General features: G+C 38.9%; 3 protein-coding genes across 5 annotated transcripts; all 3 read left to right on the top strand.

The window, feature by feature from the left end:
• The first annotated feature begins 24,288 nt into the window (after positions 1–24,288).
• On the top strand, positions 24,289–129,208 carry FUT9 (fucosyltransferase 9). Of its 2 annotated transcripts, none has more exons than XM_049817663.1 (2): positions 24,289–24,379; positions 128,121–129,208. In XM_049817663.1, the coding sequence occupies exon 2, from the start codon at positions 128,129–128,131 to the stop codon at positions 129,206–129,208; it is 1,080 nt and encodes a 359-aa protein (XP_049673620.1). In that variant the 5' UTR covers positions 24,289–24,379; positions 128,121–128,128. The 2 variants fall into 2 exon arrangements, with proteins under 2 accessions (XP_049673620.1, XP_049673619.1); XM_049817662.1 differs by lacking the exon at positions 24,289–24,379 and adding an exon at positions 25,702–25,738.
• An 89,217-nt stretch (positions 129,209–218,425) lies between these two features.
• Positions 218,426–242,076, top strand: UFL1 (UFM1 specific ligase 1). Its single transcript, XM_049817638.1, has 19 exons — positions 218,426–218,528; positions 219,321–219,466; positions 220,549–220,577; positions 221,314–221,411; positions 222,251–222,365; positions 223,599–223,729; positions 224,372–224,430; positions 227,857–228,003; positions 229,179–229,354; positions 230,068–230,247; positions 230,387–230,507; positions 232,889–233,011; positions 235,040–235,160; positions 236,148–236,311; positions 237,453–237,583; positions 237,726–237,806; positions 238,569–238,654; positions 239,095–239,275; positions 239,982–242,076. The coding sequence occupies exons 1-19, from the start codon at positions 218,452–218,454 to the stop codon at positions 240,192–240,194; spliced, it is 2,379 nt and encodes a 792-aa protein (XP_049673595.1). The 5' UTR covers positions 218,426–218,451; the 3' UTR covers positions 240,195–242,076.
• A 2,472-nt stretch (positions 242,077–244,548) lies between these two features.
• On the top strand, positions 244,549–274,084 carry FHL5 (four and a half LIM domains 5). Of its 2 annotated transcripts, none has more exons than XM_049817672.1 (6): positions 244,549–246,122; positions 263,837–264,018; positions 266,204–266,378; positions 268,754–268,923; positions 271,059–271,245; positions 272,416–274,084. In XM_049817672.1, exons 2-6 carry the CDS (start codon positions 263,860–263,862, stop codon positions 272,565–272,567), a joined length of 843 nt encoding a protein of 280 aa, XP_049673629.1. In that variant the 5' UTR covers positions 244,549–246,122; positions 263,837–263,859; the 3' UTR covers positions 272,568–274,084. The 2 variants fall into 2 exon arrangements, with proteins under 2 accessions (XP_049673629.1, XP_049673627.1); XM_049817670.1 differs by having other exon boundaries at positions 244,549–245,680.
• Positions 274,085–288,358: the final 14,274 nt, after the last annotated feature.

Here is a 288,358-nt window from a genome sequence, read left to right on the forward strand (position 1 = left end):
AAGTGTTTCATCTGACTTGGGAAGATCTCAGGGGTTTTCCTCTAGTGGCCAAGTCAAAAAAAGCAAAATTGCATGGGTTTTGGCAAATTGCTGATTTTTTTTTTTTTTTCACTTTCAGATTTTAAGATTCTCCAGGTCAGCAAAAATGAAGATATTAAGAGTAAACAAAAAAGATGGAGGCACTATGTCTAAGCCCAAGTCTGTGAAAACATACACTTGTACTTGTCACTTCCTTCATTCAAAATAAAAAAGGACTTACAACTTAAAAAAAGGAAGCAGCCTGAAGCCACAGTTACCCACTCTGTTGCAAACCTAACTAATGTTTCCAAGCACATATTAAAAGTACAGAGACTGCAGCCTGTGATGAATACCAAGCGTATCCAAGGGATTAATGCAAAAGCTGCCGAGTGTCACAGTTCACACCTGAACCTGATCTTTGGTAGCCCACTGAGGTTTTTACTGCTAAATTAGACCGGTTTTTATAGCAAATGGCAAACGGAAGGGGAAATGTGAGTGGAATTTTGCAAAGATCATTACTAACATTCAGCATACAGCATCACTGGTAATTATTTAAAACACCAAAAGTTTAACTTTTTTTATTCATAAGTGTGCTGTGGTAGCTCTAGAGCTCTCAGTCAGGTATTAGGGTACCTGCGTACAAGCAGATGCACAACCTATAATCAAAGGATATTCTTTGATGTATAAAGAAAATACACACAACAAGCTGACTGGATAACAGTAAGAAAATGATGATGGCATTGTAAGCGTGGTTGCAGCTTTTCGCAAATTGTATTACGTCTTATCAGACAAGCATAATTTCTAATAGCAAAAAATGTATCATCCTGTCCAAATCCTGATGATAGATGAAAAATAGTTAGCTGGTTTCTCTTACATTCAAGCAGAATTTCAGGTTGTTCTTGTTTGCATTATTGAAAGTTAGGTTTCTTGACAAATACGAAATGCTGGCAGAAGCCGATATTAAAGGTATTCAAGTGAAACCTTTAGTGCTTTCTCCTTCTGAACAGCCGGGGCAAACGATCCTCTTTGCATTTCTTGAAACCGTTTTAATTGAATTTAGAGCCAACTCAGGTGTCCCAAGTTCAGACTCTGAAGATCCAGTGGAGGAGAAAATACCAAACAGCACTTGTAGACTGAATGAATTATCAGCAAAGAACCTGATGCTGTAAAATGTTCAGTGACTTTGATACCTGTTTAAATCACGGTAAGCTGTGATTGTTCAGTGTAATTGGCCCCAGGTGTCTGAGGCACAAGACTGCCCTTTAGTATGAAATATCCCCATGCTTGTTGGCACTAGTGCAATGCTAGAAAGCTTTGTAATTCCATAACAGCTTGATTTTATGTACTACAGGAAGAAGAGAATGCTAAATCTTAGAAATTTATAGAGATTCAGGAATTATGGAAGTGGCTTTGGAAAAGAGTACATTTCAGATTGATAATATCTGCAGGAAGTATCTATTTTCAATCTACTTTCCTTAGGCCAGTCTTCCAGCATAAATTGCCGTGTCACTAGATTCATCCAGTTTATACGCTAGTCACCTGGAGGAATGTAGGAAGGATTGTGCTTGCTGTCCCCAAAGCTGTAAGCAAGCAGGAAATATTAGACTTCTGTTTTTAATAGCATGCTACAAAATATTCTTCAAATTCTGAAATGCCTTAGGTAACTGTAACATATTCTCATGTATGAATCCATAAACAATATAAATATTTCAATTAGCATTCCAATTGTAAATTCCACCATGATTTCCTCTGGTTAAGTAATGTTTATTTGCAAGTCTGAGGGTCAGCAGTTGACGGACAGAGTATCAGAGGATTTACTTAAAAAATGGCATGTGATTATATGCAGATTTCTGTGAATAATAGGAATAAATACAGTAACTTAACCAAATTACAGGAACACTCTCTTCACTTTTTCAGATATGTCATAAATCTTGCTATGGTGCAGAAGTTCATTAATAAGAAAAAAAATGACAACCTCTATGAGCATAGCCACTCCACCTAGAATATCTGAGTTCAGATGTGATCAACAGTAAAATGAATAGTCTTTCCTTAGGAAGAATGACGTACTACAATAAGCAAGAGAACAGCAGGCTGGTATGATGATGGCATGCCTGTAAGATGTTGTTTGTGCCAATCACACCCGAGTCTTAGTTGCTCCCATTTAAAGATATGAGGAATCTCACTGTCGCTAAGGATTAAAAACATAGTAATCACTAGCTGACAGCAGATCCTCGGCAGACATCTGCAGTCATAGCACTGCAGCACTCATTGGGACACGTGTTCAACTGGAAAATTTTCCCTTTGTTGTTCTATTTCACTGTTTCTGCTTATGCTCTCCCCTAAACTGTTTTGTGGTAAAGCAGGTATTGAAAGCAGTACAGCTGGTCTAGAATATGTTCTGCCTGGGCTCAATGGACCTGAGCCTTCTGTATTGCTAACACGGTCGCGCAAGTCCAGCCTCTGAGGCAGCTCGTTTTGTGATCGGTTCCCCAAGGCACCGGGCTCCACCGTGCCGTACTGGCAGAGCTTCCCGCTACAAGGACTAGAACTGGAGATATGGGACCATAGTTTTGGAAGCTACTTCTGTGCCAAACTCGGGTGTGACTTCAGGGTCTTTGAACGGTAAGATGAACCGCTGCAGTTTTTTCCAGGTTCCTGGTGTATCCTGGTGCCACTCGTCAACTTTCCCTTTGTCTTTTGACAATGGAGTCTATATTTTTCCACTGTAATGTAAGTTAGCACTTCCACAGGACGCCATCTACACAAAAATGATTTCTCCTTATAGTGTGGTATATTATAGTAGTTAATTATATTGTAGCATTCAGGGACTATTAGGAAAGACATATGTCCCTCTCATGTCTAATTCAATGCTTTGCTTTCCAAAAGGTGCCAAAAGCCTGCTTCATATAAGGAAATTATAGGAACTGTGACCTGCAGGAAAAGAATGAGTAAAGAAAAGAAATGAAGAAACTTAGGGGAAAACAGAAAACCAAGTGAAACATGAAAAGGAAATTATACATTAGGTTTTCCACACAGTCTAAGCAGGGAAAATATACATAATGGATTCTTGTGGTTCATTAAAAGTATCTTATAAGAATGGCTTGTAACAAACAAAGCAAGAAAAATGCATACAGACATGCCTAAAAATAAAACTGCTAGACGGAGTCGATCAGTGAGGAAGAAAAATTCAAAATAATGGGTGAACATGGCATTTGGATCTGAAGATGATATAGTTTATTTTATCAAGCATAAAGAATACATCTGAAAGAATGCAGAGACCAGTAAGCTTTCTGTCCAATCAGGAAAAATTGTCTGAGCACAAGCAGGATAGAACTGCATGAAATACTTGTAACTATTTAATGTTATCAGTCAACAAAACCAGAGCAATAAAAATGACTGCTTCCCAGCAGGTGGCAGTGAAGTTAACATACTCTAATTCACCTCAGCATCTTTCTGCAATCTTCATAAAGACTGGTAGATTTTCATACTGGAATGCTTCCTCCTTCTCTTTCTAGAAGGTCCCTATCCAAAATCTCAAGGAATGATCGAACAAAATAGGAGCCAACAGAAAAAATTCAAGTATCAAAAAATGCTGCCACCTGAAACTGTCTGGCTAAAAAGAAGGAGCCTTTTCTCTCATAAATTCCGGGCAAGGAAATCATGCAACGTTATAGAAACTTGGCTGTATCATCGTTGCTTCAGAAGGCATACCTCATGTTTTGCTGCCTAAAACTGCTGAGAACTTGAGGGGTATTTTCCCTAGTTAGTCCATTTAATCTACTTTTCTTGGAAAGCTTTGTGATTCAGACTAATATCCCCCCTTTATATTTTCAAAATCATAGGCAAAATATTATTAACATGACGGCTGACAAAGCCCCTTTAATATGGTTAGTGTGAGCTATACGGTGAAGTCCTGTGGAAGCACAGAGTGATAGATGGATGCTGTACAGGCTTACCAGCCATCCTGATTTGTATGCAACGATTCTGTCCTCATTCTGAAACTCACGCATTATGCCAGGGATTATGATTGTTCTGAGACTCCTGATCCCTAGGAGACGCATGCAGAAAAATATCTAAAAGTGCTACAGTGAGGCAAAGTTGTAAAGGAACAGCTGGAGGGACCAGACATCAACAACAAAACAGGGAAAAGACAATCCCATAGGCCTTAGAGGGATAATTGAATGACACCTCCTGTCCCTAGCATTCCTGATATTCTACCATTCTTTCTTCCTTGTCTATTACTATGTCACTGCAAATACCAACCCTCTCTTTAATAATACAGAAGAGATGCGTACTTGAAAATTATAATGTTTTCTAAATCACTCTACCTTCAATATTTGTCTACTGCATCCTTGAAAATATACTGGATACTGAAAAATCCTGTCAGCTGACATGATCTGTTGTAATGAAACCCTGTTTTTTCCTTCATGTTTGTTCAAATTTTGAAGTATTTGTTTTAAAAAGTGATCTGTATGGTTGTCCTATAAATGAAATTGTTTAAATTTTAAAAGCAATTTACAAATTACTGTTCTGTGCAGTATGTATTAGTTCATTAATAATGGATTTCCATGTGATGCTTCCTTATTGCTTTTTTAATGGAAGAAATTTAGCCAGTTGCTTTTCTAATTGTGACTTGATTATATTCCAGTTTTTACAATAGACTTTCCTAAGCTGAAATTAAACACAATTATCTCTCTGCAGTGTCAGATCCCCTGAAAATGTGTATCTAACTGGTACAGCAGGACTGCTGCTTGTGCATTCACACAAGAAGCTGAAAGCAGCCCAGCAGACAAATGATGAATTTGGGAGGCTATGTTTATTAGAACTGAATGCTGTGGAAAGTAACCAGGCATACTGGCAAAGAATAATATTTCAATCACAAAATAAGTCAGAGAAAAACATCTTTTTTTCAAGACACTTTGCTGGGGGAAGAAAAAAAATTAAAAAGCACACGGAATTAGTTTAATTGACAGAGGAGTCTAAAATTCAGCTGTTTGGAAAAAATAGCTAAAGATAGCTTCAAAGAAAATGCAGACAATTGCACAGATATCCATATATACTGACCAATATTCTCTGCTAAAAAAAAATATGAAAATTACAAATCAGAGTTTCTTAAAAGCTAGGAAATTACAGAAATGAGGTTTCCTGTGGAAGCCTGTGTATATATTATGCAAAGGGTTTTCCTGAAGGACCCTGCCTCATGAGCCTTCTCTTCATAAGATCAAGCAGGGATTCAGACATGCAGCGCGGTGCACTCTGATACTTAAAAGAAATGATTAGGCAGCCACTGCAGAAGGTTGTTATCTTCTGTATGGGTCACTAATGCTGAAGGGGGAAATGATCCATTACTAAAACTGACAAATGCAAAAATTACAAAAACCGTATCTATAGTACCTGCCTTGTCCCGCAGGTCCTGCAAGACAGTGCTTAACCTGCACCTGTACAAGTACAAAATAGCATCTTTTGTCAGCTAAGCTATTTTTAAATATTGATTGATAAAGACCTTTCTGCTGTTGATGGTAAATCATCAGTTACACGCTGATGATTCCCAAGCTCTAGAACAAAACGTTGTAGTAGGGCTTTGTATAGTCAAAATGATGAAAAAAGGTACAAATGATAAAATATCAATGTACTTTCAAATTGTGTACAACATTTGGAGACAACACTCTCATTTTTTGCTAAGTATCAAAAGGATGATAAATATTTTTCTGCAGATTTACCTTATAAGAAGAAAGATATGAATCTTACTTAGCACAAGAAAAATGCTTTGGTTCACCCAAACCACTGGAACAACCCAGCAGAGGTTGGTAACACATATGTTATGGTTTTGATTGTCTGTGGTCTCATAGCTCTGATCAATAAACTAATTGAGCTGTGTCAAATTGGTCTTCTGGGCTTTTGCTCCTATTAGAACCAATTCATACTCAAATTTGGAATAAACGTGTAGAGGAAACAGGCAGGGTGATGTCTCCTCTGTGACTAGCCTAGATATAATATACAGCTTCTCTCTCATCTCTCCTCATAGCTCATCCTGGAAGGATAAAGGCAATATCTTTTCACAGTTTCCACTACCCTGATGTTGCTTAAACTCTTAACTGATTGTAGAGCAACGCTGCAACAGTTCTGCACATGCTGTCTGGCTCTACTAGTATTCCTCACCTATTTTTCTGTGCTGAATCTTTCATTGCCTTCCTACAGATTTTTCCTTCAGTGCCACCTTTTTCACTTCCATTTATGAGGCCTTGTAAAACTTCAGTCCTGTGTTGCTTTCACTGTATGTTATTGTTGCTATACTCTGCATGTGAAATTCAAATGTGAAGATCAATAATCCCCGCATTGTTATGAAAAGGACTAGGGGAGATAATCATGTACATAATTTTTTTTAAATTTCTTTTTCTGATGGCTTTCAAGGGCATTGAGATATCTCTGAATGGCATTTAGAAGATTTTACAGGAGTCTCTGCTCCAGGACCAGTGGCACTTTTTCCTTTCAGCTTCACTGTTGACTTAACAGTGTCTCCAGAGCTTTCTTTCAAAACAAATTCCAGCAGGCATGTACAGATTACCAACTTGCAGTAACATTAAAAGTAAATGCAACAACTTTAAATGTGGATATCAGGGAAGGAATTCCTATATACAAGGTTGTACCTTCAGTTAGTTCAGCATCTGTCTAGGTCCTTTTTCAGCCCACATACAGGTCCTGCTCACATTATCACTTCTTATAACCGTGCAGAGTAAGTTTCTCTGGAGATACGCAGTCCTGTATGTACTACTGAAGAGCTCCGTTGAGAACTCTGTTAGGCACAAGTGTCAGGATCTGGGTTTGCACTTCTCTTTACTCCGGTCTCCAATCATTAGTTTCTTGTTTGGGGAGTCTTCTGCTGTTTTGCATCAGTTGTACGCAGAGGGATATTCATTCCAAAGAACCTTGTGCAGTAGAGCAACAAAGAGGTATGGGCAGATCCTCCTTAAGTAATCAAAATAACACCAAGATGAAACTGAAGTTTAGGAAGTGCTCCATTAGCATTTATTCTATTAAGACCGAGAGGTTTTGTCCTTATCTTCAGCTAAGGCTTTAAAAGATGTTAACGTTAATAATTATACAGCAACACTAAACTTTTTATGCTGTCATAATGAAAGGAGGTATATGTTGTACTGCTGCAAGTTGTGCAAAGCTTTGAGTATAATATCATTAACCTTTGAGTTATTAGAGATACAGGTTTTAAGGAAAGAGACTTTATTTGCGTTTGCAAGGGTTCCTAGGATTTGGTGGTTGGAAAATATATGGAATGCTGTGACTTCCTTGATAGCAAGAACAGTTCTTCAAATTGTAAACTTTTTTTTTGGAGAAGGGACGGCATCTTTTGCACTTTGCACACTTAGGTTATGAACTTACTAGAAGTTCCTTTTAAGGTCACAGGTGGGAAGTAAACCTACTTTAATGACCACTTTTTTTCCTCTCAGCTGCACTTTTTAGGTGAGATAAATGTGCCATTTAACAAATGGTCCCTGGCATTTACTGTCCTACCCACACTTAGTGATTCCTTCACTAAGAGTTAACTGAGGGTTTTGCCCATCAGTACTACTGCATTTCCTATCAACAGATAATAACCTTTAATCTGCTTTTAGAAGTGATTTAAACCTGCTCTAACTGAAACTCAGACTACCTAGAAAGACTGTGATGGGAAGGCCCCTGAGTTATGCTCTGACACAAGCACATTTACCATGAACTGAGGACATGGAGAAAATCAATCAGCTGTCGTTACTTCTCAAGAAACATCCCATAATTCTTGCAAAGAACAGATGAGTTGTCCTGTAATTGACCCAATTGATGGGAGAGGGTTCATAGGACATTTAACACAAAAAGCCATTAGAATTGACTGTCAAAGCATGTAAGCAGAAGCAATGAGAACATGGAAAGAATTTGCTGAGGAAACATTTAAACCTGTAGTAAACTAAACCATGTGGGTGCCACTCACCCAGTTTCTTCTGCATAGGAGATAGTCTCATGGACTGGCTGGCTGAGCTACACTTTTTAGTATGTAAGCATTTTAGTAAGTATTTGCTAACACTTATCAGACTTTTCTCTTTGAGCATCTGGCAGCAGCTGATTAAAATGACTGAAGACCAACATCTTAAAGTCAAAGTAGCATGTAATTGCCAAATAGGACATAAGATTTAGGAGTATATTAACACAACAAAGAGACCTAATGCATCTTTTTTTGTATGAGCTCAGAGGGACTATCTATTGCTGTAGTATGGTCCAGCCTGTTTCTTTGCCTGGGTTGGGAGAGCTAGGGTGCTTGCTGGAGGTAGCAGCCTGGTAGGATTCAGTTGTGAATGTTTTGTTATTTATTAAACACTGAAATAAACTGATAACTAATACGTCAAAGAATTTTTAAGTAGTAAAATTCTTGGAAGAATTAAATAAAAATATGACAAAAACATTTAGGTTGTTAAATATTTTGTATCTAAACAATCATGCTATGTTTTCCTAAAGAACATGGTGTTTCAACATCAATATAGGTGGTAATTTCTCCCATAAATTTAGGATTAGGATTAATCTTCATTCTTGTGCTCAATAAATCTGTACATCCAAACCAGTGTAATGCCCAACATATTAGTAAAGCCATACTTCTGTGCCTTCTACATATGTTCTTTATTAATGCACCAAAACTTTTCCCCTACAAGCTGTTAAAAGACCAATAATGAATAAACCATTCAAATAAACCATGAAGCAAAGCTCTATGTTAACAATAATAATCAATACCTGAATCTCCCTCTGGAAGAAATTCAGTCTATAAAGTTATTTGACTTGGGAAGCGTTTGGGCAACAGGCATTCTTGTTGCTTCAAAATGACAGCAGGGAGTCTGAAGCATACTGTTAACACCCTTTTGAGTAGATGTGACTACACTTTCAACCTATTGAAATTCCTGTTGCGTTGCTTTGTATTTAATCACGATCTTTATTAGCATTTATTCATTGTAACTGTACTTTATTCATTTATTCACTTAAATGTTTATACAAAATTGAATATATAAAACTGTGGCAACATCTTTTATGAGCAACAAATAAAAATTAAGCCTGCTTGCATTGCATGTGCATGTCTATTCAACAGATGCCCTGTTATTGTTTGATGGATGTCTGTGCCAGAAAAAGAGCTAGAAGCATATTCTGTTTAGTTTAGAAATAATTGGTTCTTAAAAGATTCTCAGTTTTCTATTCATCAGATACACACACATACATATATGCATATACTCAATTTATAGTAAACATGTCATTTGTATTTGCCATAGTCAGAATTCTGATTAAAAGGAAGCATGATGGGTCAGAGTCTCCGTTGCTAAAAGCCAGTCTATTTTCACTGCTGCCAGTCATAGCAACAGAGTAGTGCCAGTGCAAGCTGACTGAGAGTATGGCCAGTGTTTCTCGTAATTCTGTCAAAAAAAGAGTAAGTAAGTTCTTAACTTTAACTTCTTCTCTTTTTTTCTTTTTTTTTTTTTTACCTTGTAATTTTTTCCATGTCAGTCTAGGCTATAGGTTTCTATTTTCTTCCACGGAATAGAAACAGAAAAGTTTTCAAGTTCACATTCTTTATTATTCTATTGTACTAAATTCTGCAGTAAAGTTCCCAGGTTTGGTACCAGCGAGATGGGAATAAGCCACCAAATTCTACTTGATGGGCCAGAGTTTAGTTTCCCATGTATGTTCTCAAAGAATCATAAGTCACAGATATACTATCCCATTTGGAAAGTATGTATATATAAGCAGTCAGAGTGATATTTTTTCTCCAGTGAGAGGGGCTCGGCCCACTACTAGCATCACTAAACATTCCCAAAAGGCATGGCCAGTTGCACCAACAGCAGGATGCCTTTTGTTCTGCCAGCCAATGATTCAAACTGGCCACTGGAGAGAGAGAGCATGTTATATCTCCAATAAGAAGACCCATGAATCATTTCTCTGCATGCAACTCCAGAGCCTTTTCTCTCGCTTCTGTCCTCTGGAAGGATGTGTCTGGGAATCGTTTCCAGCACAACACCTTTTTGTACCTGCAGCACTCTGGCCCCTCATCAGAACAGAGATGGCACAGGCACAGTGTTTATCTCAGGTTTTAAATGCTTACCTTAAGAAAGAATTTCTGGGGAGGAAAAAAAAAAATTCAGGAATCAGGAACAGGGGTTTCGGTCAAACAGCTGCCTCTTCAGGCACTTAATTTTAAAATTGCTTTATAGGAGTCACTTAAAGATTCTCCTTTTTGTCAGCAAAACCCCTATGGCACTTAATTACTTAATTCTTGGCCACAATGAATAGTCCTGTGTCTGTTTTGTGCCTAAAATGCAGTGGGACACGCAAGTACCTTTACTCTTCCTTAGCTGTGGGGTTCTGATCTAGACCATGTGCTCTAACCACATGGCATAAACCCACAGGACAAGATATCTCTGACCACTCAAGAGTCAACACACTCACTTTGAACTGACCTTGAGCCAGGACCAGTACTCATGAATTAGTAGACTATAAATTTGAGCATTGGCTTGGAATAAATATTTAAAGTATTTATATAAATAAGAATGATATAATCACCAGAGACTAACATTAGTATGTCACATCATGTCCTATTGCTTGATAGTAAAGATGGGATGGCAAATGGGGGACTGAAATTTCCACCTGCTCTATGAGTGGTTTAGCCCTTTACAAAAAGGGACTGGCTTCAGTATCTCAACCCAGGAAAGAGTTACTGAGTGCACAAACGTGTGTCGACGCAGCTTGGATTTAGGCATCTCTGTCTCACAAAGAAGGGGATTTTAAACCAAGTTCTTCATTTCAACAACTCCTCCTAATTGCCTTAGAAGTTTTGGGGTTTTGTGAATCCTGTTCTGAGGCACCGTCTCGATCATTAAAGTATTCTTCTAATCCTTGTGTGGAAAATGGACTTACCTAACTTGTGGCTGGGGATGCTGCTAAGTAGAACTGAAGTGGTAGTTTGGCTCACTGCTGCACTGAGCCAAAATTCCCAGTGTAAATCCAGACCTCTGAGATTATCATTAAGTAGGAAAAAAGTCCTCTTTAAATTAGTATTTCATGCAGTAATTTCAGACTGATGGAGCTAATTCTGAGAATTATAAATTACTCAAAGTAATAGTGATAAGGACTGAAGTGGCAACTAGAAGCAAGCTACAAATTCGCATTTTAGGGCCACTAGGGACAACTAAGATCATCTAGTCTAGCCTGCTGCCTGGTGCAGGCCAAACAATTTAATCTAACAGTTCCTGCAATGAACAGAAATATTCTTCCCTACAGTGCAAGTTAGCATTACTCAGTCCCTTAGCTTATAGCTGAGCAAGGATGTAGCCCTTAAGAAGACATGCAGTTTTGATTTAAGCACTTCAAGCTTGAATAAGCCCTTTTCCAAATATAGAGAAAAAAACCCAAAGAAAATACAAAGAAAACCATGTCTCCACATTACTACTCATTGGAAGGTAAAGAAACAGTAAGGACAGTAGTTTTCTGAATTATAAAATTGTGAGTTGCACAAGAAGCTGTAAGAGTCCAGTGTCAGCCAAAGACATATTTCTTTGTTTATTTCCTTTATTCTTCTATACATCACTGAGGTTATAAAGTAGGTTAATTCTGGAGGCTGAAAGGGTTTTCCTAGTGATTCCAGTCAATATAGCTTTGGACATATCCCAAAACCACTGCAACTAATAGAAATCTTGCAATGTCTTAGACATGCTTTAAAGCCAACTCAATGTCTAAAACATGCTCTAAAATATTGATCTACACAATGGGCTATAAGATGAACTCTTTATGACTAATTTTAAACTTACCAATAAGTAAGTATTAAAGCTAAGTGGCATCTTGAAACTCAATTTATATCCTACAAAAAATAAAGGAGAAAACCTTAACCTTAGTACACGGTACCTAACTTTTCAAAAAGAAGCTTCCTTCTGCGGCCACTTATACTGAAAGAACTAAGTAAAGAAAAGAAAACACTAAGATAATTAAAGACTGATCATAAAATGGATACAAATCATATTGCAAATATATATATGCAATACACAGAGTAGCTGAATCTGAACTAATGATGGAGTGCATTTTATATTAGCAGTTCAGTGTTTCTCAGAAGATACAGTGGATTACAGTGGATAGACCTTTGTCACAAAGAGACAGTCCCGAGACTGTTTCAGGGGAGAATTTGGTCTATTGAACTGATGTGATGTGATGCTGCATGTCCAAAGGATCAAAAATAACTGTCAAACACAATTGCAGAGGTCATTTGACTCCCTCCTGGAATTCGTTCCAATAAACTGAGAATAAATGGAGTATCAAAAGCTTAGAGATAGCCTAACAAAATCTAATTATATTCAAGAAACTGCTGACCTCTCTGTTACCAAAGCTTAAGGTTCAATTCTCAACTACCATATTGCACCCCTGTGCAACCTCCGTCATCAATGGTCTGTGGTAGGATAGAAGGAAACTTCTATCGAGTGACTCCTCTGTCACTCTAGTTTCAGTCCAGCATGAATAATCCAATATAGAAGGAAAAATAATTTATATTAGGCACAGGGCCATCTATCCCTGATTACCTCCTCCATGGAGTGGTTTAGGAACTAAATTACAAACATTTGAGTCTCAAAATAATCTCTGGTCTTCCCAATCAGCAAAAATGCCACCCTCTCCCATCACCATCCTTGGCTTTTCATATGTGATAATTGGTAATGGTAGCTCAAAAGCTGCCATGGAGTATGTTTATGGTAATTCCAAACCAAGCAAAAAGTCATTTACATGGCTATATCCTGAGTTGAGAGACATCCAATCAGCTAGTAGAAAATGCTAAGGAGAGACCATCAAACTTTAGACAAGCTTGAAAAATTTTAAGCCTGATGGTATTTTGCATCAGAAATGCCTCACGGTTTGGCTGTTAAGCAGAGTAGAGCAGACCTAAATTGTTTCAGTATGGAGCAGTGTAGTTCTGAGTAAAGCGAACCTTCATTTAGTGCATCATTGTTCTGTGGCAAAATGATGATCTTCTGTTGAGTAAAGGGATTTGATTGGTAACAGAAAACAGTACAATGAGCAGAAGATCCAGAGGAGAGCTCACAAAGAACAGATAAAGTTAGATGAATGTAGATAACGGCCTTCTTTCTTTGACAAAAACACCAGTTTGCATTTCTTCAATGTGCCAGAAAGTATTCTTTCACTATTGTCAGCCAGGAACCTAGGCTATTTTCATCAAGGTTTCATTTGTGGTATGACTATTTTTTGTTAAAATATGTTAAATGAAGAGAAGAAAATGTTATTTTCAATCCTCAAAAAACCCAAGAAATTCCAAAGATGTGCCTCCAGCCCCTCCTATGACCAGATTTAAAACATGCATGCTGTATAGTTGTCTCAGACTTCCAAATCTGTACTTAGTTTTGCAACCTAGTAATAAGAAATTTAAATATAATAATTTCTTAATAATCACTGCTTACTTAAAATCATGTTTTAATACTACCATGTATACCAAAATATTATTTTACAGGTGCCTGTCTTTAAAGATAGCCTTCTGTTATTCAGGTGGAAAGTCTAAAAAGTAAGTATTTTTTAACATTCCTGTGTGCCTTCTGCAATATCTGTCCATTACTCAAGTGTAGCACACCTTACAGGCATAGTATGCTGTTACAGCATAAGATGGTTTACAGTCAATGCCATCAGCTTGAAAGTGTTTGATCCCAGCTCAGTGGTTTGCTAGGGATTGTGTGATCCTCAGGTTTTGCAAGCTCGCAAGATTTGAAATACACAGACATTTTACAGAGTGCTTTGTGCTGCCTGCTGAGCGGTTTCCTGCAGGTTGCATCAATTCACCACACTAATGAACCGATGGCAATAAACAAGAGTCATTTAATTACTATTAAAGACCACTTTCTGCCTCTGGATATAGATAGGTAACTGCCAGCGTCTTTAAAAGGAGGTACTGATGTGAGCTTGAGCCTGGAATCTAATTCTATGCAGTTTGGTTTTATTTTCTTGCTTAACGGTTTGGCTGGAAGTCCAAAGACCTAGATCATGTTTTCAGGCGCCTGCCTTTGGCTGCAGCAATACTGCTTTATCAAAATGCTCCATCAGCATCCTCATGGTCTCATCTCCCAAATGCAGACATTTTCTGGTACTGGAGTACCCTCAGCATACTGGAGGCACACATCAAAAAAGAAAGCTACTCCATTCCACATGCAGCCTGGACAAGGCTACACCTGGAAACATTGATGCTGCAGATCCACCAAATCATGGTCTGCAAGGTAGAGGCAACACTCTAGAGCACTGCATGTATGGCTTGGTTTTCCTCTCCTAAACTTTTGCGGTACTGGCAGAGCTCACTATTACTACTATACACTCTTGCTGTGGTCCACACGCACGTGTGGAGAGGGAGTCTGCCCGCACCAGGGAACTGCCCAGATGTGCCAGTATGGCTTACACTCCCCTGCAAGTTCCCTAGCAAAGACCCTCCTCTCAGCCTCATGGTCCAACCTACATTTACCCAGTAATTTATAGCAAGGCTTGGGCCATCAACTAGCCAATCAACTGAGTTATTCCTTTGAGTAGTGAATTTAGACTAAGACTTCAAAAAAAAAAAAAAAAGTCTAGTGGTGAGGTATCAGTTCCACCTTGCAACTTCTACAGTAGGAGTTTAACTCTTGGAACTTCATAGGAAATTATTCAACTTTAGGAATTAAAAAGTTGGAAAGCTCATTACACTTTTAGGATTTCACACTATATTGGATTTGATGACTGGTACAACCCAAATTGCTTTGAAGCTGTATTTTTACCATGATTAGTATGGCAGGCTGGGGAACACACCTTTTTCCTCCTCGCCATTGGTAGTAGCCTGGCTGTAGCTTGCTCTTCAAAGGCTAGGTTCACCTCATCTAATTTTAGATTCCCAAGTGAGGTAGCTCCTGTGTCCCTGTAGCAAGTAAATGCAGTGTCAGCGTGGCTGGTAACAGGCTACAGGCTTTTTAATAACTGCAGGGACTCGGGATGAGGTTTTTCAGACTCTCCTTGTCTGGTTTTGCCTTTGTTAGTCACAAGGTGTGTTTCAGCTTGCTTAGTTGAAACTGCCATTGCCTAAGACCAGGTGGAAGTTACCTAGTTTAGCCTTGCTTAGCTTTCTCTAATTTTGTGCTGCAGCACCTATTGCTGTTGTAATGTTGATGTGTTTGCTGTAAGTAATAGGCACTGGTTACAGGTAGCTATTTTTGTAGTGAATACGTGTGGAATGAATTATCTATGACTCCAGAATAACAACGTGGTGTAGTGCAATACTAGTGCAGGATGCTAACAGGGGCCATGGAAGCGTGGGCCCCCAAGCCCAGAGGCTTCAGGGCTGGACACAACTTGCCTGTTAATCAGCGACCGAGCACTAAAGGAATGCAGCTCCTGGAGCTCAGTGAAACTGATTTTAGGAGTCACCAAGAGAACAAGGAAACAAGTACCTGACGTACATAACATACACCATACAGAATAAATTCAGAAGCAATTTGAAATTGCAAGTCAATGAAGAAAGAGCTAGGCGTAGGCTCTGCTAGAAAGCCAAAAGATCCCTAAATTTACACTCGGCTGAGGAGGAAGAAACCATCAACATGACTCTCCTCCTGGCAAAGGACATGAGATGCTGAGTACTGAAGTAACCGGACTATTCAAGTAAAGGGGAAAAGTAAAGAAGGGTATACAGTGCCTGGAGAAAAAAATGAGCTAATGAGTGAAAGATAAGTAAGAAGAGAGAATTTTTGTAAATATTCAACCCAAGACATAGGGGGACTGATTTATAAAAAGTGCTGAGTGCTCACATCTGCAAGCGAAGTGTACTTGAGCTGTGTTCTGGATATACAAAGTGCTATAGCAATCCTAAGTGTTCTGAAAACAAGGCTCCCAAGGGCCAAATTTTAAAATATATTTAGGCACCAAAAATTGCAAAAGTCATGCCTACTGAGATTTTCAAAAGGACCTGAGAAGTTACGTGCCTAACACCCATGAGGAGGGGGTTAGCATCTTCTTAGGCTAATCATCTCCTCAGACTAATTTGCCTACCTGCACTCTTAAGGTTTCAAAAATCTGTCTCTGAGTATCTGCAAGTTGGCAGCCTAAATGAATTGATACTTTTGTCAGCATTTGTCTAAGTCACTCTGTGCCTCAGTTCCTTTTGTTTAAAAAAGGATAATAACACTATCTTGTGTCACAGGGCTGTCAGGAAGATACATTGAGCTAAAGGCTTTGAAGCATTCAGAAACAAGAGTGAGAAAGGTACCGAAACATCTTTGCATCTGATCATGTGCCAATTTACCCTACAGTGTAGTGTTTGGATAATGTAGACAAAATACAGCTCAAGCTATAACTAGTCAGGAGAACCAGTCCTGTGAAGAGGATTTTGAGGGATGGGAACTGTGCTTTGCTTTGCTTTTTTTAAGAATGTCTGATTACAATTAAAACAAATTATTAAAAAGTATACAGACACCCTTAAGAAATTCTTCCAAATGTCACACCATTATCTGAGCCAGGGTGACTTCAGCACCTCGAGAGACTCATCATCAGGTCTGCTATCCTGATTCACAACCTACTTTGTGTATCAAACAGAAGTTTAAAAGGCAACTTGAGCATGGTTCATAAGGACCCAGAGGAGAAGAGTTCTGATATTTGGGGCACTTTAATCTGACAGACAACAGCATAACAAGATTCAGTTTCTTGATAAGCTGGAGACAGAAAAGGACAAATTAGGAAGAAGAAATGAATTTTAGCAAGGAAGGTAATTAATCATCGGTGCAGCTTACCAAGGAAAGCGGCAAATTTACTATAACTAAGTCTTTAATTTAACATTGAATTACTTTCCAAAGGATGGGATGCAAACAATAAATTTTGGCACTAGATAGCAAAAGGGAAGAATAATTCCTACCTGCTGAGGAACATTGTCTGTCCTGCGATACGCAGGCACACAAAGTCAGTGTCATCTCCTCTGGGCTTAAAACGAGTGTATACATACTTGGCTGCCTTTCATGATGAACCAAAGATGGGCACATACCATAAGATGTATAGCATGCAGTCACTGAACTAAACATGCAGCAGCTATCTTTGGAGCATGTCGTGTGCCTTTTTCTTTTTTCAGAAAAAGTAATTACAGGCAATTATTTTGTATCTTTTTTTTAACATTATATATCTGCACTGCTCCTTAATGAATATACATTAAAACGCTGCCCCGGACTTCTACTCTATCATAAATTAAATAATAAACAGATCAAAGAAAAAGGAAAGAGTGAACTACATTATAGTGTGAAAATTGTTTACATTCAGGCGTATGCAATGACATTTCTGGTTTTTCCTTTGTTGTCACTTGTTTGCATTTGCTTTCAATGTCATACTTTCAAAACAAGTGAAGGTTTTAGATGTTCCAGAGTCTATATTCCTCATCAAGGGTAATATAGATGATAAGACTAGGTTTTGTAACTGGGGTTTTTTTTTCCCCAGCATTAAACATAAACAAAATTATAAATAAATGTATGCCATTAGTTTTGAAGGGGTATCCCTTTGTATCAACCATGAATTTACATCCTAATTTGTATGTTCCTACAATTCAATTCAGCTTAAAACGTAGTTAAGAAACCTTGACAGAGAACAAACCCCTATATAATGGACACCCTGTCTGGGAGATTTTAGTCAATTAAGAGTGATCATAATTGACATGGTAGCAACTGAAAAAAAGGGGAAGAGAAATTTGTTGTTCTAGCCACTTTGAAACTCTTGCATTTCAAAAATTCACATATCCATTGATTTTCCCCTGAATAAAATTCCAGAGGGGGATTTAGAGTTCATATAAATTCAGGCAGTGGCATCTAGACTCTGATTTGTAGTAGGTTATTCAGTTAGGTATTTAGAAACAACATGACAGGACCTAATCTTGCCGCTTGTTATTCATGCTGCAAATAGTCCTGTTGCAGTCACATGTCTCAGATTCATCAGACAGAGTATTTATATATTCAATATTATTAAAATAAAGGGGAGGTAATAAACGGGAGGTAGGATGGGAGTACCGCTTCTTTTCCAAATCCATCAGCTTGTTTTGCAAGAGAGTTTTCCTCTCGCCAGAGACCTTGCCTCTCTTATGTCCTTAGACCACCACAGTCACAACAGTAATTATGCAAATTAGTACTTTTTGATTTTAATATTCTGATTAATCTTCTGGTTTGGGGTTTAGTAATAGCTGCTAGGTTTCTGGAAAGTGTTTCCTCAGAGGAGTGAATTAAACTGGACTTTGTGAATATTGACATCCAGTGTGATTGATCGTGTTCTGAATGCACCAATGGAGTTCTGGAGTTTGTCGGTACCCAAAATATATTAATTACTGTATGGATTTTACTCAAGTGGAACTTTGTGGCAAAAATTGGAATCACTGTCCGACCTGTTCTTCAATCTTATGCCCTCACCAAAAAGCTGACACTTTTCCAAATGTACTTTCTAAGAACTTTCAATCTGTTAGATGCAAGTGGATTTTGTGACTATTGTTTCTCTAATGATTCATAAAGTATATTAATGCTTTTATGTATTTACCTTCAGCCAGCATAAAACCACTCGAAATTTTTCTCCTACTTGCTGTGCAAATTCGCAAAGAAGATTTGAACATTAACTTATCATTAATTGGAATTAAAACCTTTGACTGTACATATACTTGAGGTGGAAGTTTCCAAAGCACCAAGTGGGTTTTTTCACCACATCTCCTACAGCCAGCCCGAAGGCAGCTCCTCAAATCCCTCTGTGGGCTACTAATATTGTCTTGTCTGCATGCACAAACTTTTCATGATGCCTCCCACTCCACTGTATATTTTTCTAACATCAAAGGAGTTTGAGGCTTTTCACATCTCCCGGCTGTCTAGCCTATGTGAAGACAGGATTTGGAGCTGATACATTATCATTATTACTAGCTGTTTTTTGGAACCATACTGGTGGACCATGATTTTGTTGTCCTACATACTGTAAAATGTGAGAACAGAAAGATGGCTTGTGACTCCAAACAGCTTATGGTCCTTCCAGACAAATGAATGAAGCCCAGAATGTTAGAGAAGAGTGCAAATCAAAGAGACAGATCTATAATTAATCATTAACAGTTGTAATGGATACTGAAGAAAAAAAACACTTAAAGAGAACAGAGGATTAACTCTCACATGCGTGAAAAGAGTTTTAAAGCTTAATATGTCCCTGCAAGGACACTATAAAAAGGGTTACTATGGAGTTTAATGCTTTGCTTGTCTCCATTAGTTCGATCTCATCTATACAGAACCATGTTTCAAATAGAAAACCTGTTCATTTTTCTAACGGTAGGCTCTGCCCAACCAGACTGGGCTCTAACATGAGAAGGGTGTATTTCTATTCCCCTCAGTGTTAGCAGTAAAAATTGCCGGACAAGCTGGACCTCAGATATTTTCTTCCAGTAATGCACTCAATAACATTTGCAATATTCTTCCATCTGTATGTCATGGTTTAACCCCAGCCAGCAACTAAGCACCACGCAGCCGCTCACTCACTCCCCCCCCCCCACCCAGTGGGATGAGGGAGAAAATCAGGAAAAGTAAAACTCGTGGGTTGAGATAAGAACAGTTTAATAGAACAGAAAGGAAGAAACTAACAATGATAATAATAACAATAATACAATGACAATAATAATAATAAAATAAATGAAATAGACAAAACAAGTGATGCACAATGTAATTGCTCACCACTCGCCAACTGATCGCCAGTTAGTTCCCAAGCAGCGATCCACCTCACAGGCCAATTCCCCCCAGTTTATATACTGGGCATGACGTCCCATGGTATGGAATACCTCGTTGGCCACTTCGGACCAGCTGTCCTGGCTGTGTCCTTTCCCAACTCTTTGTGCCCCTCCAGCCTTCTGCTGGCTGGGTATGAGCAGCTGAAACATCCTTGACTTAATCTAAACACTACTGAGCAACAACTGAAAACATCAGTGTGTTATCAACATTCTTCTCATACTGAACCCAAAACATAGCACTGTACCAGCTACTAGAAAGACAATTAACTCTATCCCAGCCAAAACCAGGGCACTGTATCAATTAATCACTGAAATTAAGCTATGCCTACATTGTAGAACTCTGCTGGCATAGCTTTGTGAGCCACTGATACGAAAATGTCTTCCAGAAGCTCCTGTTATAAGCCCATTTGCATTTAAAGAAAAAAAAAAACAAAAACCAACACAAAACCCCCAGAGCTTTTAGCTGTTTAGCTTGTTTAACTCAGAGGTAATCAGATAAAGTATGCAATATATAGCTTTCACAAGATAAGCTGCATCCTTACTAGGAAAGAGTTGCCACTACGGTACACTACTGTAGGAATACCTTTAAATCATTCCTAGTGAAGACATGGCCCTTAGTGAACAGTTCTGTTGATGATACACAGAATAGACTAGAGTTTGTAGCATAGCTATATTACTTGGTAGCACTAGCTAACGTTCAAAGAAATTGGTACATTCTTTGTTTCCCAAATCACTAGATTTAATATTGAATTATTAAAGAAACAAATCTGTTGATGTGTTTATGCTCCTTTTCTCCTGCATTAAGCTTCATTTTAGTACACCACTGCTGGAATATATATATGAAGTATCAACAATATAATACAGGTGCACAAGATAGCAGTCAAGGCAGGAGAAATCCATAATTAGATTTTTCTCAGTACATCCATCTTCATTTATGCAAGAGGCCAAAGTCATTATTATTTACTCAAGAATCTCCTTCAAGGGTAGAACTGTAAAGATTTACTGCATATTATGAGAATCTGTAAGTATATTGAAGTTCCCTAGTTCAATTATTTGTCCCTTTTACATTTGATTAAAATAGGAAGAAAGTTATACCAGTGCCTATATGTTTGGTTTCTGATGATATCTTCCCTCTCCTAAATTGTTGCAGTAATGGAAAAGGGGTAACTGCATTTCATTTCATCTCTCACATTTTTTTTACTTTTTTCACCAGCTGATATAAGCTTACCTGTAAAGTTCTTTCTGTTTAGTGTGAGAAGACGATCAAATTTGTTAAAAAATTCATGATAGAAAGTCTTAACTAGAGAAGTTGTAGTTTTCACAGCCATCCTTTTTGGTCAGTGGAGATTGAGGCTTAGATGCAGCAAACCATGTCTCTCTGTAGGTAGTGGTACCCCAGACCAGCTTGGATACATGAGTGAAGTCCTCGCTTTATCGTGTCCTGCTACAGCAAAACATTTTTTCAGGATCATCCTATGACCCATAGTGCAAAGGTGTTTAATTTTAAATTTTGAATCTGATTGTCCTGTATAATGTGAAACCGCTGTTCAGCAAAGAGCGTTACTCAATAAAAATGGCATTATACACACACACACGCGTGCGCAAAAAAAACCCAAACCGAAACCACTCCAGTTTACCATAGACTACTTAATCTCATTTAATCTTTGTTTTTCCTTAATAAAACATATGGAGCAAACAAAATATTCTGTGATAAACCCCACTAGCTACATTTCCACTTAGAAGATATTTTAATAAGTGATTTATTTTATTTTATCTGAAATAAAGGCATTAGCAAATGCTATAAATGTGCCTAAGAATGGAGGCTTAAACCACTCAGTTATCAGAGTTAAATGTGCTCAACCTGCTGTAAAATAAAAACTGAGAACATACAGTTCTTTCTCAGATGCAAGTATTAGTAATATTTTGTGTTATTTTTTTATCTTAATCATATCCAAAGCCTCAGCCTGGATTCAGCTCTTACTATACAACACGGCTCCTGTCCAGATCTAGGATCCTAATCCTCATCCCACAACCCTGCAAACTGCAATGGGCCACTGCGCTCATCAAGGTCATTAAGGCTGATTGCACAGCACCAGGTACAGGCATTAGTCAACCCAGCTGTAGAATCAGGGCCAAGTTTAAGGCAAGCCGTAACTAATGAACGTCAAAAACAGTAGGCCAAAGGATGATGGATTTTTAAACGATGCAGTTAACCCCCAAGCCAACAATCAATTACAAATAGGAAAATGCACACAGGGCTCCCACCAGCACGGGTTCTGGGTCCTCCAAAACGATTGTGGTTGAAAAGAGAAGCCCTGCTCCTGCAGACACTGGTGGGACTAACTTTATGGAAACAACTTTAATGGAAAAGCAGGTATTTCAGTACTGCGTCTAAGTTTTTAGTAAGTTCTTAAATGTTCTTACTTTAAAAACATTCCTAGCATAAATGTTCAGATCATGTTCGGTAAAAAAATAAATCCTCGTCGTTTTTTACATGATTTTGATAAATATCTACTTTGGGGGTTGGGGAGCTGGTTGGGGAGGGGATTGATTCATTTTGGTGTATTTTTTTCTGTTATTTATTATTTTTTGTAATTTTGTTCTATTTATTTTGACCTTTACTATATCCTCTGTAAAAAAAAATCACTCTCTATTTTTTTACTTTTAAAACATCTATTAATATCCACATCTTTTCCATTATGTGAATGAAACCTCCTACCAAACTGTGCTCTCAGAAAATATTTTGGCAGCTTCAGAAAACAACGTGAGTGTATTTCCAGTCTAAGGTGGCAAGCTCAGCAGCCAGCTTTTGCCAAGGCAATTTTTGTAGCAATGGTATAACCACAAAGGCTTACGTTTCCTCTCCAATGAGAAAAAAAATGTTTAGTGCTCTCACACAAAGGTTTTATAGGAGAGGTGCAGCCTCAGAATAAACCAGTTCACTACAGTGACTCTGAAGCATAAGGGTTAATGTTTGTATTCTTCATAAACAAAATGCTGCTATAATTTAAAAACAGAAAATCTTGATAAATCCTTGTACATAAACAAAAATCCCTGTACGTATACATAAAGAGCATGCAAGAATCTGAAGCGAGCCCTGTAATTTCCTGAAGAACTGACAAATTTCCAACAAAATAATTTTGGTGAAAAAAAAATTCTGTGGGCATATATGTGCTTGCTTTGATGCAGACTAAATTTGTAGTCAAGGCTAGGAGAGAGCTAAAGTCATTCATCTGAGAACAGGCAGGACCTCAGCAGTTCATTTCCTATTCTGAATCTCAGAGAAAAAAATGTTAACACTCAGGCTCCCATTTCTCAGGAATCATTCCACCTACCAGGCTACTATTATGCTGGGCTCAGTTGTCCCTGCTGGAGCCGTTCATCAGCAACTACAGAGCAAGAGAGGAACAAAAAAAAATTAACTGTATTAAAAACTGTGTTAAATATATTAAACCCCTGTATTAACTATGTTACAAAATGTAAGCCAATCTCTGTGCCACTCATGCTAGTTAAGTTCTTGCTCAAAGATGTCATTATCTATGCAGAGCCCAAATTTTTCCCACTGCCCACTTTCCCTTCCCTGACTTCTTCCATCTCTCTTAATAGCCTAGAGCCCTTGCTGGAGAAGGCAGAAGAAGCGCACGCGCGCGCGCGCGCACACACACGCGCGCACACACAAACCAAGTGCAGGGGAAATAACAGGAATCTGCGAGTTAAAGGCGTGCTCAGATATAATCCCAGGACTGAGACCAGAGAAGAGAAAAACACTGAAAGATTAATTTGTTGAGAATTGCCTTGCAAGCAGCAATGCCTCAGAAAGAAACAGCGAGTCCTGCTTCTCCTGGCTTTACAGATGCCCAAAGTTGGCATCTAATAATTTTACAGCGTCCCCTCTTTCCCTCCCGCTGCCTCCTGTATTTGGTGGCTTGGCTGAGCCTACAGAGACCGGGGGACATCCTCTAGCCAGGGGCTGTAAGCCTGCCTTCTAGCACGTATTTTTGCCAATAGCTGCAGGGGAGCAGAAAGAGGTCCCTGACCTTCTCTCAACCAGTTTATGACAAAGATGCACATCTGAGTAATTTTTCCTTTTCCCAGGGAGTTCTTACTAGTTCTTACTAGAATAGTGGCACTCAGAAACACCTTCACGCCAACGGTGAGCTCACAGTGGTTTGAACCAATTCCCACCACGGTTATAGAAATATTCATATCGTCTTTAGTGAACTTTGGGTCAGGCCTCTCTTTTGAAATAAACCTGTTGGAAGCCCAGACCAATTCTCTAAATGAGTGTAGCCCTTACAGCAGCAAATCAGCAGTTCGAAATGTGGAGCTGCGTGGAAATCCACCCAATCTCTCTCTTCCCTGGCTTCACAAGTAGGAGCTGTTGGTACCTGCACAGCTCTTGGTACAAGGCAGAGCATAGTAAGTTAATAATCCACAAGCCATTCAGAAGCGTCTAGGACAGAGACACTGACACCGGGGAGTCATACGTCTGCTTCGAGCATCTAGGAAATTGTTTACTTGGAGGGCTGATGAGAAACGCGCAGATGAACCTCTGAAACGACTCCTTGGCAGGTAAGGCTGCTAATGTGCTCCGATGAATAGCGCTGTGGTCTCATCGTCGCTGGATCTCTCTCCTAAACGTACTCGCAGCAGTTTATCAACATTATATAATGTGGGGAGAGTTCAGAGCGAGGATAAAGAGTTGATAGCCAGCTTCTGGTGTGCTTGTTTATTTGACATACTTGATTTACAGGTCTCCTGCTTACACAATGCACTTTGAGCTGTTGTTTCTTTTATTTTTAATGTTAAAATAATTACTCTCGATCCTAAATAAACATCCGGGAAGTCCTTTAGGTTTCAGGAGCAGGCTTGAAAGATCGCTTTTAAGAACTACTCCAGCGTACGGCTTATTTCTCACGCAGTCAACGGTTATTGTACTCTATATGTTTTCCTCTTGTTTACCGCCTTTTTTTTTTTTTTTTTCCCTGCCACAGCACGGTTTGGTTTCCTCCTGCCGGGTGGGGGGAAAAAAAAAAAAAAAAAAAAAAGAACGAAAAAAAAAAGGGAAGAGCAGGACAGGCAAGCGCCGGCAGCGCTTTTCCCCTGGGGGTCGGGGCGTGGAAGCGGGGACGCGGGGCTGGGGACCTCCTGCCCTTCAGAGGAGCAGGTCGCCCTTCCCGGGGGGGAGCCGCGGGGACGCGCCGGCGGGGCAGCAGCGCGCCCGCGCCCACCGCCGCGGCCCCGGGTGGCGGGGGGCGGGGGGGCTCCGGGGCCACCCTGCGGCGGGGGGCCGGGACACGGGGACCGCGTCTCCGCGGCCGGGAGAGCGGAGGGACGGAGGAACGGAGGGATGGATGAGGGCTGGAGGGATCGCGGCTGGAGGGCTGGAGGGGCGAGGGACGGACGGAGGGAAAGATGGAGGGGCGGGAGGACGCGGGACGGAGGGATGGAGGGCGAAGGGGTGGAAGGAGGAGAAAATGGGGGCTGAGCCGCGGAGGGATGAAGAAGGGCCGAGGGACGGCGGGCTGCGGAAGCGAGCGCCCGCGCTTCCCCGCCGCTCCCCCTCCGCTGCGCGCCTCCGCGCCGCTCCCCGTGCGTGCGTGTGTGTGTGTGTGTGTGTGTGCGTGTCCCCCGTGGCCGTGTCCCCCCCTCCCCGCCCCGCGCCGCCGCTGCGCGTGCCCGCGCCCGGGGCTGACTCTCCCTCGCATCCTCCTCCTCCTCCTCCTCCTCCTCCTCCGGCGGCGGCGGCGGCGGCGGCGGCGGCGGCAGCGCCGGGGATGGGCAGCGAGAGCGCGCCCAGGAGCAGCCCGGGCCCCGCCGCTCCCCCCTGCTCCCGCGCCCGCTGCTGCTCCTGCCCCGCCGCCCCCCTCGCCCCGGGGGCAGCGCCGCCGCCGCCGCCGCCGCGCTACCCGCAGCCCCCGCCTCGGACGGGTGAGTCACCGGGCCCCGCTCCCCCCACCCCCCCCCACCCCCCCCACCCCCAAAAAAGCACCTGCCGTGCATTCCGCCCCCCCACCCCCACCCCCCGCTTCCTTCCCCCGCGCCTCCCATCCCGGAGCGGCCCCGGGGATGAGCGGGGGGGGGGGGGGGGGCTGGGCTTCGCGGGGGGGAGGCACCGCGCTCCCGCCTGGCCCCGACCCCGGGGGAACGGAGGGTCCCGGCCCGGGCTTGCGCCCTCCCCGCGGGGGCGGAAGGTCCGCGGGGCAGCAGGGGTGTCCCCGTGGCTCCGCGGGGGAAGAGGGGCTGCCGCCCTGCTGCCCCTCCCGGGCACTGCCGCTGCCCGTTCCCACGGGGGTCTCGCACACGCACAGACACCCCGGGGAGCCCCGGGGACGGGAGCCCCCCGACCCCCCCGTCCGCCGTCCGCAGCCCACCCCCACTTCCCCCCCACCCCGGGGAAGGGGCAGCACCTCAACTTTTGCAAGGGACCGAGTGAAGGTGGGGTGGACCCGGCTCAGCAGAGTTGGCTGCTTCCCCGAAGTCACCCCCCGGGAGGCGGGGGGAGGGTCCCGGGGGGGGGTGTGTGTGTGTGTATGTGGCCCCCCGGGGCCGCCGGGTGCGTTGGAGCGCGGCCCTTCCCGCGGGGAACGGGGGCGGCTTCGTGCAGGACTCAGCGCTGAAATGGACTTTCCTGACACTCTCCCCCTGCCCCCCAAATAAACGACTAAAGCGCGGCGGGGGGGGGGGGGGGGTACTTGCGGGGGGGGGGGGGAAGTCTGTGCTTATTTGGCTTTCGCCGCCCCGAGCCGAGAGCGCAAACGATGGGATGCTGAGGCTGAGAAGCCTTTTCTGGTTTTTATGTGTCATGATGCACACGGCTGGTTGTAGGTAGTGTAGTAACTATCTGTATCCCAATAGTTCCCTGTCGAAGGGTTGTTATGGCAGCAGCGCTTCCTCCTTCTTTTATTTAGCATCTCTGGCTCAGAGTAATGTTAAAGACCTGGAAACTGCCTTTTTAAAAAAAAAAAAAAGAGCAACCTCTTGCCTCTTTGCCAAATAGCCAACAAGTACGAATATAAGATTCACACTAAAGCTTCACTCCCTTCTCCAGAAGCTGGTGCTGTGATAACACTTAAGACTGAAAGAGGCTGGAGGAAAACGTCATTTTTTTTTCTCCACAATTCCTGCTTTTTGTTAAATTTTGTTGGAGCTTTTGCTTGGTTTTGCGTTGGTTTTTTTCCTGCGTTTCACTCATACTTTTTCGTAGTATTCTTTCTCACTTACAGAGAGAGGACTTCTTAGTCCTGCTTCACACTGGGTAAAGGGATTCAAGTGGTTCTACATACAAGTAGCGCACAACATTTGTGGGAAGGGAAAGCTTGTAATTCTGTAGATTAAGCTTTTCTGTACAATTTACAGGATGATGACTTTTCTCTTGCAATACAGAGAGGAATCTGTATGAGACTCATCAGAAAGGTTTCATCACATCTTAACTGCCACGGCGGGTGGCAATCTGAAACAAGAAAATTTAAAGGTTATTATGGAAATAACTTTCTCTGTCACCTGTAATGGTCAACCTGTTCTCAGTCAAACCACAAACAGTTGTAAGGGAAACACTCTGATTTTGATTTCAGCTTAGCAGTGCTTTTGCAAACAGTGTTTAAACCGTGAAGCCTTTGATGAGGACGGATGTTAAAAACACATGAACTTGGTAGAGGGCTATATTATATTGCAGTTTTTACTCTGCACTTGTATAGGTACAATTTGTGGTCTTCAACTGGAGTTTGCTTGAGTAGAGGCTGAGCAGTAAATGATAAGGGCAGGAGGGTTTTGTCCTGGAAGCTCCCGCGTTTTTATTTCCGACAGAATGTTTGCAGACTGACACTGCAGGATGCAATGTTATTGAATTGCGGTATCTTTTTCCAACTGTACATTTGGAAATAAGTTTGGCTTGTCAGTAGAAAAGCAACACAAGTGTGTAACTGTTTGTTTAAGAATAAAAAAATGCTGTCCCCGGATGATTCATGTGTTGAAACAGACTAGATTCAGGTTAAAAAGGTGAACTAAAATAATGTAAGTAAGTGATCCATAACTAATTTCCATTGCTTGTAATGAAAACAGGCACTCCTGTCATCTTCAAACTGGAAGAGAAAGATGTTGGAAGAGAGATGAAGAACAGCTAAATATATATTTTTAATGACAAACTAAACTCTTGAGTAAACCTCAGATATTTCTGAGGGAATACGAGCACATCTCTTGGTATAACTGTGGTCGTGAATCTGATCCCAGCTAAATCGGTATGAGGTTCTTCCCAGGCACTGCTGTGAGCAGAATCAAAGACATCTCTGCTAACCATTTTTGAGGAACCAGGATGCGAAAAGATCATTTGTATTTTTCCCCATTGCTGTACCTGGAAGGATTTATTTCATGTCTCCTATGGAATATTCTATGCTTTACCCTTCTGAGCTGTACTCAAGCCTATAGTTCTTACCTGCCCAGACAGCTCAGCTGAGATAATTCTTGTGAGAAAGAATAAAGTACGTATAGCTAGGGGCAGTTTTATTGGGACCAACTAGTTAAATAATAGTCATATTTACTGGAAAAGGGGTTTAATTTTGAATGACATTTTCATATCTGATACCACTAAAATTTCGTTTTAGGTGGTGGGAATAGCATGTTTCTTAAAATGGCATTATTTGTTTTATGGTTCTGATATGAAAGGACTAGCTGAATTTAATCAAGCTGGAGAGCAAATGTTTCCAACTTCAATGATTTAAAAATATCATTACTGATTTAAAAATAACCTTAAATTTTAATGAAGAAAAGACAAATTTGGTCACTCTGAACAGGGTTACAGCTGAAGTTATTTGATACAAATGAGCCAACAGATTGCACTTATTTAACACTAGACAGAGGTAAAATGCAACAAAAAAGAAAGCTGGCAGAACCTAGTCATCATAGGAAAATACACAGTATAAACCCTGAAAGACTATTGCAAAAATTACCTAAGAGGTTCCAACTTTAAGGGTCTGACTCCCTTGTAGGAGTCAAATGGAAAAAGCCCCGTTGACTTCAGTAAGCATTAATAGCTGGACCGTATCCTAAGAGAAGGGATGGGTAAAGTCAATTTAATTAAGTATCACAAGAATTCTGACAGATAGTTACTAAAACCAGATTGGAAATGTACGGGCTTTCTTTGGTTAGGAGGAAGTCCTGGCTCCACCGAAACTGAATTGGAGGCTTGCCATCGATTTCACTGGGGCTAAAATGTCACCCTGAGAATTATGTTTCAAGTGACTTTTGAAATACGTTGCATGTTATATTTAATCTGCTTTTAATTTGTGTGATATTCTATTAAAATGAGGTTACCTTTGCCAAGCTTGAGTTATTAATTAGTTATTAGCAATAATTTTCCCTTTCCTTTTACATTTTTTTAAATGTCAGTTTTTCAGAAATGGCAAGAAATACAAAATAGTCTTCCTGTAAGAGTGCACTCATAAGCTGAATAATTCAAAGCCTGTACTGTCATTGTGCAATCAAATTTTTAATATGATGCTGTCAAAGTCATAAGAAAAGAAAATCAAATGTGACATCATAGAAGACAATGTATATAGCTGACATGACATCCGAATGTTTTAATTTCCCCACTTAATATTTAGTGGTTAATGAAGACAGACTTTCCTTTCTCTCCTCTGAGGAAGCTCCCAATGCAACATATTAAATGTTCAGAAAAAATGATGAGTATATTTTCTTAAAAAGAGATACACCTTTGTGAAGAAAAGTCCCTGACGTAAAGGAAATGAAATCATAAAGGAGACAATTTAAAGCCTTCACTGGGAAACATAAAACTGAGATAATTTGCAGATAATGAGAAAAAGTATTGTCAGATAGGTTTTCTAGAATATGGTCGGTATGATCTTGACAAAGGGCAATTTATTAACTGTTCCTAACTAGGTATGTACTTCTGTGTAATAAAAGAAACTAATGCACTTTCCCCCGTCATTTCTGTGGTGTCTTTCTGTTGGTTTTTTCCTCCTAAATTAAGTATATTTAACGCTAATGAAAAGTACCAGATTGGCAGAAATGGAAAGCGAAACTCAGTTTTCACCCAGCATTTGTAGGGCACAGCAAGCAGCAGTGCCGTGCCGTGAGCCCACGCTGAGCTGCCCTTGCAGCCCGGCTTGGCTGGGTACCCGACAAAGAAAATGTTTGCCCACCAAGACCTTCCAGGTGACTAAGGACTTCTCTGCTCCAAGTGGGCAGCGTACTGAGGAAATTTGCCTGGAAGGAGATTTTATTTGTTAGCCCGGGCCTCTGCCATGCTCAGAGAAACCAGCCCCGGTTGTGGCTCTGCGGGGACCTGGCCAGATCCTGCGAGGAGCTCGGGGTTCTCAGCGCTGGTGCTGTTGAAAGCGCCGAGTGCGTTTTCAAGATCCTCTAAGAAATGGAGTGAAATAACCAGTTCATTTCATACAGGCCACAAACCAGCTTTCAAATGGCAATGATTTTCCGTCACTACTGCATGTTGGTTGTATTTGAATCAGTGAACTAGAGGTGAAAGGCTCCAAAAAACGTGATTACCAGTCCCCTGAGACATTTAGTCCTTCAAGGATATCTTACTGGAAATACATGTTTGTATTTCACAGAGTGGAGCAGAGTGAAATGAATTAATAACACACAAATATTCTTCTTTTGTTTTAAAAAGAACTTTCACGCTTTTTTTTTTTTTTTTTTTTTTTTATAATTTTTAATTTTGTAGAGAGAGACCGTTAATTCCATGTCGTCATATATTTGGTTCTGGAATACACATATAATCCATAAGCAAACAGCCTCATACTTGTTCATATTTCATTACACCTAATGCTACATTTTTGATCTGACAGTAGGCAATAATATAACCATGTACTCCTATACCTGGCTAAATTAAAACATTCCAATACTAATGTTTGGGGCATTGTTTTTTTTCCTGCTAATGTCTGCCACTCAGCAGCAGAAAGTGTCAGAAAACAAATGAAATAAATAACTCATAAAAATCTACCATTTATCATGGATTTTTATGTATAAGGGCTTATTTTGTATAAATTAAGCCTACTACTCCTTTGGGGGAAAAAAAAAAAAATCAACTTAAAACTATTGTAATTGTTTTATACTACAACCTAAACCTACTAGGTAAGGAAAGCCACTGAACTAAGGGAAGCTGCCAGTTGAACACTGAAAATGAATATTTATGTGATAATCCAGCTGTTCAAAGGTCTCTTGTCTTTTCTGCAGATGTCTTCTTCCTTTTAGTTTATCCAGGACAGCAACTGCAGGAGTTTCAAACTGAGAAAGTGTGTCAGAACTGAAACCGCAGGAAAGCCTGTTTTCCCATTCCAGTGTTAGAATGGAGGTGGGAGGCAGATATCTATAAGGTCTAAAGTTCAAAGGACATGATGACATAAAAGTTACATTTCCTTCAAAATTATTTTTTTCACTTCAGAAATGAGTGTGGATTTTTTTAAATATGGAATGTGCATTTTAGATTTTGTATTTATCTAGCACCTTTATTGTTGTTTTATTTACCTAATAAAACAATCCTAGAAAATATTTTCTGCACTTTAGATAGCAACCTCCATCCCAAAGCATCTTGGTAACATTAAAACATTAATCATCATTTATCATATTAAAATGGCCAAATTAAAAATCTGAACAAATGATGGACGTAGGCTTCTTTGTGATTAGCAAAAAAAAAAAGGTATCAAATTTTGTATAATCCTTATATTTGACTGTTGATTAGTGTGCTTTAATGGTTAAGAGTGAGAGATGCTTAAATATTCTTTAAGAAAATCACTAAAAAGCATAAATCTAGTCCAAAATTAAATAGAGTCATATAATACATGGTGTCTTTCTTACTGATTTGAACTACTATTCAAGTTGGAGTTTTCAACTACTTTGAATGAAAACTGCCTGTATTTATGATAATCAGTAAGCATCTTGTTTACATTTTTGTCTTTACGTTTCCCCACAGTTCCTCCTGCAGCTTTTTTTTTCACCCTTTTTTTTCACCCCAGATGAAGACACTGGGTAGGAGTTCAAAATATTTTAAAATAGCTTCTAAATAATTAAAAAGCATTAACTCCCTGTATATTCAAAGACTTTCTTCAGATGAGTCACCACATCTTAGGAAGTCAGGTACCAACAGCAGTACCCACAGCAGATTACTAACCAAGGACAGATGGATGCAGGTGGCAAGTAGACCATGCCAGGCACCACGGGGTGAAGCAGCCTCATAAAGCAACAAAACCAGTTTTTTCTACTTACCAGGGTGCCATTTCAGAGGTTTTTGAAATTAAAAATGTCTCCTTTTGAAATGAAAGACACAAATTGAGAAGTCCTCAAAAAACAAATTTTCTTCCCCAAATTGTTTTGGATAGACTGAAATGAAACAGAAACAGTCGTTTGGGTTTGTGGTTTTTTGTTGTTTTTTTTTTTGAGGTTTTTCTTTCAAACCAAGACTTCAGCAAAATTAGTTCAATTTCATGGAGCATTGTGATTTCAGTGGAACTGCATATTCCAACAGAAAAGGATTTCAGTGACGTTTCTTCAGCGGCTTAAACTAGAGAAGAAGACAGACCTTCCTTAAAATTAAGGTTATGCTGAATGAAGGCATTAATCCTGAAAGAGTTTGTGTAGATGCAGAGCTTTATGAATGTGCGTATTCCAACAAAGTGGTTGATTGTGTACGTCAGGTTACTCATGTGATAAGTACTCTGAGTTATGGGAACTGAGTCCTTGCTATTCTTTGGCAAAGCAGTGGAAGTCTTGTCTTTGAGGGAGAGGGTAGAACTGATGGCAGAACTTGATTTGGAATTCTCCATCAAACTTATTTTTCAGTAGAATTAATTCATGCTTTGAAATTAGAAGTGGCATTAGTATGGGTCAATAACAGAAGATCCCTAATTTATTTTGCAAAATGGAAAATCATAAACTTTTGAAAGTAAGAATTTGAAATGTGAAATATTTTATGGTCACTACTGCTGAATACTGCATTTAAATGGAATGGGGGGATGTCCAACTACACTTAGAAAGCAATCAAGTTATTATTATTGCCTGTATTGTTATGTTTGGAATAAAATTTATCAGCTAAACAGCCAAGGCTATCAACCTAGGCTATACCAATTTTACGATTTATTTAAGCTGGCAATACAAGATTTTCACAAACTAACTGCTTAAGACTATTATTCGGCAGTTCTAAATACCCATGGTTTAAAGGCCAATGTTTAAGTATAACGAAGTAAGCTTTCTCTGACACAAACGCTAATTAGTTTCTTGCAACTACCAGACTTAAAAAAGAGGTTTTAAGCAGCACTGTTCAGCTGAATGGAGAAAGAAAATGCAATAATACCCAACAAATGCCATTTTGGAGCATAACAAACGTGCTAATTCTAGAACTTGCAATAATTAGGAGAATTTTAAGCGAGAATGCTTGCCCCAAACAACACTTCTCTCAACCGGCTACGCTGAGAGACAGCTGATGTCCTACGTTAAGTATTAGCACTGATACTAGAGTTCCAAGGGAGGTGCTCGGGGGGGGGGAAGCAAACTTCGTTTCCCGGAGGGTCTCCGTGCCTCCCCTACAGCTCCTTACCGGCCACCCTTGCTGCGCAGCGTGCATGGGGAGCGAAGGAACGACCGGCTCCCCCCCCAGCAGAGCTTCCTGGGGGACACAGCCAAAATTCCCCACTGCTTGGCCTCGCCGAGCCTGGATGCTCTGTACATGCCTTCCTGACCTGCTGGACCTCCAGCACTGGCCCCCACGCCCGCTTGCAGCAAGCTGATACCATCTGAGAGTCTAACTAAAGAGTATTTAAGGAGAAAGCAATGACAAGATCTCAAAATAACATTTAAAATATTTTGCTAGCTAGAATGCACATAGCTAGGTAAAGTGTGTTTCCTTAAGGCCCCACTGAGATGAAGAGCCTTCTTTCCACAGGTACCCTAGGGTAGGCAAGTGCAAGCAGCTGAGAGCATCCATGTTGTTAAAGCAATCATAATGAAAAAAAAAACATTAACAACAATAATTACGCCTGGTTTTTAGATCTTTCCAGACATGAGAAGTTTAAGCCTTGCATGACAAGTGGCACCAATAGTCAATGGGAAGGAATTCCAAACTGATTGCACATTGGAGCGAAACACAGCAGCACTGCTATGAAACTCTGGGCTGGGAATTTTTACACAGTTGATAATATCCAGCATGAGCTTGTAAATAATTTAATTTCATGCAATCAATGAAATAAACAGGAAAATTGTTGGTATGTGTGAGTACATATAAACTACAGTATGAATGAGTCAACTCAATTCAGTTAAAGGAAAGAAGTAGTTGACAAAAACCCAAAAACTACATCAGTGGGTAACCAAAGAAGATACCAGCAGTCACATTTTTTTCACATTTGTAAGAAGTGATTACAAAATGTGGAGACAAATGCCAGTCAGAAGTACAACTTGAAACTGGGAGACTACCTGTTGTTAAAATAGGTTTCTTCATCCCACATCATCTTGACACTTTCAAATAAGCCCAAATTTAATTAGCTTTCACATCACCACTTTCCTCTCAATCTTGTTATGAGGCAAAACAGACTAGCTGGGGAGACAACTCACTTTCTCAAATAATGATTTTGCCACCATATTATGCAGTGTTCATCGCTGAGGAACAAATTCTGTTTTCCTTAACACCTAAGATACACAGGGAACAAAAAATGTTATGAGTCTGTTGCATAGTTAGTAATGAAGCACTCAGCCATATGAAAATTTCATTTTGTTTATGGGAAATTTTACAGTTTTGCCACTTTTCTATTCTGAAAAGAACAAAAATATAAGTTAAACATTTCTACAGATTAAGAAGGGGTTTTTTTTCAGTCCATAATTCTGTTTGTAGGGCAATCTCATTGTAGATAAACTTAGGAGATTGATTATGATAAAACCAAAATAATCTCTTATTTTGTATGATGAAAAAAACACTGCAGTGGAAAGCTATTTCAGAATGGAAATCTGAAAAATATACCTTTTTCACTTTTTCAAAACAATTTTTTCTTGAAATTTGCACAATTCCGAGAGATGTTTTGATGTAAAAACATTAAATTTTCTTTCATTCTCCTCTGAAAAAAATTCATGCAGCTCTAGGTCTATAGGAAAGAATATGATATCCTATTAGATGTTGGAAAACCTGCAGCTTTCTGTGTAAAGGTATATAAAGACAATAGTCTAATCTACTCAGCAGAATCACTGTGTCTTAACTGTATAATTTTTTAAGCATATATATATACTTATATAGGAATATATATATATATACACATACACATATACGCCTATCCCTCCTGGTCCACAATAGCAATTGAGCTCCTCAGGCACCCTACCTGGTTAAAATCCTCCTTCCTGAAAGTCAGCTTTTTGGGTTTTTTTCCCCCTATTAGAGCACTTTCCTGTGGTGGATTTATGAATTTATCTCTTTTCTTGAACTTTGTTGGATTGGCCTTATTTGTAATCCTTTTTGCTGGCATTACTATGCAGATAATATTTGTTCCTTTCACTGGGTTGTTATAGAATAAGCAATTTTGATGTTTGTGCCCCATTTTTGTAAGTGCTTAATGCTGTGTAATGGTTATGGATTACCTGTAGTTTTCAGGTAAGCAGGAAAAATGACTCCAGAGTTATGTTTCTCTGAAGGTCAGAGATGCACAGCTAGAAATGGAAGCCGAGGCACTAGGTTCCCAGTCCCCAGCTCCAGCCATGCCTCTTCCTACAGTACAAAATTGTTTTAGCCCAGATTTTCCCCAAAATGCGGAGAACGATTTTGATGCCATGAAGGGAAGGTAATGTGTGATAATTACAGGCTATTTCAGCAGCAGTGAGAAAAGGCCGGTATAGACTTGAGAGAATAGTCACTGATCAGTCTAGATAGTAAACTACGCTGTCTACTGATATGTATATTTTTTAAGCTTTGTACAAAGTATTGCTTCAAAATATATTTCCTCCTGCTTCATTACCACCTGTTTTCCTTTCTAGTCTGTTCTCTTTTAATCATTACCGATCTTTCCTTAACTTGTGTGACACTTTCTTCCTGCCTTTGTTTCTTTTATTCCTCAGATTTGTTTTATTTTAGTTCTTAATTTCCATCTTTTCCTTTGCATCGTTTCCCAGATTGTCACTTCTTACTTAATTATTGAAAAGAGGGGGGGTTTGACTCAGGAAAAAAAGAGGGAATTTGAAGTTTTCACTAACAGTCATCTGTGATGATTGAGGGCAAAATCCACGCAGAGACTTAGAGCTAAACACATTAAGGGTTTTAGGCAGCAGAAATGTGACTTGGATGTATTTGTCTGTATTAGCAAGCAATTCAGCACTAGAGGAGCTGAAGATGAAAGCAGCTGGTGCTGAGGTCCGTATGTTTAAGGTATGTGATCAATGTGTTTTACCATGGACTGGATGTAGCTTGCTGTCTTGGACCAAATGTTATTACCCTGCCTGTAGTTTGAGGCTGTTCAAAGGACTAATTAGTTCAGATCCTTTTGTCCCCACTGCAGGTTATAGTACATTTGGTACAGACCGTAAGCAGAGCTTCCAATTTACTTTGCTTCAGAGAGAAATCTAATTCACGCGCACTTTGTAAACCAAACCAATGTACGGTAATTGGGATTCACTGCAAATCCACACTACTCCCAGTCAAATGGCAGTCTCCTGGGCTCTGAACAGCAAACTCCACGACTGCCTTGCCCATTCCCAACTCAGTTTTTAGTGTTAAAATTTTATCTATGTGTGTCCACAGAAGAACCTTAAGTCTTCTGATGACTGAACAGGTTCAAGGACTGTGGAAATCTTTCATCATGCCAGCTCATGGACTAAGGACTGCAACCAGGTACCCATTCCTTGGGCAGCTCTGTCAGGCACCAGGCTAAAGAGTCATTCGCCTCTTCTGTATGGGCAAATAAATATTTAATTCCCCCATTCTGACCATGAAATGACATGGTTCCTCCAGGTGTGGCCAATGTTTTATCTCAGAACAGTATCTGGGAGTAGCAGGTTGCAGTTCCAGCCAGAGCAGGGAATCAGCAGAACTGAACCCAGACTACCAACATTTTGGACAACAAATCTAATCACAGTGTCATTAGGGGAGCACCAGCATATCTTTCTAGCATATAAGCTAGACCTGCCTTTTCTCCAAAATAATTAGAACGTGCTGCTAATTGATGCCCAAGTATCCAGTAATTAGAGCACTTACCGTTTAGGTGAATGACCTTTTAAAAACATACCCACACTTCTGAGTTGGAGAAAAAATTTCACTCACAGGCACTTTCAGGTCAGAAATGTGCCCTAACTACTGACAGAATGGTTATTTTGGAATGAAGTTAGTGACTTTCTCCTCTTGAAACTTTGCCAATTTGGATAATTGATTAAATAGCTAATGGAGGGGGAACTTAAACCTGACCCCCTTTCTTCACAGAAGAGTGGACTAACATTGGTCTGTGTAGTAAATTGCTTGCTATTTGGCTGAATAAATATTTCAAAGCAAACTGCACAGTTCCAAGAGGGGAAAATGAAGAAGTTGTCTTGCCAAATAACAAGTACTTTCTGGTTAATGGGGACCTCCTGGGAGGCATACAGTCTCAAATCTAATACTCTCTATAGATCAGATGAAGTGGGGTTGTCTGTCTCCCAAGAGAGAATTTCATTTACTGTGGTTTTGCAAAGTCTTGCTTCCTGCCTTTTTTTTTTTTTTTTTTTTTCTCCCCCATGCACGTGACATCTGCTCTGGCAAGCATGTTCTCAGAAAACATACTGGTGCTCTCCGCAGGGTGAGACCACTGCCTCCTGTGAGAGAGTCTGCGCTCCGAGCACCTTGGCAGCGTCAGGGCTTGAGGGACCTGGCACGTGAGCACCACGAGCTTGGACATACTGGGCTGCAGTTGCGTGCGGCTGGGAAGTGTTAGCGGTGTCTGAGCACTCAGCTTGGCGTTGTCCAAAGTGGCAACTAAACCCCTTGATAGGCTTTATATTTCATTTTAGGGTGTTAAAAAGCAACGCTTAGGAGCCTTTAGAAATACAGAGAGGTACTAACACTGGAAACCCTCAGCAAATTTAATGTTTTATAGAAAGTGCTTAGTATCCAGTTTGGGAAACTAAAGATCTCTCTCCTTTCACATAATAGATATAGTGCAGTGAGTGATAATATAGCTTTCCCACACTACTTCACCACTTTGTCTCCATTTGTTGTTAGAAGGTATTCAAGTCTGTGGCAAAGGCATAAAATAACTTAATGTCCAAGGGAGTAGAAGAATGTGTTAGTTCAGGGAATTATGCTTCGGACGAAAGTAACTATCTATCACTTTCCAATAGATAGTCATTTTTGACAGACTATTTACTCAAAAAGATCTTTACTTTACCAGTCCTTTGTCAGTCTTCGTATTTAAGATTTTTAAGTCTTCGTGGCAGAGACTTTTATCATGTTTGCTCCTGTGTCCTTGAAAGCAGCTATGTCCTAAGATGATAACACAATCTAATCTAGTTTTTACATCTTATTTTACAAAGGAAACCCTTACATAGGTTTCTGTAGCACTAAAAAAAGCTTTGCTGAAGTCCTTAAAAAATCCGATTTGTTCAAGTTGAATTAGGCATTCATAATTCCTAATGTTCCTTGAGCCATTATCAAATTGTAGATATCACTTCAGTGAAAGCCCTAATGCTTGTGGTAAGTCTTCCCTGGTATGGATAATGGAAGAGAACAAACCTTTAAACTTTATTACTCCCTGTTTAGACTGAAGCTTTTCAGAAGCAGGAGTAAGTTGACAAGAGCATTAGAATTTCCCAGATAATTATTTTGTTAATGGCTGCAAATCTGTTGGTGGTAGGCTGCTGTTCCCTATTAACTTTTTATGACCGCCTCCAACCCAAAGAAAAGTCTTTTCATGCAAAAATTTTATCTAAATTGTAACAAGTTCAAAAAGATTATTTTTCTAATTATAATGTGTAGTTTCATAGTTGCATGTGTAATTCCTTTTGGATGAGTAGCCAACAATTCTTCGATAGACCAATTTTGACTTGGATTCATCTTAGACTTACAGTCCAGAGACAGGAATATACTATTCCACAATATCTTAATCTTACAATTTATTCTTGTGTCTATGTCTCTTTCTGAGTTCTGGAAAGCTAGCTTTTCTTTCTGAAGCATAGATATGCCAAAATGGTCATTGTTCCCTGTTAGAGTCAAATCCTCAGCTACTGATTGGTTGTGCATTAATCTGTCTGAGAAAGGCAACTTTAAATATTTGCATTTTGAAATCCCTGAGTTTTCTTTAAAGGCAGTGAGTGAAGCTAGAGATGTGCTTCTGACCATGAAGTATTTAACTGGTTTAAAAGACAGCCTAAACTTCCATGTGAAGCCACCTAAAATTTTAGGTTTAAATACAGCTATGTCAATGTATTTTTTCTCTTTTTTTATCACTAATAATCTGCACCTTTGACTCTTATCTTCTTCTGCATTTTCTTTCTGTATTTCTTTAGCAGTCATGATCCTTCAGAGTTATGATCCTACTTGTAATACTATAATTGACCAAAAGTTGTCATCCTGGAGAGGTTAAAAGTGTACTCATAGGTGGCTTTCCTCTCACCTAACTTTAGCCACCAAAAACTAAGCTAACCTTCAAGGCTTCCTCTGTAGTTAGGAAAAAGAAAGGCGTCTCCAGAGGGCAATTCGTTGCACGTTCTGGACCTCTTAGAGTCCCTTCCTCTGTATAGGAGAGAGTCTATATAGGACTATAAAGGAGCTTCAGTGAGTACCATGGAGAATACATCTACCTTTTTAAAAAAATATGATGGTATTATTTAAGACTATAAATTATATTTATATAATACTTTCAGTTTCCAAATATCATCACCTATGGTTGACTTGGGCTATGTGTAGAGACCAGGAAAGGGGTCAGAGGAGCCTGCTGTGCTACCCCTGCAGTTGGGAAAGCGGATGAGTAGGGTACGGAGATATTTGAGCTGGCAGCACAGAAGCCATTGTGAGGCTGGGAGTAGCACAGCTGTGTTCATGCAACACTGCACTCTGAGTTCAGAAACACTGCTGAAACGGGCTTAATTCACTGGCACAATACCTGAATTTATATGAAACTTGTTTATAGGAAATAGATCAGTAAAATAGTCTATATATTTAGCCAGTTTCTTCCAGTTTACTACTTTCTTCCAGTTTCTTACTTGGTTTTGAACAAATTATTAGAAAAATTCAGCAAGCTTAGAGACATCTTGTACAAGCCATTTTCTGTTACAGAATATAGGCTCTCCTGAGAAGCAATGCAATCATTCCTTTTGTCCTGCCATTTCTATATGTATGCACATATATATTAAGGAGTATGCCAATCAGGGAAAAGTGAGAACATCCTGGTACTCAGCTCTGAAGTAGTAGTAGTAATGCATCTTAATTTAATTACAGAAAAGTCCTTTCATTAATTTCTGTGAATGAATAGAAGCTGAATGCTAATAGACGAGTGCATACCATTAACTGCTGCTAAAAAGAAAGTTTACATAACCTTAATTTTGCAATAAATGCTCAGCACTATTCCAAAGAAGATTTTCTGGAGCGGTTCATGACATATCAATACTTCTTTTTAGAACTGCAAGGCTATGGAGGATAAAACTGCAATCTTCTCTGAAAGCCTGCAAAGCAAGTCTGACTGTGTGTGCAGTTATTATCATTTTGCCAGCTGAATGGATGTCAGTTAAATTAGACCCTGTAATATTAGTGCTACATACTGTTTTATAAGAGGAAGTATTTTGACTGGCTAGAATCAGATTTGTCTTTCTCAAAGGAAATGTCTTTTACACTGAGATGGAGACTGCTCTGCATTTTGGTTTACTACTCTTTTTCACAAGGATTGCTCTATGTTGTTTCACCTAAAAGTCATTCTAGTCTGGGAAATTAAAATCTATGTGTAAGGAAATCCTAAACCAGTTAAACGTAGGGCTCAACAGATTTTATCACTGTTATTCTCAGCAGAGATGAGTTGGGAGTTGATCTGCTGAGAGGCAATCGTGAGTGCCACTTCCCGTGAACTGTCAGGACAGCATGAGCATTTGAACTTTTTCTAGTTCCCTAACTTGCCTTTGCTCCAGGAAAAGAGCATGGAGACAGCAGGATTGAGATCCTGCTCTGTCTTCTTGGAGTAGAAAGTTGACTTCAATTCTTTCATATATACACAAGTGCCTTACTGGACTTTTGAGTTAAATGTAACAAGACACACAAAAGAAGGAACTGAAATTGGTTTTATAGTAGCAGTATCTTCACATTCACTTTACTCTTACAAATCCACTTCTTAATTTCCCTGCTGCTTATGGGAACATGCTTATGGTAGGTGCTGTGATTTTTTTTCTTAATGCTCCAACTTAGAAAATTGGAACATTGCATGAAAATCTCAAATGCCACTAGAGAAAAAAAGAGAAAGCTAGGAACATACACAGTACACTTTCTATGCAAAATCCTTCCCAGCTTCCAAGTCTACTAAATATTATTGTCTTCTCAATTCTGTTAGCCAACAAATACTATTTAAAGTATTTAAGTTAGACTAGATATTTTAGTCTGCAAGAAATTATGAGCAAGTTATATAAGCATATATTATTGTAAGCAATTGAACTGTTGGATCTCAGAAGTTGTAACTATCAGCTGATGGGGTCATGAGGGTAGGTGGAAGTTAATCAATGTCATGGTTTAACCCCAGCCAGCAATTAAGCACCACGCAGCCGCTCACTCACTGCCCCCGCCCCCAGTGGGATGGGGGAGAAAATCAGGAAAAGAAGTAAAACTTGTGGGTTGAGATAAGAATGGTTTAATAGAATACAAAAAGAAGAAACTAATAATGATATTGATAACACTAATAAAGTGACAGCAGTAATGATAAAAGGATTGGAATATACAAATGATGCACAGGGCAATTGCTCACCACCCACCGACCGATGCCCAGGTAGTTCCTGAGCAGCAATCCACGCCCATGCCAACTATGCCCAGTTTATATACTGGGCATGACGTCCCATGGTCTGGAATACCCCCTTGGCCAGTTTGGGTCAGCTGCCCTGGCTGTGTCCTTTCCCAACTCCTTGTGCCCCTCTAGCCTTCTTGCTGGCTGGGCATGAGAAGATGAAAAATCCTTGACTTTAGACTAAACACTACTTAGCAACAACTGAAAATATCAGTGTGTTATCAACATTATTTTCATATTAAATGCAAAACACAACATTATACCAGCTACTAGGAAGAAAATTAACTCTATCCCAGCTGAAACCAGGACATCAGGTTAATCATATCTGTAACCAGACGATGGTGTAGGATGATGTGTTTCCAAATCCGAGGTTTCTAGATATCATGAGTGTAGACAATAACTTCAAAATACATCCCATACCAGAACAAAACAAATCAAATCAAAAGCATATTTTAAAACTGCGCATATCTTTCTTTTTTAATCACATAATTTTTGAGCCCCTCTCATAGTCTTATACAGCTTCCATTACCATTTCTGAGCTCTTCTGGCAGTTCTACAAAACAATCTATACCACTGGGGCAGTTAAGATGGAGCCTGGTGAGTGGCAATGATTTTCAGTGAATCCACTGAAGTCAGAAAAATTTGTGCTTCAGAAACGGGGCAGGAGACTTCAACTTTATACATAATCTTTATATAATTAGACAAATCTCCAAGGAAATAATTTTCTCACCCCTTTCTAGAACTATGAAATTGTGCAGAAATAAAGGCATCTTTTTTGGCTTATAGGAGCTTTACTTCTTGTGATAAGAAAACAAGGCCAGTTAGGAATAAAACCACTCCACTTCCACACAGAATAGTTTTCATGGGACAGCTGTTAAGAAATTATCTTTTTGAGATACAGCTTGAACTATCTTAACCTTGGTGAATCTTAATCCCAATTTACCTCCCATACTTTGATGATCATATACTTAAGCAGGTAGTACTATTGACATCGGTGTGACTACTCACCAGTAGGAACATAAATCAGGGTGAGTAATCAGACAGAAACCTCTAATGCTATAATTATATTCTTTTGCAAAGTGGTACTTCCCTTGACTGCTCATCTTCTTGCTTCATACCTAAATCTTACACTTGAATCTTCAGTTAGTCTGCGTGTCTTTCTGTTATGGGATAGGGTGTGGGGAGTTGGTGATGCTGACTCATTATGATTTGATGCCATGAGCTGCAGCTTTCCCAGAGCAGCTGCTTTTTCTGACAAACATAATGCTCTACGCTAGGCCTTTGATTTTCTGCATATTTTACTTGCTCATTAGGTCTTGCTCTTTGTGTATTACTGCCTCATTCATTGTACTTATACTACTCTATGTTCCCAGATGGTCAAGTATTTTCATCTGCATTTTCTATTTTGCTTTTGCAGAAGCTGCTGAAAGTTTTGATAAGCATGAGTGGATGCAAGTTCAAATTATAATTGAAGAAAAAATAATGGGAGAAAGGGGTCTGAATCACTGGGTGCTCAACTGTAACAAAAATAGCGGGGGGGGGGGCAGAATGGCAGAATACTAGAGGTATGCACTTTTCTACTGCAGTTTTGAGAGCTAAATCAGCATTATTAAGAGCTAAAGGTCTGCACATGAGCACATGCCACTTACTGGAAATTGTTCCTCTGACTATCCCTTTCACTTGGAAAATACTCAAGTCCTTGGCAGTGTACTGCCAACATTCGTTCTGAGCCCTCCATATGGACAGAGAAGGTATTGTTTAATATCTTGTGTATCTGATGATTTCCCACTTTCACAGGAGAGGTTCTTGTTTGAGTTTGCCGAAGAAAAAAAGGAAGTAGCATTTCTGTCATGCTTCGTGTTTACTAAGTAATTTCTTTTATCATTAATCACAATGGATTATATGTGAGTTTTAGCTTTATGTGTTTTTTACTGTTTTAGGAACTTGTCACTCCATAAGCATCTGCATAGACTTAATTTATTATCAACACTGTGCTGTAGCAGATTAAATATATTATCTATTTGATATTTTTAGAAATTAATGACATGCTCATATTTTTCCTGGTAATAATACCCACAAGCAATAATCATTTCCTTTTTGAATTGTATTCCCATACTACTTTCTAGACCACAGTATTCTAAAAACTTAGAAAATCGGTGATTTCATGGCATTATGAAATACAGGAATTTGCTTCTTTCTAATCTTTTCAGGAAAACTTCTGGTTTGTTGTATTTTATTCAGATTATTGAATATTAGATCACACTTGTTTGATTTTTTATGTTTTTTTGTAACAGTCTCGTTAACATGTGGTCTGGTTCACAGGCTTTTTTTTTTTTTCTTTTGGCAAATCGATTTTGAAAATAGAAAACCTCAGTTAATTTAATGTGATACCTAGCTAGTTTGTAGCCCAACAGTGTATCCTCTATGTGACTCAAGGATCACTGTGTTCTTGTCCTATTATATCTATTGAAGGATCATCAACTGACTAGGCAGATAAATATAGCTGTTTAGGTAGATTTTACCCTTTTACTTCTGGTACAAGACTGAGAAAGTCCGTGAAGAATACTGAGAATTGAGTTACCATCCTTTTGGCCAATTCTTATAAGATGCCACTGGATGAGATGAAGAAGACTAATGCTGGAGATCAGACTTCAGCGTAACTGAGAGAAAATTCAGTCCCGATATGTATTTTGAAATACTTTATCTTCTTGAATGCTAGTTGTGGTTTGCAGTTAACACACTTTTGCTCTGGACATTGGCAAATAGTATCAAAGGAAGCGTATTTTGCTTCATACTCTTCCTGTTATTTTGGTTTAGAAGTCTTCCATTTAGGGAGCCTTGCAAACACATAGAATAAGTGCCAGGCCTCTAGGAAACACCGTCACAATGCCTTTCCCATTGCTCTGTGTGACCCAATTGCCTTGTGGAAGGTCAGAGCATCACGGATGTGTTGGAGCATCCAGAGAAAGAAACGGTCCTTGATGTCCTGAAGATTTGCTACTCCCTGCTGCTTTGAAGCTGGTAACGCTGGGTCACAGCACCCAGCAGCACCCAACAGAGCCCCCCCTCAGGTGCCCTCCGGGGCTTCTCCGCAAACACCCCTCAGCTGGGGAGCTGTCATGAGGAACTGACCACAGAGGTGAGGGGACAAGTTTTAACCTCACAGTCCTTCACCAACACCATGGCAGGTTCCCCAAATAGTCCTGAAAGGTCTGGGATAATAGTTCTGCTTCTTCACAGGCACCATAGAACCAACCATGGCGTATATGCCAATTTTCAAAGGGAGTGAAAAGGCCCGTGTAACACCTGTCCTCCAAGACATTCTGATCAGCTACTGTTCACACCTGTTGAATAAAATTGCTTTCTAAACTATTTTCTAACTAACTAAGGAAATGCATTTTTTTCTCCAAAACAAAGAAAACCCATCCCCAAATTCCTAGCCAAAATAATCCACAACTGAAATTTGTTATCTTTGCTATAATGTGTATATATATGTTATATATATATAAAAATATATATAATGTTATAACTGTATACAATGATATATTGTATATATCTTTGTTAAGGGGACTTAACTGTTGCATTCAGTGTCATTCAATTTCTGTGTATTACAGCCACAGTATAGTTATCAGTCCCTTCTCCAGAACTTGCCAAGTCTTGGCAAAAGTGATAAATTTCAGTCCTTGGAAATCATGATTATTTTTATAACTGTGTCAAGATGTGTTCATTGGATAAAAAAAGTAGGTTTTTCATAAAGAAGCGTAGTGAGTGCCAAATTAAACTGAATTATGCTGAATATACATAGATTTACTTTAAATAATGTGAAACTTTGCACACATATAATTAGATCTTTAATGATAATTTTAGAAAATTGCTCGGGTATGGTCAGCATAATCTATTTTTTATCAGCACTTCAAATTTATTCTGGCTTTGATTCTTACTATCTCTACAGCAACAATAATTTTTATTTATTTAAGAAAGTAATTACACTCAGTTCAGCATATATTTTTGGAGGTAGTATAAAAAGCTGTTGCTGTGATACTAAATGCAAGATGTCTGTTTTCTGGGTGAAATTATTGCACTAATGATTAAGAATCCATTTTTTAACTCTAAACTTTCTTATTTATACAAATAGCATCATTTTAAAAAACAGTTTCTTACAGAGTTCCTTTTGAATGGAGATCGTTTATGCTCCTAATCATGCAGGCTGTTTTCCAAGACCTTTAAACTCCACTGACTGATATAGAAGAGAAGCAAATACTGCTTCAATGATTAAAAGAATAGAAGTTTTCTTACTCTTAATCTATCCTGAATAGATTGGGGTGGGGGGGTGGGGGTGGAGGGAGGGGGTGGTGGGCTTTTGCCTGGGGTGTTTTTTTTGCAAGGAAGAGAATTTGTAGTGAATAAAGACAAGTTTGAGATGCGACTTTTCATTTTTTGGATGTCTGTAGTTTAACCTGGCCTCCTAAAATTTTACTGCAGTTAAATGATTATGAACATGCCTGCTCTGCCATTTTCTCAGGGAGGTGGCATTTCCCTTTGAACCCAGCCTCATTAAGGTTTGGTTTGGTTTGGCTTGTCTGATTTTTAAGAAGATTGAGAGAAACTTGGTTAGTGAATGAGAACTTTATGTCCAAGAGGATTTGTCTCTTTATGATTAAAGATTTTTATCAGTAAGAAATTAAGATGAACTTATCATTCAAAAAGTGGGTGATTCAATGATCTTTCAATGTGCTAAGATGTAGAGATAGAGATTTTTTCACTGACTAGAAATAATGGGAGCATGTAACAGAGCAAGATTGTTCATCCCAAGAAGGGTCTTAAAGAAAACAACTATAGACAGAAAAAATGAAATAAAACAATTTTATACTTAGCAAAGAGAGAGAAGGAATAAGAAATATTGAAGACTGCAACAGCCACTGCAGATAAATTGTTGAAAACACAATGGCTGAATTACCAAAATAATTTCTAAATGTGTTTGCAGTTAGATAAATAGAAATTTCCTTTAAAATTAATAAGAAAGGAAAGTAGATCTATAAAAAATTGATCTGTTAACATCAACTCTAAGGGACAAATAATTTACGAAGAGATAGGTGCCACATACCTAGCTTATACAGGCTGGTTTCTGAAACATACAAGCACAAATGTCCACCAAATTCCAGCCAAAATCTCCTTCTGAGGGCAGTCACATATTAAGTATTCAAAAAGACTGAGCTGGACTTTGCTTAAAAAAAAAAAAAAAAAAAAAAAGAAAACCAGTGTGACTGGCAGCAAAAGTGGTCATGTCCGTGTCCATGTCGTTTATGGCAGATTCACTCAGGCTACGTCATTCTAAGAGGGAAATTCACTTTCCCTTTGCCCTTCCCACTTCTGAGAAGGGGACCATAACCTACAGGATAGTCTTATTTTTCCCCCCAAGATATGCATGAGATGACACTTATTTCACATATTAAACAATGAATGGATGCTAGTCACCTCACTGTATATGAATTGCTCGTTTATCTTTTTCAGTCAGAAAAATTAAATCTGTTTTATGCTAAAATTAAGTTGTTCCTCTTTAGGAAAACAAAGAAGTGGGCACTGTCAGGGGATGGGACCAGATATAATTTCCAGTTAGATGCCCATCTTTCATGTCTATAGATATGGACAAATGCCAGCTGAAAGTGAAGGCTGTTCTTTATGCATGTTCAGAATTTGATGAGCTAAAACTTCCACACCAAACTTCTGTGGGGACCTGCAGTGTGTGAAGCCTAGTCGTGGGGCTAGAAAGACCTTCCAAATTCAAGGATCCCATCACAGGACTCCACATATTTAATCTCCACATATAAAATCTAAGAAATCTTGTATACATAAATATATTTAAAGAAATCATACATAATAAATCCAAACTTAATTTGGTAAACTTCTGAAAGTAGTCAAAGACATCACTTTGTCTATTGAGGAATTAACCAAATTTTCAGATTCTATTCTAAAATGTTGCTGAAGTATTACATTACATTAAAAAACTATACTGTTTGTTTGTTTGTTTCATTTTGGTGACATTAACAGTGCGTGGAACTTAAATTGCACAGATAAATAAGAGGCAGAGACAATCCTCTCTCTAGAGAATCTATGGGATCATTACAATCTGCTTATGCTTTGATTTAGGGATCATCATTGTCAGACATGATTCTATGATTCTAGACAGGAGGTAGCCGATACTGAGACTTGTAATTCGTGTGTCCTTGTCATGAGCACTAGGTAAATGGTAGACTGGCTGAAGAAAGGGGTGTGGGGGGGAAATATCCAAACAAAAGGATAATCTTTGACCCCGTGAGATTTTATCCTTCACTTCCTTGCAACAGCATCTAACTCTATAGGACTAAAGCTAGCCAAACAAATTAATGAATAATAAAAATAACTTCCTCTAGTTCTATTTAAAGCCAAATATACCAGGTGGAGAATTGTTTCTTTTTAATCCTACATGAGCAGCCAAATTAGCTCAAGGCGGGGGCTGTGTTTGGATACCAAATTAGGCAAAATAGTAATTTCTAAGCCTTGACTTATTAGCAAAGACACATAAATTTTTTCATCCCAGTTTTGAGTCTTGCTGAGGTTCTTACTAGCAGGGAACAATCTGTTTAATGCCTCTTCTGCAGTTATGACATTTTCAGTCTTCCTTTTTCTGTACCTTTTTTAATGATCATAGCATTAAAAGCTGTGAAGAGGAAATATCACATCATCTAGCCTGACCCACCTTCTTTTATTGTTTGATATTTGGCTTCATTATCGCCTACCTTTAAAGGGTCAATGCCAGAGCCTGTAACCGATCGCTTTTGCTTTCAGCTTGGGAAATCTGAGGCGCTGTTACTGCATTCAGTTTTGTTCTGTTTTGCTGCCCTTAGTTGTCACTAGGTAAAGCTTTTCTCATTCCCAAGAAACGAAGTGCCTCCTGTGAATAGTTCCCTTATACAAACTCCCTTTGTCTGAGGTCTTCTCACTCAGCAGAATCAGCAGTATAATAAAAATGTCAGTTTAATTTTTAGTAGGAAATGCTTGATTTTTTTAACAAGAGAGGAGCACTCAATGTTGAAGCAGTCAGGAAAGAAAAACTCTTTTCATGACCACTGGAATTAGTGGACAGGGACAGTGAAGGAGAGAGCAAAGGGTGGGAAACTGGCTTTTTTCCAAAACAAGAAAAAGCTACATTTAAGGACATAATTGAATGATTTGGCATTACTTTGAAGAATTAATGCAGCATAACCTTTTTAAAAGAATAAAACCTAAGTGTATAATAATCCCATGTGAAAAATATATAAATGAATGTTTGAAGTATTAATGGGTGAATTTACAAATATTTTAAACTTGGAAAACAAGTGACAACACAATTGCCATCTGGGTTTAAAACTACAAACACATGCACACAAGGCCAATTATCTACAATGAAGTAGCATTAGAAAAAAGGAAATGAGAAAACTAAAAAAATTAACATCTTGTCAGCACCCTGACTTCACTGCTTGCTTAATAGAAAAGGGTGTTATCAGTTTTATTTCCTTTGAGGACAGGGAAGAATCTATTATAGTGCAGAATCCCTTGTGCCTATGAGAAAAGAGCTGAAAATAGACTGAAAAATGTGTGGGAAAAGCAGGCATAATCAAAACTAGTTACTCTATAGAAACATTTCATTTTTTTTATATCCCAGCTAATGATACATTTTACACATTTTTCTGTTTACCTAAAGAAGCTGCTAATAGTATTTTATGTAAGCACAGAAAGGAGAGAAACTGAATTATAGCTAGTTTGCAGAGAACTCAAATTCAATAATTGCTGCATAAAGCATGCTTAAGCAAAGATATTCAAACCCAATAAAAAGGGGCATTCCTATAAATACTAACACTGTCTAATTAACAGAGAATCATAGCTGAATCTGTGACATACCCGAAGGTTAAATATTGTTTTGTGTGCCTAGAAACAGGCGTGGGAGGCAAAAAATAAGAGCAATTCATCACCGAGGCACAGTGAAACTTGTCAATAACAACCTCACAAAGGCCACAACTTTCATCATGTTTATAATCGATGGCTACGTAAGGTAGGATGATTAATGTAAAGCATGTCTCCTGGGAATGGACGTTTGTAGTTAAGATAGGTAGAAGTGACTATCAAGTGACTGGCAATATTTATCGCATTCTAAGACATGATTTTTCCCTTTCCACAAGCAGGCCTGGCATTTGTGTGCTCCCAAATATCAAAAGCCTGTGCGATGCCCAAACTGGAGAAGGACAAGTTCAAAAACATTTCAAGGGGTGGCCAGCACCAAAATGGGAATTTGGGTCTACATCACCAGAGAGGCAGAGATTTCTCTGCTGGCGATTAGGGCTTTTTACAGCAAGAAAACGACTGCAGTGTTGAAGAGGTGTTTAGCAGGGAATGATAAGGGGAAGGATTTGGGACGTAACGGAAAGGCACACATAGCAACAACACAAAACTCATCATTCCCAACTAAGTCTTCTCACTTCTTATTCCTCCATGGCTTTCTACATGAGGAAGTCAAACAGAACAGCTGGCTTTATCGTGATTTGTGGGGTTATTGCCTAGGCTGCTTCCTTTGGCTGCTTTCTCCTTCTCTTGGATTGTAATATATTTTCACTGCAAAGTTCATGATACAACAGGAAACATAGCACAGAAGAACGTATGACATGGAAAAGGGATTGAAGAGCTGTTGGCAGTGAAGAAGGGAACAAGTCAAACTAGCGTTGGGAAGACAATAAGCAGAGAAAATGATCCAGACAGCTGATATCTGTCTTATCTATTGCTACCAAATAAATATCTTGTTTTGATTGGAAGTGACCAGGAAACCAACATAATCCCTCAGAGAAGTCCTGCTTCGGTTGATCTTATCCAAAAAGCAAAGACAAAATATGAAAATACTACAAATTATTTCCACTTCTTAGCTTTCATTATGGCTTTTCAAGCACTCATAATATGTTGTATCTTTTTTCCAAGTTAACACATAGTGGCTTTTTCTTTTAGCCTGTTGTAGTGGTATTGCAGCACACTCCTCTTGTTACGAAGTACAATATAAGCTGAATACGGCATCTTTGACCCAAATTACAATTGCTCTGATTCTCTGAACAGATGGAAACACTGTTGTATATCTTTTTGTGAGGAGAAGCTCTTCAAATAAACCAATATAATTGCAAACTTAATCTAATAAATGTAAAAACACCAGATAAATTTCTTTAGCAAACTGCCACCTTCTCCAAAATGCCCTGAATTCTTCCTTTTCCATATTCATAGAAGTCATCCCAAATTCACTAGAAATGGAAGCAGTCACATTTTATACAAAATGTTATAAGATATATTCCTATTCATAAATATCTCTGTATTATATGGCCAAACTTTTGGTGACTAGCATATTTTTTTACGCTTATAGATGATAGCCCTGTTTGTTTATACCATAAAGATCAATAAAAGCTAACACAAAAAATGGAACCTTTATTACTCAATTTTCAGTGTCTTCTCCAGCAGAATGTTGCTGAAGGTCCTGCTTTGCTGCTGGAGAGTCAGGGAGCAAGTGGTGTATCTCCCATGGATTTCAATGGAGTAAGATTTCATTTTTAGAAGAACCCAAATTCCATGTCAGATACATGACATAGGAGAGGATATGTACACTTCAAACTGAAGAGCCTGTTGTCTGAGACTGAATGTAAAAAGCCTACCACTTCCCAACAATCTTTTTCTCCTTCTAAGTTTTGCAGGATGAATTTTCTGACAGATACGCCTGTACTGCTTGCCTAATAATAGCAATTGTCTGTGTAATTGGGAGCATAAAAAGAGGTGGGTAAGCCTTTGAGGAAAGCCAGCTAAGCATGCAAACCCTGCTTGTAATTGGTACATAAATTCAGGTGATCTAGTTGCATATGTATTTCCTGCTTAATGGTGATATTTAGAAGCTCGATACTTGCTCTGCTTCCCAACTTGCCAGGCTCTAAGCAGTGATCCTTCAATGCATTTGACTTTCCATAGCTTTTAAAAGGCCCTACACCCAAAACTGACTCTTACAAATGAAATGTTATTTCATCCATCTGCCTTCTTCCACAAATAATAATAAAAAAGCAGGACAGTATGGAACAATAATTTGTAGACAATTTACACTGTTTTCTCTCGTGTTGTTTCAAATTTAGGCTTGATCTCCACAGATCAAGCTTTGTTTGGGCTGTCTTCTTCATAAAATGGGTTTGAGTATAGACTCCAGTTGACCACTCATATAGAACAGATCGCTTTTCTTCCTCAAAATTCAAGTTCAAGGTCACTTCCTCGCATATTTTTCCTTCATCCTCAACACAAAGCAAGCTTAAGTAGTTCATATACTCTGATTTCAGTTTTTTTCAAGATTCTATTTTCAACAGTCGAATATATTTCATCAGTCCCTGATGAACTCATCAACAACTTCTTCCAACTACAGCTCATTTTTATTCTAATGCTAACTTAGTTCTAACTTTCCGGAATTCTCCTTCTCCTTCCATCCCCTTTTTTCCATTAAATTAATTAATTAATTCTGCTCTGTCCTTCTTATCTGTCAGTTCTTCCTCTTTCTGCTTCACATCATGTAGCTTCCATGCTCTTTCATGTTTCTTCTAATCCCTCAGATTGTGGTCATATTGACTACCTGCTTCTGTCGTTACTGTTTCCAGTTTATCCAGGTCAACAATTTCCGGTAAATCCCAAAATAGAAATGATAGTGAATCCTAGTGTACTGATCACTGGTCACATCTTCACAAGGGTGGATAATGGTGACATGATTTCTGAGGCAGTGACTGCAGGCCTGGATCCATTTCTGGGCTGCAGGGGTAAATCACTTTCTGTAGCGCTTTGAAACACATGCAAGGAACAGCAATGAAGCTGAACCCAAAAAAAGAGATGGCTGGCTGTTAGACAACAATCTAAAATTGTGTTCACACCCTTTCTTATTGAAACTGAAGCCCATACACACCGTAGGAGATTTGCAGAGCAAATACTAAATTAGGATGCAGTCAACATGTACAGTGACAGTGCTGATGACCGCTTTTAATTACTGGTTTTTTACAGGTAGCAGCAGTTACAGATTTAGTCCCCATCGTTACAACTCTTGACAGTAATTGTCCCATTTAGTTTGTGTGCAGGTTTTAAATTGAGACATTATCGGTTGATGAATAAACGTTCCACTAACATCTCAATTATATCAATTGTCACCGCATGCAATCACGAATATAATTGTATGCACAAATAGTTGCATTGCCATTAAAATGTGTGACAACTGGATAACTTAGAAAAATAACAGAATGCCTGTTGTTTTATTTTACTACTTTTCACAGCCAACGTCATTCTAGGAGTTTGCACTCTGCAAGGATTCACAGGAGTTTGTTGTTTGTAGCATATCATGGCTGCACCATTCTATATGGTTGTTGTGGTTTAACCCCAGCCAGCAACTAAGCACCACGCAGCCGCTCACTCGCTCCCCCCCATCCAGTGGGATGGGGAAGAAAATCGGGAAAAAAGAAGTAAAACTCCTGGGTTGAGATAAGAACGGTTTAATAGAACAGAAAAGAAGAAACTAATAATGATAATGATAACACTAATAAAATGACAACAGTAGTAATAAAAGGATTGGAATGTACAAATGATGCGCAGGGCAATAGCTCACCACCCGCCGACTGACACCCAGCTAGTCCCCAAGCGGCGATTCCCCGCCCCCACTCCCCAGTTCCTAAACTAGATGGGACATCCCATGGTATGGAATACACCGTTGGCCAGTTTGGGTCAGCTGCCCTGGTTGTGTCCTGTGCCAACTTTTTGTGCCCTGGCTGGGCATGAGAAGCTGAAAAATCCTTGACTTTATTCTAAACACTACTGAGCACCAACTGAAAACATCCGTGTGTTATCAGCATTCTTCACATGCTGAACTCAAAACATAGCACTGTACCAGCTACTAGGAAGACAGTTAACTCTATCCCAGCTGAAACCAGGACAATGGTTTCCATTTGATTTGAAAAATACCTTCATACTACTTGATTGTAGCTTACATTTTAATTTTCTGAGTGAATAACATATATCCATAGCCTCTTTCAGAAAGGTAGAATCTTATTTTAATTTTGAGAAATGTGTAGGGAAAAGGCATAAGGCACATATGCAGGAATAATAATACAACTTTTTATTCATAAACTTAATAACAAAATAAAACACAAAGTATGTTATAATAAGTAGTATTTGAATGAGTCCTTGCAAGACCTTTTTTACAGCAAGAAGTCATGGCTCTGGTCTGAAGCTATAGCCCAATTCCCAGCTGAACTGAGAAGAAGCTTGGAACCGCAATTAACAGAAAAATAGTTTTCCTGCTTGAATTAAGGAGATGATAGATACTTAGTGGAATTCATTAACTAAATTATCAATATGTCTACCATCCTTCAGTTTAAGTATTTCTTTTATCTCCAATTTCTACTCTGATATATTTATAAAACTTAATCACAAGCCCTCTCACCCTCATCTTCGTTAGGCCTCTTAACTTTTGCTAACGAACAACCAACCCTCTTCAGGTCATCATAGTAAGGTTTTTCACATCCTTTTCCTGACTGAATAAATTTTACCTAAATGGGAGGGATTGAAATTTCTACCAGATTTCAAAATGTATGTGTGGAGAACTTTACCAGGGAGAGTTTTATTTCCTGAGATAGAAACATTGCCTGATATAAACAGGAAAAAAAATCTTTAATTGTTTTTCAAACTGGGACAAATATGATGGCAAGTTTTCCCTGGAAGGATCAAACCCAAAAATGATGGACAAATAAACACAGGAGGTTTAGGTGATCATCAATTCCAGTTTTTCAAGTCCCTAGAAAGGGAAAATGAAGCAGTGTTGGATGTTATATAGATGTTACAAAAGCTGCTATTATAAGGAAGCTTTTGAAGGCATGTGTTATAAAACAGACCCCAGTACAGATAGATTTTTTCTGCAATTAGTCCTCTGAGACTGATGTTGCTACAACTGATATGAATCAGCCAAGAAATAGGAGAAAAAGAAAATAAACTTATTTTTGTTCGTCTAGCTAAGAATGCAGTTAAATATAAAGGAATATCAGGGAAGAGGATAGTCAGGTAAGGAAAAGAACAGCAGTAGATCTCCAGATTTCCAGTAGATTTCTTTTTTGAAGTTAGTAGAGTAATTTTGACTTCTCATCCTACATTTTTTCCCAAGTACACATTTTTTCAGTTTACTTCTCAGCAGCAAATTCTGTAGCACTGAATTTGCAGTAAACTCTTTTCAACACTTCTGTTCAATCCTACGGCCCACAGCAATGTCATTTAATTAAACCATGTGACCCATCTGCTCTACTGTAGTAAATGATGGGTCACTCACTGTCACCGATGGGATCAGGATCAGAGTTCTTATCCTTGTTTGATTTACTTGTAACTAGCTGGTGAGATCACAAAAACTGCAATCTTAGAGAGATACATTTACCAACATCAAATTATGTTCCATGGTATAAGAAGATGCAAAAAGAAATCTTAATCTGCCTACATATATCCCATTGTTGTTATGTTTTTAAACACAGAACATAAAAAAAGAACACTTTTTTTTCTGTAGTAGAGTATTGTAGACAAAAGGTTTATTTTTATATTCTTGCAGAAGAGCAGGCATTTCAGATACAGTTTTGACAAACTATAATTAATATCTATTAAAATATAAAGGGAGGACAGAGAAGAAAAAAAATGTTAATCTCTTAGAATAGTCATCACTTTTGTCCCTGGAAAATACTTGCAAGAAAAGGTTTGATCCATTACTCTTTTTTGCATTTTAAAGATTATTGCAAGTTGCAGAGAAAAAAAAACACAAGAAGCTGTTTGCCATATGAAAAAGAAGACAAGTAAGAGCAATGTGTATTAACAAAAACTGATCCCCTCATTGCTGCAAGCAGGTAGCCTTTTTTTTTCTGAATTTTCTAACATCTGCTCAAACCCTTTATTTTCAGTTTCACCAAAATGCAAATCCTGAGCCTCATGGCCATTCCAGATGTTCTGGGCTGGGAACATGGTGCTGATTACTGCAAAGCTGATCTCCAGAAGTTATGCCATACCTTCGGGGGCCTTTATGATACTGCCTTTTACTGGGAAAGACATTGCTATTGCTCTGAGAAACACTATATTCTCCGAAATATAAAATATACAGTAATTCAACTAAAGTACAAAAATACCATAAAGCATGAAGAATTTTATGACAAAATTTTACTATTTATAGAATACACGTAAAACAAAGATAAAACTGAAATCAGTATCTTTTTTATACTTTCCTATTACAAAATTACCTGCAGCTCACTACAAACTTAGCAGGGCAAAGGCTTAAAATCAGAATCTAGTGGCTTGTGGTTCATGACATTAATTAATTATTAAATAATTCTATATTGTATTAAAAAATTAGTAAAAAAAGATCATTCAGAGAAGGTATGTCTTTCAAGAGTTTTCTACCTTAACAATATATCAAACAGGACCACAAGTCCTTTCTTTTCTTTCCCAGCTATTATTTTCTCCAGGAATCTGATTTTCCTATGGGGGTCTAGATGTTGCCAATCCTTACATTTTTCATATCCAGAAACTTCCTGCACAAACAAACAGAAATGCCAAAGCATATGCCATCAGAAACCCACTTTTGATAAAAATCAGTCCGGGTTGCAGTGCCTTTGCAGGTCACAGCAACGTTGTGTGGGAAGAGGAACAGTCTTTCTGGTAGGAAAATGGTCAGCTGTGGGGAATTTTGAACTCCTCCAGCTGACAAGCAGCTGCTGTAGTTTACAGAATATTATTTCCAGTCTCATCAGCTACTGAACTGGATTCAAAGTTGCACTGTTCTTCTGAGTCTTTTCATGGCCAGGGCCCAGGGTATCTAAACTGAAGTCCCAGAATGAAAACAGTGATTGACGATTTTGTTCTACTGGCAAAGGGAAACCTTTGCAAGGACGGTAAATCTTATTAAATAGAAAACAGTGCTTTTGCTGGGGCCAGTCTGAGACTGAGAAATCGACTCCTTCAGGAGGCAAGGACCGGCACAAGTTTGAGTGCCACCTCCCTTTCCAAGTGCAAATTGGATTTTCTTAACCTTTCCTTCTGTAACATAAACATTTAGACAAACAGTCAGACAAGCATTATATGTTGTAAAACAAAACATTGCACAGTAGACACATCTTCCCCTGGGGAGAGGAATGAAAGAATAAACATGTAACAAGCATTAGTCACATTGCTTAATGCACTACTGGAAGGCACTCAAATATTCATTGTGAGTATGCTATAAAGAGATATATAAAGTATAATAAATGTACTATATAACTTGTCAAATAATCTACTGCATTCTGAATCAGCCCAATTTAGAGTGAATTTTAAGAGTAGTTCCATGTACAGTTGAGGAAAGCAGCAAAATCTTGTCAAAAAGACAATTTTGCATTTGTCTTACTAAGTGCAGGTACAAAAAGCATTCCTGATCCTTTTTTAATAGAATTCCTTAGCAGTACCTGTAACAATGACAGGCCCTAGAATTGAGCCCTGAGGAATACTTGCTCATGATACTTAATTATTCTTCAGATACAACCACTAATAAAACCTCTACTCTCTCCAGTTGGCCTGGGGAGTACCCTTCCAACCTTGTACTTAATGGGTGTCAGCCCATTGCACAAATTTTTCATACCTCATGTTAATTAGTACAATACATATGGTAACCATCAGTCTTTCAGAAACACAGATTAGTTCTTCAGCCATATGAACTGGAGAGCGTAACTAAACCCCTCACTATTCTGAGTTCCTATGTCACACCAAGGCAAATTGATGATCTCAGGTATGTAGTAGTCAAGACTAGGATATTGAAAATTTATCAGTGGTTACAGATAGACACTGTGCTCTATAACTGTGCTCTGCTGTCAGCATTAAATTTTCTGATGTGATGGTAAAGTTTGTGCTGAAAACAGGAGGTTTGCAGTAACTAGGTTCTGTAATAGAGATAGTTTTTCTAAATGTTTTGGGTTTGTAAGCTTTTTTGTTCATTTGTTTGCTTACATGGAATATTTCTCTGTTTCTCATCACTCCTTACCCTTTGGCACAAGATTTTCAAACTGCATTAGATGGAAGTCAGCTCTGTCACAATTCCTTCTTTAGACCAGTCAGTGGTAAAACATGAAGCATGTCACATCTTGCCGAGAGTGAATCCAATCTGTCATAGTTTCTACTTTTCCTAACACTTGCTCATGTGGTATCATCTTTAATAGAATTTAACTTCTGATGTAGGGTCCACCACAATCACTGGAAGTTGTTCAGTGTGTCTAGGGACAAACAGAGACCATGAGCTCTCCCCAAAACTGGCCACCAGGGCTGTGCGGACAAGTCTGCAGCATGCAGCCCAGCATGCTTTTCTAAGCATTCCTGCACACTCTGCAGCATGCTGGGGACACAGACTTAATTTTTTGACCGCACAGTTTAGGGACCCACCTGTGTTTCATAGACAGAACTGCAGAATTTTATGTGGTGTCTCCAATGCCCATTTGATTCTGCTTATTTGACTTTGTTGAGTACTTGAGGAGTCTTGGCAGAGTTGTTGCCATGGTATGAGGAAGAATCCAGATGTATCATGCAGCTGCAGTGCTTTATTTCAGTTCTATAGGCTGTGTGTTCAGTAAATTACTCAGTATTGTGGTGCTAACAGTGCTGTAGTGGTGACACAGGAGTTTGTACAGACTAGGCCAGAGCTTTCCTGAGGCTATGGAAAAGCCAGGGTAGATCAGCAAGCGCACTCTCCACCAAGGAAGATGCACACACTAGTAAGATAACTTAAAAATGGAGGGGAATGGGAGGAATCAATTCATTGACAGGTGCACTATAGGAATTTCAACATATATATGCAATGACTCTTACTAAGAGTAAATTATGCAAAACTCTGCCACTCAGTGTCAACCTTCATAAACTTCAGTAGTTCCAGGACTTAATCAAGTCATCTCAAGCACCACAGAATCAATGCTTCTCTTTGAAAAGCAGAAATTCAAGCTTTGAGTAAGTAAAATGTTATACCTCTCACTTGTAATGCATGAAGTGAGTCATAAATTTTAGGCTTAAGTGTACCTTTCAGTTAGTGTTATATCAATTTTTATTTGTATACATTATTTATATCAAAGGTGCAAATTCTGAGAGTGAATTCTGAGTTTTGTAGAAAACCGTAAGCTGAAGTAAAGAGCCTTGGACTTCTCTTGCTCCTTTGCCAGCTCTGTTTTTCTTACTCTCTCTGGCTTTGCAGCACACCTGTGAATTGCCTCTCGTACAGAATCACTGAATCGTTTAGATTGGAAGGGAGCTCTTGAGAACACCTAGTCCAACTCCCCTGCTCAAGTTCATTTTCCTTCACCATAACTGTGGTCACTTTTGGCCCTCGTCTCTGAGCCTTTAGGAGCACATCATCCATACCCATCTCTTCTGAGCCTTCTTCCATTGTAAGGGTTGGTGGCTCAGTCACAGGCAGCCACTGAGTCCGTACAGGAGGTGACCCAGTTTAGGGCCTTTCCTGAGAGCCAGGAGTGAATGGTGCTGGGAGGGCTGATACCGGCTGTCCGCTGGGTACAGCAGGGAGTATTAAGTGCATCTGATGGAGAAACCCTCATGCCCCAGCTCAGTCGGTGTGGAAGGTTTGGGGACAGTGTGGGGCAAGGGCAGCTCTGGGCGCAGGCTTGGAGTCTGGAGGGCAGCAGGGGCTATGGGACCACCACGGGGGCCGGTCTCCGTGGTGCCCAGCTCAGGGCTCAAGAAGGCCGGAGCTCACTGCCAGGCTTCTGTGCAGGCCAGTGGCTTCCTCGGGGCCAGGGGGCCGGGGGCCAAGGGCAGCCGTGGTGCAGGAGGGCAGTGCCCACGCTGACGGGGTGCAGCCCCGCAGCGCCCGAGCCGGCTGAGCCAAGCGGCGTGGTGATGGCCACAGGCCCTGCTGACAGGCTGAGGAACATCAGCCAAAACCAAGGTAAACATCCACGGCCAAGGACAAACCAGGACAGCTAAATAACTGTTCACGAACAGGGCTGGAGACCCTGCAGCATCTCTGGAGGGTGCTAAAATGGGGTCCGGGGTTTGGGCAGGGTAGGGGTAGCCCTGGAGGAGCTGGGAAGGGACAGTCAGGTCCACCAGTGCTCTCACCGCCCTGAAAAGGACTCTGGCACCCAGCCCGCTTCGGGACGTGCTGTGAATAAATTACGATAATTAGCTGGTGCAAAATAAAAGAACATTCACTCAGGCTGAGGAAAATTGAGCAATACCATTTAATTTTTGTTAACCAAAATAAACAGGTGCGAAAAAATAAATTATGAGAGAATGGCTTGTACTGGCAAAATGAATAAGTGGTGTCAGTGTAACTGCAAGATGGTGTCATTGACAGCATGATTCTGTACAAGCTTTGCACAATAATTGCTGAAAGACTTCCAATTTTATTTAGAAAGTTCAAACATACCTCTCTAAAAGTCCACTGGATTTTGGTTTAATAGTTTATTCCCTAGGGAGCTGAATTATTTATTGATTTGTTAAAGAGAACAATGATCTAAATGCAAGAACTGAAGTGTATGTAATTGAGATCCAATTGGGGGGACATTAACCTACTCACTAAATTTAAGTGCAGACACTTAAATTGGCCCCAAGATTAAAAGAAATTCTTTTTCTGTTGGATTCTTTCAGTGCCAGAAAGTACATTGTAAGAATGAAAAGGCATAGCTTTTTCCTTTTTTTTTTTTTTTTTTTAATATTTCATTCTAAAAGTGGCAGAGCAATAGAATGTATTTTTTAAATGACCCAATACTTGCTTACTTAAGACTATAACCTCAGACTGTATTGTAAGTACTGCTGTAGCTAATATGATTCACTAATGTAGCTTTCCCAGCATGTCACATTAGAGCAAAGTTCTAAGAGAGTAAAGTGATAAAGGAATATCAAGACCTGGGGAAAAAAATGTGAATCAGTATGCTTTTTAGTCTGAGCATTGGGAGAGTTCAGCACATTTTGCTACAGTCAAGAAAAGAAATTTATTGTAAATGATATGCCATTAACCTTTAAAAGTAACTTTCCTTTAGCAGGAGTGGTGTTCTACCAGCATCTTATTATACTATCAGTTCCTCTGAGTAATTGAGACTGTTAAACTACCTCTTAAAAATTAATTTCTCTTGCTGATAATAGGAGCATCACTGGTCCCCAAAAGAATAAACTATACCTGAATTGGCTCAGCCTGGAAGTACTGCCTTCTTCCAGTGCTGTGTTTTGTGAGTAAATAGTGAAAAAGTATTTAAGCTTTTTAAAAGAAAAGTGTTCTCGTCTGTTTGACTTCCACAAGATATAATTAACTGAATTCCCAGTTGGGCAGTTTGAGCAGTTTCCTTTTTTCAAATTAAACACTGTCAGTAGGTTGGTATTCCTCTAAATAGCTTGTGAGCCCTACAGTGATGCTTGCTTTGATGCTGCTTCCAAAGCTACTAGAATGCATCCAAAACAGTACTGTGCATGATTAGTTAGTCTTTACATGTTGTGCATGGTCATTTATCTGGAATTATAGGACTTAGCACTGGTAAATGGGAAGTTCATATGAATGTCTTCAGCACCACTGAAAGAAAAGTCACTCCATGGAAGACATTAAGTGTGGGCTTAGATGTGCTGTGCTAAACTTAATTCTCTGTATTTTCATCTGCAATTCCATATATACTCAAGATAGGATCTGACACCAATTTGTCTTACACAGTGCCCTATATATACGTTGGATTGTGCAAATTGTAATAAAACTTATAAAATTTCCTTGAAAAAAATAGAATGATTCTTCTCCATATGAGGTCATACTTTTAAATCCCTTATGAGCAAAAAGAAAGAACAAATTCAAGCTCAGGGAATAGTGTTATTAAAAGCTTCCTTGTTTCTAACACATCCATTCTCCCTCCATCTCTCTCCTTTCTCTCTTTCCCTCTCCAATTCTACCCCTTACTTCCTTTGTGCTCTTATGTGTCCTCTTTTCTTTTCTTTTTTCTTTTCTTTTTTCTTTTCTTTTCTTTTCTTTTCTTTTCTTTTCTTTTCTTTTCTTTTCTTTTCTTTTCTTTTCTTTTCTTTTCTTTTTTCTTTTCTTTTCCCTTTCCTTTCCTTTCCTTTCCTTTCCTTTCCTTTCCTTTCCTTTCCTTTCCTTTCCTTTCCTTTCCTTTCCTTTCCTTTCCTTTCCTTTTCTTTTCTTTTCTTTTCTTTCCTTTCCTTTCCTTTTCTTTTCTTTCCTTTCGTTTCCTTTCCTTTCCTTTCCTTTCCATATGTTGTTTTCTCTGTCCTTTACCTTTGTTCATTTTCTTTGTCTCTCTCCAGGTTATCTCGTGCAAAAATTTATTAACAGTATAATTTGGACCTACTCAGCTAATTTTGCCATCAGGTTGCCATTGATACATGGAAGTGCTTTTGTGCATGATAACAGAAATGGTCATAATTTGTTGTTGTGGTTCTAGCTCTTGTTTTTAAAGTATAGATCTCCTGTTTGTTTGAGGTAAACAAAATAAGAGTTAATTAGAAGCTTGGGATTCTCACAGTCCAGACCCAAATTTAAAGCACTCCTTCGTGTGATGTGTTGTAGTTAACAGAGATTTATTTCTGTTTTGTCTTTCATTTACGGTGCATTGGTTGCGGTTGTAGGGCCTCTCCTTGCCTTTAGTAAAGGACAAAACAACTTCAAATTCCACTAGTTACAGCTTTGTTTGACCAGTCAAAAACTGTAACTGCAAAAACTCCTGTGGTCTTAAATCTGGTTATAGAACTTGACTGAGAGGATTTTTAGTAAATGTTGAGACAGGCACTATCACCAGCATTCTTCATAACTGGATATTTCTTTTGCCTGATCTGATTTATGTTTGCTTTGAGAACCAAACCAAGATACTATGCAGAATTTTAAAAAACTTTTCTTTTTTAAGTAAATAGGAAAAAAATCCAAAACAAAGTATTTGCAGATGTTTTAATTTGTAGATGTATAGGTATGTGATATTTGCTTTATTTTACTTTATTTTTGACTCTTTAACACAGTCCTCTCAAGCTGAATTTGAAACACTTAGATTACAAGGCAATGGCTGTAGTCCTGCATTGGATAATGACATTCTTAATTTAAAAAAAACAATGGTTAAAGGCTAATTAAAGCAAAAATGACATGACTTTGCATATCCACTGTACAGTACAGTATTTTCAATTTTGAGTGAGCATGGAATTCAGCCTCAGGAACAGCCTTAAAGCAGCTTGCTATCTGCCACACTTTGACCTTACAAACATCTACACCTACCTTAAAGATGGTATTGAGCCTAGGACCAGAACTGCAATCATTGTATCCATGCCTGGAAGATATAATGCTTTCCTTCAAACACTGAACTGTGTTAAAGTTAGTTGATTTGGTCAGCTTTCAGAAAGTGAGATCCCTTCTCTTTTGCTCTCCTCCATTCTCTGCCCTGCTCCTGCACAGTTTCAGTACAGTAACAGAAAAAAAAAGCCCAGGTCAGTACTGACTCTTCTATAGAGCAGTTCAGTAACACTTACTGTCATATTCATGTTCATGTGGGTAACATGAAACATTGGGATTTTTGCCCTAAAAAAAGCTTATGAAGATAAGAATACAAAACTGCAAAGCACATGAGTGAACTGATAATTTTTGTAATTTTTTACTTTATCACACTTACCAAGATTATAGATTCAAACACCCATGGCAGGGAATCAGGATTCAATGATGAGAATTATAATTTATTAGGAATATCTAAAGCAACATGACTTCCTGCAAAGATATGAAAAGCTTCCACCAAACTACAGACCAGCTCTAATGAAAACATATCTTACTTCTTTCCAGCTTAATTTGCAAGCTGCTAGCAATTCCTTGTCATTCTCCATTCTAGAGGAACCACTCCTAAAAAAATTAATTCTTCTGTGGAAACTGGAATAGGTTCAGAAGGAAAAATTCGGATGGCTCTGATTAATGCAGTCTCCTAATTCATGGTGACATATTTTAAGAAATTACAATCCTTATTTATTTGGTCCAGATTTTTTCTGCTTTAGTAGCAGAAGTAAACATGTATGATCCTCTTGGTCATGACACTGTGGCTCAGCATATCCTAAACTGAAATGAATGGTTTTTATGTTAAAGTCACAGGTTGTGAAGTGTGGCTACTCAGCAGTCAATGCACTTTCACTTTTGTTAACAATAACAGCCAGCAGTAGGTCAATAAGTATCAGAAGGCATTAACATCTTAAAAAGCCACTGTTAATTGGTTAGAGCCTTGACTCCATACTGATATAATGAAATCAAAATAAGTCTCAAGCACCTGTTGCAGTGGTTAATTATTAATACAGAGAAGCCAGCATGAGCAGGAAAGCAGTAAAAGACCTATCCCGTGAACAGTATTTTCATTAAGCAGAAGATATTGGGCATCTGAAAACAAAATTGCCTGGAGAAGGAGAAGTGATGGGTGTCTCACATGCACAAAACCAAAACAAGAGAAAACTTGAGAAGGAGGAGAGTCATCTTCCAGTCCATCCAGCAGTATGACAGTTCATGAACTCTATCACATGTTGAGAACCTTAAGGAGTAAGACTGGGAGAGAGACGTGGAGAAAGAAGCATCTTTCAGACAGACATCTTTTGTAATCAGTGGGTTTCTTGAAATCCTTGAGCATCTCAGCTAAACTGCTATTTTAGAGGGTACTGTTGCCAACCACTTCCATGAGCTATCATAGCACATATGTATATTAATTGCCAAAGGTGTCAAATAAATCCTTCTGCATCTTGGCTTTCTTACACATGACAGCCTACACAGAATGTGTTTTTACTTTGTTATAGGCTGCTATACTTCAAGTGAAATAATATACTGGGTTTGTGCCATTGACTTACACCCTGTGCATCCTACTTATGCCAGTAGATTTATGCATTACTGACAGTAGGCATAGACCATAATCATATATTTCCCCCTTTCATCTTAGTGGAGTAAAATTAATGTGTCTGATTAAAATATCTTCACAGACTGACAGGGACAGAAGTATCACTACAAGGGAGGTTCTCCTTGTGTTTGAAAATTACCTGAGGGGTTTCAGATGGTCTTTTAATTAATTTATAATAACTTCTGAGTATAAATGACAATACAAAATCAAGTTATTGAGAAAAATGCCTGCATGCCATTTGAATTTTATTCAGTAATTCGACAGGCCTACTGAATTGGGATTGCCTCAGCATATGGCAAAGATTCAAGAAATTTCCAACACAGAGTAGATGACTGAGATGGTGTTTTACACATTGCACTACTTGAGACATTAATCTATTGGAACATATGTATTACTACAGGCTTAATTTTAAAGAATGTGTGTTTGCCCTTTCATCATTACCTGTACATTTGAAAGATGATGCCAAAATTACCTTTGTGAATACATTTACAGGCATATCTTCACACCCGTTTTGAACATACTGAAGGTGCCTGCACAGTGGTGCAAGTATAATTATACAGGCAAAGCAAATAGCAAAAATGTTATATGTGAAATTTATTTTAAAATTAGATTTCTGGCAAGTACATGAAAAGGGATTGAGAGTACGTTAGAATATCTGAAAATAATTGCCACTAAATTTAATCAGTTATGTGAAATGTGAAGAAGTCAACCCAAGGTCAGCTTAAAAAGGAAATGAACAATTTAAGCAGCCATTGCACAGGACCAGATGGCATGACTGGGAGGTTAAAATCAAGAAAGGACAGAGTTCTTCAAAGTTTTGTTAATTTGTTAATGCATGTGTACTAGAATCATGTAAATGAAAGGTTTGTTGATTATTTACAAATTGAATTTACTAATTTCCTAATTGCTGAAGGGAAAGAATGAAGATAAGAGGCTTAAAACACATAACGTTTTTCCTATTCCTATGAACAAAAAGTCCATATTTTTTCTTCAAAATTTTCATATTGCTCATAGACATGGCTGGCTCTCCAGCCTCCCCCTACTTATTTCAGAGTGTAAAGAAGAACAGGCAGGCTGCGTGTCTGCTCCTGTCACATCTTGCTAACCTCTTTACAGAGATCTTCAAGGCCATTTCCATCTTATATCTATTTATCCTACATTTTAATAGAGATAGAAAAATACTCATCTAAGAATTTAACATGCATAATTTACCCTTGTTTATCAGATTTCCCTTCAGACTCTCAGTTCCCCTTGTGTTCATCACCTCACATCTGTACTCCAGACAATAACTTTCTTTATATTCCTTGAAACCAATCTTGACTTTGCAGTCACTTAAGACGTTTGTCTTTCTTGACACCAAAGGACACTGCATTTGTAATTTAACTACCCTTCTATTAATGAATTAATAGCTCATAGTTGTAAGGGGCTAAAAGCCAAATCCTAGTCAGAGACATCTGTAAGAGCACTGGACCTGAAGCCAAGTACTGCTTTGGAAGCCAGCGTATAAGATATGGGAGAAATAGGCACTGTTTGAATAAAGCATGACCAGCAGCACCTTGGTCCTCATCATTTTAATCTGATTAGACTGTTATGTAGGATGATAATTTTCAAGGAAGACCATCTGATAAAGATGGAGGGTAGTCCAATGTCTATAGAAGTAGCCTAGGAACCAGCAGAGCAAAGTCCTTCTGGGTCTCATGTCCCCATCCATGAACAGGGAGTTATAGTAACCTCCCGCTCGCTGAGGTAAGTAAAAGAGGCATAAATACAGTTCAGAAACTAGGGGGAAGTGCTGATACTGCTGCTGCATTGTTAGGGTATGTGTGAATGTGTGGGTGAAGGAGGAAGATATATAAATACCTATGATAGGAATTTACAGAAAACGACTTCTCCAAGGGAAAAGACTTTTGGTCACTATTATAAGGGTGAGATTGGAGAATTGGCTTATTATTTAAGAGTCCTTTTCTGTGATTAGTATTATCACTCAGTCAGTTTGTTAGCTACGTTTGCGTTCCCTAATAGGATGGCATTCCTATTTAACATCGTCACCTTAAAAATCAGGCTTCTTAACCCAAGCAAGGCACTTTCCATAGCTGTTTAGGCACCTTGTGAGGGCAATCAGGTCTTTTAAAGAGTTAAAATCATAGGATAATTCAGGGTGGAAGGGGCCTCAGAACATCTCCAGTCCAACCTACTGTTTCTCAGGGCTTTATCCAATTGGGCCTGGAGAACCTCCAAGGATGGAGACAGCGCAACCTTTCCAGGCAACCAATTCCACTGTCTGGCTGTCCTCAGCAAAAAAAAATTCTCCTTATATCTAGTCTGAATGTCTCTAGTTTCAGCCAATGCCTGTTGTCTCTCATACTTCCAGTGTTCATTACTGTGAAGAGACTAGCTCTACCTTCTCAATGACTTCCCCGCAGCTACTACTGGGCTGCTCTTCAGTCCCCCCAAAGCTGCCTCTTCTCCAGCTGAGCTGCCTCAGTCTCTCCTCACAGGGCAAGTGCTCCAGCTCCCTGAGCATCTTAGTGGCCTCTGCTGGCCTCTCCAGGTTATTGATACCTTTCCTGGATGAGGAGGTGGGGGATGAGTGCAGGAGAAGGAAGACCCTCAAAAATGGACACTATATCTAGATGTTGTCCATTAAATATTGGGTAAAGGAGGGTAATCACTTCCCTTGATGTCCTGGCCGAGGTCATGTTAATACAGCTTCCGATGCTGTTGGTCTTTGCTGCCAGGGCACACTGCTGTCTCATGTTCAGCTTGCTGTCTTCCAGGATCCCCAGGTCCTTTTCCACAAAGCTACTCCCTAGCCAGTCTCCAGCCTGTATCATCATAAGGGGTTCTTCCCTCCCAGGTGCAGGACTTTTAACATTTTCATTGAATTTCAAAAGTTCTTGCTGGCCCATTCCTCCAGCCTGTGTAGGTCACTCTGGCTGGCAGCCTTGCTTTCAAGTGAACTGACTTGTGCCCTCAGTTTTGTGCCATCTGTAAACTCAAAAGAGTACACCCCATGGCCTCTTCCAGGTCACAGATAAAAATGTTAAAGAGGACAGGTCCCCATTTAGACCCCTGCGATGCTCACTTGTTACTGGCCTTCAAATTGAGTACGACCTATCAAATGTCATCTTCTGGGTCTAAACCTCCAGCCATCTTTCTATCCATAGAGTTTTCCACCCAAACAGGCCGTGATGTCCTAACTTAGGTACAATAACATTGTGAGAGACAGTCAAAAGCCTTGCTAAAGCTCATGTTAATGACATCTACTGCTCTCCACTTGTCCACAGATCCATTCACTTTACTGTAGAAGGCAAACAGTTCAGTCATGCATGACTTACAATCACCCTATATTGACTCTAGAAGTTTACATGGTTTACTGCTTGGACTAGATGCTTTTATACTGCTAAATCCTAAAATCAGTCTTTCATAGTTCTAGAAGTTTTTATTTACATTGTCTTTTGTAAACACAGGACTGTTTTCCTCACCAAGTGTTCAAACACTGTCTATCAGCTCTTATGGCAAATGAAAAAAAGCGGTTTCAAGTGATAAAAGTGTGGCATTGCTTTCAAAAAAGAAGGGCTTCTGACAGACTAGATGGTAATTGCAGCATCAGGTATCCTGCCAGTTCTAGGTTGGCTCCTCAATACAACTCAACTTGGCAGAGCTAACATAGACAAAAAAGCTGATTTGTTATGGTTAGAATTTTTTTTCCATGTTTGCCATTTTATCTTCCATTAGAACAATTGATAAAGCTCCCATTACCTTTTGTGGAAACTAGGTTATGCCATTAGAACAATTCAGAATATCCAGCACGTCTCATTTTGGTTTGAGGTGCCTGAGAACAGTAGCTTAAGCTGGAAATTGGGTTGTTCTGAAAGAAGAGAGAAAGCTTTACTCAGAAAAAGGTTGTTCAAAATCTAGAAACTAATTTCCAAATTAGAGAATTTATTGGCCCTTGTGAAATAGGACCTCTACCATACATTTGTGGAGAGTATAAGGACAGAAAATTAGCCAGTGCATTTATCTGAGGAGTTGCTAAGAATGTTTCAAGCTTAGACATAATTTCTAGCATTTAATATTTTATTTTTTTTTTAAAAGAGATTTTAAAGTGTATACTAAATTAAAAAGATTTATTTCTCATTTCTAACAATGTTACATACAGATGAAGATAAGTTGCGATCAGAATGTTGCCAGTGCCAATGCAGTAGGTACTATGGTCTAGAAAACATTACATATTTTCATACTCTCTAACCTCTTCCCTCCTGGAAATCTGTTTCTGCAGCCTGTTGGATAGTTCAGACCGGTAAGAAAACCTCTTCAGACTATATAACTTTAATATAGTTTGTTCTCTTCATACTCAGCTATCTGTGAATCCTATCCCATTTGCCAGTCTGCAGGTACTGTATACCTATTAAGACAAATATTTGCAAAGTCCACAATCATCTTTGTAAGGTCATTAGAACAGATATTGGGTTAAATTATTTGTGTATATACAGCTAAGAACCAAACAAGACTCAAAAGTTTATATTCCCTCTGTACAATAAAGATCTCCAGTTCACAGTTCCAAGGAGTAGGCTGTAACCCCAAATTTCAGCTCTGTTCCTCAAAAGAATGAATCATGGAGCTCAAAGCCTCCCTCACAAGGAAATATTTGAGGAAGTAATCTATCTATTAGGGGGAAAGTAAAGAGACTGACCTATAACATAATAATAGAATAGGGGTATGCAATAGGAGAGGGCTAACAGATACCATGTTATTTATAACTACAACAAAGACCACTGCCTACAGTTTATAGATAGGCACATTTAAAGTGGAAATATGAGACACATTTCTATCAGTGAGAGAAAATAACCATTGGGTCAATTTATGAAGGAAAGTAGTAGAATTTCTGTCCATCGTACAACATTTTAAAATCAATAACAGTTTCTTTCGAAAAGGTGTACTGTATTCAACCATAAATTATTGGACTTCATGTAGATGTTATTGGGTGAGGTCCTACTGCCTGTGTCACATCGCAGGTCAAACTAAATGACTGCAGTGTTCTCTTTTGGCTTTAAAATCTATGAAGTGATCAATGACTGTTACAGGACCGCAACTGTGGAAAAAAGTAATGATTACTTGTGGTCGAAAGGAAAAGGAGACACCATGTGATCTGATAGGCCTATTCAGTCAATACCAGCCTATGGAGACTTCCAAGACTCATAAGGCAAAAATTCACCATATCTACCCACACTGTGCTCTCTGCTTTTAGATTCAAATTCAGTATTTTATCATTTTCACTCTCCTGCTTAGACTGTAATGGGTTCAGCTGACATGTCATTTCATTTCATGGAAATAGACACAAGTACTCAAATAGGACTGACATTTTAATATATATATATAAACAACGAGTGCTTTTCATTCCTGCAGTTTGTGATCACTGCTCTATTTTACCAGTTTTCTGATTTGTCCCTCTCCCTCTGAATAACATTTCTCATTTTTTCTCACTCCCTCTCCAACCTTTGGACTAATGCATCATTAACAACTTTGCCTTTATTTATGATTTAAAGAAAAGATGGCTGAAAAAAATAGGAAAAAAAAGATTTATGATTGCATGACAGAACTCAGCACCTCTTGCAGTCATGAGTTCATTATGATCTCCCTTGCACTCTACCCAATACCAAGAGCTTCTCCAAGAAACTAATGAAAGACTTTTTTATTATTTTGTTTTGAGGTTGGAATTAAACTGCTTTTGAGATTCATTATTCTTTGCTTTCCTAAATCTTTTACTTGTCTTGGGACACAGAGAAGCACTATTTTTTTTAAGAATAAAATTAAGAATTAGTGTCTTGTTCAAACAGAAAAACTCTGGAAAGACCACAGTCTGAACTTGTAAATTATGTGCTATCTTAATTAATTTATCTGTAAATTAGTCTTCAGGATTTCCATGCAGTCTGTCTAAAAGGCCATTAGAATACAAATAAATTCTCTTGTCTTCTTTAGCTACACCATGTGCAGTAGGCTGTGTAGCAAGAAGTGACTGAACTTCCTTTGAGACATTTACTCCAGAACAATTTTTCTCATCAGAACTATGTATTACATGGAGTTTAAGGATAGTGCATGTTTTTAAAATGTGAGTAAGTTCTGGATGCTACTTGTGAGGAACATTCATTTTGTTTTCATTATGAGTATCACTTTCTCCTATTGACTGCAAAGCACTGTGACAAGATGCTAGTGGAAGATGGATTATCCTGAGGGGAAAGGGGACAGGAGGATGGAAGGAATATCTCATATCTCTCTGTGTCATATTGCTGGATGGGGAAGACTGTTTCTGGCCCAATGTCATTCAAAAACTCTGTTTCAAAAATTAAGTACATGGGCTACCCCTCTAAGTTCATATCTTTTCATGTATTGTAATTAACAAAAAAATTTCTCAAGCAGCTGCATAAAAGGATCTTGTACATGCATGGGAATTACTTTAGATTACATTCTTATCATGGTGTACAGTTATAACAATCACACTAAAATCCTATCAGTCTTAAAAGAGCTGAAAATTCAGATGTGATTTATAGAAGTGCAGGTAAAATGCTACGATCTTATTCTGTGGCATTGGATCAGTGATGTGTAGATTAAATGATTCTTAATAATATGCTTTGCTGTAGTACAAGATGACAGGTCTTCTTATAAGGATTACAAAGTATTGTATGAATCTATGCTGTTACTATCTACATAGAGTGACATGCTATTAAACTGCCAAAGTAAGATGTAGCTCATCTGCCTGGTCTTACACCACAAGAATTCATAGAACTCCGTGAAAAGTTGGGCAGAACTGTTTTGCATTCATTTATTCTTAAAACCTTTTTCTTTCCACAATATATATTGGGGGGGGGGGGGGGGGGGGGGGGAGGGGAGAGAGAGAAAAGAGGCATGAAAAATCTGTATACAAATGTTGTCTTTGTCCTGGTAGATTATGAAACCATATAGTTCAAATTCTGACGGACTAAATTAAAAGAATAAGCATAAGTGCCTTATCTGATGAATTATGCTATATTTCCTGTAAGTTTTGTTGGTAAATGTAACTTTACTTAGCATCTGTAATAATGATTTGGGGAAAAAAAATAGAATCAATAAGACGTATTCATAGCTGTTGCTATCAAGGGTATCAAGAGAAAAATTTAAAACCTGAACCTTGTGAAACCTGGTAGATGTATAAAAAAGACTAACATAAATTCATCTTGGCACAAAAAATTATCCAAGAAAACATCATCACAGATGACATTACTTAGCAGAAAGGAAATAGAAAGTTTTGCAATCAAAATACATGTACGGTCAATAATTTGAATGTGTTATGATACCCATTTTGAAAAATCAGCTTCAGATGTGGTCATACCTCTAAAAGACTAGTTAGAACACATTGTCTCACTATAAGCACGAGCAGTAGCATCAGCCTAAACCATACTATAGTGCTTCCAGTCCTGAGTGTTTGGTTCCGAAGACACTGGTACTCAAAGGAGAAAACAACATATGCATCCTTATGCACCACATAGCACTGTGGGGTAGCCATCTGTGTCACAGTGCTATTTCAATCAACGCTAGGAAGGGTATGTACGCCGCTCACCGCTGCATCATATAGAGGTTCCCAGCTCCAACAAGCAAGCTCCAGAACACGAAGCATCAGAGAGGCGGCATCAGTTTGGCAAAGTGCCTGAGTAGCACTGCAAATCAGAAGAGTAAAACCACCTAGGGATATTCTCTGCTGTTGAAAGCATCTTACTAAGACCACTAAATGAAGGAGAGAGGTGAGTCACATGGATGTTTGATGACTTGCCACAGCTGTAACTCTGTAACAGCTGTTGAAAACTAGGCTAAGGCCTTTCTCAGTGCTGACCTTATTTTGGTCAAAATGACCACCATTCTTCTCCTCTCCTGCTTCACGTGCTTTGTTGCCAGTGCCTTTGTACTCAGGGATTCAGAAGTGACTGTACTGAAGCGTCTTGAGCTGATCTTCTTATGCCCCTTTCTGTTTAAAGGGAATATTTACATTTTGCTGAACTTCTAAAAATAATAACCCTGAAAATAAAGGGAAGATTGGAATGCAGGACACTAAGGCTAAATCAGCACTAATAAAACAAGCAAGTCACTAGCATCATCTTGGACTGCTCAGTTTTTAGCATGTTTCTTGGCTTGATTTTCTCTGGTGCTAGGAAATACTGAAACATGGTTCAGGATCTGGGAAAAGACACAGAAACAGTTGAGCTGTCCGAATCGATAAATCTGTCCCATTTCAGGACAAATAGGTTTGTGCATAGCCATGTGGGCATAAGCCATCCTCAGGCTCTGGCTTGGTTTTTGTTCTGTACGTGCGACCTTAGATTCATTGCCATGAGTTGTCATTCTTGATTCAGATACTTGAACTGGGTCTTCAATATCTGACCTTAATCCTCCCATCCTGAGCTAAAGATCATTTAGACAGGAGGAATCTGGTCATGCTCACAGTTTTGACCAGAGGTTTCATTCCAGATTGCAGAGCACTTCCCTAAAAAAACATTTCATTGAATGTGTTGTTTCACAAAACAGGTTGGGTTCTGACAACTCATTATTTTCTTATAGAAAATTATTGAATGCAAATCTGCTCCAAAGAGCTTCCTGTTTTGTTCCAAGAGCAAAACATTACTTACCTTTGAATTATATGTTCTTCCTTCTCTCTGTCCATATTTACTCTAGTTTTATGTGCGCAGGGAGCAAAACTGTATTTTGCACTATGTATCTATTTTTGAATCATACACTATACACTTATTTCTAAGTATTATTGATCAGGCCACAGCTCATAATTTTGAAAAAAGAAATAAAATACATAAAGTCTTCACTAATGCTATTTTATGATTGAGCATTTATACACACCCAACAGTCAGAAGCTGGCTTTCAAAGTTGTTGCAACGCTACCATATCCTAGTTTAAGACCGAGGTTGGTGAAGCCATAGGTGTATGCTTACATGTGCACTGCCAAATATGATTCTAATGTAAGAAATATGGAAAATACTAGTCCAGTCTATCAGCTATTTCCATTAACCTGTTATATTAAAGTCAGAGCTCATTCCTCTACACGTCCCTATTGCTGAGTTAACATCTAAGGACAACACGCTTATCTACCAGCATTAGCAATACACGGCATCCAAAACTAGAGTAGCACATGCATTGTCTTCTAATGCCTCTTTTGTGCAGGTCACCCAGTATTTCATACCTGCTCCACCAGTTCTCGTTCCTACCCTTCTATCTGTTTTATCTACTACTTCTTTCCTCTTGCCTTACAAGAATTTACTAGACTCTACTACTCATGGCAAGTCTTGTTAAAAGTAGTTTGGACACTGCAAAAACTATTCTAAGTTGTTTCTAAATCAAGTTCTACCCTTTGTAGTGAAGTCACTTTACAGTTTAGATCTTGATCTAGATCAGACCTACAGCAAATCTACAAGATCTATAGTCTACACCTAGTTCCAGTCTAGATGCCTCAGAACTGAACTTAAACTCCCTGGTTGCCAGCCAACATTGATCACAATGTTGGTTCTTAAGGAACACCTCTCCTCCTCCACTTCAGGAGATTGTCCTCATTCCTCCCCTAAATTTCCATGAGATTTAAAAAAAACAACAACAAACAAACAAACCAACAAAAAAACCCCTTCGTGGTTGGTTCTACAGGTACATGTTTTTCTGTATGGATCATCTCCATCAAGTAAATGTGCTACCACCTTGGAGTAGTTTTTCCTTCGTTCTCCGGATTCTGCCCCCTTCCGGCCAAACTGAAACCTTTGTTCCTTTGAGGTCTCTTTATAGATAAAAGTAGTGTATTTAGGAGTCCTGGTAAATAGATGCAGTTTGTCAGGAGTAGCATAGCATAGTATAACATAGCTTAGCATAGCTAGCATAGAAATGGAACCTTATGAACTTTCACATCTTCATCAGTTTTAGCTCTGGTACTTCCCAATCCAAATATCATGGAATTTATATGCACACAGGGCTCAGGACTTCAGAAAATATTCAGAAATAGAGAACTATGGACATATCCTAGTATCTCACATTTAAATTCCAATTCTATCTTCGTATTCAAATAATACACTTACTAGTACACATACCTTGGTTTCATATGCATGTCTTTTATCAGTACCTATATTTACAGGGAATATATCTTAAGCATAAAAGAGATCAGTTCAGAAATTGATGTTCTTAAACAAATTTATTATTTTTAGACTGCTAGAATTTACCCTGCACTACTGAACCAAATGAAGTTTTGCTTAGACTCTCCTGAGAGCAATTCTGTAGGCTGTGTCAGTTAATAATTGGGGGAAAATGAGGAGAATTCGAGTTACATATCAGAACATGCCGAAGATTTCAGTGAGACTGGGATGAAATAATAAATAATGCATTTTAGCACATCAGTCACGGCAGTAACTTAATTCACATCATATTCATACAAACAGAGTATTCCACAGCCTCAGAAGTATTGATCTCAAAGTTTTACAGAAATAGAGCTTATATTATATTTATTTAGAGTTTAAATTATATTTATTTCTCAGGCAGCCAGTTTATTTGAAATTTACTGGTAATATTCCAGGACAAAGTTGTGATTGATAATTATATGTTGATATGGATTATTTGAATAAAACCTTATTTGTCAAAATATATGCTGTGAAATATGGTGTAAATTAATTCAGATCAGTTACACTAATAACTGTTGGCTCTGGACTGGAAGTGAACTTCAAGAACAGCAAAAAGAACAGCCCTGGATATAGAATACACAGCACACACAATGAGATTTAATTTTAAAGGGTGAGTGGTTTCTTTCTTTATTGGTTACCCTTCGGCATGTTCAACTAATGTGTTTCCCTCTCCACCCGCCCCTTTCACTGTTCAAGACTTTCTTTCCTGATGCAGAATGAAAATTGCAAGGCTTTTTGAATAGTTAAGTGAGTCTATTTGACAACAAGTCTAAAATAATTTCCAATAATCCACATTATAAAGGAATCTGACTTCTATCAAGTTAGAAACATACATTTTATATTGTAAGCAAAATGGAAGCAGTTTCTGAAATTTCATCCAAGAAACAGAATTTAGTAGGTCTCTAGCTTACTGGATCTTAGGCACTTAGCTTATTTGGATCATAACTTACAGGAATCCAGTTATGATCCAAAATTAAACTGTCTAAACTGGGGAGGTCTGATTCTCTGTCTTCTCTCCCCCCTCACCTTTATCACCACACGTGTTTACCATAGCCCAGATGAGTAAAGAGTAAAGATTTGAATCAAATAAAGAGTATAGATGTGAACTGAAGATGAAAGATCAGTCCCTTATTTAATGGACACTGAGTTAATTGAAGCCACAAAAAGAATTCATCTTGAAGTTAAAATGCAGCATCAGATCAATGGCACATAGAAACAAAATAGAGAAGTTCAAAGGTGAAAAAGGAAGCATATCTTTTCAAGCTGTAATTGCAAAAGTAACATAGACAGGTATTACTCACGTGCAAATTGCCTAAGGCACTGGCATTAATTTCATAAAACTTAGCCTGTGTTGAACCTCTTTCTGGTTATTCCTTTGCTTGTTTCTGCTAAACTCATTAGCTAGGCACTTGAGAAAATTTGCACTCAATAATTAAGTGCTCAGTAAATTGCTTAGTCCCTGTGACGTGTTATGGCCCAGAACCAGAGTTAAAGAGGAAATATGATTTGGGAGCTTTTGAATAAATGAAAATGTGTTCTTGAATTCTTTAACGATGTTGTTGCAATTAATAGAACTTACTTGCTGGAACCAAAGTTTTTAGGCAGGTACACAAGTTAGACTTACCCTTCATACCTCCATACTCACAACTCCGAGGGGTTGGGACAGGGACCAGGTGTTAGCTCTGGGATTCACTGAGCAGGCAAATAACTTCATCCCCATTAGCAACAAAGCAAAGATGATTGCAGAATCCAGATGGGTATGAAGATGCTTGTTTGCGTTCACAAGTTCAGGCTCTTGATCTGAATGAAAACAGGACTGTGTCTCTTTGCTCTTTATTTTTTCACAAAGTAGCACAGCCCTAGATAAAGTCTCTTCTTCGGGTACACTTTAGGTTACTGTTCTCTCTTCTACTGTTTACTAGAGAACATGAAACTAAGTTATGTGAAATTAAATATTACAGTTATAAAGATTCCATAGGCTGAAACTACTCATACATGCTGGAATTAATTGCATTACAAGATTTGTGTATTATTTTAATGCTTTGCATTTGAATAACATTGCTCAAATTGGACATTATCTCAGGCACTATTTCCTCTTTATTCTATAGGCAGTCACTTGTGCATGTTCTTGGAGGACTGTATTTTATTCTGTGCCCAGTAAACCATTCCGGTGAAAAACCTCAATAATCAGTCTGTAAGTGAAATGCAGCTCCAAGTCACCATATAGACCTGCAACACAGTATCTGTATGACTGCGCATTTTGACTACAGAGCAATGCATTTAGAAATAAATTGCAACTATATCTTCTCCAAGAGCTATTTTCCTTGATACGGCTTTCTTCCTAAAAACCTGAAAATCAAATCAGTTTCCGGTTTTGTCATACAGATTAAAATCTACAAGAGTTTGTCACTGTCTGTATTTACTGTTACTCCTTCAGTTCCAATTCCTCTTCACCATTCTCAAGTTTTGTGCTCTTTTGCACTGCCAGTAGGATTATACAGACGCTACACTCCCTGCGTTTTACTAGCTAATCCTTCAGGTGCAGAATTAAGTGGTAATTCTGTCTGCATGCTCTGGGGGTACCTCAACTTCTTCAGTGTGGGTACATCAACCTCAACTTCTTGTTCTTGTTTCTCGTATGACCCTTTCTTTCTTCTATGTTCTACCTATACATCATTCTAGAAATAGCTACAGATCGTCTAACCTTTCCTTTAAATCTCTTCTTGATAGCCTTTTCTTCTGTGATGTCCACAAGAATCTCATCAGTCGGTTATCTACTTAGGTATGTTTTATCCATTTATCTAGATAGCATAATAAATAGTCCTGATTTGGATCCATCCTGCCAAACATTAGCCAAGTTGTGACAAGGGTCTGATTCTGATATGAAGGGAACTCCTCTATTTCTATTGTTCTGTCCTTCTACCCTCATTCTTTATTCTCATATTCATTATGTTACATACAGAATAATTTGGCTTAATTCTTTGGGTAAGGATCCTTGTGTTTCAGCACAAAATTTGATTGTTATTGAGTATCATTAAATTACAGTGTTAATTAGGTTTTTGCAACTGGAAACACAAACATATGTCAACTTGCAAAGATGGAAAAGTGCATTTTTCCCTATATTTGTATTCCTCCAATTATAAATATGGTACTAAGCACATATTTTTAGATACTTCTCAGTCATTATATAGTTTAATAGTATTTTTAAGACATATTCAGTACTTGGAGAAAGTAGTATTTACTGTTTTCAGTCGAAAGAATAGACAGCAAAGAAACACAAAACAATTATACTCAGGCTTTGAGTTACACAAAAAACGAGTTATGAAATAGTGTATGAATAGATTACATGTCAGAGAAGGATTTATCTGCAAAAGAGAAACATTTTCTGCTAATGATATAATAAATGTACACAGTGACAATTACTAAAACACATGCATCAGAACAAAGGGAATACCACATAAAAGCATGATCAATATAAATTGTAAAAAATGTGGTTCAATATAAAATTTATTTAGAATTACAATATGTAGCACTAACGTAAAAACCGGGGTAAAAAAGGAACTAAGAAAAATAAGATCATCTGTGCAGCATTGGAGATATAATAGCATTTTATCTTGGAAATGGCATGTGATCTTACAAATGAAGACACCTATCGTGTCACTTCAGGGAACGCAGTGAGAATGTTAGCATCTAACTCCAAGAACCCAATTCAAAATGTAAAAACGCTTTTGAAGCACTGCTTTCATCTCATGGAGGTCCTTCCCTTTGGGGAGCACAAAATCCTAATTAAAATGTCTGTGCCTACACATACTCCAAAATGTGTCGGGGATACAATTTTAAGAGGTAATTTTCCTTTAGTAAAGCGTCTGTTGAGTCACATGACACTCGTGTCTTTTTTTCCTCTTTGCCCACTTTTTGTTAGTGTGGTCTACCAGTGGGATGGCTCTTGCAGAATCTCTGTTAGTCATCAGGACAGGACCTGTCCTTTCCTCCCCTGCATTGTCAAAAGTCTGTGTTATCCCTATGAGGGAAGAAACATATGGAAAGAAAGGGAAGCTGAGGTATTTTGGACTGTCACAGAAGCAGTAGCGCTTGGCAGAATATCAAAAACCCATGCGCAAGCACTGAAAGCGAAGAAGTTGTTGAGAGTCTGGGATAATTTGTATATGATGGCACACATTGATGTCCCATCTTTCTCCTCTATAAAGAAGTTCATAGAATATTAATGAATGAAAAAAGATGGCTATTAGGGATCTTAAAAACAAGAGCTGAACAGCATATTTGATTAAGGTCTACTGTGCAGGGCAGTTGTTTGCAAACGTCTCTGTGGAGTTACGTTGTGTTTCTCCATTCTGAGCTGTAACTTCCCCATTATTCTGAGCATTTCATGCTTAAAAGGCTTTCTGTTCATGGTATGTTATCCCACACCCGCTCATTTCATTAATTTTTAAAACCAAATTACATTCCTGTTGTGAAATTTCAGTTCCATATGGCCTACACGGTATACCTGTAATGGGCAGTATTTCTTTCTTTCAGGTATGTGCTTGTCACCTTATTATAATTTTGTTGAAGAATGATCCCAAATTCTCTTGGGAAGTTTGGCTAATATAACTCATCATACCTAGGGGTTTATGCTATACCCACAGCAGTAGGGTATGACCACGTATTCTGTTAAAATGGCAAAAATGAGGATTCAAATCTTTGTGCCTTAATATCGAACTTGGGAGAAGGCACTCTGTGTTTTAAAAACACAGCAGGTCACTATGTTAAAAACCGTCAGTTTGAGACGGAGATCACACGTGGTAACATACAGACCAATACAACCTGTTTTCCTCTAACTTGGTTTATTTCAACATTTTCATCAGAAAGTATGCACTATTTCTCTAATAACTTGTGTATGATGTATAAGTACTTCAAGTCCTCATAAAAAGTATCTTTTTCTTTTCACCGTCCAGTAAAAATCAGTTCTTCCTGTCCTGAATAAATCTTAGTAAATGTTTATATTTTGCAGTCAAAATATCCTTATTACTTGTGACGATGACTCATGTTATCCTTAACTGCTTGATGAATTTTTTTAAAAATCCCAAGGTATACAGTTAGGAAACTACCAAACTTTAAAACAATAAAAATCACCATCTTTAATGTGATATGAAATTAATTTCAATTTAAGAAAAGTGATACTTTTGTCATTTTACAATGCAGGTAATTTCAGGTAGTAACTGTTTCATTAGAAGACTGAAATATCATATCTCTTCTGATAAAAAGTATATACCCTTGTATTTTAATATAAGTTCAGAAACATGTTTCTAATAGGACTTCTGAACATAGCTGTAATAAATAGTTTGATATCTGTTTTTTGTGTATAACTCGTACGTAATTACAGTCTTGTTCTTAGAATGAAAGTTAAGCAGTGCTCTCACTTGTTTTCTTTTATGTTTTCATATTCCGGGGAGATGAATTCCATAATCAGAACTTTTTAACATCTTCCACAGACAATTTAATTTGCACATTACTCATTATTTTAGGATAGTCACAATAGTCTCTTAATTATGCAGCCTGTGGTGAAAGCATGCACTTGATAACTGAAGCACAGTGTTTAAAAAGAGATCAATTCTGATATCAAAATATACAGAAAGGAATATTAGACATTTTCTAGCTCTGAAACCAGAAACACAGTGAAAGGAAATATAATAGCAATGAAGGTGCATATATATATATATATATGTAAGTTTTTTATTATAATACGACATTGTCTTCCTCCTATTTGTCTTGCACAAGGCCATCACAACAGCTGCTCTGTGCTGGTGTTTCATCACGCAGCTGTTCCACCTCTCAGTCTTAGACTCCTGATATCTAAGGGACAGTGAGGACCGCCTGCCTGTTCTCTTCTCAGCTCAGCCACCCTTCCATACTGAATTTTTCTCCATTCCTCTTTTCAATAGGTTGCATGCTTCTCCTGCTGCATGCTATTATCTCTCATGACGTATTACAGATTCCGTGACATCCACTCCTAAGAGTAACAAATGTCTAGTCATGGATTGGAATAAAAGGGAGATGAATCTGTACCAAAGAAGGGAAAGGAAGGATGGATTTGCAGCATAAGTAAAAAAGGAAATGTGCGGTTCAAATATAGAGATAACTTGGATAACTTCCAGAAGGTAAAAGGAGGAAAAGAGAAAATACACATAATAAAGGAAGCATTTCAAAGGTAAAAGGAAAGTGAATACATAAAAAGATAACTTTAAACTATATTTGTTATTGTTACAGAGACTCTTAACCCAGCACAGCCAATGTAAGTTAAAATCTGCATCCACTCTTACATCGATTTAATCCAGTTCATAACAAATTTGCTTTTATTGTACTTTTGTTATAACAATAATGTATGTTAATATAGATAGTGTGTACAGATTTTAAATGTAGATTTTCCATGTGTATTCTGAGTGCCTTTCATTTCAAATATAGTATCTTTGGCAGCAAAGAAGATAACCAGGAAAAAAAACCCAACTTTTTGTTCGCAAAGCCTACATATAAAATTGGCAACCTTGACAAAGGTAATTACAGGATAAAATTGATGCCCTTTTATTTAAAATAATTTTGTGGATGGAAGTTAAGCTTTATAGTTTCTGATGTATGTACAGTTTCTTCCCCACCACATCTTTACTTAAACTAGTAAAGACTACCTTGCTTGCTGCATTACTATGCTTGTTGGATTAAATAAATTAGATTCAAAATGAAGCCTGGGGAAAGTGCTGCTGTATTGTCAGTCACTTGAGCATGATTAACTTGCTTTTTAAAATGGCTTGGTAACATAACAAGAGTTCTGTACTGCTTGATTAAATAATACACAGAATTAATGGGATGAATCTTGTTCTGGGGTGCAATCCATTTAAAAGTGTACTTTTTTTTTCTTTCTGCTAAGACTTTTCATCGGTTGTTTTTTAGAGATTTTATAAATCATACAGGTAAACCAGAAAAGAGTAATATCAATTCCATGTGCAGCTCTTTTTCCCTTGATTGCACACTGAATCATTATATTTTAGTTGTTAATATTAAAGGATAACAGTGAATATACTCCTCTTAGCATATGCAAAAATGTGGAAAAGCAAGCACTTAAGTCAGTGTAACTGTGAGCAGAAATTAGCTTACCTTTTTTTTTTTTTTTTTTTTTAAATAAGGTGGAACTGAAGTCCTGCTGAAATTATTCAAGAAGTCTGTGATACATTTCAGCAGATTTGGGTATTAAATTGCTCTAGTAAAATCGTTAGCTACAGGCCTCTCTGATTTCAGTTCATTGTAGTACTCTCATTTAAATCCTTCAGTAGATTCCAATTGCCTAGGCAATTCAAGATGGCCCAAATGAACTGGCAATTTCACCTGAATGAAGACTACAGGAGTCAGCCTACAGACTATTATCTGGTTTTACCATAAATATTCTCACCTAATCCTTCCTGTGCTTCATGTACTTCCTCGATATTTATTGAGCAAGAACCCTGGGGTAATTCAGGTAGGAATGGACCTCACAACATTTCTAGTCCAATCTCCTGCTCAAAGCAGTCTCAGATCTGAGGTCAGGCCAGGTTGCTCATGGTTGTGTCCAGTTGGGTCTTGAAAATCTCCGAGGATAGAGACTTTACAACATCTCTGAGCAGCCTGCTCCATGCTTGGCTGTCTTCAGGATGAAAAAGTTTGTCTTTCTGTCTAGTTTGAACCTCTCTTTTCAGTTTATGCCCATCATCTCTTGTTCTCTTACCATGTACCTCTAGAGGGGATCATGGTTTAATCTTCTCAATGACCTCCTCATAGGTATGGGGAGCTGCTAAGTGCTCCCAAAGCCACCTCTTGTCCAGGCTCAAAAAGCACCGGTTCCTCAGCTTCTCCTCACAGGGCAAGTGCCCTCTGAGCATCTTGGTGCTCCTTCACTGAACCAACACCAGATTTTCAGTTTGTCTTGTACTGGGGAACGCAAAACCTACCCACAGAATCTAGGTGTCCTCTGAGTGCTGAATAGTGTGGGATAATCACTTCCCCTGAGCTACTGGCTATTCTCCCATACAGTCCCAGATGCTTCTAGCCTTCTTTGCTGCTGGGGCACACCAACGGCCCACATTCAGCTTGCTGTCAGCCAGGATCCCCAGGTCCTTTTTGGTAGAGCTGTTCCCCAACCAAATAGTCCCCAGACTATATCATTGCAAGGGATCTTCTTCCCAGGTGCAGGACTTGGCATTTGTTGTTGAATTTCGAAACCTTCCTGCTGGCCCATTCCTCCAGCCTGTTTAGGTCCCTCTGAATTGCAGCCCTGCCTATTAGCACTTACTTACTTGTTCCCCAAGGCAAAAGAAATCTTACCAAAACACTCCTCACCAAGAAACACCTTCATCATCTAAAGACAGAAATCTTTGAAAGTTTTTCCAGTTGAAGAGATGACAGAGAGTATCTCCTCATATGAAATTTGGTCAAGTGTCTGGCTTTTCTAATACCCAGCTCGTACAGATTCTGTGTGCTAAATGTAAAAAAATGTTCAGCACTGAAAGAACTTTATTTAGGTTACGGTCTGGAGCACAAATATAGCTTTACAGGCACAAGAGACTCCTGGAGAAGCAGTTGCATCCTGTGTGAAGCGCAGCAGCCTCATAGCTGTTGTAACTGGTGCAGGTGGGTAATGGTCATACACAAGTCAACCTAACAGTCAGAACCGGAGAGCTCATGGAGGTTAAGCCATTCTTGGTCCACACTAGCGTGAATTTTTATTGAAAGTGCCCTTTTTGGTGCCCTCATATGGCCTTCACTGATGATTAAGTGCAACTTTGGGGTTTGCTTTGCTTCTAAATAGGGCTGCTTCAGAAGAACACAGGATCTGACCCACCTTTGTTGAAAGCAGTATCGAGTTTGTTTGAATCTTCAGTTAACACTTTTTCTCTTTCCTGATAACTAAATCCCACTCATTGGTTTTTCAGTGCCAGAAATCCTGGAGCCGGGCTTCTCATTGGCAGACAGGTCCATTCATATACATGCTGTGTTTTTCCCTCACTAGAGTATCCAGGGAGTTTCATCTCATCCAAAAGAGAAGAAAGTGAACACCTTCCTCCTGTCTTTTTTCCCCCACAGGTGTACCTGCCAGACTCTGTAATTCATATGATTAACTCAAGAGTGCCCTTTTGGACGCTGGCATTAAGACCTTTCCATCAACTCACACACCAGAAAAGTCCTTCAGTATTTCATTTCAGGTCAACAATAAGGTTTTTTTGCAAGTGGATGGCAGTACATCTGTGGTCACTAGAATGAGAGGTCATTCATCCATCCTCATACAATAGCTGATTATGGCAGACAAATTCAGAAAGTCAGGCACTAATTACAGTGAGCAAGGTTCAGTTCTTTCTACAGCCCCATGCAGTGAATTTAGGCTGAATGAAGGTTTTGAATCCTTCCTGCCTCACAAGCAATTTAGCGTCATAGATATACATGATCCTTATGTTTTCCTTGCCCAGTGTGATAGAGATGATCACTGAAAAAAGGCAAGTGATGTAGGCTGAGGCCAGCCACTATAGCAGCCAGCACCACCAATTCTTTCTCCCAGCTCCAGTTTAACATTAATATGCTACCGAATTTGAAATTAAAAATCTGGTCCTGTTGTCTCTGTTATCTGTATCCAATCACTACTTTTTTTTTTTTTCTCACATTGTTTTTCTAATGTTAGTCAGCCTACTGAGCTTTTCTACCAGCTCATCTTGGGATGAATTCACGGGGTTGCCATTCCCCAAAACCCCCATATTATTCCAGTAACATTTCCCTGCAAGGCTATAAAGCTTGCCAATTTCTACTGCTCTCTTTTATCCTTAGTCAATGTTTAGCTATAGATTGGTTCTAACTTTTCGATCTTTCTCATAAATCAGTATCTCCAGGACTCTATTATTTTGCTTCCATTTCATGGTCTCACTCTGTTTTCACCAATACCTTCCTGTCCAGGACTGTGTCCTCCCCTGAGTGGTACAGAGAGGTATTGCCTCTTTTTCTTTCTTTCTAATGATGCATCTTCAAAAGCAGCCCTTTGTAACATATTATTTTATTTGAGTTTATTTATGAATATCTCAACATGAAAAGAGGCTTTAACTACAAAACCAAAAACATCTAAAGAAATACTGAACTGGAGTATATTTTCTTAGTTCTCTGGTAACCCTGAAAATTCTGGCAGCTTGTATTCTCTTCACCATGGACCACAGCCTTATTCTTTTCTTTTCAAAATAAACACTTTATTTGCTTGTTGGCTGGTCAAACATCTTAATAGCAATTCAGCAGAACGTTGCAAGAGTAAGCATAGTTACGCTGATGGAGAACTGAGATAGCAGTGTTGACTTTGCATGACCATTCTAGCCTGGATGTTGCAGTAGCTCTATTTCAGATTCTAGAGGCACTAACTAAGCATCTAATCCCAGCTCACAAAACTCAAACTGAAAAAGAAACCTAAGACTTTTTTGTGTTCAGGTTTTGAGGAGTAGCTGGTATTTTCAATTTTTTTTCTTGTAATTTCATAGATTTCCAGTTCAAATTTTAGGAAATCAAATTTAAAAAAAAAAAAAAAAAGCGCCCAAATGAAAAAGATTCCAAGGGATTCTGTCATCTTTAGATATTCAACTTCTGGCAAACTATTCAGGCTCATATAAGACTTCTCCATGACCAAAGAGGAAGACTGTGTCAAGGATCTGAATAGAAATCAGAACAGCTAGCTCTCTATTTTGTTCAAAACACCATTCCTCTTAATCTGAATCTACTGGTCAGAGGAATGTTTTCCTAAATCTACTTGCACCTGGTTCTTTTTTTTTATTTCTAGAAAACATTTTATTGGAAAGTCTGAATTTGTTCCTGCTGCATCTTTGAACCGGTAGCCGTGAATGCACTTCATTAGTTCTTTGTGAGGACTGGACAACTTCAGACACTCAAGTGAATATTGTAAAGCTAAAATTTATGCAATGTCTCACAAAATGAGATAAAAATGTTATGTGTTAACCTGGTGTCAATTCTCCTTCCAAACCTAATGATTTTACAGTAATCTCTTCCTACTTTAAAGTGTCATCTATGTATTCCCTTCATCTCCTTTTTTAGAGCTGGTTGCTGCCATCCATTTTACACATGATGTCAGTACGTTGTCATCTTTGTCACAAGCTCCAAACCTCACAGTCGCCTGAGCTCTTCTCAGGCAGTGCAGGTTCTCCTAGAGCCATCAGGGACCTCTGTGCAGTTGATCAGGTGTTCCCCAACAGCATACTCTTTAGCTGTTAAGTGTTTGAAGTCATAACCTTACCATTGACTTTTTCTACACATAGATTTATTAATTTTCAGTGAAAAAATGTCAAATATCCTTTATCTCTGTTAACATTTCTTTTCTTCTGCTTGGTGCTCTATTTTTATCTTCTCCTTTGTGTTTCCTCACTGCTTCATGTTTTATAGCACATCAGACACAATAACGGTCATATGCCTCATACTTGATTATTTCTATGCTCAAATTTGCTGGAACATTTGCTGGAAACTTTCCAGGATTACAAGGGCAACAAATAATCTTCAAAAAACAGAACAGATGGCAGGCACCTTTGTCTTTATTATGGCATTGTTGTTTTAGAAATCTACAGGTTCAGATGCTAAGAAAAGGATGGAGCTTTGTTCACTAAGACCAATATCTGCTGCTTGTTTCACACTGTGTTAAAATTATGGTAAATATGTCATCTTTTTATGACCCAGTAGCTTGGGTTTATATGTGCAACTGCCTGTGTGCTTTTGTTTTCCCACTTACTTAATTTTAATAAGACAATTGCAGACTCAAATGTAATCCCAGAATAGTGGCAGTCAAAAAATCCCATCCTGTTGGTATCTGTTCACATCTAATGAACTCAAATTCAGTTAATATCCATCAGGCTGCTGGAGTGAGTAATGAGATCTGAGCAAGGGTTTCTTATCAGAAAAGGTCTCAGTTCCCTCAAGGCAGGATAGATCCAATAGCGGAACTAAAAAAAAAAAAAGGGAGATTATAAGATTCTTAGGATCTAGCTTCCATAGATATTTTTAGGAGTGTATTTTTTACTTCAGAATGCAGCCAATTGCACCAAACAGGCTCTCTTCTACCAAAAAAATTGCATAGCTGAGTAACAGCATTTAAGAATCCCTCCGAAGTTGCTATTACCCTATCTTTAAACTACAAAGTTCAAATACTGATCTACTGTAGACTAACTTGGAAATTCAATCAAGTCACTTCTTTAACTTGCAGGCTGAATATACAGATAGCCATGGATAAACATGCCTGGGAGGAAAATAAATAATTACATGCTATAATGAAGAGCAGAGGAGTTGCCTCAGAGGCACAGAAAGTTATACAGTAACATGATGATGTCACGTCAGTGCATTTTGAGAGCAAAGTAGGACAAGTTGCTTAGTCTACATGATGCACAATGAAATCACCTTCTTCGGGAAGTTGTGCAACATTAGAATTTAGTTCAGACTATTCCTTTCTTTATTCAAATCACACTTCCTACAAATGTTCACTCACATGAATCAATTCTTCACCCACAAAAAATAGGTCAAAGAATGTTACTTGGGTTGGAAAGCCAAAACACTGGTAGCTAGGAAATGCCAGAATCAAGGCTGTTTGTCAGCCTTCAGTCTACCTTCGTGTGAATGTGCATATAAAATCTTTAATTAAATGATCAAATACTATTTTTCCCAAAGGACCTCTGACTCACTCAGCATAAAAGTTGGGAAGTGCTCAGTGAATGAGGAAAATAAAGGATCAGCTATTCAAAAGGCACTATTCTCCTGAAAGCAAGCTAAAGACTTTTTGGGCAATAGTACAAAACTGATACAAGATAAATTGATTTTCACTTGACAGAGGTGAAGTGGGCAAATACTTAGGAGTGGCATCAGGGTGTCTAAATACAGATAAATATTTGGCATGGGAGTTGATTAGAAGTATTTTGTTTTCCTAAACAATTTTTTGAATATTTAAGTACTTAAATTCCAGCAAACTTAAATGGATCAAGCTGTGTGACTTCTATTAATGTCAATAGTAGCTGCACAGCTAAATTCCTCTGCACCACCACAAATTTTCCTCCATATTGTATTTTATAATAGAGATTATCATGCACAGTTTGAAACAAATGATAAGGCAGCCCAGTTACACAGGCAAATTGTAAAGTAAGTAATTGTCTTTAGTTGTATTTAATTGCTAGTCAGTAGAGCAGCTGGAGAAACAAAAGTGCTGCTAATTTCAGTGCTAGGAAGATAGAGCATGGCAACAGTAGAGTAAGTATATTGTGGATGATCAGGTAGTTCCAGTGTATAGAGCATAGCTGGAAGATCATTAGACACAGGAAACCACACTGCTCCCATTCAGCCTCAGACTGCAGTGTTTTTCTCTGATTATGATTTATTGTCTTACCTTATGAAGATTATTCACCATCTGGAAAAGTCCATAGATCACCAAAACCAGGAGACAGGAGAAAGGATCTTAGAAAGAACACCAAGTACTTCGTTCACTTACTCCAGAAGAAATCTGGGATAAATCAAAAGGAATTAGTGCCACCACATAGGATTTCTGACAATGTCTTCTGAAGGCAAAAAAAAAAAAAGTGGTGCAGTGGCCTAAAAGTCAGTTTCCAAAATCTCAAGGCCATGTCATTTATGATAGCCAGATCTAATACTTGATATAATCAGGTAAAACATCCTTTTTTTCAGTTTCTTTTCTTTCAGTTTCTTTTGTTTCAGTTTTTTTTGTAAAATTTAAGTCATTCAAACTGGATTTTTCTGTTAGGTGTTTCAGTTCATACATGCTCAATAGCATGGCTACTAATTTCTCTGAAAAAACCTAGCTAAACTAAGAATGTGACATGCCAGACCTGTGCAGATTGAAAAGGCCTTTCCCTACAGTTTTTTCTCCCAGATTCTACAGGTTACTCTGTCCTCTGACACCAGGCACCAAGAGCACAAAGACTGTCTCTCTTATGCATAATATTCTCCAAGCTAATAAGCAAATTGAAGGCTGATTGGAACAAAAAAGAGACAAGATTAATCCACCCTAGATTATTATAGCCATTTCATAAAGTGGAGATTTCTTGGTCATTTCTAAGCTATTAGATGCTATGCCAGCCAATAAAGCTCACTTCTATCTGTACCTAATCAGCAGTTTAACCTCCACCATAGAGACATCTGGTTAAATTGATTCATGAGTGTCTGACATAAAGTCTGACTACTGTCCCTTATATCTACAAAGAAAGCTCCCAAATCAGAAATTCAGTTTTAAAGACTTTGACTTTTCCACCTACCAAACCAGTATAGTATGAACGCACGAAGTAGGTCTAAATGAAAGGAAGAAAAATCTTCTGAGGTGAGACGGTCATGTGGCAAGGTTCCTGCAAATGATTTAAAATATAGGGCACATAAGTCTTATTGGGTTGCCTGCACTTTCAGACTCTGTTAGAGGGAAACAAGGAAACTTTTTCACTGTGCTTTACTCCATTACTTAGTTTATATCCAGTTATGGAGCTATTTCAGGCTTTGAAAAATAACTATGTTATGCTCTAAGCTGAAAAAGCTGGGCAATCTTTGCATTGTGCAATTCGTAGGCACTTAATCTGGGGGAAAACAATTTTGTTTCTGTCTTTCCAGTTTCATTCTAAGATTTCTTATGTGCGTGTCTTTAAATAAGTCTCAAGTTTTCTGTATTGCTACCTGACATGTTGGTTTGGTTTACTTTGCCTGCAAAAATTTTGACCTGCTTTACTCATGCTGTGTTTTTCTGACAAAACCAGTTACCCAGCATAGCTAGCTTGAGTTTTATTTTAATAAATCACTAAATAAGTACGAGTTTGAACTACAACTTTAATTATGTGAGGCAGGACAAAGAACAGAATACTTAACAAAAACAACTACAAAAACAGATTGTTGAAACAGAAAAGTTTAACCTAGGCATGTCATGTTATTATTGTTTGAAATCTGAAGCAGCTAAGCTTTGATCCTGCAAAGGCATGCTCAGAGGCTTAGCTTAACTCACTAAAATGAATGGGGCTCTTTTCAATGCAAAATGGTATGCAGGTGCATATACCTTTCCAGCACTGAAGCCTAAATGTGCCTATAATCAAAACTTCACATGAAAGGCCACGGTGTCACTGTTTACCAGTTTTTAGAGAAAGCAATGGAAATCACATGTTAATTTGAACTCCATGTTGTTCTCAGCTCATTTTATTTGTTAAAGGTTAAAAAAGGCCAAGTTTTAAGGAAAAAAAAGGAATAAGGTATTTAAGAGACCATCACCCTTCATGATGTAGTTCCGCACAAGAATTGTTCACCACAACATGGCTTTTCATTTTTTTGAACCATTCTTTGTCATTCCACAGGAATTCATGCAAAACTAAAGCCAAGCAAACCATTTACTCCTGTGGGCTTTGGATCATTGAGAAAAATGAACAGCTCTGCTTTCAAGAAAAGGAGTCTTTTTCATTGTAAAGAACTCTGGAGAAAATAAGGCAATGGTTGTCACAACATTGATTCTGACCATGCTTAGTGTCTGTAGTTATCTGCTTCCATCTCATCAGTTCTCAGTAGCTTAAAGGTAGCAGATAGGAAGGGTTTAGGAGCCAAGCCAAATTATTTTCTCATGCAAGTCTGTGAGAAAATACACACTGGTGCTAGTGAAACTAGACTTTGGATTTTGGTTTGGGTTTTGACTTTTTCTTAACTTCTAGCAGAACTGTAAATTGATAATCTTGGTTTATGAAGATAATGAGATTTGAGTGGTATGACTACAAAGAGGTCCAAACCAGCATTTCATGAAACCACCAAACATTTTAGATTATTAATCTGCAGTTTAGTAGTGTATCGTGAATACTGGTGAGTTTAAATCTATCAAGAGATGATCTGTAAACTAACAGGACTTTTAAAAAATTATTTAATTCTTTTATTTGAAACTAAGCATCCCCTCTCTGAAAGTTGGCAGATACAGAGAAGTGCTGCTTACAGGTGGAATTGCAAAGCTGAATCATAGAGATCTTTACTATTAGTTCTTATAACTGATGTCTTTGTTATTTCATAATTTTAAAAGTGAGTTGGTGATTGTAAAAAAAAATTAACTAAATGTTAAGTTTTTTATGTATCTATTTATTCTCCCTCACTACTCCCTTTCCCATCCTCTGCTGCCAGATTATAATGAAATACCAATGTACTTATTTCCCAAAAAGATTAAGGAACACTTTGATTTTTTTTTAATTATGGATAATGTCCCTTACCCATTCCATTCATGTATTTGAATCTGGTTTCTTCTATAAGGCAATTGTGCCTTCTCTGGTAGTGCAATAATATCAGGTAGGACGGTTGCACTGTTTTTTGTCAGTGTTCATTGTGGTGGAATACTCTTAATTCCTGTGCAGGTACACCCAAAACCATCCTTTTTGTAATGCAACTATTTTATCTGGATATGTGTTAAAGTCTGCACTAGCTATACCATTCTTTTCGTGACATAAATCACTTCTGTCTGAAGGACTCCCTAACAAAAGGACAAACATGAGCTGGTTGGAGCTGCCCATTTGCAACATTAAGATCATTTCACTTCAGAGAAAAGTTTCATACAAGTGGATTTAAGCATTTTATAATTCTCTGCAAGAAAAGTCTTCTGCATATAAAATCTATGCTACATCACTTAATCTTCTTAGGTGGATGAGAGAGAAATGCAGCATAAAGTCACTTATCTTGTGCTAGTTCTAATACTGCCAACTCATGTGTGTCACTTGTCCCTGTTGTAAGGAATAATAACAGGAAACAGTGAGCAAGGAGTAGCTGTGAAGTATATAGTTTGACCTAATACATAGAGATGAAAATTCTAGGGCCAACACAGATCAGGTCTGTAGTATGTAGCACTGCAGAAATATAGCAGAAATATAATATTGCTATATATCCCGGAGACAACTGTTCTCAAATTCTAAAAGAATATTTTCCATAAATCTCAGCCTGTCTTCACTGTTTGTGTAGACTATTCTTTCCCTCTAAGGTCCTGTAGCCTTGGACAGTTGCCAGCCTGCTAGTAAATAACCTGATCATGCAATCCTTATTCAAACAAATCTGTTGTTGATTTTTATTAAGCCTGGTCTGCTATCTATCACATTTGCCTACACGTAGCTGCAGTGTCTTCAAAGGACACAGAATACAAACATGTATGCTCGGGCCAATATTCTTACAAGCCTCAGTTTGGGAATTGATCATGAACTCTTCATTCAAGCAGAACTTCCAGAAGGAAATCACATATCATTTTTTTTAATACATTATATAGACAAGCTACAATGATATTGTCCACATGACAGCTATCTAAGTTGATGCTCATTTTTTTTTAGATGGTGGTGCCAAAAATTTTAGTACTCACATGCAGGTGTAAAAGATGTACATGTTGTCTTAGTTTTGCCTTTCACAAACCAAAAATCTGACACTTCAATCCAAATTGTTCTAGAACAATATTCTCTAAATATCTACAGAAAGATGACTATTGTCTTAAAATTATTCCTGTGAAAAGTTTTTGCATGTGCTTAGCTCCACACATGTAACTGTTCAGTAGAATTACTAACATGCATTAATGTGAACGATTGTTATAGTTCCTTTAGAAACTTAGTACAGTAAGGAATACTAACTTCTCTATAATATTTTGAATTATGGAGAAAAACAGACTGATTCTAGCTATTAATTCATAAAAAATGTTTGGCTTACATTGCAAAATACATTAAAATCTATTCTGTGTCTTGAAGTAAGTCAATTAAGAGAGTATTGTTAAACCAGCTTTTTTGCGAGCTGAGTACATTTATATCATCGCTAGTTAAAAAAAAGCATAGGAAACAGCACAAGAAAACATATATTACAAACTAAAAGAAATAGCAAAAAGATCAGTTCTAAGAAAAAAAAAACAATAGCAGGATCAGAATAAATTGGGACAATGGAAAAGAAGCAGAAAACTGACAAAAACAAAAAGTCAAAGTAAAATAACAAGTGGATAAAATATGCAAAAAAAATAATTCTTGGATACGGTGAATGCTGTTTCAGCTGGAAAGGTAAAGGAAGTTATTAGATCGTTTAAAAGTGACAGAGAAGAACTTGTGGTGGAAATGGCACTCTCAACTTTTCTGATGAACAATGTGGATTGACTGTCAATCAGCTTAATGATGATTGAAAGAGAAACTACCTGAGGTTGAAGCAGCAGATTTGTTTTATAAAAAAACTAGACGTTCACTTTTGTTATAAATTTCTTTTTTTTTTTTTAATTACTTAATTTTATATGCCAGCTGAACTTACAGGCAGCAAAAGGAGATAAATTGTTATACAGTTGTGAAGCATTTTAGTTCTTAATAAAGACAATTATGTAGTACAGTGTACCTTTTTGTAATAGAACACTAGTAAGTCTTAATCAGTTTTTCAGTGCTACTTAGACACTTACTGGAATTTACAGAGATGCTTATTGGTATTTTTGTGCCTATGTGAACCAAGAAAGAAATTATCAACCACCAGCACTTTAATGTAGAAGGGCTTTCAGGTCTCAAGAGACTAGTCCCATTTTAGAAAGTATCATGCAGCCCAATTCCCATCAAGAGGATTTACATAGTGTCAAGATATAGAACAAATAGGTTGTCTTGGATGAAGCTGGAGAAAGTTTAAAAAGGCTTACAAGACTTAGGAAGATCTTTCCCAAAGAGAAGATGATTTCACCTCAGAGATTAATGTTTAAAGTGAAGTGAGTAGTTGCAGGATGGAAAGCTGATTTCTGAAGTGTAATCTGGGATGGAAACTTTCAGTTTGTAGGATTGTAGCATGCTAGGACAATTTAGGGCTAATTTGTGTTTAGATAATGTACCTGTGATTTGATGGAGAAAACTGATGGAAAAATGGGTAAGGAAATTATTTAACCCAGTAGCAATGCATTTATTGAGACATCCCTGGGACTGGCAATACGTGCCTTTTAACTTCTACTTGTTGAGTACAAATGCATTTTATAGAGCTCCCTCATCACCTGTGCTCAAAGAGGACATATCCTGTAGAGAAAGTACTTTTTATTTAAACCATCAAGGTGAAAGCACCTTCATTGTAGTGGCCACACTGGAGAAGGGAAAAGAGAAGACGATGCTGGCCTCCATGGCAGCCAAGGCAGTATCCTCACAAGTTCTAACACCTCAGAGGATATGTGCAAAGTTAGTTGTCTACTCAAAAAACACTAAGCTAATAAATAATGCAATTAGATTTAAAGAATTTGGATCATTTAGGGGATTCAGTAAGCACTAAGCAAATAGAAATCAGCCTGGAGAGACTTAAGACCATGCTGGGAAATATTTGCTAAATAGAACAATTGTACAGTGGAAAGAAAGGGAATAAACTGAGGGGCAGTAGTGAGAACACTGACTTAGTCTGTGGACATAGGGATACTCTGTTTCTCTTGCCCAGATGGCCTATCCCTTCTCACCATTAAATTGGACTGCCATGAGGCAGTACTTGCAGAGTGTTTGAACAATCCAAACAGTATAAGAAACAGTGACCCCTTAACTTGCTAGACAAATTTTCATTTCCTCCTTTTCCATTGCCTTTGTTGCCATGATAAGGCCATCTATGGCCACTTACTCCTCCAAAGAAGTTTACATTGTGTTTTCCTGCTATTGCTGCTAAAGCCCTCATCTGTTCTCTTGGGTTTTTAACCAGTATCCTCACTGCACTCTTCTGCTCATATAAAATACAGCTGCCAAAATAGTCATAGCAGTTATGGCAGGCTTGCCTCTGTTCTGAAGCTCTACATTCTTGACCTGTTTCCTACCACATCGGAGTCAACCTTTGCATTGCCATTCCACACCACCTGGGAACATGTCCGTCTTTATTCACTTAGCTGCTGTGGTGGCAAACAGCTTTCAAGTTCCTTCTAGGCAATCCCTTAATGCTACAATAGATTCCTAGCGCTGACCTTCCTGTTAACACCTAAGGACACAGTGTTTGGAAAGATAACAAAGAGACAAAAGTACCCAAAAAAAAGTAAAAAAAAAAAAAAGAGTACTCTGATATGAATTCACCAGCAAACAGGATGGCTGATATAGATCTATTTTAAGCTTTCTGAAGCAATTTGGACATGCATGCTTAAATGCATGATCTTACTTCTGTTATCTTTGTCTTTCTTCTTATCTTTCTTCTTATCTTTTGTTGCAATCTTTTATTGTATCTTGGCTCAGGCAAAATACTCCTTGTGGCAAATTTTCCACCTGCATGTGGATGTTCATAATGCAAATACAATCAAATTTCTGTTCTGATGGAGTCCTCCAGGAACCTGCCAAAATATATGTTATTTCTATACTATTTTAGAAACTATGACTAAGTAGTACATCAGCCAGCCAAATCCATACACCTTTGTAGAGAGGATTCTGTGCTCATGTGATTTTTTCAAAATATTAAAGAAGTTTGAGACACCCTCATGACCCAAATCAACTCAGTTACGGAGTACGCTCTGTCCATCATCTATTACACAAGCAAGACATCACTCAACAGAAAAGTGCAACGCAAATTCCACAGAACTAATGGTATTCATAATAAAATATATTGTATACAAAAAAGTATTTCAGATTTCCAGATCATCTAAATCTTCTCTGTGTGGTATTAGGAAAAAAAAGTGTGACCATTTTTCTAGTGATATGTAACAGCATAGATTAGAGCCATCAGGAAATGACAGCTTCCATTTGCAGTCTTAACCTTACTCTTTTACACGTTTCCACATGTACAGTCACTATTTACACGTACTTCAGTATTTCTCAGATAATGTAATGCCCTCTAACATGATGTCTTTTCTATACATATTAGCTAATGTAAAAAAAAAAAAAAAAAATTAAGTCTTTAAAACAACAATTAAAAAAATCTTAAAAGCCTAGTCTGAAAACCCAGTTTTGCACATGCAGCTAAAGAACTTACTTTTAATTATTCCATTTATGATGTCTGAGGTCATTGAGCTTGCTAACACACTTCCCAAACTCACATTTGCCGGAAGAAAGTCAAAAACACCTGAACAAATGCGTATGTTAAGCAACCTGACCTTGACTCTGTACTATGCACATTATACTAGTGATGTCTTTGTAAACTGTTGTTTCTGGTGAGTTAATGAGTACGATTCCAGATTCAGGCAGAGCTCATGAGAATGCAGGTGACGGAGAGCTAATGTGATATGAGATGAAGCAAAAGAGAATGAAGACACACACTCACTTTCGATTTCCCTGAGGGGGTAAAGAGAGACACTGAGAGAAAAGCCTGTAGGAGGAGATGGGGTGGAAAAAAATGTCATCGGTAAGTGTAGAGAGCTGAGAGGTTTTGTGCTGCTATCTGTTTTCAGTATTTTCTGTAAGAAACTGCTCAGGGTATCCAGGAGAGTCCCTCACTGGGAAATCTCACTGTGGCAAGTAGCTGTTAGTTCCATTTTAAGTTAGTACGTTTTCCCACAGTACAATTTTGGCCTTATAAGCACATAGCTAATAAATGCTCTAACCCAAGAGTTCTTCAACTGCTTGAAGGTAAGGGTGTGCAGCATGATAGTTATCTCCTGGAGCTGTGCTCCAAAACCTCCTGTGTAATTGGCACAGGCCTAGCTGTGTCCTTAGCAGACCAAACAGACAGTTTTAATGCAAGCTACAACACTCAGTTGAAATCCTTGACCTACACAGCAGCAAGCCAGGAATATTCAAAAAGCTTTGACCTCAGCATTGAAGGAGAATTTGACATAATCCAGAGAAAAACCAGAGGCTAATCAAGAGCAACACTGAGGCATTTATTGACATAGTCAATGGCAGTGAACTAAGTGGAATCTTTTAGTGTGTATGAAGTTATAAAAATCAACTTTTTCCCCATTTGTAACCTTTCAAAACAAGAAACTCTTCTATTTAAATTTTTAAAGACCTAAACTACAAATGAAATATTTAATGGGTTCAAAACGGCGAGGAAAAGGGAAAAAATGCTATGAGTCTACAAAAGAAGACACCTCATGTTTTCCACATTTGGTTGGTTTTGTTGGAGTTCGGACCAGAGGAGTGTGATGAACACATGGCAAAGTTGGACAGAACAGCATGCAAAAAAGGGCTAAACATGTTGTGCCTTTTTGGTATTCTAATTGCATTGCTTCCTTCTGTTGCTTCAAATCACATCTGACACTTACTTACTTAGATTAATCTAAGAGCTTGCAAATGTGTATCCAGGGCTGCAAATGTAATTGACATGTGTTAAAAATATAATCATATTGGTCTGAAATGTCTGCATTTGTCCTCAAAAGGGCATTCTGAAATTTTTGACCTGTAAGTCAGAAATAGTGGGTTTTTTTCTCTTTGCATCCTTAGTTTACTCAACACATTTAGACTATATTTATTACATGGTTCAGATCTGTCATTTTCACTTGTCATGGCCAGGGGCTGTGATGTCCATAGATGTCATTCAATAATATGAAATTCTACTTTTTTTCCTCCCTAGATTATTTTTTGTAAATTTAAGAATGTTCACACTGACAAATGTTTCATTCTCTTTGAGCTTGATAGAAGAGATTATGATTCTGTCCTGAAGACCTTGTTTTTCTTCATCACAGTAAAACTTATTTATAGTTTTGCATGTTACTAATAGCATTTTAAATGACAAAGATGAAATTATAATTTCAATCAAATAAGTAAACAGTAATCTTTGGTCCCTACTTACTTAACTATTTTATTCTGATATTTTCTTTGCCACAACACTTTCAAAACTATATTTGAATCTGTGTTTATTGTGGACAGATTTTATTTCCTGAGTGGGTTTTTTTTCATTTCATGTTTGCAATGGCCTTTTTGCATGAATTTAGATCCCAGGCTGCTGCTGGCTGTTGACCAATAAAGAGCTCCTCATAGTCTGCAATGTCCTAGCCACTGACACTGTCCTTTAGAGCCTTATTTTGAAAGAGGTTAAAGAAGACATGTACGGATAAGAGGTGTATATACACTGCCCGGCACCCTGTTTATACCAGTTCAGGTTATACAGTTCAACTTAGTCCATAGACTAGGTCTAGAATGTTTTTGATGTCATTGCATTTCATACTTACTGCTCATGACAATACATCTATGCAAATTCCACAGAGCAGAGATTAAACATAGATAGGAAAGTGTCCTAATCCACTGGTTTTATTTTCTGTTACATATTTAATGTGATAGCATTAGATTTTTCTCCATGCTAAAGAAAATTATTTTATAATGATATTAGACTTTTCTGCATGAACATGAGGATTCCTTTTTCTCTTTACTGGACAAAAAGACCTTAGCCCTAGGATGACTTTTTCACATTGGGGATCACCACATCTGGGATCTTGTTCTCAAGAAGTAAGCAGCAGGCAGGATTGACCTAAGAGTTTTTGATCCTCCAGATTACATAGAATCATAGAATAGCTTGATTTAGAAGGGCCCCTAAAGACCACCTAGTTCCACCCCCCCTGCCATGGGCAGGGACACCTTCCACCAGACCAGGTTGCTCCAAGCCCCATCCAGCCTGGCCTTGAACACTGCCAGGGATGGGGCATCCACAAACTCTCTGGGCAACCTGGTCCAGTGCCTCACCACCCTCACAGTGAAGAACTTCTTCCCTACAGCTAATCTAAATCGACCCTCTTTCAGTTTAAAGCCATTAGCCCTTTTTCTACCACTACATGCCCTTGTAAAAAGTCCCTCCCCATCTTTCCTGCAGGGCCCCTTTAGGTACTGGAAGGCTGCAGTAAGGTCTCCCTGGATCCTTCTCTTCTCCAGGCTGAACAACCCCAACTCTCTCAGCCTGTCCTCATAGGAGAGGTGCTCCAGGCCTCTGATCATCTTTGTGGCCCTCCTCTGGACTCACTCCAACAGGTCCATGTCCTTCTTATGTTGGTGGCCCCAGAGCTGAATGCAGTACTGCAAGTGGGGTCTCACAAGAGCGGAGTAGAGGGAGAGAATCACCTCCCTCAACATGCTGGTCAAAGTTCTTTTGATGCAGCCCAGAATACGGTTGGTCTTCTGGGCTGCAAGCAGACCTTGCCAGGCTGCGTTGAGTTTCTCATCAACCAACACCCCCAAGTCCTTCTCCTCAGGGCTGCTTTCAATCCATCGTTGCCCAGCCTGTATTTGTGATTGGGATTGCCCTGACCCATGTGCAGGACCTTGAACTTGGCCTTGTTGAACTTCATGAGGTTCGCATGGGCCCATTTCTTGAGCCTGTCAAGGTCCCTCCAGATGGCATCCCTTCCCTCCAGCGTGTTGACCGCACCACACAGCTTGGTGTCTTTGGCAAATTTGCTGAGGGTGCACTCAGTCCCACTGTCCATGTTGCTGGCAAAGATGCTAAACATTGCTGGTCCCAGTACCGACTCCTGAGGAATGCCACTTGTCACTGCTCTCCACTTGGACATCGAGCCATTGACTGCAACTCTTTGAGTGTGACCATCCAGCCAATCCATCCACCAAGTGGTCCATCAAATCCATGTCTCTCCAATTTAGAGACAAGAATGTCGTGCGGGACAGTGTCAAATGTTTTGCACAAGTCCAGGTAGATGATGTCAGTTGCTCTTCCCTTATCCATCAACACTGTAACCCCATCATAGAAGGCCACCAAATCTGTCAGGCAGGACTTGCCCTTAGTGAAGCCGTGTTGGCTGTCACCAATCACCTCCTTATTTTCCATGTGCCTTAGCATAGTTTCCAGGAGGATCTGCTCCATGATCTGGCTGGGCACAGAGGTGAGGCTGACTGGCCTGTAGTTCCCTGGGTCTTCCTTTTTCCCCTTTTTAAAAATGGGGGTTATGTTTCCCTTTTACAGTCAGTGGGAACTTCCCTGGACTGCCATGACTTCTCAGATACGATGGATAGTGGCTTAGCCACTGCATCCGCCACTTCCCTCGGTCCCTGTGGATGCATCTCATCAGGTCCCATAGACTTGTGCACCTTCAAGTTCCTTAGATGGTCTCAACCTGATCTTCTCCTACAGTGGGTGCTCCTTCACTCTCCCAGTCCCTGCCTTTGCCTTCTGTGACTTGGCCTGAGTGGCCAGAGCACTTGCCAGTGAAGACTCAGGCAAAAAAGTGCCTGAAGTATAGCCTTCTCCATGTCCTGGCTAACCAGGTCTCTCGTTTCCTTCTCGAGAGGGCCCACATTTTCCCTAGTCTTCCTTTTATCACCAACATACATATAGAAGGTTTTCTTGTTGCCTTTGATGTCCCTGGCCAGATTTAATTCTATCAGGGCTTTCATATATCTTGTCAGGCCATAGTAAGATTTTGTAAGGTGATTGACTGGGACTGACAGCCTGACCAGAAAACTTGGTTCTGTCATTTAAGATAATTGTTCAGGGGAATTTGCTTTTATTTTAGGTTGGCAGATCAGGCTTTTCTAGCTGTTATGAGTTGGAATAAGGCTCGGGGGGCGGGGCGGTAGCTGCCCTCAAAACATTCATTTCTGTTCTATATGACAAAAAAGTGAAAATTTGTGTTAATTTTTCTGGCTGCCTAATGTATGATTCTGTCTCTGAGCAGCAGTCATATGAGAACTGAGCTGCTTTAGAGCTATTCCTGGTTTTACTCTTTCATGTTGTAGAACTAGCAGGACTTTCATTTGCTCATGAAGACCAAGAAATACAAGCTTCCCCAGGGAGCTGAGGGTCATAATGCTTGTTTACAACAGGGCAGGATCTAGGGTTACTCAGAAACAAAGTTTCCAACTCCAAAGGTGATACAACTATATAAAGTCTCAGGAGAGATTCAAACCACAGGTGGAAGTTCTTTCCTATATGCCATTTATATAGGTTAGGGTATTTAAAATTATCTGTGTTTATACTGCCACACTCAGAAACAGAGTTCGCAGAAGTGATGAAATAAGAAGTCATTTAGACAGTTTATTTCAGTTTCAAGAACCCTTACAGACTGCTTCTTTCACATAGCATAAGCTTTGCTTGTAGCGTCATTACAAGATCATAGGCTAATTCATGTCTGTTACCCCTGGGTTAAACACCACAGCGGATGGTCTCCCTAGGCTCATGCACTTAATCTTCCTTTCACAGGGGACCTCTTTGTTCATGAAGACATGAATCAAATGCATTTGTAAAAATTTCATATTAAGCTATGAGGTTGATATACTCCCTGTTTAGTGGCATCATCCTCAGACACAACAGTAGCATAGATAAAATCATTGCATTTCTCTCTTGTCTACTCTAAATCTGTTGGGTGCCTTGCTAGGAAAGAATGGAGTCTTCCTTTCTCTTTTTTTCTCCAAAGCAGTTGCGTGAGATCTTTGTTCTCCAAACTGTGCCTCAGCTCTACAGTTAAAATCACTTTTCCTTGCACATGTGCAGGGAGAGACCACAGCTGAGCTGTGAGCTAACCTGGGCTTTGCTGTGTGCCCTGCCTGTGATCAGGAGCAGATGCTGATATGCAGGAGACATCTTAGAATATGGTCACAGGGATAGCAATCGCCTACTCAATGCCTCATTCCTTTTAATACCAGAAAGGATACATGCCACCTTCTTCTAGTTTGTGTTGACAAATAAATCAGGTGGGAAGTTCAACTTGCTCAGCTGCATCAGATATTTAAAGAAGTTGAAGACCTTTGTCAGCACACCCCAATTCAAAGTAATAATTCATGATGTACAGCCAATAACAGCAAGAAAGTGTTTGAATTAAAAAGACCATTTACCGCTGTATATTGAAAAGAACTATTTCGGAAATTTTTAAAGACATTTGTTGGTAATTATTTGTTGATTCAAAATGGCAGTACTTGTACCTCATGTATATTACTCTGTAATTTCTCTGAACAATTCATCAGCATCAATTACAGAGCATTTGGCACACCTCTGGGGCATATATGCAGCCTTTTTCTTTTACCTACTGCTTGAGAGGTTGCTTAATATGCTATCTCAGGTAGCCAGATTCAGCAGCTGTGTGGGCCAGATCTGTGCTTCAGGAGAGCACCACCTTCAAAACAAATCTTGTCTGGTGCCCATGAGCGTACTGACCAGAAGCAGAAAGTTTTGGGGTTTTTTTCCCAGTCTCTAGGACCTGCATGCTAAGCCTGCAGTCAATATGCTCTGTGTTGGTTTGGTTTTTAAGCCATTGGATTGCGGTAAATATACATTATCTGGAAGGTACCCTTTGCGCATCCTTCTGTGGAACTGGCAGGTGTGAGCAACAAAGGTAGACTTGCACATTATTGTTCTCTGCTGCTTCTGAGAGTAATTTGGGCATTAATTAGATTTAAGAACCAAGAGAAGGACTTTACATTTGTTGCTCAGTACATTTCAGGTGGGGTTGTTGTCAGATGCAGGACTATGAAAAGTGAAGATTTTTGTACAATAAAATAGCCAGGCTATAATCTCAGAACTTGATAATAGCAAAATAATGTTAATCAGTCATCATACTCCGCAATTCTATCTGTATTCTATCTGAAGATTTAAATATTAAATAATTAATCCCCGCAACCTCTCAGCAAGTTGACTGTCATTATTTCCATTTTATAGATAAACTGCAGAGCAGAATAATTAAATACTTTGGTTAAGGTCACACAGTAAGTCTGCTGAAGATGTGAAAATAGAATCAAACTGCTGATTCCCAGTTTGGCTTTTTAGCCAAAGAACAGTCTTTTTCTGCAACATCTCTCTCACTCATGATACATCTCATGCATAGTCTAAATTAGAAGCATCGTTAAGAAGTGAAGTTAATTACCTTCTCTCCTTTAAAACTATTTGCTGATTTTAATATTGAATACATTCAAGCAGGTTTTTTATGTGATCATGATGGCACAAAATCTAAACACAAATCTGAAAATAATCATGCTGTTTCTCCATGTTTTCATGGTATAAACAGGCAGTAACACCCACAGCAACTTTATTAAGACAAAGATTAGCAAATATAGGGGTTTAATTGGATTCCATTTTCAAACATATCAAAGCCCTAAAAGACTAGCATTTACATTCTCCTTCTTCTTTATTTCTTCTCCATGACATTTTAAGCAAACCTGTTGTTATGACAATTAAGGCACTGTTTGAACAACAACTCTGCATTTTTCTAGAGAAATGGGAGGGTAGTTTTTAAAAGCATGTTATAAAACAATTTTTTAAATCTCATTTTCAAAAGCAAGTACAAGGGATGGAGAGGGCAGGATTTGAATGTATGCATGTTAATCACCGAATACAAAACCAAGAAACTTTAGAAAATTCCCCCTGGCATATTAGCTGAATTTTTAGGTTCTGATATAAAAGGAAAACATTTGACCTATAGGCACTTCTGGAAATTTTTTATATAGAGCCTAAAGAGTCAAAGATTCATCAAAGATGAAACCTAAAACAACATGAGGACTTAGGCATCTACATTATGTTCTTACATTCAAACATTTAGGGACCTTTGAGACACTACACCCTCTCAGCTGCCATGTAGGCTTCCCATGTCTGGAGACCTCTGCATCCAAGTTTTTGTCAGGGAAGACTTCAGCATAGAAGTCCACATGTTGGCTCCTGAGTTCTGGTGAAACCACACGCCCTTCTACAGCGACTGACCTGTCAGGACCCCAGCAGCATCCCATTACCCTGTAAGGATTGTCAAATCAGAATGTGTTCTCCCAGTGCTACCTGCATCCTCGGACCCCATCGCCATTTTTGGAGCGTGCCTGTGCTTCACATGAGTCAGCATGGAGAAAGGGGAAGGATAACTATTTGAAATATTGCTGGAAGTACTCACCTATGATGACACAAGATGTGGTTAAAATGTGCTTTGTTTGAAGTTCTGAAGCAGGGATTTACACCTTTTGCAGGTTCTCACATGAAGCTGCTGTATTTGGGATGCATCACAGATGGAGGATGTTTGTCTCCACAACCACAGTGTTTTGCTCAGGTTCACATTCTGCTACAGCAGTCAAGTATTTAAGTTTCACCTGGGATGCACAAAGACCTTTATTTTTGAATGCCTCCTTGCAGTTTAGCTGTTAGGACTCTTTCCTAGGAGATAGGAAACCAAATCAAACACAGAAGAGATTTGGATTTGATTCTATTTTTCAGAACAGTGTTGTAGACAGCTGCTCCTTACATCCCCCACCTGCCAACCCAGAAAGTACTGACCTTGCTTCATCCACTTGACTCCAAAAGAGGATTAATGACTTTACATCCCAAGGGGTAATAAGAAATAAGCATCTACTCTCTCTTCCAGACAGTTATTTTATGATGAGTTGAATTACTTACGGAGATGTCTATCTCTCTCCTTTAATATGAGAAGCAGATTATACAACCAGCTTAGAACAGACACCTAACTTTTAGGAGATTGAAATGCCAATTAAAACGTCTGGGTTAATTTTGAAAATAGTGATGGATTTCTAAAGCATATGGATGATAGGTGCTTTTGAACAGTGTCCCCTTAGCACTTCTGCAAATAGGACCCTAATGCATTTCAATGAGCTTAAAGTTTTAATTTGGGACTTTGCAGAATTGTGCAATGTATAGCTATAGCTTAAATTATACCTGTTTTCAAAACCATTAGTGTGTATTAAATGAGAAATTTTAATGTGGCCATCATTATGAGATGCAAATTGTAAGAGTTAACAATTTTTTTCTGTGTAGAGGAGTTCCGTTAAAATTAATTGTCTTTATTTAATTTCTAGTCTAAAACTGAGTGATCTGCTTATTGTCTGTGTAAAACAGTGTCGTGGTTCAACACCAGCCAGCAACTAAGCACCACGCAGCTGCTCACTCACTTCTCCCCCACCCAGTGGGATGGGGGAGAGAATCAGGAAAAAAAAAGTAAAACTTGTGGGCTGAGATAAAGACAGTTTAATAGAAGACAAAGGAAGAAACTAATAATGGTAATAATAACAACAATAAAATGACAATAATAATAATAATAATAAAAGGAGTGGAATATACAAGACAACTGATGCACAGTGCAATTGCCCACCACTCTCTGACCGATGCCCAGTTAGTTCCCGAGCAGCAATCCCTTCAGGCCAACTCCCCCCAGTTTATATACTGGACATGACGTCCCATGGTCTGGAATACCCCTTTGGCCAGTTTGGACCAGCTGCTCTGGCTGTGTCCCCTCCCAACTTCTTGTGCTCCTCCAGCCTTCTCGCTGGCTGGGCATGAGAAGCTGAAAAATCCTAGACTTTAGACTAAACATTACTTAGCAACAACTGAAAACATCAGTGTGTTATCAACATTATTCTGACACTAAATCCAAACATAGCACTATACCAGCTACTAGAAAGAAAATTAACTATCCCAGCCAAAACCAGGACAGTTATAAAATATTATGCAAAACATAGTTACAAAATACTATGTAAGAAGCCTTAAAAAGCTCATTTTATGTTTAAGTCTCTGCAGAGGAGAATGGAAACACTTGCTGACCCTTACTATTTAATCTTCTGGTTGTCACAACATCATTTTCTTTTCTTAGCTCCTCCTTTTTTAGCTCAAGTATAGAAGGGATCCTGGAAGAAAACAGAAAAAAGGGGCTTCACTCATCCTTATTGTCATTATGACTAAGTTTATAAAACAATATTATGAGTTTACAAAAAAGCATATACTTACAGATTTGCAATGGACAATTTCAAAGTTACAATACAGAAAAAGGGGTTACCTGTGATCACAGCTGTAATTCCTATGTCATGAAAAAAATAGCTCTGATTTGAAAATCATGATTTAGGGAAATAATCTAAAGTAGCTGAGAGAAGAGAACTAAGGAAGGAATTAGGGGTAACTTTTGCTTTGGGGACAGTAGAGTCCATCACAATCAAAAGCTTTATAATCCTTTTCAAAATATTTCTTTGTTATTGTGTCTTAATAGCAACATGTGATAATGGTATAATACAACAGTAACATGCAGTAAGGAGTTTACATAAGACAGATTTCCATAAATACATTTTTTTCTTTTTACGAATGCATAACTGCTGCAATCTACTTTTTTTAATTGGTTTCTTTTTTTTTTTTTAGATCCATGCCAGCTAAAAAGCACTTGAAACATCTCTGAAAGTAATGAACAGATGAACAGAGACTGCTGATACTATCCACTCCTGTATTTTAGAAAATGGAATGAAAGATTGGGTCATTTTCCTGTCATTAATATATCTTTACTTAACATTTGCTTTCATGTAGCATATTCATTGTCTTTTCACAAAGCCTCTAAGCATACAATATACAAAGGGACAAGAAATGGAAAAATAATAGCTGTACTGCATATCAACTTGGAGTATATTTACCTACTCTGCTCTTCCTCTGTATCCGTCAGTTCCATCTATCCTTTCTTTATACTGTCTTGAGACTAAGAAATTCTTCTTCCAGGTTTTCAAGTCATACTAGAACAGAGGTTGTGTTTTACCAACCTAAAAAACTTGGTGTCCATCAAAGAAAGTGCATGGCAATCTTTCAGATGGCAAAGCCTTCACACACAAGTCCTCTGCAGTGTATGTGCCTTCTGTGAGCAAAGTTCTGACCTCACTGCCTTTTTGCACAAATTAATAGAAGTGCTAATGAACTATGATTCGTAAGGACTGTCACAATGTCTATGCTATATAAGCTCTATGCTCCATAACTTCTCTGGCCACACTCAAGAAATGAGCTGGCTCCGCTCTGGGTTGTGTTTAAGGGCATCAGTGCAGCCAGCCTTCCTGAAGTCATGCTGAAAGGCTGGGTACACTAACTCAGATAGATTACAGCTCATGCTCACATGACATCTGAACTAAAAAGGGCTTACTTTGGGCTTATTTGGAGGGCAAACATGCTGAGGTTATAATGTGATGATATGGACCTACCAGTGGTGCAAATCAGTTTCTTCTGCAGTCAGTACAACCTACTTTGTGCACTTGGCATGACACTGATATTAGGAAGTAATTTGATAGATCACTTTTCGCTTTTTACTTTTCCAGTCTGCTGGATCTCATCTGTGCTAATTTGCAAGCCTAAAGCTGCCACAGATCCCAATTACTTACTTAACAGAGGATTCAGTCAGTACAAGGAAACCAGTCTTAGTTACATGATAATTTCTGTACGTACTTTCAGAATACTGTACAAAGAAGGTGAGTCTCTTTAACTCCATTTTATGTTTGAGGAAAGTAAATCAGGCATATGATCTGACTTGCCAGTCTCTCCGTCACCTGTCGCACCACTCAAGCAAACCAGGTACAATGTCATCCACACTGAAACTCTGAGTATCCTTCTAATAGGTTGCTCTCATTTCCAATCTCTGTTGAAACTACCATCGTAGCTTCTCTTTTATGGTAGTCTAAAGTGTGCTTGTCTATGTAAAGGGATTAAATGATATTTTAAATGTGTAAACGAGTTTACACTGAGATAAGCCTCTCCCTGTTGGTGTAGAGGAAGATTTTATTTATATAACATAAATCTTTCATTCATAGCAAAATTTAATACCAGCCCAGTCATTATGTTTTCTACAGTTATTCTGAAAAAGAGGCTTGTTTACAGGCAACAGCTCTTCTAACTATGCCTTAGAGATACAGGCATTTCCAAACCTATGCTGTAACAGTCAGCAATCCTTTGAGAGCAATGTTAAAAACTGATACCTTGATTAAGTATTAAGATTAAGAATCAGAGGAAAATCTGTGGAAGAGACTAGAATGTGAATGGGGAGTACATGTGCATTTGGGAAGACTTGCTGCAGATCAATGCCCTATTCAGAACAAACAGTTCTGATGGTTGAGGATGAGGTTATTCCTCAAGAACAGATCCCAGATCTGAGAGCTCTGTAAGCATCCTGAGTTCTTTTTTTGAATGAAATAAGAAAAAAGACACTTTTAGCTATTTATAGCATAGGTAGCTCTGAAACATTTTTTTTCATTTCAGCATATCTTTCCCAACAGAAAAAAAGTTCTGTGTATTTTCGCACTGTCACAGAATAAACCCATTCTTCATGCTTTAGAAGTGAAGGCAGTGATTTAGAGTTGCTGGCAAACCACAAGCGTTGCTTGCTTTACCAAGTGGCAATCCTGTCCAGACAGCGGTGGGTATACCATTCTCAGGGAAGAGACAAGCCTAAGCAGGAGTCTGTTTTAGCAGTGTCCTAGTCCTGGAATACTCAACAGAGGATGGGACTCTCCACTACTAAAGTTCATGGATCATTTTAAGAGAAAAACAGAAAAAACCCAAACTCTGCAGAAAATACTTCACAGCACATGTTAACGAGCATAGCCCTAACATGCAGTAAAACAGCATGGGGGCATCTAATCGTTGGCAAATTTCTCTAAATTATAGCAGTCATCCTGTGACAGTAATAGAGCTAGAGCAGTTCAGACCATATCCATTCCACATCTCTGATGAGTTCAAAAATACATAGAATATCACCCAAACATTTTTCTACTCTGGGCCTACTCAACTGCTAAACCAGTTCCTAATGGAGCATTGCAGCCAAGTGTATTCAGCAAAATTTTGCTCCAGATACAAAGTGGTCTGCAGTCATGGTTCAGATCCATGTGGCATCAAAAAAGAAAAAGAAAAAAAAAAAAAAAAGAAAGGAAAAAAAAGAGCATTTGTTTGAGACTACTTCAAACCTTCCACATTAAAAATCCTCTGCCTTGAAAGAACAAGAAGTGAGTTTTGTAAGCTGTATTGGAAGTACCAAACAGTGAAACTCAGGAGCTGCTTTCGCATAGTCGCATGATAGGATTTCTTGTAATCAGTACTGTATTTTTTTTGTCTTAGTTTTTGGGGTACACCAGGTTACTTTTTCAAGCTTTGCTCTGCAGCTGTGATTCCTAGAAATGTATTTCCTTGGAAAAATGGAAGCTCTGTGCATTCATAGGGCTGTGGTGCCCAGGAACCTAAGGCTTCCTGGGTTCAGGCTTACCACGCAATTGAATAAAAAATAACTGCTGAAAACATTTCTAATGTCTATGGTGTGGGAATTTTTTCTGTGTGAATTCATATGCACATATGCAAGCATACAGGGAAGATACTAATGGGCATAAATTATACTGGTTTACTGTTTCTTTACCATCATTCAATGTTATGGGGTTCCAGGTGTGAGGTGCACTGAAGTCTGGCAATTCTCATCCATATCTAATTGCTCCTCAATGGCTATCTAAGCCAGAGCAGTTCACAGTGATGTGTACTTTCCTACCATGTTTAGCTGTTCAGATCTATGTTCTACAGTGCAGTTGGGATGTTGAACAAGCTGGGATTATTTAGAGATGTTGTTCTGCTGCTTGATTGCCATAATGCTACTTCCCTCATTAGAGACATTTTGATTGGAAATCTGCAGTATGAGTCACAAAGGACAATGTTGATGTAATTAGGACGCTAAAATGACAGTGACAGAGTGTTAGTCGAGCTGTGGGAATGACATTCAAATACTGGGTTTTATACTCTCTACTTACAATGGAAATATACCTGCAGACTTACAATGCACAGTAGCAAACATCTGCCACCATTATTACAGAGAAAGTGGGGCTTATTATTCAGGGGGTAACAACAGCTTTCAAAGATGCCAAGCAAAAGGCATCTGATGACTGCGGAGCAGGAAAGCCCACATTTGTGGGATATGTGCCCGTATCCTTTTGCCCTTAGAAGAACGTCCTTCACTTACTCCTCCTTGATCCTCCATTTGGAATTATTCTGCTTAGGAGACTTTTCCATTAAAGTCAGAAGACAGAGGGCTAAGAATTGCCTTCACTGTATCATTTATTTACCAAGCCTCTCTTGCTTTGCTTTATCTAAGTGATTTTTCTCCTCAGCAGCTACAGCAGGAATTATTTTAGTGTGCTGTATTCAGTTTGGTATTAGTTATTCTCTGTATCATTCTGTAGCTTTTTTTCTTATGCTGCTTTTTATGCCATCATAGCCTGACCAGTTTGGAGTATAGACATCTTGATAGCTAGTGGTCATATTTATCCTGTGGCCAACCATCAGGGAAACTTCAAGAACAGTAATTCCCAATCAGTAAGGTAAAAATGTTAAAAGTGAGGCCCAGCCTGGAGCTCCACTAAATATCAGTGGGACCTGGGACAGCTGGATATCTCGCCAGAGCAGGGCTCTAGAACAGGCGTAGCAAGGAACATGGGAAAAAGTGACTTGGTGCTTCAGAGCAGCATCATTTGGCGGCAGCACTGTCACCTGCATCCAGTGTCTCCCAGAAGACCTGAGAAGCAGGGCAGGGAGGGAACTGGGGATGGAAGCAGACAGAGCTGAACACAGTTGGAAGAACATAATGCCTCTTATTTCAGATGAGGTATTTACATAGTAATCTACATGAAGCCTGCAATCATAGGTCCAAAAATGTATGCAAAACACCAGTGTTATAACCACATTCATGGGATTTTAATTCATGCTCATTAATTGGTCAAAGATTTCACCTGAAAGCATCAGTGATCTGGATCCTGCAGACATTTTTAATTCGGAGTGTCTGCTGCTGTGGGAACAAGGAATAACTCTAGTAATGAATAATGAGCAGATTGAGGCTGGTATGAAATGCATGTAAGATTAAGAAAGAAGCCTGCAGGAAATATCAGGGATGTAATGCATGCTGTACCATGTATCTATGAAAGTAACTGTAGCACCCTTAGTCAAGTATACACTCGTAGGCATGGAAATTAATTCTGCATAGTAAATAACACGGTAAAGCATGGTTCTTCAATTCTGAACCCATTTTAAATAACACAGTAGGACATGTATATGATATAAAATATCTTTAACAAACAAAAAACACTATCAAGAAGCTGCCTCTATTCTGCAACCTTTACTCTGGGCAAATCTGGCGATCCTGTCTTTCCTGAACACTCTTGAAGTCCTAAGGCTTCCAGTTCTTTATCTAGCATTAGTTGTCTGAGCACTGATAATCTTTTCCCTCTCTCAGAGGAGTAGTAGCAGAAGAAAAAAAATCCGCTGCTTCCAAACCCTTTTCTCCTAGTCTTCTCATGAGTGTTTAGTCCAGCAATTTCCATGTATATAGTAATTGCTGTTGGATTAACATGCTGGGCCCTATCAAGAACACTCAAACTTCTGTTGATGTGCCTTAAAATACGTACCCTTACCTAAAAGCTTAAGGGAGTCTGGGAAGCATGGTACTCCTCTGGGAGCTTGCTGCTAGAGCAACAGTTGCTGGGTTGCCTACTGATGGAAACTACTAATTACTCAGGCTATGTCTGTATTGAGGTGAGATGTATTTCTTCCACCCTTGCTTTCCTCTAGAAGGTAATCCAGTTGTACAGGTCAGGAGAAAGATGTGATGCTGTTGTCATATCCCATCCTGACAGCATGTGACAGTGTGTACCTGTCCTCCAGGCTTGACAAAGGATGAGAAATCTTCCAGCCATTAAGGATATCATAAATTGATAGCTGAAATGATTTCTTGTCCTCTGCAAATTTTTGTGATGTTGAAAATGTTCTCAGTTTTACTAGGGCAAAATTGAAATCTTTCAAACCATTCCCTCCCCAATGACGTCCGCTGGTATTAAGCACCTATGGGCATCCCTGAAAGTTTGTTCAAAATCTGACAAAAAATATCCCTGATATTTTTCCCTGAGAAAATGATAACAGACCTGACATTCTTGAGATAAGTTTTTGTTTTGACAAACTGATAATGGACCAAAAAAAAATAAACATTTTGTGATCAAGTCTCCTTGAACTTTCATAGATCAAAATATAGTTTTATGCCCAATGCATCAGAATCCAAAATCATTTGATAACATATGTATGGAGAGAGAATAGGAAACAAAGGGCACTTAATTCACCTTGTCCAATGAAAACAAGAAAGTCATTTCCACCATAGTTTATAGTTACTGTCCAGTAAGTCTGAGTTTGTCCTCCATTAGCAGAGAAGAACAGCATATACACTGCAGGAATTTGTAAAAGAAATAGGAAATCTTTCCTCTGCATTTCAAACAATAATAACAGTGGAAACATTTCTATTGTTCTTAGGTTTTGTAAATCAAGGTATTCCAAAGCTAAATTCTGTGCCACATTTGCCTGAACACTATACCTTTTATGTAATTTCCTTTATATCTTGCAGTTAAATAAAACAGTGATGTAAAATCCCAATGGAAAAATAAATCTAGCTAGAGCAATCATACTATCAACACATCAGCTCTGCAAAACTCTGTCTTGCTTCCTTGCACAAAATGGCAATTTAAAGTATCTTTCCAGAAGTCTCCCGGGAGATTATCGTATTTTATTCTCTATTTAGAAAAAAAAAAAAGTAAAAATCTTTGAGAACCTATTAGAAGTCTTCTAGTGAAATACTTACAGTTCAGTTCAGCATTATACGCCAGTTTCAGAAAGGCTGAAGTGTAATTTATTACATTTTAGTTTCATCAGCAAGTAAAGGTCATCCATCCAAAACCAGCTTTTCCGGATGCACACATTTCATTTGTTATCATCTTAAATAACGCAGAAGTGCAGTCAAATTCCAATATCTGTCAATCGCACACAAGTTCTGTTAGGTAATCATTTACTTTCTGTTTAAATGCTTACACCATGGACATTGAATAAATGCTTCCTTGGCATTCAAACAAACAGCTAAAAGCAGGAAGACTTCCTTTAAACTGTAAGGAATTTTCTAAATATTTCATGAGTACCTGAAAAACTATATTGACCAGTTAATATTACATTATTCAGAATCTAGAAGAAGTATTCTGCATGTAGTTACACCTCTAAAAATCCAAAGTAACTCAATCTTTAAAAGTACTCCTCTCTGATCTTTAAACGTAGTCCTTCTCCTCATCTGTTGTATCAGTTGCTAATAACAGGTGTCATTGGGAGCTCACTAGGAACTACAAACATGCACAGAAATAACTCGCAGATGCACAAACTGTGAATATACCATTAGGCATACAGCTAATATGTCAGGTTATTTCTGTTCTTTGGCAAATGTACCAGGACTTGGCATATTTTACTGTTGAGATTGCAAAAAAAGAATCAAGCATGGTTAATTATTCTTGTGTCTTTGTTGCTGTGGTCATTGCCTGCGTTAGTGATCTGCTTTGAAGCCATATTGCAATTATGAAATGGATTCCCTGACTGCTTCCCCTCATAGTCAGTTGGTTCAGTTCTTAAAGAGATTTAGGTGTGCACAAACCATTTTCCTTTCCAAGAAGAAGTAGTCAGAGGCTTTGTTTCAAAACTTCTCCAGAGCTTCATGAGAACATTCATCCCCAAACCAAGGTGAGGGCTGGACCACCCCGGGGTCCTGCGGCATGAACCCTGCCTGCAGTCAGCAACAGGGCTTCCAAAACAGCCAGAGTTCCTACAGCAGCCTGAAATGGTTCTCACATTTCATAAGGGGCCACCCACTTTATAACATAGAATACTATGTATGTTTTCCTCTTCACTGCCAGCTGCCACCAGCAACTACATCTTCAGGCTCTTTGCCACTCCTTTGTCATCCAAGAAATAAAATTAAGAATTCACTTCAAATATATGCTCAAACAGATTGGCATCAGGTAGAAATGACTCACAACTAGGTTTTCAACCTCAGGTTTCTAATGCATATTTCTAGCTTCTAACAGTTTGAAACAAGTATTATTTTTTTTCTACTTGTTTAAAGGAAGCAAAATGCATTCATTTAATATGTATATTACAATTACATATGGCATATTTGTCTATTATGGAAGCACACATTAGCTGCCACCTGCTGATTATCCCATAATGAACAACAAAGACCGAGTTATAAAATCTCCTCCCGCCTTCATATATATTTGTACAATGCCTTCCTTGTTCTGACTTGGCCAAACTTTCTCTAGTGGTAAATCAGTCTGCAGGATGAATAAAGCTCTGCAAAAGAAACCCTCTCTATTGCTGAAGGTCCTGCAACAGGAGCTGGTCAGTAAGAGACTGATCCTGCACAGAAGCTGAGTTCTGCTGAAGATACATTTTCCCAGCTAGGCAGCCAGTCTCAGCAGCGCTAAGGAAGCAAATTGGATGTGTGCACTCAGGTCATCCTCCTCTCATTCTCACATGCAGAACAGAGCAAAACAACCACCTCTGTGAGTACAGAATTGTTTAAATAGAATAAATTCCCACGTATTCTACTTACATTTTAATCTTCCCTTTTGGCATTGCAGAGCATAATTTCAGAACAATAAATAACAAAACCAGATGCTAAGGTGTCAGACATGACATAGGAATCTGAACAGAATAACTCAGAAAATAAACAGAAGATATGTGGAAAAAAAACCTTTGAAAGAGTTTATTCTAAAATGTCCTTAGATTTATTTTTTTTTTAAATACACACATAAATCTTAGACCTTTGTATTGACATTTAAAATTAATCCACTAGAAATAGCTGGTTGTAAACAATTACCATATTTGTCATATTCATGACTCAAAACCTGAAAGCACAGAAAACTTGAAAGAAACTGACTGGTAAAAACAATGAAGCTGATAATCATTGCTGACACTGAAAATGCAAAAAGGGGCAGAATATGAATGAAAACTAAATTGGGCTTTAAGAATCCTTTATCTTTAAAGCTTTCTATTCATATCAGCTATGTCAATAAACATGCTTGTTTGCTTATTTGGAAAGATTCTTGGGTAAAATCACCCCATACCCCATGACATATTTCATCAGCATCCTAGTCTGAGTGATGGCCTTCTCTTCCTTGCTAGAGTTTTTCCAAAAGTCTAAAGTCAGATTTCCCATCTCCAGATACGTATACAGAGGTCTCATGCATCTCATGCTGTAATTAATCTTCAGGATTGCAGGATTCAGCATGCTGCTGTGCTTCTTGCTGACAGAACTGTTTGAAAGCAATGCCTTCTTTCATGTCCTCTCTGATAAAAGGGTTAAGAAAGAAAAAGATTTTATTTCTCATATATAATAATCCCCGTCTCCACTTTCCACGTCCTCTTCCCCTCCCTGGCTCACTGCCTGAGTGAATTCAATGCTCTGTTTCTCTCCCTCCTATTTGCCAGTATGGCAGCAGTAGTCGCTCCATTGCCTTCTGCACCTGCTGGCTGTCACATTGCAAAGCAGTAGCACATCTCATTAGGACCACTGCCTCTGTTCGTGTCCAGCAGGGTGGACAGTAGTTCCCTATATATTCGTAAGCATATGTGTTCATGTGTATATACTACATACATACAGATGAATGTAAGGGTATGGATAGAAAGAAATATAAATCAGAATTGATAAGACACATTTCAGGGAATCTTAGGAATTAAGTGTGCTACAAATACCACATAAATGGGGTGTGTGTGTGTGTGTGTGTGTGTGTGTATAAGTATATATTTATAAAATGTTGCAGGTGTGAAAACTGAGACACACTTTTAGTAGGGAATTAAATCTTTCATACAGTTACAGATTGTGTGCGCCTGTGCATATGTGTATATATGGGAGAGTGTTTATTATTTGCAACTTGTTCCATCGTTTAGATTCCCTGAGCTCTGACTTACATCTGTCTTGCTGTCTCCTGAGTTGCCTTAAGTTTTTCATTTCTAAGTTAACTTTAATCACAAAGGAATAGCTTTTGAGCTCTTTTTTTCACTTCTTACATGTTGCTGCAATCAATTGAACCAACAAAATCCTAACCATACTGACATTACTAGAAAGATTTCCAGTGTTTCTGTGAGAAAGATTTCGTCTCTGATACTTCTTGTTTTTCAGCAAATCCAGCTTTGCTGACAGAGTTTCCACTATAGTTCTGAAAAAGAGTTGTGTTTTTTCCTATTGTACAGATCAAGGGGTCATTGACTTTAATCTGATTAAATCTTCCATTTCCCTTTACTAACTTACTACAATCAAGAAGTTTAGGATGTGTTTTCAGAGATTGGAAACAAAGATACATGCCAGTGATATCTGATCTGAATAAACATGATATGACTAGTTTCTAGTGACATTTGTTTGAAGGAAAATATTCTATCCCACAGACTCAACTGTTTTCATGTAAATTGAAGTCATCATTGTCAAATATCTGTTAAAACCTTTATGATATTGTGAAAATCACTTTATCTTTTTGGGACTTGATTTCCACCCCTCCTTTACTCTACATAAAGCAGTCTCAGTAATAATTTTCTGACCATGCTGTGATTAAAACTTAATTAACATTTGTAAAAGTCCAAAAGATTCTTTAAGGGAAGGCATTTCAGAAGTGGAAGTATTGCTGTTATTAGAGCAGCATTTTATTTTGCTCGTATGATATTTTTAATTTGTAGATTTTAGAGCATTTTATCAACGGAGGGAAAATGTCATTAGCCTCATGCTATAGGTGTCTATGAGATAGAAAGTGATTAACACTTAAATTAATACAAATTAAATTCCACTTAACTAAACTCAGGTTAAACTGTAGAAGAGCCCAGAAGTCCTCCTACCACTTTGTTCTCTGCCCCATACATGAGACTTGTCAGGGCACCAACAGGATCTAATTGCCCTGGCAAAACTGTGCTGTCCTACATCAGACCAAGATGCTGGTCAGTAACATCAAGATTTCCTAACATCATTATTATTATTGCTTTTGATTTCACTCCCTTTATGAGAACTTACGATATACGTTTCTAGCAGAAATTCCATTTAATTTGGCCAGGAGGGAGACTTTGTGGTATTTCAATCTTTGTTTTGTATGACATTTGACTGCATCTGATCATGCAGACCAAAGGCTGCACTCAAAAACCAGCTCGCGTACCGAGCATTAGCATGTCTGCCTGAAAGTCCAAAAGCCTTGTTAGGGTGCCTAGACCACCTACCTAATGCAGGAAATCAGGCACCTAAGGATGGAGAAACACAGCACAAGTAGTGGAAAAGGCTGCCCAGAACAGGACTGGGATGTGTCTTCCTCCATTCCCCACCAAGCCACATCCAGTGCTCTGAAGGAGTGGGTCCTCCTTGGGTTTCAAAGCTGGGAATCCTCCCTTGAGATCAGGGAGCTAGCCCCTTTCTTTTATGAAGAAATTAGGGAATTGCACCATTTGAAACACAGCCAGAGGAGGAGTCACCCAAAATACAGACCGGTTTTTGTGATCTTTCCAACAAAGGAGATTCAAACCACCTCTGCCACTTTCTCTTTAGAGGGTTGTAAAACTGCACAGGGAAGGAAGCTGACTGCACCCTCTACTGCTGCAGATGTGCCCCTGGGCATAAATCATTAGGGAGTCAATAGGCAAGAAACAGAAAGAGGTCAAGGAAAAATAGTAGTGTCTTGATTAGCAGCTAGGGCACCAATATGGAGGAAAGGATTCTTTGCCTCTAATCCTAAAGCTCTTCACACATTTTAAAATCGACAGCCATTGTCGCCTAGGAGCTAGGAAATCTTTGAGGGAAGTAAAATATCTAGGTCTGAATCACTTCAGGCTGAAGTAGGATTCATATCTCATAGGTCACAGCTTCAATTGGTGCATAAAGGGACTTCATCCTATGCCTGTTTCTTTTAAAACCAGACAAACAAAAAGCAGCTGCTACCAGTGCATTTAAGATGGAGTCTGCTCTTGTAGGCACATCTACATCCTTAGGGCTGAGAGCTGGGGGAATAGCTAGTTTATCGATTTTGAATGGCCTTCCCTGTGAAGAATGAGCCCCTTCTGGGGATGTGCTGGCACCAGGCTGCTAAGTGCACAGAAGCCTGAAAGGCAGAGGGCCAGGGAGAGTTTAAGCATGACCAGCATTAAGAGACAAATGAACAGAGGTTTTCAGAGTTGCAGGTTTGGAGCCAGATACCAGCATTTCCCCTGATCCCTACTAGTAGTGCCTGTTTCTGGTTTGGGGTTTCTTAGAATTTGGGGTAGTCTATATCAACCAGGGGTTTAGGTCCCTCTTATCATTCTTGTCATCAAATTAGTCTTACCCACACTTGCTAAGCTGTGTTAACTGCAGGGATCCACAGATTGTTTGCAAAGCCAACTGCCTGCCCTCACTTTCCTTTATAGCAATGTCCCTAAAGCAGAGGAATACAGAATTAAACAGAGTGCTGCTGACCTCATATCTAGCTCCTTTTTTTACCCTTTTCCAATGTATTATTTATTATTTATTTACCCTTTTCCAATTAGTCCCTTGGTCTCTCTCTTTCTCCTTCTATTTCTTCCTAGCTATCTCTGCTGACCTTCTTTAGACAGTTACTTTCTGAGTAAGATGGCTATATAAAGTCTTCCTTATGTAGTAGGAACAAATGAAAACTCTTTCTTTGCCCTGTTTAAATACCTGTTTTTAATATGTACAGTAGGGTTGTACTAGGGAAAGACTATGGGCTGCAAACCTTAAGACGGGAAAAAGACTGTTTGGCAAATTGTATTTCCAAGATATAGTAAATAATTTTACATTAAATTGTTACTGTAGTGGTAAAAAATTTATTAATTCATTATGGAGTTTTTGCTCTATTAAGAGCAGAATAATGTATGACAGTAAAATCCAGTAATTGAACATCAGAATGAATTGCTTTAACTTACACTGCAAATATTTAACTTCTCTTTTTTACAAGCATAAAATGAACACAATAAGCTAAGAAATAGCAAATAGCTTGAGTCTTTTAAAAAGAACTGTGATGTCTGCGCTAACTACTGATCTGCTTTGTACAATGTACTGTCAACAGCCAGTGCACAATATTCTTCATTCCCGTATTCTAACCCTGAGAGTTGCTCTCAGAGGTGTCGGCGTATACCTTAACCTGGACAATAAGTGGTAACAAGAAAACATCACCTTAGAACATGTAGGTGTTTGTAACTACTGGAGGATTTTTTCAGACTATTGCTCCTTCAACCCATTCCTCTTATGTATTTGCTATTTCTTGACTGAAGGATTCCTTTTTTTTCTTTTCTACAAAAATAGTCTTTTCAGTGACTTTTTGTTAAGCTTTGTATTTCTCAGCTTGTTATACTAGTAGTTCCAGCTCTCTGCTCTTCCTTTTGTTACGCACACAAAGAAACACTCCAAGAAATTAACCACTGGTTTCTCTCAACTGCGATTTTGTTTTCTCAGAGGAGCGTGCAGTTTGAGAGGTTTAGGGATTGTTATTTTTGCTGGTTTTACAATATGTACTACCTGAAATATATATTCTCTTTAAAATATGCTTTCAGTCTTGCTATTTAATGTTTTAGATTTGGAGGGATTATGTTTTTGTTTCTGTTTGTGTGTGTGCATATGTTTAAACTTCTTATGATTTTATTAGGAACGATTCCGAATTTACTTTGAGTGGATCTTGCTCTTTCTCTCTGTGCATGAGTAGAAGCCACTTGGATTGGACTCTTAAAAGTCTTCTATTCTTGTTTGCAGTGTCCAAACTTGGCTAATCTTTATGGTGACTCACTAATTTGTTTGCTCCAGCAAGACAAAGCACTTCATTTAAGAGTCCTTTCGTATAATCACCTGCTATCTTAAAACTACCAGCCTCTTTCTTTAAAATGTTCAGCACTACCAACACAAGTCACCTTGAAAACATAGCTATTGGCACTCAATGGGAAAATGACTGGTGCTAGTCTTCCATTTTTCTAATTGTCCGTGAATCTGGTGCTGATGTCCTTACACTCACAAATGCTCTACATTACATCACTTGAATTGCACTTTTCCCAGATGGAAAATAAGCAACCATCATTTTTGGCACTCAGTATCTTACAATATGAAGGATTTGTATTCTCTATACACAGACTCTAACCTGAAGCTTTGAGTCACTGAGGCTCTTTTATGAAAGCTAGAGCAGTGAGGATCTCTGCTTAAGTCATTTAGACAACAAATAGCAGAACCTGGATAAGGAGTCTTGGCCTTCATGAATCCTGTTGACCAACACTTAGTTACTTCTTTGTTCAGAATAGTCAAGAAATCCATTCAGTTGGCTGGATTTCTAAAACAAATGCCCACCATTCCACTCTATGAGGGGAAGAAAAAAAAAAAAGAAAAAAGTCTTATTTGCAAAGAATATGGAATATTTCAAAAAAATAGGCCTATAAATCATCACCTCTCTTCTCCACTTTCCTTCTGACTGCATCAGTAAATGCCATTCTCCCTTTCAGCCACAGAGCAGATTGCAACTGATTTGAGCACTTCAGTTGCTTTCTTTTCTCTCTAGGGCAGTTGTTGTCTCTCTGGCAACTAGTATCCATAGCACTTAAGACTTTGCAAATTAAAGCAAGGACATTGACTCACATCCTAAAAAAACAGTTACATAGTACAGATCCCAAGCCCAGAGGTATAATGTTTCTTAAGGAAAAGGTGCTAGGCAGGCAGAGAAGTGAAATGTTAAGTAGAGATCAGATTATGAGGATTTTATGGTATTTTTTAGAGGCCTCTCAGGCTTTCTTTTTAGGCTACAGAGCTGTCTCAGGAGTTATGCTGCCACTGGCAGAATCCTCCAGATCTATGCAGTTGTATCTGCAAAAAAAGCAGCATTAAATCCCAATTAAAATTTTCAAGCTTGCCTATGCAGCAAGATTCAGCAGTCTAACTACTGCACACAGCCTCTAATCATATCTACACAAACAGCTGGTGCTTAGAGCTCCAAAAGTCTTGCTTTGCCACAGAAGTAATGTCCCCTACAGTAAGTGTTCACTATTATAAGCAGGCATTCTCTGCTCTTTCCTGATTCTGATTTGTCTGCTTTGCATGGGGAAGTGTTTTTCCATTGTACTAGAGAACTATATACTAGGAAATCAGCCAGCAACTGTGATTCTGAGATGTGGAGTTTAGCACACACGCACAGCAAAGCCTATGATTCTTCTTCTGCCACTTCATGCCCCATCTCTGTTTGGCTTAGCTCACACCATTTTCACAGCTACCGTGCATTAACTAGGGCTTTTGGGTGGGCTGGTGGCCATCACAAATACATAGCTTGTGCAGGTATGTTATTCCTATTTCAGCTGGTCGGCTGCAGTTTTACCAGCCAGCCACAAAGCTACTGAAGAGCTCTTTCTGCAGTTCTGGCAGAATCAGAGAGAACAGCAGTTTGCTGTCCCCAAACCACATGGAAAGAACTGAGAAAGAGACCACTTGCTTCTGGAGCAGCTTTTCTTTGATCAGCTTCATTTGGTGCAGAGCCTTTTCAGGGCTTTTGAAAGAAGTGTGGACTGGCTTGTGCTGCATAGCTAGGATGAGTCTTATCTTCAGGAAGATAAAAAGCACTTTCCTGGCAAGGCAGATTAAGTTTGCTATTAAGCCACAGTGGTGAAGAACTCCCTTTTCCGTAGCTAGCACCCTATGGAAAGCCACCACCTCTTCCACAGAACGCTACCGGTCATAAACTAGATGTGATGAGGACAAGCTAACGTGGAATTTAAGGTAAAAAAGGTCTTGTCTCTGCATGTTACCAAGGCTGGCAATTCTGCTGAGGTTTCTGACAGCTTTGCATGCATGTGTTTTCCAGTTGTGCCAGGGGTGTAATGGAGAGTATTCATGTTCCCTCTGAGACAAACCTAAAAGCTCTTAATTAGAAAGCGACACAGCTGTAGTGTGAAGTGGGGTGTCCTGCCACTAATGCCAGATTGTCTGGAAAATTCCTTGCTGGTAGGATTTGGGGCTAATTCAACTGGTTTTTGGTTTGTTTGGTTTTTTTCGTCATATGTGGCAGTGGGGGTAGAGATAGGGTCACTCCAGTATGGACAGCAGTGCTGTAAGCCATTTCCCTCTGTTATTCCGGGAGACTCCATCCCTGGCTAATGCCTTTTGCTGTACAGTTGGATCACAGAAAGAAACCACTGAGCTGTTGCCTAAGCAGCTGGAGAGTGACAGTGTGTGACTGCCATGGGGAGAAGGAGAAGATAGATGACAATCACAGGGGAAGGCTGGGGCTGCTGAGCCATAGCAGCACACTGTGTGCTGCACAGCAATTGGGAGAAGGGAGCCGAGAATAGGATTTTCCTCAGCAAGGCCTGAGGGGACAAGATTCAGAGATTCTCAAAAAGGCAGCAGTACCCCAGCTAGCAATTGACATGAAAATACTGACTTGTTTGTTGTTGTTGATGTCCATGTAATTTTTCAGTTTCCTTCACATTTTCACTGTGTACAGTCTGGCTATTTCATAGTTTGCAAGAAAAGTTTCAAGATGGGGGATTTTTTTAATCATTTATTCAGCAATTATTTGCAGTTTTAGACTGCCAGCTTGTGTTTTTATTAGGTGTATTTTACAAGAATCTGTGTTTAATATTATCGCTGTGCACAATGCTGGAAGGAATCAAGTGAGGTCATCTCGCCCAGCCCCAGGACCTGGGGGCAGAATCTGATCTCTCATTGCTTAGCGGTGCTTGTCTAACCTGTTCTTAACAGTCTCCAGTGATAGGTTCAGCACCATCCCTAAGCAATCTATCTTAATGGCTACCTGTCCTCCGGGTGCTCTTAGATCATTTTTCTAAAACTGTTCAAAATAAAAATTACTTCTGTTGAATAAAATGATTCTATACTGTTCTCAAAGTGCAAATACACAAAACTGGAATTTAAGGAATTGAGCAAATAACCCGAAAACAAAGGAGGTGGAGAGGGGAAGAAAAAGAATGTTGCAAACAATAGAATAAAAATATGCAGTCTGAGATTAGCAGCTCATTCATCTTTCAGCCTTTAACTGTATGCAGCTCTGTTGAGCCTTTTCATACTGGGCTGCTTTCAGAAATCTGTGGGACAGGCGTGGAAAGGCATGGAAGCATGCCCATGTTTGGGTAGTGGCGGGGAAAAAAATCCACCATTCCAGTTGCGACAGAGAAGGCTTAACTGGGAGTGCTGAGAGTTAATTCCAATAAAAAGAAGCATTCTTCAGGCTCAGGGAGCTGAAGCAAAAGCAGTTTGGAGCATGTACACATGGCAGGGACTTGGAGATAAGAAGTCACACTCAGGCTATCCTGAGGCAATCAGTTTTCTTTTAGCACTGCAGGTGAAAAACTCCAGCTAATTGGAAGTATGGTCTAAGAAAACACAGCTCTTAGCATAAATGCAGATAGGCTATGGCCGAGGCTGGTGAAACATGCCAGAGGACAGGGACAGCAATTTCAAATGAGCCTTCTTTCTAACAATAACAATTGTTTGCTTGTGATTCTTTTCAGTTCCCACAGTATTTGACTGTCCTTTTAATAGTTCCAGGGTATCTACCTAGCTAGCTGTCTGCTTCTAAATGGGCCTACCTCTGACACCCCTGTTTGCCTCCACATCCTTCTGCTCCTCAATCTCGATAAATCCTTTATGCCAGAAATGTCCTGTCTGATCCCAGGAGTGATCTTCAGAGACTATCTTGAGGTTGTTAAGTATTTCATCTTGAGTTATCCTGAGACCATGTGATGGTGAAGATAAGAGTTAGCTCTGAACACTTAAGAATTCTAAGATGAGAAAAGCAACAAGTGATTTTTTAATTCATTATTCGATGTCCATTATTTCAAAAACCTTTGCTCTAGCTTAATTTTAAAATACTGTCCTTTTCCTTTGGAAAATCTCAATACTAGACTACTAATAAAAGTTATACGTCTGCAAGTAGTGATATATTTGGGGCCACTGGGAAAACCTTGAGTGTATACCAGAGAAACTGATGTAAAAATGTACCAGGTAAACAGCCATTGATATTATTGACCAAAAAGGTTACATTTTCTCCCTCCTGCAGTGTTGCATAACCAGAAAAAAAATTGTCTATCCCTTCTGGAATGATTGAGAAGTCACTGTTGTAATGAAGCCATGATAAAACAGTTTCCATAAAATTCCATTTTATTTCTTAGTGAACATGATGCATCACAAAATAGATATATTTTTGCAAGGCTTGCCTGGTGTGCTTAGGGTTAATGTTGCTGGTACCCTGTTACTATCCCACTGTTTGTGTTGCTACTAAATGGAGTTGCTTGCTGATTGAATGCCAAGTTTTGCACTTAAAAAGAAGCCTTGCTAAGTTTTGTACCTAGAAAAATAGTCTTGTACTGATGAAATACTATACTTTCAACTTGGGGAAAAAGCACCCAAAAAATACTTGCTATGCCACAACACTCTGAAATGTACTTTATAACAAAACTATCAAAAGTACCGACTCCTTCCAGTTGGCAAAAGTCTCAGTAAACACATTTCTTTGACAGTTTTCTTTTCAGAGTCTGGCATGCCAGAGATTGATGGGGGAGGGGATCTGCAAAAAGGAAGTTTGTGATTCTGTGGTAGAAGGAAAGCCATAAAAGAGGAATGGTGGGCTAAGGTTAGTTGGCTGGGTGTCTTGTAACAAAAGTCTCCTTAGCATCACCTTTATAGTGAGAATTACAATGGGAGGTCGATGATTATCTTGTGCACAGAAGAGAAGAAGGAAATAAATAAATATGAAAGACTACACATTTTGGAGAATATCGTGTCAAAAATATTCTGTGAATTCTAGTTGACAAACAAGAAACACAACCGATACTTCCTAGCTATACGGACAAGCTACTTCTCAAGAAAATAGTATTTGTCAACAGGTGCTTAACACGTAACACGTGCCTTCACTGTACTGCTGCCTGACTGTGTACAGGGCATGAAGGCAGAGTTTGCTGGTCTGTTCCACAGGTTCCTCAATCTGCTTTATGAAGCACAGAAGTTATTGTATCTGAGGTTAGCACTTCATCCTGAAAAATTACTGCTATTCCCAGTGCATGTCTTCATAGTTATTACTGGAGTTAACACAAAATGGAATAGAAAAATAGAATTCCATGACAAAATCCTGTCCAGCTCCTTGGGGTTTAGGTAAGTGGTATTTTTAGGGGTCTGCTCAGGTCTTCTGCTGCTTCCTTGCAAGCCTTTCATTGCGGGCTTTAATGGATCTTGCTTTCACAACCCTCTTCCATCATTCCATTAGTAGTAGCTTCTAAGTCAAGCATGCCAGTGATGCCTATATATCTAATGGATGTATGAGCCTGTGTAATGAATGGTTAATTCTCTGAATCCAACGGATGGAAAACTAAACAGAACTATCTTGACTGTAGGCTAGTGTTTTAGTGAAAGGAAAAATCTAAGAACCACGATCCCAGACCAGGAGGGGGCACGTGAGTTCACATGGCAGAAAAGCAATGCAAGGAAACAGGTCTGGAAGGGATAAAATAGGTAAACTCACCTGTTTAGTGTTGTGAGATGTTAATATTGGTACTCTGGGTAGCACAAACAGCAAGCGTTTATCCTCACATTGGCACTACAATTCAAAAGCTTCCTACACAAATGCAACACCGTGGACTCACTAGAATTTCAAGCAGAGAACAGAATACATAATATCTGGTCATTTCTGATGTAGCAAGAATTGCCATGTGATGATGCAGGGTGTTTTATTAGTTAGCAGAAGAGCTTAGTGTAAAATAATCCCTAACAGAGACGCTTGTGTCAAAGGGCTTTTAACTGTAGGGCGACTAAGTTACAAGACACGATGTTAAGGCCATTTTCTGATTTCTCATCCATTTCAATCTCCAGATAATGAACAATGTCTGTGAATAGACACCTTTCCCAACCTATTGTTCAAACTCAGCTCAAGCTATCTGTTCGGTGAAAAGCAAAGAACAGAGTTACATGAAGATCAGCTCAGCCTCTTGTTTTTTCCTTGTGCTTCATCTCCTAGAGCTGCTCAACCTAAATCCCTTCTTCCTCAAAGACCCCATTCTGACTTTCACTACAGTAAAGCAGGGAAGTAGCCTTCTGCTCTCGTGGGTCATAACCTCCCCTCTAGACATATATTCCAGGAAAAATCAACGTAAGCTAAAAATAGCCAATGTGATGTTGCTGTAAAACCACATTATTTCTTTCAGAGGGATTTAAACCGACGAGGATAAGTGGAAAAGCCATGGACACAACAGTTCCTCCCCTTTATTCCTTTCAGGATCATTTTGCTCAAAGCAGAGAGGACCTGCTAAACTATGTCCTAAAGAAAGGGGCAACACAAAAGAGTCAGACTCAACATACCACCATATTTTAGATAACTGCAGTGGGTGCAGGTGCCCAGGCACTGGCAGGGGGGCTGCGGGACGGCCTCTGTGAGAAGTGGCCGGGGCTGCCCCATGCCAGACACAGCCGGTTCCAGCCGGATCCGACCCGCCCGCCGCAGGGCACCGCTCGGCCCCCCAGCCAAGATGGCGGCATCTCTGGGAAAGGGCAAAACACTGCATGGAAGTGAGAAGTGAGGAAAAAAAGCGTGAGAAACAGCCCTGTGAGCACCAAGGTCAGAGAAGGAGGATGGGAAGAGGTGCTCCAGGCACTAGATCAGAGATTCCCTTGGGGCCCACGGAAGACTACGGTGCAGCAGTATCCACACTGCAGCCTGGGGAGGACCCCACACCAGAGAAGGGGGATATGCCCTCAAGGAACTGCAGCACATGGGCAGCCCACAAAGGAGCAGAGGTTTTTTTCCTGAAGGGACTTTATCCCAATGGAAAGACCCATGTTGGAGCAGGGGAAAAGTGTGAGGAGGAAGGAGCAGCTGAGAGGAATTGTTGTGGACTGACTGCAGACCTCCATTCCCCATCCCTCTGCACCACTCACGGGCAGGGAGGAGGTAGAGGAGTTGGGAATGAAGGAGGAAGTTGAGCCTGGGAAGTGTTTGTGGGGGGCAGGTATTATTCTCACTTTTGTCTTTGTTTCTCACTATCCAAATCTTTTTTCATTGGCAATAAATTACATTAATTTTCTCCAAGGTGAGCCTGTTTTGCCTGTGACAGTAAATGGTGAGTGATCTTCCTGTCTTTACCTCAACCAATGAGATTTTAATCTTATTTTCTCCCCCTGTCCTGCTGAGGGGAGTGAGAGAGCGGCTGTGTGGGTGTCTGACAGCCAGCCAAGGTTAACCCACCATAATAACTAAAACCAGAATTAAGACCATCTGCCTTCCCAAAACAGGGGAGACATTGTGGCAAATTCCTTTTCTCTCAAGATACAATGTTAGAGTAAAGCTAAGCGTGAGGTTCCTTCCTTTTCTTTTTGCTCAATAATGAATGTGAAAGCATTTTTTTGTAACTGTAGTGCTACACTTACACATCAGTTTTTACACTCACAAAGCAGCAAAGTTATGTTGCGTTAATAGATCTCGGAATCACATTCTACCATGTCTTCATTCTGAATTTACTTATTTCACAGGTTAGAGGAGGTGAGCTATGAAACTGGTTTAAAAGCCCTGAAATTCTCCTTCTGCTTTCTGTGACTTTGAACTTTTTTTTTATTTATTTATTCATATATATTATATATTTTAAGTATGTATTTAGGGGTGGGATTTTTATAAAAGTTTTTGTGCAGCTAGCTAGTAAAGATAACAAACCCACAAATAATTGAAAAATATGCAAAAAAATAAAGAAAGCCAGACAAATTTTATAGTCATTGAAATGCACTGTAGAATTTCGGCCAGTATATTCAGAACATTTCTTTTTGGTAACTAACTTCCACTCCTTTTTTCTTGTATGTCATAGTGCTCTTTACATGGTTAACTGTTTTTATTTTTAGAACACCTCTGAGTTCTAAGACTATGTTTAGGAGCAAAGGTTAGCAATAAGCAACCTAACTTTGCTAGGTTTCACAAGAACTATACGGAAGAGAAGTTCTGGAAAGAGATTTATCACTTATTTAGGGAAGAGACAACTAGAGAGAGGACAACAGAGGCTATATGAACTCTTCATCCCTTTTTCCCCATGTTAAAAATGGTACCTTATAAAGATGCAGCATATTTCTACTTCTCCTAATTTTTAACACAGGGCTGTGACATAAAAACATAATCAAATATTTAAGGACATCTTTTTACTTGTTTTTCTTTATGTGGGAACTATGTGAGGCTGCATATGGGAACAGAAGAGCTGAGAACCTCTATTGCTGCTTTCCTTCCCTAGCTATTTCAGGAGTCCTCTGGAGAAGGCATGAATGTTCATCCCCATGTAGCCATCAGGCATGAACTAGTATTCTAGCATTCTCATTGATTACAGAATTAAAGTTGCAGTCCCTTCCTTTTTCATTCCTCTAATCCAATATCCTCCATATGTACATACATACAAATATGAACGGACCAAATCTGCGGCATGTTACGCCTTACACAGACACAAGGACAGAATTGAAGGGTAATTTTGTCTTGTCTTGTATGTCTCTTAAACTCTTGGCCTAGGTTTTAAGCAAAAAGACTTCTCAAGATACATATTGATTTATATCAAGTATGAGATCGTTAAAATCCTGCTTTTAATTTATGTGAATTAGCTTTTAATGTGAAGAGGAGAAATATTGTCACTTTGTCATGAAGAGCATTCAAGAACCCATACCCTCTCCACTCAAAGAACATTTCTAAGGTTACAGCTCAGTGTTATTGAAGTTCTATCCATTTTGATGTCTGATGTCTGATTGCTTTAACAGAATGTATATATGCAATTTAATACCTGATGTTATTTTCTCTCTCTTCCTCTCTTTTTTTCTCAGAACAAATTATGACATCGACATCTAAAGGAATTTTCCGGCCATTTTTTATTATCTTCATTGTCCTTGGTTGTTTCATGGCATTTATACTAATTTATATCAAACCAACAAATAGCTGGATCTCTGGTCCTATAGAATCAGCCAGTTCGGTTTTGAAAATGAAGAGTTTCTTTTCTTCCAAAACTGATAATCTTAATGAAACTACTATTTTGATCTGGGTTTGGCCATTTGGTCAGACATTCGACCTAACATCCTGCCAAACAATGTTCAATATCCACGGGTGCCATCTGACTATTGACCGCTCACTATATAACAGATCCCATGCTGTTCTCATTCATCACAGGGACATTAGCTGGGATCTGACTAATTTACCTCAGCAAGCCAGGCCACCATTCCAGAAGTGGATTTGGATGAACTTGGAGTCTCCAACCCATACTCCACAAAAGAGTGGCATTGAACACCTCTTTAACCTGACCCTGACTTACCGGCGTGATTCAGATATTCAGGTGCCTTACGGCTTCATGATGGTTGGTACAAGTTCCTTTGCATTTGAAGTGCCAAGTAAGGAAAACTTGGTCTGTTGGGTTGTAAGTAACTGGAACCCTGAGCACGCTCGAGTCAAGTATTACAATGAGCTCAGCAAATACATTGAAATCCATACCTACGGACAAGCCTTTGGAGACTATGTCAATGACAAAAACTTGATTCCAACTATCTCTACTTGCAAATTCTACCTTTCCTTTGAAAATTCAATCCACAAAGATTACATTACTGAGAAACTTTACAATGCTCTTCTGGCTGGATCAGTACCGGTTGTACTGGGCCCTTCCAGAGAAAACTATGAGAATTACATTCCAGCAGACTCTTTCATACACGTGGAAGATTTTCTCTCCCCCAGAGAGCTGGCAGAATATCTTCTGATGCTTGACAAAAATAACAAGATGTACCTTAGTTATTTCAACTGGAAGAAAGATTTCTCAGTGCATCTTCCTAGATTCTGGGAGTCACACGCATGTCTTGCTTGTGATCATGTGAAAAGACACCAGGAATACAAGTCCATTGGAAATTTAGAAAAATGGTTTTGGAATTAATTTGTGTGTGTGTGTGTGTGTGTGTGTGTTTGCACTTTTTTGACGAAGCCAGAAGAAACTTCAGTCCAAGTGGAGAGGAAAGAAAAAGAGCAAAAAGAGAAAGAAAAGAGAACCTTATGTCATGGTTTATCAGCTATCCTCTCTTGGCTAACCTATTTATATTTTGGAAGAGATTTTAAAAGATCAGCAGCAGCAGTCATCAATACTCAGTTTTAAATTATAATGTACATACTAATTATGTGCACTGAAGAATATTTGATTGTTTACTATAATTTTTAAACAAGATTTTCCACATTTTCTGTGAAATATATCCCAGACTTACACTCTAAAGTAGTCATTTTTAACACTTCCTTTTTATTTTTTACATTACATTTGCTGTTTAACCTGTTTGGAAAATGAGGACACAACTTTTAAATGCCAGAAAGAACCTTAAGAACATAGTTTGCTGTTCCAGTCTGAAATGTGTCTAATATTTCAAAAGACAGTAAAGTTTTTTATGGTTCTTACATTTTAAGAACACAGAAAAGTTCAATACCTAACATTATTCCAGAGTGATCAATTGCACCCCTTTTTAAGGGTGATGAACCTAGAAATATAGTTTTTAAAAGGTATTACTGTAGTCTTTGTTTCTAAAAATGTTTCCTAACAAATAGCTCCAGTAAGTTACTTTAGGAATATATCTGTTCTTACCCTCTGAAGAATAAAGAAGTCAGCTATAGAGAAGATGAACAATCTTAGTGACCAAAGCCCAGATTCATCCAACTTCTGAGTGTATTTAAATGCAGCATGTCCTTCAGTCTCATTGTGTCTCAAGAATTGTTTACCTGAACCAGGGCTGTAAGTGGTGTTATACTGATATGGAGATAAACAGAACTTAACACAGGCATTTGATTACATCAGCCTCATGCACTGAATTCAGCTGGTAATAATGGATTTTTAGAAATAACTTGTTGAGAAATTTTAGCAATTTCTCTCATATAATTTCTTGAATAATTGTGAATTTTTCCCAGTCTTGTGAAGATCTGTTGAACTTTAACTGTAGCTGGACAACTCACTGTTATGACTCATGAATGTGGAAAAATAAATGACCAGTTTATTTTCTGAAAGAAATATGTTAAAATTCAGTAAATAAGTTATCAGGCTGACATATTCAATCACTCAACTCATTAAGCTAATGAATTTTGGTTTTTGAAAATATTTTATGTGACAGTTATAAACAAATGCACTCTTAAGAGCAGCAGATGCTATAAAAATTTGAATATATAAATAGGTTCTTAAGTATGAAATTTGGTCTGATAGCAAATATGAAAATGTGATGATTGTCATGATTGTTTAAAATGTCTGCTTTTAACATGTGTCATTTGATTTTATTACTTTTTTCTTTCAGCTAAGAGTTAAATATCTGATTGCTATCTACATTTTTATGTACAACGTTGGTTTAATGACATAAATGTATGGATATGTTTTGGCATCAAGTGAAAGCCAATCAGCTTGGTTTTTCAGGTCAACAACTTCTACTGAAAAAAAAAAAAAAAAGTATAACTGGAAAAAACTTTAGTTTATGTGATGTATAAGACCCTGATCAAGCAAAGTAGTTGATCAAGTACTTCAGATTAAACTTGCAGACAACAGCGTTGCTGAAGTAAAGGAAAAAGGGATAAACAATGATAAGCATTTAGCAAAAGATAAGGTGATTTGTCAGATATTTTTTTTTACCCCATGCTGGAATAGAAACACAGAAAGCTGTAAGAGTAATGTAGTTAAATTTCTAAAACAGGAAAATACACAGAAAGGTTATAGAAACACTTGTGCTCTCCCTATGGTATCAAAAGTTGTATTCTGATCTGGATATTTATTTATACTATTTATTGCAGTCTTTAAAAGCTAGTTTGCAATAAACTGTGAACCTCCTAAACTCACCAGCATTCCAGTACAAAACAAGATGACCTTACCTTGCAAATTAATGCAATATAATGAAACCCAGTCTTCTAAAAACAAAGTGCTGACATGGATGTAATGTGAGTAGTATTTCTATCATTTTGAAAGCAAGTGGCTATTGCCTACAGTCTGTCCTGTAGGAAATCATACCTTCTGTTTTCAGGAGGACTGTGAAATTCTCAGTCACTGAATATGCCACTGCTTTGGCTGGATAAACTGATTCCCTTGATGCTGGAATTTGGAAGTTCTTTGCATTGATCTCAGTGGAAGTACCTTCACCCCTTGGTGAACATGCACAATCCCTTATTTAATTCCTCATTTCAGATAGTGGGAGTTGTGCTGTGTGTTACAAGTCCTTATGTCAAATCAGACTGGTTTCTTGGTATTAAGATTCAGCCAATCATTTCTTATATTAATAACAAGTAAGCACAATAATAAGATACATGTCTTGTTACTAAAAATATCAATCAGTGTATACACAGGAAAGTTTTAAAATATATGCTAATTTTAAGACTGTAAGTAATGTCATTACCTCTGTGAGCACTGGATGCAGTCAGCATGGCTAATCTTGGGCTGCATTTTAAGAAATGTGAAAGTCTTTTGATGGAACTGGAAAGAGAGTTGTTCTCTTCACAGAAACTTCACACAAGCCTTGTCTACTTTGCAAATTGTTTCAAAGATTGATAAAACAGGAGAGGAATATAATCCAGATTGAAATGACCAAGAATCATGACCAAATTCTAAACAATAAACATGAGCCTAATGCCTCACTGACATTCTTGAAGACTGTGGGCTGGAAAATAAGTGACCCAGCCATTTTATGAAGATTTTAAAGTCATCTAGAGGTATCAAGCCTTAAGCAGTTCTGGATGTAAAGAGTTTTACTAACAGAAGATAAAGCATCTTTGGGCATGTCCAGCCTATGTGGTAAATGATGTGAAGCAATGGATGTAAAACATCTGGACTCCACGCATGCATAAAGGCAGTCTACCTAGACCTACACACCTAACTCACAGAAGATTGATTCCAGTCTGTATATAACATTAAGCATTGTGAAGTCTCTGCTTCTTCAGTGAGCTACCCTACATGAAGAGCCACCATAAATAGACTCAAATAGTAAATCACTGTGAAGGACCATGGGGAAAAACAATTAATTATAGAAGGGTAAATTACATTGAATTAGTTAAAATAGAGAACAAGGCATTATTTATGCCTTGGTACCACTGGCAAATGAAGATGTAAAAGAAAAGAGAAATGAGAGATGAGAAAACACACCAATTCTTACTATTTTCTCAACAACTTTATTCCAGGCATTCAGTTTAGTTTACTTGCCAGCCCACAATAACCTTGCATATGCACTTGTCACAAGTTAACTCGGCAGTTTCTGAAGACAGAGAGTAATCATTTTTCTTTCTTTTACAATGGGTTCTTTCGGATGTTTTTAGGCTCTCTGTTGTGCACTGAGCTACCAACATTACTGCCTTTCTCAGTGTGGAAAATAAGACCTGAAACAGATACAATACTAACAGCAGATGCATTGCTACCCCACTGAATGTGAACAGACATCAGACAAAACTGACAGCAGATCCTTTTAAACCAGAGTTTTCCTTTCATTTCACAGTCAGAGCAGCTCTTGCTCAGTATGAGATCTCCATTCCTTAGTGAATCCTGGCTGGCAGTTTCTTTGCATACCTCTTGCCATCCAAGGTGGCTGTACTCACAATGAACAAGCGGCCTAAGCTTGTGTGAGACACATACAGCAACATATTTGTCTTTTAAGAAACAGATCAAATAAAATGCAAGTTTGACTGAGAGAGCAAGAATGTGGGGATTTGTAGAGTTCATGCAGGCTGAGCAAGTTATGGGAAATTGGCACTACTGAGCACAGTTCAACTACTTACTGTTTCTAGCTACCCGTGTTTGTTTCTCAAACTGGGCTTTAAAAAAAGAAACATAAAAGGTAATTTTCTTCATCTCTAATCAAGCAAGCTTCAGTTAAATAACCAATAGCTGTTGCTGATTATTCAAGAATGGGACTCCTGTTGGCCTTGAATTATGTCTTTTATTAGACAAAAAATAACATTTGAGAGAAGACTGAAGTCTGTCAGTAAGCTACTCACATTTCTTATCTGACTTCAAGAATCCTTATTCTTATTTTCTTTTCTTTTTTTGATTTTGCAGTAATGTTCATGAGTTCATGTACTCATGCAACAATACTTTCTGGACTTTATTCAAGAAAGACCTTAAGCATATGCATATGACCATGAGACTCAAGCACGTGCTTAAATTTAAGAGCATCTTAAATGCTTTGATGCATTGGAGCTTCAAACAGTATGTTTTTATTGCCTTTGGGATTTGTGCCAGAGAGCACAGTCTATAGCCAACAGAGGCCAATTTGTGTGGCCTCTTTTGCATCATGTGTGTCCACCCTGTGAGTAGACTGGCTACACCACACTGAAAACTGTTTGGACTAATTCTGGCTTAGTGTCTATCCAATATGCCTTGGCCCTACTCTTCTGCTTCAGCCTACTACGTGTGCCACCACCACCTCATGCCATCCACTCAGGGTGGCACTCCACCTTACAGCCTGCCTGTGCTGTGCAGGGTGAGCAAAAATGCTTATGGTGTAAGGAGGTGAGAGGAGTTGAGGCTTGCTGAGATGGTGTTTCAAGGACTGTCCTAGGAAGAAGGCATAAAACCTGGTCACATGTGCATCCTTGTAATCTGGTCTGTGTGCCCTAGAGAGAGTCAGTCTCAGCCATACCCAATTTTCCTTTTGGAGGAAAGTATTTGATTCAGTCTAGATGAGACTCTGTGAGTGATCAACTGTGTGTGCAAAGCGGGAACAAGAGTGTGTGTGTGCAGGCTGACAAGGAGGCTTCTGACCTATTTAAACCTCACAGTGAAAGTTAATCAAATACTGAAGTGTTTCCTTGGTCAAATCTCACACATTATTGACAAGAGTCCAGGGGAAGTATTTGTTTATCGACCAGCTGGTGGGCTTTTCCATTAATATTTGCTGACAGTTCTGTTTTGTTTATTTGTTTGTTTTTAATACAAGTGATTTTTAAATGTTAGAAATCAACCAATACGATTCATACAAGATAGTTATTTCAGCTTCATCTTTCACTCCTTGCTCAGGCAAATCTTCCACCAGAGTCAGCAGGTAATTTAGGAGACACCCATGCTAGTGATAAAGGATTGAGCCAAGGGTGGAATGGCTGGGGTAAAAAACAGCCTTCTTATGCATGGATGTTTCCCTTCTAATATTTGAATAACTAGTTCTAGTACTATAGCCAATTCTACCTTCAAAGAATCAGTGTAAAATTCATACTGGTTAGATATGTTCATAAAAGGTACAGAAATGCCAAGAAATGTATTAAATAAACCATGCAGTAGTAATTTTAATTCATGGCACAAATGCCGCAGAGTGATACAGATGATAAAACCATAAACTCATGAGAAATAATTAGGCCTAGAGACATCACCCTGCAGTTTTCATATTGGAAAAAGTCACTTCATTACTCTATTGGAAAGGTAATTAATTGGGAATCTTTTATGTCACCGTATTCTCTACGCAATTAACTGAAACCAACAGTCTCTGTGCAGTGAATAGTTCAGAGATTTGCTCATATGGCAGAGAGCCTTTCACCTCCAGGTTAATAGCCTGAATTATGAGTAGGTTGGTAGAGACTACTGTTTGGCAACCTCTGGTAGATGACTTGGTGATCTCAGTCAGGTTTCTTATTCTTGCTTTCAGCCAAGGAGGCAAAGAACTGACCGGGGACTCATCTGACATCTTCTGTGCATTTCTTGGCACACTCACGGGGTGGCTTAGGACACTCTCACTCCTGCAGCCTGTACCATGCCCATTTATGATTATGCAGAAGGCTTTGCTGTTCCAAGTAATAGAGTATTGGCATTTTTTTGAGGTATGGTGCCAGTCTGTACAAACAAACTATTCATACATGGGGGAACTCTTCATTAACATTCCTGAGTAAATAATTAGTAGGAAAATAATTTCATCATTGCAAATTGGCAGCAAAAGTAATTGTTTGTTATTCTTTGTATGAATCAGTCCAGTGGAAAACAGGCTTTGATGAAACTTTATCCCCCTGGCTTGATACAGCCTGTTGGATCCAGATACAGGGACATGCATGATAGCAAAATTTGAAAGATACATGGTAAACCAACCCTTATATATATATATGTATCTAAAGTTGGGATAAATTTCCTGTAGAGCCTTGAAGCTGTAACTAAACACTTTTGCAGTCACCAGATGAAAAATGTTCCCATCAATCCTTTCCTTTATAACATGACAAGAAAAGCCAGTATGATACGTGCTGTTTGGCAAATAAATTAACCTCAAAATCTACATTTGCCTTTGCTGTTTTGTTTTGTAACACACATGTTATAAAACATGAGATTAAAAAGTTTGGACAGTTAACTCCCTTGGTGCAATTTAATGTTTTAATTATTCAGTGGATATACTGAAGAGAAGAAAGTGAGAAGCTATTCCATCTATACAAAATCTTAATGTGCCAAACTGTTTCCGGTGAATGAACAAAACAGTTAAATATACTGGTTTTTATTAGGATTTGCAAAATCTTCTATTAACGCACTGTAATTTTGCACTATTTTGTAAGAAAAGAAAAAAAGGAAAAAGAAAAAAGGAACTGAAAAAGAAACAAAAAAAAAAATCTAAAAATAAATGCCAAATGTATAGTTTGTAAAATACTATTTTTCTTATATAAGGTGTCATCACATTGTGAATCTAACTGTGCTATTGTAAACTGTGAAAAATGTGACGTACTGTTGTGACACAGCCTACCAAGGGCCATTTCTAACACACAGATTAGTCATCTGGACTTGTTTATATGAAACATATTCATAAATTTGAGATCACTTTTATACTTATTTTTTGTAGACTATTTTTCCACATTTACAACACAACTGTTATTTTATATCAAACATTAATTTTGCTTTAAAATATTATTTGAATAGGTGGGTGGGTGTCTTAAATGTGCCAGAGATTCAAAACTGTAACAAAGATAATTCAGAAACTATTCTTTGCCAAACTGTAATGCTACTGAAATCAAAGATGTTTTGTTGAGCAAGCAGGCACGCTGTCAATAAATGATAGTTTCTATTCCATGATAGTGATGATAATGTTACATTTGCTAGGATAAATGTCTGGTAGTTGTGAGCTGTGTTCCCCTTCTGTCTTTCCGTATGTTGGGGAAACGAAACTGGGTGCCATAGCTGAATGTCATAGATATTCAGCCACTCGCACAATACGCCATGGACTTGACTTCTGAAATATATTGATGAGAATTGGGAGAAAAACTCTTAAGCTGCTTGTCCTGATTCAAGCCCACTTTCTGTGGTGGGTCACGTGAAAATGGGTTGGTTGACGTGCGCAGGACTGGTACGATGTCAGTAAAGATAGTAAGTTCTGTATGTAGAAACATGGGACCACATTTACTCTCTTAGTGCAAGATCAGGACCAAAGTCCCTTTCTTGTGTATTTGAGCTTAGACACATAGCATTGAGTGGGATTTGATGTGAACCCTTGCTTCATGTTCTCAGCTAATGATATTCCTTGTACTGAAAACTTAATCTTTTATGTGTTTTATAAAGTATATATATAATGCATAAATTCATGTGTGAGAAACAGTAACCATGGAAAATTGAATTTTAATAAAAATAATGAAAACCATTCTTACCTGCAGGCACATTTTAAGATGCCATGTTAAAGGGAGATCTTGTAAAAAGCTGTATTTTTTATTTATTAGTGATTGTATATTTTGCCCCATGATCTAGACATTTTATAACAGGGATTCTACCAAACTGTTTCTTTGTTCCCTTTTAACAATACCATCAGCCTGAGATGCATCTGAAAAATTTAGAGGTTCACTGATGTTTTTCAGTATTTTTTTTAATTCGATGTTTTTGTTTAACTTTCTTCTGATTACCTATAGCTATATTCAGAGTTTTCAACACAAATTGACTGCAGTCAGAAGATACCTACTGTATGAAACTACAGGTAACTGTAACCATTTCAAGGACTTTCATCATTTATGTGAAATCAATATTTCAGAACTCTGATTCCAAGATGGTTAACAAGCAGCTCACTGACTCTTATTTATTGAACACTGGAATTCTCCCCAAAGGATAAACACTGAATTATGTAAATAATAGTGCTCTATATAAGCCTAACAAATTATTGTAATAGATATATTTAAAATAAAAAGAGAACATTCTAAGTGTACTATAGTCTTTGATCATTATTTCATAGGTCTAATGTCTTCTTTTTTTTTCTTGCCGTAGCTCTCATCAGGAGCCTGATCTGAAGATTGTTGCTAGTCATTCCCATGACTTCTGGCTGAGATCTCACAAACAGAATTTTAGTTCTTTTTAAGCTGTACACATGAAATTATTGTAAGTGTTCAGGGTCAGACTGAATTCATATGGACTGTCGCATGCATTTGCTCTGTACAGCAAGCAACGGAGCTGAATCAGTATGGTACTACAGTTGAGGTTATTTTGCCTTGCTTTTAGCAACATAATTATGCAGCACACTTTGAGCAATCATTTGATTTTTCTGAATTTACAAGATATTTGCTACTGGAAAATGGGCTTTATTAGGTTTATGTAATCTTACAAAAAAAAAAAATTATCTTTAAGTGTTCTCAGAGGATTAGAGTAGTAATTCACATGCTGACATTTCATTGCTTTATCTACTGTACAAATAACCTACATTTGCAGAGATTAACTGTATCTAAAATAGCAAATGGTTAACACAAGAGTGTCAGTTTTATTTTAAAAAATATATACAAAAAAATTGAAATAGCTGCCACTGAGATAAATGTAATAAATAATGCAGTATTCCCAGTAGAACACAGCATTTGGTCCCAGTGGTCGCAAAGTTTATCCAAGACAGAATATTGTGTCTGGCTACCGTGCAGCTTGAAGAATGGATTGGGGTCTTCAAAAATCCTTTTCCTTTCTATCAGACAGGCAAATTTGCTTTCCTCCTGAGCTTATAATACTTTGCTAATTTGGATACATTCTTTAAAAGTTTATTTAATTTATGCCATTTGCTCAAACCAAATTTACCATCATCTTGAACTGACCCTTGACAAGTACAGAGACAGACTAATTTTTTTAATAGTATATGGGAAAGAAGCCCCTGCCACATTTTATTCATTCCCCCCCTCTCATTTCTCCTTCTTGCACTCAAATACCACGTCAAAAAGTCTACCTAGGACAGAACATACAATTTTCTGTCTTTAAAACAGAACTGTTTTCCTGAAATTATCCATTTCTTCTTTGTCTCACTTACAAACTCCCCCTGGATACACCAACCGACTGAACACAAAGCCTTGTGTGTTTGGCAAGCCAGGTCTCTGCCCCTGAATGTCAGAAGCAGCCGACCTAATGATCTGCTTCTGAAAGCACAGCACTGAAGTGAAACGCCAAAAAAAAAACAGTCATGCATAGAAGGTGTGCAGGTTCCTAACGCTGCCAGCGATAGGGAGCTATTACAGATGCTGAAACCACATCTGCGGGTGATAAGGCTGCTGCGGGCACAACTTCCTCATGCAGTGAAACAAGCAATAATCCCCACATAAGCTTTACATAGACTGGTTCTTCGGCACAAAACAGTTCATTGAACCAAACGTGCAGCCAGTGTGAGTCTGAGAGCAGGCTAGCACCTCTCAGCAAGGCTAATAGAGAAGGTAAGAAGACAAACAGTTATGCTACTTCTGGGCCCATTAGCTGGTTGCATCCTGGCTCACCGCACCACAAAATACCCCATGTCAATTCTCACACTGACTAAAACAACAGCTTCCTTTCAAGACATACATTGTCTCAACATATAATTTAATTCCAATAAAGTCTTTAGATAGGATAACAAGCCTTTAGGCAAAAGACCTGGCTGCAGCTTAAGATATCTCAGAGCAGATTTCTACATGTAGGTGTATAGAGGTGCAATGAATTTCTAAGTTCCCACTACATGTAAAGGAGTTACAAGTTTAAAAAAGTAAATGGAGTCTGAGAGCAACTCAGCTCACCTGCCTGGGGTGTCTTCATCTTTAATCCTGCCTAAGGCCACATTAAAAAATAACATATTAACTAGCAGTTCAATAACAATTGTTATTACAATTGATGTTGATGTACAACAAATCAGAAAAATGAAATAGAACAAAGCTGCTTGAGTTGAAAGGTAAAAAATTATCAGGTTTCATCTTTTCAGTCAAAATTAGTTGTTTGTGATGTTTATGTTTTTATGAAAGATCAAAATCACTCTCAAAATTTTTGCCTTTAATCAAAAACTTAAGATTTCAGTTATAGCTAAAATAATATTAACATTAATTTGGGAAAATGCATACTAATTTCAATACTTTTTATGAGATGTTTCTTTTCCCCAAAGGAGGCTATTTTTCAATGACAGGATTCTTGAATAAGGAAAATGTCATCAACTGCATTTTCATTCTTCTCTTGGCTTCTGTCATCTAAATTCTGTCATGTGTGAAGAACACATACTCAGTGGGATGTGCTTAATCAAAATGGAAGAGTTGTTGCAAAAGGTTTCAAAATAATTTCTGTATAGCCACAGAATTGCTGCTATACCACAATCATGTTATTCCTGCAATAGGAGCAATCACCTAATAGCTGATTGCCATCTTTCAGACACATAGTCTCAAGTTACAAAGTTCACTTTGGGTTGTAAGCTGCCCAGTATTGTTACTAGCACCATTACTGTTTCTGGCATTTGTTGACATTGTCTCCACCTTATGCCCATTTGGGTTCCTCAGCCATATCATGACGTCTCCTTCTACACCAACTATATTTTTGCATTCTCTGTTAGCATTTTGTCATAAGAAAAAAAAAAAAAAAAAACAACCAAAAACAAAAACACAAAAACAATCTATTTCTAGCTAGAATGATTCAAGCCTCTGTAACCTTGAACTAGTGCGCCCTACACCCTTACTCCACTGCCCCTTCATTGTCACTAAATTAGATTTAATTCACTGATAAGTGCACTGAAATGAAATGTAACAAGGTACATGGGCAATCAGGTGCTTTTTAATTAGTTCTGCTTGTCAACCAAATATATTGTAATGCAATCAGCCGGATGTGTCAATTACACCCAGAGTGGCGGTTTTACCCTTGAAACCTTTTATTCTAATATAGCTCCAAGCTGTCATGCAGTTATACCATACTAGACCCAGTCTTGAGCTCAAAGACAACAAGCAGGACTGAGGGGACAGACCAATAGTACAGGATAGCCATTTAGTCAGTTGTTATCCAAGATTCCCTGATTAACAGGGAAAAAACCAGGTACAGCTAGACATACCATACAATTTACTACAGTGATATCTGCCTCCACAGGCTCAGCTCATGTCCAGCAGGGTTTAACAGCTCTGTCTCAGCACAGCACTTGAGTCTGCACCCAGCGTCCTGGCTTCTGGCTAGCACAGAGCACCATACGGACCCACAGGGCTCTCCAGCACCCTGGACAAGCCACCCAGCAATAATAAAGTGCAGATGCATCTCCAAGCATTCCTGAGAGCTGGATAGCACTGCCTGGTGAGCAGGATTGAGCTTGTAGGCCACCCGTCGGCCATATGAGATCTAGGTCAACAAGAGAGTGTGTTCAAAAGTGCAGCTTTCTTTGTCTCCGTCCTTTTTCATGTCTTTCATGTTGGGTGTCTGAAAAATTCTTTTATCTTCCATTTGTTTGATATTAAATAGCATCCTCTTTCCCACTAGCTCTGAGAAATGGCACTTAATATTATCACTCAAAACCTCTCACAAAAATTACAGAACCAAAACCTTAATCTCTGTAGTGATTTTACATGTCTCTCATGCATTACATTTTAATGTTCGATGAATGCTTTCCACAGATAAATATATTGTATAGCAAGACAGAGCTCATTTACCTTTTTTGTAAGGCTCCAATATGTATTTACAAATGAAAACATGGTTCATGAGCTCTATCTTATCAGCAGAAATATGCAGGAATGTGCACAATAATGATAATAATTCTCACTGCTACCAATCCCATTCAACCTAGGAGATCAAAGAGTTAGTGAATTAGATCTGACCTTTCAGCATCTATAAAAATGTCTTTCCTTGATGCTGCAAATTGTAGACTTAAATGGTTTTGAGCCTCCTTCCACACTTAAGTAAAGCATCTGCACAAGAGTTTGCAGAATTAAGGCCTTTACTTTCCAGACAAACTGGCGACTTGCATAAATACTCATGTTTTCATCTTTTGCATTAAAGAACTGAAGCAGAGTTTATGAATGACATACTGCACTTTAGCTAGCTGGGCTGTCTGCACAGCCCAGGACAGTCATGAGCAGAATGAACCAGCTCAGCTGTTGTACAGCATAGCTGTATAACAACATGAACACCCGCCTGCACGGTCCCAGCACCTGAGCAAGCTCACTTCAAGCCATTGCACTTCTGCAAGGGATCTGCTAAACCCTTCCACTCAGAAAATCTCTAGAATCCTCCCTGAAAGTTAGTCAGAAAACAGGCATTAGGCGGTTTTCTAAATTTCTTAATCCCGTAATGAAACCTGTGACTAAGTTACGTGGGAGCATCTCCCCAAGGTGGATATTAATGCATGACTTTACAAAGCAGTTGACTTTACAGATGACCACATCATTAAAAGAGATGTCTTAGAGGTTCTTCTATTAAACTCTCAGCACAATCATTTTAAGGCAACTACAACTTGTCTTCAGTGAAACATTTAGATGTTTTGGAAAATATTTAATGCTAATATCCTTACTGAAGAGGTAGCTGTCTTCTCCCTACCAATTACTTTTCTACTCTGTAGCCTTCTGTCTTTTTTCTACAGTTGCTGCCAACCTGATATCTAAGATTTAAGACTGGACTGAAAAGGACACATTCTGGCCCAGAACTAGCAATTCTCAGCAAATCTGAGTATATTTTTCATACCTAAGCTTAAAATTATTTGTTTTGCTGCTCTGGAATCTCAGTGCTTCAGTAGTTAAAATATTCCTTCTCATGGAAGCCCATCTCATCTTGTGATGGCACTGCTCTTCAGCTTAAGAGGGAAGAAACTCTTTTCTCTTTCCCTTAAGCTTATGCTCATGATGTGTTCTCATAGCCTTGCATCCCTTCTCCGTTTTCACTTTGCTCTTCCATTTGCTTTTCACATCATGGATTTGCCATGCCCTGATATTCTTAGCTGTCAAGAGGAATTTATCCTTCCCGAATCTGAGTGACTAGACAGACCTTTGCACAGTATCTGAGATGCTTGGTAATAGCAGATTCAATAGTACTTCTCTAAAACGATTGATCCCTTTTCCATCTTCCTCCCCAAAGAGACCTTTACTGGTGATGCTTCTGGCCTCATAGTGATTTCTTATTGTTCTCCCAATAGCTGATTGCTTCAGTTTGAAGGCATTTCCCAATTACCTTCCTTTAACTGTTTCTCAGTCCCTTATTCCCACTACAGGAGAATTCCCTTCATTCATTTACCAGCTCAGCACCCTAGTGTTATCTAAAAGCCTTACATAACTTTTGTTTTCTTAATATAACATATTAGCATAATATAATTGAAATTGCTTGTGAAGTCCAGAAACATTAATTTCAAGGCATTGTTGATTGCATTGTTCTAATATTTGCAGTAATATCTCCATTGTATGATACTACACCCCCCAAGACAGAAGAATACATGCTTAATAAGCTTTGTTATCTCCTCTGAAGCTAATTACTTCTGTGGGTTTTGCTTCACAATGTATTCTGGTTTTAAAAAGTTTCTCAAAACATCCCTCTCCACCACCATTTTTTACCTAGACAACATGCTGCTCTTTCCTCATTCTATTTACTAAACATAACAATGCCTGTCCACAGCAGTCTTGCAGTGAAGTCCATCACCAGCCCCATCCTCTTAAAAGACATTTAGTTCTTTCAAGATTCTCTAGCAGAGGAAGCAATGAACCCTAGCTTTATGAATTCAGGTCTTGTAGTTGGATTCTCTAGCATATAATTAGGCGTGATGTCTGATTAAAGCTTTTCTCACAATCAGGACACTCATAATAGCTCTCTCTTGTGGATTCCCTGATGTCTCTGGAGGGTTGCATTCATAAGCCAGGTTTTCTTTCAGAAGGGAGACTTTACAGGTCTATTTGAACTGTCTAGCTGCCCATTTTGATGAACATTATGTGAACACATTATCTTTGCATCTACTAACACTCTGTGAAATTGGCTTATATGCTGATAAGTTATGAAGTGTGAAAGAGAGAGCCAAAAAGGGAAACACAGGTAGAGACAGGCAGAGAAGGAGAGAAAGTAATCACTTAAGCCTCATATCCTTAGGAAATGTCTAAAATATCTAATTCTGATACATATCTCCTTCTACCATGCAGCAGTATAAATATCTGCCATCTGCCCACTCTTAGAGAAACACAAGTTCAACCTTTCACCTTCTGTGGCGAAACATGAAAGACAAAGCCAGCCTCTGTGCTGAAACAACTGCTGCTTCACTTTTAATCCAATTTCAGACCTCTTCCTTCTTCCTCAGACTGCCTTCATTTTGTAAGAATCACACTAAGTTCCTTCCACACATATTTCTCTTCTTGTCTCACCTACAAAGACTACGTTCCTCAAGTGTCCAGATAATTTTTTTAAAATATGAGAATGACAGCTAAGAGTTTCTGCTAAAGACCATTCCCCAACTGTTCACTCAAACACAAGCTGCTCACAAATACGCATGCAGCCAAACAGCCATTAGAAAACAATTCTTAGGCAGTCTACAATACTGCACATTTGGGCATCTGCTTGTGTCTGCTCTTGGAGACAGACCACTGGGCTAGATAGACTCCTACTCTAACCCAGTGTGATCCTTCTTATGTCCTCATACAGAAGCGTCATGGTGAGCTTTCCACGACAGTGTCTGAAAACTGACCCGCAGGTGCCAGAGCTTTCCATTCCTGGAGACCAGTGGCAGCACCACATTCACTGGCCAACTCCTACTTAACAGTCTGCGTGCGCTCTTCAGGCAACCCCAGTGGCACGCAACTCTGTCAGTCAGCCTCGGATATGGCAGCAGGTGGCAGACTGTCTAATGGCATCGTTTCTCTCAAAGCAAGTCTGTTGTGTGAGTTAATTGAAAGCTTATCTGGCTGTACCTGCATTAACTCACAGAAGTGCTAAACAACCCGCTGCCAGGGACGTGCGAGCCAACTACACACCTCAGAGGCAGCAGCGTGTGGACAGAGGTATCTCACCACTACTAAGTGTCAGCATCATGACATTGTGTGTGGAATCACAAGTAGATTTTTCGGTACCGTAACTTTCTGTAAAATATAGGCGTGTTTCCGTTAACTAATTCCAGAGCCAACATTAGCCTTTGGGAGTCACAGACGAATGAAAGCTATAAATCCCTCAGTCCTCTCTCATGAACATCAGAAGACCTGTCCTTCCTTGGATGTGTGCGCTCCGACAGCTTTCGGCCCCGCAGAATTGCTCTCCTTGCCTGCCCTTAAAGTGACTGGGGAATGCTCAAATCTCACTGAAATCTGCCTTTAGTGAAACTATGGACCAAATCTTCAAAGGTAGATACAGGCAGTGGGAATTAGATATGTAAAGTCACTTTCTCCATCCTGTCGCAGGCTTTGTAATCTGATGTATACTATTATATTGTTAGAGTGACCCTTGGTACCCTTTATGCCTCAGGCCAGGTGCTGCCCTCCCAGTAACTCCCTAGTACGTTTCAGGGCTCCTCTCATGCTGAGAGGCACTTAATATGAGACTATTCAGTTCCTGTGGATCAACTTGACTAGTGTGGACAGTAGCTAGTCCCAGAGAATGGTCACGGACATATTTCACCAGTAAAATGCGGTTAAAGGTAAGTACAGATTTAAGCATTTAATACTACGTACTTATTTAAATTCTTGAACCAAGTCTTTCTCATGAACTAAACCAGTATGACATCCCACCACCTGCAAAAAGGCATTGTCACCTTCTCTGGGGACAGTACTCATGTTATGCTGAAACAGCTATAAACTCATTTAGTAAAAAATCTTTTGCTGCTACAGTTCAGTGCATGATCAATTTGGCAACATTCTGACAATTCACACTCCTGTATTTACTGTGAATTTACCCCCTTTTCAATGGCAATTTCTTCTTAATGAAAACAAAATTTTACAACTGGTCTTACATAAAATGTGAATCTAATTTATGTCTAAATTTTGTCCTGTTTCATCACCTTCCCTCCCTTGAATACTATGAAAGTCCTGCAGAGTTCAACTGTGTAAGAGTGAATTAAATCTTTTTCAGATATTTGGAGAATAGATAGCTCTTGATTAAAGAGTTCATTCATTATACCCCACCACACAATATCTATTCAGGGATAGAATGTTTTCCTCCTCAAGAAGGACGGTTTCCATATAATTGAAATAGAATATTATCCATCCAAAACTCTTTACTGGCACAAAATTCTTCTCTAAAGTTGTAACAGATTATGAATTTATCATCAAAACTCAGTGAAAGAAATCTGCATCACAGCACAGCTTCCATATTTATATGAGAGTTGGTTAGAGTTGGCTAGAGAACAATGGCTTTCATAAAAAAATCAGGTTGTGCTGAGTTGAATTTACATTCAGTATTCAAAGCTGTTCTGAATCAGCCTCATGTCAGTAAGATGATACCATCTGATATCTAGCACAATGTGAATGAAAGGTATATATTTTGAGATTTTTATTTACACTACTTTTTGTCTCTGCCTCAGATCCTACCTTTCTTCCTCCCTTTTCTGGCAGAAACCTCAATACAATGACAAGGCCCTCTATTTCATTCTTGGGATGGCAACATTCAGTTGTGCCCATACTACTCATAAACTTTGAGGTGATGCTGAGTGTAGGGCTGCGTTCACTTACCTTTTTTCCTGAACGGACCTGATGTGACTGAAACAGGATTATAACTCAGCATTACATTAAACCCTCATATAACTGCAGGCAAGACTGGGGGATAACTGATTATTGTAATTCAGCTTGCTTACTTTTTAATTTCTCTCAAATTCATCAAGGAAAATACTCTACTTGGTCCCATTTTTATATTTAGTCAAGTTCAGTTTCCAGGTATATTATGGCACTGAACCCACTGGTACTATCTTAAAACAGAATTCTTTATCCAAGATATTGTGGCCAAGCAGCCTTTTTTGGTGAATACCCGGTTCATTCACTGAGGAACCTTGCTAGTAAGGCATGCTGTTATCACACACTAGATTATCCTGCAATGGCACATGATCCATGTGGCTTAAAAAAAGTGCTTGATAAAAATCCATTTTGGTTCTGAAATTATGTAAAGGTAATTTCACTGAATTTTGTTCTAAAATTATGCCAGCATATCTTTTAGTCTTAGTTTTTGTTTTCTAAGTTCTTTTATGTTGATTTTCAATTGATATCCACCTACTTATCTATTAAGCATATAACCTATGAGTGGAACTGATCTGTACGCGTATGGGTCCCCTGTAGGACAAAGTGCATAGTTTGGTAGGCATAAATTATAATTTAATGGACACATAGCAAGAAAAAATCCCTTCCCATCTGTTTCATCCTTTAACTAAATATTTTGGAAGGAAGTAATTCACCTTGGCGAGATCCCACAGTAAATTATGCATAGAATAAATAAGCTTCCCTGTATTTCTGTTTGTACTTGCATTGTCTCTCAAGTTAGGACGATCTGTATTCCTCTCTCTTAAAACATTTTTCACAGTAAATAAATAATACAGCTGGCTGTTTTCACAGATTATGCTATGGAATCAAAAGCATTTTTGTCCGGGAAGGAACTTAAGAACTGAATATGGTATCTGGAGATAAACTGATTTTAACTACATTATCTCTGCTAAATGGAATGCCAGAAACCACCCAGAAAGAGCCTTCCCATACTCCAAAGTGGGAATAAACCTGTTTTTCCCCTGAGCAGTTGCCTTGAACCTTCCTTCCTGCAAAGTAACTTTTCTCTTGCCTCTGACAGCTATGGAGAATATCCTTATACTCACATTTTAGTAGCCACAGCCTGCTCCCATCTGTTCTCTTTTCTAGATTAAATAAATCCAACTGCTTCAGAAATACTTTTTTCTTTCATTTCAGTGGTCTTTCTCTAGGTTTTTTTTTTATAGGTCCTTCTTTAAATGTGTTGCCCAAGTTCCAGTTTTTCACCAGCACTTAACAGAGGAAGTAATTGTTTCCCTTATATACCATTCTTGCTAATATATCCCAGCATGAAATACAACTCTTTTTTTTTGTTATAACATCCCAGCAGGGACTCAAGTTTCATTTGTGATCTGCTATAACTCTCACAGCCTTCACTGCAGTATCTCCCACAACTCAGTTATTACTCATTTTGTGCTTACACCTTTGATTTTGCCTTCCTAAATGTCGAACCCTACACTTGTGGCTAGTGAATTTTGTCTCCTTGATTTTAGATTCCTTCTTCAACTTATCAAGAGCCTTTGAATTCTGATCTTTCTGATTCTTCCAAAGTGCTTTTAAATCATCCAGCTTGGCATTATCTAAAATTGTAATAGGCTTATTCTTTATTCTGTTACCTAGATCATTAATAAGGATATTTTTACAGCATCAGAAGGTGGCTGAGGATCCCAACCTGAACTGTCCTCCCAGACTAAAAATCCCATTGTCTGTGTTGTGTTTCTGTATCTCTTGATGTCGTGGAGGCTTGACAATTAAATATGCATTGCACCACAGAGTGAAATTAACAAGCTGCTCCACGAAACTTAGCAGCTAGGAGAGACAAAAATTAATACAATCTGGCCTCTCTCTTTAGTTACATTATTATTTATTGCTGTGTTATTAAATTCAGCGGATTTTCACTGATAAAATTCAAAAGCAACTAAAACTGGAAAACCGCATCATGACATGCTCTTTGAACTTACTTGTCCGATAATATGGTGAGCTGGACCGGGTGCTGTATTCATCATGTGCATTCATCAAAGGATCTGTCCTATGGCGTGATGAATAATCTGACCCTGATTCAGCCCAAGACATGGGTATATGAATTTAGTGATTCTGTGTGGTGGGAGGGGTGAAACAGAATTGTCGCCCATCACCTGTCCGTTTGCTCCAGGAAAGGAAGCAGTACAGCTAAAGAAGCGCATGGGCCTAAACCCAAAGCGTATGTAGTTTTCAAAAGTGTACCTGTAGCAGAAAGGTGAATGAGGTCAAATGGCTGCAACTATGTAAAGTAACACAGAATTATCTTTCCTAATGTCCCACCACGTGGCAAGGGAACACTTCCACCTACCACATCCTCCCTCAGCCTTGTGGGGTTATGAAGCACAGCTGTACCCAGGGAGAAGACAGCTCTTCCTCCAGCACCGCGGCTCATCACCGGCTGCTGCCTCTTGCACAGGAAAAGAGGCATGGCTATGGACTGGGAACACACAAGTTGCAGTGTCACAGCACTGAAACATGAAACAGGACAGCTTATAGGCGTCTCGTTGCAGTTTTAGGAGAACTATAAGCAACACTGGGGAATCGATATTTATGCATTAATATTTATAGATATTTATGGGGTAAAAGACAGGAGTGAAAATGATTAAAAGTCATAGAAACTGGACAGGTTCAAACACAAGTATCTAACGGGGAAGTGTAAAACAACTAAAAGCTTTTTTTAGAAATGACAATCTGTGATCCACAAAATTTGCTGTGTTCAAATTATCAGTTCAGCTAGGAAAAAAAGAAAAGGAATTAAGTAAAAGAAAAAATGCTTCAAGAATAAAAATACTGGTTTCTATTGTGCTGTCCAAATAGATGTCTTGCATTTTTATTAAACTATTTTCATTTCTTTTAACAGAGTAAATTATATAGGTCCAGTACCTTTGCTATTTCCTGTATTTGTTCTGCACTCAAAATTTCTAAGGTTATTACTAAAAATCAAAGATCTTAAAAAAAAATATCTAGGTCATAAGCAATGTAAACACTCAACAGCTGCATAGATCTGAGCAACCCAGAAGAGTTCACTTTTTTCTGAAAGTGTTACAACTTTCCTGTTATCCACAGCAAGAGGCTAACTATTCTAGCCCATCCTCAGTTACGTTATCTGATGTGAATTTGAGTGCCTCCCATCTCAATAGTCAGCACCAAAGTTGGCTGGAAATGTCATTACACAAACTGATTTGGCTTAGAAGAAAAAAAGGAGGAGGAATTAATTTGGAAATTTATAGGGAACAGTGGCCTCCCAGCTGGAATAAGTAGTTAGGAACCTACTAGATTTTTGGTAAAGTTACTTCATCTCACCTAACTTTAGCTGTCTAAAGGCTGGGCATATAGCTTTACATGTAGGTCCTGTCACCTAGGCTTTCTCCTTTCAAATACCGCCAAGGAATGATTAATATGATATGTATTTTAGATATGTAGGATCATTATATACTTGAAGATGCCTGTTTCTCTCCACTGACTGTAAATGAAGTTTAGATGAATGGCTGAAAATCTAAATATACAAATTCTGGGCAGTTAAATTAGATAAAGAAAATCCTACCTTAGAAGTCCAGCATGAAATGCCATCATTTTGATTTGCACAGACTTTTCAGTGGTGAATGATCAAAGAACTGTTGTAGTGTGCAGAGAGGATTAATGAGTGGAAGGGGAGGGAAAGGGCTTATGATGTGATTAAAACATAGAGTAAATTGGAGAGGAAGATTTTCTGTGGGAATGTTAATTTTCTGGAGCAAGGGCTAGAATCAGCATGCAAACAGCTTTCTGCTTGTTAGTTTTGAAGGGCAAAAGTGAAATGACTGGTTGTACCTGAGGGCTATTTGGAAACTAAGAGAATCCACAATTCTCATCATCATGTTTAAGATGAGGCTGCAGTCTGAGAAGGTATTGCAAAATGAAGCATTTTAGTTGTGTTTCACATTGATGCTGTATCACATCTTCAAAGTCAAAATGGGGTTGGGGTTTCACTTTCGATCTCAGACAGACAAACGCAGCGTGGGATTTGAAAGTCAAAGCATACTATTACTAGATACAGTAAAACAGCTGCAGGAAGGCATTGTGCTAAGTAAGTACACTCCTTCTCATGTCTGGAACCAGTTAAGTACCTCTTCCAGGACCTGCACTGAGGTTTAGAGCACTGACTTCTGCCTTTTTTATATCATCAGTGATAAAAGCCAACGTAAGGTTATTAGCCAACTTCTGTGTTTACATTCTTATCAATAACCACTGAGTTTTCAGAACTTCATTCATTCAGATAAATGAACGGTGATGAAAAGGAAACTTAACTGTCTTGCTGTACCATTTATGTGAGGCAAAGCCAAGACTATCCAAGCTTGTTTTTCCTTGCTAAATTGTTTTTATATTGGCCTGATCTCTACAAAATCTTTGAAATACAAAGCTGAATGGGTGCAAATCCATTCACAATTTGTATATTTCCTCCAGACTTACTTACAAAAATGCAAACAGCTGCAAGCCATACAGAACAAGCCCATTTTGAAGAGCTATTTAAAAAGTGTGAGTGATAACATCCTTCATATGGCATATGAGGCAGTAACCACATAGCAGTTGATTATTGTGTACTTCACTTTTAAATTATGAAGCACTCTTCCTGCAGAGATGGTTTCCATTTCATTCTCTGTGCTCTGAAGTCTATGCGAAGTTATGCTGTCTGATGGGCACTTGACTTTTACTTTTTCTTCTTGCTTTCTCCTCAACTTAAAATAAAGGTAATCAATGGGGAAAGCCTGTATATGAGAAAACGTAATTCCAACTACATTAAAATAAATAATACTGTAATCCCTATTTAATTCTTTTGGTTGCAAGGAAGTAGTCATAGTTGCTTCTAACTTAATTGATTTTTGCTTTCTCAGCTTTTAAAATTTATTGTTGTTTTAAAGGTGAATTTATGAATAAAACATTGGAGTTCTAAAAACAGCCTGGCTTTGCAGTGTTGTGAATAGAAAGCAAAAATAACGAATTAATCAGTATGTTAGAATTTCACCTGAATGTTTTATGGACAGAAGCATTACAGCAGGTTCAACATCTGAATCACCTTAACTGTAGGGGTAGGCTTGAGAATGACATCAATAGTTTTGAACTGGCCTAATTTAATTCCTAACTTTCAGTTTAAAGTAGAACGACTTTTCATAGTTCCATTTCATTTCAAAATTGTGTATTGTTAGTAGGAGTAGTTACAAATGGATTGTTAGGAAGGCAAGTGATATTAAGTTACTGTACATTAGAAATTGCAAAAAAAAGCACCAGTGCTCTTTCAAAGGAATTACTAACCCTAGAAACAAACAGGATTAGGGTTAACATGGAGTTTCCTTTCTTTTCCCTTCCTGGAAGACATTGTGGTTTCTATTTATTTGATCTTGGAGAAGCCTGCGTGCCCTCAGCTTTGATTGACTTCGAGATGAAATATGGACATCCAACAGTTCATAAGATGAAATCCTTGCTAGTATGTGGAAATAAATCTCTCCATTGCTCTGCTGCATGTGTGCCAGTGGGGGTGGGGGAAAGGTGCAGGCTGCAATAAGCTGTATTGAAGGCTCAGGATTTCTGAACTTTACAGAAAAAATATGGAGTCACTATGAGGTACAAAACCCCACTTCCCAGAGGCCCCTCGTATGGTCATGCAGAGACCATCAGGTCTGCACCAACACCTCCAAAGCCCATAGCAAGATCCAAACAGTGAAAAGGAAAGGCTAGTTCAAACAGAAAACTCAGCAAGGCTTCATTTGATATCATTTTCTGGTTCAGCGTCAACTACTGTCATTACCAGTTATTGTTTTTCGTTTCACTTTCAGTACCCACACATATACATCCTAAGTAGCTGCTTCCTGCTTGCAAAAACAGAGCCTACAACTAATCCCATCTACCCTCAAGTACCTAATATTACTGAATTTAACAATGCATATATTACAAGAAATGAATGTATGATCTAAACAACACCCCCAGCTTATGACACTCTTCCCCAGCTTATATATATTACAATGTTACATACATTGTGGGTAAGTCTAAACAGATGTCTTGCCTACACAGGATTTCACTTATGACATTAGTCCCTGCACATTGGATTGTAAGATGAAAAGTCAAGCCACAGGAAGCATTCAGATTTTCTTTGCAAATGCTCCTTTTAAGCACTGGCAGGAAACTCCAGGGAGACACAGAGTGAAATAGCTCCCAGTTCTGAAAACACCATCACAGCTAATTGGAAAGTCGTGTATCGGAACAATCCAGGGGTTACCCAACAGGGGAAATTCATTTCTGTCTAATGCAGCAGTTTTCTGTTCAGGTGAAGTCACCATAGGGGCATACACACCTACCAAAGCTGTGTTGAGGCACCTCTTCTCTGCTGCAGCCACATCGGATACTACTAGCAGCAGCCGGAGAGTCACTGGGCAGATCCTGCTCTGAATTAGAGCCGGTGTGAGATTTCGGCTCCTAGCTTCCTGGTGAGAGGCCCAGGGGGGCTGCCATTCAGGCTGTGCGTGGACATGACGGGCACAGAGGTGAGGCAGGATCCTATCCCTAAAGCGCCTACTCTCACATAACCTTTCTGCTCACCAAAACCCAAGTCACTCCCAGACTCCTCTTGCCCACTCCTCCCATCACGTAGCATCTCCATCCCCTGACAAAAGTTCATCCCTTTGTCCTCAAGTCTTCCATTTTATCCTTTTCTGAAATGGTGTGTGCTGTGTCCTGTGTGGCAGGGGACCTGAGGATTTCTGTCTGATTTTCATGCACTCCTTTGCTCTGCGAGGGACTTCTGTGATGGAGAATTTCAAGATCAAACAGCTGGAAGGAGAAGGGAAAGGAGAAGGAACTGCTAGGCAGTGAGGGAGTTGCCCACTCAAATACGAGATGCTTCTTTTTCCCCTTCCCCACACCCAATCCCATTTCATCACACTGAAGAGATCAAACATGACAACAGGAGCAACAGCACATGATCATATTCAGTAAAAGGAATGCCTCCGCACCGAGCAGAGCTTTTACGTGGTACCTAATTCTTGCCTGACATTTCCACTGATCTGTTTTTGCCAAATATGATCCAACTAGGAAACTAAATCTCTCGTTTGGCATCAAATGCAAACTTTGCATTGGTTTTTTTCAGTGAGAAACATGAAAATATGCTCATTTCAGTTAAATCTACATGCATCTTCTTTTCCTCCTTTTTTTTTCTAACTTTGAATTTTTCAGTTTGGCTACTGAACCAAAAAATCAGTTATTCACACAGCCCAAGCAGAGTTCAACAGCTGTAATTAACAAATGTAGTAGTTCATTTGAACATACCCAAATTCTTCATCTACATTTCCAAAACACATCAGCTTTCTTTGTGGAATGCATGTATTGCACAAGTCAATATTTAACAGATCCTTTATTGTGCAAGCACATATAAAGGTTTCTCTTGCAAAATAAAAAATGTAGGAGTGCCCCAAACCCATCTCAGTCCAAAAATCCTTCTATACATCTAATTTCTATTTCCCATCACAATAAAATTCTCAACACTATTACTAGGAAACAGTCCTTAGTTCCACAAAGACAAGGGACTATGACAACAAAGGCAAATAAGGTTAAGCACACATTATTTATTTATTGCCACAGTTTTGTTTACTGCTTTGTTGATTTTCAGTATCAAACAGTTAAGCAGGGAGCCCCTGGCTCCTTTCCTTTTTCATTCTCTGTGATGCTTTAATACAGGACCATCACTGTGGAGTTTCCTCAGCTGGACCTCTGATTCTCAAGGTTCAATTAGTAAGATTTCTTCAATAATTAGATGTTCTGTTACACAGAGGTATTGTAGGGTGCCCTAATCTCCATACCTTCCACTTATGTAGGTGAAGATGTGGCAGTTCCTCCAAGGCATGGTCCCATGTCCAGGAATACAAATGAATATGAAAAGTGTCACTTAATCCTGTAATAAAAAGTTATAACCAAAAGCAACTGTCTACACTCACCACTGTGGTGCTGGTTTTGCAAACAGTCGGTGTTGTATATGTAAGCAGTTAGTTCATTTAATCTGGGACCTTTTAATGTTTCAAAGTTAAACAGATGCTTAATTGCAATATTCATAGAGCAGAAACAATGCCTAAAGTTAATGGTCCCTGACAGTTTTTATTATAATACTTATTTTATATAAGTTTTTCTTTCCCATACATGATTTATAGCTGTTGGTTTCTTATAAACCCAGCATTTTATAGATTATAAAGCCAAACTGTTCTATCCTATTTCTTCAAGTAATGACTGGACTAGGTCAAGCATGTGTTAGGTACATACAGCAAAAAATTTAACTGGACTTATCAAAAAGTTCTTTGTCTCCCTGGCCACCTAGCTCACAGTGCAGGTATGTTTTGTGGCACCTTTCTCAGTCCTGGCCCCTTATTGTCCAAACTGGACAATGTGGGAAAGAGCACCAGCAGTCTTCTTCCATTCAGTAGTACAAACTTTCTTTTCATGGAAAGCAGGGTCAGGCAGCTAGCTGTACAGGGGTGGTACATGCCTGTCTCCTTGTCCAAAAGGGAGTGAGGTTGCGGCTTGGATGTGCAGCTTTTAGGAGCTGCAAACCCATCCCAGATCCCACAACATTCACATAATGAAGTGTCAATTATTTTGGTAAGTGAGAGCAGTGGAGATTCTCTGGCACAGCCTGTCTCTTATCCCCCAACCACATTTCATGCCATCTTGGTTTTTAAAAGATTCTGTGAAACCTCAATGTATTGCATCATTTTGTTAATGATAGTGCAAAAATTAAACCATGCCAATTCTGAATTCAGAATTCAGAATCTAAGCAGCCCAATAGTTAATGGCTTATAAGCTTTGACATTTCATAGGTCTTCTGGGACATTTATGAAATACCCATCTCTATTTGTGAAACTCAGCTGAATATTTTACTGCTATTCTGCATTAACATTTGGTACTATTTGAAGGTTTCCTCCAAGGATTTTTGGTAGGCTGCATGTATAATTCTTCCTCCCCCATCCTTGTGTTTTATAGCTGTAGTATGGATAGGCTGCTTACAACCAATGAAAGGTTTACACTAAAGGACATAGTCATCATAAAAAGTAATGAGCTAAAATTCAGAATTCCTTATTGGGTAGAATCGAGTGCCTATAGCCACTAAGTAATTACTCCAATGTAACACATTAAGCCAAGCCTTCTAAGAGCTCTTTCTTGTAGCAGCTGCTAAATGATTAATATCACATTGGTAGATTTCACAGGACAATCTGCTAAATAAAGGAAGGTTCAGTGTATATGTAAAGTTTAAATTCTGCACAATTTGTTTTAGAATCAGCATACTATATTGCATATTTCATGGTTCCAAGAGGAGTGCAGCACTCATTAAGAAAATACAGATGGTATTCAGATAGCTAACAAGATTTCACACTCATTTCATTTCTCCCTACTGTGAAACCTAGAGAGAAAATAACAGTAACAATGAACTCAGTATGGCTGAACCTGAAGGCTCATTTCTGCCAAAATATTATCAAAATCCTTAACTGATGTTAGCAGTCAAATTCCACCAAGTTTAACAGAACTAAGTTATTTGTAGCGCTTTCAAATGTGTCCCTCTTCTCTCCAACAGTATTTTTCTCACTGTAAGAAAATCCAGCATTTTTTAAGGGCAAGGCTGTCGATTTATGACGAGCCCTGAATAGCCAGCAGCATGTAGTTGTACTGCCCCAGGAGCATAGCAGTCTGAATCCCAAGACTCAGAAAATGAGAATTCAATCCTTGGTGGTTGCCTTGCTTTGGGAGAAAACAACCAAATCGGCATGTTAGTCACAGAGACTCTCCCTTTCCCTTCCATCAGCTGCCCTACGCTAATACAGTGTAGAGAGGAGAAAGGCGTGAAGAGATGAGGCCTTGGGCATCAAAGAGTCTAACCCCCTCTGCTGCACTTCTCTGCACAGCAAGAACTAATCGTGCCAGAAATCTGCATTCAGCATATTGATATCCTATGGAATTTGTGGTAAACAACAGATAACAAGCAGGTCTGAATCCACTCAGGAATAATTGATCTCTCTGACAGTTTTGCTTGGCTAAAGCATCAGGATTTCAGGATTTCTGCCCGTATGATTTCTGCCTGCACTAAGAGAGTATCTGATGGATGATACAAGTATGAGCACTGAAAAACAAACGACGGACTATTCATCAAAATTTACATCAGGAAGTTAGCTTTACCCTCACCTGACACTCTTAAAAACATTCTGCTTTCTGCCTCCAGTGCCTATGTTAACTTCCCCTCTGTTATTCTGATGCATTCATTATTTTTCTCCTGGAGCACCTATGAATAAGAGCAAATACAGGCACAGAGAAGTACAAATACATGGGTGCATTATACATGCACACAAAGACAGATGTGTATATAGATTCCATATTGCTACCCCAAAAGACCTTCCGCATTAAAACTATTGGGAGGTCTAAAATATTTAACAATAACTCAAAAATTATGTTTGTTAAACCAAATTCTGTTCATCACCCTCAATTATATCTATGCTGTATTCACACAGTAGGAGGCAACACTGGACCTACATAAAAGCACTCCACAATTATGTGAAAATACTGGCTTAAAGTTACTTTTTCTCAAATACAGTTTGGTCTTACCCTTGCTTTCAAAACTGGGGAGTTAGTCATTATTCAAGTTTCAGGGAAAAGCTTGTGACTTGCCTCATTTCAGGATCTGCTGCATCTTTTGCAGACAGCCTTGAGCTTGTTCTGCTTGTACTCAGAGCTGGCCAAACGCAAGCAAGGTCTCATCCAGAAACCACACAGCTTCATTAGGCAGTACTTCGCTCTGAGCAAGGCTTACGAGATTACTCCAAGCATGGTGCTTTCAGTTTAAAGCTGGCTAGTATCCTGTTGGCTTAAAGCACAGGTGGAACAAGTGTCTGTAAAAGTATAAAAATATGTCTGCAAAAGTATGTATAGAAATATTTATAGTCTAACACCATAAGCCAGGATGTCAGGCTACAGGCTTTTATTGGTATTTTAAAATCCTACCTGGGGCTCAAGTTTAGGCTGTAGCTGTCATACGGGGCCTTACTCATGCAAATGCAGAACTTGTATTGCAGACGAGTTTCCCCACAAAAAAAAACCCAAAAGCAAAACCTGTGTCTACTTCGTATGTATTCTATTACAGTACAACGGCTGTCTCTACGTTCCCAGGCTCATGGCCACATCTGCATTCATCCATATTCCTTGCCTACAGGAGCATTCTTGAAGTAGTTTTGTAGGGATATCTCAGGAAGCAGGAGAATTTCAAAAATGTGGCAGAGATTTCAGTAGTATCTGCATGGACCTTGCAGCTCTAGACTCCATTGACATAGGCCAATGGATTGGGTAGATGGATTACTGATCTAGTCAGCTATGTCTGCTTCTGTGTTCTACTGTAGACTAACATGTAAATCCTGCATTCTTACCAGGTATTTCTATTTCACTATAATATATTCAGACTGACAGACTGAAGGGCTACTGCAGACTTTCTTATAACTTGTTAGATATATTAATTATGGTTATTATGAAGCTTATACATAGATACAAAAACCTGTCTTGAAAACAGTCCGCTGCAGTATTAATGGGATATTTTATATTTCACACATGCATATATTTGAGATATGGTTCAGAATTTTAGTGGAATTTTATAACATATCTTTACCTCTAAACCTTTCTACTCAAATGAAAGCAGCTGTATTAGACTGGTAGGAAGACAGAAGAAACAAACTTACAATTCTAGATCTAAATATTCATAGAGTTCTTCATTGGTTACAGTGAATGGCATTTCCTGGCTCTTTTGCTCACTTGCTCTCTAACATACACATGCAAGAATACTTTAAAAAAAAATAAATCTAAAACTTCATTGATGAAACATACAACATTATTATATGTCTAAAAGCATAGGTACTGCTTTTGATAATTTTTCCTTTTTTTTTTTTTTTTGGCAGCTTCTTTTTCAGTGACTAATTTGGATGGCTTGAATGTGAAGATAGCTATAAAAATGGCAGCCATAAGTCTTCTTAAAACTCCTAAAAATCTTTGAAGCTTTTTTCTTTGTCTGGTGTATCAACACACAGCATAACCTGAATCAGACTTTTAGTCTAATTACTCATGTGGGTTTGCAACACTAATGTTGCTAAAACCTTTAGACCTCATCATGTTACAGTGTAGTCTCCTTACACACTTTGTTCTGATCTAGATGTAAGAAAAAAACCTTTCAAAGAATAAAACATCCCATCATTTGTAGCCATGTCAAGTGGTCATGTTGTTAAAACTTTTTCTTTTCTCATCAAGCCATGACAAGTGTTGTGCCTTTGTTAAAAGGGAATTGAGACCCAGAATGAAGCCAGAACTGCCATCAGAGATCTGATGTTTTAAACTGAACCTGTCATGAATCGTAACTGTGGCTAAATGAAATCACTCTCATCCTTTCCTGCTTATGAAGCGTTCCACTTACCTAAAGCAAAATACTTAACCATGCTCAACAGGTTTTTTCAGCCATTTGTCTTTCCACTCAAAACACACAGTCATCTTGTTATTGCAGTAAACTTTCTCCTGAAATCAACCAAAATTAAAAAAAAGAAAGTGGTTTAATCTTAATAAATCCAGATAAAGCAGAGTATCCCCACTTCCAACCCAGCCTTAACTCAGCTTTTGGAAATTACCCTATGAATAATGGCATAGAAGTGCCCTGGAAAAAAGCAAGTAAAGTCAATAGATTTTTCAAGAGGAACTTTACCGTACTATAATTTCCATTGAACTGAAAAAAAAAAAATAATAGTAATAGCTATTGTGTCACATCAAACTTCTTAATCTAACTGCTATGTGTTTGACTAACTCAATAAGTTCATCTAATATTAGATTTACTGATAATCACTATCCAACTAATAGTGCTCACACAACTCATTATTAGAAAAACTGAAATAATTATCGTGTGAAATGATTGCATAAATATGTTCATGCTTTTCCAGCTTTTTATCATAAAAAGTGTATTTAAGTGCTGGATACATTAGCCATGTTCTGGAAAGACAATGAGGTTAGAGATCGTGCATATATTTGTCAATAAATAATAAAGCAAGCTATTAACCTCTTTTGTAGGAGTCAGTTTTTCTGCTGTAATATCATCTGTGCATTTTTATTAGTGCAGTAATCATGTTATTGGCACTAGATTAAAAATGCTATATGCCTCATACTACTAATTATTTTTAATTATAATTGACTAAATAAATATGAAGTTAAATGTAACAGTTTGTATAACCACAGCACTAAACATCTGGATTAAATAACTAACATTGCAAGTAGGAAATTTAAAGCTTCTGATAAATAAGAAATAATTTACACATCTAATTAATACGTAATGAGTATCACATACTACATGTGCTGTAGTACCTTCTAATTTTTTTGTATACACATAATTCACATTGTCCAATGTAAGTAGACTGTAGCTTGAAATAATTATGTTCAAGAGGCTGTAATATTAGTCTTTTCATCACTGTGTTATTTTTATCAAGAGCACAGAAATTGAAACTGAGCAGTACTGAAATTGTTCAGAATGACTCATGACAGTGTGAAAGTAAATTATATTCTCTCCATCTATAGAAATGGGGGTAGTGATACCTACAGTGCCTGTTACTGTTTACAAAGTGTTTTGGAGACGAAAGGTGCTGTCTGTCTCACGCTGACTCCTTCTGCTTTGCCGTAAAAGTGTTTTACATTTTCTTTTTGTAGAGCAGCATGTCCCACACAGACAAAGCTTTGAGTGTTGAAGAAGTGCTCTGCCGATACAGTCCTTGATATTAGTATTAGGTTAATAAATGTGTGATGCTGCTGTTACAAATGAGAACACAATCTCTGGCAACAATATCACCCTGAGTGTCACCACATACGTATTTTTCCCTAGCATGAATATTACTTTCCTGTGTGATTTATTCTGTTGCTGTGCATTTGTTTAAATTTTTAAGAAGCATCAAAATAAGGGTGCATAAAATCAGTGTCAAGAACATATAATGATTGTAAATCTGATGTCTTTCGGCTCCAGAAACAGAAGTCTCCAAAACTACTTTAAGTAAAAAACTTTCTGTAATTGTACGTAAAAGCTGTCTCTTACCCTGTCTGTGGAAAAGCCACCAGAAGGCTATGTGGCATTTCCAAGCACATATCCTTAATTGCAATACATTACACAGTGTAAGACACAGTTGCAGTACCGGCAGTAGCTGCACCATCTTCTCAGAAATTATGTAGACTGCCTCTTTGTCCCAACAGATGGTATTTTTATGACCCACAGTTCCTATGTTCATGAAGCCTAGATGAGAAAATAGACACCAAGCAAAATTTGGAATATAATTCTCAATTGAAGGATTCCAAATGACTGTAACCAAAGTTTTTCAATCTTAATATTAGCCTTAACATTAAGAATTACGGAACTATCTAACTGTCCTGGTTTTCAGAGATATCCATTAATAGTAGTTGCCATTAAAGTCCAGCTACATCTGGAAATCCTGCCAGTTTACGGAGATGCCTTAGTGAGTATTAGGGAACACAGGCAAAAGAACTTGAAGGGAAAAAGCATTGTATGTTACTGCAAAACAAGAGCCTGTAGAAGAGCCTGAAAAAGTACATCACTTCCTGCTGTTCAATTTTTGTAAGTGTTTTCAGCATCCCACATCAATTCCATATAGTATGGTCATCTTAAGTGTATGAACAACAGATCATATCAGATTGTTTCACCTTCACAAGTATGGATTTAATCAATCAAGAATACCAAAATTTCCTGCCTGCCTTCATTTTTTACTTGTCCCAACCTATATGCTTAATCACATTTCATTTTTAACTGATGCTTTGAAAATGAGATACATGCTTCAAAATTATTCTTTTTTCTAATATTCAAAGATGAGCAACTGAGCTGAGCTGTGATAAACAGAAAAAGACTTAAAAGTAGCAAGAGCTCCACATCCGTTAGTTCATTTTCAGTGTATGAATATGCCGGTTCACATTGTGCACCATTTGATAAATGCCTTCCCCTAGAGATACAAATACAGATGCACGATCCTACCCTCAGTTCTGCTCTTTGTACAGCTGTAAATCTACCATAGCTCCTCAATCGGCAGTGCCTTTGGGTTTGTATTAGTACAACTAAGGGACAAATATGGCCACCCTAACTGAATATTTGATATGGTCCTCCAAAGCTTCACTCAGAAAACAAAACCGTGGACAGCTTCTATCCCTTGATCAACTTGTGATAAATAGAACAAAGCGAACAAATGATTCCCCAAGTGCAAGGCCCCCTAAAAAACCTGTCATTCTCATTAATCCCAAAGTACTTTTTGAGTAAACAAGTGTTTACATTTAAAAGCCACAGTGTGATTTCAAAGAATTCTTTCTATCCCACTCATTGCTCATGGTTAGAGGTAACTGGAAGCCACTTTCTCACTCTATTGATGATTAATGAGCGGCATTTTGGTCTTTTAAACATAGCATTCTTTAGTCCAATGTAGAAAGGCAGTAGAAATTAGTGGCTTAATAACTTAGACTTTCAGAGCAGAGAATAATTAAAACAGCAAAAGGCAAAGGAGAAGGCACACAACAAGCCTTATTTAAACAAATCCCCCACTGAGAGCTAGGAGAGTTTGGGCCCACAAGCAGTAAGTAAAATCAATTAATTTTGGTCTAACTTGAGTAAAGTTATTGATTTTATATAAGGATTTGATCCACCATGCTTGTTAGTAGCCAGTATGAAAAATGAATCTCATTTGACAGGAGAGCATTGAATGTGGAGATTGCAAGACTGAGTTGAAAAAGTAAGGGGTGAAAGACACTCTGTATTCATACATTCAGAATTGTTTGGGGGGGGGGGTGTCTTTCATTCTTTCTTTTTTTAAAAATTATGAAACCATGAATATCCATACAAAGTTTAGCTTTCTTGCCCAGCACTGTACCTCCTTTCATGCTGTCAGCACAAAAATGATGACCTACCCATGTGTTTGAATAGATGTCTTCATAAGCTATTCAAAGAATAATGAATACCATTCACATAGCTACTTCCATATACTACAACCAAACTGGAAAAAATGCTCAAAAGATGTGCCCAAGAAAAAGAAACAATTAAGAAAAATACATATTAAAACCAGCAAAATGTGAAGTGAACTATACACTAAGGTGGAGCTTCAGGGATGATATCACTTCTAGCTGGCTCTGGAAAATGACAGTCCTCTCTAACCTTTGATTTTGCAGCTATTGAAAGTAGATTTCAGATCAATACCTGGAATTTCAGTTCCCAAAGATCAAGAGAGTTCAGGAGCCATATCACACAGATCTAGGTTTGGATTTTCTGTACATCTCATACTTGTCCTCCAGTAGCTCTGGATGATGTAGATTTCAAAGCAAGGTCAGGAACAATATGTTGCCTTAAAGGAACAATCAGTGATGAAGACCTTTGCATTTCTGCTTCAGGATTCTGGAAAGGTATCCTCATTCTTTGCTGCCAGGCAAAGTCTTTCTGTCCTATCAACCAAAGTGTCGATGAATGATTGGATATTACCACCTTGCAAATATCAGTGATAGCTGATGGTCTCAGAGAAATTACTATAGGGCAGATATTCTTATCATAATATCAACATGCTCCCACAGCAATTAAATTTCAGTGACAACTGAAAACAACAGAGACTAGCTTTTCTTCTCAACCCCAACAGCAATCTCTGCTTTCCAATGCCAAGACAGGGTAACAGGCCACCACCCAGGATCTCGTGTAAAAAAAGCAACCGTACTGTACCAATGTGAAGCAAAAATACCTCTCACTTCAAGAAAACAGAGCAGACCCAAGGCACAGGCAAAGCAGGCAGATGCTGTGGGCAGGACACTGCTGAGGAGGATGAGCTTGGTATGGCTCACTGCTCACGATAGCTATTTCAGAGCCCTGAAAAATCAGTTTGCTTTGCTGCTGCCACCCAGGAGAGGCTGAAAGGTGAACACTGCTGCTTGGTGCTCCGACCCCCATAAAAACTTAAAACCCTGTGCTCTGCCATTTCCATCCCTCTTGTCGCAACTAAAACAGCAAGGTGGTTTCCCCAGGATTTCTCCCTTAGTTCCTCATCCATCTCTGTCCCCTTTCTTCTGTTCCTCCAGTTCCTCTGGCAGGAATAACCTAGTGTCGGTCAAAACATGAACTGCCTTTTTAGACCAGCTTATTAAATTTTGCCACCACTGCTGAAAATTGCTGTGCTACCTCTGAGAAAACATGAACGCAGAGCCATGACTTACTCCTGTGCAACACAGCACTGAATCCTGCCCTGCCCTTAAAGTATATTCTAAACCTCCTGTCTTCAAGCAGATCAGCTGGGTTTGAGCATACACTTAATTGCTGTCTTGAAGTAGGCTAGATTAAACCTCTAGGTCTGTCAAAACAGAAATATTTTAAAGAGCACATGAAAAAATAATCCAAAAGGGGGACACTCAGTGAAATTCCATCAGCCAGATTTTTTTTTTTCCTTCTGCATGTAGAAAGTGAACTGGGTCATTCAGCATTCAGTTACTTTTTTTCTTACACGCTTTACCACACACAGCGATTACTACTCTAGATTTAGATCACAGTCACAGGAGGTTTAGTAATTTAATATTTTAAACTTAAAGTGGCACTTCAAATTAAGGGGGCACAAATACTATTTGAATATGGTAAAAACTGATCATATAATTACATGGTAATTAATTTTCATGTGGTATCCGTGTGATTATGAGATGAATATATGACTTTTCTGTCTTCTAAACAGCACTGCAGCTTACTAGTTAATTACTTTTAGATCTGCTTAGTGTAATTACACTGTAATCCACAAAAGTCTGTACAGATTCTGTCATTACTTCATGTTTACTAATAACAGCACCAAACTGCTTTAGGTCAGATCTTGTCCTTTCCTCTTCAGCATCCTGACACCTTGGCAAAGGTGTATTTCTTTTATAGAGGAAAAGGAGTTCAGGAATTTATGAGGATTTCTCAGGGGCTTCACATCTTATATACAATATACAATGTACTCCGCTTCTACTGGGATTTCTTGCTCTCTCTGCTTTGTAATGAGATCTCCAAGCTCATTGTCAGAATTTGAGTTTTCTAATTTTAGATGTAGGACAAAGAGAGGGGCTGAATAGTTTTGCATCCATCCAAATACGTTTTTTGTCTGAGTTGCTTATATTTAAATAGAACAATACTTAACATCCTCTGTGCTTCCTCTAGGCTTCACATATCACCAGTTCATGAAAGTATCTCAGTGACTCAGACAAGTTGAAGAAAAAGAATCCAAATTTCATCAGGCAACATCTCCATATCCAAGAGAAAGATCCTCCCTCCCCTGCAGCTGGAAGAGGAGTGAGGGAAGGGCAAGAATGTGCATTTCGTTGTTCTCTGTTCTCACTGGCATTCAAAATTAGCAGGCTACTGTTCCAGTATGACAGATGACAATGATGGGCATTATCCCACATATGATATAAATGGAGAAAAGACATAATAAAACTATAGTAGCTGTATATAACACTTGTGCCCTGTGGTTTGAATAGTTGCTTAGGGCTCAGCCTGTGTGTATTGTTTTTACTGTGCAAATGCAACTTTTTTCAGAGTGAGAGAAAATGCTACAAGGCATTTACATTTGTATTTGTTTACTGGATGCTCTACTTCACACTCATGCTCAGATATGTAACATAAGCTCCTCTCGGTTACCTACATCTTATCTAGGTCATTGTGTGTTACCATGTTTTGGTAATATTGCTTAAACATGGTATGAAAAATAAAATGGGCTAAAAGAAAGCATAATTAACCCCTTTATGTCCAAATCAATGGGAAAAATATTTCTTTATTAAATCAAAGGGGTGGGATTTAGGAGGTTCTAGATCAAAATTTTGAGGGCTATGAGTTACCCTTCCTGACGAAAGCAAATGCCAAGGGAACTGACTTCCAACAAGCTATGTGAGAGAAATTATTTCCTCTAGAGTCATGATTCATAAATCATCTTCAAGGCAAATCATCATGACTTGTCTGTGATGGCAGTTTCAGCATCATAAACCATACATCATTCTAAAACAAATGGCAGCTTGCAATGTCCTTGTTAATGGCACACTAATACTAGATTTTTCCTCAGATAATGAATTTTCAACATCTCCAAACTTATGGCATCAGACTTCAGCAAATCCTTGTTATTATGTTTCACTCACTAAAGTCAACAGTGCTTTAAAAAGCCTTTTAAAATGTTAATTTATGCACTGGAAGTAAGACATGATTCACCATCTGTCACAGAAGGTCACTGGCTATATTTGGATCCATTAATAAATTCATAGGTTGCAAACGAGTAGAGGTGAGGCACCCCCTGCAGTAGAAGAAGCTGGCCCAAATCTTTGCCTTGTTTCTGGGCCAAACTCATAAAGTTCATTCTGACTCAGATAAATTACATAGGGATGAAAAAGATAAGTTAGTCACTCTGCCTGCAAAACAACCAACCCGGATGGATCACTGTCGGATTGCAGGTCTGGAAGAGATACGCCAAGTAAGGAGGACAACACCTGACCTTCAGTTGTGAAGTTCAGCATGAACTTCAGGAGACCCACAGACTTTAAAACCCTCTGAAGGCCCTTGTGTGTGTCTCTTCACTTTTTAAGTTCGAAGTCTGAGCTAAAAGGTTCGAAGGTGGCAGCAGTTCCGAACTTTAGCAAGGAACAGACACCACTTACCTCTCTCCCTGCCGTTACCTAACTGCATCGTTAAGTATTTCTGCTTCCTTCTGTGGTTTCTAATTGGTCTGCCTGTTGGAGATATTTACACCGAAGGGAACTGCTTTTCAGCCTAGCATTGTCTGGGCAGCAAAAGATGTCTCAGAGATAGCATTAGTATGATTTAAGCATCAGTTTTCTGGGTGCTTTACTATGGTATTTCTGAAGTTCGAATAATAGAGGTAATCTGGAGATAAGAGAAACTAGAGAATCTGCTCAAAGCCTTATCTGTTCTCCATGAGGAAATTGCCAGAGATAAAACTGTCGGGAGAAAGCTGAAGAGGGATTTTGGGTGGTCTACTCTAGCATTTTAGTTTAGATCAGGAGTGTATATTTGAAGCAAATCTCCAGATTATCCCCATTTAGCATACTCCAGTTCACAATGCAAAGCGGACTCAAAATACAGGAACAGAACTTCTTTCAGATGACATTAAACTGGGAGATGATCTCCATAAGTGCAGGATGTGCTCTAGCCGCTAAAGCACGGTCAGTCCACACAACCAGACTACACCTAGTCTGATGTGAAATGCCCTGATACGTAAACAGTTTGGACATTGGGTTCTGGGCACCGGCATTACAGATCTGATCCTAGTAGGCAGCGCAGTCTTCTAACACAAACCCAGGCCCTGTGTTGTAGGTAACTTGCTTCTGGGTTGCACCCCTCAGCTGTATGTTGTGTCACCAGTCCTGACTCTGGCCCCAACTCCTTCTGTTCCTGACGGGACTTCCTGGCTGGACCCTGGACCCGGTTCACTGCTTGCCATGTTGGGGGCTCTTGACAGACCCTGTTGCCAGCGCCCAACCCTCCCCCAGGGTGCTCAGACCCTGTGAGATGGACCCCCATGGGTGAGGACACTGCCTGGGCTGGTGTCACCCTCAGCTCCCTGTTCGTTACAGAGCAGCTGTCCCTCATTGCACCCCGACACCGACAAGACAACACAGTTTATGTATGCATTCCTTCTTTTTGTATAAACATTTACTTTGGGTTTATTCATTGTATGTTAGAAACAGGGCCTTCTAAGTTTAAAGACACAAGCTGACATCAGTCTGAGATGGACTCAACACACTTAACAGAGCACAAAAGAGGATTTAGATATATTTCAAATGATGGTTTTTTCCCCTCTTGGAAAAGAAAATTCACAGTTTGCTGCAAGAAGGAATAGATCCTCTGCTTCACAGTAGTCCATTATTTTGGAGGAACTGTGCTCCAAAGCCAAGCAGCCTGAGAGATGGAGTCCATCAGGTAAGTAAACTGGCAAGAACTCCATCAAATTTCCAGCTGAAGGCTATCTGTCAAGGGCTCATTAGATCTATCCCACAATTTCATTAGAACTTCAATAGAAAGAACTATTTTTCAGAAGCATTTAGATTTCACCAAACCAGCACATAATATCAAAAAATTTCCATCTGATCCTTAACTCAAATTGGCTCTTTTTTCAGCTGTTTGCCACAAGTACAAGAGGCCAAAATCACTAAACCCATAACCTGGCAATAAAGCATAGTTTCTGGGTCAGAATTGGAAAGAAGAGAGACTGAATTAAATGCCAAGGAGGTTTGATCTTATTGTCCAAGGGAAAAAGAAAGAAAGAAAACAGACAGAGAGGGAGTGAGACAGTGTCCCAGTAGTGCTAATGAGTCCATATGAAGAACAATGTGTGCTAACCTTGTATGGAAACTGTTAAGTGCATCTTTCTAGTTTATACTAAACTATCACATTATGAAGCTTTAAAAATATGACTTTTCTGTCCCTGGAGTTACACATAGGCATCTGTTTAAACATCTGGAAAGCTGTTTTCAAGAAAACTTAGACACAACCCAGAAGAAGGCATATAACTTGAGATGAATATACTAGGGATAAGGATTCATCTCACTGTTCTACTTCCTCTGATCATGAGTGGCAAATCGAATTTGGTTCTTCAGTGCTAATTTCACATGGTTGGGCATACCTTAAAAAATAAGGTTCTTTAGTTCATACCATGCTTGACACTATAGTGAGAATATCACTAGGATATCTTAATAAATATGTACCAGAAAACTGTACCGAACTTAGTGTTATTAGCAATGAAAAATTCAATAAAAGGACAAACTGAAAATCTGCAAAACATCAAACACTTTAGCTTAAAAGAGAATGAGCCAACATATTCTTTGTTGCTGTTAATCATCATTTTGCCTCATCAATCTTTAATAGCAATCTGTCACTGGCAATATTTTGCATAAAAAACCATACCACACGCTTGTATGTAAGTCTGACTGTGCACATGCATATATCAGCATGTGTGGGCAGGTATCTCTTACCTGCAAACACACACACAGACAGACACAGGTAATCTGAAGTGGTTTGTGAAGACTGCAAATAGACAAAGTGGCATTTTCCCTTTCTTCCCACGAAAGGAAGAGTGGGAGAGAACCAGCCTCAGAAAAGTCTCTCTCACTATGCTTTGTCTTTCTGTGAAAGTATACCAAAGAATGAAGGAAATTATACTTTCATCCACTTCTCATTTGCCTTTTTTCTCACAGCATGCTTTGCAACCTGGACTAGCCCATCCTCATATTTCTCCTTTTTAGGCAGGTAGTATCAGCTCCTACCTGTCAAAGCTTTCATTATAATCATCATGTTGCTATTAGGATTATTCCAGTACTTATGATCAGTCTCTAAGAGCAGGTTTTTCCTTTGAGCCAAGATTCATCCATTTGCCAGCTTCATTTTCAGAGGAAAAGAGACTTATGTGATCTTGCTTCTTTGTGCTGATCTATGTATCTATCCTTGAAAGTATTTCAACTCAGAGGACAGTTTCTACCAAAACTGACAAAGAGGGAAAAGCTCAAAGATACTCACTTCTGACATGCTTGGGGGTGGAGCTGAGGACAAGTCAAACAGAGGAGACATCTCCCATTTGTGTCTCCACTGCAGTGAAGTTCACTGCTTATTAGACGTCAAAACAAAGAAACAAATCCATAGGAAATCATGACTCTGTTCTCATGAGGGAAGCTTCTGTCACCAGCAAAAGAGAACTAACTTTCTTCACTGTGGAGCAGGGGCTGTGACAATTTAGCACTGAGTATATAACAAAAGAGGTATGAGAGATTATAGCCTTTCTCTTCATGGTAATAAAACCTTTGTTTATATTTGCCACCCTTTGCAACAGGAATCTCAGAGCATGAATTCTGCAAAAACCAAGGACCCTACAGTAAATTTTAAGTCCAGCCTGCTTTAGAGTAGGCAGGATTTTGTTTTATGAAGATACAGAAGGTACAAAATAAAGAAGTGGCTGGAAGATATGCATGTGAGTTCACCACTTATTCCTTTGAGAGCTAACATTTCCTGGCTAGTACTAATCAAACAATGCAAAAAACCCATCTATGTGAATGTCCTGGTTTCATCTGGGATACAGTTAATTGTCTTCCTAGTAGCTGGCACAGTGTCATGTTTTGGATTTAGTATCAGAAGAATGTTGATAACACACTGATGTTTTTAGTAGTTGCTAAGCAGTGTTCACACAAAGTCAAGGATTTTTCAGCTGCTCATACCCAGCCAGCAAGAAGGCTGGAGGAGCACAAGAAGTTGGGAGGGGACACAGCCAGGGCAGCTGACCCAAACTGGCCAAAGGGGTATTCCAGACCATGGGATGTCATACCCAGTATATAAACTGGGGGGAGTTAGCTGGGAGGCGCAGATCCCTGCTCGGGAACTACCCGGGCGTTGGTCAGCGAGTAGTGAGCAATTGCACTGTGCATCACTTGTTTTGTGTATTCCAATTCTTTTATTGTTATTATTACCATTATTAGTTTCTTCCTTTCTGTTCTATTAAACTGTTCTTATCTCAACTCACGAGTTTTATTTTTTTTCAATTCTCTTCCCCATCCCACTGGGTGGGGGTGGAGTGAGCGACCAGCTGCGTGGTGCTTAGCTGCTGGCTGGGGTTAAACCATGACAGTGGGTAATACATTTTTCAAAATAGCAATAAAATTGTATATTGCATTGCATTATAGTTCATTTTTATATATATGCAAGCAATGGCTTAGCTATGGAGTGTATAGGTCCTGCGAAAGAACTATGGGCTGGAAAAGCCTTGGTAGAAAGGCAGGGGGAGGTCAGAGGCAGCTGAAGAAAAATGAGACTGGGTTCATTCCCCATACTAGCATGCAATGACGGTTTATAAGAAGGGCTATACATGGCTTTACAGGGCTTTACACCATGTGTCAACTTCCCTGCCTGCTCAGTCTTTATTGGTGTCAAAATCTTACTGTTCAGACTGACAGACAACTGAAAATTACTTTAAAGGGTTAGGGCATTCTATTCAAGTGCAGTTCCAGCTGATTTAAATCAGGGAGTTGCAGCACCCCTGATTCCCCACCCTGTTGTCTCCCCTACACTTACACTGGCATTCATGAAACCAAGGAGACAGATGAGTGAGCTGATCCAACTCAGCCCATGTTTATATAGGTATATATTGGGGGCCAAACCGGCTGTACAGTCAGTTTTCCACACAGCTTCCCAAGCACCAGTAGCAGCAGAGGGGAACGTGGGAACTACATGACTGTGGGCAGAAGATGGCACCCTGGCATCCCTACTATGGCCAGTTTAAATTCTGGTGGAAGCACTTCCTGAGAGCATGTTCCAACACAGCTAAATGCAACAGAGGAAAAGAATATACAACATGCACGGGCAATATTAGGTACACAAGCAAGTATGCTAAGGAGTGTTTGCATCCACTGATCATGCTTAGAGAATAACTATTTTCCATCAAAGATTTTTTTTCAAGGGTGTCTTATTCTTTTCCTGTCATTGACATAGTCATGCTCCTGGTTGTACAACTGAGGTCTTTCCCTAAGAAAACCCTGCTAATAGTTCCTTTGTGCTCTATCTGCATAGTCACAAGGTCTGGATAAAAGAGTGGCGCTCTTTGATTGCCAGTCACACTCAGAGGTACAATAAAAAAGATTTTTCTTACATTTAAATGGAACCTCCTGTGTTTCAGTTTGTGCCCATTACCTCTGGTCCTGTCACTGAGCACCACTGAGAGAAGTCTGGCTTTGCCTTCTGTCATGACCCAACCAGCACGCTACCCTGAGTAGTGCAGGTTGTGGAAAGCTCAAAATCCCCTCAGAGTAGATTAAGGCAAAACAGCGCCAAATGACAAATCAAATTGTTTATTGAACACAAAACGAACAAAACCAAAACGATTGTGTGATAACTCAAAAAATTGCTGTCTGTCAAGCAAGTCACAAAATTGAAGGGAAAGGGGAGGGGAGAAGTTTACCTGATTTTACCAAAATGATTCAATGTGAAACTTAAACTCTATGGATGAAATATTCAGATGACTAACAACATCATACAATGTACACAAATCGAGACAAATGCAGTGAGAAAGAAAAAGAGCAAAATAAGGTGCTGGCTGCAAAAAGAAAAGGAAGAGCAAGGTAGGGGAGAGAGAAACAAAGACAGAGACAGAGACAAAATGTATCACCACCCTAGGATCCAGGGATGTTCTGTTGGTCCTGTTGATTGCCGGTGTCCTGCTCTTCTCTGCTGGGGGGGAGGGGTGTCTCCCTGCATGTCGACCTAGTGATGGAGGTCTCCCCGTGTGTCAGCCTGGTGATGGAGGTCTCCCCACTTCTCTTCCCAATGGTGCCCTTTTATGCAGTCCAAGTCCCCAAAATCTCTGTCCAGTTCTAACTTGAGTAGTCAAGGTAACGGAGACCCACGTGACAACCGTGTGGTGTCTCCAGTCCAACACACGTGTCTCCGTGACCACCCGCTGAACCTTTGTTGCACCTGCGCCGTCCAGATTGTGACAAATTGCACCCAGCTGTGGGTATTGTTGTTGGGGTACAGGCAGACTGCAGGGCTCTGCTCTGTCCTTGTGGTTTCCTTTACACCAAGAAATGTTTGTACAGTCTCATGGTTTCCTCAGTACCAAGAAATGTTTAAGACAAATGTGTGACACCTGTCCCTTACACCTTCTTACACTGTCCCATCAGGTATTTATACACGTTGATCAGATCCCCCCAAACCCTCCCTTCTTCAGGCTGAACAACCTCAGCTCTTTCAGCCTGTCCCCATTGGAAAGATGCTTCAATCTCTTAATCATCTTCATGGCCCTTTGCTGGACGCTCTCCTGTCTGTCCCTTTACTGGGGAGTCCACACCTGGACGCAGCACTCCAGATGTGTTTCACCACGGCTGAGTAGAGGGGAAGGGCTGCCTCCCTCGACCTGCTGGCAATGCAGGGGCTGTTGGCCCTCTTTGCTGCAAGGGCACATTGCTGTCTCATGTTCAAGCTGTTGTGCACCAGGACCCCCAGGTCCTCTGCAGAGCTGCTTTCCAGCTGGTCAGCCTCCAGCATGTACTGGGGCGTGGGGTTATTCCTCCCCAGGTGCAGGACTTCGCATCTCCTGTCAAAGCATTAGCATGTAAAAGAATATTAGAAATGAAAATCACTCATAAAGCTGCAATATGTATCTCAGAATATTAAGTACTTGAGAGGGCAGATGCTGTCTGACATGTGCAGATAATTTTCATACTGTTAAATAAGTACAGAGTTAAGTCTCTTTATGTGTCAGGACTTCTCACCTCTTACAGAAAATGGCAAGAAGGAGAAGAAATCAGAACAAACTAGTAAAATATTGCCTGTCCAGTCTGAGCTCTATTGCTTCCTTAATGTAAACCTGAAGGCGGGGTGGGGGAAGAAAGAAAAATAATACTGTGTGACAAAACCCCAGTTTAGTTACACAGGTGAAAAATGTAAGAATAGATGCAAATTTAAAAAAAAAAATCAGATTCTATTTTTAACAGAACTAAATGAAAAGATTATTATATAATTTTCTTGTTGCACTTTCCCAAAGTAAAAGGTAGAACAGAACCAAAGACATGATTCACTGAAATGGTGAGTGCTTTCAGCCCCCACTAAAATGAGCTTCTTACTAGATGGAGTCCCAATTGTTTTACATAAAATACCAGAGAGGGAAGCCTAACACACCTTGCTTTCCATATGGGAAGGCACAGACAGGAGACTGGAAGAACATGATATACAGGAATTCATGTGGTGGTTGTTTGTTGGGTGGGGTTTTTGTGTTTTTTGGTTGTTTTGTTGTGGGGGTTTTTTTCCAAAATGAGTGTATGCACTCACATTCCTTATAGATATCTGCAGGCTGTTGCGGTTTTTTTTGGAGGGGGGCTTTAATCTCAACTCTGTTTCCATCTGTGATGCTTCATTTAGGAATGATATATCCACAGCTCGGTGTCAGAGAGATGTGTAGTGTGCAAAGACGATACATAAGATAATATAGATGGGGTAAAACACCTTGAAGGCCTTTCACTTTTATGTTGATGCTTTTATGATGAGCCTTGGAAACTCAACTCTCGGCACTTGAGACCGCAGCTGCTGAGCAACTGTCATCCTCTCAGGCAGCTGGTGTGAAAGGTCTCAGGTTTAATCAGCCTTTAAAATGACAGGCATGAGAAAGTTGTTCATAACCATGGGGACCCCTTGCAGTGTAGTGCTCTTGCCATGAAGACCCACTTCTCCTTCCCTCCCTCCCGCCCCCAGTAATACCCAGCCACTGACCAGGACATGCTGCAAAACGCTTCCTGCCTTGCTCCTCAGCCTTAACTAGGATAACTCTATACAGCAAATTTCTAAGTGCTGTGCCACAAGCCCAAGTAAAACTTTTCCAGCTCCTTCCATGTCACGACCAACCTGACGCCAGAACAGGTAGGTCTGAGCATGGTGGTTTCCCATGGCTCTATGCCCTGTCCTTGGATGAGCCAACATGTACTGAAAAGATGAATTCTGGTAAAAATTTTTCTTGCGGTTAATTCCTATGTCCTTCTCCCATGTAGATCCTCTGGTGTCTTTAATACAGTTAATCTTTGGCTTCACCCTTCCCTTTAGTGGAGAACTACTCTGGTTCACTTTCTTCTTACCTTTCTATTTCATGATAATTATAGGAAACAAGTATCTTTCAGACCTTTATCTGTCTGTCAAATTTAGTTACAATTGGCCACGAAGGTTACAGGTTTTTTTGTGGGGGAGGCCACGAGCAGCTGACAAGTAAGCATTTTCTTTATGGAATCTGGATAGAAACATCTAAAAATGCATAATACTTTCAGGAACTCTAAAGCTTTACATATGCTAGATGATGGAATTAACTAATTTTTTTTTAAATAACATTAGGAAAAAATCCAAATGCTCCAATTTCCATATGAAAATACAATTTCTTTTATTTGATGCCTGAAACTTTTGAGTGAAGCCACAATGGCAGGTTCATTTTAAAGTGTTGGTTTTTTTCCCTTTCTTAACCCAAACCATAGAAAGCTACTGCTGTTAGAAACCTTTATCCTTTTAACTTAAGGCCTGATCCAGCAGTCAAAACTGCAAAATTGCAGTCCAGTTACAAATACAGAACTGCAGACTGCACAAGTGTTGAGCTTTTTAATCTCTGCAGTGTCACATTCTAGTTCATGTTACTATTCATTAAACAGGAGCTGTTAATGTTATTTGTTGACAGCAAGAGTTATCACTGTTTGACAGTCATTATCCTGCAGCAAGGCTCTTCAGACCTTTTTGGAACCTTTTTCTGTGATTATGCTGTACTAAATTTTTTCTGTTTGCAGTAGCTCATTTATCATTTCAGTTGGGAATTACCACAGAAGCCCAATTTCCCACTAAGAGTTACTGGTTAGGAAGCAAAAGGGAAGTAGTAGTTTTGAATAAAGTTTGGTCCATCATATCTTTCAAATAGGAAAAAAAATTATATTCTCCATCCAGACTGGTAGTTTCCCTTAACAGTGTTTCAAATGTTGCTGTGTTACTTTCACTGACCAAAGATTTTTTTGTAAAGGGGAGAAGGAAAGGAAGAAAGGCATGACTCCTGATGTCTGCAAAATTCATCACTTAAGTAGTAGTAGGAAGACAATGAAAAAAAAAAAAAAAAAAGATTTAGTGGGGTGAGGGAGAAGGAGGGAATAAGATGATCTAAGGGAGTCTGTGAGTCAGGTGGCCCCTCCAGTAGGATTTTGTAGCCCTTGGAGCATCACATTATACTGCAAAAATAATATAAGCAAAAGTTTGAATTTCTAATCCTTTGGAAAAGCATCTTCTCATTCCAAATCAATGTCAAAATATTGAGTTCTTTTCTCATCAAAAAGTTCAGAAAAACTCTGATTCAGAAATAGCTAAATATTGTGTTATGAGTCAGTTTGACATTAAATTGGATTATCTGCCATCCCACATGGTCTCACAGGAGCTGTATCATCACCAGCTCATAATCTACTTCATAAGCAGTGCTCAGTGTCAGGACTTCATCTTTCACAATGCACTGACACTTAAGAATCTTCACATGTTTCAATCAGAAGGCTACTATATGGCATCATGAGAGTTATAATCCATCTGGGGAACATAGATTACAGACTGTCTAGAGGCAGGACTCTAAGCACCTAATCTACAGATGTTAAGAAATTTCAGTGACAGGAGGAGATCCAAGTTAATGCTGAACTGAAGCTAACATTTCAGATTTTGTAAAAAGGAATGTTTAAGTATTCCTAATGGATTTTCTTTTTAATCACCAACATTAAAACATGGTTTTACAGAAAATTTATGCTGTGTAGAAGTTGGTCTCCTCTACCTAAAAGAAACAAAACAAAAATTTCCTGGCCATCCCTTGGTGTGATGCACATTGATGATTTTAGACTATGCAGGAGAATGGGAGATAGTTATAAAGAATGAAAGAACTTGTTCCCTTTGATTCTGGCAGGGAATAATCATGTCGAGTCTCTATATGAGGGAGCGCCTCAGAAAGGCAGGGTGGGCATTAACAGCTTGACTATTGAAGTCAGATGGCAGGATGTAAAGCAACATGGCTGGTGTATTCTGATGCTTGATAACTGTAACTGGAATGATCTATTTCAGGCTAGATTACTAACTGATTTAAAGTAGTTAATTCATCTGAGCAATCAATTTATCTGAGCTATACAGAATCACATCAGCAAAGAACTATTACACATCAAAGGATAATAAAATTGAAGGCATGTTGAGAACCAAGGTCACTGAGGTGTTGTGTTATGCTTTATTCCCACCTAACTAAAAGGCAAAGAAAGATAATCTTCTAATCAGTCCAATATGAAAATTGGAGATGAGAGGTCTTTTTATTGTCTTTGATACATTTCCTATGCACTTGCTTTTTCAACACCAGAGTTCTTTCTCAAAAATGAGATGGTTCCTGGAAAACTTTCAGCAATGTTCTAATTATAAAAAAAAAATATATTTTAGAGGATATTTTTCTTGCTTATGTGTTGTTGGTTTTTTGCTTTTGTTTTGGAAAATGTAGAGGAGAATGTGAAAGAGTCATGTCTCTTTCATTACACTGCATTCTGTTCTGAGCAGTTCCATCCTCTATTGCATCATGTTTCCTATCTGATGTAATAAAGTAACTCATCATTTCTTAATCATGCCCCTTGTCTTTGCTGTTATGAAAAGGTTGGAACAAGATGCAGGTAAGAAAGAATTAAAGAATGAAAATACATTTAAAATCACTTGGCATAGCTAGAAGGAAAATAGGTCTTGTCAAACAAATAAGATTTCATTTGATTTAGATTACAGGTTTGATTGATGAAGATAACTGCAGAGGTATAATTGAATAATTAAGTATTGATGTCTAAAATTCTGGTTGAAAAATTAGCCATCTGTATGATCATTGAATTAAGAATCATGCAACTGACAAACCCCCAAAAGTCAGTGGAGATCATCACTTTGTGCTTCTACTGGAACAGACTAGAAAAGGCTTTCCCCTCTCTGACAACTGCAGTGTGAAAAGCATTAGTATTTTGTGGTAGAAACTGTACAAAATTAGACACAACTTCTCACCAGAGAGGACTTTGTCCCTCTCACCCAGTGAATATTTAGCTATGTATATAAAGCAAAGAAGAGGTATTGAGATTCTTCTAAGAATGACTACAGTATGGTAAGAGATTTCATTTGGGATGTGGGCAATCTGAGTTGAAATCCAATCCTTAGTGTGAATCAAGAAAAAGAGGAATCTACACTTGGACTTTCCAAATTCCTGAGAAAGAGGTGCATTTCTCAATATTCTGGAAGGGAATTCTGTTATCTTTAGTTTTCATTACACATTCCTGAATCTGAAAAATCTCTCTGTAAAATTCACATCAAAACCAGCACAACCTATGAAGGATTATTAATTCCAACATATTGATATAATCCAGTGAAAAAGACCTTTAAAAATACTGGCCTCAGCCTATTTTCTATGAAAATTCTGCAGGGTCTGGCAATATGCCTGACACTAACCAGTATATTCTTCAGTGGTAAGGAAATAACATAAACCCACTGCTGATAAAATCATATCAAATGATGCAAAGATAAGTAGAACACTAAATAATGATGAAGAAACACCATCGCACTTCGTAAAGTGCTCAGTAAACTGAGTCCATTCAGGCAGGATACGTTACACTAAAATATGTGGGAGGTGCAACACATATAGTACAGAAGGGAGAACTATTTTGTGGACACAGCAGCTGTGAATAGGGCTCAGGATACCCACTGAGTCAACTCCTGCAGTAGAGGGTGGATGCAGAACCTGTTCAGATGGCAGGTGACTATTTCAGGCAGTATGTGTGTTTCCGAATGATACTGATTACTGAAGATCTCTCAAATCCAACAGAAAAAGACAGTCACATTCATATTTGAAAAAAGTCTTACATTTGTAACAATCTAAACACCAGGAAAATGGTGAATTCACCTTCCCTCACTCTCTTCAAGTGAAGACTTGATGTCTTCAAGAGAAATAATGTTCCAGTCCAACACTTTCCAGTTTTCTTAGGCAACATTGCTGCTGTGTTCATGATCTCATCTTGGATTGCAATCCTGTAGCCTGGTGTCATGGTTTAACACCAGCTGGTAACTAAGCACCACGCAGCCACTCACTCACTCCCCCGCAGTGGGATGGGGGAGAGAATCGGGAAAAAAAAGTGAAACTCGTGGGTTGAGATAAAGACAGTTTAATAGAACAGAAGGGAAGAAACTAATAATGGTAATAATAACGATAAAAAAATGACAATAATAGCAATAAAAGAATTGGAATACTCAAAGCAAGTGAAGCACAACACAATTGCTTACCACTCATCAACCAATGCCCAGTTAGTACCCGAGCAGCAATCCGCCTCCCAGGCCAACTTCCCCCAGTTTATATACTGGGTATGACTTGCCATGGTCTGGAATACCTCTTTGGCCAGTTTGGGTCAGCTGCCCTGGCTGTGTCCCCTCCCAACTTCTTGTGCCCCTCCAGCCTTCTTGCTGGCTGGGTATGAGCAGCTGAAAAATCCTTGGCTTCATATAAACACTACCTAGCAACAACTGAAAACATCAGTGTGTTATCAACATTGTTCTGATACTAAATCCAAAACACGGCACTGTACCCGCTACTAGAAAGAAAATTAACTCTACCCCAGCTGAAACCAGGACATCTGGGAACCACTGACATAGCTAAAAACAAGTTATTAGCCTTCAACATTTCCAGCAAAATGAAATGTATTAGTTTGTAAAATACAGAAGGTTTGATGAGGTTCAGTTCTTTGAAGTGTATCAGACATTTCAAGTACATCATGTGCTTCAGCAGTCACTTCAAATGACAAATGTAGCACCTCAAGCTGCTCCACAGGATAGGTACTTTCCCATTACTGATATGTGTAATTCTGCCATACTCCATCATTGGTGTCAACTGTGTTATGGATCAGTCTTATGACAAAGCAAAAAATCACTCCAAACAAGCATGTAGTTCCACAGGCTCCAGCACTGAGGAAGCCTGGCTTCCCATGAACTTTTAACCTACACCATAGACTTTCATATGTAAAAAAAATGCTAACTCCAGCTGGAAATTCGATTTCCTTCCCACAGGGATTGTTCAGTGGCTCCACTGGGTGAGCTCCCAGAGGTGCTTTTGCCTAGGTATTACATATGCAAAGTACTTTTCCTTTACTTATCCACCCGTTTTCATGAAACTGGAGAGCTAACCTGCAGTCTAGTCAAGCAAATTCTAGCCTCTCATTTGCACCTCAGTTTTAGGTACCTAGTGATGCTGTTTAAGTGCTTTAGCACAATAATCACTGAATGGAAAGAAGTAGGTGTTTCTGAAGGCTTTTAGAAGCACTTATTGTCCAACTAACTTCCATGCCTAAACTATGGTCATCAGGATCTCTCCTCAGAGATCTCTAAAGGCACCTACTCCTCTGCCTTAACTCCACAGGGAATTTAGCCAGCTGCTTTAAGAGCACTTCTTTGCAAGTAGTGAAAGGGTAAACATATTATGAGTTTTCAGTTGAGGAGACTTGACTCTGAATGCTAATCGTCATCAACTGTATAAAAAATTACTAGAGAAAAGCAGAACTCCAAAGGGCATATTAGCACACAAACATGCATGTATTGTATGATCCCAAGTCTTTTTTCCATAGAAAGCATATTGAACATAAAATGTTTGATTTTTAATTTCTCTTTTATTTTTCTCTCTAAAAATAAAGGTTCAGCGTATTTTAAGGATGCTGACATGCAAATTTTCTGAACTTCTATTGTAAGGAAATTTGAATAAAAAGGTTTTCCCATGTCTAGCAACATTTTTTTTTTTATTATATGAGATTCTTATTGATACCTTTATTTGTACAGAGAACAGTGCTTTATAAATATCAACACCACTTCATCACATTTTTCTAAGCTAACATTACCACTTATCATTATTGCTGAAATGATGCTACAGCTGGCTGAACTATCCAGCAAGAATCTAACTGATCACTGGACTGGTCTTAAATACATCAGTAGAAATGCTGGCAGCAAAGTCTGTGCACTGAGAACATACAGATCTGCTAGATATGCACTTCTGTCCATTATAAAGCTTCACATTTTCAGTTGGTGTACATAGAGAATTTTTTATCCTTGGGCTACCTGCAGTTTAGGATTTGACTTGGATTTGTTTCCCTGTATGATAGCCCAAAGGATACTCCTTTTTCTTCCTGAATTTTTTGTTGCTCTTTCCAGCATGCTAGCCTATAAGGGTTGTTTTCTCCATTATTCTATCTTTGTCTTATTTCTTGTCTTCTTTTAGCTTCATACACTTGTTCCAAACTGATGGCTATTTTATTTCAGTGCTCTCCCTGAAATTTAGTAGGAGACATCTTTATAGAGATAAAGCTGCTCCTCTCATAAATCTCCCTAGTAAAGTCGATTCACACACTCCACAAAAGATTCAGCCTTTGATTAGGCATTCCTTTCTCTAAAATCATATAGTAATGGAAAAATTCTTAACTGCAAAATTTTGGAACGTCTTTTGATCTGCAGTTTTTTTCTCAGAACTCATCAGATTTTCTCTATCCTGTGTTCAGACACAATTTCTAACAATGCTGTCCCATTTATTTGCTTTCTTTTTTCTCTCATCGAAATATTTAAAAGGTATTATCTCCATTTTTTTAAATCCTTATCACAGGGAGCTCTGTATACAGACTCAGCTCTTGCATCCATTGCTTTTATGCATAGATATTTGGTGGATCAGCCTGCAGCTGTTCGATTTTTTTCTCAGGACTGTAGTGTTCAGCTATTAATTGCGGTCTCTTCCTTAGCATGAGTATCACAAAACTGAATATTGCTACTGTTTTTCTTGCATCACATGTTAAGTAATGTATAAGAAGATTTTTTTTTTCTGATGGCCCATTGTCTCTTTATTAAGACCTAAAGAAATACTGCAACTGTAGCCAGCAATCTAGCCACACGTTGGCTTCTCAGTCTCCCTTTCAACAGCTTGCTTCTGCAAGCTGGATGATTTCTTTCTCTAAGAATTTTCCAGAATTTTTAATTAATGCACAGTTTACTAGAGGGTAAACAAGCAAGCAGCAGTGTTGCCAATGTTCAGTAGTTTTGGTTCTCCTTATGGACCAATAATTTAGTAATCCCCTGCACATTACCAGTATGACTTCCCCTCTGTAGTAGCAGCTGAATAGCAGCTGATAGGAAAATTTTCACTGAACCTTCCTCGAAATGCCACAAACTCATTTGGAACTGTGAATCTCCAAAATAAGACATCCATGAAATTTATGATGCGAGGATCTACCACAAATCAGTCTCTCAATATCATTTAGTGGCTCTACAATTTCTCTTGCTATCTCTGCACTTGGGACACAGATAATACGGACTGATTCATAAAACAACTCTAAATTGCAAAACTAGCAGAAGACATGAGAATACAATGGTTTATGATTACAGCAAACACTTGTGAATTTGTTATGTGTAAAGTAATTAATTATTGTATGCGTGTTTGAAACTGCCAACACTTTGAACCTTTACTATTTGTAGTGTTAAAGAATAATTGCAAAGTACCTCAAGGCACTATAAACAAGAGCAAAGCAACTTCTGTACTTTCTCAGTCCCTGTCTCAAACAGACAAAACAAAGCATCTCTCAGATACCTGGAAAAAATAAACAGTAAGCACAAATGATTAGTAGTATAAACCCACAGTAGTACCAAGGGTGAGTGGAAGAAGGTAAAATGCTAGGAATTGTCCAGGAACAGTGTTGGTTTTTTCAAAGGTAGGATCTAATTTGAGCTCATAAAATTGTACTCACGGTTAGGAGGAATGTGGAGCTCCCATTGGCAAAAGATGTTTCACTGAAAGCAACAAGCAGTCTTATGTGCAATTGCTGCTTCAGCACATCAGTACCCTTTCTCAAGCTGATGCCACCCATTTGGGTGAAGAGCTGTGAGACAACAATACACATCTTTAAATTGTTCACCAAACTTTGAAAACAGTAATGCAGCAAGTCAGATCTTCAGCTGGGATAAGCCACTGATGATCCTTCTCTGAGATCCTGTTTTCAAACTAGTGGCTGGAAGCCCTGAAAATCTTTCATGTCCAGAAGTTAAAAAATATTGGGCTTCTTCTCCATACCTCAACTTTACACACTTCCCTGTATGAAGATGGGCAGAGCAGACAGAGTGGTAAGGCCTTGCTCTATCTCTTTTCTTTCTGTCTTTGTTCTCTTTAGGTTTGCTCAACAATGATATTTTTTGTTCTGTAAGTGATACCACAACAATGACCTTTGTTCAACAAGGACCACCAAACTTATTAGCACTGCTGACAGAAACAGAGCCTGAGATAAAGGTTTTAGAAAAAAATCAAGATGTATTGTTTGTTCTGTTTCTCTTCACTTCATTTTTTATCATAAAATTGTCACATCATATGTCTTTCCTTAAAAAATATTGCTTTTTGCCTCCAGCAACCCACAAATCACAAACATAGATTGCTAATGATGTTTCTGTCTTCCTTTCTTCCCCTCAGAAGTAAACTTTTTGTCTCATATTCTCTCTCCAAGAGAAATGGTCTTTTAACAAGTGTGGTATGTATTTATTCTGAGGTGGTCTTATCCTACCATGCACCTCTCCCATGACTGATTTTCCACTTCATTGACTTTGGGGTTTATGTCTTTTAGGACTTCTGAAAGCTTACAGTAGGTATTACGACTTTTGTATGAGCACAGATTCTGGTGGCATGAATTACATTCAAATCCTCCTGCCCAGCATTTTCTGTTCCCAGGTGGTAGGCCCTCAGAGATGAGTGGCTAATAGGAAGCACTGTACAATGAGACTGGAGTGGAATTCTGGTTGTCAGAACCTGCATCTTTATCCTTACAAACTGAAGTCTCAAGGAGACTCTTTCTTCTGCTTGAACTGAGAGGCCTTTGTACTGAAATATAATAGGTAGCACCCTTCAGATCTAGAGTTAGCTTTAAATGTGTTAGTAACCTTTATTAAAATATATGCCTTTCCAGGTTTCTCAAGGCAGATTAGCAAGGTGTACTAGACAGTTGGCTGTCTTCTCTAATGTCAGTAATTCATCAAAGGCCAGTTCCATTACCACTGCACACACCTGTGTGGAGCATGCTGAACCCTTACAATCAAGCAGATATTTTGCATGCATTCATTTAGCAATGTAAAGTATAAATGTGGTGCAAGTGAGGCAGGAGTATGAATTTTTATTTACTGATCTTGTGCTCCTGATAAGAATTGCTCCAACTTATGCAAAGAAGATCAGGAATCCACCCATATTTTTGGTTATCAAATTATCTGTAGTAGTCGGACAAGTAATTTTCTGTGAGGGCTCTCAGCAAACCAGCTTCTTTTACAGCATACAGGTTTTAAAGGATATTCGACTGACTGCAGCTGTTAAAGTCATTGAATTGGATTGAATTTGCAGCTCAGGAAGCTTGCAGCACTACTGACTGAGAGAAGGCATGAAGAAGGAACAGTAGTAATTTTTTTCTTTAGTCATACACTACTGGATAGCAGAAACAGGACTCCAGCCATCTGTTCCTTTGTTTTGGCCACTATGTGCATTCTTACTGTGAGCTACCTCTATAACTGGGCATCCTTTCAGCTTCTTAGAGGTTTCAACATATGAACAGTGATAAAGCTATTCTGGTATGAACTGGTTTAGTATGGGTACTGACTACCATATGAATGCTCTGGGCAGGATTTACGAACAAAAAGAAACAAGGGACAAATCTTCACAGAAGAGTGCCACTTCTATCAGCTGAACACAGTGGGTGGCTGAATACATTTTTAATAGAAAGCAGGTGACCTGTTGTTTGGATCATACTTTTCACTCCTTGGCCGGTAAAACAGAAGAAAGTAACAGAAGAGTTTCAATTAATGAGAGGACATAGCATAAACAAACACTTGTGGTAAAATTAATGAAATTAGTGGGATCTGCAAGATGTTTCACATATACTGGAAATTCCTAATTTCTTGCAAATATTTAACATACAAAGCCACACTTAACATTTTATTCTTTGAAGTATTTGTGACTTTCTTTTTAGAGGAGCAGAAGCCCTATTCCATGTCCCATTAGAGGAATTTCAGCATGTACGTTCATCATTTCTGGGTAGAAGTCTGTTGTAATTCTTCTGAAATCCAATCCTCACCACTACCACTCTAGCTTAACCACAGAATCACAAAATGTCTGAGGTTGGAAGGGACCTCCAGAGGTCATCATGTCCAATCCCCCTGCTCAAGCCGGGCTGCCTAGAGCAGGTTGCTCAGGATCATGTTCACATGGTTTCTGAATATCTCTAAGAATGGAGACTCCACAACCTCTCTGGGCAACCTGTGACAGTGCTTGGTCATCCTCACAGTGGAAGAAAGAGTTTCCTGATGTTCACGGGGAACCTCCTGTGTTTCAGTTTGTGCCTGTTGCCTCTGGTCCTGTCACTGGGCACCACTGAAAAGAGCCTGGCTCTGTCCTCTATGCATCCTCATTTCAGGTATTTCTACACATTGATAAGATGGTCCCTGAGCCTTCTCAGCTCCAGGTTGAACAGTCCCTGCTCTCTCAGGCTTTCGTCATATGAGAGATGCTCCAGTCCCATAATCATCTTTGTAGCCCGTCACTGGACTTTCTCCAGTATGTCCATGTCTTTCTTCTAATGGGAAGCCCAGAACTTGATTCAGTACTCCAGATGTGGCCTCACTAGTGCTGAGTAGAAAGGAAGGATGACCTTCCTTGACCTGCTGGCAATACTCTGCCTACTGCAGCACAGGATGTCATTAGCCTTCTTTCATGCCCATATTGAATAATACAAGGGAATAAAGTCCTTGTGTTTTCTCCATGGAATACAAAGTGTTAGGTACTTAAATCTTCTTATAAAAAAGAAAGCATTAAGGAAAAACAGCTCATCAGTGGTCGTTACAAGTGAATTAATCTTCTTTATTACCATCCATAAATATTGCTAATGCATTTGTGTTTCACACATTGAACTCAGAGATGAGAAAATATAAATCATTAATACATCCAGTATTTTCCAGCCACCTCATAACACAAAATCTAGATGTATCTGTACAGTACCTTGTAAAAACTGTGAGACTCTCCATATCCTACAGAGTTGGGAGACCTATGTAAGGTCTCTCAACTTGCAGCAGGCAGCTGGCTGTAGGAGGACCTCTCACTAAATTCAGTTCCCAAAGGACAGATTCTTCAGTGTTCATAAGCCTCCTGGCATCAAAAGCAGGCCAGTTTGTTCCTCCATATGTGGTATGAACCTGAGAAGTATTCCCAGCTATGGTATCACACAGGTGTGAAGAGTACAACTGTACTGTGTTTAAGGGGGACACAAGTCTCAAACCTCTAGCAATGCCATACCGCTATCCATTTTTTACTTTCATCTAACATCTCGCTCTGCTTCTGCCTCTTTGATTTTCTTCCTATTCCCTTCCATACCTTTCCAAAACACGTCCTAATGGAGAATTCCCCTCTCCCTGAGAATTGTAAGCTACACCTTTTCAGTGCCCTTTTGTTGGCTTTGTGCAGCTGATGAATGAGACAGATGCAGCAACCAAAGATCTGGCTCTCCATTTTGGCTATAAGCAACATATCAAAGGTCTAGAATTTATAAGAAATGAAAGTTAACTAGGAACTCCTGCATGTATTTCATATATATCCATAGTAACAGAGCTCACAGCAGACTTTTTCACTTGGTCAGCCACCCTGACAGTTGTTGCTATGGATGTTTTGATGGTTTCTTTCTGACTACTTGGCAATTAAAAGGTTTCTACAAAACTGATTTCTTTGACAGTATATAATTTCCCTGAGGTAAATTTCACGTTTGACTACATGCTATTCTGGCATTCCTCTAAGTAAAGCAGTAATCATTACACATGCACACATACACAAGCACAAACCAAAGGGCAGAAGATGCTTATTTCAGTCAGGATGTTTCCAGCACATAGTTAATGAAAACATTCCACATGCAGATAATAACAAAAAGTGAATATGGGCAGTCTAGTTCAATGTAATTGTGACCCATCTTCACTGTCTTTGTGGCAACAAAGTATCACACAGCCTTGCAGCAGGTCAGAAGCCAAACCATGCCTCTAAAGATGGGGGGGGGGGGGGGCGGAGAAATTGCTTATAGCATCTGATATAATTTCCACATTATTATATACCATAATGGGACATTTTGCAGCTTTTCATTCCAGCACAGGAGTTAAATTGGTGAATGCTAGTACTAAGTGATGTGTTGCAGATTTGGAGCCCTTAGACATGAAAAACAGCTTATATGGCTTTTGGATAAAATGAGTAACTCTAAAGCTGCAGAATACTATCATGAAAGGGTTGGTACACTAACAGATTAATTCAAATATGACTTTACAGGACAGATACCTTTTATTAGTTCAAATCTCACCTGATTTTATCCATCTCTTTCTATGTATCCAATTAAAATAATATGAGCAATTAATATTAATCAGATAAAAGATTTGAATTATTCAATCAAATAAATCTTCCACATTTTTCCTCCTTCTAATAAGTTATTTATATTGTAGGTGTTCCAGCTGAAGAGCACAAGAATCGTTTTGCATTCAACCTTTGTCTCACTTAAATGTCAGGAAAAAATGCATTTTTAATAATAAATAAAACCCGATTACCTTTCACAGATATACGAAAAACAACAATCAGTCATTCATGTTATTATGCAAATCAGATTATTTCCTCCCCATTTGTATTTTAATCATCCAGGAATAACTACAAACATATAGCATAATGGATACTCTGGACACAGAAGACATTTTAGTACTGCAAAACCCAGCAATTCCATCATCACTTGCAGTCATAAACTAATAATGAAGATAATAAATTCATGATTGCTAACTTCCACTGTTGGTTTCCGTTATTGTACTCTTCTTACTATCTTCCAGATACACATTTGCAACCAGGTATGGAAGCAGGAGCACATGTAAAACTCTTGGTGATGGAACTGAGATGTACCCTATACTATTCACAACCCATGTAGGAAGACTGACTTAGAGGTGTGCTGCTGATTTCAGCAGACAAATATGGAACAGTTTCATTCATAATTGGAAATGAGAAAGAATATGGGGGGAAAAAAACCCTGAAATTGCTTTGAGGAGTCATTCAAATTGCATAGCGTAAAAGTGGTTATCATGTGGCTTAACAGATCCTAAACATGAGTGAAAGGTAATGGCCTACTGACTGGCTTTGGAGACCAGTTAGTGCTGGTTTCAGTTAGGTCATCAGGGATGATCAGATAGATAGAGTGAACAGGACGGTAATTTGAAAACAGTCTTGATGAACAGAGCTGCAAAAAGCAATGAGTTAGCTGACATGACACAAAAAAGACCTAGAGAGATTAGAGATCTGTACCAAAATGAGCAAAATGAGTTTCCTCTTCAGAAAAAAATGCAACCTAATATATCGGGGGAAATCCAATTAAAAACAGATACAAAAATACTCAATCTGGTGGAGAAGTCTGGGTAAGATTAATGATACAGAAGTCCCAAGGGTGAAAGCTGAAAGTGAATGAGACGGGGTTAGCAATGTTATATGGTTGCAAAACAGATCTATAAAATTTAGGATTGTATTCACAAATGCAGCACGTTACGGAACAACAAGGCACGGGATTTTGATAGCACATGGTGTACTCCATGCTCGTCTCCCAGGTGTTTCCTAAAAGCTGAAGGAGTTCATAGAAAAGCAAAAGCATTTGAAATTAAATTAAAGATTTAGAGAGCATAAGGTAAGTTGCTGTGGAAACAGAAAACTGTGAGGACCTTTGACGGGTGTGGGTTTAAGGGCTGCAGTGGCCATTCTTTCATATTAAAGGAGAGGCAACTTAACCTAGGAGAATTATGTGCAGAACTTAACACCATTAGGATACAGTGCTACCACATGCTCATGCAAGGTCCTTTTTTAGGACAGTTCTCCAGAGAGTTTTAGTAACAGAAGTAATTCATGGACTCTTCCTGTGAAATAAATCGACAAGTAACAAAAAAGACATTATCATTGCTCAAATGTATGTGTCACATGTGTACATCATACAGACATACAGTACATACTTTTTGTTGACAAGAGATATGAATTAATACCAAAGCCTTGCAACAAAAATTCTCTACACACACTCTTTGCAAATATAGCCCTTGAAGGGGAAGTATATTTTTAATAGATACAGAGGTTTCATTGGACATCTATTATCTGAAACCATTTCAGACTTCGAGCCACCTTATGTGTAAACGGTAATTCTACAAATAAGACCTAATTAATATTTCAGGCCATGAGAAATGAATAGCACAGTATATATTACTATATGAACATAATTAGTGCAATAATCGTTCTCCATATTATGCTAGAAATTAAGGATCTTAATCAATTTTGATTACTAAGACTTTTGTATTAACAGAAGTTGCAGAATATAGGTAATTCAAATGTATAAAGTTATACTGATCTTTGGGAAAAGTTGAGGATCAAAATGGGATGTAGAGAAGGCTGAAATCCTCTTTTGCCATGTTATTTAAAATTACTCACAATCTGTGTAAAAAGCAAGTTTTCCTGAGTGCAACCCTTGTTAATCAAAAGAAGCTCAAGTTTTTATCTCCAGACACTGCATGAAATTCATCATGTAAATCTTTGATATCAAGAGAATGAATGTGCCACAGTGATATGGAACTTTCATTAAAATCTTGAAACATTTTATAAGGGGAAACAATATACAGTTGTAGTTTGCTTCCCTGAACAATGATTCCATACACAGCAAGTTTTCATTGACATCTATTCTGTGATGAAATCACAACTAATATTAAAAGTATCACAGCAAAAGTTCTCTTGGTGAAAGCTTCAGATTGTCCTACTTGTTTCTCAAGTGCTTGATCCAGCTTATAAATAAAGGAAATCTTTGAGACAATAAAGGACACAGATATGTGTGTTTTCTTTTAAGTTAGATTTGATTTTCATTTAAGAATCCTTAAATAAAATGATTTGGAAATGTAACATGGAGGAAAGTTACACACCATTCCCAGTTTCCAATGACTAAAGTCAAGGCTTCTTTTGTATTCCTTGAACTAGCTCTCTTCAGATAAATATTAAAATATTTTTCTGTATTTTCATGTACCTGCTAGCAAGGAAAAATCAACTCTGTCTCATCATAGTTGAGAAACCACACACAGTGTATGGTATTTGCAAGGACCTACATAATTCAGAAGAAACACCTGCTTGCTCAAAATAATCACCCCTGCCAGGAAGCTAACACCACCTGGGAGGAATAACATGCATGAAAATATGCAGACATCTGAACAAGTTATGCAAGCTTAGGCATGGGTGAAATGACAACTAATTCACCATTTAGAAGTTACCTCGCTGCTGCTGAAATGCTGACTTCCCTATGACTATGGCAGTTGACTACTGCACTTCCAGATAGGAAGATTATATTTTGAGGGAATCTGAAGGAATAGGGAAGAGATGGGGAAGGGGGGCAGGAAAAGGGAAAATATTCTTTGTTTAATTAGCTATATTCTCTTAAAAGTTTTGAACAAAACTCCCGCTGGCACTACTGAAGACCCAAACACAGATAAAAGCACCCTTCCTTCAGTAAACTTTTAACAGAATTTTATTCCTGCCACTGACTTTATCTAATGGTTAAAAGGAAAGCTTCTTCAAATATGCCATCTAGCACTGCCAACAGCCACAGTCCAACCCATAACTCTCTTCTAAGCTTCAAAATAGTCAAGCCATTTAAACAAAATATGACATTCTAGTTAGTTGTGCAGCAAAAGATTAAAAATAAAATGCAAATACTATCAATGAGGTGCCTAACCAGAGAAAAGTGCTTTGTAGAACATTATTTCTATGCAATTCAGGAGGAAAAACAATATTTGTGAGGTTCTTTACTCCATCAAAAATTCATGCCCTCAAGTCAAATTGAAAATATCATAGATTCAAATTTATGGATACTTAATTTTGTTCTGTACTGACAGCCCTACAGGTCTGGACTTTCCTACAGATGTGAATGTGACTTGCTGGGAGTTAAATGAAAAGTGCTATTAACCAATAATTTAGCAATGGAAAACCACTCATAAGCAGAAAACAAAGGAAGCAAAAAGAAAAGGACAGGTTTTTTATTGTAAGAAAAAATATTTTGCATACTTCTCTACCTGTATATCAAGGCAGCAAGTTGCGTTAGTATTACCGAAAAAACAGCATCACTTTCCACATCTCTAAGCTGGTCCTCATAACTGAGCACTGCGGCATGCTGGCCTTACAGCTGACTGATTTGAGGACCTGGCTGGTGCTGTTGAGGGCTCCCAAAAATCCCACATGCATCATCGTCTTTCTTACAGAGTGCAGCCTATAGTGGAATTCAACAGCAGTTTTTCCCTAGGGGCAAAGATGCCAAACAGAAATCTATGCTTCTCCCTCAAACGTTTCTTTATAAGTTGGTTTTATTAATGACATACAATGCTGTCATAATGCAACAGAAGTAACATTTAAAATGGAAGCAACATGTTAAAATAACACCTACAGATATGACTGTAGGATGATAGGGCTCGAGAAAGAAATTATGAACGCATAGAATTCATACCTATGAAAACTGCTCACAGGGACAGAGCATGCACACTGGGACAGAGTGCACACACTGGCTAGCTGGTAGCGTAGGTTAACAAATAAGTGCACATAAAAGAAAAATACAAAATACAGAGCTCTAGTGCAAGGGGTCTGGAAAGGGCCTGACAAAGAAAAGTGTGATCTGCAAAAAAGATGTCTGTACTGAGAAAACTTTTTCTGGACAAAAGTTAAATTTCCTTGCCATAAGCTCCCTCTATTCTTAGGGTTATGGTTGGAGTTGAGACAAAGAGCAAACTCAAGGCTACATTGGCAAGAAAAAGATTCTACAATGGAAAGTAAGAGCTGAGGCTGAATGGACAGAATGTTCCTCAGATGAATACAGGACCTGTGATGGGACTGGTGTCTCTGTGCATAAAAGTAAGGAAAGAGAGAAAGGGAAACCCCAGAGGTACAGCTTTAAGGGCTCTAGAAAAGGTCCAGCAAACTAAAAACAACAGGTTGATGCAAGAATTCTGGTATGGAAATAGCTGAGTCTTGGATGGGAGTGGAAATGGTGGCAAAAAGGTCAGAACATTGTAAGGGTAATACTTGTGAGAAAGCTGATACCACCTCAAAGTGCAATGATAGGGGTTAGGTCTAAGAAGAGACCTTATCATTCTCTACAGCTACCTGAAAGGAGGTTGTGGTGAGGTGGGTGCTGGTCTCTTCTGTCAGGTCGCTGGTGATAGGACAAGAGGAAAGGGCCTCAAGTTGCAGCAGGGGAGGTTTAGATTGGATCTTAGGAAAAATTTCTGTACTGAAAGGGTTGTCAGGCACTGGAACAGGCTGCCCAGGGAAGTGGTGGAGTCACCATCCCTGGAGGTATTCAGAAAGCACGTAGACAAGGCACTTCAGGACATAGTTTAGTGGGCATGGTTGACGGTTGGACTTGATGATCTTAAAGGTCTCTTGCAACCTAAATGATCTTATAAGAAAGAGGGAAAACCTAGAGATCTGGTTGGAATAGGGCTACAAAATAAAGCCAAAATAAAGTTGGGGGGGAGTGGGAAAGGGTGAGTAAAAGGAGTTGTAAATTCCCTGAAAATTTTCTCAGCTTGGCCTTGTCTGGGAATATGGATATAAAGTACAGCATGTGCCTAGGTTAGGATTTGGATTAGGATTCCCTTAGGAGTAGGGGAAAGAGAAAGCCTAGAGCTCCAGTTGGACTGGGGCTGCAAACAGGCTGAAAAAAGTGAGGGGAAAGCTGTAAAAAGAATTGTCCACTAAGAACTTATTCATATGGGCCAGGGCACTGGATCTTGGACAAAGGCTCAACTGAGGCCAGGACCAGTGTCAGGTTTTAGGGTATTGGTTATGAAAGGAACAACACCTACAGCTGCGCTTAGGGAGAGGCTGCAGAGGGGTTGACAAAACAAGGCTGCCAAAAGAATTGTCCCCTCAGCACTTCCTCATCCCTGCTGTGGCACTGGGCATTGAGCTAGGATTCAGCAAGGACTAGTCCTGTTATATTTTCTCTCCCCTGTCCAGCTGAGGAGGGGGAATGATAGAATGGCTTTGGTGGGCACCTGCTGTCCAGCCAGGGTCAGCCCACCACAGTCCTACAGGTGGAGCTGGAGTGGGGCTGCAAAGGGGCTGCCCAGGGATGCATAGGTTGCAGAAGGAATTCTCCCCTCACACCTTGTTGATGTGGGTCATGGGGCAAAGGCCTAGGGTTAGGGTTAAGGTTTGTGCTAGAAAAGAGACAAAGCCTTGAGCTGCACTTGCAGTGGGTCTGCAGGTGTATGCTGCATAAAAAATTCCTCCTAGAGAACTTGTTCATCTGAGTCATGGCACTGGATCCTGGCATAAGGTTCATCTTAACTTGGGTGGTTTAGTTTTACAGTTTGTCTCTTTCCTAGCCCTAATCCTAGTATCAGCTGAGCTTTTGCCGAAGATCCCCCAGTTGAAAATATTTTCTGGGACAACTCTTCTGCCAGCCCATACCTTCCTCTGGCAGCCCCTCTGCACCACTCCAACCGCAGCACTAGGCCTTCTCTCTTTCCTAACCATAATCCTAAAGTTTAATCTTGACCTTGGCCTTGCCTGGATCCTATCCCAACACACCAAGCGAGGGCTCAGGTGAACAGATTCCCAGAGGATAATTCTGTTTGCAGCCTATGCCTTCCTCGGTCAGCGCCTTTGCAGCTGCACACCAATTGCATCTCTCTCCCTTTCTGAACCCTTGGACTTGGCCTTTGTCTTGGCTGAGCCCCACCCCGAGAACCAGCGCCATGGCCCGGCTGAAAAAGTTTTCCAGGGGACAAGTCCTTCTGCAGCCTACATCTTTCTTGTGGCAGTCCCTCTGCAGCTGCGCTCCAACTGGATTTCTGTGGTTAAATTTTCTTGAACCCTAAGAATCCCAAGTGATAGGCTGACTGCCCTGACCCCGGTTCCTGCTCCTATCAGAGGCACTACATTCCTGAGAGGAAAATTCAAGTATCAGCTGTTCCTTTTCTTAGAGGATTTTCCAGACTCCTAAACACAGTTATCCCACAGTTTCTCTTTTTCTCTTAAATGTAATTTTATTCCTAAATACAATCCCAACTATAAAATAAGCCTAGATGCTGCCCTCCTTCATCTTACCTAGAAAAGGATTTACTTAAGGGGGAAATCCAGCCTATAGAATTTTTCTTCAGAGAGCCCTTCTCTTGCACCACTCAAGCTGTAGCTCTAGGCTCTTTCTCTCAATCATTAGAGAGCTGTTAAAGGAACTGAGTGGTGCAAAAATAATTGTTTCCTTAGGAATTTTTCATTTTCACTGGCATGTTTTTTCTAAGGTTCATTTTAGGGTTTGGGTTAAGGTTATTTTTGACTGAAAGTCCACAGCAAAGTTTGATTGCATCTGGACAGCAGCTGACAAAGAAACCCATGGAACAAAGGGAACCCAGAGATGAAGTTGTAGTGGGGCCACAACGTATCCTCCACTGTTAAGAGCTGGTGTTACAACTGGAGAATTGCATTGTATTTATTTGTTGTGGTTTAACCCCAGACAGCAACTAAGCACCATGCAGCTGCTCACTCACTTCCCCCCCACCACCCAGTGGAATGGGGGAGAAAATCAGGAAAAGAGGTAACGCTCGTGAGTTGAGATAAGAACAGTTTAATAGAACAGAAAAGAAGAAACTAATAATGATAAAGATAACACTAATAAAATGACAACAGTAATAATACAAGGATTGGAATATACAAACAATGCACAGTGCAATTGCTCATCACCCGCTGATTGACACCCAGTTAGTTCCCGAGAGGTGATCCCCTTGCCCCCACTCCCCCAGTTTATATACTGGGCATGATGTCCCATGGTATGGAATACCCCTTTGGCCAGTTTGGATCAGCTGCCCTGGCTGCGTCCCCTCCCAACTTCTTGTGCCACTCCAGCCTTCTTGCTGACTGGGCATGAGAAGCTGAAAAATCCTTGACTTGGTCTAAACACTACTTAGCAACAACTGAAAACATCAGTGTTATCAACATTCTTCTCATACTGAACTCAAAACATGCACCGTACCAGCTACTAGGAAGACAATTAACTCTATCCCAGCTGAAACCAGGACATTATCTAAGCATATTTCTGAATGGAGACAGTTTCCTCTCCTATGGCCCAGGCTAGGCTTAGGGTACACAGTTAAGGTTAGGTTTGCTGAGGAAAAGAAGCCCAGAGCTTCAGGGGGATGAGGTCTGGAAAGGGACTGCCCAAGGGAACTAGGAGTTCCAAAAAAGAATTCTTTTGGCCAATTTTAAGTGTGGATAAAGTCCATCTGGCCTTTTGTGACACTCAGTTGAGGTGTACGATTTGGTGTTAAGGCTTTGGTTACTGTTGTGAGAAAAGAGAAATACTAGAATGAAACTTTGCAGGCATCTTTTAAAGTTAAGTAAAGACTAATGTGAAAATTCTTTTTTTAGGAATATTGATTCTTTTTGGTTGGAGCATTAGGCCTGTCCGATAGATCAAACTAGAGTTATTGCCAAAGGCTAGGATTGAGAGAAAGAAATTTCAGAATGGCACTTGCAGGGAAACTGGGAATGGACTGCCAAAAGAAACTGAAATTCTCCCATGAGGAACTTTTTGTCATGACTGGGCTGGCATGCTTTTTCTGAGGCTCACCTTGCATTAGGGTTTGCATTGAAAGAAACATAGTAATTTGTTTGAACACCTAAGATGTTTCCATGCATACATTTTTACTAGCCTTAAATAACTTGCAGAGTAATGATGCATTCATGTGCTTGCATGCTACCATCAGTAAGGATTCCTTGTGCTAACCACAAACTCACAGAGTAGGCATATATTCACTTAGGCTAAGTGCAAAAAGCATGGAAGAGAAAGTTACGAGGTCCTTTGTAAAGGAATGGACATTTTTTTTTCCATTTTCCAACACAGAGCAGCAAATACTTCCATCTTGTTAGTATTATTTTGAGAATGAAAAACCTACATGTTCTTGTTTTTTATGATACTGTTATCTTGATCCTCTGTTGCATTATGTGCATGCTCACACACACACAAGTCTGGTCTAGAATTTTCTGATGAGATCTGTAACAACTAAAAGGCCTTAGAACCACCACTGGTGGTTAGAAGCAACTGAATGTGTTTTCAGTGACTTTCAAGGAAATAAAAAAATTCTATATAATTATTCTATGTAATTATTTAATTGTATAATTTCACTTGTGCTCATCATCACAGTATCTATGTGTTTATGTGCGCTATATGCTACTGCAAAGCATCAAATCAACAGCTTTAGGACTGTAAATCTAGCACACACAACATAGCTTATATTTGAGAGAACATAAATATAACTTTTTTGTTGCTTCTGGCTGCATGGGTAATCTTCCATAAACAAATTGCGGATGACTGAGCAATGTTAGCCTGAGCGCGTCTATTTAGGAGGTCTTTTGTAATAAAAACCTCCTTTCTCAGGGAGAGGCTTATGCCTTAGGCTCTCTTCGGTAAGAACCAGAATCTAATTTTCATAACTTGAGGGAGCTCAGATTCTGTTTTTTAGTTTAGTTCATTAAAAGCAACAGAGAACCACATCCAAATATGACCAAATAGGTTAGTGCATTCATACTAGGACTTGATTGAGACCCATCTCACCTTCTTGTCTAGGTATAAGCAAATCACTGTAAGCAAAATAAGGAACGTCTCCGAAAGGCTCTGACATAAATAAGGATGGTTATGGCAGTAACAGTTATGGGAATAATCCTAACAGTATTACACTGACAGGTCATATTTGGGTTGCTTCTTTGGACTAACCTCTTCCCATGAAGCTGACCCAGTTTATGCCTGTGTTGCTTACTGCTTCCTTGAGCATAGCATCCATTTATCAAGTCAGAATTCAGACCGCTGTTTTGCATTCTGCATCAGGCACCACTTGAAACCCTCTTCCACCTTCTGCATGACAATCTTTACAGCTTGAAAGCAATATATTGAGTAAAGTGTATGAGCTCATTTCTTCCCAAGAAATGACTGTTGTTAACCTCCCCATTTAACCTCTTTTCATTATTATTTAAGTATATATGTGTGTCTACAAAATATTTAACATCCTTATATTCAATACTGTGTATATTCATATGACAGCATAATGTATATATGCTCTGCTCCATGTACAAAATAAATCCTATAAAACTGTACAGTATCACTGGGTATCACTAATGATTACAATGAAGATATTACAGAATAAGAAAACGTGATATTTCAGCATTCAGCTAGGTGATATTGAAAAGTTCCTCAGGTTGTTTGCTTATTGCCTAGAGCATAAGACTGAGGCAAACGTAGGTATGTGGTATATTTTGTTGTTCTTCCTGCACAGGAATCCTGAGGATTCTAGTCTGTAAATCTATGCACACCCAGCCATGTGCTAATCACAGAAGCAAGAGTATCAAAATGGAAAGTCTAAACAGATGTTAACAGCTGGAAAAAAGTATCTGTGCCATTTTCAAATACTTGCCTGTTTGGTGTTAATGAGAAGTAGATATATCTCCTGAGACAAATGAAATTTTTAAGAACAAATATGAATTTTAGCAGATGCTGTATTTCATATTTTATAGGTTACAGAGAGTAACTTTCTATTTACATAGATGTGGAGGTAGGTGAGCACGAGTGTTGGCTGAGGGTAATCAAAGTTTAATAGATTTTGCTTACATATCAAGCTCACTCCCTTCTCAGTGCCCTTTCTGGAACATCAAGCAAATAAATTTAATCATCTATTTTATTTTATGTGACTGTATGTGTGTGTGTACATGTGTGGATAAGGGTTCAGACTGGTGCCTATCTACACATTGTTTCCTTTCTTTTTCCCTGAGTGCCGGTAGTGCCATGTAGTATTGTAACACTGGATTGCTACAGAAAAAACTATTTTGGGGCTGTGCTCATTGCACCCAGGGATCCAATTGTCCAGGTCTAAGGCAGTATCTCTAGAAATGCTCTAAAGACGTGATTTAATCACTATGCAGTATGACTGGAAAGAGCTCAAAAGAGGTTTACCCAGGTAGCAAGAATGGTCATGTTTATACTGTACCAGGGTATGAGCTTTTCCTAATTAGAGCTGTAGTTGCTGGATTAAAAGAGATGCTGTTACACTCAAACTCTTGTTATGGGCAAAAGGGAACATTCCATATAAATGAAGATAAGAATGTATTTTTATTCCAATTAAAGTTTTAGTAGTCTAACAGTCTGAATTAGATAATTAATTGTCATGGCCCTCAGTGCATCAACAGGTTTTAATTGCTTTGACCTCTACCCATGCCCATTGGTCCAGGAACTGCAGTTAAGCTCCTTGCCTGAATTATGCTGTAGGTATGTTTGTGCTCAGTTCTGTTCCTGGCCTTTTTTAGGCTTGTTGCTTTGTGTATCTCAGATCATCACTGGACTGAAAATGGGTCTTCTAATTGTCACCATCCCCACACTTCTCAGGTCTATGCCTCTGTCAGAACAGATGCTGCCCCTCTTTGCACTGTTGTTCCTCGCTTGTTTTCTCTTGTGGAGCAGCCCCACTTTTGTTATTTCCTGACTGTACTACATCAATCTTTTTCATAATAGACCTATAATTATTTTAGGCAAAACAAATTTCTAGTATCTAACCCTTTTCTCTGCTGTTATGCTTACCCTTCCAGTGTTACCCCAGATCCTAGAGGAGAGGACTGAGTGAGTGACTGGATGAGTGCTCAGCTGCTGGCTGAGGTTGACCTACCACAGGCAGAAAGGGAAGGTCACACACCCCAAGCACAATACATTGCTACTGTTCTAGTTTCACCATGTGTCTTTAAAAATCTTTCTGGCATTGTTTGTAAGCTGCTGATACCCGAGTACACTTTTCACTAGTCAGACCTGGTTCTACATCAGATTAGCTAGATACTTGGTGAGAGCTAAGAAGAAACGGAGACTTTCTTCCCATCCCAGAAAAACCTTTGCATACTGGGAGGAAAGAATGAGCATGGAATGAGATCCCTGTTTCTGTAGTGCTGATCAGTTTAACCCTTTACATATTCCCTAAGGCTCTTTCTTTGAGGCGATCAATATCCACCTGCCCAATCTGATGCCTGTGGCTTATATCATGCAAAAATAGTCCACAGACATTCTTTAACCCTCCTTCACTTCCAGTACACTTAAACAGGGACAGCTAGAAAAGCCACTGAGTAGTAGTTTTTGTGGTGGAAAAGACTTGTATAGATATGTCTCCAGCCTTTTATAATCCTGACAATGCATCATCTGTTACAGCATAAGCAGCTGCTGAAGAGCCAAGGCACAGAGATGCACCTTACCTTGTATGACAGCAGTAAAAATGAGCATTTTCTACCCAAGCATTGTCTGTTCTGTTTCAGACTAAGATGGCTGAGTGCCCTGTGGTACTCTCCCTCACCTGTGCCTCAAGCTACAGTAAAGAACCGGAGTCTGCTCTGAACCATCATGAAAGCTCTGTTAACATGCCGATATGAACTCTTTCAACACTCGTATGTTAAGTGCATTACTAGGTTTTATAGGATGAAAATAAAAAGTAAGAAGAGAAAAAAATAAGTGCTTTTAAGGAAGACTAGTCTCCAATGGTTATCGACTGAGACATGTTTGAAATCAGTAGTTTAGCACAAACATCTAATATTCACTCACAGATGCTGCCACCTAGAGTCCAACTTTATGACACTATGAAAACAAGGATAATAGAATAATTTTCAAGCAAAATTATTGTAATTGTGTGGCTATTTTAAGAAGTAGAGGAAGATGGAGGTGTTGGTATTTGGTTGGTGGCAAGAAAAGGTGAAAGAGCAGACAAGCAAGTAGCAGGTAATCTTAAAGTTGAATTTTGGAAGTGTCTTCCTTACAAAATCTGTAATGGACAAACTCAGATCTTACACTGAAATGTGGAACGGTGGAACTTAGCATGGGAAAGCAAGTCAGAGCTGCTATTCTGTACATTTATCAGGATACTTTAAAAACATATTTATTTCCAGTTCGATTTCCAGGTCTGCAAAAAAATAGTCAGCAGACTAAGAGATGTTCTAGTTGAGCAGCCTTGCCTTCAATTTTGATGAAAAAGCCTGTCAGTTTTCAAGAAAGTCTTACAGAAAGTATATTTAAGCTTCTCTCTCTCCACAAGTAGAATATTGCAGAAGACAAAATATCCCCATGAGGTAGCCTAACTGGAAATCCAAGGCAGCCTGGAAAAAGAGCTATCCTGCTATGCTTTAGACATTGCAAACAGCAGCAACCCAGTTTCTCAGCTAACCTGAAGGAGCTGGTGGCATTTGCTACAAGATGCCTAATTCAGTGCCTGGACTCTCACACTGTGTGTAATTTGTTTAGAAATGAGCTATGAACTTGGATCTCAATTTGCACAACAGGATATAGTTTGATTAAATGTGTCCAGATGCATTTGTAATGGGATTATAGATTTCAACTAGGAGTAAACAACAATCATTACAAGGTAATACATTTTCATGCATGTTTTAACAAGCTGAATTGGGGCAAGAAATAGGAATATGATGGAAAAGTCTCCCATTTCTTTCTCCCCTCCACAACATTGTTACTGCTTCTTCACACTCAAATACTGGTTTTTTCCAACTTAACATTATTGTTCTTTCCTTTCTCTTTGCTGGTCTGTTGTCAAAGTGACAGCTTCCAGTTCCAGCTCTGAATGTGGCCATGCTCCCAGTAACAGGCTGATCTGTAACTCTTCTGCCTGCTAGTGAATGACAGTAAATAGATCTTTACTATATTCGACTGATGAGCCAGAAGGGTTAAGTCAATTGTCTCCATGCTGTTGGTAGGGGTACTGCTTGACTGAACTAGCCACCACTCCCTTACTTTGGCTTGTGTCTATGCTGCATCATGGAGAACAGGCTTGAGAAGACAGTGTCTGCTCACTGAGCCCCACGATCCTCACAGCTGGTGGTAGCCAAAGAAGAGCCAACTCCCAGTATTTCTTGCTCAATAGGTGATTAAGGCTCACTTACACCTACTCTGTCGGACTGTACCTAAAAGAGTTATTTTGCAGAACCATGAACACTAGGATTCTCTCTTCTCTGGAAAGTTCTAGATCTTGGACTGGTTTGGCCCCCTAGTGTAAAATTGAGGGTTTACAGCATTGGTTGTTGTCAGCTCTCTTCTAACCTCTGTTGCCTGCAGTAGAGAGGGACTCTTGTCGCAGAGATGTGTCAAAGTGCAACTTGAAACCATGCAGCTAAATTTTCTTTCCACCAAACAGGATGGCTTCATGTCCAGGAAGTCTGAGAAGCTGTTACCTGACATGAGCCAAAATCATGCTAGAAAGAGTGTCAACAGTGCTGGACTTTGCTTGGATCTGTGCCCTGGTCTTCAGTAGTTTTGTGTCCTCAGAGAGCAGGAACATAAGACAGTGGTGAAAGTAGGTATGCAACTGTTTCTGAATAGGATGTTGGTCCATATGTTAACTGTGGTTTAAGTGCCCTGATTCCTCCTGTGAGAAAATAGGAATGCTGAATGAAGAAGGTGAGAACAAGACAAAGCAGCTTACTCTGCCTGTTTCCTTCTATGGGCTTTGTAAATAACCATTACTGATACAAATAATAATCACTTGTGACAGGTAAGAGAGTAAGTTTCTAACATATGTTTTACAGGCATGTTGTCAGGAAATCCACTCAGTGCCATACAATATCCTCCAGGGGTTGCAAGGAATGGGACAAGGTGGGCAGGTGTTTATGTTAATAAACCATCAACAATTTACCTGATACTTTCCTTGTGGGAACTGGGTAAAGATGGGATGTCAGAGATAGCAGCTCTTCCTTTATCTTTCTCCATTCCTCCTAATCTATTGAAAAATTGAGCTCCTTAAGAGCACTAAATGTAATAAATCATACAGGCTGATATATAAAACTGTATATATATACTTATGCTCCTGACAAAACTGATATTGTCGCTGCCATTTCAGACAGTCACACCCCACTTTGAGGAGTATGTGAAACCTGAAGTGCAACAGATGTCTCCACTCAGTTATGTCACTTACCTGAAGCACTCTTCTCCTCACTACCTGTTGGTGAGCAGCTAACTGTATAATGTGCTTCCTTACAAAGTGTATAAATACCGACAAGAAACTTTAAAGGACATGGCAAAGAGTCCTACTTTAGCAGACTCTTCATTCTAAATAATAGGCACCCCAGAGAATGGAAAGGAGACAAACTGAATAAAAAGAAGTATGACTGGGCAAGGATTAATGCACCTATCTGGGTAGAGTTATCTTTTTTCTTCATCTATCACTGTGGTAGTTGGTGATGTTTATTATTATATAGACATCTGGCCTCTTCATGGCATAATGAGTCAATGGATTGCACATGCTCAGACTATTCCAACCTACAGAACCAGTCTGCATTAGTTTGCGCTGTACTGGAAAACTCTGTTTGCATACTCTGCCAATACACTGGCACAAACAGTATGGAAATGACTCACAAGCAATGCACTAGTTATATTTTTGCCAAATGGGCCAGTGGCTTGGCAATTTTGTTGCATCTGCCATAATATTCAGGCCAGCTCTCTCTTCTGCAAAGGAAAGCAGTCTTCCAGACCAGATGAATCGAAAAGGAAATATGACAAATTCTGCCCATTTATTCCATTCACATATTTCTGTTCACCAGTTACAGTATATTCATCACTATTTTATTTATATCCTGTAGAGTAAGGGAAGATCTAGTGCTTTTTGCACCAGTGTTCTGCATAATTATTACCAACCCATGTAATTGAGCAGACTACCAAGATCAAAGCCCTTTTCTACATGAACAGCATAAAAATATGCAGTTGCTTAGCTAGGACTGATCACCTAGTCTCTTGCTAATCCTTTATTTGATAGAGTTCTAGCCTGAGCGTACATTTTGTTCTTTGAAATGTACAGAAAAGCATTGGGGAAAAAAGTTGGAGTTTAGACTATGGACAGAGAAATGGAAAAGCCAACTGAGGAAAGAAGGACAAGAGAAAGTGAAACACACAGGTAATATTTCCAAAGCCTCACAGCAGATTCAAGTAAGGATTTACCATTAACTGTGGCAGGAAGGACCTAACTATACCCAGAGACATCTCTGATTACTTCAGCAAATGAGACAATGGGAGGAAAAAAGGGCTGATGAGTTGCAGTGACAATAGATTATCTTATCCTGAAAATCAGTCCATAGAGGAAATACATTTTAAAAGATACGTTTCTGAAAAGCACCCACCTGTATGCCATTTTCCAGGATCACAAAGCACATGATGTTAGAGGTAGACATGATTATCAGAGGCCACATGCAAAACAAGTTTTAGTTAAATACAGGATTATTAGACCAGACAATATCACTGAAGGTACTTCCTTCAGAAGGTATTTCCCTTATGTCTGAAACTGAAACCTGACCTGCAGATCCTCCATTGTGTCCAACTTCCTAACCTCCCCCTAGCCCTCTCTGCGTCCTGCTGACCACTCATGGAAATCCTCCAGGAGAAGGGTGTCAAAGACTCATAGATCAGAAGCAAGCCTGAGTGTCTGATATGTAGTGTGGCCAATAATTTGAGAGCAACTCAAGCAACCAGCAGACTGATAAAGAATGCCTTAAATGGCCTGTGTGATGCTTCCATTCAATTTAAGCTAAGCTGTCTGATTTAGCACTGACACACCATCAGGGAAAGACGAAAGGCAGTAGAGCCAATGGAATAGTTTAGAAAGGGACCACTCTTACACTCCCCTTCCTCTTCATCCTCTCATCAGCACCCAAACTCATCTTTCCTAAGAATTTAATTTATATTGCAACACTGTTTATAACAGATGCTCTTGCATACTGTTTATAACAGATGCTCCGTATTCAAACCTTCTCTCCAGCAGAGTTAAAACTAAGAAACAGGAAAGCATAAATATTATGGGATTCATGCAGTGATAGGATTAACATGTAAAATCCAAAAGGTAGCTACCTGGGAGAATTAAATGCCAGCAGTCATGAACAGTGGCAAATTCTTTTCACAACATGCAGACAAGCTTTAATGCTTTAACTTGGAGTACATTCAAGTTTTAGGTGAGAGGTTTGGGGGGGGTTGTTTTGTTTGTTTGTTTGGAGAAAATATAAAGTATTTCTAAGATTGTGTACTGGAAGGAATATTAATTTCCCCTCATCTTACAGGATCAGAGAAGAGAGTATCGGGTCTGTGTTCCCAGTAACTCGTCAGCTTCCACTGAGCAATGCCAGTGCTGCTGTATTCCATGTGGCAGTATAATTAAGTTCTTTAGAAACTCAGATGGCCCATATTTATTTCAACGCATCATTTTTTAGTGCTGTTCTAGATAACGGTTTTGATCTATAATTCCCTGTGTGGTTAAAAGCCATTGCTGTTCTCATATTTTTCACCAGCAGTTGAAACCTGCTAAACCAACAGCCACTGTGGTGTGTTTGCCTGGATGCACAGCTGGGGTTTTTCAGCAGTTAGCCTTTGGAACTTACCCTTGATTCTATGAAGCTGATCAGTAATAGAGTAAGGCAAAGAGCATTTTTCATGGGATTGCAGGCATACAAAAGAAAACATTGCTGTATTTTCTTTGAAAAGATAATTAATACATCATGTGAGTGAGGACATTTCACGGACATACAGTCCTTCTGCACCCTACCCTCAAGGAAAGAGCTTCACTGTCTACATAGCTGGAAAAGCTGAAGCAAATCCTACTCGGGGTTTACAGAGCCCTTAGCTCACCAGTAAGTCTACACCTGTAAGACTGTGCTTAATGTGATCATGCATGTGCATATTTAAACTAACTACAAAAAGGGCTGTTTTCTAAGCATGTCCTGATTAAAGCATTTTAATTGCTCTTTATCTCACATGCCAGTTACTTGCAAAGGGTACGATATTTTAGCACACTTATTCTTTCTTCATATTCACCTTTGTTTTGATTCTTTATTCAACAGAGAACTGGAGAACAGTAGAACAATGTTAGCACCTTTTGGGATTGCCATAAGGGCAACTGAGATGATCAGTATAATATTCCTGATAAGCACTCTGTCAAGAACTGAAATATGTAAAAAAGGATGACCAGCTTTCTGCTCTAGGCCAGCTGTACCTGTTCAACACTCACAGCTTTACCACTGCAACAGTGCAGTACTAACAGGAAACAAACAGCACTCACATGTGGAGCATCTCTTATACATCTTGGGTAACTGTAGACTGCATGATCCAGATCAATTCACTTACACTGGGAAGCATGAAAAAATACACTGTTGCAGGAATTACAAATTCTGACTTTTGAACCACAGGAACTTCCATGACAGATCTCACATTTTAAAAGAATTAAGAAAATTTTCATCTGTTCTTTGGGGATGTAAATCTTCCCATCATATTAATGTATGATTTTGCCCAATGACTGTGTTCTCAGATTTCCCTTTTTATTCCTCCTCTACGATGTCACTCCATTTGATTTGACAGCTATACTATTCACCTCTGAAGTCATTCTACTACAGCAGCTCGTTGGCCACGGAAAACATAAGAAAAAGAAAACCAGCAAACAAAGACCTGGAAGGGAATAAGTTTGCTACCTCAGGGATCTTTCATTTTATATAAATAAGCAATGCAATTTAGATTCATTGAATGTGAGAATCCAAGCTTTGGCTCCAATTTGCAGATGTTACTTCATTCAGAAAAGCAAACGTGTTTAAGTGGATAACTCTTTTGATTTCAGAATTAACTTATACATTTATAAATGGTGTCAAATTTCCTCTATTTTTAAACAGTCTTCTCTATTGTGAATTTATTTTCTATAATACAGATGTTTGAGTTTCTGAAAGGTTTGGGGGTAAAAAACTGTAGTATCGGTGTTGAGCTGCAGCTACTCAAATTCCTTGGCATTTAAGATACAGCTTTCTTCTGCACAAAATCCAGGAGTAAAATAGTGGAACTCATTTATAAATCATCCAACCTGCTACCAGTTGGATGGTTATAAACCATTCCTTTGATTTCTGTGCACTATGCTTTCCAGTCTTTTAAAAGATTATTGCCTCAGCGACCTGCAAGCTGCATTCTTGTCATGTAACCTACACATCTCATAGCCCATTGCAAAATAATCAGAGTTTTATAGAAGCATATTTAATCCACTGGCACACATTTTCCTTCATTAGGTATTTTATACTTCATGCCATGAGGTTGTTTTACTATATGGAGCTAGAGTGTCTGCCTTAAAAAATGTCTAGGTCCCTGAATTCATTAAATAACCTTTGTTACAAGGAGAGTAAAAAAGTTTAAAGAGGTCACAATTGATTTCTGAAATTTCAAAGCAGCAGCAAACAGATCCAGGTTTGTTATAGGGCACTTGAATTGAAATATCAGATTTTGCCTCTACAATTAGGCTTCTGTGAAATCCACTTCACTTCTTTCTCCATTCCCTAAGAGTTCCGCCACAAGTTGTTTTTTGCCTCCACATATATTTCCTTTTCCTACAGGAAAAGTTGCTACCGACACTACTGGGAATCTTGTGTCTTGACAAGCTTTTCCTGTTACTACATGGTGAGGCAGCCAAGGATAAAGAATAAAATAGAAAAAAGGAACAGTGAGAACCTTGTTCTCCCTCTTCCCCCAAGATGGCCTATTCCAGATTTGACTTGTGTAAGACAACTGTAAAATGTCACAAATGCCCCTCCTTGTCTTCAAGAAGGGCAAGAAGGAACACCCAAGGATTTATGGGCTAGTCAGCCTCACCTCAGTTCCTGGGTGGGTGGTGGAGTAACTAATCTTGGAAAACAGTTCCATACACGCGAAGGACATGAAGGTGATCAGGAGTTTTCAGCACAGATTTACAAAGGTGAAATGATGCTTAACCAACCTGGTAACCTTCTACAATGAAGTGACTGGCTTGGTGGACAAGGGGAGAGCAGTGGATCTTGTTAATCATGACTTTAGTCTCCCATAACATCCTTATAGACAAACTGATGAAATACAGATTAGATAACTGAACAGTGAGGTTGATTGAAAACTGGCTGAACATCTGGACCCAGAGGGTTGTGATTTGAGCACAAACTGCAGTTGCAGGCAAATCACTAGTGGTGTACCCCAGGGGTTGATACTGGGGCCAATACTGTTCAACACCTTCATTAATGACCTGGAGGATGGGACAGAGTTCATTGCAGCAAGTTTGCAAATGACACAAAACTGGGAGTGGCTGCTACATCAAAGGGGTGTGCTGCCATGCAGAGGGACCTTTGACAGGCTGGAAAATGGGGATGAGAGGAGTATCATGAAGCTTAACAAGAGGAAATGCAAAGTCTTGCCTCTGGGGAGGAATAATCCTAGGCATGAGTACACATTGGAGGCTGAATGGCTGGAAAACACCTCTGCTGAGAAGGATTTTGGGGTCCTGGTGGGCAACAAATTGTCCATGAGCCAGCAATGTACCTTCATGGCAAAAAAGGCCAAGAGCATCCTGGGCTGCATTAGGAAGAGTGCTGCCAGCAGACTGATGGAGGTCCCCTCTACTCAACCTTGGTGAGGCCACGCCTGAACTACTGTGTCCAGTTCTGGGCTCCCCAGTATAAAAGATATGGAGCTACTGAAGTGAGTCAAGTGAAGGGCCATGAAGATGATAAAGGGACTGGAGCATCTGACACATGAGGAGAGGCTGAGAGAGCTGGGTTTGTTCATTCTGGAGAAGGCTCAGAGAGGATCTAATCAATGTATATAAATACCTGAAGGGAGGGAATGAAGAAGAGGGAGCCAGGCTTCTTCTCAGTGGTGACCACTGACAGGATAAACTGGAATACAAGGGATACAATTTAAACAGAAGAAAAGTCTTTTTACTCCAAGAGTGGTCAAACTAGATGATCTCAAGAGGTCTTTTCCAACCTCAACGATTCTGTGATTCTGTGAAGACACCTGCCACTGAGATGGAGGAAGCTGTCTTTAAAAAGCAGTCTGGAGTTCCTCTGCTGCTTCTTGTTTTAGAGTCCAGAAGCATGAATTCCATGACCTTAATTGCATGAGTAAAGATTTTTATTCTTGGAAGAATATTAACATCCATAGGTCCAACCTCCATAGCTTTTGAGAAAACATAAGGAGTGAACCGAAAAGACTGTAAATCAAGAAGGAAAATAAAGAAGTCAAAAAATATTCCTTTAATAAAAAAGAGACAACTATAGATAGAAAGCTAAAACTCATACTTTTGGGGCTAAGCTTAGGTTTTGTTGAACATTAGGGACCACTATTGCTCACCCAATCACGAAGGAAGTCAACTGCCGAGTCTCTGTGGCTTCTGTTTGCAGCACTCCAGGTGACCACACTCCTGAAATGCCAGTTAAAGAGCAAACAGAAGCCAGGCACAGGCATCTCCCACTCTTGTACAAGACCTTTCCTCAGCAGGTTGCTTCTTGTAAATCTAAATGTGCCCCCCACATGCCTCCTGGCTGCAGTTCACTTAGCTTGTGAACACCATTACCACGGATGCTCCTTCTGCGCATGCTGACCTCATAGCAAACTCAAGTAAAATAATAAGGAATTTCAAAGGAACAGAGATATCGGTTACAAATTAAACGGACACTTCTCAATTTTAGCTAGTGTGATAGTCTCAGTGAGTGAATAATCAAACACAATATATATTTTCTTTCTCCAGAATGCATTTAAGGTGTTATAAGCAGCTTTGTTATGGATTCTCATGGCTACATAATGGACTAATTTGAATAATTTCCTGTGATACTGCTTTGGAGGCAATACCAAAAGACCAGTAGAAACATCTACCATCTGTAAGCAAAATCTGAGTGTTCAGTGTCAGTGCAGCTTTGATGCAAAGCCCAAGAGCTTGTTAGCACATTCTCAGCTGTGCACATTCCAATTACAAAGGAAGGGAAGATTAATATCATCAACTTCAGTCACCTGAAAGTTAGTTGACTACTTCAAAACAAGTAACCTTAAGCCCTATATGTATCACGGGAATGAATGAGGCACCTCCAGAGGGTAATCCATCTCATCCTAAATCTGGTGGTTTAGACAAGATGAATCTCTCCCTGCAGTCACTTGATTCATTTCACTGACTACAAAACTCAGAGTTTAAACTTAGACAACTTCCAAGATTATAAGTCAGGTAGGATAAAGGTTGCATAAAACATCTATTATCTGAACTCTGTTATCAGACATCTACATAGGCATTTTCATTGGGCATACATGTCCAGAAAAATGTAGAAAAGCATGTTCCATAATGACATGCAGGTTCTGGGTGCAAATCTTTCAGAATCCAGCACAGTTATTATATAGCCAGTAGTTACTAGGATCTGAAGATATTATATAGTGCTATATAATGCATATGATCCTTCATTAAAAAAGCACAATTTTGCAGAATTCTGCTAATGGACTTTTCAATCATCCTGTCTCAGACAATGCAAAATGAGCAAACATAAATTTCCAAGGAGAGGAGCTGTTGACAAGGCTACAGTAGTTAGGAAAAATAAACAAAGCATCAGCTCTAAATTTAAAGTGCCCAATTTATTTCTGGTTTTAATATTTAAAATTTATTATTCATTTTAGTATCATCATGTTTGGAATTCCGCACACACAAGATAAGACAAGGTAATTCTCCAGTTTTCTTATACAGCAAATGCCAAAAGTACTGATACCACAAGTATGTGTCGTGAGAGAGGGAATAAGCATGTAACAAAACAAAAGAGCACAGAGGTGTTATGGAAATAGTTAGGGAGTTGGCTTATGAATACCTCAGACTGAAGTTCTTAACTTCTCATGTTAAATTAACCTGTGTTACCCTTTCTGTTAAAAGGTCGACCATCCCCCCCCAGTCTTTTTGTCACTGCACACTGACAGGAGTTGGAAATTTGACTTCTGATCACAACATTTTGGGGCCATCTTAAGAAAGAAATTTCTTCTTGTCTCTGTGTATAAAATGGAGATAATGGCTGGGATTCAGCTTGAGGTTAAGAAAGCTGGACAGTAATTCAGTTGCCCAAGTGCAGACATCTAGTGCATCTATAATGCCTTCAGCTATTCAAAACATCTGCATAGGGCTGGTAAATATGACACAATGCTTGAGGAAGACATATGCTTCTACAGTGGCAGCAAGAGAACAGAGAAAATATTCCACAGAGCCTAAATGATACAAGGGATTTACATATATGCAACTGAATTGTTACAAAAGGTTGGTGCCTACAACCATGCTGCTTCCTTAAGTTCTCATTACAACCAATAAAGATCTAATCAGCATAATCAAAGGAACCTAGCAAGCATCATCTCACTGAGTAGATATTGACAGTTTGATTTAGTTGCCCATCTGTAGACACCTAGTATTATTTCAGATGTCATAAAATATTTAAGACTCATGGTTGCCAAACATGATACAGGACTTGAGGAAAACCAGTGTCCTTCTGGAGTGGTGGCTGGAGGCCAGCAGGGTAGCTCTTCAGTATGTCAGCACTAATATCTGTGCAACCACCCCTCCTAGCTGGTCACCTGAAGCTTGCTCTGGGCTCCACTGACTATATTGCCTAGATGCTCATTTTAGTTGCCTAAGCATAAGAACCTAATTCCATCTGAGATGTCTAAAGGCCTTCCATGTGACTTCCAGAAATGCTAAGGCCTTTTGTCATACTTACCAGATCCATGCAGATATTCTGGATACTTTATAGCATCTCAAATGGCTCTTCTTCCCCTTATTTAGGTAGCTGAATCAAGCCCTAGCTCTCCATTGACTATAGAAGTACCTTAGACATCTAGTATACCTACAGGTACCCACACACACATGACAAATTTAGGTACGTTAATCTCAGACTGAATCCCATGCAAGGTTCCTTATCTAATACTTAAAGGTTGTTAGAAGAGAAAAAAAGAGCATGAAGTGCTGAGGGACTTTCAGTTGAGGGCATTATTCAAGAACGCCATGCTGTTACTAGTAGAAAGAGTAAAATTTGTACTTGTGTTATAGGACCCAATGTTAAGCACAGAGCTTCAGTTGCACATCAGTGTAATTGTTGGCTCTTACTTAGACAACAGCGTATTCCTCCATTTCTAAAAACTGAGTAACATTATTTTGGTACTTTGCACTGTCACAGCTATTAGGTACTCTTTTCCCAGACTGAGCCTCCATTTTAGTATGTGATACATGTAGCCAAAAAAAGGACAAACCTCTGTTCTAGGAACTTGCAATCTAATAATAAAACAGGAGGTAGCAGATGGAGACTGGTTGGCACATAGAGGAAGCACAGTGAAACCACAACACAGCTTTATGACATCAAGTGCTCTCTGCATGCCAGCAATCTAACTGTTAAATTCTCTAAGAAAACATAATTTCTATGAGAAGTTCTTAGTTCCTAAACTGATCTAAAAGCTTTTTCCTTATTTTGAAGTAAATTTATAAAACACTGGAAACAAAGAAACAAACAGATATTTTTTTTTAATTGTAGATTGTATCTAGATGTACCAGAAAACCCACTACTCTTGACATGATTTCCCACTCCAGAATAAAGGGATAGGTAAGATGAATTAATGAATTCTAAGATTTATTTTCCTTTTTTTTTTTTTTTTGGCTTTTAATCCTCCTATCACCCTCCAGCAGCAGTTTCCTCTGTGCTCTTTCATTAGACTGACACTATATTAAAAGGGGATGACTTCTGTAAGGAAAGAGTTAATCATGTAATTTCCAAAATACTGAGAGGATGTGACATGTGGAGAAAACAGAAGAGGAAAATCTCTACAAATTAATTTTCTGAGATTTAAAGTTTACATCAGTCCTGAAAAAAAGCAGTGAGATAATAAATATATTGTGCAGAAGACCAATATCTAAGTGGTATTTTTCCTACCTAAATATCTGACTCTTTAGCTTCAGTGGTTACCATTTGAGCACTTAGGAAGAATTTTTTTCTCAAATCTAATATCTGCAGATGCAAATTTAGCAGAAGAAGGTTTGGATTTATTTTTATTTCTTGTTTTGCTGTGTTTGTTTCTAATAGAAGGATGAATTTGCTTCTCAGCATGCATCGGCGTTTCATAAAGATCCATCCGAAAGATACTGGAGTTTTTTTATCCTAGCACATCTGTGCTATTTGCAGTGTGTGCAACATGAAGGCACCCTCTAACAAAATGACACAGAATGGAATGGATTAATATGTTGAGCTAAAATAGAACACAGTTGTTCTGCTTGAACACGGCTATAATTTCAGAGGCTTGGTGCAGGACTGAGCTGAAACAAAAAAAAACCTATATGAAATTCACATTAACGCTTTGAATGCTTTCTCCACAAACATTTTTACGTCTCTGAGTGCATTTAATTAGTTTTCTAGAAAAATGTTAAAATTAACTTTTTCAAATAATTTTATTGTTCAGTTCATAAAAGAAAAGCCAAAGTGTAGGATTATTTATTTAAGTTACAAATGTAAATAAATTTTGGTAAGAACAGTGGGGAAATGGATTAGCAAATAGTGTGCCAGAACACAATCAGAAGCATTTGGGCTACTGCAACTCAGCAAGTTACCACACATTAGCTGAGATGTGATGATTGACCACTGCAAGCTCCTAGCTTGTCCCAGTTGCAACATAAAATACAGGTGTTCCAATCCTGAGTTTACTTTCTTTCAGTTGGAGAGGATCAGAGCACATTTGTCCATGGATATTATCATGCTTTTTGACTGAATCTCTACTCAGAACCTGATTTAAACATAGCATGAAGCTGTGTAACTTATTAATAGCATTAGATCGATTTACTAGGGAATTCAGAGTCACAGTACATTTCAAATAATCATATTAGATCAGATCTTGAAATGTGTTGATCACCTTCAATTTCCTTTACTCACATTTATAAAATGATCAGATCTCTGAATCACATGAGCTCTGAATCATTTGTGATTCATTTTTTCCTACAAAAACACTTAACCACACGTAAGACCACAAAGAAGAGAGAGATCTACAGTGATCCAGACCTTGGATATTTTGGACAACCAAGTCTTGTAATTCTCCCTTAGAAAACTCCAATTGAAAACCAGTTCAGTTGTTTGCCTCATAACTCACATCTTGAGGTAGTTCGAGAACCTCATTGTTCTGTGGTTTTGCACCAATTTTGTCTCTAACTTAATTATAGCTTTTCCCTATATATCAGTTGTTTACATTCTGATTATATCAGTTGTTTACATTCTGATTAAATGCTCAACCACATTTCAGCCTTTTTAAATCAGACAAGACAGATCCTTCTTGTAAAACAGACCCTCCATTCCCCTGTCCTCATAAATTCTACCTACGGATCTTACAGGGTTTTTTTCTTTTTAACTTGGACACTTAGAATTGTACAGGATTCTGAAAACCAGTGTCTTTCACTGTGGCATTAACACTCCCATCTTTACCAGAAATATCTTACTCCAAGCACCCTCACATCATAGTGATCTTTTTCACAAATATTAAACATTTTTAGGCCACACTGATTCTTTGATTGACTAATTCAACTAAAGCGCTACAGTGTCAGAGACACTAATGCTCATGAATTAATTCAGTCTGGAAATAAGATGATTTGTAATCATCTAGATAGACTGACTCCAAAACAGCTTTCCAGATGGAAGAGAGCATGAGGGAACAACCCTCATGAAATGAGAAACATAATGTGGTCACCTGGGAAGTGATATGAGAGAAGGCAAACTGGTGATCCAAAGTCCCTGTTCTCATTCAGGGCTGAAAGCAGCCCAAGGAGAATGGGAGAGAAAGAGAAACAGCAGTCAAGAGCCTGCTCCCTTATAAAGTGATGGAAAACACATGATTCAAAGGGGCAATTTCAGAGGTCAAGAGGTGACAGAGAGGCAGGCAGGCTTGAAACCTAGCTCATTCCTTCCCATTAAAATTCCCGCCGCTATGTAGAATACAAAGTGCTATACTTGTATGAAGAACTCTTCCATTTCATGGCAATGGACTTCCAGCACCTTTAATACTTGAACCTACACTGTGCCCTGAGCTGGCACCTCTGCTGATATTTCAGTACCTGTCAAGAATATGTAAAACCTCAGTTCACTGCTGCTTTAGGATGGGATCGATGACACCCGAACTGCAACATAAGCCTAATATAGAGGAAGCATCACAAAAAGCTATTTGAAAATATATCAGTGTGAAAAAAAGTATTCTGGGCATAAAAATATCTGCTTTTCTTTTTATTTGCATGGTTGTTAATATTGCATTTTGAAATTATATTAAAAATAAAACTGTACTTCCCTTCTATCTTTAGGTGCTTTTATTTTATTTCTCTGGTGTTAATTGCTAGTCAAGTCTTTGCTTGGCATTGGATTTTGAGATTTTCTGTTGACAGACCCCTTAAAAGTTTCTCTGTTGCCTTTGATAGTATAAATGCTTGTTTATTTATGCAACAGCATATATTTTATATTGTTTGCAATATTTTACAAGTGATTCTGGTTTACTATGAATAAAAATTTTATATACTACTTCAATGCTCTGTTCCATGACGGCTCAGTATATCAGAGTAAGATATACTTGATGTCTGCAGTATCTCACTATGACATGCTATGCTATTACTGACAAATTGGTCTTCTATTTAGAATTAATCAAAATATTCAGTTGAAAGGCAAAATATGGGTATTTGCAGTGGCTTTTGTTCTTTTCAATTTGTTCTACAAATACAGCAGTACATTTGATTTTTAACTGGGCATGTGGCTGAAAACCTGCAGAAATATGTCTCTCTTCCCCTAAATATTCTGTATTATGTTTGAAGATCAGGTGAAACAAACAATTACTCTAAATTCTGTATATTATGTTTAACCATTCCTCAAAAAAAAGATTAAGGGGGGGGGTTGTCAAACACAATGTGGGAATTTGCTCATTTAAACACTTCAGTACATTTAATCTTCTAATCTGAATAAACAACCTTGCCAAACAAGGATATAAACTGGACTTAATATTTAGAAGCTGACAAAATTTCATAAGCTCTATACCTATACTAACAAAAACAAAAGAATTACTTAAAACAGTAAAAAAAAATGGCATCTATATGAATGTAATTTTCTGAATGCATGTCTGAACAACATGCATTAAAAGCATGAACAAGGCAGCTGCTGATGCATTTAGTATTCAGTTTTACTTGTGAGATTTTCCACATGCATGTGCTGTTTCATGCCCTGTACGTCTATAAACATTTTACACAGGGAAGGCTTTATTATTAATAGGAACATTCACTGCAAAGGAAGAACCAAATGAATACCAAATTTCTCCTATCTACAGTTAGGTAGCTAATCACACTAATTAATTGAAAGTATGGTGCTTCATAACTAAACCAATTATGTAGAAAAGGCTGCCTGAGGTTGAACTAAGCACCCTCCCATTAGTATAGAGCACAGCCACTGTGCAACAGGACAAGAAAAGATAAAAGAGTATAGTGAAAAGCAAAACATTATGTTATTTATAACTGTGCATTAAAGAGGGACTGTGAAAATAAAAAAGCCAAAGCTACCCATGGTGCACACAGCCAGGGTAAAAACCCTGTCCTTCTAACATACATCCAAAATCCAATTATCATTTTTAAAAAGCTTGTGCTTTATCTTGCCAGCTCTCTGATAAAGGAAGAGCTTGTTAGGCACCTGTTCCTTCATCAGAATAATCCCTCTGAATCACCACATCAAAACTGTTACTTAAATTTTGTATATCAGCACAATGAAAACCAAATGAGACATGAGGTAACCTTTTCAATTGCTAAAATCAAGGTAAGCACATTAATGAGCAAAAGTTGATAGCAAAACCTTTTAAATTCACAAACTCAGCTGTTTGGTAGGAAAAGATGACCAGCAAGTGATGAAGATAATAACATGACATATGCAGAATGAATGAACCATTAACAAAATTCTAATTTATACTCCATTTCATCTAGTTTACAGACTGTTTTTAGACATCCTGTTGGACAAGTATTTACTCAATTCCACTTGCATAACATCTACTTTTTCATCATTACAGTGGTTACACTGTTATACCCTGTCTTTGAAGGTATCTTAACAAAATACCCCATATCAAAAACATACAGTTTGCGCATAGTCCAGTCTACCAAATAATCACATCTTTATTCTTTATTCCTCTGCTAATATCAGATTGATTCCATCCCCAGATGAACAAGGTGTGGTACTGCTCTTTCTGAGTGAAAGGAAAATATACTATGCATATCACAATTCCTCTAAGTCATTTTTTATGCCAAGTAAAAAGTTTCCTGATCAATGACACTTCTTAGGAACTTTGTTCTTCTCTATTGTGCATTACTTGCTCTTTCTATGCATTTTCTATATGCTGCTAAAAATACTTTATGTGGTCAAACCCCCCCACCTACTATATTATCAGTTTAATTTGTTTATACATTATATTTATCATATCCTTTGCATGGTAATTTAACATTGTAGCATTGTCCTCTTATCCTGTGGATTTTCCTTTTTCAATAGATGCATTTCCTCATGTATTTTGAGATGAACAGGAGCTACACTGACTGACACAGAAGTCATTTAACATATTATCCCTAGCTATTCAGATTTCAATGGCATTAATAACAATACTTTTTCGTGATAGGTTTACTATGGGAGGCCTGACTACAGCTTTACATTCTCTGCTTTCCTAAATAAACACCAACAATTTCAGACAGGATCATCTAAGTTCGAAGAGTCTGCTCTGCAATAAAGGAGGATGCACCAGAGGCATTTTTTGCTGGATCACGAATTACTTCAAAACAGGCACTGTATCAATGTCGTCTTTCAATTTTTTTCTAATTAATTAATCTCTTTTTCAGAATAATTGCTATGAAGCAACAGACAGATACCATAACATATGCAATCAAAGTTTGTGTATACACAGAGATCACAATGGAAAATAGAAGCCCACAGTTTTTTCAGAGCTCTTGCCTTCTTCCAGGAAAGCTTCTAGAGTTGAAAGGAGAGTTCTCAAAAAATTAAAGGACACCCCTATTTGGCCTAAGGAGCCAGTGCTTCAGAGTATGGAAATACATGTGCCTGGACTCTTCTGACACAATTGTGAAGCAGAACTAGGTGTTTCTACACAAGTAATAACATAAGCTTGTATACTTGAGTCTCATGTTTATCTCCTGCTCTAAATGTTGCAATGACTGTATGAACCTTTACTGGTCTTTTAGCTGAAAGAGAGTATCTTCAGCTGACTGGAATGGGGAAACATTAGATATAACCTTCTGTAGTACTTGGCAGACAGCAGTGAGTCAGTCCATTTCTTCAAGTTTTGCTCCTTTGGTGGTTAATGCATTGCATCAGCAAGTAGGAGCAACCACAGAATTGAAAACCCGTTCCTTTAACTCACGCTCCTTCAGTGGACTGGTAGAAATTCCAAGTTCCCCAGGGAGAGTTCAGAATAGTGCATATGAACATACATGAATATTGCAATATGCACTTTTATAACATACTTTATGTCAAACAGACAGCTTTGATTCATTATGACAGGATTAATAACCTCACTATTTTCTTTTATTGTCCCCAATTAAGACAGGATAATTCATACTCCCAGAGTGAATCAATGCAATATTGTACATGGCCTTCATAAGAAATTATTTGCTTTGTTTTGTGTCAACGAAATGTGGCCATTAATCCGTATCATAATCCTTATGTAAAGGTTTAGCTAAACCTTTGCTACCATTAAAGCTATAAAAACCTTCACACTTAGTTTATATACCTGCAACAATGAAACAAAACCATTTCTGTTACGATTGGTGGCTCTGGAATCAGTAAACTTTGGAGTACTGTAGTAAAATAAATTGTATCAACCTTATTTTTAAGCAACATACTTATTGCATAAAATAGATGCTAATAACAGAGTTCAGTTAACTGCAAGAGGTTTGTGCATGTATAGTAAAATGAATCAGTTACTATGTTTTTAACAGATTTAACTGCATTTATAAACTGTCTAAAGAAAACATTGATTTCTACAGCAAAATAAATCTGAATTGTTACTTGAATAACAATTAGGTATAGAAAGTATTACTGCATATGTTGTGCACGTGTACATACCTCTCAAAAGAAAAGGGTCCTTATAAAATCTGTTTGATTGCAGACTCAAAACAGAACCTGCAATTTAGAAATATCAATATGCTTATAACTGTTGTGTGTTTACATGATTCATCTGCCCCTTCTTTGCATGCTGGTAAAACATAACTCTAAACTTTAAAAAAAACCAACAACCCAGCTCTATTTACAGATGACTACTTCCACAGACCTTGCAACTGTGGCTTGAATTCAAGTCATAGACACACAAATGAAGGTCAAAACCATTATACTTCACTTTTGGATCTTAACTACAATACCCAGTTTAGCCAGCCCAAGGAAAGATTCAGATTTTAGGTGGGATTCTCCACAGCCTGTAGACTATACTCATAATTAAAGCACTTCACATACATGTAAGGTCAGGTAGGAGGAATCCAGTTCCAAGTTCCCGGTTCTTTTTCCTGATGTTCCCTATGATAGCCTGTTTCTATGTAATCTTCATAAAAGTTGCCCCCACAATTGCCATCACATTTTTTCCATACCCTTCCAATACACTATTCATTCCACCTAAATACTGATGTCTTAATCAAGGATCTGGCTAAGGAATCTTCCTTGCTGTCTTCTTTGGCAATGGAGAAAAACAGGCACCTCCAGTGAGTACTTAGTTAACTTGTCTCAGATGTATGTTTTAGGAAGAGCTGAACAACAATTTGCGGAGCCTGTCTCACTGCCTGTGAAGGGCTCCAGTACTAGACCTCAACAGCTAACTTCAGATGTCTAACCTAAACGAATCCTGCCCCTAGTTTCTCATCACAAAGAAAATGACAAGTAAAACCGAACCCACACACTCATCCCACTGTAACAGTGCTGTTGAAATTTAGTAGTATGCCAGTATTTTGCTAACCACTTGTTCACACTATTTAAACTGCACCCAGCGTGACACAAACTATACCACAACTTTTGGAAGGCGGAGAAAACAGTGTCAGTGCAAACAGTGGCTATGCGGGATCTGTATCCACAGGGAGAATTTTACCGGCAACAAGTACGGAAGGGTAACGCCACAGCCTCACCTTCCCGCGCCGGGCAGCTCGCCGTCCCCTGCTCCCGTCCGGCGCTGACTGACGCTTCCTCCTCCGTCACTACCACACACAAGTCAATCTCATCTAACGGCCAAAAAGGCCTTCGAAACTGTGTGGCCAACCTCTCACCCGACAGCTAAGTAAATTCAGCTCAGCCCTCGCTGCGTAACAGCGGTGCCATTAAATGGCGGCACCGTGTACCTCACACCCCGCTCCTAGTCTGACCAGGTTTCAATATTTAGTAACGTCATCTTCTAATGTTGCTCATATTTCCACAAATACGCGGAATGACCAAGATTTAGCCCTCGCCCTGGCTGAGAAGTCGCCCTCGTGCTGGCAGCGAGCGAAGCACGCTGCCCAGGCCTGAGCTCGGGACAGCCTCACTGCCGACACCACGGTTTCCCCTGCTCTCGCGGCTACGTCCGCTGGGCTCCAGCTGCTGGAGTCAGGCCTCGTGGGGAAACCGCTTTTTTGCCTTTTTCTCGTTTTTTTTCTCTGACGACCGCGGCCGCGGCGAGGCCCTGCGGCGCAGGGGCGGCTCCCGCCCGACAGGCGGCGCTGCGGACGGCGGGCGCAGCGAGGAGGTTTGTCCCCGCTCGCTGCCCGTAGCCCGCCCGGCGGGGCTGACGTGTAGCGGCGAGGCGGCGATGGCGGCCGCCTGGGAGGAGATCCGGCGCCTGGCGGCCGATTTCCAGCGGGCGCAGTTTGCCGAGGTGGCCCACAGGTGAGGGGGGCGGCGCCGGTACCCGCTGCGGCCTCCGGAGCCGGCCGCCCGTCGCTGCGGACCGCCCGCCGGTGCCCCCTCCCCGCGCCGGCGGCCCTCCCTCCCTTCGCCCACTCCGCCCCCCACGGCCCCGGGGAGCGGTGTGCCACGGACCCCGGCCCTATGGGGTCCCGGGGGGGTTCAACCAGGCGCTGCCCCGCCGCAGTCCCCCTTTGACTGGCGCTGACCTGTGTGTCAGCGCCTGTGAGCCCCGAAGGGGCGTTAGGGCCCCCGGGGAGTACGTGCGGGTCCGGGGGTCTGTCATCGCCCTTAAGTTCAAGCTGCTAAACGTCGTCACGGCTCCCCTGCTCTGTGCCTTCCGTGTGTGCTGTTGAGGTTGTTGCCCGGAACTTGTTTCTACTGAAGAGAAAGAAAACAAAAAAAATCCCAAACAAGCAGAAAAAAAGTAAAATAAAACAGTACAGAAGGGTCAGAGACACAAATTCTGTAAGCACAACCGTGCCTAAATTCACGGGCAGGTGCATTCTTACAGCAAAAGGGGCCGACAGCTGTTCAGGAGGTGATTAAAGGTTGTTTTAGAGAGGTGACCGGCGTAAGTGAAGCCAGATGGATGATTTGGGGGGCGATGAGTAGGATCCTGAAATTAGTTTTGTGTCTCAAAAAGTATTCACACAGAATAGCAAGTAATCGTCGTCGTACTTCCTGTGTTAAGTATTTTTGAAACATCTATTTAAAGATAATTTTAGCAAGTACTTTCTTGGAATAACTGATTATTCTTTATGCTGTTGATAGATTGTCAGAGCGGAACTGTATAGAAATTGTCACAAAACTGATTGCAGAAAAGCAGTTGGAAGTAGTGCACACACTTGACGGAAAAGAATATGTCACTCCAGCACAGATTAGTAGGGAGATCCGGGATGAGCTTCACGTTTGTGGTGGTAAGTAAGTGTGGCATTTGCTTTCTTCCTCTGGATTTGGAAGTTAATTTTGAAGACTACGGAAAGATTTTGAAAGTTTTCTTCAGTACCCTTAATCTGGCATAAAAAGTGTGCTTGCTTGCTATTGCTTTACCTACAGATTAATTCACCTGCTATTAGTTTCTTTTCAATTCACATCTGTGTTAAGCTTTTAGGCAGGCATATCAAGATAAGTTATTTGGCTCATTTTCACCCATGCAGAATTTCTGACGTAGAAGTGGTCTAAGAACTGTTTTGAAGGAAATTTGGCATTTTAGTATGGTTAAGTGTCTGGCCCAGACGTATGGCCTTGACTTGGAATTTGAAAATCATTCTCCTTTCATGTCATCAGTAATGACATTTTTAAATTGCAATTGACAGGTCTGTCATTTTACCAGTATGAAGAGTCATCTGCTTTGTAAGATCTGACTTAGATATATAAGGAAGCAAATAAGCTTCCAACTGCTTTTTGTCAATGGTTTTAATGAGAAGACAGTGTATTGTACTTTTAGTTGTATTTAAGGGTGAATGCCATGGCATCATATGTTTGGAAAATTAACTTTCTTATTATGTTCATACAGATTAGTCATTTTCTTAAAATCACCACAAGTCTGCCTCAGATTGTGTTATGCTGTTATGCCATTGGGTATCATATCAGCATGATAGCATGAATTGAATTTAAAGTTGCTGAGCTTTTTTAGTAGCATCATGCAAAGCTAGAAAGTTTTGACAATCTCAGTTTTGATACTCATGGACTAGTGGTCAAATCCAGGTCAGCAGCAAGGCAAAAACTAATTGGGAGGGGATTTGAACAGTGATTTTTACTTCTGGAATTTCTGTATTGCATTGTCATGAAGGCCATAGGGTAGAACAACGTGGCTGTCTTGCACTGACCACCTGTGGTTTCTGTGATTTGACAATATATAAAGCTGAAGTTGGTTTAATTGGTCTACAAAAAAGTAATGAAGAAATACTATGTACATGATGGACTATGCTATATTCTAAATCTGTTCAAACTGTTTTATATACTAAAATGTATTTGTTTGGTTTTTTTTTTTTTGAAGGTCGAGTAAACATTGTTGACTTACAACAGGTAACTTTTTAGTAGTAAAAACCTATATACTTCTTTCTTTTCTTCACCATGTGTATTGTAAATATTGAGTTCATCAGTTATACCCCAACTAAGTTATTTTTTTAAAAGAGAGCAAAGTTTATGAAGAGCTGGTAGCTCCTGTCAGAGTACTGCATATTACTTCATCCATTTATTGCTTTGTTGAAAGCTCCTCTCTGCTTGAAGGTAATCTAGGACCTCTGACATGACCACTAAAATATAGAGATTTCTTTATGAACTCTTTCTTTGTAAACTAAGGGGGACAAACAGAACAGAAATATATTTCCAACTTAAAGCTGCAAGAGCATGCATAATTAACTTTGCATGCCTCTTTGGATCTTCCCTCTTCCTTCATTAATCTTTTTCCTCCAGTAGTTGTCTTCTGTGACTAATTTTCCCTTTTGGCTTGAGCAAAATTACTTGGAATCAGACAACCTTTCTGAAAGACAATTTAGTATTTTCTGTTCATAGCTTTCTGGATTTTTTTATTATATACATTTCTTTTAATCTTGTCACAGTTGCAAACAGAGCTTTTTTCCCTATAAAGTGTTGCTTCTTTATTCCAAATCACAGATTAACTGTGTATGTATACAATACTAGAAAAAAATAAAAGCAGCTTTCCTCAAGACGTAGGAATGTGTAAGTATAATATGTCAATGTTTGAGAATTAATTTCAGTTTAAAGTTCTAATAAGAGGTTTTGTTGGGGTGTTTTTTAGGTAATAAATGTGGACCTTCTGCACATTGAAAACAGAGCTAACGACATCGTTAAATCTGAAAAAACTATTCAGCTTGTACTGGGACAGCTTATAAATGAGTGAGTACTTTTCAGGAGCAGTATGTATAATTCACAGCTCTTTTATTTTTTAAAATGCAAGCTAAAAGTGGTGGCCAGCTTTTGTTACTTCTGAAGTGAAATACAGTTTTCTTAACTGCTACTAGGGCTGCTTGGTGGTGATCAGTGCTTCTTCTCCAAATATTGAGTGAGGTCTGTCTCAGCAGAGCATCCAGGGAGCAGAGGCCTTACTGAATGTCTCTGCCCAGTATCCTGCACTTAAAAGTGTTCATTTCTTACCCAGTGTTTCTGTGTACAGCAGCCAGATCTCATTCACTCTGTGGCTTTGCTATCTGCCTCAGCTATTGACAAACCCTCACTTTTTTTCCCACTGTTGCTTTACCTCACAAGCCTAAGATGTATGAGCAAGTTATTTTATGGCATTCAGCACACTAACAACCACTGAAGTAATACTCTTATGGGGTTGTCTCTGTTATTGATTGCACTGCAGGATTTATTCTTGGCAAAGAATGTGAAGTTCCTGGCTCTTTTGAAATAATTAAGACCTATCTTGCTCACTTTTCTATTTCTCATTGACGTATAATGTTTTCCTGTTCCTGCTTTTTGACAGTTTCATACAAGCAGATGAATGACCGATTTTAATACTAGCTACCTGGTTAGCAGGCTTTTAAAAAAAACACCACATTTTCACTGACATTGTTCTCGTTTATTCATTTAAAGTAACTTCCAGTTTATTGTTGCAAAGATGCAACATAAAGACGTATAGTGCCAGGTCAATTAATAATTCAGCATGTGGCTAACAGGTTGATCTTTAATTTTACACTTAATGTGTTGGGGTTTTTTTCTTGTTTTTAAATAAGGAGTTACCTGGATCAATTAGCAGAAGAAATAAATGATAAACTACAGGAAACTGGCCAGGTCACAATATCAGAACTCTGCAAGGCCTACGACCTCCCGGGAGAATTCCTGATACAGGTGATGCAAACCACCAGCCTAGCAAATGTAGAATTGATTGTGTTCACCTTCTTTTGTGATCTTTGCTATATCCATGGCTTTAACTGTGAAGAGCTTCTTGTCAGTCTAAGCGGAAAAGTATTCGATACATAAAGGTTGCAGTGTAACAGCTATTCACAGATTGAGGTTGATGTTTGCCTTTTCATTTTGGGCAAAATTTCTTCAGAATCTTTATGACTGTTAGGAACAGATTAGGGTTAGGAATGCTAGGAGCAGGTGAGATTAGTGAAAGACATGAAAATGTCTTTGTTTGAAATATCGGAGAGAAGATGTAAGCGTAATTTCATCAGTCTCATTAGCTACCCAGGAAGCAGAAATACAATGGTAGAGACCCTTCGGTTTATTCAGAAAAGGTAAAATAAACATTCATTTCTAGAAGCTGAAGCCAGACATTCAGAGTAGAAACAAAAAACTATTTACCTTTGTTAGTGAGTATTATAGTGTGTAGAAGGATTAGGGAGAATTCTCTTACCGTTGTTGACTTTCAGTCAAGGTTGGACTTTGTTTGGAAGATATTTTTATCAAAGGGTAGTCCTATGGCATGTGTTAGGTGAACAGTCATACTGGGTACACAGACAACCTTGCTGACTCTCAGTTTATGAGCAGATTTCCTGTAGTATTTGTTGCATGATCAGTTTCCACAAAAGCATTTGTAACATACAAAAATTATTATATAGTTTCTCTTTGTTTCCTGGGCAATATTTCCTAGGTTTAGTTCACTTTGCAAGGATGCACATTTATAAACTGTTTGCACCTCTTTCTTTTGTGTTTATTTTTGCTAATTTTTATCTTGACTGTTTGAAAAAGTGGATAGTGAATTCGTCTGCCACAGGTTCGTACAAAATTAATACAAAGGTTAAATCTTAGTTTTCATTGTGCATTTCCAAACCATACTTATTTCTTTTGCAAAGTTTTCTTTCATCATTAGATACACATATATTTTTTAAAAGAGGCCATTGTTAGGAAAGCTGAATTCCCTGAAGTTTGGAGTGTGGGCCATAATGGCATCAATTTACATGCAGTAAGACACATTCTCAATAGACCTAAATAATAATTTCCACTTGTAGTCCTCATTTCTGAATATTTTGTCTTAGTAAACTAATTTGCTGATCTGTTAATACAAATTTTTTTATTAATTTTTGTTTAAAGTCATTAATATACACTTTTAGCAGTCATCCCAGCTTCTATTTACAGGCTTTATCCAGGCGTTTGGGTAGAATTATTCATGGACAACTAGACCAGGAAAACCATGGGGTGATTTTTACAGAAGCCTTTGTGTCCCGGCATCGAGCACGCATTCGTGGTCTCTTCACTGCGATTACTCGGTAAATTGCAACACTTGCAACCAAATATTGAAATATTTTTTCCATAGGTCTTCATGGACCAAATTCACTTGTGATTGAAAAAGAAAAGAAAACAAAGGCCTATGGATAGTTTTTAAGTGTAGTTCAGTTCCTGGGCTGAAATATTTAGTTTTAGATTCATTGTTTTGAAATGGGGCCCTCCTTTTGAAAGGAGGACAAGGGAAGTTTAACATTATACAGCATACTTAAGTTTTTTGGCTGAAGAAAATGTTGATCAGTAGTTCTTCCATTTGTTTGGAGAGTATCTATCCTCACTGTTATTCCACTGCTCCCCAGTCAGTTACTTACTGATGTCTACCCACTATATGTGATTATAGATAATTTTTTCTTACTAAATCAATAACTTTCTGTGTCAATTCGTATGAAGAGAAAAACTTGAGACAGCAGAAGTTTCCTTACAGTAATTATTGTAGCTTTGTTGTAAGATACAACTCCATAGTAATTCAAAATTAAAACCTTGTAAGCTGTGTTAAACATCAGTGTAGCACCCTGGGGCTAAGGTATTATGTAGTTTTGTCTATCTGGAGTAACATCTCATTTCTAGATTCTCCACATCAATTTCGGGTCATTAACTTACATTGTTTTGTTTTTTCTTTTTTCAAGGCCTACACCTGTAAGTAACTTGATCACTCGGTATGGATTTCAAGAACATTTACTTTACTGTGAGTTTCGTTCAAACTGTTTTGTATTTTTGTTAATAAATTCATAGATTCTTCATTACTAGAAGTGTGCTTTCAAAGAAGCATTTTAGTATATAGCCTTAATTCTGGAGTAAAGAACAATGTGTTTCTCTTTAATGTAAAAAGTGTTAAACCTTTTGTGCTATCCATAACTGAAGAGATGTTCCCTGTATCTAAAGCAATGAAAGCATGCATTGATGAAATGCCTCTGGGGGCAGAATGATGCAAGAAGTACAGTACTCACTTTGTCATCTGTTTTGTTATTTGCCCTTAGCTACTGGCATTTTTATCAGTGAAGCACACAAAAGGGGACAGATTTTATGTAGCCAAATGGCATTAACTGCTCTGGATTTTATTTACTGACTTCTCTGTGATAGCGGAGGCAGAGCTTTTGTTATGCTCTTAGTTAAATGTTTTTATATGCTGAGAGATAAAGCATACCCTTAAACTGTTTGCTTTTATTTTCCGCAGTTCCTTTTTTAAATAGAAATGCATAAAGATTTCCTATCCAACTGCTGAAACTTTTATGCAGTACTTAATTGTTTCTTACTTCTAATGTTGCAGCTTTTCTTTGACAACCACCTCCCATCTGTCCAAAATGCTGCTTCAGGCATCATTAGTCTTGTGTGCTGGCTGACCAAGTGCTGCTGGTCTTTGAAATCCTTTAATGGTTTTCTATCTCTTCTCATGAAAGTTAATATTACTCTTTTGTTTGATTGTGTCTTTTTTGCCTTCAGGGCATTGCACACTTTAGGTCCACTATAATGTCTCTCTGCTAACCTTCTTGTTCTTTGCAACAAGCTTATTCATTAAAAATTAAAATCTTAGCATTTAAACAAAATCATATAAACACTCTACTTTCACGTAATGAATTTAAGGTTTCCTCTTTTTTTTTTTGGAATGTGCCATCCAGGTATTATAGATTAAAAGGAAAATCTGTTAAACTGCATTATAGTAATGTTGCAGTACCCAACAAATTTCAGTATGTGGTTGCAGTCTTTTTCAAACGGGTCCTGCAAGTACATGATCATGTTTTGCTCATGTACAGTGTTGATGTGAATTGAAGTTCTGGTGTTTTTCTATCACCAGTAATCATCACAATGGCTATGTGTATTTCTAGTGCTTTCTTTTTCTTCGATTTTTTTTAATAAGTTTGTTCATCTTCAGTTTTTCTTACTGTATTTCATTTCCTCTGCAGTTTCATAAGTTTCAAAGACCTTTTTACTTACTATCAGAGCACATTTCATTTTATTCTATCCATTTGCTGAGATACCATTTCAATTTCACAAATGCTGGAAACTTGAATAATATCTTTTAATGATGTTACTTATACTCTTTGCTTTTTATGTTTGTCATTATTAGCAGTGGGTTTTAAAGTGGTCTTTGTCAGTTTTGTGTCTCTTCCAGGAAAAAAAAAAGTAAGTTCAGCGTACTGTTTGTATAATTTACAAACAGCTAATTATTTCATCAACACTTAGTGTCAGACAAGATAAACAATATTCTTTGGTTCTATCACATAGCTGTACTGCTATTAATGTTCAGCTGGCATGAAGTTATAGAAAATAATTTTAGAAATGAGTTAAAATATGATGAGTTAAATCGTTATGAGTTAAATAGTTAAAACACTAATTACAAAGCATAGTGAAAGCACAGATATTCTTTATTTCTGAATATTGTGTTGATGATGTAGGACAGGCATAGAGGGATGCTTATCATCTCTGCCAGACTTTGACAGAGACTTAATAGGACACTACAAATTACTCAATCACCTTTAAAAATAAGTGTGAGATTATAGTAGTTCTGCAAAGGTCCTGTTGTTTTGTTCTAAAACAAAAGAATGTCTAGGCGAAATTGTAGTAGGGGCTGTGAAATCTCCTATGAAAGCACCTTCTCTGCCCTGGAGTTTTAGAACTGGCACTTGAAATAATACAAAAATTAACTGGCATCTTCATTTCTCCCTCTTTCTCTAAAAACTCCAGTTCATTGCTAGTGTTCCACAAAATTGTTTGAAAATCTATTAAAGTTTTACTCTTTTACCCAAAAACTTTGAATAAAAACAAATTGAGATTGCAAACAGAGAATCAAGCTATATTGTCTGACAATTGCTTAAGTAGAATAGGCACGTTGACTCTTTTCTAGGGTAACTAAACTATTAGTAAGTACAAAAATCTATTTTTATTTTCAGAATCAGTCTTACAAGCCCCATTTTATACAAGGTAGCTGAACCAAGGCAGAACATGCTTTCTAGCTCTCATCTTAGATTACCTAAAGCTATATCTTGTTTAAATCTGTTTCTCTTTTTTCTACATTTTTTCAGTATAAGTACTGTTCAGCTTTGTTTAGTGGCAGTTGTGTTCAATAGCTGCTAGCTTATAGAGGCCTATCTACACTGTAGGCATATCTGACAAAAAAAATCATGATTAAAGATGCAGTATTTCTTCTGGAACCAGGTTTTCAGGTAAATTTTCCCGTGTAGGTGAGCTAAACCTCCATGTGCTGTACTAAGCATGTTGTAATGTTGACTGCTACTCATATTTAATGAGGAAGAAGCTGTACCATGTGATGCCATTTAATGTTCTGTTCCAGGGTAAAATCTGTCTTTTAATGAAATAGAAATCAACACAAACTGAGGATAAAAAAAGCCATCTAGCAAAGCTCTGGAAATCAGCAGAGCTTGGCAGTTGATGTCACTGGGTTTTTTTAATATATCTAGTGACTTACAAAAATGCAAAAGCAAAACATAGGAGGCAAATCAGATATTCGTGTGCACCTTTAATGGATTAAAAATACCTTATTTAGCATCAAGAAAGGCTTAGTACTTTGGTACTGTCAGTTACCAATACGGTTTTTGTCAGCAATATTTGTGCATTATCAGGAGGTTATTGTGCATTATGGGCAACAGTGTGAACATTGTAAACGGTGAAGATGGTCACCAGTAGGACATGCTCACATTTATGCAGGTTAGGTAGCAATTTTTCATGTCATTTTATTGTGTTTAGATCTTTCTCTTCCATCTTGGTTAACATGCAACCAGTGAATTCGAAGAGAATGTTATTAATAAAATGCTCATATATTTTATTGTCTGGCCAGTGAAAGATTCTTTTATGACTACATCTTCTAAATTAAAAGCTCAAACTGTCCAGGTATATATTCAATAAAAAGTGTTTTGATCCTGCCATTGTGGCTCACTCTTTTGAAATGTATGATTTCCAGACCTTTTATCAAGACATTGTCGTTCTCATAAGTGTTAAAAATAACTGATAGAACTCAGAAGTGTTTCACTAGAAGAAGCACAAACAACTACTGGGTGGAAAAAAGAAGAGACAAAACAAGGAAAATAATTGCTATGTTTTGATTAATGGATATATTGAAGTGGAAAATGTCGCTTCATTTATTTTCTTCTTGTAGCTGTGCTAGAAGAACTTGTTAACACCGGTCGTCTAAAAGGCACTGTGGTTGGTGGGAGACAGGATAAGGCTGTGTTTGTTCCAGATATCTATGCCAGAACGCAGAGCAACTGGGTGGATTCGTTTTTCAAGCAGAATGGTTACTTAGGTAATTAATCTATATCCTCATAGATAAAATATCTTTCTAAAACTAGTTTAGGTAATTGGTCTTACCCTAATATAGCTAGCGTCTAGAGTGAAGCCTCGCAAGAATAAGTGGAAATCAATACAGTAGTTGATACTCCTTTGTTAAAAGACCATCTTGCTTATAATGATGTGTATTACTTCATCACAAAGAACCGTATTTCAGCAGAGAGAACTATACTGCTAAACAGTAACTTTATTTCTCACAGAGTTACAAGTGCTACTTTTATTACTGTTCTGAAAACACTTCTTAGGCTGCTCATTGTAGACTTTTCAGATGATCATGTTTGACCCACATGGTTGTAGTTTCAGTCCAGCTGTCAAGATTATGACCAAACTTTGGCTGTTAATAGTCCAGATAGCCAAGCGTGCAGTGCACAGGAAGAACCTTTTCCAAAATAAGATTTGTAGAACTGGAGTGGGTAGCACTAGTGTCCTGATTTGAATCCAAATGAGTCTGTCTAACTTAAAGCTGAGTGATGCTGGATGATGATGTTTTAAAACAGGAGCTATGGGAACATGTGGACCTGAATAAACAGAGGAATGTACCCTTATGGTCCCAAAGGGCCAGTCCCTAAATAACAATTAGTCTTGCAGTTTGAAAAGGTTGAGCATAATTTACTGTAGTAGTATTAAGTGTTTCTGTAATATTGCTTGACTGATAGAGTATCTGTCAAAGTCTTTGAATGTTTTCAGAACATCTAAGTATAAACTGCCAAATAGTTGAAATGCTTTGCTTGTGATGCATTGCACGATTCTATGAGTATATTGGAGTAATTTTTGAAAACAAAACATTTTGACATTGTATATATTGTAAATGCTGCTCATGTTATATTAGAATACTTTGTAAAGATATAATCGCAAAGATAAACTTAATGGTATAAGAATCTGAAAAAAAAATATATTCTGAAACTCAGACCAAAGTCATGCCCATGATTTAACCTTCATATTTTTATTAACTATGTTTAGGTGTAGCTTGTACTTAACTAAGTTTTGCGTCAGCATCAGCTTGAGGCTGCATTTACTTGTATAAAAACTATATGCAATTCTTCGTTTCCTGCTTTCAAAAAAAATTACCACATAAGATCCTGTATGTATATGAAGGTACTGAAATGTAACAGACACTTAACTATTTTATAGAATTTGATGCATTGTACAGACTTGGCATCCCTGACCCAGCAGGCTACATTAAAAAAAGATACAAGTCCACACAGCTCTTATTTCTGAGAGCAGCTTGTGTTGGTCAAGAAATTGTGGATCAAGTTGAAGCCTCTGTAGAGGAAGCCATCAGCTCTGGAAACTGGATAGATGTAGCAGTAAGTTGTTGTTGAATTTATTTATTTTGTCTTATTTTTGTGTCAAGTGATACTTTATTGAAAATACACATATGTATAATGAAAGTTCCATGTTGTCAAAGAATAACGTTCAGTTTAAGTAAAATAACAAGTAGAAAGGCATTATTTGCCTTCAAGTTAGTGTGAACAAAACCAGGGGAAGAACGTATCAGTATTCAGTTGATAGATATCTAAGACTAACTTTCATTTCAAATTAGTGCTAATGTATTCTGCTAGAGCACAATATATTTCTGTGGGGATTTTTTTGGAAAAAACTTTAAACTGAACTTGTATGACAGTTTCAGTAAACAGAGGGATATTAGCCATTTTGTCCTGGCTAAATCCTAATTTTAGGCCTTACAGCACTACTTTGTCGCTTGTAAGGAAGCCTGCTGCTGTTTTGTGTTTGGTGTTACTCTGTATCTGTTGAGCTTCATTTTGAAGAAGTTGCTGTCTGTTCTCCCAGAGGTAGCACATATTCTAGAGCAATGTTGATTTGGGATGTTAGAAGATTTAAAATAGTGGTTTAAAGTACTTTTAAATTACTAGTTTAATTTTAAAAGTGCAATATGTTCTGAATAGTTAACAGGTGTCAAATGAGGTGTCTGTGGATTAATTTTATCCACATACAAGTATGTCTGTCCATTCTAGAACAGATTATTGTATGTAAATGATTTTGATTTTCTTTACCCTAGACTCTTCTGCCCAGTTCTTTGTCAGTAGAAGATGTTGGGATTTTGCTTCAGCAAGTGATGAGATCTTTAAACAAAAATTCTTCAGGCTTAGTCTTCAGTGACACGATTGTGGTCAGTGAGAAATTTCTAAGCAGCTGTGCTGATCTATTTTCTGATATGATGCAACAGAAAGCTGAAAAGGTACAGGTTTTTTTGATCAAGATGCAATATACATTAGAGTAGTATACTTAAAAATGGCCAAATGGCTTAAAATTTTCCATATGTATCTTTTGTTGCTGTGTCTATCTTTTTGCTGGTAAGTGCATGTTCTTCATTTTAGGAAATGAAAAATAACCCTGTTAATTTAATCACTGAAGAAGATTTAAAACAGGCTTCTGGTTTAGAGAATTCCTTTGCTAATAAAAAAGACAAAAAGGATGAAAGAAGAAAGAAAGCAACAGGTAAGGCATCAATATTTAGCGTAAGCCAAAAAAAAAAAAAAAAAAAAAAAGAGGCTTGTTTAGCCTTGGAAACATTCAAATATAAAGTTACTATATTTTGTAGTCCATTAGTTGCCTCCAGTCCATTGCTGAAGATACTTAAGAAATAATCCAACTACTTCTCATCATTAGGTGTAGATATATCTGAGCTATGTCCATGATAACTAATTTCAGATTTAGAAGTGCAGAGGAAGTACCATAAAGACATCTTGAGTTAGTCCAACACAAGTCAGCTGGCTTTAGAAGCAAGGAATCCATGTTCGTTTATTAGTGTATACAGTATGGTCACATAAGATTAAGTTGCGCAGAGGACTGACCAAACCAGTATTTGCTCGCCGATGTCTACCATTTTTTATTACACAGTGTAGATACACTCTTACTCCACTTTTCAGGGATCCAGGAAACTTAAAATATTTCTTAGTAGTCTTGAGAAGTTACTTCCAAAATCATTCCGTATAAATTGAGAAATGAAGTAGTAAGATGGGGTTTTTTGGAGAATATTGTACATCTTTTCTGAGAATCCCATGCCAGACAATTTTCCATTGTTTGCACACATAGCAGTTATTTGGAGATTTACACAGTTTACTTTAAGGTATATTCTGGGTTAAATTAATCCCAAGCCTTACTCCATTTATATGGTGGCTGTTTGGAATAGATCCATGTGTCTAGACACGTTCATATCCACACGTAACGTATGCTGCACCATCAGCAAGCACTACCCTGAAGTGTTTTTTATGCACTGTTAAGTGTATTACCTTATAAACAGTCAACATCACAGTTTAAGGATTAGATATTGTTATTGTATAATGGCAGAACGTGGCCAATGTCACGTTGCCTATCTTAAGGTCCGTGCATAACAATATCAGTATCTGCTGTTTAAGCATAACCTAACATGTAATGTTAATGCAGTTCATACAAATATGGATTCTGTCATGTATTGGATTAATGAAAATTTTCAAGATAAATTCTCTATGGCCCATTTATAATACCATTTGCAACAGTCTGTTACAAACAAGTATCTGTAGGGACATGTACTCTTGTAATCCTTTCTGTAGGTTACAGTCCATGTATCCTATTGTCATAAAATATGGCTTTTCTGGCCGTAGTGTCTCCTGCTTCATCTCTTTAAGATAAGATCTTGACTGCAGGTTGCAGCTTTTTCTGTATGGCTATTAAAGTGGAATATAGAATGAAGGGACCTTGTTTCCAAAATAACGTATATTGCACAGCTGACAAACAGCTTGTATCTGTTCAGCTAAATGTGGTCACATTTCAAATAAGCTTGTGAAAAACACCAACTCTTTTTTTGGAGAGGTCAAAAACTTAGAAGGTCTCACAAGTACACCATCCACTGCTAGCTGCAAGCAAACTATTTGCTGTTCTTGCAAAGGAATGCTTAAAAATCCATCTATAGCATGTAACAGTTGCAGTTAGCTTTGTGAGCAGTAGCATCTTGTCTTTGTTGTTCCTTTTCTTAAATGACAGTACTGCTACATAATGAGGTTACTTGAAATCTTGGACCTTATATTTAAATGGAAAAACAATTACTTTCTCAAGACTCAGTGCACGTATAGAACCAATTACTCTGGAGTTTGAATTTCTTTCAAGTGAAAAAAAGAAGGGAACAAGCTGTGAAAAAGGGAACAAACGCAGACCAACTTACCTTGTGGAAAGGGACTGTATTGCAAATTGAGCTCCTGTGCATCTGAATACATGGATTACGGGATCTATGAACAAAGTAATTTGTTAACGTTTGTCAGAACTAGAATGTTGCATTGCTTTATAGTCATCTAGAAATAGTCGAAAAAGAGTTAGTTTTCTAGTTAATTGAATGCACATTTAATATTTTGGATAAATGCGTGCTGCGTAGGATTCTTTTTCTGAAAATTAACAGTTACAATATCAGGGGTATTTTTTAGTAGCTCATTTATTTAGCATCAATGAATAAAAATGCTAAATGCTTACCAAGATGCTATTTTCAGCCAACAGAAATTCTCCCATTGCATTACTCATCTGTTTTCAATTGGAAAAAGATATTGCTCTTTTTTTTTTCTTTTTTTTTTTTACAATATGTACATTTGATATAGTTAGTATTTGTGTTTGTTAGTATTGTGTGATGACATTAGCTTAAATAAAGCTTTAACTCAGTTGCTTTTTTTTCTTAAGAATGAAAATTTACAGCCCTAAGATTCTGGAATGTGTATTGTAGGTTATGTTTAGAATTAGGTTGTGGTTTTTTAATTCAGCATTAACAAGTAATGCAGATCAATTACCATAATATTGTAAACTTTTTCTTAAGTGCTAGAACTTTACTGTGTACTAAATAAATAATTCTCCACCAGAGGGCAGTGGAAGCACAAGAGGAGGAGGAGGTGGTAATGCGAGAGAGATCAAGATTAAGAAGACCAAGAAGAAAGGAAGAAAGGATGCTGACAGCGATGAAGAGTCGCAAGCAACTAGCACAGGTTTGTCATTTTATTTTTAGCGCTAACTACTCATACCGACATGCTTTTATCACTTGCTTTTCCACATCTCTGTTTTTCCCCAACGTACTGGTACGGTCAAGTAAAATATCAAAGAATTTGAGAACACTATTCCATTAGAATTGTATCAATGGATATGATACTGCTATCCAAATGAAATGGGCATACCCTGTTCACTGAGTAGTATAACTTAGTCTTTAAAAAAGAAATTTAAGTAAAGGAAATGAGAGCAGGTGGCTTGTTTTGGTTTTTTTAATTGGTTTAATTGTGGGGGTTTTTAAATTTTTTTAATTAGATTTTATGTAGGAAATGCCTTACATTTCAGGATTAATATTATACTTGGTTTCTTAACACCTGCTAAATAGCATATGATAAATGGAGAAGTTCTCATCCAGTTCCGAAGCTTATTTAGCTTAAATTAACAAATCATAGCAGTGAAACAGTACTTAGATGTGTTTCCTCATAAGGATAAAATATACAGTCAAAATAAAGTTCTAATATTTTAAATGTTATTTTAAATAAGATTGATCTTGATTAACTGTGACTTCTACATCTGAGCTAGCTTCCTTTGTAACTATTAACTTTGTAATGGAGGAAGGTAGGTATTTTGAAGGCCTAGTCTATATCACTTGGTTTAGATGTGTATTACCAGATGAGTCCGAATCTCTCCCTATTGGTGCCCATTTCTCTACCTTTACTGTTAGGAGAAGGAGCATGGATGGCTTCCTCAGAAGTAAACGCCTACATTGTTAGACTTTTAGCAAACAGTGGTTGCAAATGAAACAATCATAATTATGTGTTCTTTCTTTTATTCGATGGAGTACCAGGAATGTATACTTCAATTTTATATATAGTATCTAGACTTTCCATACTGACTGAAAAATACTTTTAAACATGATATTTAAAGTTGCGAAGTACAGCATCTTAATTTTGTATGACACCACTCTCGTAGATTACTGTAATTCACATATACATGAATTTATTTTTCAAGGCTGCTCAGTTACTGAGTAAAACTCAGTAAACTAAGTAACTCAGTAACTAAGTGTTAAATCACCTTTTTTTTTTTGGTGTAGCCATTCATGTTTTACAATTGTTGCTGCTTGTATTGCTGTACTGTAATAAACAGATTGAACCAAAATCCCAAGATAAATTCAGATGTAACCATTCAAATATAAATGGGACCCTTCCAAACGCTGATTTAAGCTCCTTTTCTCCCTGTTTATATAGTCTTGTATGTTGTTCATTGCTACTGTGGCACAAATAGGAACATCATTGATTTCCATGCATTCAGTTACCTTATGTGCAGAATAAACCTGTTTTATGCTGCATCTGTCATCATCCTGATCTCATATATAAAAATTAAAACATTCTTATATATAAAAACTAAATTCTGCAGCATGCAGACATATTTTGTCCAAAACCAAAATACAGTTGCACTAATTGTGTACATTTACAAGCAGCATGTAGCTTGATTTTATTACTGAAACTTCTTGTCTGGTTTAGTATTCTTGCTTTATTGTGTGTCACATTTTGTACTGAAATGTCAAGTTTAGGATGCTCTGTTAGATGATTGTGTACCTTACTAAATGGGGTTAAAAAAACCCACCAACAACCATGTGAAATCTTTCAAATAGGAACGTTCTATTCAGTTTTGGCATTTTAAAAAACTACTTGGTCTTGGTGATGTCATCTTTTCTAAACTAATGGATGGGCCAGGTATTTTGAAATATCTCACCAAAAATGCATGTCCTCATACACTACTTAAGTTGTCTATTACAGAAAATAACTTCTAAGTGATCAAAAGATAAATTTTCTGAGTTTTTCAGATGTGTAAAATTTAACCGTCACGTGTAGTCTTCTCTTTTTTTGCATTGTTGGTAATCTGTCTTCTGTGGAGCTTTAGAGTTTGAGGCATTTCAGTGTCTCACCACATGTGTCATGCCACAGAGTAACTGCAGCAAAACTAAATATAATGCTTTTCTCAATGAATGTTGCTCATGGCTGCTACAGGTAGGAATAAGCAACCGGAGTTCCCTTTCATGTCACAAGAGGAAATTCAGGATGTTTTAAAGACCCGCATGCAGGATTGCCCCGAAGAGCTTCTTATAGAACTTGCTGAACATCTAATAAGGTAATTTCAGTAATTCAACTGGAGTTAGAAAGTCTGTGATTCATTTCAGATGTATCTTCTGTTCAGTCTGTTTCCTTCCTTAGAAAAAAATGTTTTGCTCGTGGAAGTGAACCACAATATTCTTTTTCTGTACAGCTCCATGTTACATACTTGCGTATGTATTAGAAAGCCATGCTGGCACAGTAATGAGAAATAATGCTTAAGCATAGCAGTAGGAAGTTCTGCGTCCTTTGTCAGCAAGCATACTTGCAGGTTCATGGGTGTATTTCCACCCCCTTACACTGATCCATGTTGGGTTTTCACCAGTCCCATCTTCTGTACAGCCCTTGATATTTGTTCAAGTTTCCTGTCTTTTGTCGCTCCACTGGTACCTGTGTGAACTGGGTAGTAACCTAGGTCAGCAAACTGATCTAAGCGAAGGTGAGTAACTTCTTTCAAAAGACGTTCCATACAAGAGAGAGGGTGTGTATATGTGTGTTTGGGGCAAAAAGGACATGGTAGGACTGTAACAGCCCAAGCTTGAATAAACTTGGGAGTACAATGGTAACTGCATCTTTATAAGGGTCTGTGCTATTTTAATGCAGCTTAAGTCTTCACCTCTTACAGCTCTTATTCATCTGGAATTTGCCCACAGATCCCTGAAAGCGTTGAACAGCGTTGCTTCTAGAAAATCTTTTCTGTCTTTCATCTTCTTCCCATTTAGGTGTTGTTACGAGTTAAAACCTTGGCAAACACTTACATACCATGCATACTGTAACCAATAGTACTTCTGCAATTATAAAAGTACATTTTAATTTCCCAGTGTTTTTTTTCTGATTTCCATTATTTGCTTTTTATTTATCTCACCGTTCTGTGGCATTCATGTCCCATTCATTTACTGTGTAATGAGGTAGATTTCTCTATTGCTGATATATTTGGAAAAACCTTATACAATTTTACACTTTGCTTAATGTTCCCTTTTTCTCCTTTCTTCTTCCCTCTTCTAAGACCTTTAACAAAAACTTACCAGGAAGTTGTGCGTTCTGTTTTTACATCTTCAACATCTTCCTCTGGAGCTAGCAGAAGACAGACTATGAAGGACTTGCAGGAGGAATTCTCAAACTTGTACAACAACATCCGGTTATTTGAAAAGGGAGCAAAGCATTTCACAGGTACAATAAATATATGCTTTTAAAAATGAATATTGTTCTTCAAGGATGTTGAATTTATTCCAGAATCTACATTCAAGGTCAAAGAAGAGCAACAGTTTAAACAGGAAAAACTTAGAGATATGTTTACACTGCCTAACACTGACCTTATGCTGGAGTACATTGCTTTGCATGCTTACTGAAATATGTTCTCTTTATTTCATATCCACAGTCCATTATATCTTCTGTGAAGATAATTGTGGGTTCTTGTCTTTCCTTCCAAAGTGTTTGCATCTCTTCCCAGTTTTTATTGTCGGGGGGGGGGGGGGGGGTGTGGATAAAATAAATTTAAAAAAAAAAAAAAAGATTAGTAAGCTTACTTCATTCTGTCACTTGTGCCACTAATGAAAGCATTGAATACTACCTGATTCTAAGAAGCCCCTGTTAAAACCTCTTTGAGGTTTGATACTGAGAGTAGCTGCTCCTTGAGGGTAGCTTTTCAAAAAAGGTGTAGATTCATTTTGCAGTGGATTACTTTAGCTACCTGTACTTTGTGACAGAAAAGTACCATTAGGAAAATATTCTAGACATTTCCAAGATTCTCTGCTGTATTCAGCTTTCTTCTAGAACTTTCCCTGCAAAAAACTTATAACAAAAGGAAACATTAGCAAAACCCCTGATATTCCTATGTTTAGGAATAAATGGAATTATTTCCAATTAGCCTCTGTTCTTGTACATGTGTTCTGTAGCCTCTTTTTTGTAAAATTCTACTGTTGCAGTCTTAAAGTCATCTGCCTCCTCTTCTGTTTAACTGCTTGTCCTGTAGACTTTTCCTTCACATACTTTATACTTGTTGATGGATAGCAGTGGTTGTTCATTAGTGGTTTGAGAGGATTGTACAGGGACTAGTTTACTGCTCATACAGATACACCTTTGAAAGACTAACAATGCATTAAAATGCACTTAGACCTGAAAGCTCACATTTTTCACTGAAGAATGTTCCATAAGCAACTGCAAATGAGCGATGTTAGCTTCATATATCCAGATAACTTTTTGATACTACTCATGGTTGATAGAGTCCACATTTTAGGAAGTGCTGTGATAACTGTCACAGGAATCAGATAAGTATAAGAAGTTACTTTTAATCACTTATTTCTTTTAACAGATGAGACTCAGACTAACCTTGCCAAACACCTGTTGAAGACTGTCTGTACAGACATTACAAATCTTATTTTCAACTTTCTAGCATCTGATTCAATGATGACAACCGAAAATTATTCTACAATCACAAGTGAGGTACACAGATAACAGTTCCTTTTTAACAGTCTCAAGTAGATCAGTGATGTTTATTTAATACTTAATTATCTTCGGTTTAAATATGCCTACAGCTAAAATGGTAATTAATATTAGAGATTATTTCCATTCTTGTCTCATACAGGTCCGGACCAAGATTTTAGGTAAATTGCCAGAAGACACCAAAGGTCCTTTAGCTAAACTTCACTCTTCCCTGAATGGCAAGGTAAAGTGATCCAGAATCTTTGAGTTCAGATTTTCCGTTCTGCTGGTACAATGCTAATAAACAGCTGACATACATAGCATAGTACATAACTGCTGCTGCTGCTGTGAAGGATGAAGGCAAAATAATTTTTTGTATTTGTGTTAAGTCAGTGAGAATAAGTACGTTTTCATATCAGTGAATTTTAAGAGGTGAAAACATGATCTTACATTTTGATACTGATAGTCACCTAGCTCTTTGCTTCCAGATAGAATCCAGTGTATCTTTTATGTGCAGGTGAGAAAAGTAAAAGCTGAGAGAGAATCTGCAGTTTAAAGTGGTTGATATTTCTTGTATTTTGTTCCTGGAGTTCCTGATTGTTCTTCCACGTATTTCTTAACTAGTAAAATCCTGAATATTTTTTTAAAAACCTTCAGATTATGGCAGCGTAAGTACAAAGGAAAGTAATTTATTAATTCTTTTATGCAAAAGTCCATACTGATATGTTTCTTAAGAGAAAATATATCTGTAAATAATTGTAGAACATGTGTTCCTTTTTTAATTCCATTTTTAAGACTTATGGATTGTAGTTTATTTTAGTATTTAAGTATATGAGCTATTGGAAGATGAATAAAGTTAATTTCTACAAAATACTGTTTAATTTCTCTTCCATAGTTTATTCCAAATGTATTCAGTCATGTGTTTGTGTGATTAATTGTGAACAGTAGTTAACCTTTTTATTTAATGTGCTAACACAGATTAAATATTTATATTGTTTTTTAATAGAGCATAGAAGATTTTCTTTCATGCCTCGATTCTGCAGTGGATATTTGTGGTATTATGGTGAAAAAAGGAGACAAAAAGAAGGAAAGGTACCTTAAATTTATGTATTCTATGCACAGTATGTGAAATGTAGCTCTGTTGCTGCACAAATGTTAGATGGTTAGTTTGGTAGCAGTCACACAGAATGGATAAGAGGCAATCTTTCTTTCCAAACTGATTAACTGAAAAATACAAAGTCAAGCAGTCTAATGCCATGGGAGAAGGAGGAGGGGAGAGTTCCTGTTTAGCTAATTTGCTTGACTCACTGCTTACTACAACATAGTTTATAAATTCTCCAGGGGACTTTCAAAATCGAAGCTACACCAGTGCTAGCTTTTTTTTTTTTAATGTGGAATTTCACATAAAGAAATGGTTAGTCAGAGGGGAAAATTAAAATTAATTGAAGTTAGATATGTTTTAAAGTCTATTATCAACTACTGTAAGACAGAATGAGAAACATATTTTTATATAACGTATTCCTGTTCCTTAGGCAAGTCCTATTTCAGCATAGACAAGCTCTGATTGAACAGCTAAAAGTCACTGAAGATCCAGCTCTTGTTCTGCACCTGACATCAGTACTGTTATTTCAGTTTTCAACCCACTGTATGCTTCATGCGCCAGGAAGATCAGTACCACAGATCATTAATTTCCTAAGTGGCAAGATCCCAGAGGTATTCCTTTCTAGCTTGTTAAGGGGAAAGTGCCTTTTTTCTATGACAGAACATAAAAGTTGTGTCTTATACTATTTCTGCTGCATAAGACTAGTGCCTTTGTGTTTCATGTCTAATCCTTACTTTATGTACAGAATATACAATTTCTCTGATCTCTGTTGTATTTCAAATCTATTATTTCAGGGATCTGTCTTCACTATTTTTTTAATAAAACTAAAAATCAATCTCTTATTAGTACTGTAGCTTTTGCCTTTATCTATAGAGACAGCTGTGTATTGGGGAATGTTATAATTCTTATAACTGAAAATTTATACATGCTCTTTCCTCCCAGCTAGAGCATGGTTGCTTTTTAAACTTTTGTAATTCAGTTTTAAAGAAAGGTGTACTCCTCAAAAGTAAAAATATTGAAATTCTATATTCTAAACTGCCAAAACTGGTGATGTTTACTAACTGCATTGCTTTCCTGCTTCAGTGGTTTATTGTCCTGTTCTTGCAGCATTGATGCACTTTCATTTTTCTGCCTCTTCGAATGTCTCTCAGAATTTAGGTTGCAAATACCTTGATGGAAGTATATTTATGTATCACTAACCCTCTTTAGGCAAGAATTGGAGAATGCTTTTTTAAAAATTTAATCTTTAATTAAAGGTCTGTGTACCTTCTCCGTAACATTGACATTCCTTTGTTTTGTTCTGTTTTTTCCCCTCAGGATCAGCATTCTCTGTTAGTCAAATACCAGGGATTAGTAGTGAAACAATTGATCAGCCAGACTAAGAAAACTGAACATGGAGACAGTGACACAACAGATAAACTGGAAGAGGAGGAAGGAGCAGATACCATTCGAAAAGAGCTCCAGGAAATCACTAACTCTATCAAAGATCTTGTTCTCAGACCTAGGAAATCTTCTGTAACAGAGGAGTAAAATTATTATTCAGTGCATCCACATCCATGATACAGTCAGATTTTATTTTTTTTTATCCTGAAGGGAAGCATAGCAGAAAATGCTTGACAAATTTTAAAATTTGGCTTCTAACAATTGCAAGTCACAGCCAGGGAACACAGTTGTTGGTTGATGGGTGGCAAACAGAGTTTTGTAGTGTACTACTACAGTGTATGTGTAACACACAGTAAATGTTACAGATGTGACAGCACAGTTTTGGACACTTTGGGTATGAAATTAATGGGTTTTAATTGGCATCTTCATGTGAGGCCTCAAGAAATGGTTGTTCTTCAAATAACAGTGTATTCTGTTCCATCCACACACAGGCTTATAGTTTTACTTCTCTGATTTGGATTTATAGTGATCTAGGGATTGCATATAAGTGTATATAAGCCTGTATATCTTAATTTCAAATACTAGTTTTGAAACATACTCTGATACCTAATAGAATAGCAATGAAAGGTCATCTTTACTTTTTGATATCATTAGTGGATGTTTTCAGCTTCTGTTCACTGGACCACAACAGTAAAAACATTGAGTACAAGTGGATATTGCTAAACTTAAGAGAAGTGACCCAGTACTAATGTGAGTGTCTAAACGTACTGAAAGCTTATGAAAATCAGCACACTCATGCTATTGATGTATTCTGTTAACGTCCATAATAGCTGTTCATTTAAAGCTTGTAATTCGGACAGAGGAGATGATACCCTTTTGCACTGGTATTTTGGGAGTGGATAAATACTTTTACGCCTGCCATATTTTACATGCTATATGTTCATTCAATGGACTCGTGGAGTTCTTAATCCATTTCCCATACCAGTTAGAAGCACTTGCTTGCATTTTGTCAGCTCATTGAAAGAACTTGTGGTATTCTGTTTATTCTGAGCTTCTTGAAAAGACTTTAGTTGATGATCTTTCTACATAAACTTTATAGACTGAAGTATTGGCTAAAGTGTTTCCCTCAAGTTTTTTACCAGCCTTATTTTTACGTAAGCGGTACTTTATGTCTTCAGGGAAGTGGAAGGATGTGTAAAATGGAGTTCTGCCACTATTAATGACATAATTCTTGTATGTCAAATATACTTCTAACTTATTTTTAAGAGAAGATAATTTTCAAACTGGAAATACTTTAGTTGTATTACTTCAGTAATGTCCATTGTTTTCATGTGTGTAATTTCAGGTTTTTGCATAAAATCAAGTTTGAGTAGTAAGACAAGGAAGAGTTCGTTTCACTAAACCTGTCATTCACCCATTCTTGCCAAAATTCTTTCATGCTGAAAGCAAGCAAATTCTGTGCAAGGCCTACTCTGTTCAAGTATATCTGGTTTCAAACAGTTCACATATTCTATAAGCTTAATCATAAATATACCCAAGCCTGAAATTGCAACAAATGACAGTTGAAGAGACCAAGTACAGAAGCTCAGTAACAGATTAACCAAGGTTAATTTTGATAAGGTAAAAAATTGAATTTTATACATATATAAAAGGCAGTAATGTTTAACAACGTTCACATCAGTGCTGATCTTTTACCAACTGTAAGGGAAAACAGTTTGCTAGTTGTAACGCAGAAGCAAAGGTAGTTGTTTTTCTTTCCTTGGCTGGAGGCTATCAGAGCTGATAATAAAGGACAATGAGGAGTAAGAAATTAAAAATATTCAGGCTGTTTAACTTTGTTTAAGAAATAGAGTTTGCATACAGGAAATAGGCTTGATTTCTTGTTATTTAGCCAGAATAATTAAGTTCCTATACTGAGTGTAAACAATTTTATATGACATTGAGCTATTTTGTAAATAATATGCCATATGACGTTCTGTATGCAAATTTGAAATTATTTTAATAACATTAAATGATGAAGTATTTAAAATGCATTCTGCTGATTTAACCAATGGTTGGTCATCTTGCAACTTGCAGCTTTCAAACAGCAACTGGTAATAAGAACCATTTGATTTTACATGCCATTCTGAGTGTCCCTGTAATTTTGTTTGATACTGTTTCATGCTGGAATAGTAATGAACTTATTATAAAATTTACTATATCATGTGTTAGACTTGCTATATTGTAGCCAATGTTATAAGAATGATAAAAAAAATATATTCTTTGAAGTAGATACAAGGGAAGCACTGAAATTCAGAGATATCTTCTGGTTACTGACAGAATTCAAGGAGACATAGGTTGGAAAATGTTCCCAGATATTTTTGTTGTCTCTTAGATGTGGAAAATCAGACTTCAGTTTATGATACAGAAGTATTTTGAAAGAGAAAGAAAAGCAATATTCACAGTTCCCTGAATATTTTGCTAATTCATGGGTTTTTTCCTCTCCCGAGGAGGAGTATGTGCAGGAGCAAGAGTAATCTTGTCTTAGAGGTGCAGTTCACAAAACAAAACTGCCCTTTGGAATATCTAGGAAAATAAAGGGCAATACAAAGTATACAAGTTAACGCTTTTACTTTGGTTTTAAGTATTTAGTGTCAGTCTCTCATGCCTTTCACCTGTGGTATGTGAACACCACCGTTATATTTTTATAGACTTAGAAACCTGACATGTATATATACATGTATATATATACACAGCTGTTTATAAATATGCATCTTGTAGCCTTATTTGCTGCTACTCTCAGCAAATGGGAGTGGGCACATTAGCCATAGGTAGAATAATACCTTTCTCAGCAACAGCCTTTCCCTGTTTTTAAGTGGCAAAACGTGACTTGTAGCTGGTTATTTGCAGTTCTGCTGGAAGTAAGCAAACTGTTGCTCTGTTAGAACTTGCAGCCTTCTTTCCAATTCTCTCGTTTTGCAGTTTCTTAAAAAAAATTTGGCAGGTTTCTAAGTAATAGCACTGGGATTTGTTGTCTGCGTGAATCCATCTTACAGCTTATTCAGATAAAACTACTGTACTTCTGTTCTCTGTGTAGGCTCATGAGTAGGCTACTCATGCAGTGGTTGCTTCTTCAATTTTTTTTTCTAATAAGTAACAGTTACATTTTCCTTAGGCCAGGAAAATGGAATTTTCTAGAAAACTAGGTAGATTTGGCGGGGTGGGGGGTTAATAGAAAGTTTAGTACTCTTGCAGAAGACACAAGAGTGACTGTACTGGGTCAGATCGAAGGTCTGTGTAGCCCAGTATTGTGTCTCCGGCAGGGGCCAAAAGTGGATGCCTAGGGAGGAATACAAGAACAAGGCATGTAGGGGTTGTTCCCTTGAGTGCCTTTTGAGCCGCCAAATATGTGCTACTCAAACTTTTTGAACGATGATTGTACTTTAAACATAGAAAACTGTAATTATCCGAAGCTTTTGGATAAACAGGATACTTGTGAGAGCAGAATTCCTTTCTCTGCTGACCCAAATAACAGAGCATATTCAGTAAATGCCAAAGATCTTTTCTCAGGAAAACAGCGAGTTATTTATTTATTTATCTTTTTCTGTAGGAATTGTGAAGGAATGACTTCTTTTAAAATTAACAAAAATAATAATCTGAATTAGGAAGAGCAACTTGAGTAGTTTAAAGAGAAACACCATTTGGTTGATTAATTTCCCAAATCCTCAAAATGAAGGGGAAGCTAGGCCGAGACAGGTCATCTCTGGGGACAGATGAAGTAAGCTGCTTTCTATTTCAGGAAGTTCAGGAAGAGATGTGACAGCTGTAGGAGACATCATCTACCTGATTCTCTGAAGAAGCAGCAGAATTTTTGTTAACCTCTTCAATTTGCACCTGTTGGCAAAAACTGATTCTGTTCTAAATGCTTCTCTGGGCATGTCTTCTATTAACACAGTTATGATCTCTGCCTACAGTTGGACAAATTTGAGGGTAGCCTTTGAAGTTTAAGTGGTATGCTATAGGAGGTATCTGTACTTCTCTTCCTTTCTGGAAAGAATGTATTGCGTTAGATGTATTTCTAAGTGTCATTAGCGCTTTTGACAGATCTGGTTGGGTAATACTTTTGCCTTTCTCTGATTTGTGAACTTCAGAAGTTACTTGATCAAGAATTGTACTTTCAGTTTTCTTTTTCTGGAAGTAAAAGCAAGAGGAAGCTATTCATGATTCTCATTCTGGACTAAAATTCACACCTAACTTGTCCTTGCTCTTCTCAATCTGCAAAAATCACGAGCTTGAAAAGTGCTTGGTATAAATAAAGCTTATAGTTCATATAAAATCAGGAGAAAAGAGTTCACTCTAGTTTAAGTATATGACAAATTAAGTGTCTGCAGATGTTTAATAAACCAGTCAGCCACAAACAGATGGTCAGTTCTTAGCAATAGTAATCAGAGGATCAGTCTTACTTGCAAGATATACCTAGACACAGATAACCTCCAGAACATATCCAGATTTGGCAATTTTACCAAAGTCTTCAGATAACATAATACATCTTTAAACCATTTAAACATTTCCTTCTATCTGTGATATAAAACAGCTCCCACCACTTGACATTATAGACTAAATGATTCAGATCTATTGGCTCTCAGTTGTGGAAAAAATCTGGCTGGAGGTCAGTCATGGTTCATACCACAAGCAGCCATCATTTTTTTCATTCTGCTTAACTTCAGCCTGCATTTTTAAATGGACACAATATCCCTACTTTCAGCTGTGACTGATTAAATGTCTGCATCGGGTCTTATGCAAAGTGTAAGCACTTCTGTAGGCTCCATGCATGTGGTAGACTGTGATAGTTAGCTGGCCCCTGTTCCGTCCAAGCAAAAAGTAAAAGAGATGACTGCAATTCAAACAAGGCCAGAACTGAGAAATACTGAGAGAGAACCTAGAGGAGGCCATTGCTGCCACTCTGATGGTAATGCCATATGAACACCTTCCTGCCTGCTGGAAGAGCGACAAATTGTTCCAGGCCAGAAACTGCTACAGTAGTGTCGGAGCAGTTCTGCTGGGTCCCCAAAAGTCTCTCCTGAAATTGCAGGACTGTTTCTTCCTCCCCCTATTTCCCGTACACAACAATCAGACTCTAGCAATGATGACTTTTCTATTTCTTTTCTGATTTACAAGCCCATATGAGGTCTTTCGGATTCATTATGCATGCACCAAAGCGTGTCTGGGGATGAATGACGATCCATCTTTTTTTACTTTTTTTCCTTGTACCAAACAGTTTGGGGCTTGGGTGTTTTGATTCCTTAGTATTTTCAACAGAAATGCTTTTTTCGTTTTGACAACTGTCTGAAATATGTTCCTTTAAGAACCTCCTACATGGTATGTATTTGCAATTTGTAAACACAATATGTCAAAGAATGATTTGATTCAGTGGTGAGGCAGCCAGCTATTTGCATGTCATGAGGTCTAAGGGAAACAAACTGACCCTCAGCCTTCCTCCGTCCAGCCAAATTCTGATGGGACCCTCAAATAGCTCTGGCAAAGTGTTCTGTTTCTTTTGGACTTGATGAATGCTTGTTTCTGTGAAGACGTGTAATTATTTCTTCCTTTATTTTGCTGCACAAGTTAGCAAGAGAAGCAGCTTACAACCAAATGTGAGTATTGAGGTTCTTTTCCATTATTCCTTTATCTGATAATGTTTAAATGTGGTAGTATACAAGGTACCTAATTTAACATTTTGAGCAAGTAAGCAGGAACTTTTTTCTTCAGACAAAAAACTGCTAATGAAATTAGATGAAGAATTCTATACACATCAAAAGTTTTTTATATTCTGTACCAAAAGAGATGCCACACCTTTTTTGGATGCAATTGTTTTCATGTTATTAATTGGCTCACTCATTAATTTACAGGAAGATAGTTTGGGGTTTCCTTTGTCATGAAACGAGGATTAATTTTGTTTACTCCAAAGACCAAGCCAAGAAAAAAAAAATTTGCTGTTTGCTGTGACTTTTGAATCACTATTTTTGTCTCTTAGCAAGCTTTCATAGCTATTTGCTATTGCAAGAAAACTTTCTACATAGTAGCTTTTCTGATAAGGTAAGTCACTTGTTTCTAGCATAACTAATTTTAACACCTAACGTGGACTGTTCTTGGTTTGTTTGTTTTTTTTAAGTAAAACCAGTTTCCAAGCTGGTGTTTATAGCAATATTTTGACTTGTTATAAAAATCAAGTATCACCTTCAGAGTCTCTCTCTGTGAGACACTTTGTTTTATCTTTTAGCTATCACATTTTTAGGATCATAATTTTCGTTTGGAATTTGAAGGGAAAGAGTAGTATTGAAAGGATATACCACTGTTTATTGAAATGGTGCTGGAAATGTGTGCCTATGTTGGAGAATTAAAAAATAAGTATGGGTAACCATGGAAATATTCCTTATATTAAAGACTATGTATATTAATTGTACTGCTACCTGATTTCATAATGGCATTCTTTGTGATAATGAGATTACAATTAAATTTGGACAAAACTGTCAAATATCATTTCCATTTCAATAATATGAAAGTTTTAAAATATATTTCTTTAACCATCCCTATTTTCAAAAGATCTGGTAATATATCTGGAGCTCAGCACAAATCTCTTACATTTAGAAAACACATTTCAGATGCCTTTTTTTGTTTGTGGTTGATATTTTCACCCATATTTTTCTTCCGTTTGTGTGACAAGTTGACATTTCTAGAGTATTTTAGCAGAACAGGCTGTAACAGATTTAATATATTAATGTTATAACAGATTGCTGATGGTCTTGCCATGTAATTTTATTGCAGTTTCACAAAAGTCACTTTGATTCAAAGTTGTGTAATTGGTAGAAACTTAAGATGGCATACTAACCTTCTTGTAAGATTAGAGCAAAATGAAATCAAAAGCTGCTTGAAAGAGATTCTGATCAGTTCTGACCTATGGTATCTCCAGGTTATTTGCAGGCAGTCATATTTTAGGAAATGTCTATTTTTGGTTGACTTGGTAAGACATATGTTCTGTGGGCTATATAGCAATAAGCCCAGCTTTTTTCTTTTCTTTCCATATCTGAGTATCATTTCTCAAAAAAAGTTTAAAACTTTTCGTGTTACCTAACCACACAGAGCGAGAAAGAAATGTGAAAATTTTAACCAGCATGCTTCCAAATGTCAAGCCCAAAATCAGAGGGTGAAATTCTGACCCTGTTCAAACGAGCAGCACTCCTGTCAACTAAACAAGTTCTAGATGTTGTTCAGGCTTTTAGATCACCTGGGGAATAAAACTGACCTGAGGTTTTCTGTACACTTCCCTACCAGTTAAGAGTCAGATGATGTCTTATGGCTAATTCTAGGATGCTTGTAAAACTAATGATTTCCAGTTCAGCTATTCTATTAAAATCTCTAGAGCCCCAAGTTTGGAAGTTGGCATGGCAAAATGCTGCTGATGCTCCACTTGCACTCTTGCAGTGGAATTCATTCTTCTGGGAAGAGAGCACGTAGCTCTACGGAGAAAGGAGGCTGTGAACTCCTTGTTTCATGTATTTGTATTTTCCTGTAAATTGGAAACGGGATGAAATAAGGATGGTTTTGTAGAAATATGCCAGCATTACTCCAAAAACACTGAACTGATGTATTAAAAATAAGATAATAAAATTCTATAGCAGAGATGCAGTGAGGGATAAGACTGTTACAAAGGCTAAGTAATGTCCTTTGGCTGCCACTATAATGATGGCTAATTTAAGTTTCTGCTGGGAATCACCCTGCAGAGGAATTTATCTGTCTCTTTTAACTATAAAAAGCGCCTTGTTCATTAGCCTCAGTAGGCTTAGGTTAGCTTTTGTGAATATCCCCATTCTTCTCTGATATTGTACAGCATACATCAGCTATCATCTCTTCGTGTTTCCCTTTCTTAGACTGAGTTTTCTTTGACTCTACTTCATTCATGTTAGTAGGTTACTTTTATTCTCAGCCATGGTTGCCTTTGAGTTTGAATTTTTCTAGGTCCGCATATAAGGACTGGTAAATTCTTGCACATCTCAGCATATTATGGATAATGGATCTGAACAGGCTGCCCTAGTTCGTTGCTGGCCTCACGCTCAGACGCTTTATAACTCAGAAAAATATTCATTTTCTTGTGACATGTCTTTGTGCGTAGATACCAGAATTGATAGAAAGAATGACCTAGTGACAGAGCATGGCATAGTTTTTGACAGAGCACACATACAGGAGACCAGAATTTAGTCCAGAGTGACCTCCAGCAAGTTGTTCTGTGCCTCCGTCCCCCGTCTGTAAACTGGGTTTGTTACACTGGGGAGAAAAAAAATGAGTTAAAACAGTGTTATCCAAAACTGTCTGGAAACAGCCCAAATTCACTGGAAAATCCTTCATAATTAAGAACTCTCTCGACCACTGTAGTCCTAAGAGGTTTGACACAAAACTGGAAAAATTCCACCCAGAACATTTTGCGTAAGAGTATTAATCATAACCTCAGAGTCATTAAGGACAATTGCAAAGTTCACAACTGGAACATTTTGTTGCTTCGGCTAATTTTGGAAGTGCTTTCTACCTCTAGCACTCCAAGTTGACCACCTGGCAACCTTCGTACGGTGTTTTTAACTATCCCGGGCCAGTGCCACGGACACAGCCTGGTGAGCAGACCCACCTAGTGGCAAAGGCGTAGTGACTGGCTTCTTTTCTTCCTACTCCTCCAGGTTTGCTCTCTGACCTTGAGCAAGTCAATTACTTTGCTTTGACAAGTATTAACCTTTCCTGTAGACAGGTATCTCGCAACTGTGTTTTAGGATTATTGTTGTTAGAAAAGCGTTCTGAAACCTTTACAAGAAGTCTGTAAAATACTTCAGAGTATTAGGTTATAATTCTATTTGTCAGAAGCCCAGAACAGTATTAGGCTGTAAATCTATTTATCAGGAGCCCAGCCTTCCTCAAGTGAGCTCTTCAAGTTTCAAATTCAGCCACATCATGATTCATTTATGTATTATAACATGCAAAATTGTGGCATAATTAGAGTTCTGTGAGTCTGGGATTCTATTTGCATGGAAAAAAAAAAGGAAAAGATTAGAGGAAAAACTGTTTCATGCTGATCTTCTAATTGTCAATCTTTGTTTAGTTTGGTGCCTGAAAATTGAAGAGCATTGAGAAACATTTCAAATTAAAAGCTCAAAACATTTTGGGTATTTTTTTTTACATACAGTAGCAGAATTCTTAATTTGTTTAATCACTTGCTTAGACTTTTTACTGAAAACATTTATCAAATTTAACATAAATTAGTAAAAAGGACTTGAATTGTATTTGCTCCTTAATGCAGTTTCTGCTGCGGCTTACCATTCTCCTCCTCAGACCGACCTTATCCCCGACAGCTGGTCAGAGTTATGGCCTCTGAGCATCATCCCTTACTGAAACCAGTCCATTCCATTCTAGGTTTGCAAAGATCATTGCTACGTGTCAGGCGTCACATCATCACTTGAATAGACTTTACCTGTTTCAGTGGACTCATTGTTCCACAATATCCTTGAGGTAGCATGTTCTTAAAATGTTCCTAAATGTTAGAAAGGAATTTCTTCATTCTTACCTAATTTCTTCCAGAATTCTAAGACTTTACTGATGGATTTTATTTGTCCGAGTCAAATGTCGACTGTCTTGGGTGTTCAGATAAACTTTAGGCCTAATTTTCCTTCAATCAGAATAGGGCAATCCTACACTGGAACCAGCTTTTAGATAGCATGTATTTATAATCACAGAAAGAAATCCACTCTGAAAGTCATAGTGCCAAAAAAAAAAAAAAAAAAAAAGGACCTTTTCACATGCCAGGACATTACAAAAATCCCAGCAGGGCAGTAACTGAAGGGTCAGTGACCTCTCATCATAATAAAGAAAGACAAAATACCACGGTATACTCATTGCAGGGTCTAATTTTAAATCATAGCCACTTTTAGGAAGATAGACTATGTTAAAATAGAAAGGAATATGTTTAATGTCTGGCATAGAGATTTTAAGGCTTAAGGGAAATGTTAGGATACCCAGTCACATTATTGTTCAGCAAACCTTATCTCCTAAGTAGGCAGAACAGGTAACGTAAGAGGCACAAAGTTTTCAAGTACGTGGCAGAGGTCACTGGCAGGACATGAACAGAACCTGGGGCTGAGTCTCCCTAAGGGCCGGTCAGTGTTGCTGCTCACGGGACATGAGGATGGAAGATAAAACAGAGTTGATGCCATGAGATACTCCATCTTGGTTGACAGGACATTATCTACTCAACTACTCAGGACTCAAGAGGTCTTCAATTCGCATTTTTTTTCTGGGTAAGGGATGATGCACAAAGCCATGTATTTAAAGAAAAGAAAGAAAAACAACGAAAAACAACAAAAACCACCCAGCACTGTTTTCTATACTCGTCCTAGTAACACTCCATTATTTTTCCTCCCTGGTAGAGGACAAAGAAGAAGAAGCTGAAGACCTCCACTTCTTGCCCTTTCTCCCATCAGCCCCACTCCTAAAGGAGTTCACTGCTTTCAAAAGTCCTGTTATCAGCTGTCTTCTAGAACTGAGCTTTTACATTGGGAGTCATATATCCTTTTGCTATATTGGAATGAAATGTGGTGGTTTATTATCAACAGAGAATATAGGACATGTCATAAAAGAATGTGTATACCTGAATATTTTACCTTTTTTTTCCCCCAGCCCAAAGACCAGCAGCGTGCCCTTCATGCACCTGCATGCTTAAACTAACAAGGTTTTCTAGCTCTACAGTATGTTTAAAACAATTACCAGACAGAGAATAAAAGGAAAAGGTCTCCCAGCTATAATTCCAGATCTTTGGTGAAATACATACGCAGCCGAATTGTACTAGTTTGTTACTGCAACCTTGGTGCAGATGTTGAGACTTTGTAAGTGAATTGTGCCTAGCGCTCCCCAACAGATATCAGGACACCAATCCTAACATGCAGAGTTAAAAACCTGAACCGGAAAATACTAAATCACCTAATTTGACATCTGTGAATTGAGTGAAAGTATTCAGCTACGTTAACTTACAGATATATGCAAGTGTTCCTGGGGTCCTATTCTAAGAGAAGACAAACCAAGCGTTCATGTAACACTTAGGGGGAAGCCGAAGGAAGTTAAATAAGTCTGCTTAAGAACACCCACAGTGTGTTTTCATGTTGGATGGTTGTTGTGCCCTTTCTTGCCCTCTGTCTCATTCATACTGTATAACCAATTAATTACTGTAAAAGCAGTAGAATACAAAGAGTGCCACATCTTTCAGGTTTTCTTCACCAGGTTAGACCTTTCATGGACTGTCCACCTAGCAGAGGCAATATGTGCATGTTTTTAAAGAGGCTGTGTTACCTGTATTCCAAAGACAGCGCAATTGCAGAGGATCATTACTGCTAGGTTATAACAGCAATACCTACTGTGTTAATTGTCAGTAAAAATCCAGAGAACATAGGTAGTCCTTGCTTTGAGATCTAGCTCTACTCAATGTTTCTGCCCATTCCTTCTCTTCTTGATCATGCCCCTTGGGACTGCCCATCTTGAAGCCTGTTTTCCCTTGGGAAGGTCCGTGGAGGCACATCATGGAGTTCCTCTGCACGAAGAAGAGACTGCCACACCAATGGTCACCCTAATCAGCTCACATAGTGTGAAGGGAGGGTATATATGCTACATTTGCTATTGCCAGCATTTCTTATACTGTATACAGCAGTGGCTTCGCAAACAATGATTCCTGTAGGCGTAATAAGCAGTCCAGGGCTTGTCTGCAGAACCATATCATCTCTGTTGTCAGTGGAAAGTCTGGTAAGGAGGTGGCAGCCAAGACTGATGGAACTCTGCAAGCAACAAAACAAATCTAAATACCTGGGAACAATGATAATGGAAGTAGGCATCTTACATACCAATACCCCTTACAGTAGCCTTTGTTTTTTGTAAGTCTTGTGGTTTAAGCCCAGCCAGCAGCAAAGCACCACGCAGCCGCTCACCCACTCCTCTCCCCTGGTGGGATGGGGAGAACTGGAAGAAAAAGGTAAAACCTCGTGGGTTGAGATAAGGACAGTTTAACAGGACAAGACAAGGAGAAAAGAAGTAATAATAACGATAATACTAGTAAAAGAATGTATAAAGCAAGTGATGCACAATGCAATTGCTCACCACCTGGAACCCAATGGTCAGCCCATTCCTGAGCTCTGGAACCCAATGGTCAGCCCATTCCTGAGCTGTGGTCCCCTCTCCGCCCAGCCCAGCCAGCTCCCCCATTTATATGTATGGTATCAAATATCCCCTTGGCTAGTTCGGGTCAGCCTTCCTGGCTGTGCCCCCTCCCAGCTTCTTGTGAAAATTAACCTGCCAAAGCCAGGACGCTAAGCCGTAATGCCACCTAGCTCATGACAGTCCATTAACAGGGCTGAGATCAGAAATCTTTAGATTTGGTTCATTGTGATAAGGTGACATATTTTTGTTACAGAAGTGCTGCAGCTTGGTTTATTTTTTTCCCTCAGAAAACTAGGTCAGGTTGGCACAGTGCAGTTGGGAGAGAAAAGGAAAAGGCTGTGCCGCTGCAGCAGATGCTTTATTACCACTTGGGGGGTTTATGTGTGGTTTTGGGGGAAGGAGGCCTTTTTTTTTTTAAAATAGGGTAATGAAAATCCTTTCCAATTTTAGCTTGCTGCTAACATTGCTGCTACTGCTCATCTTTTTCTTATTCCTCATTTTATTTCTTAATGCAGTTCTAAAGTAGGTCACAGGCTTTTAAAGAACCCAGCTAGAAAAAGTTGTACTGCATAGTCAGTTGTAGGGTTTGGGGTTTTTTTAAAAGGATTTTAATTCATGTGATGTACCCGTTCTCACAAGGCACAGTACCACTTCATCCGCCGTTCTGGTTGTGAAATAAAATGTAAGGGTGAGGGAAATCCAGTCTCTGCAGTTGATGCATCTGCAAAGACAAGAAATAGCCTATTTTTTTTTTAAGATCTTAAAGATTGCAGTCAGCATCAGCGTTGCTTATTGAAGCTCTGTTACTTCTTGTTAGTGGCAAGGCTGTTCCGTTTCATGGTCTGTGAGCACTTTGCTCCCCGCCGTATCACAGGCGTCATTTCCTATCGCTATTGTTTTCCCTAGGAAAACTTTCAGTCCCAAAGGCAGGCTCGTGTCATTTTCAGGTAGACGGTGTTCCGGCCCGGCGGTGTTAGTGTATTGCTAAAATGCTGCTGTTTCCTTGGTGGACTTCTGCTCAGCTGTGCAGGCACTGTGGCTTTAGTGCATTGCACAGAGGGGAATCGGGAGGCAGATGTTTGATGTGCAGCTGCTGCTCTGGCAGAGGTCGCTCGGGAGCGCTGCTCTGATTTGCACACTGGGGGTGAACTCACTGGTGAAAGTCGCAGTCACGTATCTTCATTTGTGACTTTCATTTTCTTCTTCTTCAAGCACTTTTTGAAGTATTTTCCATGACTAGGGGATGGTAGATGAGGGTGGAAGCAGGAAAGGGGACTGGAAAAACCAGGCAGAAAGGGTAGTGGGGAAGACTGTATTCATTACCAGAGATCAGCTGTGACCTCGGTGATCAGCTCTCATCTTGACCAGTTCCAGCCCCCAATATTTAATGTTTCTTTTTCTCTTTCAAAGACATTTAGTGCTTGCTGGGTTTTAGGTTGATAGATGGAAAATACATTAATGTTTCCATGCAAGTACAATATGTTAATCTCTACATTCCCACCATTTTAACTGAAGAAGATGTAACCCAGCATAAATGCCCTTTTGCTATCAAATTTCTTCTCTCAAAATGAGATCACTCTAACTCAGACTCATATCTTTTTTCCTAGAATAAAAGTTAGCTATAAAATTGCTCTTTCGAATGAAATTTTTAACTTTATATCAAAAATGAAATTTCAATTTTTACTAGAAATTTTTTCCGTTGAGAATTTAAGATCTAATTTTACATCAATATTTTTCAGTCAAGTATCACTTTTTTTAATCCTACTTTTCTAAAACAAACTGACATTTTCCATTAAGTGGGTTTTTTAAATTTACAAATATTTTCTATTAAAATACATCAAAATTTTAAAAATAAAAGTGTTAGAGCATTTTGGATCAAGCTTAGTGGAAAACTCCTTTTTCTTCCAAAAATACCCTGATGCAGTAACTTTTCTTTTCATTTATATTAGTTTTGGAAGCTTATAAATGCTGAAGTTTCAGAGCATGAATTTAATCCTCTAAAAGGGATTAGGAAACTTTCCTCAGGAGCAGGTTGTTGCCTAGCCATCTCTTGTAGGGTTTCTTGCCTCTTCCTTAGGATGGTTTTGCCTGCTGAACTGAAAAAAAAAAAGATATGTACAGTTATAGCCATTTTCTTTCACATAGTCTTTAAGTCATTGCAAAAGAATTTTTACATCTACTTTCCCTGCTGAGTCCTGGTAAGGAGTATATTTAGTGTAGATGTCAGTGCCCCAAACTCTCCTTTATTCCCTGTTCTGTACAGGGCAGTGGCTGTGCCTACGTTTCCTTCTGAGCCAAGTCATCAAAATAGCCAAGGTTACTGAAGACATCCAGACCTTTACATCTCTTCTGTAGTCTGGTCTGTAACAATTAACGGCCAGCGTAAAATTTAAAATGATCAGTGAGGAAAAGGCGTTTTGACTTGCACCAGCATGCAACTACAAAAGAAACAAAATCTTCTTTACTGTGGTAAACCGGATACCACAGACAAGCCGGTAACCCCTTTCCATCAAAAAGGGCCCAGCTTTTGGGCAATACTCATATCTAAGTATTGGAATGGTTGACTAAGGACATATTGATCATGTTTCACACTCAGCGACAACACAGAAAATAATATCTGTCTCTCTTAATTTCACACATGGCTGAGACTTGAGAACGCTGGAAGTGATTTTTCCCTGTGGAAATGCTGAATTTACTGAAACTGGGTTTTTCTTTGACAGAAATTACCTAGAATCACTAGTTTCCTTTGCTCTTTCCTCTGTAACCAAATTCGTGCAATTGCACTGAATGTATTTCAGTTTAAAGAGGTTTAGAGACTATGTTTACCAGATTTGAAATACCAGGAAACATTGCAATTAGTTGTAATGAAGAACCTAATTGCTTATATGCTTTTTAAATGCCAGGTTTTTATTATCTTTGAAAATATCTTTCAAAGTCTGTGCTCCAAGGATATAGGCAGCAAAACTCTAAAGCATGCATTCAGCTTCAAGCATGTAAATATTAGAGCTGAAAGCAATAACATTTCTCATGTGTTTAGACTACGTGCATGTCTAGCTTAGTTGGGGACTCACAACAAGTCATTTACAGGAGATCTGTTTTGTTGTTGTGGGAATGACCCCACTCCTGCTCAAATGCCCAAAAGGGAATACTGAGGTTTTGTGGTTTTTTCACCCTCCCTCTTTTATCATGCAGCAGTGATAAACCTTTCTGTGGTCCATCAGCGAATGGCTGAGGTGGCATGGGACCTGCGGAGATCGTCTAGTCCAACGCCCTGCTTAAGCAGGATCACCTAAAGCAGATCGCCCAGGACCATGTCCAGTCAGGTTTTGAGTATCTCCAAGGATGGAGACTACACAGCCTCTCTGGGCAACCTGTGCCGGTGTTCCACCACTCTCACAGTGAAAGGATTTTTTCTTCTGTTGAAATGGAATCCCTTGTATTTCAGTCTGTGCCTGTTGCAGTGGGTACCGCTGAGAAGAGCTTGGCTCCCTCTTGTTCATTCCCTCCCTTCAGGTATTTGTACACATTGGTGAGAACCTCTCTGAGCCTTCTCTCCTCCAGACTGAACAGTCCCAGTTCTCTCAGCCTTTCCTCATAGGAGAGATGCTCCAGTCCCTTTGTCACCTTTGTGGCCCTGTACTGAACTCCCTCCAGTAGCTCCATGTCTCTCTTGTACTGGGGAGCCCAGAACTGGACCCAGCACGCCAGATGTGTCTCACCAGTGCTGAGTAGAGAGGAAGGATCACCTGCTGGCAATGCCCGTCCTAAAGCCCCACAGGATACTGTTGGCCTTCTTACCTGCAAGGGCACATTGTTGGCTCATGTTCAACACGGTGTCCATCAGGACCCGCAGGTCCTTCTCAGCAAAGCTGCTTTCCATCTGGTTGGCCGCAGCATGTGCTGTTACCTGCAGTTATTCCTCCCCCAGAGGCAGGACTTTGCAACTCCCCTTGCTGCTTCGTGAGAGCCCTCTCACCCAACTTCTCTAGCCTGGCGAGGTCCCTCTGGATGGCAGCACACCCGTCTGGAGTATCAGCTACTCCTCCCAGTTTTGTGTCATCTGCCAAATTGCTGTTTGTATACTCTGTCCCATCTCCAGATCATTAATGAAGTTGTTGAACAGGGTTGGTCCCAGCGACAACCCCTGGGGTACACCACTAATGACATTACTTTAAATTGTCTCCTTTAACATTGTGTCTAGGAGTCACTAATGATTTCTCATCCACATTTAGGCTCATGGCTGCTTTGCTTTTGGAACTTGGGCGGCTGAAGCTAATCAGTTTAAACCTGTCTAAATGTCTTCTAGGTATATAACTCACCAGCTAATTTGGGTATATTTTTTCACACGGTCCGTTTGTACCAGATGCAATCCTCAAACCTGTTTTATGGTTGAACATAAAGAGTGTGACTGAGAATACTGCCAGGATTTTACATTAAAAGGTACACCAATGCACAGCTGAAATATTTCATGGCTTCATTTAATTCTGTAAATCTGACAGTAGTCAGAAAAGAATGAGCTCCATAATGAACACAGGATAAAATTCTGGCTCTACCAGACTATGTGAAAACTTGTAAAAAAGGTGGGTAAGAATGGTTTCAGAAAAATAAAAGAAATTATCTAGGCCATAGCATTAACCCTACTCTTTTTCATGTACTGCTGCTGGTGAAGATATTGACACCACCCAGGAGTCTGAGCAGATGAAAAGGTTTTGCGTTCCTAGGTAATAGCTTGGGAGAGACTTGAATCGATACCGAGCACTCCAAAGACAGTTTGTCTCTAACACGGAGCTGCATTACTGACCAGCAATACTGCTGATCAGCTGAGCTTGTTGTGTTCACAATAACAGGGCCAGTTATTCTGGAGTGGAATCTCTGGGCACCAGTGTAGTACTTGTATTAAATGATGAATTGCACTCCCTGACTCTCACATGTTGATTCATTTAAAAAAAAAAAAATCCAGCAAATAATCTAGGTTTAATTCTGTAGCCCGTTAGCAACTTTTCTGTCCCCTTCTTCCACAAAAAACAGCTTTCAGCTACTACATTAGACATGCTTATTTCTGACCTCTAATTTCTCTGTACATTGGGTTTGCTGTAATGGTAATTCTTGAGCTTCACTAGCAAGGCTTGCAATAGAGGAAGAATATCCATTAGGAGAGATGCATACAGAGCCATTAATTTGAATTTTGCCAACTAAATCACTCAGGCTGATCTCGGTAGCAAGTACAAGTTATATTGGACAAGCTGGATGCTGCTGATCAAAGTTCTGTGGATGAATCCATGATCAGTGGTGTCCCTCAGGGGTCCATATTGGGACCAGTACTGTTTAATATCCTCATCAATGACATAGTGGGATCGAGCGCACCCTCAGCAAGGTTGCAGATGATACCAAGGTGAGTGGTGCCATTGACATGCCTAAGGGGCAGGATGCCATCCAGACCTGGATAAGCTCGAGAAGTGGGCCCATGTGAACCTCGTGAGGTTCAACAAGGCCAAGTGCAAGGTACTGTACCTGGGTCAGAGCAACCCCTGGTATCAATACAGGCTGAAGGATGAAAGGATTGAGAGCAGCCCTGTGGAGAAGGACTTGGGGGTACTGGTGGATGAAAAGCTGGACATAAGCCAACAATGTGTGTTTGCATCCCAGAAAGCCAACCATATCCTAGGCTGCATCAAAAGAAGTGTGACCAGCAGGTCAAAGGAGGTGATTCTCCCCCTCTGTTTCACTCTGGTGCAACCTGACCTGGAGTACTGTGTCCAGCTCTGGGGATGTGGACCTGTTGAGCAGATCCAGAGGAGGGTTACAAAAAGGATCAAAGGGATGGAACACCTCTCCTATGAGAAAAGGCTGAGAGAGTTGGGGATGTTCAGCCTGGAGAAGAGAAGGCTCCAAGAACTTATTGTGGCCTTTCAATACTTGAAGGGGGCTTATAAGAAAGATGGGGACAGACTTTTCAGTAGGGCCTCTTGTGACAGGACCAGGGCTAATGGTTTTAAACGAAAAGAGGATAGATTCAGACTAGCTATAAGGAAGAAATTTTTTACAATGATGGTGGTGAAACATGGGAACAGGTTGCCCAGAGAGGTGGTAGATGCCCCATCCCTGGAAACATTCAAGGTCAGGTTGGATGGGGCTCTGAGCCACCTGATCTAGTTGAAAATGTCCCTGTTCATTGCAGGGACTACATGACCTTTAAAGGTCTCTTCTAACCCAAACTATTCTGTTTCTATAATTCTATGAATTAAAGCAAATACCTAGCTTGCTGTAGAGGCAATGGGGCTAAGCTATTCCAACCTACTCTGTAGCTAGTAAAGAGAGTTTGAGGGACATAAGCTAGTCAAGTCTTTTCTGCAACAGCATTTCTGTATGTCTGCACCACTGCAATCACTTAGTTGGGGTACTTTCACTGCTCTAATTTGTCCTAGTTTAAAGTTTAGGTAAGTAGCAAATTAAGCTGTACTGGAATAAAGGAAGAATTTAGATGACTACAACAACATTTGAGTTTGCATGGTGTAAATAAAGCAGACAGCAATACCAATTAAGGTGAAAATTACAGATTTCCTGAGATGCTCGATCCCCTAGTTAAGCCAGAGTTCTTGTTCTTTTTGCTTCTAGTCATAGGATGTGTAAACACGGTACAATGCAGTACGGTGTGGTTACCAGATCAACCTCTAAATGAGCTGCTTTGCCTAGACGGTCCACCAAAACTGTATCACTTGTGGACCTTGAAGCACTACAGTCATGTTGCTACAGCATCATCCTTGTTGGCATCCATCCTGCATCAGTAAGAGCCCTGCACCCACTCAGATGCTTTCAGGACCTGACTTTGTATTATTGTGCTGTGCCACAGAGATAAAAGAGCTTGTTCAAAGTTAGCACCCGTGTCTCTGCTTTCCTGTAGGTACTTGTTTTGACTTGATCTGTAATATATGCCCCTGGTTCCTATTGCTTCTCTAGCCATTTTTAGTAGAGTAAAAATTCTAGTATCCTTAAACACTCAAGTTTAACTTAAGGGTATCACTGGGAAACTTGCAGTTACTCTAAGAGAGGGAAGAGACAAAGCAAGGGTATTGCCAGTGTTTTGAAAATACATCATACATTTAACTTGTGGGTTGGGGTTTTTTTGAGGGGTCAGGACTTTTATTAGGTCGAGTCACAATAAAATAACAGATTTCTGGGGTGTAGCAGGCATCCAGAGAAATCAAGAACCTGTGATCTCTGAAATAAGGAAAAATTTCCTTGCAGAACATTGTTAGAAACTTTTATTTATAAAATAATGATATTGTTAGAAACTTTTCCTTACAATTATATTGTTAGCTTTGTAATGCAGTTGTAACTTTGAGTCACTAATGTATTTTGCAAATGTATGTGATTAATTGTTCAGCAGTTCTCACAAAAAGAAAAAAAAATAGGGAAAATGAAGTCAGCAAATTCATACAAATAAGTAAAAACATATTCCAAGATGAAAACATGTACTTACCTGAAAATAAGTAAGTACCTGGGATGCCTTGCAGGGGTGTCCCCCTTGTAGTAGATCAGTTTGTTTTTCTTATCCTTCGCTGTTGTTGCAATGATTTATTTTGCCACCATTTTTCTTTCTTTATGCTTCTCTTAATAGACAGCCTTATTCCAATCATTGTATGGTCTTAAAGAAAAAGATGATGCAGTTCAAGGGCAGGCTTATTTAGATCAGGAAATAGTCCATTAGAATTGTCATAAAGCAAAAGATATAATATTTTTACATGTATGTGTATACCTACATGCATATGTGTGTTAATTCCCATCTAAGTAGTATTAACATTTCTGGGCTTTTTATACTTATATAACACAAGGAGGATTAACATACATTTATAGAAAATGTAAAGATAGTTTTTTAAGAGATATATTAACATTGTGGCTGTGCTTTTTAGTGTCAGTGAGAAAACAAGCATTCCTTTCCTGATGGTTCCACATTTATCAGGTTTCACAACTTCACAACCATTTTCTTACAGCTTTCTTCACTGGAAGTCTTCTAGTGCTCTGCATTTTATAGGAAACCGTTTGACTCTACAGAAAGTCCCTCTTCTAATTTGTTGTAGCTAAATTCTGTCTTAATCTGCTGGAACAGCAGGCAGACTAGCCAGCTCTGTTGTTTTATTTTCATCTGCTTTATAATTCATACCATGAGACTGCTGCATTCTTGAATCTGACCCCAGGGACTCACAGTTGCAATATCCTCACATCCTTGGCAACATCTCTCTGCACCCCCTTGGAATATTCTAACACTATAAATGATATCACGTATCCGTGCCTACTAGATACATAAAAAAACAACAGTATTTAGCTTTGTTCCGATTTAAATAGCAAAATCTTCTTTTCCCAAGGAATGAAGACATCACAGTCTTTCCCTGTGCCTAGGACACGAGTTAGCAGCTGGAATGCTGGAGTCAGCGTTTCATTCCATGAGAGTGAACAGTATCAGACCTCCAGAGAGTTCTTAACTGACCTCCAAAACACAAAGTTTAGCTTCCAGCAAACTTAAAGTAAACATATTTCTCTAGAGATTAGGATCAAAGCACTAGAAAAACATTCTACTTAACTACGTGGTGCTCATACCATTACTTACTTATTGGAGCAAGGGTAAATGATGCTGGGGGAGATGAGATTCACTTTTTTGTTGCATTGCCGAATGGTAAAAGTAGTTCACAAAGGTTACCCAGACCTTTGCCAAGAGATTTGCAAAAGCCATGATTCTTTTTCATACCATCACTTCTTCATTCCCAAACATGATCTTATATCATCATGGTCAAACTATGAAGACTTTCTCTGAAGCAAATCTTTGGACACCCCCAGGCTTTGACTCTGGTCTTGGGGATACCCTTTAAATGTTCTCAAGCAACCACTATCATCTGTAAAACAGGAGTGATAGCACTCCCATGTGCTCCCATATCCATACAGATTTTTAGGAGGATAGCTACATTACAAATAAGGAAGCTCTGAAGTATTACAACAGTGAGTCTTCTTTGTGCACATAACCTGGGCTTCCTGGAACAAATTGGTTTCCTGGGGAAAACCAAAAGCAATAATCAAGATAACCACTTTTTAAAGAAAATTTTTGGGTATGCGAAGTTTTTGATAACTTAAAAACCTATCGCCATTCATTAGAATGAAAGAACAGAGATGTATCTGCAGATATCTTAAGCTATTTGTTGGTGAGGTTTGTGCAACAAAAAAGCACTATAAGTAACATAAGTTCTTCATGCTGCCCTGTTAGGATTTCACTGTTGCCACTTTTAGGCTGAGATGAAACTGTGTTAGGAAGCTGGGGTACTGATTCAGCAGGGAGAAGATCAGAAAGGTGGTTCACTCAGGGTATCCTCAGATGCAGTTCATAACTCTAATTGCCACAAAAAAAGGAATGAAAATTCCTCTGAAACCCAGTTTTGAGGCTATCCTATGACCATATGCAGCCCAGTTAACCACAAACATTCCTTGATTGTCTTCCTAGCTACCAATTTATACTGCTTCTCCAATATAGAAGAAAATGAGCAAAACTTAACCTTGGTTTTGGTGATGACTATGTAGTGATTGTACGCTAAATGCACTGCGCTGTGCCTGGTTTTTATATGTCATGTTGTGTAAATGTACAAGCTGGTGGATGTCATTTTCTTATATACATGGGTTCACTCAATTCACATTCAACTCTCTCTTTGATCTTAAGGAAATGGAAGTCAGCTTCAAGCCCTGTTATACTATTATTCCAAGGATATCACATAAAACACATCTGTAATATTTTTTAAGCAAGCACATTTCCCACTGATCTGAGTTACAGATTATTTGATTTCCTTACTACACCCTATCTTGGCTAGCACAAAGTTTTAGGGCAGTCGGAAATAAAGTAAATCAATTCAACTCAGAAGATTTTCAATTTACAGGAACAAGTTTTCCATAGCTTGTGCCAAATGATCAAGTTATTACTTTTGGTCTGAAAAAAGCATTATAGTCTCTCTCCCTGCCCCCTTTCCACTGTCTTACTACTATCCCTTCAGGAATAGATTAATAAGTGCCTGACCTTACTCACTTGTGCCAGTGGAGACCTGCAGTAATTGTTCTTTCTCATAGTTCAAACAATCATTTTGGATTACATCTCACAAAGCAGAAACCCAGAAAAAGATGAAATGCCTTTTTAAAACTGAACCATGGATATAAGACAGGCAGTGAGTATATAAAAACAAGTATGAAGGAGTAACTCTAAATGGACTAGATGTAAGCTCTGTGATGGTTAAGCACTCCCTCGAATCTTGTTCTTCATATGCTGCTCTTCCTTACTCTCAGGCTTTTTATCTGTTTAAGATGAAGTAATTTGCACTGTTACTCAAAGTGCAAAGATTTCAGCTGCCCAAAGTCACTGATACTTAAATATTTTAGGAGACCTTTCCTGGTTGTTCTCAAGTCCTCTAAAATTTATGATTGCTGGTGCTGGCTGCAGCTACACTCAGCAGGTTTAATGAAGAGTGCAAGCCAATGAGTCCAGCAGATGTTTCTGGGTTTGCTTCACTGGGAACTTTCTGGATTCTTCTTCCTTCATTCCCAGGAATCAAGACCCAATTTTAGCAAAGTGCTGATGATCCAACCAGCAACAAGACTGAAATAAGTCTTGATCTCCACAATCCTTAAAATGTTCAGCATTGCAGATCTATAAGCAGCTGAGGTTTAGATGCTTATTCAAGCCTCTTTAGCCTGGAAAACTGAAGGATGGGAAACTCGTACAATTGGCTCTCAATAGGTTTGTGGTATTTCCTGCACTTGTCTGGCACAGAAATATAATCCATCTCACAGTATTTTGGCACTGCCAACATGGAACATGGCAATAAAGAAATATGTAAGAAAATTCCAATAACAACAAGGGAAACTTTCTTTGAGTTATGATTTAGTTTATTTCTCTTTATATTTTGTTCTTTTGCTATCCAGGGTTATTTGTGTCATCTTACATTGCCACCAAATGTTAGCAGCACAGCTGGAATTATGCAGAGAACAGCCATATAGCTTGGGGTCCCTTGTCTTCCTTCTGTTCGGTCGGGTAGATGTGGGGGTATTTTGAAAAGGAAGGAATAAGCAGAAAGACAGGAATAGCAAGAGAAAGCCAGGAACACACTACAAAGTGCTTGCCTCTTCTCTTTGGCCTTTTAATTTCCCCAGTTGGTTTAATTTTTGAATTATTGCTGCAATCTCCATTCCCTGATTTCTGGATAAACCATGTCTCACAATCCACTACATAATGCTCATAATGCCAGTAGTTGTACATACAGAACATGAAGACGACTTCATTTTCAGGTATCTGACCTATCGGTGTAAGTACCACTAGATTAAGCTGAAGCAACCTTCTTGCTCCCCATTATGTAGGTAACACAATACACAGTATATGTTGGTAAAGACTACCATTTCACTATAGAACAGCCCAGCATTAGAAATTCAGGGCACTGCAAATGACCAAGGAACGCCTGTCCCAGCTTTCACAGGTAAAGCAGCATTACTTATTATTTGAGCAAGCAAATGGTCATCCACCGAATTGCATGATTTTTCCATCTTTCCAGATCACGTGGAGAACCCCACCAGAATGACCAGCAATCACACAGACTGTCATTACTGCCTGCAGTCTCTTCGTGGAAGAAAGTATGCATTAAGAGAAGAAAATGCTTATTGTGTTCCATGTTATGACAGCTTGTTTGCCAACCCCTGTGAAGAATGCAAGCAACCTATTGAGTGCGATTCCAAGGTAAAAATTTAGCTTTCACTTCTTGGCCTTTGAAAAATTATACACAAATCCCATTTCTTTAATGGCAGAGTCTATACCCAGCCCCCTGCATATCCCTGTACCGGTGAAGAGACCTAAGCATAGCCATTGTACATCCACGCACAGCAAAGAGAAACATTGCTGTTTTCCCAGAATAGGAAAGGTCCAGATTAGGAAATGTGCACATACATATACCTCAAACATACGGCAAGGCTGCGTTGTATGTGTGGACCATAACTAGATTCCCTCCTTCACCTCCAATCACTTGCTGGCTGCAGAGACTGCACAGTGCTTGAGGGATGGTAGGGTGCAGGTATAATTCAGTGGACCAGACTGAATGAAACTTTGGAATTTCTTTGGTATTTCCTTTGAAAAAAATATTTTCAGTATTGGAAAAATTACTTTTACTGTAGGTGTTGACATGCAGATGCCAAGGTGAAAAGAAATCATGTTTATAATTTGTATATTATTCTCTCTGTCTTTTGGAAATTAAGTATATTTTCATTTTAACTTAGTTCCAGCCTTACCTTGCTCATCTCACAGATGACATGTTAGTGGCAGTGTTTCTGAGCTTGGCTTCCCTTTCACCTCTCCACTTTTTTAGAATAATAATTAATAATACGAGTTCCTCTGTGGTCTTTGACAGGGTTTCCAGTACCCCAAACTTCAATTTAAAGCCTGTACACTTGACTTTGAATTTTAAGTTCAGAGGAAACCTATCAAAATGCCTTTGTTTTGCCAAGTTCAGTATGTAGTGCTCACCTTCTCCCCATGCTCACTTTGTCCACATTCTTTTGAAATAAAAGGTCAGAAAGTTATTAAAATAAGCCTCTCGGGAGACCTCCTGGCCTTCATGGTTTTCAAAGCACATTGTCTGAGTACAGCTCAGTACTGTAAAGAAATCATCCAATGAAAATGCTGTTTTGGATGAAGACACTTCTCAAACTCCCATCATCATTTTTCAACAGCAAACTTGTACACATAGCACAAATCAAAGTACACTACTGATGTCAAAGATCGTTAACAAAAGTCATGCCTTTGGACTGAGTGGAAGGAAAAACTGGGAGAAAAAAACAGGAGTAACAAGAAAGGACTGCAACAGGCTAGAGTCAGCTAGAAAAGTGGCCCATGGAGATCTACAGCTGTTTGTCCCACCTCTGCCAAGGTGCTAGAGCTTGGCTCTCTTCCTCTCCTTACGCAGTCTTTGCCTCAGGCTGCTCTGGGACGATAGTCTCGGTTCAGAGTGCTAACTAAAGCAAATGAGAGTGGTTAGTGCTCAGCACCTCCTGAACTGAAGCATGGTATTTATTTTATTTTTAGTACTTTAAAGGGTGGAGATCTGACAAAGGAGAAAAATGAGATTGGATTTGTGCCCTTTTGTGCTTCTTACTTATGAAGGAGACCGGGAAGGGTCTCGTTTATTTTTTTAAGGTGGGGGCTTTTTTTGGAGGTGCATTTTTCCCTTGCTTTTTTAACCTTGGAAAAATAAAATCTGCTGTTTGCTCTTTTTTTGAATTCTTAGTTGAGGTCTCATACATATACTGTTAGCTTTTTCATCCCCCTAAGCCTGCTGAGTCTTAAACAAACATTTTTCTGCAAGTTTTTAGGAGGAGTTATATTAGGTACAAACAAAAGCAATGATTTTTTAATAATCTTCCTAAGAACCATTTTATTCTCAATGAGATTTTAATTGCTTGTTTTCTGCAGTAATATGATCTTTCTTTAGTGTTGGTTGTGTCAGTGGAAGAAAAAGTAGTAACATTAAAAAATACATGAGGTTCATTTCAAAGTCTGTAGAGAATGCACTTCTTGCCAGGTGGCCTGCGCACATTAAAAATGTTGATCACTTATTTCCCCTTAAAAGCCAACTGTAAAATATCAAACGATTCTTCCAATAAAAACATATCTCTGATGTTCCATAAAGAAGGACAATTGCCCGTGCCTAAGCAGTTCCTAAAGGCCTCTGCCAGAGATCTACAAAATATACCAACACAGTGACACTGAGTACTTATATCGCCTCTGAGCACACCTCCCGCCGGACGCACGTGTCACCCCTTCAAGTCGCCATTGCAATGCTCTCCATTTTTCACTTTATTTCTGGGAGGAGCTGAGGGATAAAAACACCGTAAAGCAATGTGTTCATTAACACGAACTTACTTTCTCGAAGGATCTGGCCTACAAAGGCCGCCACTGGCATGAGGCGTGTTTCAAGTGTGCCAAATGCAGTCGCTCGCTGGTGGAGAAACCATTTGCTGCCAAGGATGAGGTCTTGCTGTGTACTGAATGCTACTCTGATGAGTATTCATCTAAGTGTTTCCACTGCCGGAAGACCATTATGCCTGGTAAGACAACAGGGACCCTTTGGCGAAAAATGGAACCGCATTTTTAGTTATAACCACAGCCTTGAATAACCAAGCTTGACTTTCAGAACAGCTTTCAGGAGACGACTACTACTTCGTGTGTAGTACCCTCCCGGCAGTGAAGAGAGGGCAGGCAGATACCACTGGTCTAGCACTGACAGGGCTTATGGATCCTTATAAAGAATATCAGAGTTCAAGATAGGGTAAAATGTGGTCGTGTTGAGCCCTTGATTCTGCTGTAGTTCTTAGGAAGCATATCCTGCTGTGAGTGTAGGTAGACAAGCAGAGCTATCGTTAGCAGGAGTGCCAGATTAGACAAGACATCTGCGTTTCCTGTCTGTCACATTGACCAGACCTTGAGTTCATGCTCTTCATACCATTCCTTTCAATCAGAAATATTTTTTGTTTAAATTGTCAAAACATGGCATTCTACGTTCAAATCATTACCAGCATTTTTACTAAAAAGAATACATTTTTGTTTACGATAGGTTTATTTCCTGCCATTACCAAACTTGAAAATTCTGCACTTTCCACTAAAATGCTTCTCAGCTTTTGATCGTGTCTGTTCAGGACATCCTCTAGGCCTTCCATTGCTACCACACCAGTAAAGTTCATACAGCAGAGAGATTGCCTAAAAGCTGCCTCTCCAGAGGCATCTAAGAGAAGCCACAGCACCGCCTCTGGCAAAATGAAGCAGCTTGCTTAGGAAAGTGGGTCCCTAACTTTTGAAACAGTGAACTACCCTCAATGCTTGAACTTTTTTACAGATCACATGGTGTAACTCCAAATACCAGCTGCAAACTATCTGCCATGGCCTCATGACTGCTAGTTTGGGAACCTTTGGCCAAGGACATCAATAAATTTGGCAGTGACATAAGAATTTTATTTTTCAGTAAATCTTAATGCCAAACAATAAGGTCTGGGCTGTGCAGAATTATTGTCTTAGTATAAATATTAGGTTACTGATGTTGTGGTTCAACCTGTAACATTGATTTGGTTTTTTACAGTTTATTTCCTTTTCATTACAGATAAAAGCTTTATTAGTGGAAATAACTGTAGCAATATAGTTGTGTTCAGTTTAAGGATGATAAACTGCTTAAATTTTATATAGTTTTAAAAAGTGTTGTCTAATAGGCACATCTTACTAGATGTGAGGAGAATAGTACCAGAATATACTTGGGGTTGCATTATTGTCCTCTGGTGTATATCCACCTTGCAGATTTTGCCTCAGAGTCTGGGAGACTAAATCCTTGCAGCAAGTGCTGAGGGTGGGAGTAACAGTGCAAATAGAGAACTGGCGTGGCATGGGAATGCCAACCAGTTTCTAAATCGCTAACTTCTTTGTCATCAGCTTGCTAGCTCTGTGTTGAAAAGACCCAGTAGGCAAAGACAGTGAAGTCAGCCTTCTGGTCACTGGGAGGAAGCTGCAAACCTTTAATGTTTAAATTCAACCAGTAGTTTCTCGCTCCACTAGCCCCACAGTCCATGAAACAGAAATTGCGGGATTAATCAGTTATGTCAGCAATTCTCTTCTTCATGTGGAAAGGACGGTAAAGCACCTGGCACCTCTCTTTACAGTCTGATGCTACCAGCAGGGGAGGAAGTTGTGGTGGAGAGTCACTGGAAAAATTGTTCTCAGATGCATGTGCATATCTTAGACTTACCCATCGACATTAAGATGTACAGGGCACCTGTACACAGAGCTAAGAGCTCTGAAACTCCTCTGGCAGACATTTAACTGAGCGAATTTCAGTCCTTGCACTGTATCAAAAGCACCTAGTTAAACATGATAAAAAGAACTGATGATCTAGGACTGAAATGATGAGCTATAAGAAGAGGCAGCATAGTGTGCTTTATCACAGAAAAGATATTTACTTTTAAAAACTTGCCAGCTTAAGCTGAGTAAGATAAATAAGGCATTTACAGGTGAAGGATCCTTAGTTTAAGGAAGACAAAAGGCAGGACATTAATAGATGTACTAAACAGCCAACAAATTAATCTTTAATTTAGAGAAGTGCTGTGTACCTGAACATTATCACTGAGTTGGCTAGCCTGAGAGAAACTGAGCAACTGAAGCATATCACGAAGAAGCAACCCTAAAAGACTCATATAAGGAGATACTCTGAAAATCACAGCTTAGGCAATTTAGCACGTCTTTTGCCAGGTGATCATATGGCACTGAATGCGTTCTTGAAATTTCAAGTACATACTTAGAAACTCTATTCAATTGAGGATAAGTGCTTTCTTGGGTAATCCAGTACTGAGATACAAGATTAAAAACAAGAGTATTCCTGACATTTAAAACTTAACATTACAAGGCTATATCTGGGTGGATTTTTCATTTTGGGTTTTTGCAGGTTCCCGTAAAATGGAATTTAAGGGAAGTTCCTGGCATGAATCCTGTTTTGTTTGTCAGTATTGCCGGCAACCATTGGGAACAAAACCATTGATCACCAAAGACAATGAGAATTACTGCGTGCCCTGTTTTGAGAAGCAATTTGCTCACCATTGCTACTCTTGCAAAAAGGTAACGAAACATACAATGAAAAAAATTGCCCTAATGAGGCAATATTGCTCATGGGGGAAGTGGCTGGATCACGTAAAATGTCTGGTGAACTAAGAGTAAGAGCAGAGTCTTCCTTTTGGCATCTGACACTGAAAGCCAACTGCAACACTGTCTGCTGTCCCCTCTAGTTACTATTAATCTAAGCCTGATTATATTTGAAATAAACTTATTGACAAAAACAAATACTTTGGGGTTCTTTTGTTGTTGATTGTGATTTTTAACAAAGGTTGAATTTTTCACTGAAAGTTATGTAAAAGCCTTCTTTCCTGATAATCTCTGATTTTGCCTTGTTAAACATGCATCCCTTTCCAACATCTTGCAGGTATATTCACATGCATAATAAGCCACCTAAGCTAAGCAAAGCATTCACAGTCTTGCCTGTTTTTTTCTTGAAATATATCAAGCAATAATCAGACTAAGTAATATTCAATTATGATAATACTAGTCAAGAGTCCCACTGCTTCAATACATGATGCTTCCCCTATAGGTACCAGAAACCTTGATTTCAAATTACTTTTTCTTTTTTCCCCCAAATACAAATAAATCAATTCATCCCTCCCTCAATTTCTCATGTTTTAGAATTGTCTCTGGTTGATGAAAACACTCAAAGTATCACACTATTCTAGTGTGATACTATTCTCTAGGGAAATGTTTTAATCTGCTTTTTATGGTAGAATTTTACTTATTTTTTAGTACCTTTATCACTCTGGAAGCAAGCATGATTTTTTTTTTCACTTCATCAAATAAGTTATAATTTCTGTAGTTATTTAACATATATCTGTAAACCTCTACCTCTAACGAAAGCTTTTAATTTAAGAAAAATCTGCTGCCTCTTTTTTAATTCAGTAGTTAAACTTTAGAAAGTACTTTTATATATTCCCATGTCTCTACATCTAGCCTCTAATTTGCATTAAATGATCACATGGCAGATATAGTATATCTGCTCTATGTTTATTAGAGGCATTGAGGTTTGCAGCACTTACGTGAAATAATCAGGATTTGCTTCTTAAAGATTCTAGGGATGCAAAGAGGGCCCCTACATAATAGCTAAAACAATTTTACTACTTAAACTTGCATCAGTTCCCATAAATAAGAATTGAGACCAAAGAGATTAAATTGCCAAACTGGAGTCTTGAATTTTGTGCCAGAGATTTTGAGATTTTAATGGAAAAGCAAATGAAAGTTAGTAGTAGCCCAATATTGGAATGCTAAGGGGATCAGGAACTACTTAATTTTTTTTATTGCCTGACATCACCCAGTATTATTCTTTATTTCCCTGAAACTGTATTCCCCAGGGAAATTTGATGGTGCCACTATTTTTACTTAATAAGTTTCTCCAACTTTCTCTCCTCCTTTTCTAACTGTATTCATCCATTTGTTCACTGTCGTGCACGTGACTTGACTGTAGAAACACTATCTTACAGTTCATCTTTATCTTTGCAGAAATTTCTCTGTACAGTCTCTCACAGCTTCTGTGAAACCAGCTCTTTACCACACAAATGGAAGCGATAGAGCAACTGGAAATTTCCCTCTTCAGAAATAACCAGTAGAGAGCTATGAGTTGCAGGGAATGAGAAATTTGATGACACTGATAAACAGCATTTTTTCTTCTGACAGTGTAGATCTCCTTTCTGTCTCACTTCTGCTTCTTTACTGTCTTCTTCCTACTTAAAATACTGTTTCAGTGGTGAGACAGCAAAATGCCAGTTCCAGTTGGACATTAGCCATAATTCCAGCATGGATTTTCTCATCCACTGTCCGTCACTGAGATTTTGTCTTCTGAGAGCATGCCTGATGCTAAGCTTTTTTCCACATGTATAGTAGAAAAAATTTCATAAGAAACTAACCTGTTTATTACAAACCATGGGGTTATCCTGTGAGAGAAAACTGAGAATAACAAACCAGTGGCTTGTTCAGCTCAACTGCAGTTAGTCGATTTGATATTCCAGATGAAAAACAGTTGACGTGACCACACTCTCTTCTCTTGTGCATATGGGAAGAGAGGGAACAAGTGGAAGGACTTATGAAGGATTAGATAATCCTTCACGATTCACACCTTTGTTTCATTGCTCTGTCCTTGTTTGTCAATGCATTAGGTAATAACTTCTGGGGGAGTGACCTACGATGACCAGCCTTGGCATAAAGAATGCTTTGTGTGTGCTGGGTGTACAACCCAGCTGTCTGGACAAAGGTTTATTTCCAAAGACGAGTATCCATACTGTGTAGACTGTTTCAGCAAACTGTATGCCAAGAAGTGTGCTGCTTGCAAGAAACCTATTACAGGTGAGTCTCATCTTATAAAGGGGACTAGACACTGATGAGTCATCAGTCTCCTCTCCAAGCAGTCCTTTACTTTAGAAAACAGCATTAAAAATAGTCCCATCATAATGAAAGACTGAAGGAGTTAACTACTAGAGAGACACTCTCTCCATCACATGTAACGTATCTTGTTAGGACATGCTGATCACATGTGTTCCCTAACTGCTGAGGAGTTGTTTTTATGTGCCGAAATGTTCCTCCATTGTTTGATTTAGTACTTTCTGCACTATAATTCATGCTTAAGAATAAAGCAAAAGGCACTTTTTGGCTCCTCCCATGACGGTACACACAAGTCCCTTGTGTCTGTAATTTCTTCAGCTTTGTTTTTAAATGCAAATGTGACCAAACTGGACACGAATTAACTGCCTGCTGGTAAGGCACACCTGTCCAATTAGAAAGCTTGCCAAATGCAACAAAGCTCTATTGCATGCATCCCTGTGTACTTCGATGATTTATAATTAGACATATATGTCATTAGTCTATGATAGCTGAAGTTTTCCGAGAGCATTTGCTGGTGTTCTGCATTGTAATTCTATTATGTGTGGACTCAACTGTTGAAAAGTACTGCCTGATTGTTACAGGTGCATGCTGCATGTGTAAGTGGACAAAGTTTTACCAGAGAAAACCAAAACAAATCAAAAAACTCCAAACCAAACAAACAAAAAAACCCAACAATACTTTATTTCAATACTCATGCTAGGAACTCCATGATGTGGTAATTTCCAAAAGACTCCATCTTGAAGAAACTTAGGTGGAAACAGTTAAGTTTCACTCAGCATTCTATAGGAACTATATGTATCAACACATTGCAAACAACTTTCATGAGAGTTTGTTGGGAAGATCAGCAAACCTGAATGGACATTCTGATAAAACCATTCTGTTCAGAGTTCATAACCAGATATGAAAACAAGCTAGTGACTTGTGGCTTTGCTTAAAATATTTCTCACTGTATTTAATGATAAAGTTTTTTTCAATTCAGCCAACAAAAGACATTTCAGACTATGGATTTCTATTCATTTGTTTGTTTGCTATATGAATGACAACCTGATCACATATCAGAAAACAATCTGTTGTGTTTCTGAACTATGTCCAGAAATACTGGATTCACACCTTCTTTCTCATAATCTCTTTCAGCTCTCGGAGGTGCCAAATTTATCTCATTTGAAGAGCGCCAGTGGCATGGGGAGTGCTTTAAATGCGCAAAATGCTCTGTCTCGCTGGTGGGCCAGGGATTCCTCACTCGGCAGGATGATGTCCTTTGTCATGAGTGTGGCTCTGCTTTATAGTTCTGTGGAGAGCTCTACAGCTGCATTATTCTCGCTCTGTAACGATGTACTTCATTACTCTGCAGTAAGAAAACCATATAAAAGGTATAACAGTTATTTAGTCATTCAAGTAACTTTCCAACAGCAGTTTAATTCTATCATAGCTCTCAACTGTTTATAAAATAAATTTAAACAGCCCCATACTGGTTAAGAAAATAATGCAGAAAAGATTTGTATATATTTTAAATCTAACTGCAGTGTGTTTCTCCTTGTAACACAGTGCACTCTGCTGTTAGAAGCTTAAAAATTTACATTTCGTCTCCCATGAACCAAGGCAGATGATTGTGGAAAGTCTATATGGCATATGACTAATGATGAGGCATCAGCACTGTTTCACAGATGCAGACGTTGGTGTGGAAAGCTGGGCGTGTGCATTTTTCTATTGGAGCATAATATTGATGAGGACAACTTGTAAATATCAACTCCCTCCATACTTTGGGCAAAAAAGCTGCTGACAAACCAGGCAGAAAGTGGGAGGAGGGAGTACTTTTACACAGACGGCCACCGAGTCAGAGAGGCCCATTCCAGGGCCAGATAAAAGGAAAAAGGGTGATTTTCCTCTCCTTACTGAGATTGCTCCTCAGAAACAGTCTTTAGTCACCCAAAAAACTTCGTGACAGGTCCTTTCCCAAAATTGGTTAATTGTACTTAATTTTTCAGGCATAACCACTTTAGAACATAAAAAAACCCCATATTTTGAACTACTGTAAGAGGTAAGGATTGGCCAAGATTGGATAGTGCTGATGTACACTCTCCCATAGCTAATATGCCTTAAGACTCTTGTCTCCTTTGTCTTCACTAGACCTTCAAATACACGCATAAAATATATATTTTTATTAGTAGGCACAAGAGCCAACTCATACTTGTCCCTTTAACCTTGCACTTTTCCTGCCTCAAAACCTGTTTGCCACTGTTAATGGTCTTAGCATTTACACCCTGCTAGGTCTTTTATTCACAGTCTATCCCTTTTCATGTAAATGCCTGCTTGTCTATAGCAGGCTATAAGCTCTTCAGAACCAATATCCAAATCATTTTGCCATGTGCCACATGCATTTGCCAATATTATGTCGGGAATTGGTAATATTGCAAGCTAGGCAGTCCTGGTTTGTAGCACAAGGTGTTAGTTTCTAGGTGGGTGGCTTTGAGAAGGTTATATCTGCTTGCTGAGCTTCAGCACTCAAGTGTCTATTATTAGAGGTGATCTAGAGCTGAGTTACAAGCACTTCTCTTCTTCCTTCTTCCATACTGTAAGTTACAGTGGCCTGATTCACGTTTCATTGTCTGTACTGGGCTGTTGTGATCGGTGCAGTGATATTAAGAATGTCAGATCCTGCACTGCTCAGTGCTATGTAGTCTTCATCTGGCAGGTCTTTAAGTCATACATTCTCCTTTAGACTCTGACCTTAAGTGCATAGAGTTATTTGGTTGAATTCAGTGGGCTTTATTCATACTGAAGACAGCCATTACTTTATGTAGAAAAGTGGGGGGAAAAAAAAAGAAAAAGAAAAAAAAAAAGAATATGTGTGCATAGCTAAGCCAGAGCTGAACTGCAGTGGCATAAAATCAATATGGATAATGACTGACCAACAAGTACATAGCGGTCTGTTTTCCAGTCAATAAAATATTGATCTTTTGCTCTACGTGGTGTTCATTTTTGGTTTTCAGTTTCTTCTTTCATGGCAGCTTTTATTGCAGTCTAGAGTTTGATTACTTTATGCCTTTTCATTTTATCCCAGCTGTTTCCTATTCTATTTTCACATTTCACATGGCTGATACAGGTTTTTGATAAGACTTGGATTCCAATAAATAGAAATATGTTTCATTGCCTTAAATATATGTATACATACACATATAGTGGTTCACAGTTATGTATGATGCTCTAAAAATGAGTTATCAGAAATTAGCGCATTAGTCAATGTTAATTGACTTAAATTTTTAAATGAAAATTATGAATCACCAGATGCAGGCTTGTCTGTGGGGTGTACCTTTTGTTTGTGTTATGTGAAATAACATTCAGCAAATTGCAAGAATGTGGTTTGGGCCCTTTATTCAGTCTTGTCTGAGCAATCTTCCAGCTTAATTACAAACTGACGCAAGAATTACGAGGAGGTCCTAAAAGATGAGAGAGTCACAGGTCAGACACTCTGATGATGATAATCCCAATCTTCCAGCCTTAACATTTGGGAAAATGAAATTCTTCTCTGACTCATCAACTAATTATATTTTTAGAAATACCAACTGAATTATTTATTTCTCCTGCAGTAAATACACTACAGTCAAATCCAAAACTGAGCATTTTCACTTCAGAGTAATAATAAGAAATAAATGTGATTGCTATAAACAGTCTGAATAAAAGTTATATTAGATATCAGATTGATATTTCCTAGACTCCATCACCAGCTACCAATGCCTAAACATAAATACAGTAATACTCTTGTGGTGGGTTGACCCTGGCTGGACACCAGGTGCCCACCAAAGCCGCTCTATCACTCCTGTCCTCAGCTGGACTGGGGAGAGAAAATATAATGAAAGGCTCCTGGGTCAAGATAAGGACAGGGAGAGATCACTCACCAATTACTGTCATGGGCAAAACAGACTTGTGGAAAAATTACTTTAATTTGTTACTAATCAAATCAGAGTAGGGTAATGAGAAATAAAACCAAATCTTAAAAAACACCTCCCCCCCACCGCCCCGCACTCCCCTCCTTCTTCCCAGACTTAACTTCACTCCCGATTTTCTCTACCTCCTCCCACCCAGCAGTGCAGGGGAACAAGGAGTGAGAGTTGCAGTCAGTTCATCACACGTTGTCTCTGCTGCTCCTTCCTCCTCAAGGCAGGACTCCTCACTCTTCCCCTGCTCGTGTTGGGTCCCTCCCATGGGACAGAGTCCTCCACGAACTGCTCCAGCGTGGGTCCCTTCCCTGGGCTGCAGTCCTTCAGGCACAGACTGCTCCAGCGTGGGTCCCCCGCGGGGTCACAAGTCCTGCCAGCAAACCTGCTCCAACGTGGGCTCCTCTCTCCACGGGGCCACGGGTCCTGCCAGGAGCCTGCTCCAGCACGGGCTTCCCACGGGGTCACAGCCTCCTTCGGGCATCCCCCTGCTCCGGCGTGGGGTCCTCCAGGGGCTGCAGGTGGAGATCTGCTCCCCCGTGGAGCTCCCTGGGCTGCAGGGGCACAGCCTGCCTCACCAGGGTCTTCATCCCCACGGGCTGCAGGGGAATCTCTGCTCCGGCGCCTGGAGCATCTCCTGCCCTCCTTCTGCACTGACCTGGGGGGCTGCAGGGCTGGTGCTCTCACATCTTCTCACTCCTCTCTCCGGCTGAAGTTCCTGCTGCGCAGGGCTTTTTCCCCCTCTCTAAATCTGTTCTCCCAGAGGCACTACCACCGTCACTGATGGGCTCAGCCTTGGCCAGCGGCGGGTCCGTCTTGGAGCTGGCTGGCATTGGCTCTGTCAGATACAGGGGAAGCTTCCAGCAGCCTCTGACAGAAACCACCCCTGTAGCCCCCCCCACTACCAAAACTTTGCCATGCAAACCCAATACAACTCTGCACAGTTTGGGTCACCTATGCTTATGTAGATGAAATCCAACTTGAATAGGTGCAGAGAAGGGCTGCAAGAAGGAACAGTGTGTCTCTGTGGAGGACTGTAGATCATGGAGGGGCTTAGATGTCTACTATAAGCCAAGAGCCTACATTTAGTTCAAGAACAAAGGCAAGTAAACTCCTCAGGACTGGAAATCGGAAATTAGAAGGCTGCTCCTGCTGTTCCTGAGCAGTGATGCTCCAGGAGAGCCTCTTTCCAGAACCACAAGGGGAACAGCTATGCGGTCAGTTTTAAAGTGATGCTTGATCAGTGTGTTGAATGGTGTATATAACGTGATTGCCTGGGATAGCAAAGCACTGAGAAAAATGAACCAGATGGTCAGCTTCAGTCTTTGTTGCTAACATTTGATTTACTGCAGGATGATCAGGGTATAGACTCCAGTGCAATTCAATTTTCTTTAATAAACTTCGGAGGATGGAGGTTTGAGAGATTTACTTTTAAGTCAATTTTTTTACCATCATGTGCTTTTCTTTAACATTGTACTGTTTTATTTTAAAATATATCTAGTTCTTTCCTGTGGCTTAGCTGCCCAGGTAAGGGCAGCTAATCTAAGGTAATCACCTTCTTTTGTTATGGTCAAGCTCAATTATTCTAAGGTGCAGTGATGGCTCTAATGCCCTAATCACCTCTCCGCTGTACTCATAGTTATCCCAGGAGACTGGGAGGGAGACTGCCATTTGGGACTAACTTCTGAAGAGTGAAGTAGGTGCCCTATTACCTCCCTCAGTGCTTAAGCCTAAGCTTTAAATTCTTCGACCACCGCCTAATTGCCAGAGAACTCCCAGAGAAAACACTGTTAGAATACAAAGACAAGCCCTGAAGTATTGTTACCAAGTGACCCTTCTCTACCCATATTTCTGAATGTCACATTTTTCACTCTGAGACAAGTTCATATAGTGAGAGCAAGATATCAGCCTTTTCCTGGACTACTACTTTTAAAATCCAGGCATGTTTTCAGTTGATGTTGTAGCAGGCAACACAGAGCAGCGGTAACACTGGAACCCAGGATCACTTCCCTGCATTTCACAGGCGGAGGCACCTGCTCTAGACTCATGCCTTGCGTCTAGGATGAAACCTAGAAACATCCTCCATTCTCGCTCCTTGTACCCTGGTTTTCTGGAAAGAAAATCTGTGAGTCTAGGCAGGGGAAGAGCTAGAACATAGTCTGGCCATATCAGTGAAGTGGATGTCACGTCACAGTGTAGTTTTTCTGCAGTATCTCAGCACATGCAAGTTCAACTGGTTCTTGTACTCTACAAGTGGATATCGTCCCAGGCTTTCCTCATGGTAAGAGTAGCCCAGTGTAATCACAGGAGCACTAGGAGGGGAGTGGTAAGGTTTTACAGGGCCTTCTAGACCTGTGGTTTCAAACACTCCACAGGCCCCATCACGAGAGGGGAGGTACTTGTTTATACCCCACTGACTTGACCAGCAATTTCAGCACCTGGTCAAAGTTTTTATGAATTTCGCTTGTTTTAATAGAAAGGATGTAGAGCAGTGTATTGTATTTTAGGAAGCCAAGTGAAAACACAGTGACATTTATACAATGACAGATACCAATAGCTGAAGGAAAGTAATGTGAAATGACTGCCTAAGTGGAAGCTGGGAGATCATTTCTGTAAACAAAAAAGTTGGATGGAATTCAAGCCTATAGCCAGAACAAACTTGTTTACCAACCAAGCAGGAATGCTGCAATAAATCCTCTACTTTTTTGTTAATAATACCTCAAAGAAAATGTGTGTGTGTGTGCATGCACGCTTGTTCACCCTCAAATTCCCAAAACTTGAATGGACTGAGTCACAGGAAACCTGGCAACTTAAACCAAAATACAAAGCAACTGGCATGGTTATAGACTACTATTTCCAAACAAAAGTTTCAGTTCATCATATTCTGAAGTACCAGGTACAAGTACCTTGATACAAAAAGAGGACAGTTAAGACCTTTGGAAGACAGATATGGCTGCACACAGGGTTGTAACACAGGGATAGTAACCAACTGGCAATACACAGCTGCAGTGGAGGATCTAGAGATACCAGCTTTGGCCTGAATCATTAAGCTTTTATTAGCTTGTTAGGGAGAACTTTTGTCTAATAGTGTCCATTTAAGCATTTCTGTAGACTTTCATTCTGCATTTTTCACCCAAGTCCTTACTGGGGCTCCTTGAAGATGAGGCCAGGCAGGAGAATCTCTACAGCACAGTCACAAAGACCCGCACAATGGCTAGCGAATATAGCGCATAAGAACCTGGATTTTCTCAGTGAAAACTAATTCCGTGTCAGAAGAACAACCATTCTACAGCATTACATCCAAGCTAATAAACCTTGTCTCTGTCTTCGATATAATTCAATATCTGGTTTTATCAACTTGTGCCTCTACTGTACATTTTTTACTGTCCTCTTGAGTAAGATATTCAAGACTGTAGGTGCTCACCTGATTCACTGCAGATTTTTTTTAGCACTGACTGAATTACTAAGTTACTGCATACAAGAAGCTGCACCACCACCACATCTCTGAAAAATGGCAGCCACGAGTCCCTTTCATGCATAGTCTGTGTAAGGCTTTGAGAACGAATCTCATTAAAACAACAAAGAAACACTTAGCTCCTGCCTGTAGCCTGGGCACAGATAGGAAGCTGACCACCAAAATACTCAGACAAGATCACTTACAGAGCAAGCAAAGGAGCACGGCCTCAGAGGTTTGAGGAACTGAGTCAAGCAGAAAACTACCTAGCAAAACCAAGAAACAGTTGAGTAAGTTTTGGGGGTTTCAGATGTTTCATTCTGGTATCTTAGAGCTCTCCCAAGTTACTTGTTAGCTCTTGCCCAACACCTCACGTCCTAATCGTCCTCAGGTGCATTCCCCTCATTTCCACTTGTGAGCAGGAAAGCAGTTCTCTGCAAAAGGACCTCAGTCTGGCACAATGGCCAAGCCTCAGGAATCTCCTGGGTGACATTAAATAGAGGATTGGACCAGATGGAGGTAATGAAATCCAAACAGCCTCAGATAGTTGCTCACATTTGAACCCCAGTGCTCAGCTTGGAGTACTTTTATAGCAAAGACGTACCTCAGGTAGCCATATCCACATCGTTCCTGGATGAAGATCCTCATTGGACCATCTCTGTCTTCACCTTAGACTTTGGATCAGCTTTTGCTAGACTAATTATCAAATAAATAAATAAAATCTCTTCCATCTGAGCACAGCTTTCCTGGATTAAAAAAAATTTTTAAAAACCCACAGTGCAAAATAATGTAAACAGTTTATCCAGTTCTGCTGAATTACATTTTTTGTTGTTCTTGTTTCCCAAAGGAAAAAAAAAAAGGACTACTTATTTCTTGAGAACAAGCTCCTTACTTATAAAAAAAGCAAATCAAGTCCTTAGTCAAACATTTTCATTGGAAGGACAGCAATCTGAGTAGAAATTTCTCACTATGAAAGCAGATGGCCATAAAAGGCTGCTCATATGAGGAATAGGACTTACCTCAAATAATAGAAAAATTGATAACAAGTCTGTAACAGAAATGGTAGCCTAGCATGTACTTTGTGAGCCTGTGACTGAGGACCAAGCTCCAGACACCAGTCTCCTGTTGGGGGCCAGTCTGTTCTCATACGGCCTTGGAGAAGTGACAAGTTGGGTGACCCTAACTCCACATTCCAATGTTTTTAAACATTTGGATTTCTTTAACCTTTAACTCTGGAATTTCCTGGCTTTCTCACAATAGCCATCTTATTCCTTGTGAGCATGAGTCTTTCTTATTGTAATCTTAACTCTTATTGGAAAGTAAATCCACCCTGACTGATCTGGGGGGGGGGGGGGGGGGGGTGGAATATCTGTTATTGGTTACAGAGATCTTCTATTTAAATGCTTTGAGCTGAGCTCTGTGCCAAACTTTCTCAGGCCAGCTCCTGCTTTCCTCTTCCCCTTTTTCCTTTTCATCCCCAGAAGATTTCAGTCAAAACCATCTTACATTTCACAAAACAAAACACAGGAAAAAATAAAATGTTTGCCCTATACTAAAGAACCCTGAACCTTTTCTTTGAGGAGTTTAGGTGCTTCACGTGTTTTTGGCTCAGGAACCTAACTGACAACAAAAAGGAAAACTTTCCCTCATGGAGATGTCTCCTGTCATCCCCACAAAAATCCACTTGTCCCAATCACATCTCTTCTGCATTAAAGAACTGCAGACACATTTCCCACAGGGCAAATGTGTGGTCCAGATACTACGTGCTCAGTGACAACCACTTATAAGCATTTTAGGTTGGGTACAAGTTTCAGTTCCTCAGCTGTAAAACAGAGATAACTCCACATCTTGGAGGAATCAAGTTAGATAATTATGAAAATTGATCCATCTAAAGCACTGCCATAGCAGACTGCTGGTGACCAACCTGACGAGGCCAGCCTCTGAGTAAAGCTCCCAATTCTGTCTTCAGAATAGCTTTCAGCATGGAGCCGCATAGCGAACAGTGCTGAGAGTCCCAAATGTGGGGCAGTGCTCGTTGTGAAAGCACAATCCACGCTGCACGAATGATGGGGAAGGGGTTCTCTAGGAAAATAATCGTTATGGGCTGTTTTGCTTAAAGTCCGTGCTACGCGGGAGAGGTAAGGGTGCCGCAGAGGCAGCTCTAATTCCAGTGTTTCCTCACCGGGATCAGAGACAAGCTCTGAAAAGTCTAACCCAAATTAGCCAGGATTAGTCACTTTTATTTTCGTTTAATATTTTTGGTAACCCGCCAAAGCCCACAAGGCTTTTCAAAAGAAGGCTTTAGCAGGATTTTGCCCTCTGCCCATGCCAAGGAGGGAGCAGAGGGCTGGCTGTGGTGCCCGAGCAGCCCTTCCTGACGGCCCCCGTTACACGGCACGGCACGGCACGGCACGGCACAGCACGGCACAGCGGCTTCCTGGCGTGCGGCCACCTCAGTGCAAACCTGATACCGACCACAAAACTTCATAAATCCAATAAAGTTTCCCTCACTTCTGAAGCAGGGATGTGCCCCGTGGACTCAGGCTCAATATACATTTAGAGTGCGCTGCCTTGGAAATGCAGTGATACTTATTTCTGGATTTATTAACGCTCGTCTGCTCCTTCTGTTGACGTGCCGCTGTCAGGCACAGAGGTGGGAGGTGCACTGGACTCAGCTGCCCTTCCCCCTAAGCGACCCCCACTGATTTCCACAGAGCTGTTTCTGGAAGACAGATATTTCCCATCAGAAAGCAACCGCAGGGCTGTTGACTACAGAGAAAAAACTCAGTCAGAACATAAGGCTGTGATACTGCTCTTTATGGGCACCTAATTGGTTCTCATTACTGAAATTAAGGTCATTCTGTGACGAAAAGCAATGGCGAAGGGCAGAAATTCAGCTGCAACTACAATCTAATGGTTAAACAAGAGTAACTTAGACCTGCCACAACTATTAAAGGGGAATTTAGGCTTAACAGGACTCCTGCCTTGCTTCCCTTTTGCCTGGAGACTTAGGCAGTCTGCTGCATTCCTGGTACAGAAATAATTGCTGTTGTTTCATGGTAGGAAGAAAACAAAGTCACATCCCTGTTCTGCCCTTCACACTTCTTGGCCTACAGTGGGAGCATTCAGCAAGCTAGAGTTTGAACTCTGTACCAAACAGAACTCGCGCCAAAGGAAGGTAGCTGGTAGGCACCTTACTGTCTTACAACTCTTTTTTACTACCTAAAATAAGAATATAGCATCTAGCAGAACAGCACATGCCTTTCTTTCAAGCATGTTAACCAACAGACAGTGGGTGCAATGGTAAAGACTGCTAAATAGTTTGCCATCTGCAATGGATGTGATGAAAAACCATACCACAGACACCAGTGTTTGTTTCTAGCCACCTTATCTAGGTTTACAAACTGTGTTGCACTACCTAAATTGCAAGGACCTCACTGTCCCAAGGAATCACAATAGGCTTTCTTTTAGGAGGCACAGAGAGGCTGCATGATGAGAAATCAGGATTCACAGCAGCCATTGGACTGAGTGGCAGAGTGTTTCAATTATCCAAAATTAAATACGGCTGGAAGGTTGCTGGAAGGTTATAGGCTAAGTCACACCATTCACTTCCAATTTATTAATAGCAAGAAAGGAACATGTCTTTCTCTGGGATTCAAATCTGTGAAAGCTCTACCAAGATACTTAAGCACTCTACCAACTACTTCAAGCAAATACAGTCTTGACAGAAAGGCATTTGTGCATTACCACATTTCCAGACGTGAGAGCTCAGCAGTGAGCGTGGTCACCAGGAATGTGAAAAGCCTGGTGTCAAGTCTCTTTATCCAATTTGGATTAAGGATTTAAACTACCTCAGGAGAGTGTCCTATCCTGAGCACTGGTTATTTGTCCCTTCTGGAATCAAGAGCCACATTTCTTGCTGAAGAAATTTTCATATTACATAGTATATTTAAAAATTCATTGGTTCAAACATGTGAGAAGACCTCTATCATACATAGTCATGTTGCTCAGCTGGAAAATCTGGAGGATCCACTTCCAGCTGCAGCAGATGACAACAGTCACCGTGTGACTTTATCAACCAGACCCAAGATTCAGACACAGATTTGTTGGGATGTAGCTTTTCCAGAGGAAAGGCTGCTTCTGCACACATCCATACAATAGGGGAAGGGCATTGTTAGCTTCTCTCCTCTCAAGACTGCACTATGGACATCATGGTACAGATTCAGCTGAAAGATCTCCTCCAAAAACAACGTAGAACCAGTTTCAGCATGGTGGTACACAGTCAAAGTTATTAATCAGTAATATTGGCTGTAATATTCTGAGCAATTCACATTATTTTCTCAGAACAGTAAACATGGGAAGCAAGAAATTTAGCTTATTCATAGATATTATAATAACATTATAATTTCAAACCCTGGCCCTGATGGCAACCATCTCTCTCCTGAGGAGCAATAGAGAAGTGGGTTTGCAGAGATGCTGCTGGACACCCAGAGGCTGGGACAAGGACAAGCCAAGGGGCGGTGGGTCCCTTGATGGGGGTGGAAGTTTGTTGTGGCCCACCTCTGATCAAACGACCTGAGATCTCCTTTTGCACCATGTTCCCACAGGCACTCTGGAGGTGGCAATTCATGCATTTTATCAGGCAAGGGGGAAACCTTTCAAACATTTCTACTTTCTGCTTCTCGTTCTGTATGGCCAGATGGGAATTTTAAAATTACATAGAATGGAAAGAGTCAAGAATAACTCTCAATCCATCTGTTCCGGGAGGAGCTGCTGGGTTAAGAAGGATTACTTTTACTGTGTTGTATGATTGGATAAAATAGAAATAGACTGTCCTTAACAATACCCCTGGTGGGTACTAAGGTACATATAACTAGCAACAGCTGTATGAAAACTTCCCAAATACAAGGGTATGGTGTAAGCAACAAAAGAAGGGTGTATTAACAGAAAAATAAACCCAGTAAGAACTAACAGGATGAGTCAGAAAATAAATAGGTCTGTTGTAGCTAGCTCCAGCTTCATTTATCAGAATAATCCTTGTAAGTACCAAACCAAAAGCATATATGTAATTCCTCTGAATATCAAATATTAAACATGCAGACCATGTTCTAAGAGTGACAAGCATAGTAACAGAAAAGTGAAAGGGAGCAAATGGAATATAGGAAAATAACAGTAATGCATCAATCAGTATTAACAGCAAAACTTCCTTATATTAAAATGATGTCGCAGTTTAGTCATGGAAAGATGATGTTAAATCTAAAGACTCGCTACATGAATCAGTCAGTTATTAAGAGGACTAATCTTTGGCCAGGAAAAAACGAAGTAAATATCTAAAAAGCAAAGTCCTTTATCCTATATAAATATCCTATATTTCATTTTATTGTCTATTGTATTGTCACAACAGCCCCTGGGTGACAAGTTAATGCAATAAAGTGCCGTACCAATTTTAAATGCATTTTTCCCTATTGATATATTTTCAGCATACTTAATATTTGCATCACTTAGGCCACATATAGTAGAGTTTGTGTAGATGCCTATCATTGTAATCCAGCCTAGCTAAGATTATTTTCACTTGATGAAAACATTTTGTGTTACCACACAGATTTCCTTATCTTGTTAACTGGACAGATAGGTAACTGTGTGCGCGCATTTATTTCTCACACGTCCCATAGCCTTCATAAACAAAGAAGGGAGTTTTCTTTATTCCAGTGGATCTATGGAAAGCAAGTCCTTCAGGTTTTTTTTTAGTCCTGTGCCCAGCAGAAATAGGACAAAATTTTAAAGAGGGTTTGGCTACCCTACCTTGTGGCCACACTCACAGTTACAAAGTCAGTCCTCAGTGATACGGAAAAAGTCAGGAGAGCTGGTTTTGAACCCGCACAATTTAGAAGAAATGGCTTCTTCGTTCACATACAGAAGATCTCAGCCAGACAGCAATAAGCCTGTCTTACCTCACGACACGCAAGTATGGCTCGTCAGGATGCAAGCAGTTTGCACAGCTTCTCTGCAGTTATACAGCACACAGAGAAGCCCGAAAGTTAGCGCGACAGCTAAGCGAGCAAGACTAATTTTAACCCACGAGGTCGCAATCCATCCTCTACTGTGTTCAAACGGGTCTATGATTACTTACCTATCACTGAAGTTACAGGCGCAGCCTGTCACGCAGTGTGCGTCAGCCGCATGAGGTGGCTCAGAGACAAGCACACCCACCTCGACCTGGTCATACAAAGTTCGCACAGCAGCCCGCCGCCGTCCTGCACATCAAGCTGGTGCTGAACAAGCCTTCCAGAGTGCATTCTCCAGTGAACTCAAAAACCTGTTTTGTCAGGTCACGGAAGAGAGGTGGCAGCTCTGACAGGTTTAATGGAAAACCAGAGCAAGTGGCTTTTACGCTCTTCGCATCAGCCCTCAGGAATGACCAGAAACTCACCTTTCAGCATGAAGAAGCAGAAATGCAGGTCATTTGCCATTATCCTTTACAAAGTCAAATCTCACTAAAGCAAGCTGTTGAAAGGATGTTCTATTAGAGTTCGTTAAACATCACCTGCAGTGCAGCAGTTTTCTCTCCTACCACAGGAATCTGGTGTTCGGCCAGGTCAGCTATGGTACCTCTCACAAAGGGCTCTTCATAGAGCCCATCATTTACATCCAGACAACTGCAGCTAACTCTCTTTAAGTTCATCAATAAGTTCATCAGAAAACATGTGCCGCTTCTTGGAAACAAGAAGTATTCAATGTGACACACTTTTGCCATTTCTACATTTCTGGGGTTGAAAGACATCTCTTGAAACATTGCTGCTTAGTGTTGGTACATGTTACTTGACGGACAGCCTGTCAGAGAAAGTCTATCACCCCAAGACCACCTATAATCTCAGGACATTGCTAATTACCTGAAGGTTTGCTGCATGACATTGTGTGAAGGAGAAAAACGACAATATTTTTCTCATTTCTCTACCAATTGTCATGCAAGCCAATAATTCATCATAGATACCAATATTACTTGGCAAGTGACATTCACTATCTTTAGTGCCAAAATCAAGTATAGAACCATCCTGAGCCAGGCACTCCTGCTTTGCGCGGAGGTAAGCTCCTGCTAATGCTGACTAGGAGTACATCTCCTCTTTGAGACTGAACCCTTACTGACAGTCTGTCAGCACACCTAAGCTCTGCTTGTGTGTTCTGCTTGGGCCGGAAAAAAAACAGTTTGAGGCTGTCCTCACAAGCTGCAGACTTGTGGCCATGTCATGACGACTACTCAAGGTCAAGGGAAGTCTACATTAGGCCTGTCAGTACTGTCTAGCTGGCCTGGGCTTGTTTTTGAAGATCATCAGGAGCAAATGCTCATGAATCAGCTTAACAACTGGGATGGGAGAGAGAATGCTCTATTAGGACCATCACAAGAGAGAAGATGGAGGCTTTTCTGACAATGATGCATTTAGAATTGGAGTTATGTTCATAAACACAATTCTTTAACTGGGCTTTTCCTTTTTTTCATATCTGAGACATTAGGCTTGTATTTTTAAATTCCAGAAGCACATATCTTTATTTGATATTTGGCAGTTTTTCAGTACAGCACTTCACAGGGCTTTGGAAGCATCAGCCACATTTTAAAGGTACAGAATAGCAGCTAAATAAATTGATTGACATATTCATAGTCATGGGCAGTTGGGAAGAGGAGGGAAATGGGCATGTAGCTGCAATTCTTTACTCTATGGTCAAACAGAAGTCGTACCTTCATAAAAACCTCAGCAAGCAACATAAACAAAACCAAAACCTTTAGAAGCACAGTAGGAATAAGACAAAACAGAAAAATACAGGTCTCTTAACCATGTAGACACATTTTGAGACACTTACTAAAAGTGGTATTGCTTAACTTTGCTAATGACCTAGGTAACAGGAGAGAATGTACCCCCAGCGAGCTGTGGACCATACCAAATTGTAGGAAGTAGTAGCTCATATGCCAGAGGGCTGAGTTGCCATTCAGAGAGCCCATATGGGCTGGAGAAATGGGCCAACGGCAACTTCATGAAATTTAGCAATGGGAAACGCAGAATAGGCCAGAACAACCCCCGGCACCACTACAGGTTGGAGTCCAGACTGTGGCTTTGTAGAAAAAGACCTGGGGGTCCTGGTGGACAACAAGCTGGACATGAGCCAGGGAAGGAGGCCAAGCACATCTCGGCCTGCATTAGGAAGACTATTACTAGCAGGTCAAGGATGTGATGTTTTTCTCTCTCTTCAGCACTGGTGATACTGCATCCAGAGTACTGTGTCCAGTTTTGGACTTGCCAGTACAGGAGAGACCTTGCTAACCTGGGGTGAGTTCAGCAGGCAGAGGGCCACCAAGTCAGGAGCTGGAGCACTTGTACTGTGAGGAGGGGCTGGGGGAGCTGGGCTTGTTCAGCCTGGCAAAGGGACAGCCAGGAGATCTCTCTGCTGCCCACGACCACCTAAAGGGAGGGTGTACAGGAGACGGGGACGGACTCGGAGTGCACAGTGACAGGATCAGAGGCAGTGGGCGTGTTGCAATGAGAGAGACTCAGGGTCCATATAGGAATTTTGTTTGTTTGTTTGTTTGTTTGTTTGTTTACCGTCAGTGTGGTCAAACCCCAGCACAGGCTTCCCCCGAGAGGCTGTGGAGCCTCCATTCCTGCAGGTGCTCAGAGCTCAAATGGACATGGCCCTGAGCAACCTAATCTACCTATAGATTACCTATCTGGCCCCACTCTGAGCAAGGTGTTGGACTGGACAACTTCTGGAGAGCCCTTCCAACCAGCACAGCCTCCGCGTCTGTTAAGAATCGTATGATCCTCACAGCACCCCTTTGAGGGAAAGGGGTGTGGAAGTCATACCACAAGGGCTGAGGGAAACCACATGAAACACAATGGTGATGTATTTGTTACCGACAATTTCATGGTTGTTCTGAAGCAGTCACAAACGTGCAACTAATTAATTAATTAATTCTAAGCGCAGAAAAGTGTACAACATTATAGGAGTAGCAACTGCGAAGGAGTTCAAGTCCTCCTACTAAAAACCTCACTTGAATTTTAATCATGCCTCCAAGAGAAAAAAAAAAGAAAAAAGACACGCAACATGGTAACAGGACATGCACCCCAACGCAAATGACTGGTAAGTTTCAAATTTCTTCTACCCAATGATAATGATGTTATATTCTTCTAGATAATATTCATGACACTTCTGTAATTAGCCCTTATACCTAACCTCTCGACTCCAGTCATTTCTAAAGTTTTAAATTACAGCCAGTTATGAAACTTCCCAAATTAGATACAGTTATGTTACATTATTTTCTAAAAAGCCCATACTTCCTGACGACCTGCTAAGGTGTAGTCAGCAAGCTGCACTAAGACAAAGAGAACTCCAGTGGAAGACTTCCCTATGCACCACATACTGGGAGCATAAATTACTTTGTATAAGCTCTCCTTGCCTGGCTAAAAAGAGTACAAAAGGTGAAATCTCATTTAATATAAAACTGTTGGATAGAAGTTACAGTGCTGTATAAAACTTGTAAGGATTGGGGGGAGGTTATTGTTTTACTTTTGGGTCTTACACCACTGTGCAGCACAACTATTTAGCCAATAATCTAGAAGTGCCAGCAGAATTTGCAACAATATATTTGTCCGTATGTAACTGTAAGTCATGCCCACAGCAAAACCAACACACTTCATAA

This window comes from Accipiter gentilis, chromosome 15 (genome assembly GCF_929443795.1).
Source record: "Accipiter gentilis chromosome 15, bAccGen1.1, whole genome shotgun sequence".
Lineage (NCBI taxonomy): Eukaryota > Metazoa > Chordata > Aves > Accipitriformes > Accipitridae > Astur > Astur gentilis.

What these genes read in the sequence shown, in the direction of transcription:
- FUT9 (XM_049817663.1), top strand. Translation starts at nt 128,129, where the DNA reads ATGACATCGACATCTAAAGGAATTTTCCGGCCATTTTTTATTATCTTC.
- UFL1 (XM_049817638.1), top strand. Translation starts at nt 218,452, where the DNA reads ATGGCGGCCGCCTGGGAGGAGATCCGGCGCCTGGCGGCCGATTTCCAG. An exon ending in TTTGCCGAGGTGGCCCACAG is followed by an intron (nt 218,529 to 219,320) that starts GTGAGGGGGGCG and finishes TGCTGTTGATAG; the next exon opens with ATTGTCAGAGCGGAACTGTA. An exon ending in GTCGCAAGCAACTAGCACAG is followed by an intron (nt 233,012 to 235,039) that starts GTTTGTCATTTT and finishes TGGCTGCTACAG; the next exon opens with GTAGGAATAAGCAACCGGAG.
- FHL5 (XM_049817672.1), top strand. Translation starts at nt 263,860, where the DNA reads ATGACCAGCAATCACACAGACTGTCATTACTGCCTGCAGTCTCTTCGT. An exon ending in ATTGCTACTCTTGCAAAAAG is followed by an intron (nt 268,924 to 271,058) that starts GTAACGAAACAT and finishes TCAATGCATTAG; the next exon opens with GTAATAACTTCTGGGGGAGT. An exon ending in TTGCAAGAAACCTATTACAG is followed by an intron (nt 271,246 to 272,415) that starts GTGAGTCTCATC and finishes AATCTCTTTCAG; the next exon opens with CTCTCGGAGGTGCCAAATTT.